The following is a 253,169-nucleotide window of genomic DNA, read 5'->3' as shown; positions in this document are numbered from 1 at the left end:
AATCAGTGGAGCAGTGGTGTTCATAACAGAGATATTTGGAATAACCAGTCACCAGATTTTTGCAGCAACACCCGAGTTAATGGATTCCAGAGTCAACATTCCAGTAGAGTGTTTCAGAGTTAATGCTTCTGTTGAAGGGCCACAGACATGATACATTAATTTTGTTTCTGTCCACAGATGTTGCTATTAGCTGCTGAATTTCCAGCTTTGTCTGTTTTTATTTCAGATTTGCAGCATGTGCAGTATTTTGCTTTTCAATTAGAAAAATTACTCTGTATCAAACAGCAACCAAAACAGATTAAGCAATCAATTCAAATTTGTCAAAATTTGTCATGAAATAACAAACACCCAGAAAACACCCAGACCAAGCAATTTGCTCACCTGAGTCGGAATTTACCCAATTCCTGATTGATGTGGGTCAAGGTGAAAAAAAAGGGAAAATTGGGTGAGACATTCAGGTAGGAGCTTCTCAATGAGAGAGCAGACGTCCCAGTGTCCAACCAAGTGTTCAACAGCGAAATGCCATTCTCACTGGTGAGAGACAAGGCCCTATATGCATTCTTGTGGGTAAATCACCACAAGTTACCTTTATTCGGCTACTTAATAAGAAATCTCACAGACTATCAAGTATTGAAACAATGATTTAAACTTTATTGCATTTAACAACTAAAATAAGGCACCTCAAGTAAGCAAATTAAATCTCAGAATCCAATTTGGATATTATCCGAGTAATGGTGGAACTTGGCCACAATTCCACCAATACTGTCTGTCTCTGGATGTGACCAATCTTTATGCAGTGTTGTTCTTCAGAGTTCTGCTAAAGGGTGAGTTCTGGTGTTTGATTCTTATACAAATATATATTTATATCTTGATGTGGTAATTTATATATTGATGTGATATATTGATGATTCCCCAGAGTCGTTTCATCCAAAACATTGATTATTCTCCTGGAGCCCTTGAGACTGCAGCTTGCTTCCTTATCAGAAGTAACTTCTTTGTTCCTTGTTACATTTAGCCTTAACTGCCTGTTTGAAGACACAGTTTTCCTGTGATTACTTAATTCTTCTGCAGGGCAAACCTTGTCCTTTGTGGCAATAAGGTATTTAGTTTATCAAGAGGTCTCAAAAAAGTTTTGTTCATGTAGTTTCAACTCCCTCTTTTCCTAAATGGTTTCAATTCCTGTAAAGGTTTGTCCTTATTTTTAATAGTTTCATCGAGATGGAATTATTTCTGCTTCTCCTCTCTGACTTGACCATCCTTAGCTTCCTTTATTGCCACAGTGAATCAGACTGCAAATTGAAGGAACAACACTTGCCAGGCCAGCATCCAGGCCAGGGGACTCAACATTAAGTTCACCAATTTCAAATAAGCTCTCTTCCCAACCCCTGACTTCCTTTCCAGACCCTACCCCTCCTCGTCCCTTTCATTCCACTTACTGATCCTTCCTTCTAGTCACCAATCGGATTCATTCCTCCCATGACTAACCAGACCATACCCTCTACCTGTATTCACCTACCACTGCCTCACCATTCCACCCCTTTTCCCATGCAAACCCCTCTCCCACATCCCGTTTATCTGCAGCTCCCCTCACCCTCCCACCACCAGCCCCAAGGAAGGGTTCTACCTGAAACATTGACTTCTCCGCCTCCTGATGCTGCCTGGCTTGCTGTGTTCTTCCAGCTTCCTGTTTGTCTTCTTTGGATTCCAGAATCTGTAGTATTTTGTTTGTCTCTTTCCGTATGTAACAGTTCATCTTTTGTGGAATCATTCAATCCATGATCTGTCATTAAAGTTCTGAAGTTTATAATATCACGGTATGCATTAGTATTTCGTTATTACTTCATCTTACCTCAATAATATACAGTTTTCCCTTCTTATTCCCACCAGATAAAGACTGGATGCTGAGAATTCCCAGCATGAAAATGAGAATGGTTACCCAGCGACTCCAGCTTGCCATTTACTCCTCCAGATCTCTGCCTTAGACAACTGGCACAAGTATCTCAAGGCATGTTCCATAGACAGGTGATTGCACACATCAAGTGTCCACAGAAACTGGCAACTGACAGGAACCAACTTCACCTCACATTAAACTCGTGGCACAGCTTTGATTAATTTAGAATACCGTTCTGCCCTTCAGTGCTGCACTTTAGACCACATGGTGCTTACCATTGGAATGTTGCTGCAAGGACATTTGCAAGCAGGGATGTGCACCCAGCTCATCGATTGGACCAGGAAGCATCTCACTCTTTGTGCTGAGTCACTTTAGGCCTACTTTAGGTTCCAGCCTTGCCTTTTTGTGCTTTACCTCCTCAGCCAGAACTTAAAGACTCGTGGTACTTCTACCTTGTCTCATTATTTAGTGCAGGCACAAAGCCAACCAGTTTTCTTATGGTTGTCAGCAGTCAGTCATTAAGGATGTGGACACCTTGCTGGACAGCACATTGCTAGGCTACTATCGTACATGCACCATGTATCATCTGTATGCAGATCAAACACACTGCATGTTTTTCGAACAAAAACCTCTGACGAAAGTGTAAGGCGAGTAATTCTCAATCTGGAATTCCATACAAAGACAGTTGAGGAGCTGTACAGATCGTAACTCAGGGTTGTCCATTTCAGTCACTCAAGGGGATGAACTATAGTCAGTCCTCAGAGTCCATGTTTAGTCTGATTTAATCAGTCAGGAAAATCAAAGACTTTGAGTAATTTGACTAAATCTTGGGATTGTATTCAGTATGGACTGGTTGGACCAAATAGTCTGTTTCTGTGCTGACTCTAAGACTCCAGGAGTAAGGGAACTTGAGTATCAGTGCACTTTCCCAAGTGGGTCATGGCACAGAAAAGAGGTAATGCATTTGAATATTAATCAAAAAATTAAGAATTGATCAAGATGGTGTTGAAATACGATAGGTTTATAGCCAAACTGAAGAATAGCCAGTTGTGATCATGAATTGTTTTTGATAGATTGTTTTCTGGAAATATGATGACTTTAATATGAGACAAATTGTTGACAGTGAAATTTTATTTCCAGCATTGCACTACATATAAACTAATTAAAGAAACAAAAAATCTATTGCACCTTTTGAAAAAGACTTTCAAAGTGACATTCTTTCAGCCTTCTAGATTGCAATAGTTCCTTTTAAGTTTTCTTCCCCCAGAAAGGAAATTAACCCTTTTCCCTCCTTCCAGCCTGTTTTATGTTGCTTAGATAATAACATGTTTAGACACTCCTGTATTGTTGCCACAGCAGCTTATGCTACATCATTACAGGTTGGCAGGTGGAGTGGTGTAAGCTTTCATTAATATAGGCAGGGCTTTATTTTAAGCATTAAATGACTCATAAGTGATGCCCTGAAGCCTGCAGTGTCTTTTTCATGCCTAAATTGAAAAAAAAATTATGAGCAATCTAAAGCTCACTGAGTGAAGGGTGGTATCTTAGAATGCCTAAGGTATGGAAACAGGCTCTTCAGCCCAACAAGTGCACACTCCAAACAGTGACCCACCCAGACCCATTCCCCCTACCCTATATTTACCACTGACTAATGCACCTAACCTACACACCTCTGTACACTATGGGACAACTTTGCATGGCCAACTCACCTAACCTGTACATCATTAGACTGTGGGAGGAAACTGGAGGACCTGGTGAAAACCCACGCAGACACGGGGAGAATGTGCAAACTCCTCACGGACAGTCACCTAAGACTGGGATCAAACCGGGGTCTCTGGCGCTGTGAGACAGCAGTCACTGAGACACCCATTTTAATGACCACACAGAAGCTTATTTTTGTTGCATTGTCAATTTTGACTGTTTTTCCTAACATTAGTGGATTTTTTTGTCTCTCATAACTGTAGTATCATTTCTCAGCACCATTACACTCAGCAATGGATGTTCAAATGGGAATGCTCCGTTCTGAGATACTGAAAAGAGAAAAATCCTGCAGTAATGATAGGCACATTGCAATAGAGGAAAGGGCTCATTGTGCAGCCACTAATACCAACAATGTCCTCTGCAGCTAAAACTGACTAAACTTTGTTTTTGTACATGTTCAGTACAGGGAAAGACTATAAGAAAAAGCTACCTGAATTATTTGAAACAGGAGACAGTTGCATCTCTTGGGCTTCAGTGGTCTGATTTGGTCAGTGTTCTGAGACAGGGCAGAATTACTGTGAGTGAGGCAGGTAAGGGGACCCTGAAGCTAGAAGCACAGGAGTCTCAGCCTTTTCAATTTCAGTCTAATAGATTGGAGAATCTTACAGTTTGTTTGGATTAAATTGAGGGCTGCAGCGTGACTAGGCTGACTGACCATGATACCACATTACAAGAAGCCATTCAGGTGGGGAGAAGTAAGGAAGAATGAAGTGGTAATGTGGATAATATAATGGGAGGGGGATTGATACTATTCTGCAGCAAAATGAGTCCAGGCAACTATATTGCCTTCCCCATGCCAGGGCTCAGGACACCGGCTAAGGCCAGTGAGGAACTTGCAATGGGAGGCATTGGATCCAGTTGTCATATTTGAGGAGAATGTGAGGTCTGCAGATGCTGGAGATCAGAGCTGGAAATGTGTTGCTGGAAAAGCGCAGCAGGTCAGGCAGCATCCAGGGAACAGGAGAATCAACGTTTCGGGCATAAGCCCTTCTTCAGGAGGTTGAACAGTTCATCCACTTCACCAACACCTTCCACCCCAACCTCAAATTCACCTGGACAGTCTCAGATTCCTCCCTCCCCTTCCTCGACCTTTCTATTTCTATCTCAGGCGACAGAATCAACACGGACATCTACTACAAACCGACCGACTGCCACAGCTACCTGGACTACACCTCCTCCCATCCTGCCCCCTGTAAAAACGTCATCCCATTCTCCCAATTCCTTCGACTCCGCCGCATCTGCTCCCAGGAGGACCAGTTCCAAAAACGCACAACCCAGATGGCCTCCTTCTTCAAGGACCGCAATTTCCCCCCCCCGACGTGGTCGACGATGCCCTCCACCGCATCTCTTCCACTTCCCGCTCCTCCGCCCTTGAACCCCGCCCCTCCAACCACCACCAGGACAGAACCCCACTGGTCCTCACCTACCACCCCACCAATCTCCATGTACAGCGCATCATCCGCCGTCATTTCCGCTACCTCCAAACGGACCCCACCACCAAGGATATATTTCCCTCCCCTCCCCTATCAGCATTCCGTAAAGACCACTCCCTCCGTGACTCCCTCGTCAGATCCACACCCCCCACCAACCTAACCTCCACTCCCGGCACCTTCCCCTGCAACCGCAGGAGGTGCAAGACCTGCGCCCACACCTCCCCCCTCACCTCCCTCCAAGGCCCCAAAGGAAACTTCCATATCCGCCACAGATTCACCTGCACCTCCACACATATCATCTATTGCATCCTCTGCAACCGATGTGGCCTCCTCTATATTGGGGAGACAGGCCGGCTACTTGCGGAGCGTTTCAGAGAACACCTCTGGGACACCCGGACCAACCAACCCAACCACCCTGTAGCTCAACATTTCAATTCCCCCTCCCACCCCACCAAGGATATGCAGGTCTTTGGACTCCTCCATCGTCAGACCACAACAAAACGACGGTTGGAGGAAGAACGCCTCATCTTCCGGCTAGGAACGCTCCAACCACAAGGGATGAACTCGGATTTCACCAGTTTCCTCATTTCCCCTCCCCCCACCCTGTCTCAGTCAAATCCATCAAATTCAGCACTGCCTTCCTAACCTGCAATCTTCTTCCCGACCTCTCCGCCCCCACCCCAGTCTGACCTATCACCCTCACCTTGACCTCTTTCCACCTATCACATTTCCGACGCCCCTCCCCCAAGTCCCTCCTCCCTACCTTTTATCTCAGCCTGCTGGACAAACTTTCCCCATTCCTGAAGAAGGGCTAATGCCCGAAACGTCGATTCTCCTGTTCCCTGGATGCTGCCTGACCTGCTGCGCTTTTCCAGCAACACATTTCCAGATCCAGTTGTCATAGTCCATTTAAGTACAAAAATTAGCAAGACATAAAAATAGAGATTCCACATTGTCAGTATGAAGTACTAGGTGCCCCATTAAGAAGCAGAATCTCAGGGATCATTACTTCTGCTTTATTATCTGAGTCATGTGTAAATTAGACCAATGAGTTTCGAGAGATGAATGAGTGGCTCAGAGATATTTGAGTTGGAATGATCAACCTTATGTATGAACATATAAATTTAGAGAAGGAGCAAGCCATTCCGCCCCTTCGGCATACTCTGCCATTCACTCAGATCATGGTTGATCTAGCTGTAACATCAAACTCCTGCCTATTTCCAATAAACTTCCACTTACTTGCTTTACATGAACCTATCTATTTCTGCCTTAGAATATTCAAAAATACTTTGTTTCAATTGTCTTTTTAGAAAAAAAATCATGTTGTGGGCTTTGAAATGTCAGGACACCCTCAGAATTAGGTAATTAGTTAATCCTATCTCATTCATAATACCAAGTCTAGCATAGATCGCTCCTTGATTGATTCAGAACGTGCTGGTTAAAGGGACTATCGCAAAAATGATGGTACATATCTAGGCTAACTTTGCTCAACTGACACTTCCAATCTTTATGGATTAAAATCCCCCATGCTTATCACTGTGCCTTTCTGACAAGCTTTCATTATTTCTTCCTTTATACTAAATCCTGAGCATATGATTATTGTTAGGGGGCCTGTACACTACTCCAATAATGACTTCTCATTATCATGAACTAACAAAGACATACGCCCAGTTTTTCCTGCTTTCCTGTTGTACCTAAATATTTTCTACTCTTCAAGATTCAGGGCCAACTCTAAGTCATCCTGTAGCCACGTGTCTTGAAAGGCTACCAGATTGTATTAATTAATTTCCTCTCATTTACGTTTCTTACTCTTACTTAGACTTTCTGATGATCTGTTTTGTTTAAAATACTACATGAATTTAGGACGGAATCTTTAATTTCATCATTTTATTCTCTGTTTAAAAATTCTAGTTTTAACTTTTCATTAACTTTTGGATTCATACTCTTTTTGTCATACTCCCTTCTTGCAATGATTTGTTTATAATTTCTTGCATTACTACCTTTCCCTTTGATCTTAACTCTACTGTTTGATATATCACATCATATTAAATTTGTCCCTTTCCCCACTATTTCATTTAAAATCCTCTTTACTTCCCAGTCATGTGACCAGTAAGTATGCCAATCCCCAATATGATTCAGGTAGAGATTGCAATTTTCTGAGTACTCTGTGAACTTGAGCACATTTCTCCCAGAAAATGCAGCAAGTGGAGCATATGAGGTACAGGGTGTACCGATGGAAGTGGCCGCCCTGGCCAGGCCGACTGAGCTGGGGAACACCACTTAAGTGTACGCGGTTCCACAGCCTCATGTAGAACATATCCTGAACAGAGGGAACTCTAGATCAGCCCTCTGCAAACTCTCAAAACATGCTATAGTAGTTGCTGCCAATATGCAGACATGCGACAGCAATAAAAGTCTCACTGGGCCTGAATTGGGTAGGCTGGCGTCCAGGAGAGTGCACACCCTGGAACGTCCACCTACGTCTGGCTTGGAACAGTCAACTTGCTTAACAAATTCCAATTCAAAACATTTAAAATGAAGGTTTGGTTAAATGGTCACCTGGTTTCCTATTGAGGGTGTTACCAGCGTGGCTATGTCAGTGATTGCAGAACCAGTCTTTAACAAAATTCAGTCTGAACTCCAACTCTTAAGTATGTGTTAGCCCTCGGCCAGACTGAGAATCTATACAAGGGAACTTTCACAGATGAACTTCGGTTCCTGTCTCATACAAGAAGTAACTGGTGCAGTTAACATCGATTGTAGCAAAAGGCTTGGATCCAAGCTTGAAATTGGTTGAGAAAGTTTCACCTTGATTGGCTCAACATTTTTTGACTAGAAACTGGCTACTTGACTGAAATCCTCATTAAAAACCAGAAGTTTGTAGGAAGGTCTCGGGGCTAGCAGAACAGCAAGGCTACCTTGCATGTTGACCAGGAAGCAATTCCGCAATTCTGTAAGGTTGCCCAGTGCCATTTGCTTTATGGGCAAACATAGAGGCAGAAATCAGGAGGCTGGAAAGCGGAGGGATCATCAAACCAGCCCAGTTTGTGGAATGGGTAGCCTCGGTTTTACTGTGGAGCCCGACAGGTCATGTCGCCTTTGTGGGGAATTTTAAACAAACGGTAAAACTGCTTCTCGTAGCTGAATAAATATCCAATCCCTTACAAGAGGGCCACCGTGGGCGGCACGGTGGCACAGTGGTTAGCACTGCTGCCTCACAGTGCCAGAGACCCGGGTTCAATTCCCGCCTCAGGCGACTGACTGTGTGGAGTTTGCACATTCTCCCTGTGTCTGCGTGGGTTTCCGCTGGGTGCTCCGGTTTCCTCCCACAGTCCAAAGATGTGCAGGTCAGGTGAATTGGCCATGCTAAATTGCCCGTAGTGTTAGGTAAGGGGTAGATGTAGGGGTATGGGTGAGTTGCGCTTCGCCGGGTCGGTGTGGACTTGTTGGGCCGAAGGGCCTATTTCCACACTGTAAGTAATCTAATCTAATATGCAAAGCTGGTGTGGGGCTTGTCCTTCACGAAGCTGGACATGAGCCTGCAATTGTGGTTAGATGAGGAATCCCAGAAGTATGTACAATTAATACCCATAAGGGTTTTTAGGAGTATACAAGACTACCTATTGGGGTGTCTTCAGCCTGTGGTATTTTTCAGTATAAAATGGAGAATATTTTACCCCAGATTGCCGTTTATTTGGATGACGTGCTAATAACAGAGAAGACCAACAAAGAGCACTTAGATAATGTTAGAATACTCCTTAGACATTTCTCCAAGGTGGATGTACACCTTAGAAGGGGAAAATATGTGTTTCAGGCACCCCCAGTGACCTACTTGGGCTACACAGTCCACAAGCCTGGGTTACACCTGTTGGAAGATAAAGTGAGGGCGATCAAAGGTGTACCAGCTCCCATGCCTGTAATGGAGCGTAGATCTTTTCTGGGTTTGGTGAATTATTATGGAAAGTTCATACATAATCTGGCCTCCATTCTTACATCTGCTACTGAAAATGGGTCAGCCTTGGAAATGGTCTCGCAGCCAAGATGTACCCTTTAGGTAAGTGAAGAAGCAGCTATCATCTTCTAAGCTGATGGCATACAATAATGCCAAGCGAGATCTACTTCTGATACCTTGCCTTCCCTTATGGTATCAGGTTAGTGATGGCTCACAAATCGCCCAAAAGAGGGGAACGTCCAATTGCATATACTTTCCGCACATTGGCTGTTGCACAAAACACATCCAGATAGAGAAGGATGGTTTGGCAGTAATCTTTAGTGTGAGAAAGTTCCACCCATACTTTTACAGACATACATTTGTAATAGTAACAGACCATAAATCCTTGCTAGGTATACTCAAAGAGGACAAGTCTGTGCTGTCCACAGCTTCTGGTCAAATTCAGCAGTCAAATTCAAAGTGCTTATAAATACAAGGTGAAACACTGTCCAGGAGGCCAACTAGCAAATGCGGATGACATGAGCCGCTTCCTGCTGGCAGATACACCACCGGTGGTGCCTCCCTGGAAGAGTTTCATTTGGTTTTAAACTTTCTGGATACCTTTCACTCACCACTGACAATATCAGACTGTGGACACAAAAACTTCTGGTCCTGGCAAAACTAAAACACCTGGTGGTGATGGGGGAAATAAAAGAGCCATCACAACAAGAACAGAAACCTTTCTGCACTTGGTGAGACCAGATCAAAGTAGAGAATGTCATTTTATTATGGGGAGCAAGAGTGATTGTCCTGAGCAAAGGTCACTGCCAGATACTGGCTGAACTCCACCAGGATCATCCAGGAGTGTCCAAAATGAAGATGTTGGCGAGAAGTTATGTCTGGTGGCCAGGACTGGATGCAAATACAGCTGTGTTGGTGGATCAGTACCCAGAGTGCCAAGAAGGACACATATTACTGCTCGTAGCTCCCCCACATTCATGGGAATGGCCAGGAAAACCCTGAACTACATTACACATTGACTGTGCTGGCCCTTTCATCTTAAAGTGGCTGGATAAGCATAGTGTTCATTTGTCAAACATGGAGCAATGGTACAAATTTGGTGTCATTTTTGTGTTTTTAACTTCAAGCACATCTATTCTGCTCTTCTACATAGTCTCTACTTTTGAATTACCCTCTTGTTTGTTTTCCAAACCATCCTCTGTCTAATTGCAACAGCCTACAACTTGCAGTTATATCCCTGTTCACAGAATCCCTACAGTACAGAAAGATGCCCATTGAGTCTGCACCAACTCACTGAAAAGCAATCCATCTAAACCCAGCCCTCCTGCCTCTTCCCCACCCTCACCCATCCCCCAACCACTTGCCTGTAAGCTCACATTTATCACAGCTAATCTGCTCGCCTGCTCATCTCTAGACCAAAAACCGGAACACCTGATGGAAACCCATGCACACACGGAGTGAATATGCAAACTTCATACACACAGCCGTCCCAAGCTGGAATTCAAACCAAGTCCCTGGCGCAATAAGGTAGCAGTGCTAACCACTGAGCCATGCTGACACCATGTTCCTATCAAGTTTTTGGTGGATAATTTGAAATTCATTACTTTACCGTCATCATTTAAAAGACTACCAGAAGACAATAATTACTGAAATATGAAACATATAATAATACAAAAACATCTATAAATCTGTATTCTACATGTAAACCTTAGGTCACCATAGCTTTAGAGAACATAGGGCTACTTTCTTGTTAGAGAAAGATGACTGCTGGTGGTTTATCCTGAGGCTCCCCATGGCTCAGGCAAGAAGAGACATTGAGAAGGACAATCCTTCTTGGTAACCTCAATTGTTGTAGGAATTGAACACGCTGTTGGCATCAGTCTGCTTCACAAATCAGCTGTCATGTAACTCAAATGGCACAGAGAAAATTCAATAATGTTACATTGAAGGTCCCATCTTTACAAACGGTTTTGTTTCTTTATTATATCATTCCTTCTTTAACTAACAAATTGTGTTCAAAAAGAGTTGTATCATGTAATCGCAAATTTCATAAAAATACACAGAGGAAATATCTTATATGAAGAAAATGAAAAGGAACAGAACAAATTCACATTTGAACTTCATGGTAATTTCTAAATAACAATTTTGTTTAGATATAATTCCATTCACAGTAATATATTCGTAATCTTTAAACCAAAGCTACTCCTTCATAAGTTTAAGTAATTATTCAAAAGAATTTTAAATTTACAAGTTAAAAAAGAGATTTCAAGTCTACTATAAAAGATATTTTAGAGCAAAATGCAGCAATCTTATGCTAATAACTGTAGTTGCAGTTTATACATAACCACATTGTTAAATTTAGTTACATTTACTATAAATAAAATGCAAATTATTTTCTCATATGCTTCCTTTCAAGTATTTTATTTCACGTTACACAATGGTTTTGAGTTCACTGAGCATTTCATACAGATGAACAAAGGGTTTAGAATTTATTTGAAGGTGAGCAAGACAATTATTTTCCTTTTCTATTTTGTGGAAGGTTTTGTGTTGTAGATCCATGGAATTTAATCCATGGACTGGTTTTTGCCCCTGAGGAAACAGCAGGCTGTGCAAACAAATGGGTGAGCTGTAGTGTGTAGTGATATGGGAGGAGGTGGGTTGAGGAGGAAGGGAGTGATGGAGGGAGGATGGGGTTACTAAAGCATTACCCAGCTTCCTGGTAAACCTAGAACCCCTATATTGCAGAAAGAGGCATTCAGCCCATTGGGTCTGCGCCAACTCCCCCCAAAGAGCATCCAACCCAGAAGCAACCCATCCCTGTAACCCCACATTCATCATGACTAATCCACCTAGCCTGCATATCCCCGGACACTATGGGACAATTTTGCATTGCCAATCCACTTGATCTGCACACCTTTGAGCTGTGAGTGAAAACAGGAGCACCCAGTAGAAACCCACAGAGAACATGCAAACTGCATACAGATGGTCACCCAAGGCTGGAATTGAACCTGGGTTCCTCACACTGTTCGGCAGCAGCACTAACCACTGAGCCATCGTGACATCATCTTTGGCAGCAGGCATTTTTCATTTTTTTTCTATCACTAATCCTACCAGAAGAACTGTGCCAACCTGAGTTATTGAGAACAAAGCAGAACATAAGTTTCCTGAGGAAAGTTTCACCAAAATTCTAGATAACTGAACAGAAAATCAAGTAAAATTTCGGTGCCTTACACCAATTTTACATTCTTGTAAACATTTGAAGCCCAAGAATTTAAGGGATTCTGAGCAGACCCATAGTAGCACCTGGTGGAATAAACCAAGGTGTATGAAGGGGGAGGAGAGAGAAAAAGAGGGATAAGCACTTTAACAATTAAACAAGACAGAAAAACACTTTTCTAAAGATACTAACAATGTTGTCTGCAAAAATAGATTGATTATAAGAAAAGAAGAATCTATAGTAATGGATAATTCTCTAATATTAATATAATCTTAAAATGAGCTTAATGGCATTGCAGGCAATCATGAGTTTACATCACATTATGGAATCCCTAGAGTGTGGAAGTAGGCCCTCTAACCCAATAAGTCCACACCAACCCTCCAAACAGTAACCCACCCACCACCTTCCCTATTACTCTACATTTACCCCTGACTAATGCACCTAACGTACACATCCCTGAATACTACGGGCAATTTAGCATGGCCAATTCACCTAACCTGCACATCTTTGGATTGTGGGAGGAAATCCATGCAGACACAGGAGAATGTGCAAACTCCACACAGAAAAACACCCAAGGCTGGAATCAAATCCAGGTCCCTGGCACTGTGAGGCAGCACTGTGCCACACTTGCTCTTATGTTTATTTTTGTTGATAAGAACTATTTCCCCAAGACACAAAGAAGATATTTCTGATTGCAATTAAAATAATCATTGTTCATGTCCCAGTGCACATAGTTTTACACATTTTAATTTCATACATTCTTCAAATAAGCAATATTTTATTTTTGAATTATTTCTAAAAAGTTTTCTAGGGATGTAAATGCATTTTAATTTTTCCTCCTGCATCGAAATATGTTCAATTTGATGTATTGACTTCCAGCAGTTAACTCAGACTTGAATAGCTAAGAGATGGGTTGTTATCACTTGAGTGAAGTTGCTCCGTTAAATTGTAACTTTCTGAAAGATTGAAGAAAACAACAAGATCAGGAAGAGTTAAAAATCACACAACAACACTGGATTATTCTAAAATAACTTATCTGTTCAGCTTTTATTTAAACTACGGCATTGGGCTACAACAACAATAATTTGCACTTTATAGCGCCTTTTCATTCATTCGAAACATTTGAAATGGCTTGGTTTTAGGACACTAGTAGTGATGGAAGGAAGGTAAAGTAAAATAATAAAAAGGTAAAGATTGAAGATGTGATCCTAAAAGTGAATTATGAAGAGCTTTTCATATGGTGTGAAGGGATTGTGGAAAGTCATAAAAATATGGAGTTGAGAAAGCTGAAGGCTATAAATTAATGGAGTGAAGAGAGGGTGAGATGGAAAAACTAGAGCGCATGTTCTGGAATGTAGATCTACAGGAACTGGCAGAGGTAGTGAGAGTTAAGATTGAGAAAATAATTGAAATTGATAAGAGCTAGAAGATAGTTCAAAGTTTGTGCGAAGATTTGTAGCTCGGGTGCTCGTTGTTGTGGTTCTGTTCGCCGAGCTGAAAGTTTTTGTTGCAAACGTTTCGTCCCCTGGCTAGGCGACATCATCAGTGCTTGGGAGCCTCCTGCGAAGCGCTTCTTTGATGTTTCGTCCGGTGTTTATAGTGGCCTGTCCCTGCCGCTTCCGGTTGTCAGTTTCAGCTGTCCGCTGTAGTGGTTGGTATATTGGGTCCAGGTCGATGTGTTTGTTGATGGAGTTTGTGGATGAATGCCATGCCTCTAGGAATTCCCTAGGGGCAAGCCAGACAGAGAACAGCCAGGGAATTCCTAGAGGCATGGCATTCATCCACAAACTCCATCAACAAACACATCGACCTGGACCCAATATACCAACCACTACAGCGGACAGCTGAAACTGACAACCGGAAGCGGCAGGGACAGACCACTATAAACACCGGACGAAACATCAAAGAAGCGCTTCGCAGGAGGCTCCCAAGCACTGATGATGTCGCCTAGCCAGGGGACGAAACGTTTGCAACAAAAACTTCCAGCTCGGCGAACAGAACCACAACAGCTAGAAGATAGAGCAGGATTCCTGGTATACAGCAGAGCTTTGAAATTTGGATGGTTGACAAAAGACCACTACAGTAATGGAAGTCAGAATGAGGAATACAAACAGAAAGTGCTGGAGAAACTCAGCAGGTTTGACAGCACTTGTAGAGAGTGAAATAAACGGGCATTTCATGACTCTGTGCGTGAGACAAATATTGCTGAGGTGCAAGCTGATAGTCTTAGTAATGGATCCAATGTAGAGTTTGAGACACAAGTCAAGGTCAAACACAATGCTAAAGTTCTGCACAATCTACCAAGAGGGGGGAAACCAACCTTTAGCACTAGGGCATAGACTTTGTTTGGCAAAGTTGAACAACAAGACTGTGTTAAAAATTTCATTGAAAAAAATAAGATGGAGACCTTTATAACAGTGTCACATGCCACAATGTCACCTACCTGCCTTAAAGCTATATTGCCTTTCTGAGTAATAACACAGCAAAACTTTCTTAAATGCTTAAGGCATTTGCATTAAGATAAATGTAAGTGACAAAATTAAAGATAAATGATTTAGATCTAGTAGCCATTAAAGAGGCATGGTGATCAAGAGTGGGAAATAAATATTCCAAGATTCATAATGTTTGGGGAGACAGGCAGAATGGCAAATGATGAGAAATAGCTTTGAGAGTAAAGGATGACATAAAGACATGAGTGAGAAAAGATATAGTGTCAGAAGATCATGAAGTAGAATCAATATGGATGGAAATTAAGAAATGCAATTGTCAGAAAACATTGTAAGGGCTAATTTATATCCCTCTTAATAGGAGTTACTGTATTATGCAGAACATTAAACAATAAATTATTGCATGGAACTTTAATCTTCAATAAACTGGGATAATAAAATTGGCAGGAGTGCAGCAGAAGATAAGTTTGCATAAAATTTCCTGTGTTGGCTCTTGAAGTAATAGTCAACTAGGAATCAACTACGGTAAAGCCATCATAACTCTAATATTGTGTAATGAAGCAGAAATAATAAGTAATGTCACAGTCAATGATCCTCTGGGAAAAAGTGAATAAAACAAATTGAACTCAATGTTATGTTTGAACATAATACACTACAAATTTAAACAATGATCTTTAAGTTAAACAAAGCCAGCTATATGAGTATGAGAGGAGAGCAGGCTAAGATTAATTGGGCAAATAGACTAAATGCATATGGCTGGAAATGAACAGTAAGAAAATTTAAAGAAATAATTGAAAATATTCAACAACAAAAAATACATTGAAAATGAGTTCAGCAAACATAACCATCTGTGGTTCACTTGGGAAAATTAAGGATAATATTAGAGTGAAAAAAGGCTTATAAAACAGCAAGATTGGTCTCAGGTTTAGATGTGTTTTACAAACCAGTAAAAGATAACCAACACATTAATAGGAAGAGAAAAAGTAAAATCAGAGACGAGTCGACTAGAAATGGAAAAGTTGATTGTAAGATCTTTTACAAGTACATAAACATATTAAAGTAAAGCTAAGGTAGTTAAAATAAACCCTGATGAAGTGCTCCTGCCCGAAACGTCGATTTTCCTGTTCCTCAGATGCTGCCTGACCTGCTGTGCATTTCTAAGCTTGACTCTAATCTCCAGCATCTGCAGGCCTCGCTTTTGCCCAGCTAAAATAAATGTCAGTCCATTAGAAGCAGAGAGATGAAAAATTATGATAGGGAATAAAGAAATGGCTGAAGCATTGAACAAATATTTTGAGCCTCTCTTTACAGTAGAAGACACAGTTTTCTTTCCAGAAATAGGTGGTAACCTAGGGGCTAAAGGGAGTGAAGAATATCAAAGTTTTGGGGAAACTTAAGGGTCTAATACCTTCCTGTCCTTCAGACCCAATGGATTACACCTTAGGCTTCCAAGAGAGATATCTGCAAAGATAGTCAGTTTACTAGTTGCCATTGTCTAAAATGTCTTAGATTTGCGAATGGTCCTTTCAGATTGGAAATTGTCAAATGTTACAATTTTTTTCAAGAAAAGAGAGAGAGAGGAACTAGAAACTACAGGCCAGTTAGCCTAACATCAATTACTAGGAAAGAAATTGGGATCTATTATTAAGAAAATTTTAGCAATACTGTCAGAAAAGCTTAATGTTAGGATAAACCAATACGGTTTTAATAAATGGATATCCCATTTGATATGTCTATTGGAACTTTTTGAGGATGTGACTAGAGTTAAATGAAGTGCAATCAGTTGATGTAGTATATCTGGATTTCCAAAAAGCATTAAATATTATGCTGCACAAAAGGTAAATAGTCACGTTAGGTGCTCATGGAGCTGAAGGCAATATATCAACAAGATGGTTAACAAACAGAAAACAGTAATATACATACATATGATATTTTTAACTAGGCAGGCATGGTAGAGTGCCACAAGAGTCAGTGCTGGGTCTCAATTATTTATAATGTACATCAATGACTTAGTTGAATAAACAGAGAGTAATGTATTAAGAATGTTGACAATATAAAGCTTAGGGCAAAGTTTAGCAGTAGAGAGCAGTGGGAGAGCGTGACTGCAAAGGGATATAGACTGATATAGGGACAAAGATATTGATAAATTGAGTGGATAACAAGATGGCAAATGGATTATATTGTAGGGATGTGTAAAGTTATTCCTTTTGGTTATAAAAATAGAAAAACTGTGAAGCCTGTAGGAGTAGCTGTTCAAAGGTGTACTCATGCAAGATATGCAGAATTTTATCATGCAAGTAAAGCAAGCAATTAGTAAGGCAACAAAGCATGTTGGCTGTTATTGCAAGGAGACTGAAGAGAAGAATAATGAATTATTATTGCAACTGAGCACATGTGGGATACTGTGTGGAGTTTTGCTCTCCATATTTAAAAACAATTGCATTGGAACAAAGCAATTGGAATAATTTATTACCTTAGTTGAGAAGGTTGTATTATAATGTTCAGGATGTTGAGAAGGTAGATGGTGAAAGATTGAAAGATGTTTGCTGGTTCAGCAGTGATCATATTGAATTGTGGAGCAGGCTATCATTCCCCAATTCTTGGTGTTCTTATAAGATAGTTCAGGGACTCAAGCATACATTTACTCACTGTCAACTGGCAGACATAGACCTGCATGATAATATATTTCTTCCTGCTGACTTCCATTCCTACTTGGCCATTAAAATCCACCAAGTTTTCTTCTGGTGCAGATGGACAGAGAAACTCAAATGCAGTTTCTCATCTGAAATCATCTTGTGGTAAAACTTTAGGGCCAATCTGATCCCTTATTATACAGAACAAGATCTCTTCACTTCAGTAACAACCATTAAATTACTGCTAATTGCATAAAATATTTTTTGGATAGCTTTATTTGTGTTTTTTTTTGTTCGGGTTCATTGTTATACTTACGCCTTTTAGCATGAAATCGAGGATGAGGTTTTGAGGAAGACTTTGCAGTAGAAACATTCTGACTAGTCTGAAAAGCAAAAGAAAACATGTTTTAATGTATGGTCGCATACATGTTTATTCAGTTCTCATTTTTATTCCATTTCTTTGTACCCTGTAGAGGGATTTGATAAGGTTTAGAGCTTACTGGGAGCATGTCTCAGGAAATTACCAGCAATCAGCTGGTAATGACAAATCATGGGATTTGTCTCTACAAGCACCACCTCTGGGGAAAAAGATTGTGACAATTAGGGTATTTTTTCAAATTTATATAATTCCCAAAGGGAGCCATCAGCAGACAATTTGCCTCCATGTCATTTTGTGTCCAGACACCTGTTGTTTGAGAATGGCAAAAGTAATTCATTAGCATCCTAATGATTTTAAGGGTAGCCGAGCTGACCAAATCACCGTGCCACCAATCTATAATATAGTATCTGCAGTTTATCACATTGCAACATCAACCCATTATTGGATCTAAGATAGCTGGGGAACATTGATAATTATTTCAACATATCTTATCGTATTTTTTTCCTCATATGTTAGTGTCCAGTCACCAGGCATATCAGGAATTGGATCCATTCATATATATATTCAATACAATTCATCCCTCCAGATATCAACCTAATATCCAGAGCTGGCACATCCAAGAAACAGAATTATTTTAATGCATTTCATTTTTAAACTCAGAGACAGGGATGTTACCAATAAACTGAAGGTTCACTCCATTGAATAACACACTTAAGATGGTCTCGACATTGGGCAACTCCTTGCGAGCTCCCTACAGCAGATCTTATTCTAACATTTCTTGTTTGCTGAGCTGGAAGGTTTGTTTTCAGATGTTTTGTCCCCATACTAGGTAACATCAGTGAGCCTCCGGATGAAGCACAACTGATATGGCCCACTTTCTATTTGGTGATGAAACGTCTGGGAATGAACCTTCCACCTCAGCAAGCAAATCTACATCCAGAACTACAACCTGAGCTACAAATCTTCTCAAAACTTGTTAATTTCTTGTAAGCATTCCACACTTTTCAACCTAAATTCTAAGTTTGTAAAAATTGCTAATAATATTCTTTTAAATCACCTCCTGTGCAATGTAATTTGAATGCCTCACTCTGTCTAAGCACTCTATGCTCTGGATGTTCTTGCTTTCTATGATCTGCCTGTACTGCTCACAAACAAAGCTTTTCACCATATTTAGGTACATGTGACTACAGTAAATCAAATAAAATCAAATTTACTTCATAAAATTGAACAATTTCAAGGAGATACAAAATATAGACACTATAGAGAACTGTGGATACTGGAAACAAAAACAGAAATTTCCAGAGAAACTCTGCGGGTGTGATAGCAACTATGGAGTGAAAAAGGAATTAATGTTTCAGGTCCAGTGACTGTTTTGAGTTCCATCACTCAAATAATACCTGCGTCTTTCATGGACTAAAGTTGTTTTTAAAAGGAGCCAGCAAAACTGACTTATGATATTCATAGGTACTACCTGACTTGCATAGTTTGACTAAATGTAATCAAACCAATGTGGCTTAAACAAGGAAAATCTGAGCTCCTTTTATTTCCGCCCAAGGCTAGTAAGGCAGTCAAAATTGGAGAACAGCAATATTCCTCACAATGGAATTGGAGTATTATTTGAGACAAAACATCAACCAATTTTTGCCAAGATGGTGATGATACCTACAGTGTTGAAAATGCCTGAAGAGGTTGGGTGTTCAAAGTCCATTCTCAAACTTTGCATCTTTAATGTTTGCAGTTGTGGGATTGGGCTGGACTTGGACTATAGTTCCACCACATGCAGTTCCTGGAAGAAGCTGGCAATTAAATGATCTCCACTGAAATCAGATTTTCAAGTTTGTAGTTCAGATCTTAGACTGGTTAAGAACAGGTCTATTCTCATTGCCATCTCCTTGAGAAATTGAGGTACTTCTATGGTCCCAGACCAATTTAGTCTGGTGGTCAGGGATCCTTTGAAGATGGTAGTCACAGATGCATTGGGCAGGCCAGTTGCCTTTGGGATTGTGAACTGTGGACAAGATTATACATTAATCCTTTGTTATTGACCAATTTGCCAAGAACTGTCAACAAGTGATGAACTGTCAAGATGAATCTACAACAGCAGAAAAGTATCAACAAGTGTCAAAATGGATATTTATGAATGAAAGTGCTTTTCTCAAAATTTGTAGTCTAGAAAATAGAAATTTGAGTAACAGAACAATAGTATTTTCTCTAATGTGCATGGGTACATGTAAATACTCAAAATGTTGGTACTGGGAGGTGAAAGCAAAAGGACTGTGAGTGAAATAGGCTATAACTGGCATGGATATGAGACAGCATTGGGATGGAGAGATGGCATGAGGTTGCATGGGTTGGCACGGGTGAGCCTTGGTCATGTCTAGATGTAAGAAAGGCAAAAAAGGAGTTGCAAAATCAAATTCGTGTCTATATAGATTGAAAACAAACGTGCTGGTAAACACAGCAGGTCAGGCAGCATAGAGAGCTTGATGAAGTATCATCTAACTTGAAATTAGTTAAAAATCGAACAACACCAGGTTATAGTCCAACAGGTTTATGTGGAAGCACTAGCTTTCAGAGCGCTGCTCCTTCATCAGGTGGTTGGAGCGGCACTCTGAAAGCTGGTGCTTCCAAATAAACCTATTGGACTATAACCTGGTGTTGTGTGATTTTTAACTTTGTACACCCCAGTCCAACACCGGCACCTCCAAGTCATAGATTTGAAAATATTAGCTTGCTCTCACTCTACTGAAGTTATCTGACCCGCTGAGATTTCAGTACAAATTCCAGCATCGGCAATAATTTGCTTCTACGTCAGATCTACATAGACAGTCTTAGTGATGCTAAGTGAGCTTTGTTTGCTCTTTAATTGGTGGAATGCCATCTTACTGACGGAGGACTGTAGTCAAGAGCTGGGACTATCCCCATCCTGGCAGTGGTGAGACAGGTGGAAGAAGGGATAATAATGGGATGAGTTTGCCTTAGACAGTTGCTGTCTCTTCTCACCATGTCTGCAATGAAATGCTCGGCAAAATGTTGCCCCCTTAATGAGCTGATAGCCAGTGAGGGGCCAAGTTAATACAATGGTAGAGAACTATTTGTTAGCTGTAACCTGATACACTGCCCTCCACACTTTGCAAGAGAAATCGGTAAATTATGCCTGAGCATTCTATTGTCAGATCAGACACAAGTCCCATTCTTCACATCTAAGCTTTGTGTGTGTGTGTGTGTGTGTGTGTGTTGGAATGAATGAGAACCACTGGAATTACTTTCAATCCTTTTTTTGTTAAGCGGTAGTATATTGCTGTTGCTTAGAGTTAGACCTTAGACCCAGCCAGCATCTGCTGTCATCCTGGGGTTGACTGACCCACCTTCCAAGAAATGCCAAAATCCTGCATTGAAAATCCCCAGCTAGATTCACAGAACCAGGAAATTCACGACTCTGCACTTCTAACCCAGGAATGAAAATTGAAGCCTGTGGCTCTATGATCAGTAACAGTTTTATTTTAGTCTAGTTAAATATGGAGCAGATTATCAATGCACATCCCAATTTTTCTTCACTTCACAGCATAGTCTCAGGTTTACCTCATCTCTAGAGCCTTTTCCAATCTTGTGTATTTTCCTTCATCCTTTGGTGTCCCAAATTGGTCCCCTTTGTATAACTCCTCTCCTTTATCTTCATAGCTTCAAAGATACATACAGTGTAGAAAAGGCCCTTCAGCCCACTGGGTCTCTACTGACATAACTACCAGTAAAAGTGCACTAATCCCAATTTCCTGTACTTTTCCCATATCCTTGAATGTTATGATATTTTAATTGTTCATTCAAATGCTTTTTAAAGGTTGTAAGGTTTTTGGCCTCCATTACCTTGTCAGGTAGTGCATTCCAGATTCTCACCACTCGCTGAGTGAAAAAGGTTTTTCCCAAATCCCATCTGAATCTCTGCCCCTCACCCTCAAGCCATGTCCCCTTGTGATTGACCCCTCAACCAAAGGGGTTGATGCTCTCTATTCACTCTGCCATACTCCTGGTATTCCTACATGCCTCAATCATGCCCCCATCAGTCTGCGCTCTCTAGAAAGCAATCCAAGCTATCTAGTCTCTCCTTACAGCTCAATTTCTCCATCTCAGGCAATATCCTCTGTATCCCCACCAGTGCTTTCACATCCTTCTCATAACAAGGTGACTAGAACTGCATACAGTACTCCAGCTGTGGCCTGACCAATGCTCGTTACAACATCAATGTTACCTCCTTGCTCTTATACTCTATGCCATGACTGATGAAAGCAAGTGTCCCACATGCCTTAACTATCCTATTTATGTGTTCTGGCAACTGCAGGGATCTGTGAATAAGTATCTCAAGATCCCTCCATACCTCTGAGCTACCCAGTGTGCCCTGCCATTCATTAAACACTTCTTCATCTTGTTTCTTCTTCCTTTGCCCTCTGATTTGCAGAAAAGCTTCTTACTAATCCCTCAGGGTTCAACCTAAGTGGTTGAGAATTTCATTCCCAGACTCTCCGTCTCTCTCTCTCCCTCTACCTTCCCTTAAAAACCTACGCTAATCTCATTCCTTACAAAGAATCTTCAAGTGTCCATTCCTCTTGTTAATTCTCTGGATCATGCTATGGGACATTGTGTTAAACATACATATATATAAAATACATCACATACACTGTTAATATCCTTCCGTTTCCTTTGTTTTGTTCATTATTACAATAGCAAACCAATTCTATCCATGTTAGTTTTGAGAAAGGTTTCTACCAAAATCATTAATACATTTTTCTCTTTCATATGCATATTGCTGTCATTCTTAGTTTCATAACCTCACCTTTGATCTTGAAGAAAATCCTCTCAATGAAAACTTCTTCAGCAAGGCTTCACGTACCTACATTAACAGCAAAACAAGGCATTTCATCAGGTGAAGTGAAAACAGAAATGTTAGAAAAGCGATGGAAATAGTATCAATGGCTCACCTTATTGTCCATGAATGTTCCAAAGACTAAAATGAAGAATCCCTAAAAAACAAAGATAATTCTTAAGCAGTTAATCAATAGATCTTTAATTGATTGTAAACACTTTTTTTAAATGACTATCTCAACTATTAGAAAAACTGTCAATACTTTATTCATACTGAAATAGAAGCTAAAAGCAGAGGTTTCTTTCAAGCAATAATATCTAACAGAATGCTTCTCAGAGCAAATTTCTGGTGAATCTGCAGAACAACATCAAGCATGTTGCCTGACTGGCTTTAAGCCTACAAAGTCTGCTCCCTCTAACTGCAGATTTCTTCTGCAGAGGTGATCAATATGCTTAACCTTCTCATATGTGTTTTCCGATCACTTCATGACCTTATCCCATTCTGTAACATGTGCTGCAATCTTTTGAGATGTCTGTCTATGTCTCTGTTATGTCCTCCTGTGTATTGCTCATTATAATCACTCTCCCACTGGAGCTATGCCCCAAATTTGGATGTTCTAATTCTCCCTAACGCGTTCCAAACAGCATTTCCTTGTTTTGATATATACCATGAGGTGGGCACGGAGAGTGGATAAGACAGTGGCTGTGAAATATAGATAAACGTGATTTTAATCCTCAGTTTCATGTATGGAAGCTGACCAAACTGAAGGGCTTATCCACTGCAGCAGAAGAGGACACGGAAGATCTGGAGATGTTGGGAGAGAAATCACAGCGAGAGGGTGTGTGGTTTGATCAGTAAGGAAGTTGTGGGAAGAGACTGTGAAGGTTACAACATAGTCCAAGATCACAAGGAAGAGAGTGAATAGATGGTGTATAGAGGTCATGTGGAGGTGTTCTGGAATTGGCAAGAGGAAAGTTTTAAGGAGGAATTCTGGACAAAATGAGGAGGAGCTCTGGAAGAAAGTGCAGAGATCACTACAGAGAGTTCCCATGGAGTCAGTATTATAATGAAGTGTGGGGTTATAGGGACTGAACAAATGGATTGGGTTCTGGACATTGCAAGAAGAAAGAGGTTTGGAGATTTCACGGAAGATTGCCACGGGAGGGAGGAGCATCAAAGAGACTGAGCTTCAGCCATCACAAAGAAACCATTGTCAAGGAAAGACTCCAGAAATAAAGGTGGAACAAGCCTTGAAAGAATGAGGAGGAAGAGGACCTGGAGACAGAGGATGAGGCTGTTTAGACACAGTGAGCAGAAGAGTCTGTGGAGATCACAGCAGTTGTTTTGATGATTGCTGGACAAAGAGGGTTCAGGAAAATCACTGCTACTTTTGTACCCACAAGCTGTTTTGGAAATGCAATTATCATCTGCAACCTTATCTTCCATATTACTGCCAGATTTTCTGAGCCCATAAATCTCAAAAAACAGTAAAATCTGAGACTGCAACCTTATTATGTTATAATTACTTACTTAGCCGTGAAGATGCAGATACTCACATGGATTCAAACCTAGCAGCTTTAATCAGAAATTGGCTTATTTGCTGGCATCTTTATGTGATATGAAATTTAATATTGACTTGGCAAAGACTTACCCCATGATCTAACTCTGCCCCAATTAATACCTCATATGTTCCAAATTTTGCCTCATGATGCACAGAGATAATCATTCCACAATATTCTAAGTGTTTTCATGATCTTAGTTAATAATATTTCTGGACAAGTCAAATCCCGGATTTAAATCTGGCTTGATAGATCATATATAGTTTTGATTTCTTTTTAACAAGGTGGGCTCCTACTGAAGCACTCATTTAACAATAAAACAAAAGTCTATCAAATCAAAGAAATGAAAGGAAACTAAAATAAACCATACTGTTTACTTATAACAAAAATTTAAATGTTTTGGAACACACAGTAACATATCATCTGATCAATTCCCAAAAATCTCCTTTACAGTACCCAAAAGCACCCTTTGTACTGCGCTCACCCAGAGAATAAAATCTCTTCATCTAGTACTTCAAATTATTTAAGTTAACTGTGACATCAGCTCCACATTGGGAAAATCTGATAACTTTTACCTGGAGTTATCATATACCTGTGCTTAACCAATTTCAACTTCAAGTAACCTCTTCAGGATTTTATGAAATCTCTGGACTGGGACAATTACTATTCCTTGCTCTAAGTTACTTTTCCTTTACTAACCCCTCTATTTCTTGGGAACACTGCTTTATATGTCCTTTTTTTTATCCATAGACCACTGTGGAACATGAAAATGAATAAATAATTTTCTTCTAAGCAATAGGCAATTCCCATGTATTTTCTACTAAGAAACTTATAACAGAAACCTTAATTCACAATTATTAATATTGTTGATTGTAAACTTCCTAATATAAGCAAAAACCCATTCATCCTAAAGGCAAATTTCCTATCAGGTTGTTTGAAAAGAATTCACCAAACCCATCAGACAAACAGAAAAATTCATTTGTCACAAGTTGAAAATGCGAACATCCAAAGTTAAAAGCAAATCATATTAATATATATATGTAGAACCACTGGTGATCTCTGTAAGACTAAAATATCTTCCTTTCTCCACATTATAATAAGTAGACCTCAAAAAATATACCGGACAAACTTAGGGAAATTCTGATGTGTTAGACACTACATAAACAAATCTCATATGAAATTCCAGTTCCTTTTCTTACCATAGAGAATAATTGTCAAGAAAACTAATTTTTTTGCTCAAAAAGCAGAAATTGCTGGAAATGCTCAGCAGATCTGGCAGCATCTGTGGAGAGAAATCTGTGAAGAGTGGGGTCCTGAAGAAGGGTCACTGGACCTTAAAAGTTAACTCTGATTTCTCTCCACAGATACTGCTGGACCAGTTAAACATTTCTAGCAATTTCAGTTTTCGTTTCTGATTTCCAGCATCCGTAGTTCTTACGGTTTTAATATTTTTGTTCTACTGGCTGCACTGGGCTAATTTGATGTCAGATTTTGATCATTTCCAGATACAGACAGTACTAAGCTAATGGATCACAGTTTGTTGATAACTGCCTGATGAATTCTATTGCATAAATATGGGTTAACCAGTGGGAAGTCAAAAGTTAGGAATCTTAAATAATACACACCTGAAAAGCATTGAGAATTGTAAATATATAATGGAAAGCAACAGGGGAATCTTTTTGAAAGGTTGGTATTCCAAATGCCCAGGTGAGTCCAAGGATTGGGGTTAGCACAGCAATGCTTCTCACAATCTGTTTGAATGCATCTCTCTCCTGATTATTGGCTCTGGATCCATCCCCAATTGTTGGTCGCAGCAACTTAAAAATGACTATAAACAAAATGATGACATTGATTGCGATTATAACCAATGCAGGTATAACAAATGCAAGCAGAGGGTATTCGGTCTCCCAGCCGAGCCAGCAGGCACCTTCTCTGGTGTAACTGTTTCTTGGAAAGGTAACTCCGATTGTGATGATCGAGATTATCAATGGAGGCAGGTAACCAACGGCAAATGATATTCCCATCATAACTGATCTGCTGAGATCATGGAAAGGGAATAGTAAACGATAGACAAGCAGCAGGCCCAGGGTTAACATCCAGAAGAATAAGGCAAGATAGAAAAAATGAATGAAGAAAGTAGCAGCTGTGCAAGCCCGTTTTCCTGGTTCTACAGCTGAAGCCACAATGAACCATACGTCAGCGACCAGCAGATTTACTGCAATATTCAGAATTCCAACATGGCGAATGTATGAGGTTTTATTTTTGGTCACATGCTTCCACACTATGGCTTCTATAATAATAGTGATTAGTAAACTTCCGATTGAGATGGCAACTCCGATTTTGGTGATATAACTCAAAGCTGGACTTTTATTGGTAACAGGAGACATTAAAATCGAAAAGGATGTTAAATGTTGACAGTGACATATGATTTCTTCTCCCCTTATTTCGGATTCACAGCCAGTATCATTCCATAAATTGCCACTAAAATCCCAAAACGCACACATGGCACTGTTGAAATCTAATGTGCGATTTCTTGGTGAGAAGGTCATGTTGATGTTAATAGGTTTCTCAACATTTATTGTTACTGTCACGACGAGACTATTAATCAAGAAGTTTTTACCAAAAGTTGAGGTATTGGGTAAAATGTCAATCCATGTTGGATATGCGATACTGATTACTGTGGCATTTGCTGCATCTGAAAATTCTTCAGACGAAATGAATATATTAGCACTTAAATTGGAATATTCCACAGCGGAAAAGTTAGCAAAGGTGACATTAAAATCAGAGACGTCAATCTGTTGAACAATTCTATTAGCACTGAGTTCAAGGTTATTTTCTTTAATACGTAATGTGTTATTCTGCAACTTGAGCCGAGTATTAAAATTTTCTACTGACTGCAATAATTGAGAACTAGGATTGGTATTGTTTTGGCTGGTATTTGAGAGAATTCTCCACGTATTTACTGACGCAATAGATATAACTGAACTCACGGTTTCTAAGAAATTCTGAAAAACACAAAAGAAAGCTTTGTTAATCAAAGAATTACTTGCAAATTTTTCTGAAAATTAACATACTTGGCACCAGAAAATAGCCAAATCATTAAGATCATGGCATTTTCTTCAACTTTAATTCCATCTTCTTACACTACCTCCATTTATCAAAAAAAAAGATTGAACTATCTTGAAAATCTCAATAATTAAGCATGCACAATTCTCTATGCTGGAGATAGAGTCATAGAGTCATACAGATGAACAACACAGTAACAGACCCTTCGGTCAAACTCGTCCATGCCGACCAGATATCCCAACCTAATCTAGTCCCCTTTGCCAGCACTTGGCCCATGTCCATCTAAACCCTGCTATTCATATACCCATCCAGATGTCTTTTAAATGCTGTAATTATACCAGCCTCCCACCACTTCCTCTGGCAACTTATTCCACACACACATCACCCTCTGCATGAAAATGTTGCCTCTTAAGGTCCCTTTTATATCTTTCCCCTCTCACCCTAAACCTATGCCCACTAGTTCTGGACTCCCCCACCCCAGGGAAAAGACTTTGTCTATTTACCCTATCCATGCCCCTCATGATTTTACAAACCTCTATGAGGTCACCCCTCAGCCTCTGACATTCCAGGGAAAACAGCCCCAGCCTATTCAACCTCCCCCTATAGCTCAAATCCTCCAACCCTCACAACATCCTTGTAAATCATTTCTGAATCCTTTCATGTTTCACAACCACACATGACATCACTTCCGCCCCTCACATCATCGCTGATGTCACACGCTCAGGACTTCCGCCCCCCCCCCCCCCCCCACTGCCATGTTTGCCACCACATGCACCCCCACCAATGCCAGTCACCTGCATTCTGCTGACACGCCCCTCCCAGATCCCACTGTCACCATCCCTGCCCCCCAGAACCCTGAGGGGAACACCACCCCTGCTCATGACTCTACCCCTACTCCCCCAACCACCACACCCACTCCAGTTACTGGCCCGTCCCCACTCCCAGCTCCACACCCACACCAGATCCCAGCTCCCAGCCCTGCCGAGTGTTCACCATCCCTCCAGTCCTCCCCCTCACTGAGGACGAACGATCAGTCCTCAGAAAAGGACTCACCTTTATCCCCCTCCCCCCACGCATCAATGAATTTAATACATGCTGTGACGTCGAACACTCCTTCTGCCGCCTCCGCCTCTGAGCTTACTTTCACAATCTGGACTCCCGCCCACCTTCCGAGGACCCCTTCACTCACTCCAACACACTCCATCCACCTGGACACCCCATGCTGGCCTATTACCTGCCCTCGACCTTTTCATTTCCAACTGTTGCCGAGACATTAACCGCCTCAACCTGTTTACGCCCCCCCTCCCCCACTCCAACCTCTCACCCTCACAACGCGCAGCTCTCCACTCCCTCTGCTCCCTCTCCCTCCAATCCCGACCTCACCATCAAGCCAGCAGATAAAGGGGGTGCAGTGGTAGTCTGGTGCACTGACCTCTACACTGCTGAAGCCAGACGCCAACTCGAGGACACTTCCTTCTACCGCCCCCTCGACCATGACCTCACCCCCCCATCACCAAACCATCATCTCCCAGACCATACAGAACCTCATCACCTCTGGAGATCTCCCTCCCACAGCTTCCAACCTCATAGTCTGGGAACCCCGCACTGCCCGGTTCTACCTCCTTCCCAAGATCCACAAGCCTGACCACCCTGGCCAACCCATTGCCTCAGCATGCTCCTGCCCCACTGAACTCATCTCTACCTACCTCGACACTGTCCTATCCCTCCTAGTTCGAAACACCACCCATGCCCTCCACCTCCTCCAAGACTTCCGTTTCCCCAGTCCTCAACGCCTCATCTTCACCATGGATATCCAATCCTTCTACACCTCCATCCGCCATGACCAGGGCCTCCAAGCCCTCCATTTCTTTCTCTCCAGACGTCCCCAACAGTACCCTTCCACCGACACTCTCATTCTTTTGGCTGAACTGGTCCTCACCCTTAACAATTTCTCCTTTGAATCCTCCCACTTCCTCCAGACCAAAGGGGTAGCCATGGGCACATGTATGGGCCCCAGCTATGCCTGTTTCTTTGTTGGCTACATGGAAAAGTCCATCTTCCGTGGTTACACTGGCACCACTCCCCACCTCTTCCTCCGCTAGATTGATGACTGCATTGGCACCACCTCGTGCTCCCGCGAGGAGGTTGAGCAATTCATCAACTTCACCAACACATTCCACCCTGACCTTAAACTTATCTGGACCATCTCTGACACCTCCCTCCCCTTCCTGATCCTCTCTATCTCCATTAATGATGACTGACTTGACACCGACATTTTTCTTTACAAACCCACCGACTCCCACAGCTACCTGGATTACACCTCTTCCCACCCTACCTCCTGCAAAAATGCCATTCCGTATTCCCAATTCCTCCGCCTCCGCCGTATCTGCTCCCAGGAGGACCAGTTCCACCACAGAACACACCAGATGGCCTCGTTCTTTAGAGACCGCAATTTCCCTTCCACGTGGTTAAAGATGCCCTCCAACGCATCTCGTCCACATCCCGCACCTCCACCCTCAGACCTCACCCCTCCAACCGGAACAAGGACAGAACCCCCCTGGTGCTCACCTTCCACCCTACCAACCTTCGCATAAACCAAATCATCCGCCGACATTTCCGCCACCTCCAAACAGACCCCAACACCAGGGATATATTTCCCTCCTCACACCTTTCTGCCTTCCGCAAAGACCGCTCCCTCCGTGACTACCTGGTCAGGTCCACGCCCCCCTACAACCCACCCTCCGTACTGGCACCTTCCCCTGCCACCGCAGGAATTGCAAAGCCTGCACCCACACCTCCTCCCTCACCTCCATCCAAGGCCCTAAAGGAGTCTTCCACATCCATCAAAGTTTTACCTGCACATCCACTCATATCATTTATTGTATCCATTGCTCCTGATGCGGTCTCCTGTACATTGGGGCAACGGGACGCCTCCTAGCAGAGCGCTTTAGGGAACATCTCTGGGACACCCGCACCAATCAACCACACCTCCCTGTGGCCCAACTTTTCAACTCCCCCTCCCATTCTGCTGAGGACATGTAGGTCCTGGGCCTCCTTCACCGTTGCTCCCTCACCACCTGACGCCCGGAGGAAGAACGCCTCATCTTCCACCTCGGAACACTTCAACCCCAGGGCATCAATGTGGATTTCACCAGTTTCCTCATTTCCCCTTCCCCCACCTCACCCCAGTTCCAAACTGCCAGCTCAGCACCATCCCCATGGCCTGTCCTACTGGCCTATCTTCTTTCCCACCTATCCACTCCACCCTCCTCTCTGACCTATCACCTTCATCCCCACCCCCCCCACTCATCTATTGTACTCTATGCTACTTTCTCCCCACCCCCACCCTCCTCTCATTTATCTCTCCACCCTTTAGGCACTCTGCTTGTATTCCTGATGAAGGGCTTTTGCCCGAAACATTGATTTTCCTGCTCCCCAGATGCTGCCTGAAATGCTGTGCCTTTCCAGCACCACGCTACTCCTTCCGATAGGAAGGAGACCAGAATTGCAATCAATATTCAAAAAGTGGACTAACCAATGTCCTCTACAACTGAAACATGTCCTCCCAACTCCTATACTCAATGTGCTGACCAATACAATAAAGCATACTAAATACTTTCTTCATTATCCTATCTGCCTGTGACTCTACTTTCCAGAAACTCTGAACTTGCACTCCAAGGTCTCTTTGTTATGCAAAACTTCCTAGAACTTTACCATGAAGTGTATAAGTCTTGCTCTGATTTGCCTTTCCAAAATGCAGCACCTCACCGTTATCTTAATTAAACTCCATCTGCCACTCCTCAGCCCTTTGGCCCATCTGATCAAGATCCTGTTGTACTCTGAGATAATCTTCTTCGCTGTCCACTACACCTCCAATTTTGGTGTCATCTGCAAACTTACTAACTTTACCTCCTACGTTCACATCCAAATCATTTATATAAATGACGAAAAGTAGACGACCCACCATCGATCCTTGTGGCATTTCACTGGTCACAGATCTCCAGTCTGAAAAGCAACACTCCACCACAATCGTCTGTCTTCCATCTTCGAGCCAGTTCTATATCCAAATGGCCAGTTCTCCCTGTATTCCATGAGATCTAACCTTGCTAACCAAGTCTCCTAAGAGGAACCTGTCGAATGCCTTACTGAAGTCCATATAGACCACATCTACTGCTCTGTCCTCATCAATCCTCTTTGTTCCTTCTTCAAAAAACTCAATCAAGTTCATGAGACATGATTTACCACACACAAAGCCATGCTGACTATCCCTAATCAGTCCTTGCCTTTCCAAATACATCAAAATCCTGTCTCTTGGGATTCTCTCCAACAACTTGTCCACCACTAATATCAGGCTCACTGGTCAATAGTTCCCTGGGTCTTCCTTACCATCTTTCTTAAATAGTGACACAACGTTAGCCAATCTCCAGTCTTTCTGGACCACAACTATGACTATCAGTGATCCAAATATCTCAGCAAGATGCCCAGCAATCACTTCCCTAGCTTCCCACAGAGCCCTAGAGTCCTCCTGATCAGGTCCTGGGAATTTTTCTACTTTTATGTGTTTCACAACATTCAGCGCTTCTTCCTCTGTGATATGGACATTTTTCAAGACGTCACCATCTGTTTCCCCACATTCTGTATCTCCCAAATCCTTCTCCACAGTAAACACTGATGCAAAATACTCATTTAGTATCTCACTGCATCTCCTGTGGCTCCACACAAAGGCCACCTTGCAGATTTTCAGGGGCACTATTCTCTCACAAGTTACCCTTTTGTCCTTAATGCATTTATAAAAATCCTTTGGATTCTCCTTAACCTTATTTGCCACAGCTATCTCATGTCCTCTTTTTGCCCTCCTGATTTCCATTTTAAGTATGCTCCTACTGCCTTTTTGCTCTTCTAAGGATTCACTCGATTTCTTCTGTTCCTTTTCTTAACTAAAACCTCAATTTCTCTAGTTATCCAGCATTCCCTACACTTACTGGCCTTTCCTTTCACCCTAACCAGAATATACTTTCTCTGGACTCTCGTTACTTCATTTTTGAAGGCTTCCCATTTTTCAACTGTCTCTTTACCTGCAAACATCTACCCCACAATCAGCTTTTGAAAGTTCTTGCTTATTCCCATCAAAATTTAACCTTTCTCCAATTTAGAAATTCAACTGTTAGATCCGGTCTATCCTTCTCCATTGCTATTTTAAAACTAATATAATTATGGTCGCTGGCCCCAATGTGCTCCCCCACTGACACCTGCCCTGTCTTATTTCCCAAGAGTAGGTCAAGTTTTGCATCTTCTCTAGTAGGTACATCCACATACTGAATCAGAAAATTTTCTTGTACACACTTAAGAAATTCCTCTTCATCTAAACCCTTAACACTATGATAATCCCTGTCTATGTTTGGAAAGTTAAAATCCCCTGCCATAACCATCCTATTATTCTTACAGATAACTGAAGCCTCCTTGCAAATTTGTTTCTCAATTTCCCGCTGACTATTGGGGGTCTATAATACGATCCCAATAAGATAATCTTCCCTTTCTTATTTCTCAGTTCAACCCAAGTAACTTCCCTAGATGTATTCCCAGGAATATCCGAAGTACAGCTGTAATGCTATCCTTTATCAAAAACACCACTCCCCCTCCTCTCTTGCCCCTCTTTTTGTCCTTCCTCTAGCATTTATATCTGGAATATTAAGCTGCCAGTCTTGTCCATCCCTGAGCCACGTTTCTGTAATTGCTATGATATCCCAGTCCCATCTTCCAATCATGCCCTGAGTTCATTTGCCTTCCCGATTAGGCCTCTTGCAGTGAAGTAAATGCAGTTTAAATTATCACTCTTACCTTGTTCCTGCCTGCCCTAACGGTTTGACTTGCTCCTTTTCCCAACTGTACCAGTCTCAGATTGACCTCTTTTGGCACTATCTCCCTGGGTCCCACTCCCCCAACCTTACTAGTTTAAATCTCCCAAATTGGTCTAGCAATCCTCCCTGCCAATATATTAGGCCCCTTCCAATCCAGGTGCAATCCATTCTTTTTGTATAGGTCCCTTCTACCCCTGAAGAGATTCCACTGATCCGAAAATCTGATCTCCAAGGAATCAAAATAGTTCTCCAAAAACACAGGGAGGAGAGAAAATTCACCCTGAAAGCTGCCAGTTCCATAATCTCCATAACTGACAGTACCTCTGAAATGCTGCTTCTTCAAGCACAGGCTGATTCTCTCTTCAGTGTTCAGTGCAACTATCAACAGCAAACATGGGAGAGAAACAGCCTATGATTAGAGAAGCAGTGACAAGTTTAATGGTAACCTTAATCAAATTGGGGCCAGGCTGATAAAATGGAAGTTTCTGGTCTAGCTCTGGAGAAGCACAAATTCCTCTGTCACGGATAGAAAGAGGGAGGTTACAGGAGACCGGTAAGAAAGAGTTTGAAAAGATGGTGAACAGCTGTCAGCTGCAAAGCAGAGACATCAGTTTCATACTACTTAAAGGGATATTCAGCTAACTGAGGATGAGGAAAATGTGAAGACACTGAGGTGAGGAACATCTTATAAATGCTTGTGGAATTTCTGGTTTAAGGCTTGTAAGATTCAGACCTTCTACACTGCCGAGAATGTAATCAGTTGCTATTGAAATGAACATTGCCAATTGTTAAATCTATCAAATGCAGTGAAAAAAGAAATAACAACGAACTTGAAATCTTCTAGCTTTGTGGGTATGTAAAGGAAATGCATTTCATGTGGCCTCAACAGTCTATGGAAGACCTGCTTAGATTGATGGCTTCGTGTCTAGAGACGTGTCTGTCAGTCATTTTGGGATTAACTTTCGCTGTTAGCTTGTGTATTTTGTTATGCTAATTTAATTGCTGGGGTTTCTGTGAAATTAGTAGTGAATGTGTATCATAAATTTAAGTTTAATAGAGGGGTAATGATCCAACTCTGATTCTGGGCGCATCTAAATAATTCACATGTCAATACAAATATTGAACCAGCTAATGAGTTTGTTTGCGAGAATGAAAAAAAGGGGATACTCCAAACTAAAATGTAAACTTTGAAAATGAAAAAGTAGCTAATAAGTCTGTATCTTTCTAAATGTGAATAAATTCTATCCCTAAGAATCTTCTCCAATAAATTCTCTCCCGCTGATGTAAGGCTCACTGGCCTGTAATTTACCAGAATATCCCTGTTGCCCTTCTTAATCAAAGGAACAACACTGGCTATTCTCCAGTCCTCTGGGACACCTTCTCTGAGTAAAGAGGACACAAAAATTTTCTACAAGGCCCCAGTAATTTCCTAGCTGCCTCCCTTAGCATTCTGGGATAGATCCCATCCGGTTCTGGAGACTTGTTTACCTTAATGCTTTCCAAACCATCAACTCCTTTTTTATACTGACTTGTCCTAGAATATCAACATACCCCTCCTGAGGCTAAACAGCCACCAGGTCCTTCGCCTTTGTGAATACCGAGACAAAGTATTTGTTAAGGATCTCACCCACTTTCTCCGGCTCCACACATTAATTCTCTCCTTTCCCCATGAGTAGACCTATCTTTTCTCTAGCTACCCTCTTACTTCTTATATACATGTAAAACACTTTGGGATTTTCCTTAATTCTTTTCGCCAAAGACATTTCATGGTCCCTTTTAGCCCACCTAATTCCTTGTTTGAGATTTTCCCTGCTGTTCTTGTATTCTTTAAGGGCTCTGTCTGTTTTCAATTTCCTAAACCTTACATATACCTCCTTTTTTTTTGACTAAGCATTAAATTTCTCTTGTCACTCAAGATTCTCAAACCTTGCCATCCCTAACCTTCATTTTCAGAGGAACATGCTGTTCCTGAACTCTAATCAACTGACCTTTAGAAGGAAGCTATATGCCAGATGTGGATTTACCCTCAAATAGTTCTCCCCAGTCTACATTTCCTAGTTCCCGCCTAATATTATGGTCATCAGCCTCACCCCAATTTAATTTCATTCAAAGGCTACTCTTGTTCTTATCCATTAGTAACTTGAAACTTACAGAATTATGGCCACTGTTCCCGATATGCAGCCCCACTAGAATTTCAATCACCTGGCTGGGCTCAATCCCCAATACTAGGACTAGAATGGCCACATATTTCAAAGACCATTTGCTTCAAAATTTCTTTAGGATAATAAACCTGGGGAAAATGTTATTTCCAAATATAGTAGACATTATTCTATATGGAACTTACTATGCTTGGATCAACAACACTATTGGCCAGATCTCATCAGAAACTGAAGCATGCTATAATCCATATCTGATGCATCTTCAAATGGATTGAGGACACTGAAATTTCAATGTGCAAAAGGATGGAAACCTGTCTATTATGCTACTAGATAATTCACTAAGATGGACCAGCAGCTTTAACAATTGAAAAGGTGGCTTTAACAGGAACATGAACATGCAGAAAATGTTCAGATTATGTAATGGGCCCACAGTTTAAGAAAGAAGTTGACCATTAACCATTGGTCGGTCTTCTGAACACAAATTAAATAGCTAAGATATCACCTAGAATTCAATGGTTTAGATTGAGGCTAATGAACAACAACTGAATACGTGCCAGGGAAGTACCACTTGACAGCAGACACAATAACTTGGATACCAATATGTGGAGCAGAGAAAGCAAACACAGATTTCCTAACAGAGTTAAAGTTTACATGTCAGAAGCCAGAGTCAGTTACCAGCTACAGGAAAGAAACCCTACAAGAAATTTGGGAAGTACACAAATGGTGATGCAGAATTCATCCAAACAAGAAGATCTGGTTTGGAAGGCTAACGAGATGGGATATTAAATAATGCTATACTGTGCCAGTACTTTGAGCAGCGTAGCATCTTACTATCATCAATAACTTTCTCGTCTTCAATGAGAGATTAATGATAGCAGAGCACTTAAACTTGAAAATATTCAGAGAATTCATTGAGGTCATTTGGGCATTAGAAAGTGTCTTGTGAGGGCACAACTGTCAGTGTGCCAAAGATCTCAAACTCAATGTTAAAAATTATCAATAATTGTGTTTTATGCATGGTGAACAGCCAAAAGAAAAAGAATTATCATCTTTTCTCTTCAAGGCCATGGGAGTCCTCGGGAATACATTTCTCCAAGTTCAAAGGCAAGGTGTTCATTATTATCATAGATCATTGCTTCAGATGGAATGAGATAAATCACTTTCACAATATTACGGCAGAAACTACAGAACAATTGCTTAAGATAATCTTCCCAACACACTTATAACTAACCTTCAAATAGGTCTTAGTGTGATTCCATAAACTACACATACAACTTTCACCTTGTTAACCTTCTCTTTCACATTAAACAGATACAATTCAGAAATGTAGGCTTGTGATTGTTTCTGGTAGATGATGGTTCTTACCCTCATATCTGTTTCATTAACAGTGCTATTTACATTTGAAATTTGTCTCATAATTTCAACCACAGCTTGGACATTGCCAGGCGTGTTCACTGTGACCTCATCTGTCACACTGGACAACTGTTCAAGAAGACTGGAAAAATTGTTTTCCAAATCAGTAGTGTTTACTGCCTGGAAAATAAAATTAGAAATGATAATTAGCAAAATCATGCATATTCCTGAGGTCATGGTACAACTGACAACCATGTTCGCTGTACAGCCTCCAATCCCATCCCATTAGCAGTTGCAGAATTTCATCATAAAGGCAAAAAAGCCAAAACTTTTTAAATGCCCTATGGAAACTCAGGTGGAAAAACATTGGAAAATTCCTCTTTAGCCCATAAATGTAATCAACACATATTTCAAGGAATCACTGTGCTAATAATGCAATGTTCTATTTTCCTTTTGTTTACTACATTATCAGCCAAAGTCAAGAATATGGAGTTTGCAAGCTTGATGTTTTGGGACTATTTCTTTAGAGAAAACACAGAAGCACAGGACATTACGTGACCAGTTCTGACTTCTGCCTGACAATCTTGATTATTAAAAGCTAAAAGGGGACCTAGAATGTTTGACTGGGAAAATGGTGCAAGACATTCATACTCTGAATCTGAGATGGACACAGGCCTTGGCGCCTTTGCTGCCTGAAGAAGTGGATGAATTTCTTTCGAGACACTTACATGCCGCCGGTATCAGAGGCAAAGATGGAGGAGCCTGACATGCTGCTAAAAGGCTCCAGGAGAGCTACAATAAAATAAAGACAGCAATTACTTTAGCTTCTCATAATTCGTACCTCAAGAATATTATTGATTTCCTCTGATATACAGAAATCTAATACTTCTTCATATACTCCATTCCTTCCACATCTTCTTTTCTTGACACCTGGCATGTCTTCACATGGGATTTCTGCGATGATATTAAAATTTGTTGTGCCAAACGTTTGATCCGTACATGGTATTTCATCAGCTGTTTAAAGAAAACACTCATACAGTTTTTCAAAATCTACAAAATGTAGTCCCTGAGGTAAAAACAATGACTGCAGATGCTGGAAACCAGATTCTGGATTAGTGGTGCTGGAAGAGCACAGCAGTTCAGGCAGCATCCAAGGAGCAGTAAAATCGTCGTTTCGGGCAAAAACCCTTCATCAGGAATAAAGGCAGTGAGCCTGAAGCCTGGGCAAGCTTATCTCTCCACGCTTCAGGCTCACTGCCTTTATTCCTGATGAAGGGCTTTTGCCGAAAACATCGATTTCGCTGCTCCTTGGATGCTGCCTGAACTGCTGTGCTCTTCCAGCACCACTAATCCAGAAAATGTAGTCCCTACTGCTCCTTTAAATTTATAATTTGTTTCAAACTAACTTAGTCTGTATGTACTTGATTACTGACTTCTGAGTAACTTAACATGCTTCCATTCAAGCACATATCTTCAGAGTCTCTTGCAGAGTAACAGTAGCTTTGTTACTTTTGCACCAGAACATCTAAGTTCAAGCCTCACCTTCCACAGAGTAAAAAAGTGCATCTTTATTGTTTTGAGTGTTTAGAAGTATAACATGCTATTTAACAATTTGTTATAATGATACAAATGCCAATTAGTTTGAATGGAATAGAACATGTTGACTTTCTAAAATATATAATGAATGAAAGGGAAAGAGACAATTGAAGCAAGGCTGTAAAGTCCAGTACATGAAGTCAGCTATCCAAATAACTGAAGCAGCCAAGAACCATTTTTATGCCTGGGACTCATTTAAGTATAATTGGCAAGCTGTCTATAAATCTGTAGTAGATGCATCAAACTATGAATGATTAGATACTGGTTTTTCAACATGATATGTATTTTTCTGATGCCATGTGTTAGTGAACATAGGAATTGGTGGATGGAATAGATGAATACATGGCTGAAAAGGAGCAAGGGCTTTAGATTCCTGGATTGCTGGGGCTGTTTCTTGGGAAGATCAGACTTGTACAAGTGTGACACATTGCACCTGAACTGGAACAGAGCCAACATTTTGCCACGGTGGCAGGGAGTTGCTTTTGTGGTCGGGAAGTATTGAAGAAAAACTCTTGAGACACAGACATTGAGAACTGATTAGCTTATTACACGATATACCATCGGGAATTCATCGTCCTGACTGTGGCTCGGTGCTATTCCGAAATACATCAGAACACTATAGGATTATATAGGGAAACAGATAGGAGCTAATCATTAATTACAAGGCTTCGGCATGCTTACAAGATGGTACTGAATTAGAGGTCAGCCGTTTGGGTCAAAACTAAATACTATTACACATTCCACAAGTGGACCAAAGTGAATGTTATCACCATGTGTTGTACTTACACAGATCTGTTAACACTAAGCAGAGATGTCCTTAATTAGCTGAGCAACCATGAAATGGCAATAATTCGTAGGGGAACAGGACTAATGAACAAGTCCATGTCCGCTTGACTGACTATGCTGTGTGCAGTAGCCATCCATCAAAGTGGGAAAAACACTAACTTGACAGGCTAGAGGCCTTGGAAGGATAAGGCCTACTTTTAGCATTACCTCATAGTAAGGGGTGCACAGCTAACAAAACTCTTGCTTTACAAAATGGTTTCTCAAACAGAATAGGGAAATAGCTTCCTCGACAATCCCTCCTTTTTCATTTCACAATCAGCGAAGCAGGTCCGAGACTTCAGAAAAAAGGGGAAATGTAGCCAGAGCCATGGCAGTTGTCTGGAGGGGGAGGCTCCCTATCGGATAGGTAATCCTCGGAATCCGAGTTATCAGCCTTGATAGGTTTTGGACTTGAAGGCTTAGTGTTATTGCGGTGTTTATTGGGAGGGGGAGTTTGACCAACTGGGCTGACGGTGGGGCCGAAGGCAGCAGCAGTGAACTGCAGCATTAACAACACTGTTTGAGAAAAATGATTAGGAGCGTGACTATCACCAAGGCAATAACAAGGACCATAAGACTCTGACCAATGGCGCTTCCCAAAGACCCGAACCACCTGCCCATCCAGGACCAAAGATCCCAATGGGAGATGGTATTATGGAGCCTAGTGGCCGCCTTTTGGATGTGGTCAGCAAGATTGGTAATATTCTTACTCGCATCAGGGATTTAGGTGTTACAGGCAGAGCCAATGAGGGCACATATGCCCCCTTTTTTGGCCAATAGATAATCCAGAGTCATCCTGTTCTGGAGGGCAACTGTGCAGATGGCGACCACCTCTGTATTAAGCTCATTAAAAGCTAAGGCTGTGTTATTCGCCACTTTCTCTAGGAGTGACGCCAGGTGTCTGACTTCGATGGTCAGCTGGGTGGTCCCGTAAAAGGGGCTGGATACAGCTAGGAACTCCTCAAATGCAGTTAAAGCTCTCTTGGCGTGAGCCCTGGGCTGCTCAAATGGGGATGAGTGGAAGTGATAGATGAAAGGAACAACGTATCCTACATAGCAGCTACCAATCCAGGAGATTGGCAGCCAAGGGTAGGCCTTATGGCTGAAAATAAAGTTGATGCCATTATATGTGTCCAGCCAGTCCGTCTGCGTGCCAGTCCAGAAAGTTCTAAAAGTGGTGTTGCCTGCAGTCTTGTTGAGAGTGTTAAGGTCAAGTATACCTTCCCTCACTGTGGACCGAATTGCATTTGAGGTAAGGAGCAGCGAATAGGTGCATCTGCTGAACCCAGCATTCCATCCACTGGGAGAGTTGCTCCCAAAGCAAATAGTTCCCACATGCATGCCCATGCCCATGGTGTTAGTAAGGCTGGGGGTGTATGCGAGAGGTTGTACCAGGGTTGGAATCAGCCCTTGTCGTTGTCCAAGTCATAACCCACTGATTTCCAGAGTTAGCAACTGTTATCTGTTTGAGTGAAGCCCAATCGCTCAAACCTACTAGGAAGTTGCAACATGGCCACCGAGGGGACTATGTGATGATAAAATCATTTGAAAAGTGTTCTCTTTCTTCTAGGTGGAAAGGCCCATACCTCCTCCTCTTGATGACCCGGATGGCCATCACGGTCAAAGGCGTACCTGAGTGAACACATGCAACCCATTGCAAGAAAGTGCCATTGCCAGAACAACCTGAACAGGAGCACCAGCGTTTCCACCAGCTGCACCATGTGGGCAATGACTGTCTGTCTCTTCTCTGTGTCCCTCATGGCCCTGCACACTTTGATAGGGCATGAGTGGGACAAAGGGTACAGGGCACTGAACTCTGTTGTTCACGAATTACATACTAATACCTTCCTGCACGATTTACACTTCTGCAAAAGATATTAACCGCTCCCACTGCTGGGTGAGTACTTATATTCCCATCCATTCTGAAGGGGGAACCCCCCTCGACACATTCCATTCAATGAATCCAACACTGCCGAGTGGTCAGGCATCATGTTCACTCTTGAGACCCAACTTTTGAGTGAGCTACATCAGTGTCCAGATCTTCCCATGAGAATACCAATACTGGACACAAGACTTCTCTAAGTGAGAGAGATAGTTTACTTCAGAGGATGACATTTAATATAGGAATTGAGGGAATGGGCCTGAATGGATAAGAGGCATGGTTGGTGGGAGGTCAGTGGGAAATTAGGAAGCAAATATGTAAGGAGAGCTCAGATACCTCGAAGAAAAATAGGGTTATAAAGGGAGAGGTTCTTAACTTTCCAAACATAAACTGGGACAGTCATAGTGTTAAGGGCTTCAATGGAGAGGAATTTGTTAAATGTGTTCAAGAAAATTTTCTTATTCAATATGTGGATGTACCTACTAGAGAAGAGCAATAGTAGTTCTATTGTTGGGAAATAAGACAAGGCAAGTGACTGAGGTGTCAGAGGGGAGCACTTTAGGGCAAGTGATCATAATTCTATTAGTTTTAAAATAGTGATGGAAAAGGATAGAACTGATCAAAAGTTAATGTTCTAAATTGGAGTAAGTCCAATTTTGACAGTATTAGAACATAGAACATAGAACATAGAAGAATACAGCGCAGTACAGGCCCTTCGGCCCTCGATGTTGCGCCGATCCAAGCCCACCTAACCTACACTAGCCCACTATCCTCCATATGCCTATCCAATGCCCGCTTAAATGCCCATAATGAGGGAGAGTCCACCACTGCTACTGGCAGGGCATTCCATGAACTCACGACTCGCTGAGTAAAGAACCTACCCCTAACATCTGTCCGATACCTACCCCCCCTTAATTTAAAGCTATGCCCCCTTGTAATAGCTGACTCCATACGAGGAAAAAGATTCTCACTGTCGACCCTATCTAAACCCCTAATCATCTTATACACCTCTATCAAGTCACCCCTAAACCTTCTTTTCTCCAATGAAAACAACCCCAAGTGCCTCAGCCTTTCCTCATACGATCTTTCTACCATACCAGGCAACATCCTGGTAAACCTCCTCTGCACCTGTTCCAGTGCCTCCACATCCTTCCTATAGTATGGCGACCAAAACTGCACACAATACCCCAGATGTGGCCGCACCAGAGTCTTATACAACTGCAACATGACCTCAGTACTCCGGAACTCAATTCCTCTACCAATAAAAGCCAGTACGCCATATGCCTTCTTCACTGCACTATTTACCTGGGTGGCAACTTTCAAAGATCTGTGTACATGGACACCAAGATCCCTCTGCTCATCCACACTACCAAGTATCCGACCATTAGCCCAGTACCCCATCTTTTTATTACTCTTACCAAAGTGAATCACCTCACACTTAGCTACATTGAACTCCATTTGCCACCTTTCTGCCCAGTTCTGCAGCTTATCTATATCCCGCTGTAACCTGCCACATCCTTCCTCACTGTCTACAACTCCTCCGACTTTCGTATCATCCGCAAACTTGCTCACCCAACTTTCTAACCCCTCCTCCAGGTCATTTATAAAAATGACAAACAGCAATGGTCCCAAAACAGATCCTTGCGGAACACCGCTAGTGACGGCACTCCAAGATGAACCATTGCCATCAACTACTACCCTCTGTCTTCTTCCAGCCAGCCAACTCCTAATCCAAACCTCCAACTCACCCTCAATGCCATACCTCCGTATTTTTTGCAGTAGTCTACCATGGGGAACCTTATCAAACGCCTTACTAAAATCCATATACACCACATCTACCGCTTTCCCCTCGTCCACCTCCTTAGTCACCTTCTCAAAGAATTCAATAAGGTTTGTGAGGCACGACCTGCCCTTCACAAAACCATGCTGACTATCCTTGATCACATTATTCCTATCCAGATGTTCATAAATCCTATCCCTTACAATTCTCTCTAAGATTTTGCCCACAACAGAAGTGAGACTCACCGGCCTATAGTTACTAGGGTTATCCCTACTCCCCTTCTTGAACAAGGGAACCACATTTGCTAGCCTCCAATCTTCTGGCACTACTCCTGTAGACAACGAGGACATAAAAATCAAGGCCAATGGCTCTGCAATATCCTCCCTTGCTTCACAGAGAATCCTAGGATAAATGCCATCAGGCCCAGGGGACTTATCTATTTTCACCCTTTCCAGAATTTCCAACACCTCTTCTCTACATACCTCAAAGCCATCCATTCTACTTAATTGTGACTCAGTACTCACATTGACAACAATGTCCTGTTCCTGATTGAATACTGACGAAAAGTATTCATTCAGTGTCTCCCCAATCTCTTCAGCCTCCACACGCAACTTCCCACTACTATCCTTGACTGGACCTATTCCTACCCTCGTCATTCTTTTATTCCTGACATACCTATAGAAAGCTTTAGGGTTTTCCCTAATCCTACCAACTAAGGACCTTTCATGTCCCCTCTTTGCTGCTCTTAGCTCTCTCTTCAGGTCATTCCTGGCTACCTTATAACTCTCAATCCCCCCAATTGAACCTTCACGCCTCATCTTTACATAGGCCGCCCTCTTCCATTTAACAAGGGATTCCAATTCCTTATTAAACCACGGCTCCCTCACACGACCCTTTCCTCCCTGCCTGACGGGCACATACTTATCAAGGACACTCAATAGTTGCTCCTTGAACAAGCTCCACATATCAATTACACCCTTGCCTTGAAGCTTACTTTTCCAGGCCACACATCCTAAGTCATGCCTCACAGCATCATAATTTCCCTGCCCCCATCTATAACTCTTGCCCTGTAGTACACACTTATCCCTCTCCATCACTAGAGTAAAGGTCACCGAATTGTGGTCACTGTCCCCAAAGTGCTCACCTACCTCTAATTCTAACACCTGGCCTGGTTCATTACCCAGAACCAAATCCAGTATGGCCTCACCTCTTGTTGGCCTATCTACATATTGTGTCAGGAAACCCTCCTGCACACATTGGACAAACACTGACCCATCTAACGAACTTGAGCTATAGCTTTCCCAATTAATATCAGGAAAGTTAAAGTCCCCCATAACAACCACCCTATTACTTTCACTCTTCTCTTGAATCATCCTCGCAATCCTTTCTTCTACGTTTCTAGGACTATTAGGAGGCCTGTAAAAAACTCCTAACAGGGTGACCTCACCTTTCCTATTCCTAACCTCAGCCCAAACTACCTCAGATGGCGAGTCTTCATCCATCGTCCTTTCCACAGCTGTAATACTATCTTTGACAAGCAATGCCACACCTGCCCCTCTTTTACCCCCACCTCTGACCCTACTAAAACATTTAAACCCTGGAACCTGCAACAGCCCATCCTGTCCCTCTTCTACCCATGTCTCCGTAATAGCCACAACATCGAAGTCCCAGGTACCAACCCACGCTGCAAGTTCACCTACCTTATTTCGTATCCTTCTTGCATTGAAGTATACACACTTCAAACCACTTTCCTGTTTACAGGCACCCTCCTTTGAAATTGATGCCATGTTCCTAACCTCCCTACACTCCAGGTCCTGCACTCTAAAGCTACAGTCTGGGTTCCCATGCCCCTGCAGAGTTAGTTTAAACCCCCCCCAAGAGCACTAGCAAACCTCCCACCAAGGATACTGGTGCCCCTCAGGTTCAGGTGTAGACCATCCTGTTTATAGAGGTCCCACCTTCCCCAGAAAGAACCCCAGTTATCCAAATACCGGAATCCCTCCCTCCTGCACCATCCCTGCAGCCACGCATTTAACTGTTCTCTCTCCCTATTCCTCGACTCTCTATCACGTGGCACGGGTAACAAACCAGAGACAACAACTCTGTTCGTTCTAACTCTGAGCTTCCAACCTAGCTCCCTGAAAGCCTGCCTAACATCCTCAGCGCTCCTCCTACCTATGTCATTGGTGCCAATGTGGACCACGACTTCGGGCTGCTCCCCCTCCCCCTTAAGGACCCGGAAAACACGATCAGAGACATCACGTACCCTTGCACCTGGGAGGCAACATACCAAACGTGAGTCTCTCTCGTTCCCACAAAACCTCCTATCTGTGCCCCGAACTATCGAGTCCCCAATTAGTATTGCTCTGCTCTTCTCCACCCTTCCCTTCTGAGTAACGGGGACAGGCTCCGTGCCAGAGGCCTGATCCCCGTTACTTGCCCCTGGTAAGTCGTCCCCCCCACAAGTATCCAAAACGGTATACTTGTTCTTGAGGGGAACGGCCGCAGGGGGTCCCTGCACTGGCTGCTTCCTCCCAGTCCCCCTCACTGTCACCCATCTATCTGCCATCTTTGGAGTTACTACTTCCCTAAAGCTCCGATCTATGACCCCCTCTGCCTCCCGAATGATCCTAAGTTCATCCAACTCCAGCTCCAGTTCCCTAACACGGTCTTGGAGGAGCTGGAGATGGGTGCACTTCCTGCAAGTGTTTTCAGCAGGGATGTCCATGGCATCCCTCACTTCAAACATGTTGCAAGAGGAGGCAGGAATATTCAAAAGTTGATTTGTGGAGGCTGTTTGCAGATAAAGTGATGGTTGGGAAGTGGGAGGCATTTAAGAATGAGATAATGGGAGTTCATAGACAGTATGTTCCTGTTAGTGTGAAGGGCAAGGCTGGTAGGTGTGGGGACTCGAGATATTGAGGCTCTAGTCAAGAAAAAGGAGGCATACATCATGTATAAACAGCTGGGACTGAATGAATCCCTGGAAGAGTATAAGGCAGTAGGAGTATACGTAAGAGGGAAGTCAGGAGTGATAAAAGGGGACATTAGAAAGCTTTAGCAAATAGAGTTAAGGAGAATCTAAAGTGATTCTATAAATACATTAAGGACAAAAGAGTAACTAGGGAGAGAATAGGGCCCCTTTAAGATCATCATGGTCATCTATGTGTGGAACCACAGGAGATGAATGAGATATTAAGGAATATTTTGCATCAGGATTTACTGTGGAGAAGGATGTGGAAGTAGGGAATTTGGGGAGATAAATCGTGATGTCTTGAAAAGAGTTCACAATACAAATGGACGTGCTGGAGGTCTTAAAATGCATAAAAGTAAATAAATCCCTGAGACCTGATCACGTCTATTCCAGAAATTTGTGGGAAGCTAGGAAAGAGATTGCTAGGCCCTTTGCTGAGATATTTGTATCATTGATATCTATGGGTGAGGTGTGCCAGAAGACTGGAGGTTAACTAATGTGGTGCCATTATTTAAGAGAGGCTGTAAGGAAAACCAGGAAACTGTAGACTAGTGAGCCTTAAGTCAGTGGGGATGTTGGAGATGATTCTGAGGGATAGTATTTATATATATTTGGAAAGGCAAGGACTGATTAGGGATAGTCAGCATGGCTTTGTGAGTAGGAAATTGTATCTCACTAATTTGATTAGGGTTAGGGTTAACTTGATTGAGCTAGGTGAAGAGGTGACAAAGAAGAATAATGGGGGCAGAGTGGCAGGCATTGTTTATCAGCAAAGCTTTCAGCAAGATTCTGCAGGGCAGATTGTTTAGTAAGGTTAAGTCACATAGGATTCGGGGGAGGCGGAAGGAGTGGCTTGTCAAACTGAATACAAAATTGGCTTGAATGTGAGAGAGAGAGGGTGGTGATGGAGGGTTCTTTTATGGACGAGAGGCTTGCGATCAGTGATGTGCCACAAGGATCAGTGCTGGGTCCAGTGCTTTTTGTTATTTATATAAATGATTTAGGTGTGAATAAAAGAGGTATGGTTAGCAAGTTTGCAGATGACACCAAAATCAGTGGACAGTGAAGAAGATTACCTCAGAATACAATGAGACCTTGTTGAGATGGACCGGTGGGCTGAGGAGTTGCAGATGGAGTTTAACTTAGATTGATGTGAGGTATTGCATTTTGGTAAGGCAAACCCAGGGTAGGTCATATATAGTTAATGTTAGGAGCCTGGGGAGTGTTGCTGAACAAAGAGACCAAAGGGTGCAGGTGCATATTTCCATGAAAGCTGAGTCACAGGTAGACAGGATAGTGAAGAAGACATTTGGCACACTTGCGTTCGCTGGTCAAACAATGAGTATAGGAGTTGGGATGTCATGTTGCTGCTGTACAGAAAATTAGTGAAGCCACTTTTGGAATATTGCATACAATTCTGGTTGCCCTTCTACAAGAATGAACTTGTTAAACTTGAGAGGGTGCAGAGAAGATTTACAAGAATGTTGATGGGACTGATGGGTTTATGCTGGGGCGGGGGGTGGGGGGGGAGTGAATAGGCTGGGGTTCCTTTCCCAGAAGCATCAGAGGCTGAGGGGTGAACTTATATGGGTTTATAAAAATATGAGGGGCATGGATAGAGTCATAGCCAAGGTGTTTTTCCTAGGATGTGGGAGTCAAAACTAGAAGCGATAGGTTTAAGGTGAGAAGGGAAAAATGTAAAAAGAACGTGAGCAGAATCTTTTTCTTGAAGAGGGTGATGCCTGTGTGGAATGAGCAGACAGAAAAAGTGGGAAAGGCGGGTATAATTACAACATAGATTCAGCTTCCGAATAGATATACAAATTGGAAGGATTTAGTGGGATATGGGCCAAATGCTGAAAATGAAACTAGGTCAGATTGGGATGTCTGGTCAGTGTGAATAACTTGAACCAAGGGGTCTGTTTCTGTGCTGTACTACTCTAAAACTCTACAAAAAAAGGCACTCATCTCTACCTTAAAAGCAAGATGTTTGATGTTTCACCCATATCATCTAGTGTCCCCAAAAGAAGAAACATCCTTCAGATACTCACTCTGTCTCATCTCTCAAGATAGGACAATAGGATCAGGAATAGGTGGAGCCATTTTGCCTGTCAAACCTGCCCCACTGTTTAATACAGTCACGGCTGAGGAACATTTCAATGTCTTTTACCCAACTATTCCATAAATCTTTATACCATTGATAACCAAAAACATATCAACTACTACTTCAGATAAACTCAAGACTCCGATTTCGCAGGCCTTTGAGATAGACAATTCCAAAGATTCGCAATCATCTGAGTAAAAGCTTTCTCCTCATCTCTCTCCTAAATAGCAGCCCTTTTGGTTTAAAATTGTGCCCCTAACTCTAAACTCCCCATCTTAAGAAAACATCGTATCTGCATCTACCTTGGATACTAATTTAAATATTTTGTAAGTTTCAATGAGATTGACTCTGTGCAATAGAGGCTCAGTTTGCCCAATCACTTTACAGGACAGTCAACTATTCTGGATATATCTGTCAAACCATCATTTTACTTCCTCAATTACAATAATACCTTTCTTGAGATAAGAATACCAAACACATGCACAGTACTCCAGCTGCGATCTAGCCAAACTCCTACACAACTGAAGCAAGACTTCACCATTCCTGTGTTCACATTAACATGTGATAAAGACTACCATTCTACTATTCCCATAACCTTCCTGTTAGTTTAGTACACAGTAAGTAGAAAGTACACAGTAGCTTTCAGTGACTTATTGACAAGAAAACATAGGTCCCCTTGACATCAACACTTTCCAAAGCTCTCTCGATTTAAGAAACACTCTACACGTATGTTCTTCTGGCCAAAATGTACAATCTCATTTTATTCCACTTCAATTCTAAGCCTGCCTGGATCACATTTTACATTTTCATCATGACACGCATCACTACTTAGTTTTGAGTCATTTGTAAATATTACATTTGGTCCCAAAGCATGGTATATATTGTGAACAGCGAGGGCCTAAATACTGATCCTTCTGATACCCATAAGTCACAATTTGATAATGCAAAACCTTACTATTCATTGAAACATAAAAATCGCTTCTCTTTTAAACTGCAGTAGATAGGCCTAGCCTGATTAACCTTTTGTTGTACCTTTCAGGAATGGTACTTGTTCAAAAACAGTCTAATACTTTAGTCAAGCATGATTTATTTTTACTCAGCCAACTTGCTTCTGTCTGGTCACATTCTGATTTTGTAAATATTCGGCTTTCATCTCTTTTGCACTTCTCTATGACAGATATTCATTTATATGGCCTATAATTTCCTCCTTTCTGTCTTAAATTAAAGGTACTACTTTTGTTATTTGCCAAGTCTCTGGGATCCTGAAGAATCTTGGTATCTCAGGAATTCTACTGAAAGATTCTAACCATTACTTGTACTATCTGCAATCTTACGTCTTTAAGCAATGTAAGATCCGGTCTTGGGGATTTGTCAGCTATTAGCTTGAACAATTTTATTAGCACCTTTTCCCTGCTGATGGCGATTATTTTAAATCCACCCTTCCTTCACCTCCTGATGTTCAATTACCTTTGGAAGGTTCCTAAGCCTTCTACAATGGAAACCAATACTAAATATCTGTTGCAAAGCCTCAACCATTTCTTTATTTTCTATGATCAATTCCCCAAATTCAGTCCCTAGAGTTTGCTGCTATGTGCCTTTTAGGTGGGACGTATAGCTCCAATTGTATATAAGCAACAGAGAGAGTACATTAGTTGAGGAGATAGATGAGATGGCAAGCAAGTTGGGCTGCTTTTCCTTCAATACTGTTCAGCTTCTGGTGTTTTGTTGAAACTGTGGTCACAGAGATAAGTAGGCAGTATTCCATCATACTGGATGTAGATTTGCTCACTGAGCTGGAAACTTCACTTTCAGATGTTTCATCACCATACTAGGTAACATCTTCAGTGAGCCTCTGGATGAAGCACTGGTGGTGTAGCCCACTTTCTATTTATATGTTTGGGTTTCCTTGGGTCGGTGATGTCATTTCCTTAGGTGATGTCATTTCCTGTTCTTTTTATCGTGGGGTGGTAAACACTATGAAAGCACTATGGCATTCCAACTAGAACTCTATCAACAAACACATTGACTTGGATCTCAGTTACCAAACTGAGCTACAAATCTTCTCAAAACTTGCTAATTCCATCATACTCCTGACATGTGCCTTGTCGATGGTGGTCAGAATTCAGATAGTCAGGAAATGTGTTACGCACCACAGAATTCCTAGCCTCTGACTTGCACTTGCAGCTGTTGTATTTACACAGCTGCTCCAGTTCAGTTTCTCAGAATGGTTCAATTTCTAGTAACTGTCAGGATGTTGATAGTGGAGGTTTCACTGAATATAATGCCACTGCATGTCTAGAAATGATCTTCCTGTGCTTGGAGGAGTCATTACCTTGGACTCATGTGATGCAAATGTGATTTGCCACTTATCAGCCAGGTCTGGATGTTGTCCAGCTTTTGCTGCAAATTAACATGTACTGCTACAGAACCTGAGGCATCACAAATAAGCGGAATGTTATGTGACAGGGTCCTCACCTCTTATGTTATCACGGAAAAGAGGCATTTGATGAAGCAGTTGAAGGTAATTGGGCCTAAAACACTACCCTGAGGAACATGTACAGTGATGTTTCGAGACTGAAATGTTTGACCCCCAACAATCACAACCACCATGGTGATATGATTTTAAACAGAAGAGAAATGTTCCCTTGATTCCAATATTATTCAGACTCCTTGGTCATATTTGATCAAATGCTACCTTGATGTCAATGGCAGTCTCTCCAACCTTGGTACTAGAGTCCAGATTTTCATCCATGTTTGGACTAAGGCACCAATAAGGTCAAGAGCTGATTGGCCCTGGTAGAATCCAAGTGTGGCATCATTGTGTAAGTCACTAAGCAAGTGACTCTTGTCAAAGACCCCTTCTATCACTTCGCTTTAACATCCACTAACGCAAATATAAACATTCTGTTTCCACAAGAAATAAGTAATCTATTTCTATAAATTATAATTTCAAGCCCTTTTTCACAAAATATTGCATGAAAGACTACTTACAAGGTAAAGACTCAATTTTATAATCTGCAGGAAGCCTGTTTTGCAATTGTTCGCTACTGGCGGCGAATTCCTCAGAAGTTAAAGATGCATTGGTGATTACTTCAAACAGTATAATTACACTCCCATTTCTAAATTAATAAAGTGAAAAAAAGAGAATTATCGCAGACATTTTTTAAATAATGTAATTTAACCTAAACAAACAAAAGGGAAATTCTATCTTTATCTTACATAGTTTGAAGAAAGGTTAAAATAAACACTGCATTCTCTTCAACAAAGGTTCCAAATTTGAAATTGGAGATTCACCAGTCTGACAGACTCACCAATCTTCCACCAAAGTGGCAGCAGTTCTTTGGAGTAACTTCAGTAGTTCCCTTGCCATATCGAGAATCCCTTGATGAAAACGTAATATATTTGTCCATACCCATGAGAATGTTCTGAGATTTGATGCAAGTTGCAGAATTTTTTATCCCAGCCTGTTCATTCCTGCTATCCAGGAGAGCAGGTAGGAAGGCCAAATTAAAACAAGAACAAAGTTTGGCTTTTACTGGAATTGTTGCCGAATTATCTTGGAAAACATCATTGACTTTTTTTCTCTTTGGGTTTGTGGAAACCATGGGCTACCTGTACTGGGATTGATTCCCAACAATCTATTGCCACCGATACAGCTCACCACCATGACTGAGATAGAGATTCAATACTCTGCTGCCAGTTTAAGGCAGTGGTCCACCCACATTATGATAAAGCTCAGCCTGAGGAGAGTACTAGGTAGATCCACCGAAAGCAGAACTCTTGAGCAGTACTTGTCGGGAAGATGGAGAAGAAATTGCTGATCAGAAATATTCTTTACACTAAGGGAAGTAACAAAAAACCTCAACTGTTTCAGTCCAAGTATGAATTGTATTGTGCTATAAAGGAGATACTTGACAGCCAGTTAATTTGTTCTCGATGATCAGATCCTCACACTATACAGTGAGAGAGAAGCAAAGTTAATGGACTGAATCTTACCAAAAATTGACAACGTGACATTTTTAGCAAGTTCATAAAAGTTTTGTCTGTGTGATGCCAAGTGAATTTTTTTTACTACCTTTGTAAATTTGCCTGATGCTGCTATAACACCCCATTCATCCTACTCTCCAATTTGCTATGGGTGGAAGTACTAACTATTGCTAGGATATCCATGGATTCCTGGCACCAGTACCATGTTTAAAAGGTTGTTGTGAACCCAATCAAATGTTGACAGTCTGGAGATGCCCTGTAAATTGGTGGCATTTACTGTAGATGCAGCAAACAAGGGAGAATTGGTGTGAGTGTGAATCTTTCAAAGAATAGTGGAAATACTGGAGGTACAGGGGCAACATGTTCCTAGTGAGGTGGCAACAAATCCAATGAACACTAGATGTTGTTGAATATACAGGGTTGGACAAGGAAAAAATGGAAAGTTTAAGGGTAGCTATCCAGGACTAAAATAACAACAAGAGTATAGAAAAAGGTAACTAAAAGAAAATAGGAGTGCAAAGAGGGGGCTTGAAAAAACTACTGGCAGCTTAAGTAAAGGAAAATCCAACGGTCTTTCATAAATATGTTCGTAACAAGATGATAGCCAGAAAAAGAATAGGGCCCACAATAAACCAAAGTGGTAATCTGCATGCTGAATCAGAAGATTAAGATTTCCAATTAGTAGTTTGCATCTGTATTCACAATAAAGAACAGAACTGCAGCTGTAGAAATCAGAGAGTAGGACTGTGATAAACTAAAACAAGTAAGCATTAAGAGTGAGGAGATATTAATGGTTTTAGCAGGCTTGAAATTGGACAATTTTGTAAACCCAGATGAGATACTTCCCAGGCTGTTGTAGGAGGCAAGGGAGGAGATGGAAAGGCCTTTGATATAAATATTTAATTCCTCTCTGGCCACAGAAAAGGTGCTAGAGGATTGGAGGACATTTAATGTGGTACCATTTTTCAAGAAGGGTTTTACAAATAGGCCACCAAGTCTAACACTGGTGGTAAAGAAAAGTTTGGAACAAATTCTGAAGGGTAGTATGGAGGAGCAAAGACTAACAAAAAATCATCACCATTGCTATATTTGCGGGACATCAGGTCTAACAAATTTGATTGAATTTTTCGAGAGGTGACCAGATGTCTAGCTGAGGATAATATAGTTGATGTTGTCTATGTGGACTTCAGTGAGGCTTTTTGACAAGGTCTCACATGGGAAACTGATCACGAAGGTAAAAGCCTATACATTCCGGTGCAATTTGGATCCGAAATCAGCTCAGTGGCTGGAGACAGGGGTACAGGTCGACGGTCGTTTTCATGGCTAGAAGCCTGTATCCAGTGGTGTACCATAGGATACAAAGCTGAGTTCCTCATGCTTGTTGTATTGATCTAGATTTGAATGTGAGAAGTTTGATCAGTAAATTCACAGTGACACAGAAATTGGTGGTCAGGTAACTTCCAAGGTGGAGATTCTAACTTCTGAAGGTTATAACCAGGCAGATCAAATGGGCAAAATGTGGCAAATAGAATTAATCCTGAACAGTGTGAGATGATGACCTTTTGGAATACTAATTAAGCAAAGGAGTACGTGATGAATGACAGGATCCTGACAAGTACAGAGGAGCAGAGGGACCTCAGTATGCATGCCAATGGATCATTGAAGACAACAGGACAGGCACATAAAGTGGTTAAAAAAGCTTGTGGAATACTTTTCTTTATTAGTCAAGGCATAGAGTAGAAGAGAAAGGAGGTTATGATGAATCTATATAGGATGTCAGTTAGGCCACAGAGGGACAATATGCAGTTCTGGTCACCACACTATAGGAAGGATGTGCCTACACTGGATGGTGGTGCGCAGAGGAAATTCACTGGGATATTCCCTGAGCCAGAGCATTTTAGCTGTGAACAGAGATTAGTTAGGCTGGAGTTGTTTTCCTTGGAGCATAGAAAGCTGAGAGGAGACTAGGTTTTATTACAATGGGGAAAAAAAGTAAATTCACCATAGTCCTAAGGGACCATCTCTCTCATTGGACAGAGAGAAAGAGAGAAAGAGAGAGACAGAGAGAGAGAGAGAGACAACTAGCGATGATTAAACATGAGGGTCACCATACCTCAGGCAAAGGAAGACGTGAGAAGAAGGGTCCTTTAATGGTAACCTTCATGAAGCTCTTCAGGTATAAATAGGTCAAATAGCAAGGAACCTTTCTATCTTGTGGAGAGGTCAATAATCAAGGGCACAGATTAATGTAAGGGGTAAATAGTTTAGAAAGAATTTAAGGAAAGAAAAATCTCCCAGAGGGTGTTGAGTATCTGGAACTCACCACCTGAATGGGTGACAGAAACAGGAACAAAAACAACATTTAAAGAAGTATTTACATGAACACTCAAAAACTCATATCATACAAGTCCACTCGCCAAGTGCTGAGAAATGAGATGAGAGTGAATAGGTACATGATGACTTTGCACTGATGACTGCCATAGACATGATGGGTCTCCTTCCATGCTCTAATACACTTTGAGTCTATGAATTTCCAATTGTAGGCATTGTGTCATCATTCAGATTAGGATACCTCCCCTAGAACTCCACATAGCATTAGCCTCTCTGGGTACTTTAGCTGTAAAGTCTTTCTTTGGCTCAATGTGCCATTCTTGGCTTTGCCTTCTGAAGTCATAGAGGTGTACAGCACGGAAACAGACCCTTTGGTCCAACTCGTACATGCTGACCAGATATCCTAACCCAATCTAGTCCCATTTGCCAGCACTTGGCCCATACCCCTCTAAACCCTTCCTAATCATATACCCATCCAGATGCCTTTCAAATGTTGCAATTGTACCAGCCTCCACTACTTCCTCTGGCATCTCATTCCACACACACATATCACCCTCTGTGTGAAAAGGATTGTCCCTTAAATCTCTTTTATATCTTTTCCCTCTCACCCTAAGCCTGCACTCTCCAGTTCTGGACTCTCCCACTCCAGGGAAAAGACTTTGTCTATTTGTCCTATTCGTGCCCCTAATGATTTTATAAACCTCTATAAGGTCACCCCTCAGTGTCTGACACTCCAGGGAAAACAGTCCCAGCCTCTTTAGCCTTTCTCTGTAGCTCAATCCTACAACCCTGGCAATATTCTTGTAAATCTTTTCTGAACCCTTTCAAGTTTCACAACATCCTTCCGTTAGGAAGGAGAGCAGAATTGCACACAATTTTCCAACAGTGGCCTAACCAATGTCCTGTACAGCTGCAGCATTGCCTCCCAACTCCTATCCTCAAAACTCTGACCAATAAAGAAAGCATACCAAATGCCTTGTTCACTATCCTATCTACCTGCGACTTTACTTTCAAGGAGCTATGAACCTGCACTCCAAGGTCTCTTTGTTCAACAACACGAGAACTGGTAATTTATTGATTTCTGGATTGTCACAATTTTTAGGTCCTTACACCCAGTAGTTCTACTACAATCAGATCATGGATCTCTATCATACAAAAAAATTGTGATGCTTGTGTGCAATTAGTATATCTGGGTGTTGTCACTCCTTTATAACAGGTGGATGAGTCTTTATACTGTTATTAGCATGGCTCTTATAAGTTGTGAAAACAATTGCAACTTGTTCAGATATACCAACAGGTGCATAATAACCAGTAGAATATTGGCAATATCTTGAATGCATGCCTTCTTTGTTAAGACGTATTATGCTAATTGTAGCATAATCCTCCAATATAATAATTGTCTTCATGCATTATACTACTTCAGGGAGATGGCTCGCTTTTGTGTTAGAGGATTTCTTTTTCAGCAGTTTTGACATGGTGTAATTTGCTGCCTCCTTCATGGACACACTTGTGTTTCACCTGATCTTAGGCATATTCTTTCTATGTAGCAGTTACTTCTTATTTTCTAATGCCTTTTCAGCTACACTGTGCAAGTAAGTGAACAGTGAAATCCAGGCCCTGCCTTTGCCTCTGATCACTGGATACCCCAGGGTGTAGGCCTTGACCAGCTGACGTTAGGAGGGAAAAGCTGCTAGCCTGTGTCTAGTTGGTGGCTTCTGGCTTGATTCAGTGAGAGAGAGAGAGAGAAAGAGCGCGGAAGCAAGCATGCTTGTGTGTGTGCGTGTGTGATATTTAGCAAATTGAAAAATTCTGCCCATGTCTTCAACATATCTTGCCCACCTCACTGACAGCACTTGCTGTTCCTAGAATCTACAGGGCGTGCCTACCTGTAAGAATTATTATAAATATGCTCCCATCATTATAATTTAAAACATTTTATATGCATTACATTGACAACATTCACTCTCTCCACTATTGATGCTTATTAGCAGCAATTCGTTTCATCTACAAAATGCTTGGCAGAAATTCACCAAGGCTCCTGAGATAGCACTTTCCAAACCTGTGACCACTACCTGTGAGTACTATCTAAAATCGCATCTCAACTGTATCACAACATTATCATATCCTAAGAACCTCTTTCGAAACCTCCTAAAAAAACCTCTATGGCTAATTTATAAAGCAAGTCACTTTAAGTTTTTTCTTAGTTGCACAGCAGATATTTGAGGCTCAGGCAATGGTGATAAAAATGAAAAATTACACCTTAATTTTCAAAATAAAAATTTATCTGTAAATGTGTTTTTTCCTTCAGATGTCATTTTCCATCTCTCTCTCTCTATCTAAAATACATTTAAGAAACTCTTTATTTAGTAAACTTTAAGAATAAAATGTGACTGAAAAAGTTTTGCCTCAAAAAATTCCACTTACGTGAAACCTAGAATATTCACGATAGCATCAGGACGCACACTTTGGAAGCTGACTTCCAGCTAGACAAACAAAAATAAATTGTAGAAAAATGACATTCTAAAAATAAATTTATAAACATAAGAATGACAAACTATATTAATTATACAGGAAAATAAAATGAAATACTTTCATATCAATAATCAACAATACTGTGACAGAAAACTTGACATAACTGGCTATGTTACTATATCAACAGTCCATTAGATTTGTGCTTATATATTTAAGTTTTTAAAGTTTTTGCTGGCTTGCTGACAGTGCAATTTCCTTTCAGCTCAATGAGGAAAACCGTCAATTAACCAAATGAGTAAATACAAAACTTCAAAGTTTTAAAAGCTTTGACAACAGATAAAATCGAAAGGAATAATATTTCACACTTGCAATGGTTACGTTTCAGAGCTAAAGAGGTTGATTGACAGTAATTAATATTTAACACACCGTTAACAGAGCAGCTGAACGTATATTTAACTCTTTGTGGTGAGATTAATTTGCATCTTCATTTGAACTTCACCTTATTCCATGAATGTCAATGATATAGTGGACAATGCTTTTTTTTTGTGAAGCTAATGTAACAGCAGCAACATCTTAATGAAATTTTGGTTTTATATTTTCTAAACAACCTGTTCAGAGATGTTAAAACACACCTCTGGTGCAGGTAGGACTTGAATCTATGCCTCCAGTCTCAAATAAAGACATAACTACCTGTGCCACAAAGACCCTAAACTTTGCTTTTATTCATTCATTCACAGGATGTTTGCATCACTGACAAGGTCAGGTTTTATGACTTGTCCGCAATTGTCCCAAAAAGTATTTCTTCAATATAACTTAAGGTTTTTTGTTTTGCTAAACCATTTCAAAAAGCATTTAAATCAATTATTTTGTTGTGTCTCGATTCATGTCAGCCAGATGAGGCAAGGGCAGTAATTTCCTCTATTAAAAGGACATGAATAAACCAGATGGGGTTTTGATCCATCTCATAGAGACCAGTTGCAAAATAACTTGGCTATTGTGTTCCATTATAATAGCCAATTAAAACTTGCATTATGTAAACAAGACCACAGGTACAGAAGGTACCAATGCAAGAAGAATTTAGTACCATTATAGAAGAAACTTATGGTTGGATTGTGGCTGAATTTTTCAAAAATATTATTTGTTATTGGGCTTTGCTGGCCAGACCATTTCTAGCTGACCTGGGGAAAAAAATGGTTCAACTGTCCACCGCATTCATGACAGAACCAAATCAGGAAACAAATAAGTAGTAAATAAACCAATCAAAATCTGGATAGTTTTTATGCTTAAACTTTAGTTTGTAAAATATTTAATACAAATAATTCATAGTAACCATTTGGGTTAATTTACTGCTAAACCAAACTAGCTATATTTACGTATTATTTAAAAACTCTGCAAATCTGTGTTATACATTGCCTGAAACATCACTTGCTGCAAGATTTTTCATGGTAACATTTAAAATGAGAAGCTACATCGAACATTTTATATTGGGAATTAATGTGAAAGGAATTATTGTCACTATTAGTGAATTAAGAAATACATTAATTTTTACTTTAATCACAAGTATTAGATACTGCACAGTGGAAAGACTACATTTTCCTATTTGAAATTTTAAAATCTCAGTGAATGGTTTGACTTTAATACAGCAATAGGGACTTAAATCAAAACTTCTGTTATACACTCCTGACAGGCAGGGTTACCTGCCAGCAAGAGACAGTATGAAAAAAAAGAATTTTTTTTCACTTTGCAATGTTATCCATTTATGACATACCAGTGTCTTAAATTGATCTGAGCGATTTTTAAACATTAATGAAGAAGAATTGCTTAGTTCCTTTGTAAACGGTAGTCCGACAACTCTGAATGCATATCTCTGTCGTTCTGCAAAAAGAAAAATTATTATTTTACTACTTTAACTATTAAAAATGCATAATTGCTTTATGGTACATTGTTTACTTTATAATCCAATATTCAACAAAGAATTATGGGTAGAATTCTTCAGAAAAAAACAAAATATAAAATTGCCACTCAGATTATTTAGCAAAATAGAATAATCAATCGATGAAATTAAAAGAATTACTTGGTATCAAATTAAGATCATGTGCACACAGCATTTGTGTGTGATCAATAGCCTTAGAGCTTGGAAGTGGCATCTGTAATATGCAAAAAAACAACTTTTGAGTGAATTACACGGACACCATATTTGTGATGATCTTAGTATGTTGTAATCATTGAGTTGCTGGAAATATCTACAGCAGGTACACCATGCGTATCTTTTATGGATAGAGGACATCTTTCCTTTTATTCACTTCTAGCAAGAACTTGAATGCTGTATCTGAAACCCTAGGTCTTGCTCTCCCATACTATTTGCTATTTCTCAGTGTTTCACAGGTAAGATTCACTTCCTGCATAAATACCAGCATCAGATTAGTCACAATGAACACCTCCTTTAAGCCGGGCAGCTAAAATGTGAGCCTTTTAAAGTCTTGACATCTTGCTGAAGAGTCTTGTTATGAAAAAGATATTGTTCTTGCTTCCCAGCACCTGCATGAAAATAGTTCCTGAGGTTATATAAGTAAAGGGAGAAGTTGTATATGTAAATTTGTAATTGGGACCCATGTGTTCTGCTTCAGACCAAAGTGTTTCCACCAAATCATCCATATGTTACTCTATATGATGTGCAAAAATGCCTTTAAAATGCTGTGTCTGCTCATCACACAGATTCATTTCTTCCCCATGAACTTCTCTCATAAAAATCACGCAATGTATATTGGGAGTACATCACCCTTAGGTTGATGCTGTACGAAATCTGCCAAGAATGCACTCACCCAAACCCTTCCCCCTTTGCATGAAACACAGCAAGTTGGCGTGCAGATGTCACAAGGGCTAAGAAAAACAAATGGACTGTTGTCAATTATTGTGGAGGCAATTGAATGTAAAAGTAGGGATCTATTGTTACAGTCACATAAGGTACTGATAAGAATATCTGGAGTAACTTGTATAGTTTGGATATAAATTTGTTAGAGAAGGTTTAATCAATTAATATCTGGAATGGTGCTGGGGGGGCAGAAAGGGACGGCTTATCAGGCAGGGCCTTAATCCATTAAGTTTGGAAAAACGAGAGGTGATCTTTTATTGAATCTTACCAAGATCTTGAGGGCACTGATAGGGTGGATGCTGAAAGGCAGGCCACAGTTTAAGAACAAGGGATCACCCATTTTAGATGGAGATGCGAGGAGTTTTTCTCTCTCTCAGAGCAGAATGGATCATTGTAATTTTCTTCTCTGCATGTTCGGGAAGCAGCATCATTGAATATTCTTCAAGTGGTGCTAGATTACTCTTTGAATCTTACTGAAGGAGTCAAAGCGTTTTGGAGGTAGGTAGAAAAGTGGAGATTAAACTACAACAGGCTCAAAGGAACTGAATGAACTACTTCTGTTCCATTTTGTTTTAATTGGCCTATACAAAAAATGTTATTGCACACCTCTGAAGCAGATGAGACTTGAATTCAGGCCTCCAAGTTCAAAGGTAGGTGTGTCACCATTGCACCACTGCAGCCCCTATTTAAAAATCTGTATATTGTAATAGAAAGTGCACTTGTGATAGTATTATGCAATTTCAGGCCTGAAATTGTGCAAATGGCTTCTCTCATGGCCCTCAAATTTGTCAGGGTTGGGGATTATGTACCTTCAAAACAGATTGGGGTTTTTGTACGACAGCTTTTCTTACATTCTTAAGTTCTAAATGGGATAGCTGAGGAGATACTTAATGCACTAGCTATGTCTTCCAGAGTTCCCAAGATTCTTAAACAGTCCCAGCAAATTGGAAGTTAACAAATGTAATACATTTCAGGAAAGAAAGTAAAGAACACAGGGAATGACAGGCTGTTTCCCTGACGACAACCATTAGGAAAGTGCTGAAATATGTTTTTAAGAAAGCCTGAATAACACATTTAAAAGTTCATATAATTATCAAAGTCAGCATAGTTTAACAAAAGAGAAACCATGTGAGAAAAATGTATTTTTTTTAATAGGATGGAACTGATTAGGTTGACAAAGGGAAAATATCAGATGTAGTATACATGAATTTTCAAAAGGTATTCAATAACATACCATGAAAATGTTAATATGAACGATAAGGTCTCAAGGAATAAAGGGCAGGGACAGAAAGAGATATCACAGGCCCTAGGACAGCTCCTAGCCATCCCATGACAATTGTAAAGGACGTGGTGAGACCACACGTGGAATACTCTATGTTGTTTCAATCACCATGGTTAAGCAAGGATATAATTACATTGAATACAGAAGAAATAAACATTGTTACCTAAATCAGGTGGCAAAGTTATTTTTGGTGTCATTGTTGTGGGTGTTGTTGGCGTTGTTGGCGTTGTTGTGGGTGTCATTGATGTTGTTGTGGGAGTTGTAGTTCTTAGTGTAGTTGTGGACATGGTGCTTGTTGTAGGGGTTGTCATTATAGATTCGGGCATGCAGAACATCCCTTCGGTTGGTTCACTCCTGATGCAGTCACAGGTCTGGCCCTCTGTGATACTCCCATTGCAAGACTGGTATTTACTACAGAACGTTGAGTTCCAAATAAATCCACCCTCGCATGTGCACTGAGTTTCATTGTTCACATTCCGACAAACTAGGTGAAAATAAATGTAATTAAAACATTTCCATTAGCTTATGGGGGAGAAATGAGTTTATGTAGTAACAATCAAATATATACAAACAATGTAATACGATTCCAAAGTGGCAAACAATAATTCTCATTAGTTTTATCAATGATTCCAATCAGGAAAACCATACAGTTCATGTAAGATTGTAGGGTGCGCTTTCGCCCAAAACAGCAACACTTTCCAAACAACTTTCTCCTCCATGTTTTTCGTGTACATTGAAAATAATTATTTTCCCTATCACTTAGTAATTGAATGAATATGTATGTAACAAATCTAACAAGTCAATGGTAATTAAATTTCTTGAGGCACTTTGTGAATTAAGTGTAGAGATCTACAAGTTCAATCTAGCCATCAAAGCACCTTGAGATGGAAAACCGTTAACAAATATATTCTTACGTAAATTTTCATTGAATTAAAAGGGTCAGAAACTATAATTGCCTGATATGATGAGGAGGTGCTGGTGCTGAACTGGGGTGTGTCGACAAAGTTAAAAATCGCACCCACCTGATGAAGGAGTAGTGCTCCGAAAGCTAGTGCTTCCAAATAAACCTGTTGGACTATAACCTGATGTTGTGTGATTTTTGACTGATATATGATGCCGTTTATAAAAATTAAAGCCCAATTTACTCTGGAAATGTGTCATTTCATTCTTATTTGCATTGTAGTGAAATTAACCAGCAATAATTTGGGCGGCACGGTAGCACAGTGGTTAGCAGTGCTGCCTCACAGCGCCAGAGACCTGGGTTCAATTCCCGCCTCAGGCGACTGACTGTGTGGAGTTTGCACGTTCTTCCCGTGTCTACATGGGTTTCCTCCGGATGCTCCGGTTTCCTCCCACAGTCCAAAGATGTGCAGGTCAGGTGAATTGGCCATGCTAAATTGCCCGTAGTGTGAGGTAAGGGGTAAATGTAGGGGTATGGGTGGGTTGCACTTCGGCGGGTCGGTGTGTACTTGTTGGGCTGAAGGGCCTGTTTCCACACTGTAATGTAATCTAATATTCAATTAATTCTTAACCTTTCTTTAGTGTTTCTCTTTATATAAAAGGAATTGAGATACATGACGCATGTGATATTCATAATAATGGTCCAGGTATTGTAGTGGTAATGTTCACAAGACTGCTTCATTTTTGTGATTTTTACAATGATCGGAACAGACAATTTACCTCAAGTCTGTTCTGCCATTCAATTACATCATAGTTGTTGCAAATCCTGTAACACCTTTCGGAGACCACAAATCAATCATTCTCAGGTTTAAAACTAACAATTGATCAGTTGTCATTTGTGAAGGTAGTTGCAACCTGATAGGTATGGAAATGTTTTCTAGTTTCATTCTTGAAAAGTCAGGAACAAACATTTTAATCATGTCCCCTAGTCTAACAGTTCCTATTACCAGAAATAATTTTGATCTCCTTATCTACTCAACTTTTCTTAATATCTTAAAAACTCCTATCAAATCACTCCTTAACCTTCTAAATATAGTGGATTACTACATCAGTCTGTGTAACCTCTCCCTGTATTCTGATCCTTAGAATCCAGATGTCAATCTACCCCTGAAGACACTGACTCTCACTGTCTCAGTGTGGAATGTTAGTATGGCATTGTTAGTCCAAAGTAACTCTCTCCAACAACCATCCAGGACAAAGCAGTCCACTTGATTAGCTCCACATCTACAGATAAACAGTCAATCTCTCCACGACTAATGCTGAGAAGCATTGTATATCATCTCCAAAAATATTACCAACGTTTTTCAAACCTTCCAAAGTCACTAACATCTAGAAGGGCAAGGACATTCATGGAATGCCCTGCCAGTAGCAGTGGTGGACTCTCCCTCTTTATGGGCATTTAAGCGGGCATTGGATAGGCATATGGAGGATAGTGGGCTAGTGTAGGTTAGGTGGGCTTGGATCGGCGCAACATCGAGGGCCAAAGGGCCTGTACTGCGCTGTCTTCTTCTATGTTCTATGTTCTATGACTGCAGATGCATGGGAACACCACCACCTGCAAGTCCCTTTCCAAGACTCCCCATCCTGACTTGGAAATCTATTGCTGTTTCTTCAGTGTCATTGATTCAAAATCCTGGAATTCCTTCCCTAATACCATTGTGTGTGTACCTACAGCACATGGACTGCAGTAATAAGGTAGCTCACCCCCACCTTCTCCAGCGCAACTAAGGGTTGTGAGGTGCAAAGATGTAGAGGAGCAGTTGTTTTTCCTGAACTTGCATGAAAACATACTGGAGAAAATGGAGAAACTGATCGCCTAAATGGAGACTAAGGAGTAGACCAGAATGTTATGGAAGGAACAGTCTCTTCACAGTGCTGATATGGTTGGGGGGGGGGGGGGGAAGGTTGGGGCAGTGGTTTGGATAGCTGTGATCAGTTGCAGTAATAGCATAGAATGATCCATTGATTGCAGAGGCTGAAAGGATTGCAAATCTCATTGCCACTCAGAAGGAAGAGCAAAGAGAGAAAGCAAAAGTGTGTGAAATAGAATAGACATGTTTGAGTGCCCTGTCAACTACATTGTGCTAAGGTTAAGGATAAAGCAGGCCCTACTGGAAAAGCTGTTATGGAAGATTGCATTTTCTGAACAAAAGAAGCAGAGACCAAGTATCTGGAAGATTGGAATAAAATATCTGCACGTGTATGAACCACGCCTTTTTTATTTTTGTGTGTTGAAGAACTGAGGGCTGCAATGAGAAAGAACTGGTTTTAAAACAGGGATTTATCAAAAAGGCTAGATAATTTCACAGCAAGTAATTTGATGTCTATTGTGAATTCTGTTTTGTGACTATGGGTTCCTCAATATGCAGACAATCAGGAGCTGAGGGGTTATTTACAAGTGAAACTGATTACTTGTCAGTGAACTGAACAAGTTGGAACTGGAAACAGGTCCAGGCATAGGGAAAGAAACGCACAGCAGGGTGTCCTGTTGTTCTTCCCAGCAGATGTCTGTTCTCTGCTGTAAAAATTCACCTTAACCTTGAAGAAAAATTTATGCTATAGTCTCTGTGAGATGTAAGTTTTGAACTGATAAAGCATAAATCATTTGCAAGTATTCTTAAAGCCAGAGTAAGTTTCTAGAGAACTGAACATTAAGGACCTGGCAAGCTGAAGATGGATCATCTTAACACTGGAATCGGAAAGCAAAGACCACTAAGCTGGGTTTTCAGTTTTTGTCTACCTCTATCTATAATCTATTTTTCCTGGTGTGTGTGTGTGTCTGTGTGTGTGTGTGTATTTTGTGTATGTGTCTGCGTTGCATGTGTGTTTGTGCATATATGTGTGTGTATGTGTGCATGTATGTATGTGTGTGTGTATGTATATATGTGTTTATGTGTGTGTGTGTATGCACGCACATGTGTGCGTGCGGAGACTGTTTGATGGGGATTAGAGTTTTAGTTAATCATATTAAATAATGTTCACTACGGAATCCTGGTCCATGCTTTCAAGCTAATGTAATCTGAAAGTCAGGTAAATTGGGGTACATGTATACCTTAAAAAAGAACTTTAGCATATACTGCAGGAATAGTGGGACTTGATTTACATCATGTTACTCCAGTAGGTTGTAACACAGAAATGCTGTGGGATGAAATATAGACATGGTAGCTATGGAGTTAGTGAATGTTGGCTGATAACCTAGGAAAGCAGAGAGCAGAACTCAGGGAAGGGAAAAGGATCAAAGACAGATTATACAAGGATGGGAAAATGGTGGAAATTGGAAACAAAGTTGATGAAATTTCCCAGTTCAGACCAAGAGCATAAAGTGGCACTAATTACATATGTAATGTATGGAGAAAAAAATAATAATTTTCATGTGTACCCACAGTAGGATTGGAACAGGAAACATTCCACATATGGCACTATAAGGTAGGCATAGCTCAGACTAATGCAGCCACTTAAGCCAACAACATTAATTTATAGGAAGTGGACCTGAAGGGGAAATTATTCAATGTGAGAGCAAGTTCAACCTGACAAAGGAGGATGGTGTTCCTCCCTTTTAAGGAGGGAGAGAGTTATCAAAATGAGGGTGTGGGTGTAGAAAATCAGGCACCAGTGGAGAAAAGAATCATTAGGAGTAATAAAGTGAGGCCTGTTAAAATGGTGGAAAGCTCCAAACAATCCAGGTATAGATATGAAGATACTGGAGAAAATAAAGGAGTAAGATTTGGAGAAAATCAGTTTGGTGAGGCAGGAAAAGGCTGAAATGTTGATTTTCACTGGACAGGCCTGTTTGTGGAGGTTGGAACAATGTTGAGGTTGGGACATAAAAAGGTTTGAGGTGATGGAGGGAAGATCTCCAAAGAAGATCAATTCAGGAAACAGGGATTTGATGATTGGTGGTGGGAACACAGTCCACAGCAAGGTAGGAGCAAGTGATGAGTCGGCATTCAGTCTCTGGTAGGTAACAGCTGGTGGACTAGACAACAACAGCACCGCATTTGTCAGCACGTTTGTTGATAATAACATGGTAACTCTACAGTGAGGCAGCAGAAGAACTTACTAAACCTAAACAATCAGATGTATTTGAGAAGCCCCAAAACACCTTCTCTGTGTCATACTTGTTATGAACCAAGCTTAAGAGACTTTTCAGCTAAAGTGATATGAAGATTAAAATCAAATTGTCATGTCAAAAGAAAGTACTGGTGATATTTTACCATATCACAATTAACCAAAGGCCAAGTTTAAATCAGTATGAAATGTACTATCGTTGCAATCTTTGTATTGCATTAAGCTTTTTGATATAATTCATCTACACTCACCTGTTGTAATGTTGACATTAGTAATATTTAATGTTCCATTTTCAAAAGGGACTGATATTGGATAGACTGCACTTTTCAGTAATAACTTCAGGCCATCATCACTTAAATTTTCTGTTATGTTTACCTCAATGTCCAGTTCATATTCACGTTGTTGAATAACTGCAGTATTCAGTGAATACAATAAAGAGTTAGATCAATGCCAAAATAATTAACAGCATAATCTAAGATCAAACCATTCAAACCTGCTCAATACTTTATCATCAAAAATAAAACTTCAATCAGAATAAAAAAAAGAGGATTCTGGAGAAACTCAGCTTGCAGCACCTGTAAAGAGAGAACTGGAGTTAGCATTGAGTCCAATACAGGTCTTCATTATTTTTCCTTAATACTGAGATCTCTCAAGCAATACTAGTTAGACATTGTACTAAAGCACAATTACGGGAGGGAGATATTTGTTTTATCCTCATTGGCTGAAATCTTCATTCATAATTAATCCAGTCCCCTTTGTTAAAACTGAATTCCCCAACTTTTCCATTTTTACCATTCAGTTCCAAACTGTGCTGAATTAACTGAGCAGTTCATAAATAGGATATGTGCACATGAAAGTAAGTGTCAATAAATGCTCTTTGGTGGAAGATGGATACTGGAAGACGGAGTGTGGTACATACGTGGAGAATCACAGAGGTGAACCCCCAATCGAGTTAGCACTGAAGCTTCCAAACACAATGAGCACATGTCAGCCACCTGGTCAGCCACCCTAAAATGTTCTCCCCACCAGCAGACATAAATTCAGACTACACAGATATCTTCAACAGTGAAACTGATTCCCTGCCACTGTGAGAAGCTAGAGAATTCATCTCAAGTGATAGGAAACAACTTCCATCTGAACCTTCTCAAATTTATTCTCCAAGGTCGCAAATACAGCGTCATTAACGTTAGAGCCCACCACTGAACCTCCCCAACTGGGAACATAATGACAGATGTATTGGGTGCCCATGGAGGAGAACCACGGCAACCCCCTACTCCAGGACAAATAACGCCATCGCTGTGAACCAAACTAAGGTTAAGCACTTGGTGCAGGCTCAGAGCAGTGACACCAAGTTACAATATGTATGGGAGGGAACGATCCCCACCTCGTACAGCAAGTGGGAAGACAAGTTAAGTACTAAGGACAGACTTGTTCTAAAAGATGGAGGCTATGTGACTCCAGTTCAGGACTGAAGTCAAGTGATTTATTGATGCCACAATGTCCAAGTTCATCAAGAAACAGAAGCCACAATTGACAGAATTGAGGAGTTGTGTTGGTGGCAAGAAATGGGTAAATGCATAAACCATTATGTTGAGTATTGTATCATCTGTGCCCTAAACAAATCAGACAAAAAAACCAGACAAGGAGGTAAGGCATTCTAGACCCAATAGTGGATTAAATAGATAAGGTTGTCCCCTACTACCCTGTAATGGGGAATATAAGTATATCCTGGTTACTGCGGAAATTTTACCAAGTGGGGAGAGGCATTACCCATTTCACTTGATGAGGTCTTCCCACAATATCGATTCAAACCAGGAAACCCATTTCATAGCCTAGGTAATGCAGATGGTGATGAATATATTTGGCATTAACTAAATGTTCCACATCACCTACCATCCTCAATCCAGTGACAATGTAGAGAGGATGAATCACATCCTCAAAGGGAGGCAGCGAAAGGTTGTCATCCAACAAAACAACTTAACCTACAATGTAGTTTTACCCTCAGTCCTCATGCTCAGAAGGAACTCACCTCCAGTTCAACTGGATTTAACCCCTCCACATTCTATGACCAGATTCCCCATGATAAGTGTCAAACCCTTAGCAGGGCTGGACTTGACAGAGCCCAAAGTCGAAGTCCTCTGCCACAGGACAACAGTGAAAATTCTATTAGAAATGTATAGGTTGTACACAGAGGAGAGGGGATCATAATGGTGAAAAGGGAAAAGCAGAGCAAGGTGTACTATGATTAGAAGTTAAAAATCACACAACACCAGGTTATAGTCCAACAGGTTTATTTGCAAGTGTGAGCTTTCAGTGCACTGCTCTTTTGTCAGGTAACTTGTGGGGCAGCAACTTAAGACACAGAAATTATAGCATAAGATCATAGTGTCATGCAACTGATACCAAAAATTGAACAAACCTAGATTGCTGGCAAGTCTTTCATCTTTTAGAGTAGATTACAGGTTTCAATTCATTAATACGTAAATCCCAGAACTTCTTTCAAGTCACATTCCCGAGATAACTTAAGGTTTTATTAAAAAAAAGTGACATCTCAGCTCAGACAATGCATTAAAGGTGTGAGATTTGAGTCTATATGTATTCCAACCTTGAGTCAGACTGGTTCTATTACCAAAGTAGGAGTTTATAAAATGTCAAATGGATTGACTGCCTGGATTGACTGTCTGCAGCCTGTGTGTGTTTTGAGCAAAATAGAATATAATATTCTGCAAATACAATTCTGCAAATGTAAATTCACCCCATAGATGTATATGTGTCTGTGTGTGCTACAGAGAGGCAGTGGGCGGGGGAGCGAGAGAAAGGGAGAGCAAGTGTGTGTCAGTGTCTGTGTTTGAGTGAGTGCAAGTGTGAGTGTATGCGTGCGTGTATGAGTGTGCTGGAGCATAAGCCTATGAGAGGGTGTGCGTGGGTGTGAGTGTGGGGGTGTATGTGAGTGTGTCTGAGCAAGAGTGTGCTTATGAGAGAGGGTCCAAATTCCTGATCCCAATCCAGGACCAGCCTGGACTAGATCGGTTACTGATCTAGGTCAGGATCCTGGATCAGCCCTGAGGACTCAACCTCAGGAACTGAAACACAGCTGGCCCCATCAATTTCAGCCAGAAGAAGAAAGCCTTCAGTGCACAGCAACCCTGAAGTGAAAGGGATTGTTACAATCAGTCCACCCAAGAAAGTATCCTATCCGGCACCATAGTCCAGAGGCAGAGACAAGCACTTTATGAAGGCAGTCATACCAATGCTCCCACTGCAATGTGATGGATGAGCAAGTTCCTAGCAGCCAGAGCATTCCCACCAAGGCAGGGGACTAATTCTCTCTCACCTCAACCCTGGTACTTTGCTAATCCATCCTGGTCATAGAAGAACATTGTCATAAATGTCTGCTACCACTGTAGCCTGAATCTGCCAGTCCATGCTGGTCATAGAGGGTTACAGCACCATGCAGTATGATAGATAGCCATCATCATCATTTTAATCTTTTGGGCCATCTTCATCTTTCTGCCATTTGTTGTCAACTCATCTTTGTCTTATTCAAATCAAAGGTCATTTTGGCCGTTTTTTTAATCTTGCCATCCTAAATTTTAATCATCGGCACCTCTGACAGTGTCAATGCACTGACCCACTTCCAATCCCCCATTTTCAATTCACTGAGGTCAGGCTTGAAGTGAAGCTTGACACAGACCATTGACTAACAAAACGGGAATTGGGAGAATTCAATAAAAGCAAATTTTGGGAGGATTTTTGCTGATGTTGGCCACGACCAGACAGTTAGAAAAAAACGTCCACAGATGGTGAAGGGTGGGGAGGGATCGAAACTTGGTCAAATTTAATATAATAACAGATGCTACCTTGATCCCCTCTCTAGGATGATGACATAGAGCCTGTTGGTCTAGCTCATCAGCTGGATTGACAGGATACAATTGGTGGAAGCATTTACTGTACAAGAGTAGACATATCCTGGCTAGATGTGGTTTGCCCCACCTAAGGCAGGCAAATGTGTGTTGTGGGTCCATTCCAACAAAGCTGAGATGTTTGGGGATAGCAACCAGCTGGATGTGTACAGGAAGTCAAATGGGAGCTCAGATTATCGCTACGTGAGCACAGGCACCATGGGTAACGGATGGGGCTTTTCCAAAGACGGATGTAGAGTAATGGGATGTTTGGCTACCAGCCCAGAGGAAAGGCTAGAAATACCAAATCAAACTGTATAGGTCATTGAGGTGGAAACTGTTGGCATTACCCAAGAAAGAGTATGGTTAAAATACACAGCACTCTTCTTTACGCTAGATAGGATCATAGGTATTAATCAAGATAACCATCAGCAGACAAAATAAGTACTTTTCAGGCAAATGTTGTGCTAAATTGGACTGTAGATATCCAAAGCCTAAACACTGATATGACTAGGGAAGTGTATGGGGGAAGGAGAATACTGCATCACAATTTCTCTAAAATACTACCATTACAAGGCCTTCATGTGTAACATCCAGAACACTACCTTTTGTATTCGACCACAGACACCAGCCAAGGTACATCAAATTGAGTTCACACACAACCACAGGAGGAGTGAGGTTTTTGTCAACGTCAGTGACAAACTCAGACAAACTTGAGGGAACTATTGGGAGAAGTATAACATTGACATTGAACTTTTACCAGAAAAGATTACAGCAAGTCCGGACACAATTGGCAAATGCTCAGAAAGATTTTGCTTCTGCTATTCAACAGACACAGCAAGTTCAGAAGACTATCAGGGAAATCAAAGTGACTAAGTGGGGGGTTGTGACTGCTGGGACTAGAGCTCAAATGAGTAGATAAACCCATTGGGAGATGTGCTATCACATCTAACTGGGTAAATTATCCTGCTTACTATGATTGGCAGTTAAATTTGGCGATTGGATGAAAAAATTCATCCAGAAATGAACTGTGGATTCTATGCTGCTACAGTGGGAGCCAAGAAATTAATATATTCAGACTGCGTCACGAAAGGACGATGTAAATTGTTGTAGTGTGAATTTTATTCTATCGAATGCTGCTAATTGTGAAAGAGACTTGCGGATGAGCCAGTGTATGTAAATAGTGGCTAATTCTCGATTTATGTGTTTAGTCTGTACATAGTACTATTAAGCTTATTGACTTATGCAAATAGTTTGGGTATTGGACATTGTTCTCCAATAACAATATGGGGAACTCAGATACTGAGAAAATTAGACTATCTATCTGCAATTTGAGACATGCCTCCATGAGAGCACAGTCTCTGAGCCTGTGATCTAATTTTCACTAGATCAACAGGAGAGACTGTGGTCAAGTGACTACAGAAATTCGACATTGACCCATAGCCAGAGAAATCAGGACTGACTGAAACTTGGCCAAACTAAACTAAACAGCTGCTTTTAGCAATGGAGATCAGTGGAAACTAAAATCAAAGGGTCAAAGGGAAGCAATTATGATCAGCCTGAGGGTTCTGTATTGGACAAGTATCAATCAGATATTCTGGCATCTTGATTGACTTCGTACTCACACTTTAGACCATAAGACAATAAGACATAGGAGCAGAATTAAGCTGGTCAGCCCATCGAATCTGCGCCACAATTCAACCATAGCTGATAAGTTTTTCAACCCCTTTCTCCCACTTTCTTCCCATAACCCTTGATCCCCTTGATACTCAAGAACCTATCTATCTCAGTTTTAAATATGCTCAATTCCATAGATTCACCACTCTCTGGCTGAAAGGTTTTTCCTTATCTCCATTCTAAAAGGTTTTCCCTTTACTCTAGCTCTCGAGTCTTAGTCTCCCCTACCAATAGAGACATCTTTCCAATGTCTACTCTGCCCAGGCCATTCAGTATTCTGTAAGTTTCAATTAGATCTCCCCTCATCCTTCTAAACCCCATCAAGTACTGTGCCAGAGTCCTCAAACATTCCTCATACTTCAAGATTTTAATTCCTGGGACCATTCTTGTGAACTTCCTCTGAACCTGCTCCAGGACCAATACATCCTTCCTGAGATATGGGACCCAAAGCTGTGCACAATACTCTAAATGTGATCTGAGCAGAGCTTTATAGAGCTTTAGAAGTACATCCCTGCTTTATATTTATGTCCTCTCGAAATAAATGCCAGCATTACATTTGCCTTCATAACTACTCACTCAACCTGCAAGTTTGAGCCAGTAGTTGAGAGAATCTGGACTAAGTCTCAAGTCTCTTTGCACTTCAGACTTCTGAATTTTCTCCCCATTTAAAAAAATAATCCATGTTTCTATTCTTACCAAAGTGCATAACCTTACATTTTCCCATGTTGTACTCCATCTGCCACTTCTTTGCCCAATCTCCTAACATATCAAAATCCTTCTGCTGCCTCCCCACCTCCTCAATGCTTCCTGTCCCTCTGCCTATCTTTGTACCGTCTGCAAACTTAGCCAGAATGCCCTCAGTTCCTTCATCTTGATCAGTAATGTGTAAAGTGAAAAGTTGTGGTCCCAACACTGAGTCTTGCACAATACCACTTGTCACCGGCTGCCACCCTGAGGAGGATCCTTTTATCCCACTCTCTGTTTTCTGCTAGACGGCCAAGCTTCTATCCATGCTAGTACCTTGCCTCTAACACCTTGGGCCCTTATTTTACTCAGTCGCCTCCTGTGCAACACTTTCTCAAAGGCCTTTTCGAAGTCCAGGTAGATAATATCCATTGGCTATTCTTGGTCTAACCTACTTGTTAACTGCTCAAAGAATTCTCACAGATTTGTCAGGCATGACCTTCCTTGATGAAACCATGCTGACTTTGCTCTATTTTATCACACATTTTCAAGTATTCAGAAATCTCATCCTTCACAATGGATTCCAAAATCTTACCCACAACTGAGGTTAGGCTAATCGGTCTGTAATTATTCATGTTTTGCCTTACTTCCTTTTTAAGGGGTATCATGTTAGCAATTTTCCAGTCATCTGGGACCCTCTCTGACTCTAGTGAATTCCAAAAGATCACCACTAATGTCTCTACTATCTCTTCAGTTATCTCCCTTAGAACTCTGGGGTGTAGTCCATCTGGTCCAGGTGATTTATCCACTTTCAGACCTTTCAGTTTTTCTAACACCTTCTTCTTGTGATGGCCACCATACTCAGCTCTGCCCTCTCACTCTCTTGATTTTTTTGCATATTTCTCATGTCTTCCACTGTGAAGACTAATATAAAGTAATTATTCAGTTCCTCAGCCATTTCCTTGCTCCCCACTACTATCTCTCCAGCGTCATTTTCCGGTGGTTCAATGTCTATTTCTGCCTCTCTTTTGCCTGTTATATTTCAAAAGAAATTCTTATAGTTTTACTTTATGTTACTGGTTAGCTTACCCTCATATTTAATCTTCTCTCTCCTTATTTTTTTTTGTTGCCCTCTTTGGTCTTTGCAAGCTTCTCAACCTCTGGTTTCCCACTACCCTTCGCCACATTATATGCTTTCTTTTTTACTTTTATGCTATCCCTGACTTCCCTAGTCAGCCACAGTTGCCTCATCTTCCGTGTACTATGCTTCTTTTTCCACATGGTGAATCTCTCCTGCGTCTCCCCAATTACTCTCAGAAACTCTTGCCATGCTGTTCTACTGTCTTTCCTGTCAAGCTCCTCTTCCAGTCAATTCTGCCCAACTCCTCCCTCATGCCTCTGTAGTTGCTTGATTCAGCTGTAATGCCATTACCTCAGATTCTATCTTCTCCCTCTCAAATTGCCAATAAATTCAATAGTATTTTAATTATTGCCTCCTCAGGGTTCCTTCACCTTAAGCTCCCTCATTGTGCAACACTAAATCCAGTATTGCCTGTTCCCAAGTGGGTTCCACTACAAGTTGCTCCAAAAAGTCATCTTGTAGACATTCACAAATTCCTTTTCTTGCAATCCACTACCAACCTTATTTTCCCAGTCCACCTGCATATTGCAATCCTCCATGATCACTGTAACTTTGCCTTTCTTACACACCCTTTCTATCACCTGGTGTATTTTGTGCGCCAGCTCCTGAATACTATTTGGAGCTTGTATATAACTCCAACTATGTTTTTTTTTTAACCTTTGTTGTTCCTCAATTCTGCCCACACAGATTCTACACCATTTGACCCTATTTTGTTTCTTATTATTGATTTAATTTCATTTCTTACTAATAAGGCAACCCCACCCCCTCTGCCCACCTGCCTATCTTTGGATAGAATGCACATACTTGGATATTTAGCTCCCAATCCTAATCCTTTTGCAATCATGTCTCCGTGATGCCCACCACATTATACCTGCCAATTTTAATCTGCGCCACATGCCTTTTATTCCTTCTACTGCATGAATTCAGATATAATACCTTCAATCATGTATTAACTGCCTGTCTTTTCATTGTCATTTGTTTGCCCAATGTGCTTGATGTTTGATTGATTATCCTTTCCAAACACTCTGTCTTATTTGTATCTGTGCTGGAGCCTTTAATAACTTCTCCTGAGTTCTCCTTTCCTATCATTTCTTTCACATTTTTCCACGCAGTTGAATCCAGACCTACAGAAGTTAACCTGCTGCTTTTTTTTCCCACTGGGGAAAGTTTTACCCTTCCCCCAACCCCCAAATTTCCAGTTTAAAGTCCAGTTGACCAGTCTATTTACCCTTTTTGCTACATCATTGGTCCCAGCTCAGTTCAGGTGGAGACCGTCCCAGCAGTACACATCCCTATGGTGCAATACTGATGCCAGTGCCCCATGAAAAGGAACCTCTATTTCCCACACCACTCTTTTAGCCACATGTTTACTTCCTTTATTCTATAGCAACAGTGAAGGATATTGGCGTGACCCCACTGGATGATTTAAATCCAGCTCATGACCCCACTGACCAAAGGCTACAGAACATTCTAGGAGGTCTGGGGTGGATCAGTCTCAGACTGCTACAGTTAGGAAAAAGACTAAGTCAAATACACAGGCTAGGCAAAACAGAGTAGAGAACGAGGTAGGACTGATAAATTGAATGGCATTTATTTCAATGCAAGAGGCCTAACAGGTAAAGCAGATGAACTCAGGGCATGCTCAGGAACAGAGTACTGGGATATCTTAGCAACTGCAGAGACATGGCACAGGGATGGACAGGATTGGAAGCTTAATTAACCAGGGTATAGATACTATAGGAAGGATATGAAGAGGGGAGGAGGAAAGAGAAGAGGAGACTGCAGTTTTTGATTAGTGATAACGTTATGGCTGCACTTTGGGAGGATATTCCTGGGAATATGTTCAGTGAAGTTATTTCGATGGAACTGAAAAATAAGAAAGCGATGATCACCTTATTAGGATTGTACTGTTCTCCCCATTAGTCAGCAGGAAACTGAGAAACCAATTTGTAAGGAGGGCTCAGTTATATGTAAGAATAATGGGATGGTTACCATAAGGATTTTATATTTCCAGACATAGACTACGGCTGCCATAGTGAAAAGGGCTTGGATAGAGAGGAATTTGGTAAGTGTGTACAAGAAAATTTTTTGATTCAATATTTGGATGTACTGACTAGAGAAGGTGTATAATTTGACCTACTACTGGGAAATAAGACAGGATAGGTGACTCATGAGTCAGTGGGGAAGCACTTGGGGGCCAGTGACCATAATTCTATTAGTTTTAAAATAGCATTGGAAAAGGATAGACCAGATCTAAAATTGAAATTCTAAATTGGAGGAAGGCTGATTTTGATGGTATTAGGCAAGAACTTTCAAAAGTTGATTGGGTGTGAATATTCACAGGTCAAGGGATGGCTGGAAAAAGGGAAGCCTTCAGATATGAGACAACGAAAGTACAGAGACAATATGTTCCTATTAGGGTGAAAGAAAGGCTGGTAGGTGTGGGGATTGCTGGATGACTAGAGAAATTGAGGTTTTGGTTAAGAAAAAGAAGGAAGCACATGTCAGGTATAGACAGCAGTAGTGATTTCCTCAAAGAGTATAAAGGCAGTAGGAGTGTACTTAAGAGGGAAATCAAGAGGGCAAAAAGGGGACATGAGATAGCTTTGGAAAATAGGGCTAAGGAGAATCCAAAAGGTTTTTACAAATACATTAAGGATGAAAGGGTAACTAGGGTGGGAATAGTGCCCCATAAAGAACAGCACGGCAGGCTATGTGTGGAACAGCAGGAAATGGGGGAGGTACTAAACGAGTATTTTGCATCAGTGTTTACTGTGGAGAAGGATATGGAAGATAGAGAACATGGGGGAATAAGTAGCGACCTCTTCAAAAATTTCCATATTACAGAGGTGGAAGTGCTGGATGTCTGAAACACTTAAAAGTTCAAAGTTTGTGAGAAGATTTGTAGCTCGGGTGCTCTTTGTTGTGGTTCTGTTCGCCGAGCTGGGAATTTGTTGCAGATGTTTCGTCCCCTGTCTAGGTGACATCCTCAGTGCTTGGGAGCCTCCTGTGAAGCGCTTCTGTGATCTTTCCTCCGGCATTTGTAGTGGTTTGAATCTGCCGCTTCCGGTTGTTAGTTCCAGCTGTCCGCTGCAGTGGCCGGTATATTGGGTCCAGGTCGATGTGCTTATTGATTGAATCTGTGGATGAATGCCATGCCTCTAGGAATTCCTTGGCTGTTTTCTGTTTGGCTTGTCCTATAATAGTAGTGTTGTCCCAGTCGAACTCATGTTGCTTGTCATCTGAGTGTGTGGCTACTAAGGATAGCTGGTCATGTTGTTTCGTGGCTAGTTGCTGTTCATGGATGCGGATCATTAGCTGTCTTCCTGTTTGTCCTATGTAGTGTTTTGTGCAGTCCTTGCAACCACCCCAACACACACAAAAGAAGTTGCATCAAGACACTATTCAAAAGGGCCACAACATACTGCAGTACACCAGAATTGCAAAAAGAGAAAGAAGAACACCTATACAATGTATTCGCCAGAAGCGCTTCACAGGAGGCTCCCAAGCACTGAGGATGTCACCTAGACAGGGGACGAAACGTCTGCAACACAAATTCCCAGCTCAGCGAACAGAACCACAACAACGCTTAAAAGTGGATAAATCCCCAGGACCTGATCAGGTGTACCAGAGAACTCTTTGGGAAGCTATGGAAGTGATTGCTAGGCCCCTTGCTGAGATAGGTAAAAATGAGGACTGCTGATGCTGGAAACCCGAGTCTGAATTAAAGTGATACTGGAAAAGCACAGCAGGTCAGGCATCATCCAAGGAGCAGAAAAATCGACGTTTCGGGCAAAAGCCCTTCATCAGGAATAAAGGCAGGAAGCCTCCAGGGTTGAGAGATAAATGAGAGGGGAGTGGGCGTGGGGGTGGGGAGAAAGTACCATAGAGTACAGTAGGTGAATATGGGTGGGGATGGAGGTGATAGGTCAGAGAGGAGGGTGGGGGAAGGTAGCAAAGAGTACAATGGGTGAATGGGGGTGGGGATGAAGGTGATAGGTCAGAGAGGAGGGTGGAATGGATACTTGGAAAGGAAGATAGGCAGGTAGGACAGGTCTTGGGAGTGGTGCTGAGCTGGAAGGGTGGAACTGGGGTAAGGTGTGGGGAGGGGAAATGAGGAAACTGGTGAAGTCCACATTGATGCCCTCGGGTTGAAGTGTTCCGAGGCGGAAGATGAGGTGTTCTTCCTCCAGGCGTTGGGTGGTGAGGGAGCGTAGGTGGAGGAGGCCCAGGATCTGCATATCATCGGCAGAGTGGGAGGGGGAGTTGAATATTTGTATCATCTATAGTAACAGGTGAGGTGCTGGAAGACTGGAGGTAGGCTAACATGGTGGCAGTATTTCAGAAGGCAGAAAGCAAATGTCAGGGATCTATAGACCAGTGGGCCCAATGTCAGTGGTGGGCAAGTTGTTGGAGGGAATCCTGAGGGACAGGATTTACATGCATTTGGAAAGGCAAAAACTGATTAGGGTCAGTCAACGTGGCTTTGTGCGTGGGAAATCATGTCTCATTTACCTGATTGAGTTTTTTGAAGAAGTAACAAAGTGGATTGATGAGGGCAGAGCATGAATGTGATCTATATAGATTTCGGTAAGGTGTTTGACAAGGTTCCTCATGGTGGATTGTTGGCAAGGCCGGATCCCATGGAATACGGGGAGGACTAGCTATTTGGATAAAAAACTGACTCAAAGGTAAAAGACAGACGGTGGTGTGAAAGGTTGCTTTTCAGACTGGAGGCATATAACCATTGGTTTGTCACAAGGATTGGTGCTGGGTCCACTGCTTTTCATCACTTATTTGGATATGAGCATAGGAGATACAGATAGAAAGTTTGCAGATGACACCAAAATTGGAGGTGTAATGGACAACAAAGAAGGTTACCTCAGAGTACAGCAGGATCTTGATCCAATTGACCTATGAACAGAAGAAGTTTAGATCATAGAATCCCAACAGTGTGGGAAACAGGCTACAATGACTCTCCAAAGAGTACCCATTACCCTAACCTATTATTCTACATTTACCCCTGACTACTGCACCTAACCTACACATCCTTAAACATTATGGGCAATTTAACATGGCCAATTCACCTAACCTGCTCAACTCTGGATTGTAGGAGGAAACCAGAGCACCCAGAGGAAACCTGTGCTGACATGGGGAGAATGTGCAACCTCCACACAGACAGTTTGCCTGAGACGGGAATCAAACCTGGGTTTCTGGCACTGTGTGACAGCAGTGCTAACCATTGAGCCACTATTCCACCACATTAATCTAGATAAATATGAGGTGGTGCATTTTGGAAAGGCAAACCATTGCAGAATTTGTACACTTATTGGTAAGGTCCTGGGAGCATTGCTCAATAAAGAGACATTGGACTGCAGGTTTATAGTTTCTTGAAAGTGAAGTCGCGAGTAGACAGGATAGTGAAGAATGCATTTCGTATGCTTGCCTTTATTGATTAGAGCATTGAGAATAGTAGTTGGGAGGTTATCTTGTGGCTGTTGGTTAGGCAACTATTGCAATACTGCAATTCTGGTCTCCCTCCTATAGAAGGATGTTGTGAAGCTTGAAAGGGTTCAGAAAAGATTTACAAGGATGTTGCCAGGGTTGGAGGGTTTGAGTTACAGGGGGAGACTGAATAGACTGGGGCTATTTTCCCTCGAGCATTGGAGGCTGAGGGGTGACCTTATAGAGGTTTATAAAATCATGAGGGGCATGGAGAAGGTAATAGACAAGGTATTTTTACTGAGGTTGGCGAAAAGTAGAGGGCATAGGTTTAAAGTGAGAAGAGAAACACTTAAGAGATGTAAGGGGCAACGTTTTCACGCAGAGAGTGGTGCATGTGTGGAATGAGCTGCCAGAGAAAGTGATGGAGGCTAGTACAATTACAATGTTTAAAAGGTATCTGGATGGGTACATGAAAAGGAAGGGTTTGGAGGGATATGGGCCAAATGCTGGCAAATGGGACAATATTAATTTGGGATGTCTGGTTGGTATGCACAAATTGGACTGAATGGTTTGCTTCCGTGCTGTATATCTCTATGACACTATAACAAGGATATAAACATACACCTGACAGCAACCCCCTCAGTAAAGACTCACAGTGAAGATTTGCAGAAAGACTCGTGGCAGAAGATTGTGCATCAATCCAAGAAAACCATGGACAAGATCCATCCTGACCTGTGGGACCCTCCTTTGTAGAAGAGAGCCAGCTCAACAATGGAAAGGAAGGGGATTGCACTGGCCCAGCATAAACATGCAAACCATTGCAGGTAATATCTTTTCTCAGGTGGACACTGCCAAATAGAGTCTAAATATTGTGGGAATTTGGGAAATGCACATATGGTGATTTTAATAAGGAATATTTTGATTATTAAAATTAAGTTGAACTGCAAGCTGAATTTTGTGTCACTTTGTCTACCTCACTGATAAGAGAGGTTGGATAAAGTGTCTTTAATACATAAACTGGTCCAAGTCTTCAAAGCATGGAAAACACTGTCCAAAATCTTCTGAACCTCTTCCCTAGATTCAAACTGATAAACAATAAATTGGGTATTTGATGAACTGATATGCAATCCCTTCTCTTCCAGAACCTTTCTTCATTTCTCCAGATGCCTGCTCGTCCTGAAGAACGGTTACACCAAAACGTTGACTTCTCCACCTCCTTATGCTTTCTGGCCTGCTGTGTTCTTCCAGCCTGCCACTTGTCTCCTTGGCTTCCAGCCTCTGCATTTTTTTTTGTTTCTAACCACGTTTTCATAAGCCCCAACACATAGCAAAATGTGTCATCTGCCAGCATCCTTGACAATAGCACTTCCGGACTCGCTTGAGCAGTTGGAACACACACAACAATCTGGAAGGGTCCCAGTGCTGATCCTTAGTACTATCCAACATTACTATTAATAAAATAATAAATTAGTTGTCATTTGCTAGCCCTATGAATGTCTCCTTTTGCCATTATATATAACATAAACACAAATTTTACTTTAAAATTGTACACCGAATTGTCCAACATGAAAGGGTTATGCATATTTGAGTTATGTATTGTCACATTCAATATGTTTCTTACTAATTATGTATTACTGGCTCTGTACTTCTTCAGAATGAAAGTCACTGTGCTATAGTTTAGATCAAAGATCAATATCAACATTGTCGGAAGAACTGTTTGCGGTGGATTCCACAATCTAAATGTGGATGATATTGTAATCTGGAGAATAGAGTACTTATCCTTTAAAATAAAAAAAAGCTTAACAACAATTATACTAGCTTAAAGGATTTTAACGGAAGACTGACAACAAGGTGTTCTGGCATTCTTCCTCGTACTTTGAAATTAAGATTTTAGTTACACACATTAAATGCTGCTTTAGTTTTGACTTAAACAATTTCAAAAGTCAATTTGACAATTTTAAATAAATCTTAGCCCATAAAAGCAAATTAAATTAGGAAGTAATTGTGGATGTCTCCTTAATCTTTAAAAATCCAAAGGAATATCTAAAACCGTAACATGCATTCATTTCCTACCATTTCTTTTCAGTCTGTTGTGATGGATTTGAATATTACTGTCTTCTGTTAAAGAAGGATCTTCTGCCTAAATTGAAGTACATTGATGTTATTTGGTTGCACAGTTCTGTCTAAAAAATATACAGATACATAACATTCACTCAAAATATTTTAAAAACTCACAAAGCATAGCTTTTTCATAAAAGATGTAAAAACTACTATGCTCCCACCAAAGTGCCAAAAATTAGAATGCAGGTGCAGCAAGCAATCAGCAAGACTAACTGCATGTTAGTTTTCATTTGTCTTTCTTGGGATGTGGAAATCACTGGCAGGAGCAGTGTTGTCCATCCCCAGTCGTCGAACTGAATGGCTTGCTGGGCCATTTCAGAAGATTGTTACGAGTCACCCAAATTGCATTGGGTCTGGAGTCAGCCAGAGGCCAGACCAAGGGTGGGAGTTCCTTCACTAAAGGAGATTAATGAACCAGAATGGGTTTTACAGCAGTCAATGATTGTTCGATTTGATGAGACTGTATCTGGAGCACTGTCCAATTTGATTCATATATGCAGGGAAATATATATTTACATTCAGAGGTGCAGGGAATATTTACAAGATTAATCCTTGGGTTGTCGTATGATGATGGGCTATATTTATTCTGTAGTGACAAGTAAAGTAGGAGGCGTTTTTATCGAAAAGACAATATACTGAAGGGGTTTGATCAGGTAGATACTGAGAGATTATTTAAGCTATCAGAACATTTAGATCATGGTGGCATAATCTCATGCTATGAAGCCAATCATTCAGGACTGAGATGAAAAAAAAATTACTTTACTCAAAGGTTTATGAATCTTTGGAATTCCATCCCCCAGAAAGTTGGGGAGTCATCATTGCTGAATCCGTTTAAAACTAGAATAGATTGATGTTTGGGCTCTCACATAATCAAAGGATAGATTGAATAGGTGAAGCCTGAGATCAGCCATGATTGTGCTGAATAGCAGAGCAGACTCATTGAGCTAAATGTTCTACTCCTGCTCTCATCTCTTGTGTTCTTTGTTCTCTCAGATATCTGATGAAAATTTAAAATTGAAGCTGTGAAACAGTTGTTAGCACCATCACTATGGAGGGGAATCTGTCTCTATAACAATAGTTTGGCAACAGCTGCAGCATTTTTAGTATCTGTGATTCGTTTATTGGGCCATTAAGAGGAGTGTTAAGTTACTGAAGCTGGTTGTTTTTTTCTCATTAGCACAATGATAGTACCGTGTAACACGATTCTCAGTGTGGAGATGGGACTTTGTTTCTTCAAGGGCAGTGGTCACTCATTCAAATATTATTGTGTGACTGGCAGATTGGTGAAGATGAGGTGAAGTATCTTTTTCTCCCTTGTTGGTCTTTTCCTATCGGCTTGAGTCTGGTAGTGCCTTCAATTGGAATCTTCGAGGAGAAAGTGAGGGCTGCAGATGCTGGAGATCAGAGCTGAAAATGTGTTGCTGGAAAAGCGCAGCAGGTCAGGCAGCATCCAAGGAGCAGGAGAATCAACGTTTCGGGCATAAGCCCGAAGAAGCCTTCCTGAAGAAGGGCTTATGCCCGAAACGTTGATTCTGCTGTTCCTTGGATGCTGCCTGACCTGCTGCGCTTTTCCAGCAACACATTTTCACCTTCAATTGGAATCCACAAGCTCACTAAGTACTGGGGCCACATTTCTTTATGGATATTGAAATGCCTCACTCAGAGCACATTCTGGTTCCTGTCACCCTTAGTGCCTCCTCCACGTGCTGTTAATCCCGGAGGAATACTGATCCATCAGTCAAGCGGAGTCAGCCAGAGGTCAGCATGAGATTTCCTTATCCATGTTTAACCTGATATTATGAAACGTGATTGGGTCCAGAATCAATGTTGAGGACTCCAATCATGACAGTGTACTGTGCCAATGCCTCTGTTGATGATGCTAAAAATCACAGAACACCAGCATAAAGTCCAACAGGTTCATTTGGAAATACTAGCTTTTGGAGTGTTGCTCCTTCATGAGGTAGCTGTGGAGCAGGATCAAAAGATCTGCTGATGATGGTATTGCCTGCTAGATTGTCCATACTGTTAGGCGCATTAGTCAGAGGGAAATGGGTCTGGGTGGGTTACTCTTCGGAGGGTCGGTGTGGACTCGTTGGGCTGAAGGGCCTGTTTCTACACTGTAGGAAATCTATATCTAATCTAATCTAAATCTAATTGCGTATAAGGTATGAATGTATGGGTGCATCACACTGTATCATATTGTGTAGATTGTCTCCCAGTTTTAGCCCGAGCCCCATATTTGGGAACGAGGACTTTGCAGGGTTGACGGGCTTGAGTTTGCCATTGTCATCTCTAATGCCAGGTCATTCTTCCATTTCCTTTCCTTCACTGAGATGTTTGGAGTCATATATAGGCCAGGGAAAATAAGCATGGCAGTTTTATATTCTTAAATGACATTTATGAACAAGTTAATCTATAAACGATGTGCCATGGTGGAATTCAAACTCAATTTAGCTGGGTTTCTGGATTACAAATCCAGTGACAATACCAGTGTGCCCTCACCTCCCCTGTTATGAAGTATATATTACACAACCAACAGGTGTGTGTGTGTGAGAGAAAGAGAGAGAGAGTGTGTGTGTGTCTGTGTGCGCATGCACAGCTTGCAAACTCATTGCAGTCTCACAGGTGAACAAAGTCACAATCTTCTGTATACATGGCACAATCTTTCAAGGTACATTCTCCTAAAGGCAAGGTTTACATATTATACACTCTGTCCTAGATTAGGGGAGGCAATGGCCTAGTGGTATTATCGCTATAGTGTTAATCCAGTGACCCAGGTAATATTCTAGGAACCCAGCTTTGAACCCCCACCCCATGGCAGATGATTGAATTTGAATTCAATAAAGTTCTGGATTTAAGAGTTTATTGATGACCGTGAATCGATCATTGTTGATTATCAGTAAAAGCTCATCTGGATTTACTAATGTCCTTCAGGGAAGGAAATCTGCCTTCCTTACCTGGTCGGTCCTACATGTGACTCCAGACTCACAGAAATGTGGTTGACTCTCAACTGCTCTCTGGGCAATTAGGGCTGAGCAATAAATGCTGGTCCAGCCAGTGAGGCCCATATCTCATGAATAACTAAAAGAAGAAGTTACTCACCAGAAGAGGAGGATTTGAACTGCGTACCTGACCAAATTCAGCTTGTGCACGATGACAAACTAGCAACAGAAACAGCCAATATAATACAACCTTGTGTCGAGACATCACTCTGGGTGTCTAAAATCACAAAAATATTGAGATGAATGCAAAAAGCAATGAAAACACATGATTATGAAACCACTATATAGTTGCCAAAGCAGAATACAATTGAGATTGGAAATCTGAAGCAAAAGCAGAAAATTCTTGACAAGTCCTCCACTGTACAGAGAACAAGACAAACATTTCAGGTCAGCAGAAACTGTTCTGAAATAACATATTTTCTATTTTATCGATTGTTGTATATAATCATCCTTGTAGATTTATTTATAATGAAAATGATGCAAAGTCTGCAATAGTGTGGAGCCTGTCTACAGTGAGTTACAAAGTGCATTTCACATGATCATGATGTCTCTGGTAGTGAAGTGATGTGAACGGGACAAGTCACATAATGATTTCTGACTGGAGTTACATCTCTTATATTTCTCCTCCTCAACATTGCAACACTGCCTAAGATGTCTAATTTTATATGTTGCTTTGTTAGGTTTCTTGATTTGGAGATGCCGGTGTTGGACTGGGATGTACAAAGTTAAAAATCACACAACATCAGGTTATAGTCCAACAGGTTTAATTGGAAGCACACTAGCTTTCGGAGCGAGACTCCTTCATCAGGTTATAGTGGAGGGCTCGATCGTAACACAGAATTTATAGCAAAAATTTGCAGTGTGATGTAACTGAAACTATACATTGAAAAATTGATTGTCTGTTAAGTCTTTCATCTGTTAGAATACAGTGATAGTTTCACTTCTTTCATGTGTAAATCACAAAACCTTTTTTTTAAAGTTGCATTCTCGGGTTAGCTGTTACCAATGGTGATAGCTAGACAATATGTTGAAGGAGTTAGTCCCCTGTGTTCTCTGTCTATGACCTGATGTTTAGATTGATTCTAATCTAAAAAGTGAGCTAACAGAGTTTTACATAAATTCATGCAGTTTTTGAGTTCAGAGTTCTACATGAATGTATGCAGTTTTTGAGCAAAGTGCAATGTAACTCTGCAAGTACAAATTCACCCCACAAAATATATGTATGCATGTGGGTCTTTGTCTGTCTGTGTCTGGTTGTCTCCATACAACCCTGTCACGGTGGATGCTGCAAGACGTGTCAGATTGTGGACACAGATACCACAATTACGCGTGAGGACACCTCCCACCTTGTACATGGCAGGAACTCATGTGACTCAGCCAACATTGTCTATCTTATACGTTGCAGGCAAGGATGCCCGGAGGCATGGTACATTGGGGAAACCGAGCAAAGGCTACGACAACTGATGAATGGGCACCGCACAACAATCAACAGACAGGAGGGTTCCCTCCCAGTTGGGGAACACTTCAGTGGTCCAGGACATTCAGCCTCGGACCTTCTGGTGACCATCCTCCAAGGTGGACTTTGGGACAGGCAGCAGAGGGAAGTGGCCAAGCAGAGGCTGATAGCTAAGTTCGGTACCCATAGGGAGGGCCTCAACCGGGACCTTGGGTTCATGTCACATTACAGGTGATCACCATTGCACTACACACACACACAGATATTCCTACACACACACTCTCACATACACACGGCCACAGGTACACACAGACGTGCACACAAACACCCACACATGCCCTTATAGACACACACACTCCCACACTCACACATGCACCCCCTCACAGACTTAAGACACTCTGCACTCACTACACACACACACACTTTCTCACATTTACAACCCCACCCCAGACAGACACACACACACACAGACAGACAAAGACCCACATACACAAAGACCTTCAACATATTGTCTAGCTATCACCATTGTTAACAGCTAACCCGAGAATGCAACTTTAAAAAAAGGTTTTGTGATTTACATATGAAAGAAGTGAAACTATCACTGTATTCTAACAGATGAAAGACTTAATAGACAATCAATTTTTCAATGTATAATTTCAGTTACATCACACTGCAAATTTTTGCGATAAATTCTGTGTTACAATCGAGCCTTCCACTATCACCTGATGAAGGACCGTCGCTCCGAAAGCTAGTGTGCTTCCAATTAAACCTGTTGGGCTATAACCTGGCGTTGTGTGATTTTTAACTTTCTTAGGTTTCTGTTCAACTTCATTCATGCACTTTCCAATTTTCACATCTTTTTTTTCAATTGTAAGTGAAATATAAATTCTTAGACTCAGCAAAAGCCAATTCATCCATTTTATGTTACGCAACTAATATCCTTTTCCAAAGTCAGGTACAAAAATACAAGACTTCATTTCCCCCAGAGGGCAGCATCACTCAAAATTTCGACAATGACAATACAACTGCACTGCCACCTAGTGAATGTCCACACTGTGATCAGAATTTCATGAGAATGTTGTTGCTCAGCCTCAGCTGAATACCACATTCATGTATTTCAACAAAAGCAGAATTCTGCAGAATTTGGAATACAAGACAGAACATTTTGGCAGCACCTATTGGGTTATTTTCTTTCATTCATGTGATGTGGGTGCACGAGCGCTGGGCCAGCATTTTTATCTCTAGGTGTCCTTGAGAAGGTTGTGGTGAGCTGTCTTCTTGAAATTCTGCAATCCAATTACTGTAGATGCTGTTCGAACCAGGAACACTAAAGGAACAGCAATATATTTCCATGTCAGGAAGGAGGGGGAGTTGAGGTGCAGGTTGCTGCCCACATCCTTCTCGACAGTAGTTGGTTTGGAAGATGCTGCCTAAGGAACCTTATTGAAGTTCTGCTTGAATTTATATAAATTGTACTCACTGCTGTTACTGAGTGTTGGCGGTAGATGGAATGAATGTTTGTGGATGCGCTTCTGAATCTTTGCTTACGTCTGTGGGTTTAAATTGCGGCATGACATCCTAATTTGTTACAATCGTACCCCTGTTGAAATTCCCTGAGTTAGATGTTGCCCAAATTGTTAAGTCCCAATGTGAGAATGGATGAATAGTCTGGCGTTCTTTATTCCAACACTACTTCAAGTGGTTGTAATGAGATTAGTTTAGAAAGGATCGGAGCCTTTTGGATGTTTTTCTCTCATAAAAGACTGAGTTTATAAGTTATGCAAGTCATAAAGCAGTAAGTAACTCAAAGTACGTGAAGTAGTGGAGGGTTGTGCAATTACAATATTTAAAAGGCATCTGGCTAAGTATATGAATAAGAAGGTTTTAGAGGGATATGGACCAAATACTGGCAAATGGGACTAGATTAATTTAGGCTGTACATGACATTGGCTAGGTCACTTTTGGAATACTGTGTACAATTCTGATCTCCCTCCTAAAGGAATGATGTTGTGAAACTTGAAAGGGTTCAGAAAAGATTTACAAGAATGTTGCCAGGGTTGGAGAATCTGAGCAATAGGGAGATGCTGAAAAGGCTGTGGCTGTTTTCCCTGGAGCGTCGGAGGCTGAGGCGTGACCTTATAGAGGTTTACAAAATCATGAGGGGCATGGATAGGGTAGATAGACAAGATCTTTTCCCTGGGGTAGGGGAATCCAGAACTAGAGGGCATAGGTTTAGAGTGAGAGGGGTAAGATTTAAAAGGGACCTCAGGGGCAACTTTTTCACACAGAGTGAGGTGCGTGTATAGAATGAGCTGCCAGAGAAGGTAGTAGAGGATGATACAATTACAACATCTAAAAGGCATCAGAATGGGTATATGAATGGGAAGGATTTTGTTGGATATGGGCCAAGTGCTGGCAAATGGGAATAGATTTATTTAGGATATCTGATCGGATTAGTTGGACTGAAGAGTCTGTTTCTGTGCCGTTCATTTCCATGACAAGAAGTAATAACTTAGGGTCATGCAGTCATAGAGATGCACAGCATGGAAACTGACCCTTCGGTCCAACTCGTCCATGCCGACTGGATATCCCAACCCAATCTAATCCCAACTGCCAGCACCGGACCCATATCTCTCCAAACCCTTCCTATTCATATACCCATCCAAATCCCTTTAAATGTTGCAATTGTACCAGCCTCCACCACTTCCTCTGGCAGCTCATTCCATATATGCACCACCCTCTGCGTGAAAAAGTTGCCCTTTAGGTCCCTTTTATATCTTTCCCCTCTCATCCGAAACCTATGCCCTCTAGTTCTGGACTCCCCCACCCCAGGAAAAAAAACTTTGTCCAATTATCCTATCCATGACCCTCATGATTTTATGATTCTATAAGGTCAGCCCTCTGCCTCCGATGCTCCAGGGAAAATAGCCCCAGCCTATTCAACCTCTCCGTATAGCTCAAATCCTCCAACCCTGGCAACATCCTTATAAATCTTTTCTGAACCCTTTCAAGTTTCACAACATCTTCCTGATGGGAAGGAGACCAGAATTGCATGCAATATTCCAACAGTGGCCTAACCAATGTCCTGTACAGCCGCAACATGACCTCCCAACTCCTGTACTCAATACTCTGACCAATAAAGGAAAGCATACCAAACTCCTTTTTCACTATCTTATCTACCTGCGATTCCACTTTCACGGAGCTGTGAACCTGCACTCCAAGGTCTCTTTATTCAGCAACACTCCCTCGGACCTTCCTATTACAGTATAAGTCCTGTTTAAGATTTGCTTTCCCAAATGTAGCATTTCACATTTAATTAAATTAAACTCCATCTGCTACTCCTCAGCCCATTGACCCATCTCATCAAGATCCCATTGGAATCTGAGGGAACCTTCTTCAATGGCCACTACACATTTTAGTGTCATCTGCAAGCTTACTAACTGTACCTCTTATGCTCACATCCAAATCATTGATACAAATGATGAAAAGTTGTGGACCCAGCACCGATCCTTGTGGCACTGCACTGGTCACATGCCACCAGCCTGAAAAACAACCCTCCACCACCATCCTCTGTCTTTTACCTTTGAGCCATAGACATCTAATATATTTACTGAAACTTTTTAATATATGCTTTGTCTCAGTTGCAGTTACACAACTGTGAGTGGAAGATCTAGGTAATGTCCTTTTCAAACTTTTCTAGTTCAACCACAACAGTGACATCAAACTGATAAAGTGGAAAATCTCCGAGGAATGCTTTTTCCATGCAAAGCAAGACAAATCCAAATCATTTCTGCCCCTTCAGTCTACTCCAAATCATCAGCAAAGTGATGGAACATGTCACCAACATTGCTACCTAGTGATAGTTACTCAGTCCTAATCTGCTCAGTTTGGGTTCTGCCACAACTTCCATGAGTAGGCAGCAAAGAGAGCATACAGAGTTAGTGGTTTTGGAGGCTGTTGTTGGTCAGAGTGTTTGAGGGAAGATATTGCAGGCAATAATGAGAGGAGTAATGCATAATCCTTGTTAGGTGGCAGAAGATGGAGTGAGTTCAAGGTATCGGTGGGAGGATTGTGGCACCTAGGCTGGCAGAGTAGAGTGCGGAGCATTCCTACAGATGGTCGAGACTGCACTGAGCCTGGTGGCAACCTTGGACCATGCTGTCATGGTTTGGTGTTGTGGCCTCCTCTGCTTGTCCTGTGGGAACAGGATGTCTCACGTACACACCACCCCATCCAGCAGGGTCTCCAGGTCCCTGCTTGCAAAGTGGAGCACCAAATTGCCTTTGTCTCTTATGTCCAGGGCAAATGTGAGGAACTGTGCAGGGCAGCTCCAGATTGCCAGTGCTTGGCTGGATGAACAACATCCTGTTAAAGATGGTACCAGTATAGAGATACTGGTCAATTTCAAGATATCCCAGCAGAGGCAATCTGTTCCAGTAACATCATGGTAAGATAGGGTTAGAATCAGACATGAGGTTCAACAAGGCAGTAGAGTAGGTGATTAATGCATTTAGTAAGATTTGGTGAGAAATCTCATTCGGTCTTGCAGTGAAAATCCTTTCAGGAATATCAAAGGAACTCAGACAAAGCCAAAAAACACATTGAATTGAGCCCAGGGTTTTTCAAGAACATCACTCAAATCAAATTTCTTTATATTACTGTTTTGACATGAATAAAATTGATCGCTATATAGAAACATGCTGATACTCCTACAGCTACATTGGCACATTATGCTTTATCTCGAGTAAACCTTTTGACAGCAGGCATAAGCTTACTGGGACATAATAATTTGCCAGAAACTTTCAGGTGGGAAAGGGATTGAAGGTGCGGCTAGTAAATTAAGTCTGATCCATTTTAATAGTGGGGTTACCTTTTAGGCCAAACAAAACAATTCCCACTGGCAAAACTTTGAAGAAAGGCACACATGGAAACTATTGGAGATGATTTCCTAACAACACATTTGAAATGTGGACTGGGATTTCTTAATGAATCAAATAAAGGTTGGTCATGTACATGAACATGGCAAACCATGATGTTTGATGAATATATATGTCTGAGAATTAAGGTTAGATGGCATGGGGTTTGGGTGCTATCAGGACAAGGGATTAGAAGGAGACAAGAGTTGGACATTCTATGCGGGGAGGAAGTCATGAGGGCCTTGGGTCTCAGGGTGAGGTGAGGGGTAAAGCTGGAGGTTGGGTTTTAGAGAGGCCAATTAGGAATCCATGGAAGATCAGGCTGTGGTCGTGGAGACGGGACAAAGGATCAGTTATATATCAAGGTTCAGGTTTATCATTTGTCAGTAGTTACAGCAGTTTAAAAACCTCTAATATTCCCTACATAACTATTCAGGTAAATGGTTTGAAATCATCCAAAGTCTCCAACTCCAATTCAGCATTGGAGACTTTTCAGAGGATTCCAGATGCAGGGTAATTACTGATTTATTAATCCTGTAGAATGAGCAATATCAGGACTTGTGCATGATCTTAACATGCAAGTCCAATTGACAATTTGGCAAGAGCTATCGTCCTACTGGAAGATTTGAATCCAATTAACTTATTTCTCTTTATTCTTCAAAGATATCGATGGAAATATCTATAAAATTAGACATACTTATTAGGTTGACCTTGGATATGGAGGGATTTTCTACTGAGGACAGATTCACTAGTTTGGATTGGTGCTCACTGGGGTTTAGAGGACTGAGAAGAGATCTTATTGCACCATGAATGAATCATAGAGGCTTACCATCATGGATGCAGAAAGTTTGTTCCCCCTTCTGGGTGAGCCTAGGACCCCAGGGTATAATCTTAGAATGTAGGCTTGCCTATTCAATACAGAGATGAGGAGGATTTCTTTCTCTCTTAGAAGATCATGAATCTGTAGAGTTCTTTGCCACAAAGAGGGCTGTCAAAGTTATGTCAATGAGTGTACATAAAGGCTGAGATAGACAAATTTTTAATCAGGAAGGGAATCAAGGGAATCAATGGGGATATTGTAGGAATGGTGAGTTGAGGATTATCATATCAGCCATTATCTCACCAAAAGAGCAAGCTCAATGGTCCAAATGGCGTACTCTACTCCTATGTCTTATAGTTACTTTACGTACATTACATGTAACATACAGATAACATAGGCAAGAGGAAAACAGAGGCAAAAATGCGACAATGTGTAGTATTTCAACAGTATGCTCAAAATGATGAAACTGGCATGAAATCAAATGGAAACAAAAATTTTTGAGCTTTTTTAAATGCAGCCTCTTATTAGAGTTATTATCGTGGACTAAACTTACCAAAACAAAATACTTAAGTAATTGTTCCACTTCAGAACTCTAAACCCTCACAAAAATTTGTACCAATGTGACCACACCTAATAAAAGACAGGTGGTAATAGATTGGGAGTGGATCATTTCCCAGACATACTCCTGATGTGTGAGAGGTGAGTCAAAACAAAAATCTCTCCTCCTATTACCAGCAAGACAAGTTAATGGTTTCGATGGTATGTGTAAATCAAGGTGTTAAATACCTTAGGGCAATTAACTGATGCATGGAAACTGGTAGTATAGGTAAGCTACCACTTCAAGGGTACTTCAAGTAAACAGTTAAAAATCACACAACACCAGGTTATAGTCCAACAGGTTTATTTGGAAGGACTAGCCTTTGGAGCGTCGCTCCTTCATCAAGTGGTTCGGAGCAGCGCTCCGAAAGCTAGTGCTTCCAAATAAACCTGTTGGACTATAACCTGGTGTTGTGTGGTTTTTAACTTTGTACACCCCAGTCCAACACCGGTTCTCCAATTCAAGTAAACAGTCATTTTAATTTTGACACTATTCGTCTTCGTCTTCCATGTAATAGTATCAATGTCTGTGGAATAATATTATTGGAAAATGGGATGAAATCAAACCCTATTTAAATATATATGACCACATTGTTATCCTTTGCAATTGTGCAGACACGAAAATGAGTTGCTAGAAAAGCGCAGCAGGTCAGGCAGCATCCAAGGAGCAGGAGAATCGACGTTTCGGGCATGAGCCCTTCTGCAGGCTCATGCCTGAAACGTCGATTCTCCTGCTCCTTGGATGCTGCCTGACCTGCTGCACTTTTCCAGCAACACATTTTCAGCTCTGATCTCCAGCATCTGCAGTCCTCACTTTCTCCTTCCAATTGTTCAGACAGTTCTGTTAGAGATTTACCATCTGTCAGTAAAAGGTCATGGGTGCAGCTCGATTTTTCTCCTGTTGTATTCACAAATGTGCTAGCATCAGCCAAGTGGAACTGGCCAATCAGTGAATAACCACTGAGGTGCTCATCTGAAACTGTGGATTTACCATCACTGCATCATGTGTAATGGGACTAATGCACAGGGAATGGAAGCATCACTCTGATGGTGACTAATACCATCTTTCTTGAACTAACACTGATGACCACCCTCAGATCAAAGGACAGCCCGATAACCAACTCTGGGACTAAATTGTGCGAATGTCTGCTGTTGATATCTGCAAAAGATGTCAATCTCAAAAAGGTAAAAAATAAAGCCATAAAGAAGCTAATTGACTTAAAGCCAATCAGCAAAGAATTGCAGAAATATAACTCCAAATAGTGTCACCTCTACATTGCATCTGTAAATTTAAATACATTAATTATTAAAGTAAATTAATTAATTTAATTAATGTATTGTCCATATTTGATCCTGAATTAGGACAGATTTGTGTGCAATGGAGTGCAGCATAGGTGTAATTAATAATGCTGTGATTTATGTATTTGAAAGGCGAAGTCAAAAGCTTCAATCATTTCTGCTGCTGGTGCTCTTTATTGAAATCAAAGATTTGCATCTAATTCAGTACAGAACTTCAGGCACCTCAAAACCAAAAACTTGGCTTCCTTCAAGACTGAAATTCCTATCAATACTCTGGAGGGTACAAGAAAGATTCCAATCGTGTAGGAATGCAGTGTGATAGGTACCTGGAATTGCTTTTGTCAGTGTGGTTATCTTATTCCACAGAAATCAATGACTCATTCAGTTACAAACAAGAAGAACTGGTACCAGCGAATCTACCTAAGGTGTCCCAAATGGATCAGGTGGACATCACCACAACATAAAATATCATCAACTGCTGTAAAAATCCAGCTGAGCCACTGAAGCCATTTTGAGAAGGAAATCTGCCATCCTGATCTGGTCTGGTCACATTTCAAACCCACATCAATGTGATTAAATCTTATCTGCCCCTGAAAATAGCTAAACATGCCAATCTGTTCAAGGGCAGTAAGGAATGGGGAATATCCTTGCCTGTCAAGCCCATGGCCCATGAACTAATAATGAAAGAAAGTGATTATTTTAACTGATCTGGAAGATGGTGCTTTACATTCAATATAGCAGGAGACAATGATGAAATTATGTGACTGGTTCTTACAGTTGAGGGCCAGACGTGAATTCAAGAACTTCAGAAAGCAAGGAAAAATTTTGAGCTGTAAGTCAGGAAAATATGGAATCCTATCATGGTGATGGACATCCTGTCACCCTCATGGCTGGTTTCTTAAAATAAAAACTGAAGGTCAGCAGCTGAAGGACATTCTTCTTGTGATTCTTTTTCCAAAGTAATGATAACAACTGATTGTCACACTGTATCACAGCAGAACCTATTTGTCCTATTTTAGAGGCTAATCATCAGAGAAACCTCCTACATTGGCCCTTTTATAAAAGCGAAACATCAGTAAGTAGTCCCAGACTGAATCATGAATAGATGGAAGAGACTGTGAACATCGGGACTGTCAAGGGAGACAAATGGGCAATGGCTAAAGGAATATCAAAATTGTAGAGAAAATACTCCAAAACAGAATCCCATGACTAGATAAAGACATGAATGGGAGGCTAACAGAGGGATATAAACCACATAGACATAGAATCTCTACAGTGTAGAAATAGGCCCCTCAGTCCAACAAGTCCACATCAATCCTCTGAACAGTGTCCTACTCAGACCCAGTCCCCAAACTAATGCATCTAATCTACAAATCCGTGAACACTATGGGCAATTTAGCTTAGCCAATTCACCTTACCTGCACATGTTTGGACTGTGGGAGGAAACCAGAGCAAATCCGCACAGACATGGGGAGAATAGGCAAACTCCACACAGACAGTCATCTGAGGATTCGAACACGGGTCCCTGGCACTGTGGGGCAGCAGTGCTAACCACTGAGTCACTATGCCGGCAATTAGTAGCAGGTCTAAATAAGGATCAGGAATGAAAGCTTTACGTGCTGCAGGGCCTGCTTCTGTGCTGTATTGTTCTTTGTTCTTTATGTAATAATTTATATAATAAAAAAGAAAGTACTTCAGGAGTGCAACAGGTTTGGCTGCTTATCTAAAGAGAGAAATGGAGCCAACGACGCCAAAAAAGTCCAACATTACATTCCAAATGTTAACTCCTTCCATAAAAGCAGCCAGATTTGCTGATAAGATTTTCAGCATCTGTATTATATTTCATTATAATTTAGGTGCTGGATCCATGAATGAAAAATGCTTAAGACCCACTGGTATCCCTAATGCATGTTCAGACATTCTAAGAAAGTAGGAGTAAATTACTGCAGATTCTGGTATCTAGACTGAAAACGACCAATGCTGGAGATCACAGAAAGTCAGACAGCATCCCTAGAGGGACAGCAAGTTAATGTTTCGAGTTTTGTGATGGAATCTTTCCCGAATGATGTGGGCATTGGTGAGAAAGTTGGTAAAATAAGGCGAGATCAGCAGGAATGAGATTTGAGTTATTGAGGTACACTGCAGGGAAACAAACCCTTTGGTCCAACTCATCCATTCGAACCATAATCTTAAACTGATCTAGTCCCATTTGCCAGCATGCCACTCATATCTTTCTAAACTCTTCCTATTCATGAACCCAGCCAGATTCCTTTGAAATGTTGTAATTGTACCCTGTTCCATCACTTCCTCTGGCAGCTTGTTCCATGCACATACCACCATCTACATGAAAAAGTTAGTGCTCAGGTTCCTTTTGAATCTTCTCCCTCTCACCTTTAACCTTTGCCCTCTAGTTTTGGACACTCTTACCCTGGGAAAAAAAAACTTGGCTATTCACCCAATCCATGCCCCTCATGAATTTATAAACTTCTTTAAGGTTAGCCCTCAACCTGTGATGTTCCAGGGAATAAAGCCCCTGCCTATTCAGCCTCTCCCTAGAGCTCAAACCATCCAATCCTGGCAACATTCTGTAAATCTTTTCTGAATCTTTCAAGTTCAACAACATCTTTCCTAAAGCAGGGAGACCAGAACTGAATGTAATATTCTGAAAGTGGCCTCATCAAAGTCTTATGCAGCCACAATATGACATTCCAACCCATATACTCAATGTATATGTCCAGTACTCAAGTGTGCCAAGGACTGATGATCACTTCCGAGTCACCATTACTGAGATGATCATAATATTCCAGATTTTTTAAACTAAATTTAAATTCCATCAGCTGCTAATGTAAGATTTGAATCAGAGCCCAAGAGTGTAAGCCTGGGCCTCTGGATTACACGTTCACCATTAATGCCACTGCACCCCCATATCAGCAAGTTGAGTAACCACAACTAGTTTGATTTTCTAGATCGTAGACCTTTGTTTTATATCAAAGAATCAATTGTTTCGTTTCTGAAGCAGTGGCTTGCAATCAAAAGTGTGCTGCTTCAGCTCTGGTCTCAGGGCTTGTGAAAGAGTCAGTGTGTTTCAATGAGTTATCTGCAGACACTGCCAGATCCAGGGAAAGTTGTGCTCAAAGCATTGACGAGATGAATTACTGAAGGTTGTGAGTGGCGAAAGCCTCTACTCCACCTCTGTTTGTCTCTGCCAAAGTTGTTCAAAGTGTCTTATGTCTTCACAAATGAATCTTTTTAACATTTTGGCTAGTCAGAAACCAGGGCCTCATGCATTTCAGGGATGTCTGACCTCCTCAGGATGTTTTTAAAACATTCCAAAATCAGTTTCAAGACCCCTAGAGCCGCTTGCCATGATCAAGACCGGAGAGGAGCAGTTGCTGCAGGAATCTTGTCATCCCTATGCATGACATACCTTGCTCAGCCGAGATGATTTGAATGATTAGCACTTTAATTCTGGGCTTATTGATCTAGGAGAGGTCGCTGCTGTTGGACTATTTTACATTCTTGATGTTGAGAAGAAAGAGTCCAATTCTCTAACTAAGTGTGAACACTGAGATGAAATTGCTGCCAGTGAGTGGAAAAGGCCTATTTGCAATCATTTGCATGCATCGCATTTCATTATTTTCTAATTTTGAGTTATTTGTCTGCAGTTTCCCATTCCCAAACCCACTGGACTGAAACCCAGTCAGTAATGATTTCTGACATGAAATTCTGAGGGGATACCTGGTGACTCTAGCTCATTGTTTGCTCCTCTAGCCCTCTTGGAATCCCTAGACAGCAACTGTCCCCTCTCTTGTTCATGGATGTTAGCAGCAGACAAGTACCTGCGCCACTGAACTCTCCAACTCCCGTACACTATATGTACAATGTATGGGATTGAACCAATATGCATCTCAGGGCTCCTTAATTTTTTTTTTAGTGCTCGCTCACTTTGTGCCTACTTCGATGTTCACACTATCTCTGCTTTACCTTGCCTTTTTGTGCTTTGGCCTTCAACAAGAGCTTAAAATTTCACTGTCTTTCTACCTTGCCTTGGGGCTTAGTGCAGACATATCATGGTTGTCAGCAGAAATCAGTCAAGGGAGCATATATGTTAATGCCCACATAGTGCTACGTCAAACTCACACTTACTCTGTTTGTCAGCAGCACACACAGCAAAACCACCACTTATGTCTACGTAGTTCCCAGTCAGGACAAGGGAAGAAACCTTCAGCCAGGATGTCTTGGCACTGTAAGTCAAGGGCTTCATCATTTATTTGTCCATGGGTTTCAACATGGTCCATCTTCCACTGAGATTGGTCAAGGGCAGTGAGTCTGTACTTTTACAATCCAGGGAGTTGGCTGTTGTCAGTTCTGCAGGTCCAGTGAACCAGTCCAGAAGCAGTGATAAATCAACTGGGGAGCTGGACACAGATCTACCAGGGGTCTGGTAGGTTAGCAGTTGGGCTGTCCTGGAGGTCAACTCAATGGAAGTCACTTCGATTATGGGGATTGAAAGCAGTTCACTAGGACGAGAAAGGAACAATGAATTGTGAAGGCTGTGGGGGGTTGAAAAACATGGGTTGCTGTGGGAGGGGGAAATCAGGGAGTATTGATGGTCTCAACTATCTTGGCTTTGATGATTGCACAGTGAAGCATGGCAATTCATGGAATAATAGAATCCCTACAGTGTGGAAGCAGGCCATTCAGCACATTGAGTCCACACTGACCCTCCTACCCTGTCACTGTAACATTTTTCCATGGCTACTCCACCTAGCCTGCATATCCCTGGACCATCTAGGTAATTTAGCATGGCGAATCCACCTAACCTGCCCAAATTTGGACGGTGGGGAGGAAACTGCAGTACTCAGAGGGGACTCACACAAACATGGAGGAATGTGAAAACTCTATGCAGAAGTCACCTAAGGCTGGAATCAAACCCAGGTCCCTGGACTGTGAGGCAGCAGTGCTAACCACTGCATCATTGTGCCACCTAATAATTAATACGTGATAGGCTACATAAGGTATTAGGGAAAGTGTAGCACTCCTTTATGCAGGATTGTCAGATGGGATGATGCTAAGGATGGACAGCCTGTGGAGCTTGGTTCCTAAATAGCAACACCTTTACAACTTGTATCTGCAAATGACATGCCACTATTACACCTATGTGCCCTGAGAGGCATTTTGTTTTGCTTCCCTTCCCGATATGTATATGGTGAAGGGCAACTCCTGTGTGGAAGCACTTGACTGAGTGCATGTCAGGGCTTTATAAAAGGCACCAGCACCGTGAAACCTGGGTGAGCCTGACGATGGCAAGTACTTCTGCCTCTGGCAAGAGGAATGATAAGACGAGTAAGGCATCGGAGAGGTATGGTGCATAACTAACTTGGCCAGTTTTAGAAATCAGCTTGAGAAATTTTTGTAGGGCTCAAGGAGAGAAACCACCCCCAATTCTTGCCAAAATTGACACTTAGCCAACTTCTGGAAAAACCTAGGAATCCTGGGAAATTAATAAGGAAATCAAAGTGGAAATGTGAGAAGACAATCTTGAAAGTAGGAGCATAATGTGAAGTAATCTACACATAACTCAATAAAAATTAAGTTCATCAATGTGAAATGGAGTCCAAGAGCTGCATTTACTTAGAAAAGAAGGAAGAGAGTGTATACAGCTACTTGATCGGCAGGTTGCACAGTAGGTTGGTCAGAAGATCTGCATCAGTGCTTTTTGAGAGTTTGTCCCAGCTATTGTAGAAGTTCTTAGATCCTTTACCCTCACAACCCTTCACACCCTCTCTCTGCTTCACTATCACCACCAAAGTAACATTCCACAGTCTCTCACATCCTCCATGCCAACTCAATAAGACCATTAACAGCTGCAGCCTGTTTTATAACATTTAACATGCAGGAGATTTATAAATCTGCCGATCAGACATTATCCACCCTTCAAGAGCTTTTACTTCGACTAAAAAAGTTTGTGACTCCCATGCTGCATGTTTAGGTTCTTGCAACTGCCAAAGGGGGCTCTGTTTGTCCTCTCTCCAGAGTTCAAAGGTACTTCCTGAGTTCAGGCTTGCCTCCTGTACAACGTGCTCCCTGTACCCTGGAGCAAATAATGGACATCAGATATTAAGTGTTTCAAGGGAGATAGAGGTTTTAATAAGTAATGGAATTAAGTGTTATGAGAATAGGCAGGAAAGTGATCGAGGATTATTGGATACCCAATGAGTCAGGATCTCATTGAATGACAGAGCAGACTCAATGGGCTGAATGGTCTGCTTCTGCTCTTATGTCACATGTTCTTATAGACAAGAGGGCAGGGACTTCCTCATTTGAAAAAAAATTTATAAAATTCCAACAAGTTTTCTGATTCCTCAACAAGCATCCCTTGGGATTAGGTAGGTGGACCAAGCACAATGTTATCAACAGATCATATTGGGACAGGGAAGTAAGAAAGTTAGTGGCATTGTCAAATGCCAAGTAGATTTCAGAATGATTTTGTTGCATTTGAGACAATTCTAGAACTTATAGGAGGATATCCAGAATGAGTGATGTACATCATTCTTTGCTGCAATAAGAAATTTATAGCTCCCTCATTAGCATCACTTTATGTCTTCTTTGATTGACTTGGTCATTCTATATACTTTTTTCATTATTATTCATTTCCAAGAGTAAAATGATGCTGCATATTGGAGAACCTCAATGTGGTGGAAGATCTGTACAATATTAGGATTCCAATAGTGTATTTACTGTAGGATTCTGCCTGCGAAACCGGAAAGCATAGTGATCATCCTCCTGGGTTGGGGGTCCCTCTACCTGGGGCCATCAAAGGTAGAGATGAGGTAATGGGATGATCTATGAAAGTAAAATTTTTGTCCTTGCTTCTGACCCTGTTCTCTCTACAGGACCAACACAGTGAAAAGCTTTGAAAAAGGACTTAACTTGTGATAGGATGTAATACCTGTCCTTTCTTGCCTTTCAGCTCTTGAGCTGTTTGGTCGGTAGAGACTGTATGTTAGTTGCCACCAAATACACTTGTATCCACACATTAAGAAGAAAATAAATTGCACCTATAAGTTCTGTCTGCAGCATTTTTCTTTTCAATCAAAAGGCCCAGGGAGGTTCCTTAATATAAAACCATTAAGTTATATTTGCCTATGCTGCTGTTAACAAACCAATTGGATATTAATGAGTAATGAATAGTATTATGTACCATTGGACAAATGACTGCAAGTATGGAGTCAGTGATCTCCTGGGTCCTGAGGAGACCAGCAGAACCATACAATTGTATAGGTGAAGCCCAATAAATCTAGAAATCATGATTACATTGTATGTCTTGCAAATACAGAGAAAGATTATTTACTTGATGCACTTATGCGCAATGAAACTAAATAGTGCACATCTTCCTTCAGCTAGCTCTGGGTAGAAACAATGATCAACCCAAGAGCTATCAGTATCTTTTGTGACTATTGGATGTTGTCAGCAGGTGCTTTTGAGCCAGTGGTAAAAGTCTGCCAATGACTTTTGGTTTGACTTCTAAGAAACTGCTCTAGGTCGCTGTATGAATAGAATGCTCAATGAGTCTTGAATACCACTCAATATGTAATCTTCATTTTCCTCCACTGAATTGCCCACTAAAAATGCATCAAATTAAGCTCCATATCTCAATATTCTGAAAATTACCACTGTTTTAAATTTTCCTTGCAACTGGTCACTGAGTATTAAATCTAAGATACAATTGAAGCATCAACTCTAGCCCTAGTTGTTATGATCTCTCAGTGTCTCTGCGGTTTAGGATTTTCATTTGTCTTCCCAATCCACTTGGAAGCCATCAACTGTTGTCCTAAACTGGTCGCTCAAATCCTTCCAATCCATATTGTACATTCTTTCTTCCTCCTGCTCCATGAATGCTAATTTTCTAGGTCATTGCTAGCTTCTTATTGAACGCATCCTCCAATACATTAATGATTAAAGCTTGTTCAATCTTGGAGCAGGAAGTAAAATTTAAGATGAATTCAGGTATTTGTTTTCTTAATGTTCATCAAATTATAATATTACTTCCTTGTGTTTTCGAAGCTTCAGGCTTCATTTCAAATTGACGTGGTCAACTATTTCTATGCTCTGCAGTCATTCTCCCACTTCAATTAATTTCATGCTTAAACTCACTTACTTTTACAGCACATTTAATGTAATGAAATGTTACAAAATGCTCCAGTCAAACAGGCAGTTTTTGAAATGTCTTAGAGGAGGAAAGTGAGCTAGAGAGGCCAAGAGATGAGAGGAGGGAATGTCAGAGCTTTGGGGCAAGGTTACTAAAGGCACAGTCACCAAAGGAGGAGTCATTAAAATTTGGAATGGTCAAGAAATCAGAATTAAAGGAGTACAGAAACCTTGGACAGTTGTGGGGCTGGCAGATTTTGAAAATAGGTTGTGCTGCAATTTAAAAACAAGGGTGAGCATTTTAAATCAAAATGCTTGCTTGACCAGAAACAATTGTAGGTTACAGAATATAAACTGGGATTTCTTGTAAATTGGGAAACAGGCAGCAGCATTTTGAATAATTTCAAGTTCACAAAGGACCAAACAGGGAGAACAAACATGTGTATATTGTAAATTCCTGAGGTTACAAAGGCATGAATAAATATTTCAGCAACAGCTGAGGTAAAGTGAACTCAGCCAATGTACCAGAATTGAAAATGCAGTGATCTAATGATGGCATGATTATATTGTTAGAAGCATATCTTGGGTTCAATTAAGCTAGCAAGATTCCAAATAGTCTAGTTTAATGCCAAATAGCTGTCATGAAGAAGGATGGAGTTGGCAGCTAGGAAATGAAGTTGGAACAGATGCTTATATACAGTAGGAGAAAGTGAGGACTGCAGATGCTGGAGATCAGAGCTGAAAAATGTGTTGCTGGAAAAGCGCAGCAGGTTAGGCAGCATCCAAGGAGCAGGAGAATTGACGTTTCGGGCATAAGCCCTTCTTCCTGAAAATGGAGTCGCAGGTAGATAGGATAGTGAAGAAGGCGTTTAGTATGTTTTCCTTTATTGGTCAAAGTATTGAGTACAGGAGTTGGGAAATCATGTTGCGGCTGTACAGGATATTGGTTAGGCCACTGTTGGAATATTGCGTGCAATTCTGGTCTCCTTCCTATCAGAAAGATATTGTGAAACTTGAAAGGGTTCAGAAAAGATTTACAAGGATGTTACCAGGGTTGGAGGATTTGAGCTACAGGGAGAGGCTGAACAGGCTGGGGCTGTTTTCCCTGGAGCGTCGGAGGCTGAGGGGTGACCTTATAGAGGTTTACAAAATTATGAGGGGCATGGATAGGATAAATAGACAAAGTCTTTTCCCTGGGGTTAGGGAGTCCTGAACTAGAGGGCATAGGTTTCGGATGAGAGGGGAAAGATATAAAAGAGACCTAAGAGGCATTTTTTTCACTCAGAGGGTGGTACATGTATGGAATGAGCTGCCAGAGGATGTGGTGGAGGCTGGTACAATTGCAACACTTAAGAGGCATTTGGATGGGTATATGAATAGGAAGGGTTTGAAGGGATATGGGCCAGGTGCTGGCAGGTGGGACTAGTTTGGGTTGGGATATCTGGTTGGCATGGACGGGTTGGATCAAAGGGCCTGTTTCCATGCTGTACATCTCTATGACTCTATGTAAACTGAAACCAACCTGCTATTGCAGTCTTCTTCCAGCTTTGCACTCTTTCACTTGTTCTGCCACTGAGGACATTTTGAACCACACTTTCTCTGCACCTCTCACTCCCCAATTGGGAACCTTGTCACTCGGGTGACCCTATCAGGAGCAAGAAGACAAATTTCTGTCTACAAACTTCAAGGAACTATTGAAGCACACAAGCCTCTCCATTGTGTCAAGGTAGTAAATTAAGTAAATGTACTATTTAACGGGATACTATACCAGACAAAATACCAGATTTAATCTTTGGTGTTTCTTAACATGTTTCTTGTATACATGTGCGCATCCTTGAGCTAAACAGGGAGAAGCAATTATTCTAATTGTTACATTGCACACATACATAATCATGAGATGAAAGGACTGGGCTTGGTTACAATGTCCCTCACCTATACATGTGGATCAACCTGTCAACACCCATATCACAAGAATAGAATTTACATAACTTTCTGGGAGCTACTTGTGCTGTTTGAATGATTCAGTGCCTTCAAAAAAAGGGAGAAAATTGTTGGGAACACAAATCATTAAAAAACATAACATTTATACCTCATCTTTGACATGAAACCTACCTAAACTGAAATTTCATATAAGATTACTGAGTGCAATGTAAATGATGTCATTTTCTTAACAAATTGTTAAACGCTAAGTGATTTAGATCCATAACTCAGGTTTTACTTTTTTGGTAGGCAATCTGGGAAAGTCTGTAATTCACAGAGGGGAGAGATTGCTGGGGAGGACAGGGAGGAAGTGCATGCAGGCAGTGTTAGTTAGTCCATTGATCATTTATGAACATTGAAATATATCCAAGGCAGCCTGCTCGACGAACATTTCCTCATCTGGTTTATATAGCACCTTTCATATTCTAAATTCAACTAGGTTAAAAATCAAACAACACCAGGTTATAGTCCAACAGGTTTATTTTGAAGCTCTAGCTTTCAGAACAATGCACCTTCATTAGGTGGTTGCAGTGCTTCGAAAGCTGGTGCTTTCAAATAAACCTGTTGGACTATAACCTGGTACTGTATGAATTTTAACTTTGTACACCGCAGTCCTACACCAGTACATCCAAATCATAAATTCAACTAGTTTCAGATTCTTTCCTTGAATCAAAAACTTGAAGATAACCAAGGTCACCAGGAAGATAAAAGAAAAAACAAAGTGCCTTGCTAGGCTATTATCTGAAATGAATTTTGATTCAATTTTTCTGGTATGTGTAGTAGAGTTATCAAACAGGAAGAATGGATTTAAAATGGTTGTGCTGAAAGAACACTGACCTACCCCAAATCTTTAACACAGACCCATAACTTGTTTATTATTGGACTAATATTGCCTAATGTTATAATACTCCCATGTTCTTAGATGAATTATATAAATTTGATCACTGATACTAACAGGCCCATTCCCTATCAGATTAAACAGAGAAACTGTGATTGTTAAAAAAAAGGCTACTCCACACTGGAAAAGTTCAAAGTCAATTTATTATTTTAGAGAGGTACACTTTGCAACGACTTAAATGTTGAATTACGAGTAAAAATATTCAGCAATTTCTCTTCTTTAGGCGCTGACTGAAGTTTTGGACATTTCAGTGTTTACTGGGACTATTAGTGCATTTTTTCAATCCAATACCCCAACCTAAAATTGTAAAAGAGTGTTTGATTTGTGTATCTTCTTTTTTTAAAAAAAAAAGTTATTTCTACCAACAACGCGCATTGATATGACGGCATTGATATGACGTATTGAATAAAAATAAAATGCCCCGATGTACTACACAGAATGTCATCAGACAAGTACATTTGATCTGAGACTCTGTGGGGAGCTGGTAGGTACCAGGATGGGACTGTCCAGAACCTGTGACCCTGCTGAGGCAAGATTATAGGAAAATCTCTGAGGAATGTAAAGGAAAACGACCCAGATTGGATTCAAACTGCGGATTTTATCCAGCTCTCATTCAGACTTTTCTCATCACGAGAGGAACTCAATCGATTCATAATCAAGGTGTTAAAACTTCGTTTTCCAGTGGAATATTTGAGCACAGCAAAAAGAGATGTCCACTTCTTTGTAATATTAAAGAGATTCAATATAAACTTTTTTAAAGAACCCGAGAAATTTAAGTCTACTTGCACGGTTGTAATTTTTTCAATTCCTGATTTAAACTGTAAAGCTTCAGCACTTTCTTTTACTGCATAAAGTTTCACATCAGTACCAGACTAAATTTAGGCCGCTGCCTTTAGCTTCATGCACACCTGAACTCGCTTCACAGCAACATGTAAGTTAGAACCGAACTGCAATAATTGTTAACCGACTTTAAAGTTGATATAATTCCCGCAAAATCCTCGCCTATTTCCCTGATATAAAGAGCTTGACTATTTCGAATGACCTCTTGTTGGGTGAGTGGTAAACTTGTTTATAAACAACCAGGTTACGATCTCATTGACTATCACGCACAAAGGAGATCTTCCAACTCTCACAATGTCAATCTGGAAATGTATTTCAGCTCTAACGTATGTTTTCTTTAAAGACTTATGTTTACCAACACTTCTCATTCCGAAACGAACAGTCTTTCTTACCTTTGATTTTCCTCCGAGAGAAAGGCTGATTCGGTTTATATCAAAGCTGTTCTTGCCCCGTGTGAGGATCGCTGGCAAGTTTTGAGTCCAGTCCAATCGGGTAATGTACTTCCTCCTCTGTTCCAGAGTCACTGAGAGTGACTTCAGGCAGATCGAGGCGCCGCCCACTAGCCCCAGGTTAAAACTGCGGGATCCCTGAACCAGAAACCGCCAAGGCAGTACAGCAGGCGGGGGGCGGGGGGTCAGTGGGACAGCAATATCCCGGAGAGATATGTAAAACATTCAGAACATCACCATTAATGGCAGTGTGTGAGGGAATTGAAGATAAAGTATTCTCAAAGGTCGTTGAATTCCCATTCTTTTACAGAAATCCATGCTAAACAAAGGCGCTGTTTTATTACACAAAGCCTACAGAAGAATGTTTTATAGTCAGACAGGTCCTGAGATTGAACAGTGAGTTAGTCACTGCATTTCCGCAGGGAGACCAAGTCACTAACCTGAGCCAACTTTTGAAATGTGAATTGGAGCCCAACACAAAACCATGTCCTGATAGTGAATGCTGTCGTGGGCGAAAGTGAGGACGACAGATGCTGGAGATTAGATAAAAACAATGACTGCAGATGCTGGAAACCAGAGTCTAGATTAGAGTGGTGCTGGAAATGCGCAGAAGGTCAGGCAGTATCCAAGGAGCAGGAGAATCGACGTTTCGGGCAAAAGCCGTAGTGGGGACAGGGCAGATCAGTCAAACACTCTTCAGCAGCTCATCATCTTTCTCAAAGAGGCTGTCAAGCAGGAAGAGAGACTGCTGGAATTAGTGAAATTGCCTGAATTTTGAGAGCTACAGTCTGAATCATGACTATAAGTATTATTAGTTTACAATTTTTTGTTCTGGACTGAATTGGGGAAATAAACTTTCACAACCGTCGATTGAGAAAGAAATTGCTGTACTTTTAAAAAGCAAGTTACTGAAACTTGTTGCTTACACTTGCCTTGGTCGCTGAGAAAGAAGTCGTAAATAGATGGCATGGCTCTGGTGTATGTGTAGAAGTGAAATTTGGCTGGTAACAAGTAGCTAATTGGTTGGGGAATTGTGTCCAGTTGTGGATGCCAAATGCCTTACGATGACTCGCTGATTGATCCATGAGTAGCTGAACAGCTTATAGGTGTAAATGTTACAGGGATCGCTGGGAGGGGAGGTGGTGACCCCTCTCTCTCAAGCAAAAGACGTGAAGCTAAAGAATTGAAGTTGTTTACTCCCACCAGTTGTTGTAAGCTTTTGATTCAAATCAGTAAGTCACAGACTTCCCAATTTGTCAATTAGTCACTGTATCTCCTGTGTAGAAAAACTCAAAGCAAAATCTCAGAGAACTAAAGAATTTGAGAAACCAAATAAACCCCTTCCATTGAATCCTGTGGATTTGTGCTACTGAAAAGTTTCCTCACTATTTTTCTCCTCTCCATGCATACAACCTTTTTTGTCTGTCTGTCTGTGTAGGACTGTGTGCACATGTTGGGAGCAAGTCTCAGAAGTGGATTGGAATTTTAACCAGTAGAGTTACATGTTGGCAGTTCAGAGTTGTCTACCTGTGGTTAGAATCTATTTATTTGTAATGAATAGTTCTTGTTAAGTACAGAAATCTGGTCTGTGTTTTCTGTTAACCCGAATCTGTTGGGGACTTGCAAACCTTTATAAATGTTTTAACATGTGTGACAACTCCAGGAATAGCAGGGATTGATTTCCAGCATGCTGCCCCAGAGAGGTGTAACAATAAACTGCATCCATGTAGCCTATGTATTTCCCATTAGGAAAACCTTTTTCTTAATCTCATGGGCATCCATACATTTGATATACAATTAGTAACTGGTGACAGAGGGTCATGCAGGTCTGAATTTGAATTCCTGATGGTCCTGATATATAAATAATGTATTAATTCCCAATCCTTGTGTTCCACCCAGACTCTCAGGTAGCAGATTTAATTGAAAGGGACAAGAGATAATTTCTCACCAACTATCTGAAGAACTCTAGCTGCTTTCATCAACATTGTTTCCTTGTACTTTTCAGGTTGACATCCAATTGAATTAAATTTGGAGAAATTAATTTTGATTCCAGGATTTAAATTTGCTTTGTGATCAGTTCCAATGACATTTTTAAGGAGCTTTACATACAACAAGGAAACACAAATTCAATAAAACTATGATTCTAATATTTTACAAGGTATTAGAAGTAATGTACGAAAGGAAATCTTTTCCAATAAGCATATAACCAACTGAATTTAACCATAAACCACGCTATTCATGGAGGTCACCAAGTCACCATTCCACTATATTTGAGTTAAAGTAGCAACAATAATGACTCACCATTTATTCCAGAAAATTAGGATTTACATTGACTTTAAAGAGGAACAACAATTTGATAATTAACTTAAATACTGTTTCAGCAAGGGCAAGGGCAAATAGCACAGAAAACCACGGCATGAATTAAGTCAGAATTAGATCACAGTTTCCTGGAACCTCTTTTCTAGAATAACAGCATACATAATTATTATAGCATAAGTGTTCGGGGAATTCAATGGCAGTATGTGTCAGAGGACTGGAATATGCCCAAATCAATACCTAATTTGAAAACAGAAGACAGAGATAACCCAGTGGTTTCAGATTATAAGTGCAAATAAAGAATTTTTTTTTATTTCTAATCAATGATGAAAAACACTTAGATGAATGGAACATGAGTACATTGCTTATGCACTGATTTTTTGAATAGAGGAATAGAGATATGCCCTGCTACCTGTACAATCCTGCCCATAGTATCACTACCAGCACAGCATGATTAATGAAGAAGACCACCATCCCTTTCTCATGAACTGGTAGGATTGAGCAATAAGTACATGCCTTGCCTATGACACTCATCCCAAAATTAAGTGTATTAAAAATTCCCTCGAACAGAGAATACGTGATTGTGCAAATATATTCATTAAAACACTGCCAAATTACATTCTTAAAAACAACTCACTAATGCTTGCTAGAAACTTAATATATTCATATGGAGGGCCTTGACCTCTGCAGGCATAACAAACATTTCCATGAATTATTCACTTTTTGAATGAACTAGAAGCATGAAGGGTTAGTGTAACAATGTCAATATCTTCCTGGTGCATTGTCCATGTCAATGCTTTGATCAATCAGAAGCCTTTTCCCACACAATTACATTTTGTAGCTTCCTTTGAAAATTGGCACTCTTGTGTCTGTCCTGATAAGTTTCTTCTTATTCATTGCATGTGGACATCATTGGCAGTCCAGCATTTATCGTCCATCCCTAATTGCCTTTGAGAAGCTGGTGATGAGCTGCCTTCTTAAACTGCTGCAGTCCATGTGCTGTAGTTGACCCACAGTGCCATTAGGGTGGGAAATCCAAGACTTTGATTCAGTGACAATGAAGAAACAGTGACATATTTCCAAGTCAGGACGGTGATTGGCTTGGAGCAGAAATTGCAGATGATAGTGTTGCCATCTATGTTTGCCCTTGTCTTTCCATATGGAAGTGGTCATGGGTTTAGATGGTCCTGTCTATGATAATTTCTGTGGTGCCTCTTTAAGGTGGCGCACACTGCTGCTAGTGAGTGTTGAAGGAGGAGGGAGTGGATGCTTGTAGATGTGATGCCAATCATGTGGGCTGCTATGTTCTGGACGATGTCCTGGATAAGTGCAAGATGAACGGACTTGACAACATGTCTCCTCTCAGCAATACTTAGAAGAACATTTATCAAATCATGATCTTGTTCTTCCGATCAACAGCAATGTGATGTCATGGAAATTGATGTCAACACTACACACTTCTCAAAAGTTGGGACTGATAAAGGAAGAATGTTTGACCACCTGCTGATGATGCTGAATCATCTAGTGCACCAATGGATGATGATGCCAATTTAGAAGCACTTTCAAAGACAGCAGATTCCAAGGTTGCAATAAAGTAGGTGAGGCACAGGCAGAGTTGCATGTCTTCACATTCCGGTGCTGAAGTATTAAATAAATTAGATTCATTGCATAACTATTTTCAACAGGCCGTCAAAACAAACAAAAAAGCATTTGAGTTACTGGCAGTTTTCCATTCTTGTCAGGAAACAATTGTCAAAAATGAAACAACTGTCATTGAAAAATATTTTCAAAGGGCAGGTATACAAATGAAAGCAAATTTTAGGATTTGGCAATTCTCATTTTTGTATTCATTTTGAAATTGGTAATTAGAGGTGCACACAGACGTAAACAAAAATTTGTAATATAATTACTATCATCGAGCTACACAATACACACATATGTGGCCACCACCATTTTGCATCAGTAATGTCAATGGCCTGTAATGTTGACAAATTTTATATGCCCAGATGTATTGACATAAATATGTAATACTGTCAATGCTTGTGTATTAATTTTTCAAAATTCATGCATTCTAGAAAGGTTTCATCAGGCTGGAAAGCAAAAAATACAACCCCTCTTCAAGAAAGGAGGGAGGCAGAAAACAGTAACCGAGAGGTCAGGTAAATTCATGTTTGTCATGGATGAAGGTGTTGTAAATGATCACTAATTGTTGTAATTGTGTGCTATAGACTCACAGAGTCATAGGGTCATATAGCATGGAAACAGACCCTAATGTCCAATTCGTCCACGCTGATCATGATCCCACACTAAATTAGTCCTACCTACCTGCATTTGGCTCATATCCCTCCAAACCTTTTCTATTTATTTACTTATCCAAATGTCTTTTCAACATTGCAACTGTATTTGCATCCATCACTTCCTCTGGCAGTTCATTCCATACTCTAACCACTCTTTTGTGTAAAAATGTTGCCCCTCATGTCCTTTTTAAATCTTTCTCCTCTCATCCTAAAAATATGCAGACCAGGTTTGAACTCCCCCACCTGAGGGAAAGAAGTTTGCTATTCACCTTATCTATGCCCCTCATGATTTTATAAACCTCTGTAAGGTCACCCATTAATCTCCGACGCTCTAGTGAAAAATGTTTTATAATTCAAAACCTCCATTCCTGGCAAAATCTGGTGAATCTTTTCTGAACCCTCTCTAGTTTAATAATATCCTTTCTCTAACAGGATAATCAGAACTGGACACAGTATATGGAAAATAAAGAGCATGAAAGCATGGGAAGGATTAAAGCATGAAGACCACTGGCAATCTGTGGTTGTGGAAGGCAAGATGGGATAAGAATAGTGGAATGCTCTTAGCAGAGTAAGGTTAAGGCTGAAAGGTCATGATGGCGAGATGAGATAACAGTAGAGCCAATTTCCCTGTTTAGTGTCATTATGACAAGATTGGGACTATAAATATTTGGGACATGACATTAAATATCTAATTAATAGTTAGTAGAGTCAGCTTGAGACAGGAGACTACTGTAATAGATGGAATAGCTAAATATCTATCATGACAGGTTAGTCTGGAATGGAAGATCACTGTAGCAGAGGTGATAATAAATATCTAACCATGACATTAGAATAACATTAAGTAGAATGTACAACTATAGAGATAATGGGAACTAACATCACTGGTTTATTGTGTAGCTAGAGTGAGGTACTTTGATTAATATGGTTGAACATGCTGATAAGCTAACAGAAACATAATTTAAAAAATATAAAAATCCACGGACCCTGAGATTCGTGGGCATTGAAGAATCTGCTTTCTCAGTGTCACGGTTTTTTGTTTGCATTTTCTCCACGACAAGTACTCCAGAAGAGGCCTCATCAATGTCCTCAACCTCAATATAATGTCCCAACTCCTATATCCAAGCAGTGTGAGCAATGAAGACAAACTTGCTAAATGCCATCTTAACCACTCTGTCTACCTTTTATACAAATTTCAAAGAATTGTGCACCTGAACCCCCTAGATCTCTCTGTTCTACAACTCTACCCAGGGCCCCATCATTAATTGTATGTTTGTTTTATCAGAATGCTGTGCTTTTCCAGTGTCACACTCTTTGACTCTAATCTCCAACATCTGCAGTCTTCACTTTCTCCGATTTATTAACTATGCCTCCTCCATTCTCATCCAAACCATTTATATAAATGACAAACAATAGTGGACCCGATACCAATCCCTGTGGTATCAGGCCTCCTGTCCTAAAAGCACTTCTCCACCACCATCCTCTGTTTCCTACCATAAAGCCAATTTTGTATCCAATTCACAAACTCATCCTGAATCTTATGTGATGTAACTTTACGAGTTGGTGTACCATGCAGAAACTTATCAAAGGTTTTACAAAAGTCCAAGTAAATGATGTCCACCACTGTGCCCTCACCAATCTTTTTGGTTACTTCCTCAAAAAAACTCAAGCTTGTGAGATATGATTTCCCTTGCACAAAACCATCCTGATTATCCCTAATCATTCCTTGCCTCTCCAAATGCATATAAATCCTATCTTTCACAATTACCTCCAACAACTTACCCACCACCGGTGTCAGGCTCACAGGTTTATAGTTCTATAATGTGTTGTAAATGATTATTGAAAAAGTTCAAGGTAATTAGGATAAATTAGCATAATTATGTAAAAGGGATAATGTGTTTAACCAATTTATTGGAGCTGTTTGAGTAACATTTGAGTAACATGCACTATGGATAAAGGGGGGCCTGTAGTGTACGGTACTTGGATTTCCAGAAGATGTTAGAAAAGATTTTATATGAAAGTTTTTTTGTGCAAAATCAGAGTTCATGATGTGGGGAAGTGATATACTGGCATGGATAAAATAAATTGGTTGGCTGACAGGAAATAGAGTGTATGCATTGTTGGGTCATTTTCAGACAGGCAGGCTATGACGAGCAGGTTTCTATCCTGGGCTTTCAAGTTTTTACAATTTATAGCAATAACTTATGTGAAGGAATGAAAGGCATAGTGGGTGAATTTGCAGATAACATAAAGATAGGTAGGAATGAATACAGTGAAGTTGGCACAACAAGGATGTAGACTGATAGAGATAGGTTGAGTGAATGAGGACAAATCTGACAGATTAAGTATAATGCAGAAAAATATGAAGTTGTTCACTTTGGTAGGAAGAATTATTATTTAAACAGAACAAGTACAGACTTCCAAGGTGCTGAGAGATCTAGATAATCTAATGCATCAGTCACAAAACATTAATATGAGAAACATGAAGTCATTAAGAAAGCTAATGGTGTGCTCTCCTCTATTATAACAGAAATTGAACATAGAGATGTTATGCTCTGTTATATTTACTGATTGTGAGTGTAGTTTTGGCCTCTTTATTTCGGGAAGAATGTAATTGTGATGGAATCAGTCCAGTTCAATGATACCTGGAATGAACAAATTGTCTTATTATGTGGAAAGATAGGACACACTGAGTTTATTTCCACTTGCGTTTAGAAAAGTGAGGGGTGATTTGATTGAAGCATGTAAGATCCTAAATGGTCTTGATAAGGTGGACTCAGAAAGAATATTCACTCTTGTGGGCAAGTCCAGAACAATGAGCCACTGTCTTAAACTTTCCATGGTGGAGGTAGATAGGTTTGTGTTAGGTAAAGGAATCCAAGGTTATCAGGGGATTGATGGGAATATGGAATTCAGAATTCAAACAGATTAGTCATGATCTTTTGAATAGCAGGGCTGGCTTGAAGGGTCAAATGGCTTACTTGTGCCCCTAAGTCATATCTTTCTATGAAACACACTGAACGAATGACAGGTATATTACAATACTGGAGCAGTACTGATTATGCACCTACTGATACCCATGTTTTGTATCTGCAGCTACTCATAGCAAGACCCTGTTTTGGTTTAATTTTTAGTATAGGTGTTGCATCCACACCATTTAAGATTTTAAGAAATATATGTTAAAGGGACATTTCTACTTTAAAATTAGAAAAGGAGACACTAAATGAAACAAAAATATCTCTTCCCTGATCTTGGTGCAACTCTTCAATTGTCTTAACACTAAGCTCTTGATTGGTTGGACTCCATCTGCAAGACTGGTGGTGGCCCACTCCCTGGACTGTAATGAGATAGATCCTAGGATCCTAGTTGCACAAGAGGCCAACTGTCCACATCCAAAGCCTGAACTGAGACTTCCTGCGATTAACTGTGATGACATCCCCTGACTGACTATCATATGCTTTGAATAGATTAAGGACTATTCCCCTTACAACTTCAGACATGGCCATTTGAAGCACTGCTGTGCATTTGCAGTCCAAGCTGCTGAAACATGTTGGTGTGACATTATCCTACAATCACATGTCTCTCCTCTTTCCTGTACATCATTGACAAACATGCCATACTGCTTAGCTTTCTGATTGCACTAAAATGCAAGTCAAAACAGAACTACAGTGATTTGACGAGTTCTGAATGAGAGAGCAATGCATAAAAACATAAAACAATGTAGAAATGCTGTGATTATCCAAATAGGTATAGAGTGAGTGAATGTTAAGAAAGTCAATTAACAGCCTTGAGATGCACACTAATCCAATGCATGAGTTGGTTGCCAGTGCCTGTGTGCAGAGTTGCCTGCCTGCAACATTACAATGTAGGGTGTCAGTGAGCTTCAAACTGGAGTACCAAAGTGCTGGACTGTATTATAAGTGTGTCCGAGATGTACCATGATGATATGGTGAGGCTGGTGCTTTGCTGATGCCAACCTTCGTGGATGGAGGGGTCAATTGGTTGCTGCCCTTGAATTTGCCCTGAGATGTTGGACAATTGTTGAACAAGACAGGTGACAGATGAAGCACTAATTAACTGCAGCCATCAGGTAACCACACTGGCTTTTATACTGAGAATTGTCGCTGTCTCGTTTCTTTCTACTATCTGGAAAATAGCAGCCTGCATATAAATGACTTGAGATTAGCTAATAATGAGATGCTAAAGTATGCAAATAGGCACCTTGCCACTCACCAACAAGTTTCTCATCTACCTATTGAAAGTTCATGTGGAAAATCTAGATTTTTCCCCTGGATTTCAAAACTCTCTTTTCCTCTCTCACCACATTTTCCAACTGTCTCACCGTTGCTCACACCATTCAGAGTCTGGCAAAGTTGAATCTATTGGATGAGCTGTTAATTCCATATATTTATTTACATTCACCGTGAACTCATGTACCTACAAAAATGGTCCAGGACTCTAGTTACCAGGCTAGTATACTATAACCCACCATCCCACATGCCATCACTCCCAAATAAAATAATTGCCTTTTCCTTCACTTTGTTGTCCCATTATCAACTCAAGACTTGCAGAAACAGTGTGAGTAAAATTGTTTGAGCGGGAACAAATGGAACAGACATTGGACAACATTAAGGTCCAGCAAATTCTGAGCAAATGAAGTTTTTTCAAGCAAGGCAGTCAGCCTGTGTTGTTCATATTACTTATTAAAGCAAAATGCAGCTTATGCTCTTAAAACCAAAATGTAAACAGAGGATGCTGGAATTGTTGAGCAAGTCATCTAGCTACTGTAGAGGGAGAAACGGAGTTAGTGTTTTAGAACTGTGAGCATTTGTTTATGTATGGTTGCATTGTCATGATCCATGTGCAGTAATTATATTTTTCTGTTATTTTACGAGATGTGAATGTCACTGTTATGTAAGTATCTGTTGCCTATTTGTAATTGCCCTCAAGAAAATAGCTAACCAGCAGTATTACATGTCAAAGCCCTGTAAAAGCCATTCTTCTGATGGTGAGCGGTACTATACTCGAATTATTCACAATGAGTAAAGATGAGAAAGTTTAAATTTTTTCGCATCTAGGATGCAATATAGGACAGCAATGAATTTGAATCACCAGGAATTAGAGACCCTGCAGTTTTGTTTCCTGTACTGTGCATGAATCAATGTGTAGTGTTTCTGTCCTCTAACATGTTTCACATCAGTTGGTCTTGAAGCCACCTCCCTCACAGGTCGAGACATTTACCCCAACTGCTGCAGGTGGGATTTTCTTCTATATTGGATGTCACACAGGCCCCAAACATCAAATTCCCCTTCTTGACAGCCCTGTGAACCCCACAGGTTTCACACCTTCCCAGATCGTAGTTCAACCCATCTACATGAGCTTGCACCTGCCCACCTTTCGCCATGCCAGGTACCTTTGAGGCTAGGGTGTTCCTGGCTGGGGATGTGGATGAACCCTCCTCCTACATTGCCCTGTTTTTATCCATATTATACCAAATTGTTCCTTTACAAATACTTCACAATTGTAATCCCCCTCTTGCCGGAGCCTGAAGCCCCAATCCCACAAACTGGTTCTCAGTTCAGCTTCCTGCAACAATAACATCTCGCTTTGTTCTCCCACACCATTCCTCCTCTCCCCCATTTTCTCTGAATGGACCCAACTGATAACCATGGCCCACCAACCTAGAAAGACTTCTCCAGCTGAAAAGTACCCAGACCCTTGAATGATTGCTGGACATCTCCCAAGAGTGGCCGCTATGGAACCACAGCACTTAATATGACATATCTTTGAGACACCAGGGATGCAGACCCCTGACCAAGGTCATCTCGATTGGACACTGAACATGGCCAATCCACTGGACTGATATTGGGGACTGTCCTTGACTTATAGATGGCTATCTCCATGGATGTCAATAAGAAATATCTCATAAGATTTTCAGACATGGCTACTTACTTGCCGTGTATTTGGCACATTAGCTGCAGGCATGAGATTGGCATGCAGATTGGCATACACTGCTGTACAGAAAGATACCTGTCCTCATGACTGAAGACTGCTGCCAGCAAAGTAAGCCACCTGGTTGTTTGACTGCACTAATTGGCACGTAAGGCAGGGATGCTGGATACTTGCAATAGATACCAAGTGAGCAACAGCAAGGAGAGTGAGCGAGCCACCCTCAGATTCAACCTGGTTCAATCTATGAGCTGGATGTCTGTCCTGTACACAAAATGATCATGCAGCAGCCTAACGCTAGTTGTTGATGTGCCCTGAAATGCAGGTCTCAACTTCCTAAGCATGTGTGGATCAGAGAGGATCCTGAGTGGCTGACAATTATCAAATGCCAATGTCTGGGGTCGGTGTGGATGAAGGGGATGGTTGTGGAGCTGGTGCCCATGGATTATGCCTGAATTCTTGTCGTGCGTCGAGCACCATGGAGGCTTCTCACACCCTGTGGTGAGCTGAAGTTGCCAGATGCCTGCTAAGACGTCCACATTGAGAATTCTCAGCATCTAGTTTGCTTGGGACAGATGGAAAGATAAGAAACTGCTTATTGGTAAGGTGAAGTGCACAGTCATTAAGGTTGTTAACAATAATTTCCCCTTTATAGGACACTCACCACTGCGTGGTGAGGATTTTGCCTTGATGCCTTGAGCATAGTTAAAAGAGGCAGAAGGTTGCTCCCAACAATGAGCTAGGCCTCGCTGTCTTTCTTGAATGGTGTTTTGAAATTTCTTGCCATTGTTCATGTCATTCAGGCCTCAATGATTCTACACCCAAAACGATTACAACACTGAAGGATATAATTGGTCCAATGGATTTGAACTGGTGCTTTATTTATTCAGAGTGTTAATGACTGGCTGAGCATTTATTGCCCATACAAAGGTCATGGTGAACTTCTGTCTACAACCACCGCATTCCATGAGAGCTGACACACTATTAGGGAGGGATATCCAGCTGCTCCTTGGATGCTGCCTGAACTGCTGTGCTCTTCCAGCACCACTAATCCAGAATCCAGCATATTAATCCAGCTAAAATGAAGGAACACACAATTCCATGTTGGGATAGTATGCAGCTTGGAGTGGGTTCTGTAGCAATGCATCTTGTAGAAGATATTCAGTGCTGCCCCTGTGTTTTATTGTGGGACAGAGTGAATGATTAAGATCGTGGGAGGAGTGGCAAGCAAGTAGTCTGCTTTGCTCTGGATATTATTGAGCATCAAGTGCTGTTGGAACTGCACTCATCCAATCAAGCACAGAACATTTCATCACAGTCCTGACTTCTGCTATGTTGATAGTGGAAAGGCTTGAGGAATATGGAAGATTTACTTGTCACAAACATCCCAACTCCTGTCCTGCTCTTATAGCTTAGATTAGATTAGATTCCCTACAGTGTGGAAACAGGCCCTTCGGCCCAACAAGTCCATACCAACCCTCCGAAGAGAAACCCACCCAGACCCATTCCCCCTGACTAATGCACCTAACACTACGGGCAATTTAGCATGGCCAATTCACCTAACCTACACATCTTTGGACTGTGGGAGGAAACCGCAGCACCCAGAGGAAACCCACGCAGATGCAGGGAGAATGTGCAAACAGTTCCTTGTTTTATCATCTCTCTTTTAATTTCTCTTTACATTCATCTAGTGATAATCCTATATCTATGATGAGGGTTCCAATCCTACCACCAGTGGAAACAATACTTTCACTGTTTATCTCGATTAACCTTGTGCAATTTCAGAAACTATAGTGTAATTGGATTTTGACTTAATCTTTTCTTTTCCAAAAAGGAAAAAAGCAAAACAAATGAAACCTTCTTATTCCTGGTTTATCCAGTGAATCTTCATGATGCCCTTTTGACAGATATTCAGAATACCCACATAATGATTTGACTAAACTCTTGTAAAAATTCTATGTCAATATTGTGTTTCTACATTCGAGCACATTTATTCTGTTCTCCTATGTAATCATTACCATTGAATTTCCCTCTTATTTGCTTTTTAAACCATCCTCAGGCTCACTACTACAAACTAGAGACATACCATTCCATTCCAACTTCCTTTGAGTTTATTGATGGGCAAATTGAACTTTATTACAGTACTTCATTGTTAGCAATTAAAACATCTGCAACACAACATAATTATAGAAATGGTAAGTATAGAATAATACAGAAACATCTATAAATCTATATATTACATAATCATGCAATTCAAATTACAGTTTTTAGGAGGTGATGGCAGTGTGGTAATGTCAATGGGCAAATAACCAAGATCCTTAAGTTAATTTTAGATTAGATTACTTACAGTGTGGAAACAGGCCCTTCGGCCCAAGTCCACACCGACTCGCTGAGGCGCAACCCACCCAGACCCATTCCCCTACATTTACCCCTTTACCTAACACTATGGGCAATTTAACAAGGCTAATCCACCTAACCTGCACATTTTCGGACTGTGGGAGGAAACCGGAATACCCAGGGGAAACCCACGCAGTCACGGGGAGAAGATGCAAACTCCACGCAGAGTCACCTGAGGCGGGAATTGAACCCAGGTCTCTGGTGCTGTGAGGCAGCAGTGCTAACCACTGTGCCACCGTTAATGTGTGGGCACAGGGATTCAGAATCTGATCATGGCAGATGATGAAATATGAGTGTACCTTATATAAAAACTAAAATAGAGAGCTGGCTTAATGACAACTATGTGTAACCATTGTTGTAAAAACCCATCTGATTCATTAATGTCCTATAGGAAAGTAAATGTGCTGTCTTACGTGGTCTAGTCTACAAGTGACCTCAGACTCACAGCACTATGTTTGACTCTTAATTGTCTATGGGCAGTAAATACTGGTTTAGCCAGTGACTCCCACATCCTGTATAAGAATAACAAAAGTATTGCATTCATGTGGCAATAATTACATTTAGTGCGTTAAATGCAGTTTTTGTTTATTTATCTATGCCACTCCTTCCATACTCAAATCATCAATTAAGTCTTCACAAAGGGTTGTATCTTGTAAGCTTCACCAGAATTAACAAAGAAAAATCACAATTGCATATGATGAGAATTTCTAAACACCAGTTGTACACAAACAACTTGTATTTCTGTCAATAATATATTCACAATCTTTAAACCAAAACTACTTCTCAAAATCCTTTCCTAAGGCTTAATGTGTTACTTAATTTAAAAAAAACATCCAAGTAAGAAATACATTATAACAATCCACAAATGATTTTTACACAGCAACATGCAACAATTTTACAGCAAACTTATCACATTAATGATTTATTGCATTGAAACAGCAGTTATAACATTTAAAATAGCCATAAGTCTTAGTTACATTATCTGTGAAAGTATTAAAATTCTTTCTAATATATGGCCTTTAGTAAAGTATTTTACCCAGTTTTCCTGTGTTTTGAAGTTCATTGAGTATTTTGTACTGACCCAGAGGCTATGTAAATCCATTTGATTGATAAACAGCAAGATTTTTTTTTTACTTTCCTATTTTAGAACAGAGAACATAGAACAGCACAGGCTCTTTGGCCCTTGATGTTAGATTACTTACAATATGGAGACAGGCCCTTCGGCCCAACAAGTCCACACCGACCCTCCAAAGAGCAACCCACCCAGCCCCATTCCCCTACATTTACCCCTTCACCTAACACTACGGGCAATTTAGCATGGTCAATTCACCCAACCTGCACATTTTTGGATTGTGGGAGGAAACCGGAGCACCCGGAGGAAACCCACGCAGACACGGGGAGAATGTGCAAACTCCACACAGTCAGTCGCCTGAGGCGGGAACTGAACCTGTGAGGCAGCAGCGCTAACCACTGTGCCACCATGCCACCCAATGTTGTGCTGACCTTTTATCCTATTCTAAGATCAAACTAACCTACGTACCCTCATTTTACTATCATTTATGTGCCGTCCAAGAGGCGCTTAAATGTATCTGACTTTACTACCACTGTAGGCAATGCATTCCCCACATTCACTACTCTCTGTGTAAAGAACTGACCTTTGACATCTCCCCTAAACCTTCCTCCAATCACCTTAAAATTATGTCCCCTTGTAATAGCCATTTCTGCCTTGGGAAAAATTTTCTAACTATTCACTCTATCTATGCCTCTCATCATCTTGAAAACTTCCAACAAGTCACTTCTCATCATTCTTTGCTCCAATAAGAAAAGCCCTAGCTCCCTCAACCTTTCTTCATAAGGCAAGGCCTCCAGTCTGGCAGCATCCTGGTAAGTCCCCTCTGCAGCCTCTCTAAAGCTTCCACATCCTTCCTAGAATGGGGTGACCAGAAATAACATAATATTCCAAGTGTGCTCTAACCTGAGCTCTGTAGAGCTGCAGCATAACCTCATGGCTCTTAGACTCAAACCCCTGCTAATGAAAGCCAATACATCATACACCTTCTTAACAACTCCATCAATTGGGTGGCAACTTTGAGGGATGTATCGACGCGGACCCTAACATCCCTCTGTTCCTCCACACTACTAAGAATCCTGCCTTTAACCTGGTAATCTGCATTAAAATTCAACCTTCCAAAACGAATGACTTCACACTTTTCCAGGCTGAACAATGTCTGGTACTTATCAGTCTAGTTCTGCATCCTGTCAATTTTCCCTTCTTAACTGTAGAAGGTTTTGTTGTAAAGGTTCAAGGATACAAGGGATGCCCCCAAATCAGCATTTTTTCTCCCCCCAAAAAATGAAAGAACTGCAGATGCAGGGAACAACGCCTCATTTACCACTTGGGAACACACTTTCTCCCATGACCTTACCCCAATCCCGACAAACCAGGCCTTGTCATCACATGGGCTGCTACCACACACAACCCATTGTTAGCCACTAATAGTCCCCACTGGCAACTATTCATTCTCCCAGGCTGATCTTTACCCACTCCTTTGTCTGTCCAAATGTTTTTCTCTCTCGTTGGGATTTACCTCCACCTATTGTTTACTCCTCCATTCCCCGACTCAGTCTGCTGTATAAAAACCATCCTTTTCCAAGCAACAACCAATGTGAAGAAGGGTCACTTAACTCTGATTTCTCTCCACAGAAGCTGCTAGACTTGCTGGGTTTTTTCAGCAATTTCTGTTTGCATTATTGCTTTTATGGAACCTAGTGAATATGTCATATCAAGCTACACAAACATGGGAAGGAGTGTCTATCTGCAGAGGTTGGGGGCAGCAGAGTTCAGGGACAAAAGCATTATCATGTGTCCTAACAAGCATCTATGGCAGTAAGAGCCAGTAAATGGTGATCAAACATTGCAGTTAATGCCCCTTCCTTCAATACCAAGATTTACTCTTATTAACAATTGAATTGCTCCATGCTCACCTGAGTTATGGCAGGAAATCAACCCAGTCCATTCATTTCCTGAGGAAAACCTTTGCAAAGGTTTTTATACTTTCAATAAAGTCAAGCAAAATTTCAGTGACCTAGAGTCATAGAGGCATATAGCATGTAACAGGCCCCTCCCGTCCAACTCATCCACGCCCACTAGATAACCTAAATTAATCTAGTCCCATTTGCCAGCATTTGGCCCATATCCCTCTTAACCCTTTCTGATAATGTATCCATCAAGATGCCTTTTAAATGTTCTAATTGTACCAGCCTCCACCACTTCCTCTGGTAGCTCATTCCAGACCCGCACCATTCTCTACATGAAAACGTTTCCCCTTAGGTCCCTTTTATATATTTTCCCTCTCACATTACACCCATGGACTCCCCTACCTTGGGTAACGAAGTTGGCTATTTACCCAATCTATGATTTTATAAATCTCTTTAAGGTTACTTCTCAGCCTCCAATGTTTCAGAGAAAACAATCATATCCTATTCAGTCTCTCCTGATATCTCAAACCCTCCAACTCTGGCAACATCCTTGTAAATCTTTTCTGCACCCTTTCAAGTTTAACAACATCTTTCCTATAGTAGGGAGACTAGAAGTGAATGGAATATTTCAAAAGTGGAGATTAGAGTCGTGCCAGAAAAGTAAGGCAGGCAGCATCCGAGCAGCAGGAAATTCGACATTTCAGGCATAAGCCCTTTATCAAGAATGAGGCGTGTAAGCCAAGGGGTGGAGAGATAAATGGGAGGGGGGAGGTGGGGTGGTTCGGGTGAAAGGTAGCTGAGAGTGCAATAGATAGATGAAGATGGGGTAAATGGTGATAGGTCAGAGAAGAGGGTGGAGCGGATAGGTGGGAAGGGAGATGGATAGGTAGGACAAGTCATGAGAGTGGTTGGATCTAGGATAAGGTAAGTGGAGGGGAATTGAGGAAACTGGTCAAGTCCACAATAATCTCTTGTGGGTGGAAGGTTCTAAAGCGGAAGTTGAGATGTCCCTCCTCAAGGCGTCAGATGGTTGAGGTTTGGTGATGGAGGAGGCCCAGCACCTGCATGTCCTTGGTGGAGTGGGAGGGGGAGTTAAAGTGTTCAGCCACGGGGCAGTTGGGTTACTTCATGCATGTGTCCAGGAGATGTTCTCTGAAACACTCTGCAAATAGACATCCTGTCTCCCCAATGTAGAGTACTGCTCCTCGGATGCTGCCTGAACTGCTGTGCTTTTCCAGCACCATTCTAATCTAGATTCCCCAATGTAGAGGAGACCACATCGGGAGCAATGGCTATAGTAAATGACATGTGGAATTGCAGGTAACATATGATGGATGTGGAAGGCTCCTTTGGGGCCTTGGACGGAGACGTTTTGCAATTCCTGCAGTGGCTGAAGAAGATGCCGGGAGGGGAGGGTGGATTGTTGGGAGGGGGGGGAGGGGAGGGGTGGGGGTGGGCGTCATCCTGACAAGAGAGTCACAGAGGGAATGGTCTTTATGGAATGCAGATAGAGGTAGAGGGAAATATATCTCTGGTGGTGGGGTCCATTTATAGGTGGTGGAAATGGCGGAGGATGATGCAGTTGGAGGGGTGAGGTTCAAAGGCGGAGGTGTGGGAAGTGTAGGAGATGTGCAGGAGGGCAACATCGACGACGTGGGAGGGGAGGGGAGGGGAAATTGCGGTCTTTGAAGAAGGAGGCCATCAGTCCTTGTATTTCCAAATACATGTACATCCTGTCCCTCAGAAACCCCTCCACAAACAACTTACCCACCACTGATGTCAGTCTATAGATGCCCGTTTTTCTCTACCACCTACCTTAAAAAATAGTACCACATTAACTATTCTCCAATGTTCCAGCACCTCCCCTGTGGCTATTGATAATATAAGTATCTCAGCGGGGGAGGCAGCAATCACTTCCCTAGCTTCCTACAAAGATCTCAGATACATCTCACCAGGTCCTGGGGATCTATCTCCCTTTATAGTTCAATCTTACATTGTTGGAAACATTTGAAATTCACAATTACATGAGTACCTAGCAGACCCAAAGCAGGAATTGGCTTATGCGGGGGATGGAAGGAGAGAAAGAAAGAATTTCACTCTAAAAAATGAGCTAAGATACAAAAACCCCTCTGACAATGTATAATGATATTATCTGCAAAACCAGATGATCTGGTTTACTTACATACCGAGGAATGAATAATTCCATTACTATTAACACAGCGTTAGAATGAACTGAATGATTCTGCAACCAAGTGTCACTTGGGTGGTATGGTGGTTAACCCTATTGCTCTCCATGTCTGTGTGCATTTCCGTCGGGTGCTCTAGTTTCCTCCCATAGTCCAAAGTTTGTGCAGGTTAAGTGGATTGGCCATCCTAAATTGTCCACAGTGTCCAGAGGTGAGCAGGTTAGTTAGATTAGCCACAATAAATTCAGGCTTATAGGGATAGGGTAAGAGGCTGGGTTTGAGTGGGATGATCTTCAGAGTATCAGTACAGACTCAATGGGCCAAATGGCATCTTTCTAAGGATTGTAAGGGTTCTATGACTGAGCTAAATGTTCTGTTTTTAAGTTGATGTAAACTATAGCCCCAGTGAACAATGAAAACTTTGTAATCCCCATTCAATAAATTAAAGGTGTTTATTAGGTGCTTAATGCCACAATTCTTATATATTTCTAAGAGGAAAAATAATTTCTTCTCAAATAACTTTTAAAGTAGCTTCATATACAGTAAATTGATTTTTGTTTTTTAATTTCTTCTACAGACGAAGAGCAGCAGTGTTATCTATTGCGCTCCGGTAGTTAATTCAGAGTAGAACAATAAAGATGGGTTTTTATTGCTTGAGCGTGATTCGTGTGTTAAGTTGTAGCTTTCTGAAAGATTGAAGCAGAAAAATTATCAATAAATTTGATACAACTTAGCAACATTATCTGCATTAACTTATAGATTCAGCCATTTACAACACTGAAGGGGTTTGCTCAGCCCATTATGTCCACGCTGGTCAACAAAGGTCTGTCTGTACTAATCTTATTTTCCAGTTTTGGGCACATAGCTCTGGATCCTATGGCAACAATGACTTAGTACCTTTAGATAAAAAGAGGAGTATTTTATGTTGTTTGAGAATAGGACACTGTAACTAGTGGCATGTCTTAGGGTACAGTGCTTGGGCCACAATCATTGACAATATATTAATGACTTGGAAGGGGAAAATGAATATACTAGCACCACGTTAGCAGATGACACAAAAATAGGTGGGAAGACAAGTCGTGAGGATGACAGAAAATGTCTGCAGAGCGATATAGACAGGTTAAGCAAGTAGGCAAAAACTTTGCAGATAGAATAAAGTGTGGGAAAATTTGGTGCTATGAACTTTGATAGGAAGAGTAGAGGAGCTCGACTCTTAAGTACTCTTATTTAAGTAGAGAAAGGGAAGGGAGAAGAGGAGCAGAGCAATAGTCATTGGGGACTCCGTAGTTAGGGGGACAGATAGGAGGTTCTGTGGGAACGAGAGAGACTCACAGTTGGTGTGTGCCTCCCAGGTGCAAGGGCTCATGATGCTTCTGATTGTGTTTAAAGGATCCTTTAGGGGGAGGGGGAGTAGCCCCAAGTCATTGTCCAAATAGGCACCAACAACATGGGTAGGAAGAGAGATGGGGATTTAAGGCAGAAATTCAGGGAGCCAGGGTGAAGCTTAGAGCTAGAACAAACAGAGTTGTTATCTCTGGTTTGTTGCCCATGCCACATGCTAGCGAGGCAGGGATTAGTAAGAGACAGGAATTGAACACGTGGCTACAGGGACGGGGCAGGCAGAGGGTTTTGGATTCCTGGACAACTGGGATTCTTTCTGAGCTAGGTGGGACCTCTACAAACAGAATGGTCTTCACCTGAACCAGAGGGGTAAAATATCCTGGAGTTGGGAGGGGGGGGGGTGGAATTTACTAATGCTCTTCTGGAGCATTTAAACTAATTCAGCAAGGGGGTGGGAACCAAAATTGTAGTTCAAGTATAAGGGAAGTTGATAGTAGTGATGTTAGAATTAAGATTTCAAGATCGCAAGAATACATCAGCAAGCAAGAAGTTGGTTTGAAGTGTGTCTACTTCAATGCCAGGAGCATCCAGAATAAGGTGGGTGAGCTTGCAGCATGGGTTGGTACCTGGGATTTCAATGATGTGGCCATTTCAGAGACATGGGGTAGAGCATGGACAGGAATGATTATTACAGGTTCCAGGATTTAGATGTCTCAGTAAGAACAGAGAAAATGGTAAAGGGGGGGGGGGGGGTGCGGCACTGTTAGTCAAGGACAGAATTACAGTTGCAGAAAGCACGTTTGAGGACTCGTCTACTGACGTAGTATGGGCTGGGGTTAGAAACAGGAAAGGAGAGGTTACCCTGTTGGGAGTTTTCTATAGTCCTCCAAATAGTTCCAGAGATGTAGAGGAAAGGATAGCAAAGGTGATCCTCGATAGGAGCGAAAGTGACAGGGTAGTTGTTAGTGGGAATTTTAATTTTGAAAATATTGACTGAGAATACTATAGTTCAAGTATTTTAGATGGGTCAGTTTTTGTCAAATGTGTGCAAGAGGGTTTCTTTACACAGTATGTAGACAGGCCAACAAGGGGCAAGGCCACATTAGATTTGGTACTGGGTAATGAACCCGGCCAGGTGTAGGATTTGGAGGTAGGTGAGCACTTTGGTGATAGTGACCACAATTCTGTTATGTTTACTTTAGCGATAGAAAGGGATAGGTATATAACACAGGGAAAGAGTTATAGCTGGGGGAAAGGCAATTACAATGTGATTAGGCAAGATTTGGGATGCATAGGATGGGGAAGGAAACTGCAGGGGATGCACAATTGAAATGTGGAGCTTATTCAAGGACTAGTTACTGTGGGTCCTTGATAACTTCCTCCTAGTCAAGCAGGGAGGAAGTTGTCGAGCGTGGGAACCATGGTTCACAAAGCAAGTTGAATCGCTTGTCAAGAGGAAGAAGAAGGCTTATGTTAGGATGAGATGTGATAGCTCAGTTAGGGCGCTTAAGAGTTATACGTTATCCAGGAAAGACCTAAAGAGAGAGCTAAGAAGAGCCAGGAGGGGACATAAGAAGTCATTGGCGGATAGGATCAAGGAAAACCCAAAGGCTTTCAACAGGTATATCAGGAATAAAAGAATGACTAGAGAAAGATTAGGGCCAATCAAGGACAGTAGTGGGAGGTTGTGCATGGAGTCAGAGGAGATAAGGGAAGTGCTAAATGAATACTTTTTGTCAGTATTCACACTGGAAAAAGACAATGTTGTCGAGGAGAATACTGAGATACAGGCTACTAGACTAAATGGGATGGAGACACATAAGGAGGAGGTGTTAGTAATTCTAGAAAGTGTAAAAATAGATAAGTTCCCTGGGGCAGAATGGATTTATCCTAGGATTCTCTGGGAAGCCAGTGAGGAGATTGCCGAGCCTTTGGCTTTGATCTTTATGTTGTCATTGTCTCCAGGAATAATGCCAGAAGACTGGAGGATAGCAAATGTTGTTCCCTTGTTCAAGAAGGGGAGAGAGACAACCCTGATAATTATAGACCTGTGAACCTTACTTCAGTTGTGGGTAAAGTGTTGGCAAGTGTTATAAGAAATAGGCTCGATAATCATCTGGAGAGGAATAAGTTGATTAGGGATAGTCAGCACGGTTTTGTGAAGGGTAGGTCATGCCTCACAAGCCTTATTGTGTTCCTTAAGAAGGTGACCAAACAGGTGGATGTGGGTAAAGCGGTTGATGTGGTGTATATGGATTTCAGTAAGGCATTTGATAAGATTCCCTATGGTAGGCTATTGCACAAAATACGGAGGCATGGGATTGAGGGTGATTTAGTGGTTTGGATCAGAAATTGGCTAGCTGAAAGAAGACAGAGGGTGGTGGTTGATGGGAAATGTTTATTCTAGAGTTCAGTTACTTGTGGAGTACCACAAGGATCTGTTTTGGGTCCACTGTTGTTTGTCATTTTTATAAATGATCTGGATGAGGGCGTAGAAGGATGGGTTAGTAAATTTGCAGATGACACTAAAGTCGGTAGAGTTGTGGATAGTGACGAAGGATGTTGTAGGTTACAGAGAGACATAGATAAGCTGCAGGGTTGGCTGAGAGATGGCAAATGGAGTTTAATGTGGAAAAGTGTGAGGTGATTCACTTAGGAAGGAGCAACAGCAATGCAGAGTATTGGGCTAATGGTAAGATTCATGGTAGTGTAGATGAGCAGAGAGATCTCACTGTCCCAGCACATAGATCACTGAAAATTGCCACCTAAGTTGATAGGGTTGTTAAGAAGGCAAATGGTATGTTAGCTCTTATTGGTAGAGGGATTGAGTTTTGGGACAATGAGATCATGTACAAAACTCAGGTGTGGCCACATTTGGAGTATTGCGTACAGTTCTGGTCTCCACATTATAGAACGGATGTGGAAGCTTTGGAAAGAGTTCAGAGGAGATATGCCAGGATGTTGCCTAGTATAGAGGGAAGGTCTTATGAGAAAAGACTAAGGGACTTGAGGCTTTTGTCATTGTAGAGAAGAAGGCTGAGAGGTAACTTAATTGAAACATATAAGATAACCAGAGGGTTAGATAGGATGGACAGTGAGAGCCTTTTTCCTCAGATGGCAATGGCTAGCATGAGGGGACATAGCTTTAAATTGAGGGGTGATAGATATAAGACAGAGGTAGTTTCTTTCCTCAGAGTATAGTAGGGGTGTGGAATGCACTGCCTGCAACAGTAGTAGACTCGCCAACATTTAAGGGCATTTAAATGGTCATTGGATAAGCATATGAATGAGAATGGAATAATGTAGGTTAAAGGGGCTTCAGATTGGTTCCACCGATTGGTGCAACGTCGAGGGCCGAAGGGCCTGTATTGTGCTGTAATATTCGATGTTCTATGTAAAGCTACAGCTGTATCCATGAATCACAGAAGCTAGAATGCAAGTTCAGCAGGTAATAGGGAAGACAAATGGAAAGCAAGGTATATTGTCATTGGAAAAATTTCAGAGAAGGTTCAGACTGGCTGCCAAGAGGCACTTAATATCTCACATGAATAGAGTTGACTTTGTTTGGTGTAGCTGAACACTAAGGTCATAGGAAACTTTTTCCTGAAAATTATCCCTGACTTGATGTTGAACAAGATTTAGGAAAACAAGAAACTACCTTAGGCAACCATAAGATAAAGCCTTGGGCCTTGCCACTGAAGCCTGCAATACCAACAAATACCAAACAGCTCAACACTGCAGTCTCAATGTTTGTTAACCATTAGGATGAAGTTTGTGAAATTTGCTTTCAAGCTTGGTGCTTTACTGTGCACCAATTAGAAAACTGGATATTGACTATTATGATAGGATCATCACAGCAACCTGTGCTGTGTAGATAGAAGCCCATCATAGTCATCTTCATCATGTAAACTGTTATTTAAAATGATTTCGAACCTCTGCTAAAATAGTGAAGATAAAAATTATACACATAGCTCCTCAGTGATGACGCACTATGTATTGTTATTTTTCAGCCTTAGAAACTGGAATCAACAAATCAAGATTATGCTACTGACAGTACTGTTGCACACTGAATATAAATGATTTAAAGTAGCCCTTAGTTATAATGATAACTTTCCATTGTGTAGAATAAATGTTGTTTGCACAATGTCACTAAAGGCTTTTTAAACCCAGGCATTTTCTCGGTTTCTCATGTCTTTGTGCCCTAAAAACCAGGAGGAAGCTGCAGCAACTGCTGCCAAAATAGTGTAAACTAAAAGAAAATCAATAATAACTGTTTTCCTGCAGTCTACTAAAACTCAAGAAAACAGCTGTCTCCAAGAGACAGGGGCAACACAATGGCTTAATGGTTAGCATTACTGCCTCACAGTCCAGGGACCCAGGTTTGGTTCCACCTCAGGTGACTGTCTGGGTGGAGTTTCCCCATGTCTGTGTGGGTTTCCTCCCACTGTCCAAAGATTATTGAGTGGATTTGCCATGGGAAATGTAGGATTGTGTAAAGAATTTGTTGTGTGAAGAATTTGGGTGTGAAATGCAGATATGGGTGACACATCTTGTACTATGCAAAATCTAGATCTATCAGTTATCACGCTTTCATCAAGGAGAATTTGACTATGCATTTAGTGTATTCTTCTGTTTTCAGTATTTTTAAAAATAATCTAAACCTCCAGAGTACATCATCCTAATTGGTACACTGCAAATTACGTTTTGAAAATGTGTTGCTGGAACAGCGCAGCAGGTCAGGCAGCATCCAGGGAACAGGAGAATCGACGTTTCGGGCATAAGCCCTTCTTCAGGGCTTCAGGAAACGTCGATTCTCTTGTTCCCTGGATGCTGCCTGACCTGCTGCGCTGTTCCAGCAACACATTTTCAGCTCTGATCTCCAGCATCTGCAGACCTCACTTTCTCCTGTAAATTACGTTTTCCCAATTTGACCCATTGATTAGAAAGACTAGGTTATTTACCCATTCAGATCTCCAATCACTTCTGCTTTTGCAAGTGAAAAATGCTTGCTTAAAGCAGACGAAAACCTAAGAAATTTATGCAAATCAATGTCCTGTCACATTAATAGGATTGAATACAATTTAGACTAGACTGTGATTGACAATTGAAGTAGGGGAGCTGAAGCAGCGATAGGCAGAAACAGATTTAAGGACAGAGACACTTTTGATGTGAAGTGTAAAACATTTCATTTGAGATGGTCAGGAAGAGCTGGTGTGCTGCAGACTTGTGACTATCACCCCTAATCCTTCTCAATCACAGGAACCCTCAGAAGATGAGTCTGAGAACAAAGTATGTACCTGCTGACCATTAAGGGCAGCTTCCTTTAGACTTTAAAGTGAGTTTTTATATGAGGCTTCTCCATTAAAAACTACTGGTTTTCAAGTTGGCCCAGAATGAACTCAAATGCAGTTTCCCACCAGATATCTGTTAGCAGTTAAAATTCAGGCTCAAGCTGATCACTTATTATCCAGAACATGAATCCCTTCCCCTCAGTAATAGCCATTAAGTTACAGATAACGACCTATTTCCAATTTTGTTCAGCTTCATTATTATACTTACTCTTTCTAGAATGAAACCAATGATAGGATTTTGGGGGAGAGTTTGCAGTAGAAGTGCTCTGTAGAGTTTGAAAAGTACAAAGAAAATCATGTGTTAATGGTTAAAGCTGTCCTTGATTATTCATTTTCTTTTTGTACTTCCTATTTCTCTGAAGAGTGATTGGATAAGGATCATAAGACCATAAGACATAGGAGCGGAAGTAAGGCCATTCGGCCCATCGAGTCCACTCCGCCATTCAATCATGGCTGATGGGCATTTCAACTCCACTTACCCGCATTCTTCCCATAGCCCTTAATTCCTTGTGACATCAAGAATTTATCAATTTCTGCCTTGAAGACATTTAGCGTCTCAGCCTCCACTGCACTCTGTGGCAATGAATTCCACAGGCCCACCACTCTCTGGCTGAAGAAATGTCTCCGCATTTCTGTTCTGAATTTACCCCCTCTGATTCTAAGGCTGTGTCCACAGGTCCTAGTCTCCTCACCTAACGGAAACAATTTCCTAGCGTCCATCCTCTCCAAGCCATGTAATATCTTTTAAGTTTCTATTAGATCTCCCCTTAATCTTCTAAACTCCAATGAATACAATCCCAGGATCCTCAGCCATTCCTCATATGTTAGACCTACCATTCCAGGGATCATCCGTGTGAATCTCCGCTGGATACGCTCCAGTGCCAGTATGTCCTTCCTGAGGTTTGGGGACCAAAACTGGACACAGTACTCCAAATGGGGCCTAACCAGAGCTTTATAAAGTCTCAGTAGCACAATGGTGATCACTGAGACACATGACAAATAATTATCAGCAACCTGCCTGGGGATTCTTGTGACTTGTCTCTAAAAGCACAGTTGATTGCTGGAGACATAAGATTATGACAATTATTTTTAAAATGTATGATATTCCTAAAGGAAGCTATCAGCAGACAGTTTGTCTCCATATCATTTTGGTCCAACACTTAGAATTTGAGAATGGCAAAGGTAATTCATTTTTCCTTGCCCTGATAGAAACAGTTCCATTTTCACTTATCATTCTGGCCAACAAGATTAGCAAGTCATCATAAAAAGAAACAATAATGTTGTGTCTTCCATTTATCACTATATAACTTCAACCCATTGTAGTATCTAAGATAGATGGAGAATACTTTGAATGATTTCAACATGTAGTCAGATGTTTTAGTACTGTCAGAGGTAATGTAATAGTCGCTAAGTTGCAATCTCCAGTCATCAGCGATGTTAGGAATTGTATCCACCCATACCTGTTGAATACAATTTGCTATTCCAAACATAATTTAAGATTTAGAACAGATAAAATAGTTTCCATTTGCAACAGACAGAATTTGTTTAATAACTTTCACTTTCTAACTTAAAGTTAGAAATATTACCAATAGATGAAGGTTTCACTCTAGTGCAAAGTACATTTAAACATTTACTTCATGAAATTAGACAGTAATAATATGAAATGACTTATTAGACCTATAAACAATTATATTGGAATAAAAATTGTTAAGACCATAAGACATAGGAGCATAAATTAGGCCATTCAGTCAATCGAATCTGCTCCACCATTCAATCATAGCTGATATGTTTCTCAACCCCATTCTCCAGCTTTCTCCCCGTAAACCGTGATCCCCTTGATGCTCAAGAACTAATCTATCTCAGTCTTAATCATATTCAATGACCTGGCCTCCACAGCCTTCTGTGGCAATGAACTCCATAGATTCACCACTCTCTGGCTGAAGAGGTTTCTTCTAATCTCTGTTGTAAGAAGACTTCCTTTTACTCCAAGGCAATGCCTCTGGATCCTAGTCTGTCCTACCAATGGAAACATCTTCCCAACATCCACTCTGTCCAGGCTATTCAATATTCTGTATATTTAAATTAGATCCCTCCTCCATCCTTCTAAACTCCATCAAGTATAAACCCAGAGTCCTCAAACGTTCCTCATATGTTAAGCTTTTCATTCCTGGGACCATTCTTGTGAACCTCCTCTGAACACACTCCAGGGCAGAACATCCTTAGTGAGATATGGGGCCCTAAAATTGTGCAAAATACTCCAAATGTGGCCTGACCAGAGCCATATAGAGCCTCAGAAGTACATCCCTGCTTTTATATTCAAGCCCTCTCAAAATAAATGTCATCATTGCATTGCCTTCCTAATCACAGACTCAACTTGCAAGTTTACCTTGAGATAATCCTGGACAGAACTCTCAAGTTTCTTTTCACTTCAGACTTCTGAGTTTCTCCTCATTTAGAAAGCATTTGTTTCAATTTTGTGCTACATGATTAATTGAAGTGGAAAATGCATTCCTAATTAAAGTTGCAAACTTTGAGTGACAGATAGCACTTGAATACAGAACAGTAAGTTAAAGTGCAGTAAGAATAAGAGAGAAATTCACACTTTCTAAACCGGAACACACAGAGTATAAGTAAATAAGATTGGCAAGTTACAGGCAGACTGCCATGTGAAATTACTATGTTGTGGCCATAACAGTAAAGGAAGAAAAGGAAGAGAATAGTGATTAAGGAGAACAATGTAATGCTGTAGATAGAGAACCCAGAGACTCAGGGCCAGAATTAAAGGAACTGGTAGGAAGGATGTACAAGAACAAGTGAGCAAAGATATTAAAGAGATACGCAAACATTATGGAATATTTATAATGGAAGACTTTAATTATCTGAATATAGACAGGAACAGTGGCATGACAATAGAGCTGGAAGTCAGCAGTTGGCAGGAGAAGCTGTAAGTGAACAGTAGGCTACTTTCAAAGAGAGGATGTTTGGATATCATCAAACACATTCAGAGTTCCCTGCATGAAAAAGGAGATAGAAATTAAGATTTCCAAAGGTGACCCAGAATGACATCCAAAAGGCTAAAATACTTAACTGGAGGATATGCAACAGAGGTTCACTGGATTGATTCCAGAGTTGATTGGGTTGGCTTATGAGGAGAGATTGAGTAGACTGTAACTATACCCATTAGAATTGCAAAGAATGAGAGGGGAATCTTATAGAAACATATAAAATTATGAAGGAAATAGTTAAGTTCAAAACAGGAAAGCTGTTACCACTGGCAGGTGCAACTAGAACTAGGGGGCATTGCCTCAAAGTAAGGGGGAATGTATTCACGACTGAGTTAATGAGGAATTTCTTCACCCAAAGAGTTGTGAATCTGTGGAATTCCCTATCCAGTAAAGCAGTTGAAGCTACCTCATTGAATGTTCTTAAGACAAAGAAAGATAGATTTTTGAACAGTAAAGGAATTAAGGGTTATGGTGAGCGGGTGGGTAAATGGAGGTGAGTCCATGAAAAGATCATCCACGATCTTATTAAGTGGTGGAGCAAGCTTGGCTGGCCAGGTGGCCTACTCCTGCTCCTATTTCTTATGTTCTCCAAGAGTGTATGTTACATCTTCAAAGAAATTGTAGCAGTTTAAGATCTTCTCTAACTGGTCCATGATTTGGACATCCCACTAGTGAAAATCAGATCAGTTGATTAATTGCATATTAACTTATGCTGTTGCTTTAATGAACCACAACTAGCAAATCAGAAATATCCCCATTTGCTCCCAACAAAGGTGGCAGGTGGGAGATTCAGACAATAGGTTTCTGGATTCAAGCCTCTGGAGCAATTTTAATAACAACTAAGAATTTCTCTTCTTTTACAAAAATGATGGAGGAAAATAAACTCCCAAAATTAACTTCAAGGAATTTCAAATTTCCCACTACAAATTCCATGTCTGCCCCTTTTCTGACGTGCCCCCAATCTACCTTCATCATTAGAACCTGATCTCCCCTCTCCTCTCCAGATCCCATGGAATTGAATGCATGGCAAGGTTCTTGAGTGTTCGTTGGAGCTGCACCCATCATGGCAAGTGATGAGTATTTGACCACACTCCTGACTTGTACATTGTAGATAATGGACAAGCTTTGGGTGTCTGGAGGTGAGTTACTTTGATTCTTTGACCTGGAGTTATAGTCAATTTATTTATATGTCTAGTCCAGTTCAGTTTCTGGTTAATGGTAATGCCCTGGAAATTGATAGAGAGTGTTTCAGCAATTACAATACCATTGAATGTTTATAAGACCATAAATGGAGATGGTTCAATCTCCTTTTGTTGGAGATGGTCATTCCCTGGCACTTGTGTAGTGCAAATGCATGTATATGCTATTTGCCACTTGGCGACCCAATCCAGATGCTATCGAGGTCTTGCTGCATTAGGAAAAGGGCAGTTTCAGTGTCTGAGCATTTGGAAATGATGCTGAATATTAATACATTCATCAGCACACAACTGCACTTCTAAGCTTCCGGAGGAAGGAGTGGCTTGGTTTGAGGCACAATAAGTTCTGGAGCCTAAGTCTTCAGTACTATTGCCAGAATATTGTCAGAGTCCACAGCCTTTGACATATTCAGTTTGCTGCATCCTCCAGCCATTTTTTGATATCATGTGGAGTGAAACAAATTATTTGAAGACCGGTATCTGTGATGCTGAGGATCTCTGGAGGAGGCTGAGATGGATCATCCACCCAGCACTTTTGCTGAAGATTGTTGCAAATGCTTCAGCCTTTTCTTTTGCACTAATATTCTAGCTTTCTCCCATTTTTACAATGGGAATATTTGTGGAGCCTTCTCCACCTGTGAGTGAATAGCCCACCACCATTGACAATTTGATGTGTCAGGATTGTAGCGTTTATCTGATCCCTTGATTTTAAGCTCTGCCACTTTATTTTCTGGGGTTTCCAACATAGATTGTGAACATTGAATCCATTTCCTTGTTTTGGTTTAGAATAGTCAGGGATTTAACTGAGCTTTGAAATCCTATAAATTGAAAGCTTTTTAGGGCAGTTTTGAGGGAGACCTGACTGGGTCAAAAGCAAATACACTTTCCCTCTTATAAAGAAGTGCCAGGCCTTGATGTAAAAGTTTACTTTGTTAATTGCAGGCCAGGAGTGTTAGTTAGAAACCGGTTGATTTCTATAAGACTGAGAAAGTCCAAACTTTCAGTTTTCTGAGTATTCTTGTAAGGAAATATACAGAGGACAGGAAAGATTTGGGGAGAAGTAGTTAAATTGAACCTAGAAGTTTAGTATAGAACAGTAATTTTTCTAGATTTGAAATATTGTAAAGTGATGGTGTTGGGAAACAGATGAAACTTTGTTTAGCTGTGTGTTTTAAGATTTTCAATCTGTGTTCTACTCTTAAATAGCTTGGTTTGCTTTACTTTATCTTTATATTTCATGTAATAAAATCTATTTTATTGTTAAAGAAAATCTGCAGCTTTATGTACTTTGTGTTGGGGAACAATCACCATGTTAAATGAATAAAATATGATCTGTCAAGCCAGATTATATTGTGGAATCTTGTCCAGTAGCAATATCAGTTGGGATCAGAATAAGGCCACAACACTGGTTGCAGCATTCTTTATATGTGACCTTTAACCAACCATTCGTCTTGTTAATTCTCTGAACACTACCTTGGGACATCATGAACATTGTTATTGTCCATCCATTCCCATTGGTTTATTCACTCTGACCAACCAATTCCAACCAATTCTGAGGAAAGGTCTTCCTATCTAAAGCATTGATGTATCTTTTCTTTTTCGGATGGTAATATTGTATCATGCTCAATTTTATTAACCTCACCTGTGCTTTGGAAGAGGATTGTGACAACATAGACTTCTTCATCAAGGAATGCCGTATCTAAATTAGTCGTGCAAGAAAACAATTTGTTAGATGTAGTGAAAATAGAACATGTCTGAAAACTGCTCAAAATAGCATCTGCAGCTTACCTTATTATCTAGCAACACTGCAAAGACCAAAATAAAGAGTCCCTAAAAAACAGAAAGATATTCTTAAGCAGTTAACCAATGGATCTTTAATTAATTGCAACCACTTCTTTAATAGCCCATTAATTTTTCCAAATTGACCATTTGTAAATAATTTAATCAGGTTACAATAGAAAATAAAATCCAAGCTTTCTTTAAAGTACACTAACATGTTGATCAAAGCAAAGTTTTGGTGGGTCTGGTGGTCCTTCGGCCACAATGTTAAACATATTTTCACGACATCACTGGCAACCACGTCTTCATGCTGCCTGAGCCCTAGAATCTGGATTTATCTCCCGCTAAGTTCCTTGCTCCTGCTTTTTACCATGAATGGTTATTGAGGAGAAGAGCAGTGACTGGGAAATAATGGGGAGGTAAAGAATATGGCAACTGGCCAAACTGAAGGGTACCCCCACAAGAGAGTATCTGGAGAGCGGAGACAATGTCTGGAGATTGAGAGGGGGAGAAATCGTTGGGGGTGATTAGTATTAAGATTGTGGAAAGCGATTATGAAATTTGAATGCACTCTGAGATCACATAGGAGACACTGAACAAAGGTGTCAGGAGATGATATGGGGTGAGGTGCAGATGTGACAAGAGTAAAGGTTTGAAGTGGGTGGCTGCAGAGATCAGCAATGGAGAACTTTCACTAAGGGAGTATCGGAATATTAGAGTCATAGAGATGTACAGCATGGAAACAGACCCTTCGGTCCAACCTGTCCACGCCGACCAGATATCCCAACCCAATCTTGTCCCACCTGCCAGCAACCGCCCCATATCCCTCCAAACCCTTCCTATTCATATACCCATCCAAATGCCTCTTAAATATTGCAATTGTACCAGCCTCCACCACATCCTCTGGCAGCTCATTCCATACACGTACCACCCTCTGCGTGAAAAAGTTGCCCCTTAGGTCCCTTTTATATCTTTCCCCTCACACCCTAAACCTATGCCCTCTAGTTCTGGATTCCCCCACCCCAGGGAAAAAACTTTGTCTATTTACCCTATCCATGCCCCTCATAATTTTGTAAACCTCTACAAGGTCACACCTCAGCCTACGATGTTCCAGGGAAAACAGCCCCAGCCTGTTCAGCCTCTCCCTATAGCTCAAATCGTCCAAGCCTGGCAACACCCTTGTAAATCTTTTCTGAACCCTTTCAAGTTTCACAACATCTTTCCGATAGGAAGGAGACCAGAATTGCACACAATATTTCAACAGTGGCCTTACCAATGTCCTGTACAGTCGCAATATGACTTCCCAACTCCTGTACTCAATACTTTGACTAAGAAAGGAAAACATACCAAATGCCTTCTTCACTATCCTATCTACCTGCGATTCGACTTTCAAGGAGCAATGAACCTGCACTCCAAGGTCTCTTTGTTCAGCAACACTCTCCAGGACCTTACCATTAAGTGTATAAGTCCTGCTAAGATTTGCTTTCCCAAAACGCAGCACCTTGCATTTATCTGTGTTAAATTCCATCTACCACTTCTGAGCCCATTGGCCCATCTGGTCCAGATCCTGTTGTAATCTGAGGTAACTTCTTCGCTGTCCACTACACCTTCAATTTTGGTATCATCTGCAAAGTTACTAACTGTACCTCTTATGCTCGCATCCAAATCATTTATGTAAATGACAAAAAGTAGAGAATCCAGCACCGATCCTTGTGGCACTCCACTGGTCACAGGCCTCCAGTCTGAAAACCAACCCTCCACCACCACCCTCTGTCTTCTACCTTTGAGCCAGTTCTGTATCCAAATGGCTAGTTCTCCCTGCATTCCATGAGATCTAACCTTGTTAACTTTTCTCCCATGGGGAACCTTGTCGAACGCCTTACTGAAGTCCATACAGATCACATCTACCACTCTGCCCTCATCAATCCTCTTTGTTACTTCTTCAAAAAACTCAATCAAGTTTGTGAGATATGATTTCCCATGCACAATGCCATGTTGACTATCCCTAATCAGTCCTTGCCTTTCCAAATACATGTACATCCTGTCCCTCAGGATTCCCTCCAACAACTTGCTCACCACTGACATCAGGCTCACTGGTCTATAGTTCCCTGGATTGTCTTTACCACCCTTGCCAGCAGGGCAACACATACAAGAGATGGTGCTGAAGTCATCTGGGATTTTGTGCATAAGGAATGATTCTGTAAGTATAACTATGTCAGGCTGTTGTGTTGACTGGTTGATCTGGCAGTTCCTCCAATTTTGGCACAACCTACCAGATGTTGATAAGGAGAACATTGTAGGATCAACAGGGCTTGGGTTTTGCCATTTTGTTTCTGTACCTAGGTCAATGCCAAGTGACTCATCTTGTGTCATTTCTTTGTTCAGACTTCGTCGCACTTGATACAACTGAGTGACTTGCTGGGCTATTTCAGTAGTCTTTCAAGAGTCAACCACATTTCTGTGCATCTTGGGTCATATTAGGCCAGGCCAGGTGAGAATGGTAGATTTCCAGGTAGGTATTAAGGACATTAGTGAACCAGATTGTTTTTACAACAATGATTTCATGGTTATGATTATGCTAGCTTTTAATTCCAGATTTACCTATTGAATTTAAATTTCACTGCCTGCCTTATGAGATTCAAAGAGTGTCAGCTTGGGACTCTCAATTTCCAATGCAGTGACAATATCACTATTCCACTGTCACTCCTAATCTACATGTTCAGTTGTTGGTAATGCTTTTTGTGAATTCTAAGGCATATTTTGAGCTAACATAAGAGAAGTCAGAAGTTATGAAACATAATTGACACATACCTGAAAAGCATTGAGAATTGTAAATATATAATGGAAAGCAACAGGGGAACCTTGTTGAAAGGTTGGTATTCCAAATGCCCAGGTGAGTCCAAGGATTGGAGTTAGCACAGCAATGCATCTCGCAATCAGTTTGAATGCTTCCCTTTCCTGATTATTGGCTCTGGATCCATCCCCAATTGTTGGTCGCAGCAACTTAAAAATGACTATAATCAGAATGATGACATTGATTGCGATTATAACCAATGCAGGTATAACAAATGCAAGCAGAGGGTATTCGGTCTCCCAGCCGAGCCAGCAGGCACCTTCTCTGGTGTGACTGTTTCTTGGAAAGGTAACTCCGATTGTGATGATCGAGATTATCAATGGAGGCAGGTAACCAACGGCAAATGATATTCCCATCATAACTGATCTGCTGAGATCATGGAAAGGGAATAGTAAACGATAGACAAGCAGCAGGCCCAGGGTTAACATCCAGAAGAATAAGGCAAGATAGAAAAAATGAGTGAAGAAAGTAGCAGCTGTGCAAGCCCGTGTTCCTGGTTCTACAGCTGAAGCCACAATGAACCATATGTCAGCGACCAGCAGATTTACTGCAATATTCAGAATTCCAACATGGCGAATATATGAGATTTTATGTTTGGTCACATGCTTCCACATTATGGCTTCTATAATAATAGTGATTAGTAAACTTCCAATTGAGATGGCAACTCCGATACTGGTGATATAATTCAAAGCAGGGCTGTCTTTGGTCTCAGGGGACATTAAAATCGAAAATGATGTCAAGTGGTCACAGTGACATGTGATATTTTCTTCGTTGATTTCAGGCTCACAGCCAGTATCATTCCATGCACCCCTGCCTGTAAAATCCCAAAAGCCACAAACTGCAGTGTTGAAATCTAGTGTGCGATTTCTTAGTGAGAAGGTCATCTTCACGTTAATAGGTTCCTTAATGTTTATTACTACTGTCAGGACGAGACTATTAATCAAAAAATTTCCATCAAAAGTTGTGGTATTGGGTAAAATATCAATCCAGGTTGGATATGCAATACTGATAACTGTGACATTTGGTGCCTCATTAGGTTTTTCAGGTGAAATGAATAGAGTTGCACTTAAATTGTCATATTCTGCAGTGGAAATATTATCAAAGTTTAAATTAATAGATGTTTTATTATCTTGATCGACATTTCTACGAGCTTTGAACATAAGATTCTCTTCTTTGATATCTAAACTATTATTCTGCATATTGAAACGAGTGTTAAAATTTTCCACTGACTTTAGTAATCGAAAACTAGGGTTGCGAATATTTTCACTTGAGTCTGAGAGAATTTCCCATGTATCCTTTGATGAAGAAGAGATCATTCTGCTCACTGTTTGCAAGAAATTCTGAAAAATACAAGAAATCTTTATTATTCAACTATTGATTTGCAAATTCGCAGAAATCAAATATTCTTAGCATCTGAAAATTGCTAAAAGATACACATTTGAACATATATAATTTGTTTGCATGGATAGAACACTGTCCTTTAAACTTGTTTCACATTCATAAAGGTGGAAAAAAACATTATTGACACCACCTCCTTGCACAGTAATATATATCCTCTGAAAAAAAAGAGACAAACTGAGTAAAGTAAAATCAACTGAGGAAGAGTTTCTTTGAACCCTTCAGGTGATCAAATCACTTCCAGCTGGTCATCTTGACCGTATATACATTAACTATAAATCCACATCTATAGAGAATCCAAAGGTTCACAAACCTTTGAGTGAAGCAATGTCTATTCTATATGGCTACCTGCCTTGTTTTAGTATTCTTGATCCCCAGCTTCTAAATTCTCTGGTCAGAAGGAATATGGGAGAGTGTGGTGCTGGAAAAGCACAGCTGGTCAAGCAGCACTGGAGGAGCAGAATAATCGACGATTCGGGCATAAACACTTCATCAGGAAGGACTCTGATCTCCAGCATCTGAAGACTTAACTTTCTCCCCGAGGGAATATATTCTCAGCATCTATCTTGTCAAGCCCCTTAAGAATTTTATATGTTTCATTGAGATCACCTGTATTTCCACCAAACCAATAAATGCAACCTGTCACTCGTCACTTATTTTAAGACATGGGGGTGAAGTTCATCAAGACCTGGGCACTTCTCAGTCTGCAGCTCCAACAAGTTGCTCAATCTGCTTCCTTGGTGATAACAGATTTCATCAGTTCCCCTCTCCCGTCAAATTCCTGATTTTTGCTATGATTCAGCTATTTCTCCAATGTTTCTTGTACACTTGTAATAGTGGGTCAGATGAATGTTCAATTCATCTACCATCTCCTGATTCTTTTTCCCATTACTGATGGACACATTTTTATAGGTTCAACACTCACTTTTCTTCTTAAGCATCTCTAGAAACTCTTTACTATATGCTTTTAAAATGTTTTTATATTTCTAGCCAGCCTACTGTTCAACGTAAATATTTGTTTAGTCATTATGTTTGTTTTGCTTTTTGTACCTACTTAGGATTCTGAGTAGTCCAAGATGTAAGACAGGAAAAAATTGTGGCTGTGAGAACTGCTCCTTTTTTGAGGTATTTTTGATGTTGGAGCTGATTTCCTTGAATACCAGGAGCATTAATGCATGTTTTTTAAGCTGTTTCATTGTTTTGGAACTTTGGGGTCACAAGACCAAAACAACAGTATTTTAAAAAAGAAGATAGACAAAGGCCAAGACTGCATGGTCAGTGAGGGTGAGTGAGAGAGAGAGAGAGAGAGAGAGAAACCTACAGTGCTAACTGACACAGCAGTGAATCTGCACAGCTACTACCTTCGCTGTTTGACTTCAAGTTTTTCTGGACATTGGAATGTGTCTAAGAAAAATTAACAAATTGTGAAATTCACAGCTGACCTTGGAGGAACCTGTGAGGGGGAGCTCATAGCACAGGAACAGATAAGAACATAGATTTTAAGTGTAACCTTGGTGTCTTTTTTAAATAGTGAGTAGAGTGTTTTTTGGTTATATATTTTATTGAGATCCTGTCTCTTGATTAAAATTTAAAAATATTAGATATAGGCACTAAGTTAGTCTGTAGCAGCAAGAAGTTATAATGGTGTAATGTTCTCAAAGGGGAGAGGGACCATCAGGTGGTCATTGTACACATTGGAACCAATGACATAGGAAGGGAAGAGGATGAGATTCTGAAGGGAGAATACAGGAAGTTAGGCAGGAGGTCCTCAAGGGTAGTAATATCGGGATTACTGCTGGTGCTGCGAGCTAGTGAGGGTAGGAATAGGAGGATAGAGCAGATGAATGTACGGCGGAGGAGCTGGTGCAGGGGAGAACGGTTCACATTTTTGGATCATTGGAATCTCTTATGTGGTAGAAGTGACCTGTACAAGAAGGTTGGATTGCACCTGAATTGGAAGTGGACTAATATACTGGCAGAGAGATTTGCTAGAGCTGCTCGGGAGGATTTATACTAGTAAGGTGGGGGATGGGATCCGGGAGATAGTGAGGAAAGAGATCAATCTGAGACTGTTACAGTTGCAAAAAGGAGCAAGTTAAACCATCAGGGCAGGCAGGAACAAAGCAGGGAACAAGGTAGAACTGATAAATTAAACTGCATTTATTTCAATGCAAGGTGCCTAACAGGGAAGGCAGATGAACTTAGGGCATGGTTAAGAACATGGGACTGGGATATCATAGCAATTATAGAAACGTGGCTCAGGGATGGACCGGACTGGCTGTTTAACGTTCCAGGATATAAATGCTATAGGAATGATAGAAAGAAGGGGGAGTGGCACTTTTGATAAGGGATAGCATTACCACTGTACTGAGGGAGGATATTCCTGGTAACGCGTCGAGGGAAGTTATTTTGGGTGTAACTAAAAAATATGAAAGTTATGATCACCTTATTGGGATTGTACAACAGACCCCCAATAGTCAGCGGGAAATTGAGAAACAAATTTCTCAGGAGATCTCACTTAAAAGCAAGAATAGTAGGGTGATTATGGCAAGGATTTTAACTTTCCAAACATAGGCTGGGACTGCCATAGTGTTAAGGGTTTAGGTGGAGAGGAATTTGTTAAGTGTGTACAAGAAAATGTTCTGATTCAGTGTGTGGATGTACATACTAGAGAAAGTAGAAAATCTGATCCTACTCTTGGGAAATAAGGCAGGGCAGGTGACTGAGGTGTCAATGGGGAAACACTCTGGGGCTAGCGACCATAATTCTATTAGCTTTAAAATAATGATGGAAAAGGATAGACTGCATCTAAAAGTTGATGTTCTAAATTGGAGGCAGGCTAATTTTGACGGTATTAGGTTGATTTGGTGTGAATATTCGCAGGTAAAGGGACAGCTGGAAAATGGGAAGCCTTCAAAAATGATATAACAGGAGTCCAGAGATGGTATATTCCTGTTAGGATGAAAGGAAAGCCTGGTAGGTGCAGAGAATGCCGGCTGACTGGAGAAATTGAGGTTTTGGTTAAGAAAAAGAGGGAAGCATATGTCAGATATTGACAGCAGAGATCGAGAGAATCCTTAGAAGAGTATAAAGGCAGTGGGAGTATAGTTTAGAGAGAAATCAGGAGGGCAAAAAGGGACATGAGATAGCTTTGGCAAATAGGGTTAAGGAGAATTCAATGGGATTTTATAAATAAACTAAGGACAAAAGGGTAACCAGGGAGAATAGAACCCATCAAAGATCAGCAAGGCAGCCTATGTGTGGAACTGCAGGAGATGGGCGTGATACTAAAGGAATATTTTGCATCAGTGTTTACTGTGGAGAAGGATATGGAAGATACAGAAGGTCAGGAAATGGATGGTGAAATCTTGAAAAATGTTCATATTACAGAGGAGGAGGTACTGGATGTCTTAAAATGCATAAAAGTGAGTGAATTCCCAGGACCTGATCAGGTGTACCCTAAAACTCTATGGAAAGCTATGGAAGTGGGATTGTTGGACCGGTTGCTGAGATATTTGGATCATCAATAGTCACAGGTAAGGTGCCAGAAGACTGGAATTTGGCCAATGTGATGCCAGTATTTAAGAAAGGTGGTAAAGAAAAGCCAGGGAACTATAGACTGGTTAAACTGACATCGGTGGTGGCCAAGGTGTTCGAGGGAATCCTGAGGTACAGGGTATACATGCATTTGGAAAGGCAAGGACTGATTAAGGATAGTCAACATGGTTTTGTGTGAGGGAAATCACATCTCTCCAACTTGATTGAGTTTTTTAAAGAAGTAACAAAGAGGACTGATGAGGGCAGAGCAGTGGATGTGATGTATATGGGCTTCAGTAAGGAGTTCAACAAGGTTCCTCATAGTAGACTGATTAGCAAGGTTAGATCACAGGGAGAACTAGCCATTTGGATATGGAACTTGCATGCCTGTGACCAGTGGGCTGCCACAAGGGTCCACTGCATTTCATCATTTATATTAATGATTTGGGTATAAACATAGAAGGTATAGTTAGTAAGTTTGCAGATGACATCAAAATTGGAGGTGTAGTGGACAGCAAAGAAGATTATCTTAGATTACAACAGAATCTTGCTCAGATGGGCCAATGGGCCAAGGAGTGGCAGATGGAGTTTAATTCAGATAAATGTGAAGTGCTGCATTTTGGAAAGGGAAATCAGAGGCAGGACTTATACACTTAATGGTCAGGACCTAGGGAGCATTGGTGAATGAAGACATCTTGGTGTGCAGTTTCAAAGCTCCTTGAAAGTGGAATCGCAGGTAGATAGGATAGTGAAGAGGGTGTTTAGTACGTTTTCCTTTATTGGTCAGAGTTTTGAATATAGGAGTTGGGAGATCATGTTGCGGCAGTAGAGGATGTTGGTTAGGTCACTTTTGGAATATTGTGTGCAATTCTGGTCTTCCCACTATGGGAAAGATGCTGTGAAACTTGAAAGGATTCAGAAAAGATTTACAAGTATGTGCCAGGGCTGGAGGTTTTGAGCTATAGGGAGAGTCTGAGTAGGCTAGGGCTGTTTTCTCTAGACCATCAGAGGCTGAGAGGTGATCTTATAGAGGTTTCTAAAATCATGATGGGTGTGGATAGGGTAAATAGCCAAGGTCTTTTCCCTGGGGTGGGGGAGTCTAGAACTAGGGGTCATTAGCTTAGGGTGAGAGGGGAAAGATTTAAAATGGACCTAAGAGGCAACTCAGCCGTCAGAAGAAGTGGTAGAGGCTGATAAAATTACATATTTTAACAGACATCTGGATGGGTGTATGAATAGGAAAGGTTTAGAGGGATATGGATCAAGTGCTGGCAAATGGGACTAGATTAATTTGGGAAATCTAGTCAGCGAGTTAGACTGAAGGGTCTGTTTCCATGCTGTACATCTCTACGTACAGGGTGATGGCTTGGTGGTTAGCGCTGCTACCTCACAGCACCAGGGACCCAGGTTTGATTCCAGCCTTGGGTGACTGTGTGGTGTTTACACATTCTCCCCGAGTCTGCGTGGGTTTACTCCCACAGTCTAAAGATGTCCGGGTCAGGTGAATTGGCTGTACTAAATTGTCTGTAGTGTTAAGTGCCCTAGTCAGGGGTAAATGTAGGGGAATGGGTCTGGGTGGGGTACTCTTTGTGTAGTCTTGTTGGGCTGAAGGACCTGTTTTCACACAGTGGGTAATCTAATCAAATTGGACTCTACTGCCCAATTTTCTGGCCTGCATAATCTAAAGATGTCCAGGTCAGGTGAATTGGCTGTACTAAATTGTCTGTAGTGTTAGGTGCCCTAGTCAGGGGTAAATGTAGGGGAATGGGTCTGGATGGGGTACTCTTTGTGTAGTCTTGTTGGGCTGAAGGGCCTGTTTTCACACTGTGGGTAATCTAATCAAATCGGACTCTACTGCCCAATTTTCTGGCCTGCATAATGTATGCATTCTCTTCAATTTAATATAATGGTAACAATTGTTAAATGAAGAAAGTTCGAATAATCAAGCTCCACAACTCCAACAGCTTTATCACTGTTGTAAGTCTGTTGATTCAATTATTGGAATGACTAATTGCATCTCATTGGTGCTATTATCTAGAATAAAAGGAAAGTCTATCCGGCTTCTTTAATGATCAACCTATTTTCACTAGTCCCAAATACTCTGTGATATATGAATTACCTCAGTATTCATAGATTGTATAGGCAACTCCAACCTTTAATTTCTTTGTCAATTCAACTAGTTTAGTATCGGTTTAATTAGGGAAACCAGTCAAGGATACCCCCTTCATCTGCTTCCAATGTCACCCTGATCTAATAATATGAGGAACCTGATATCTGTTTTTTTTCACATTGCTGGATTCAATATCCCAGACTAACCCTTAAACTGCACTAACACTGTGACTGGGGAATGCACTGATAATCAAGATGTAATATTCCACCATTTCCAAAGATGGGGAGGTTAGGAGAATTGGCTATAATAAATTGCGAGAGTGTCTAAGGATTTGCAGGCTAGGTGGATTTGCCATGGAAAATGCAGGGATACAGAAATAGGAAAAAGGGATGGATCTGGGTCGGATGCTCTTCGAAGGGTCAGTGTGGACTTGATGGACTGAATGGTGGGGATTTTATGAATCTACAATTCTATGATTTCCACCATTAGGACAAATAACTTTATTTATTTGCCAGCATTGGCAATTACTTTTCTTTAATGCTATTATATAACGTAAAAGAAAGAGAAAATAGGAACTACAGTAGGTTATTTTCTGTCCTTATAGCCTGCTCCACCATTTAATATGATCATGGCTAATTATCCCAAATCAGTCTCCTGTTCCTGCTTTCTACACAGATCTTTGATCCCTTTAGCTCTAAGAACTATATTTAATTCCTTCTTGAAAACACTAAATGTTTGGCCTTTATTTATTTCTGTGGCAGGAAACGCACAAATCTTTGGGTAAAGAAATTTCTCCCTATTTCAGTCATAAATGGCCAATCCTGCATCTTGGACTGTGACACCTAGTTCTGGACTTCTCAGTCATAGAGTCAGAGCGTCATAGAGATGTACAGCATGGAAACAGACCCTGTCCATGCCGACCAGATATCCCAACACAATCTAGTCCCACCTGCCAGCACCTGGCCCATATCCCTCCAAGCCCTTCCTATTCATATACCCATCCAAATGCCTTTTAAGTGTTGCAATTGTACCAGCCTCCACCACTTCCTCCAGCAGCTCATTCCATACACGTACCACCCTCTACATGAAAAAGTTGCCCCTTAGGTGACTTATTTCTTTCCCCTCTTATCCTAAACAAATGCCCTCTAGTTCTGGACTCCCCCGCCCCAGGGAAAAGACTTTGTTTATTTATCCTATCCATGCCCCTCATAATTTTGTAAATCTCTCTAGGATCACCCCTCAGCCTCCGAAGCTCCAGAGAAAACAGCCCCAGCCTGTTCAGCCTCTCCCTATAGCTCAAATCCTCCAATCCTGACAACACCCTTGTAAATCATTTCTGAACCCTTTCAAGTTTCACAACATCTTTCCAATAGGAAGGAAGGAACATGCTTGCTGTCTCGTCCTGTTAGAATTTTGTAGGTTACTATGAGATCTGTCCTCATCCTTCTAAACTCCAATAAGTATAATCTAACTGATCCAGTCTCTCTTCATATGTCAGTCCTACCAATCCAAAATCAGTCTAGCAAATCTTCATCGCATTTCATAACCAGAACATCTTTCCTCAGATAAGGAGACCAAAACTGCACGCAATACTTGAGGTATGGTCTCACCAATGCCCTGTACAATTGCAGGATGACATCCCTGCTTTTAAATTGCGATCTTCTCACTAGGAAGGCAAACATACCATTTCCCTTCTTCACTGACTGCTGCACCTATTTTCAGGGACTTGTGTATGAGAACTACCAGCTCCTGTTATCCCTTCCCATATTCCAATGTGCCACCATTTAGCTAATAATCTGCCTTCCTGCTTTTACTACCAAAGTGGAAAAGTCCCACATTTATCAACATTATCTTTCAGCTGCTCAACTTGTTCTTATCACACTGAAGTGTCTCTGCATCCTCCTCACAATTCAGCCTCCCATCCAACTTAGTCTCGCCTGCAAATTTGGAAATATATTTGGTTCACTTAATTAAATCACACGGGCAGCACGGTATCTCAGTGGTTAGAACAGCTGCCTCACATCACCAGGGTCCCAGGTTCAATTCCAGCCTTGGGCGACTGTCTGTGTGGAGCTTGCGCATTCTCCCCATGTCTGCGTGGGTTTCCTCCCACAGTCCAAAGATGTGCTGGTTAGGTGAATTGGCCATGCGAATTCGCCCATAGTGTTAGGTGCATTAGTCAGAGGGGAAAAGGGGCTTGGGTGGGTTACTCTTCGGAGGGTACGTGTGGACCGAAGGGCCTGTTTCCATACAGTAGGGAATCTAGTCTTTATGTTGTAAATTGATGGGTCCAAGCACTGATCCCTGTGATACTCACTGTCTGCTATTACATTTATTCATGTTATTTGTTTCCAGTCTGCCACCATGCGAGGTTTAACAAGGGTGACAAAACATTGGTATTTGGAAATCCTACCAAGTTGAAGAAACTTGCACCTATATTAACAGTTCAGGATACACCCTTGTAGCTTCTGGCTTGTCTTCCTTATTCTGACTCTTGCGTTTGTCAAACAGAGTCCAGAGAGGGCTGCAAGGCAATAATTAGCTCGACCTCTCAAAGCTAAATATTCATAATAAATTAATGCAACAAGATCCATGATCTGAATCTGATGATGACGTTTAGCTAAGAGTGAGTTGCTTTGAGCTTTTTGGAGGGTCTTTTGCTATGCGGCCTAACCGGAATTCCCAGCATATCTTCCCAAATTCACCCCAATAATTAAAACCCAAAAGAAGTACAGATGCTGAAAATCTAAAACAAAATCAGAAATTGCTGTAAGACCACAACAGTTCTCACAGCACCTGTGGAGAGACATTCTGCAGAAGGGTTACTGAATACAAAATGTCACCACAGATTTCTCTCCACAATGCAGTATTGATGTTCAGATTCTGTGATCCCCTTCTTCAGAACACCTCTCCACAGATGCTGTCAGACCTGCTGTGTTTTTACAGCAATTCCTGTTTTCGTCATCCCATCACTTAGTTTTCCTCATCCCTATGGCGGACCTCTTCTTCAACTTTAATCCCAAATTACCATGTGGGAACAATTGTCACTCACCAGAAACCTGGCAAAAGGTTAATATCCTTGAGGCCTGCGGCATTTTTGACAGGTAATGTTGCACCAGAACGAACAGTGGCATGGCGAAGCAGCGCCTGTCAGTGATATACACAGTGTGAAGCTGCCCCTCTCAGTGATATACACAGTGTAAAGCTGCCCCTCTCAGTGAGATGCTGTCCTTCCCGGTGATATACACAGTGTGGAGCTGCTCCTGTCAGTGATATACACAGTCTGGAGCTGCCCCTCTCGGTTATATACACAGTGTGGAGCTGTCCCTCCCGGTGATATACACAGTGTGGAGCTGTCCCTCCCGGTGATATACACAGTGTGGAGCTGTCCCTCCCGGTGATATACACAGTGTGGAGCTGTCCCTCCCGGTGATATACACAGTGTGGAGCTGCTCCTGTCAGTGATATACACAGTGTGCGGTGGCCCCAGTCAGTGATATACACAGTGTGAAGCTGCCCCTCTCAGTGATATACACAGTGTGAAGCTGCCCCTCTCAGTGATATACACAGTGTGAAGCTGCCCCTCTCAGTGATATACACAGTGTGAAGCTGCTCCTGTCAGTGATATATACAGCATGAAGCTGCCCCTCTCAGTGATATATACAGCATGAAGCTGCCCCTCTCAGTGTGAAGCTGCCCCTCTCAGTGATTAGATTAGATTAGATTACAGTGTGGAAACAGGCCCTTCGGCCCAACAAGTCCACACCGACCTGCCGAAGCGAAACCCACCCCATACCCCTACATTTACCCCTTACCTAACACTACGGGCAATTTAGCATGGCCAATTCACCTGACCCTGCACATCTTTGGACTGTGGGAGGAAACCGGAGCACCCGGAGGAAACCCACGCAGACACGGGGAGAACGTGCAAACTCCACACAGTCAGTCGCCTGAGCGGGAATTGAACCCGGGTCTCTGGCGCTGTGAGGCAGCAGTGCTAACCACTGTGCCACCGTGCCACGATATATACATGGTGAAGCTGCCCCTCTCAGTGTGAAGCTGCCCCTCTCAGTGATAAACACAGTGTGAAGCAGCCCTTCTCAGTGATATACACAGTGTCAAGCTGCCCCTCTCAGTGTGAAGCTGCCCCTCTCAGTGATGTACACAGTGTGTAGCTGTCCCTCCCAGTGATATACACAGATTGAAGCTGCCCCTCTCGGTGATATACACAGTGCAAAGCTGCCCCTCTCAGTGATATACACAGTGTGAAGCTGCCCCTGACAGTAATATACACAGTGTGAAGCTGCCCCTCTCGGTGATGTACACAGTTTGAAGCTGCCCCTCCCAATGATATACACAGTGTGAAGCTGCCCCTCTCAATGATATACACAGTGTGACGCTGCCCCTCCCAGTGATATACACAGTGCAAAGCTGCCCCTCTCAGTGATATACACAGTGTGAAGCTGTCCCTCACGGTGATACACACAATGTGAAGCTGCCCCTCTCAGTGATATACACAGTGTGACGCTGCCCCTCCCAGTGATATACACAGTGCAAAGCTGCTCCTCTCAGTGATATACACAGTGTGACGCTGCCCCTCCCAGTGATATACACAGTGCAAAGCTGCCCCTCTCAGTGATATACACAGTGTGAAGCTGCCCCTCTCAGTGATATACACAGTGCAAAGTTGCCCCTCTCAGTGATATACACAGTGTGAAGCTGCCCCTCCCGGTATACACACAATGTGAAGCTGCCCCTCTCAATGATATTCACAGTGTGACGCTGCCCCTCCCAGTGATATACACAGTGTGAAGTTGCACCTCCCTGTGATATATGCAGTGTGAAGCTGCCCCTCCCAATGGTATACACGGTGTGAAATGGCCCCTCTCAGTGATAAACACAGTGTGAAGCTGCCCCTCCCAGTGATATACACAGTGTGAAGCTGCCCCTCCCAGTGATATACACAGTGCGAAGCTGCCCCTCTCAATGATATACACAGTGTGAAGCTGCCTCTCCCAGTGATATACACAGTGCTAAGCTGCCCCTCTCAGTGATATACACAGTGTGAAGCAGCCCCTCTCAGTGTGTAGCTGCCCCTGCCCGTGATCTACACAGTGTGAAGCTGCCCCTCCCATTATACACACAATGTGAAGCTGCCCCTCCCAATGGTATACACAGTGTGAAACTGCCCCTCTTAGTGATATACACAGTGCAAAGCTGCCCCTCCCAGTCATATACACAGTGTGAAGCTGTCCCACACAGTGATACACACAATGTGAAGCTGCCCCTCCCAGTGATGTACACAGTGTGAAGCTGCCCTTCCCAGTGATATACACAGTGTGAAGCTGCCCCTCCCAATGGTATACACGGTGTGAAACGGCCCCTCTCAGTGATATACACAATGTGAAGCTGCCCCTCTCAGTGATATACACAGTGTGATGCTGCCCCTCCCAGTGATGTACACAGTGTGAAGCTGCCCCTCCCAATGGTATACACAGTGTGAAACTGACGCTCTTCGTGATATACACAGTGTGAAGCTGCCCCCTCAGCGATATACACAGTGTGAAGCTGCCCCTCCCGGTCAAATACACAGTGTGAAGCTGTACCTCCCATTGATATACACAATGTGAAGCTGCCCCTCCCGGTCATATACACAGTGTGAAGCTTTCCCTCCCGGTGATATACACAGTGTGAAGCTGCCCCTCTCAGTGATATACACAGTGTGAAGCTGCCCCACTGGATGATATACACAGTGTGAAGCTGCCCATTCCAATGGTATACACAGTGTGAAACTGCCCCTCTCAGTGATATACACAGTGTGAAGCTGCCCCTCCCAATGGTATACACAGTGTGAAGCTGTCCCTCTCAGTGATATACACAGTGTGAAGCTGCCCCTCCCAGTGATATACACAGTGTAAGCTTCCCCTCTCAGTGATATATACAGTATGAAGCTGCCCCTCTCAGTGTGAAGCTGCCCCTCCCCGTGATATACACAGTGTGAAGCTGCCCCTCCCAGTGATATATACAGTGTAAGCTTCCCCTCTCAGTGATATATACGTATGAAGCTGCCCCTCTCAGTGTGAAGCTGTCCCTCTCAGTGATATACACAGTGTGATGCTGCCCTTCCCAGTGACATACACAGTGCAAAGCTGCCCCTCTCAGTGATATACACAGTGTGTGATGCTGCCCCTGCCCGTGATATACACAGTGAGAAGCTGCCCCTCCCAGTCATATACACAGTGTGATGCTGCCCCTCCCAGTGATGTACACAGTGTGAAGCTGCCCCTCCCAATGGTATACACAGTGTGAAACTGCCCTTCCCAGTGATATACACAGTGTGAAGCTGCCCTTCCCAATGGTATACACGGTGTGAAACGGCCCCTCTCAGTGATATACACAGTGTGAAGCTGCCTCACTGGATGATATACACAGTGTGAAGCTGCCCCTCCCAATGGTATACACAGTGTGAAACTGCCCCTCTCAGTGATATACACAGTGTGATGCTTCCCCTCCCAGTGATATACACAGGGTGAAGCTGCCCCTCCCAATGGTATACACTGTGTGAAGCTGCCCCTCTCAGTGATATACACAGTGTGATGCTTCCCCTCCCAGTGATATACACAGTGTGATGCTGCCCCTCTCAGTGATATACACAGTGTGAAGCTGCCCCTCCCAATGGTATACACAGTGTGAAACTGCCCCTCTCAGTGATATACACAGTGTGATGCTTCCCCTCCCAGTGATATACACAGGGTGAAGCTGCCCCTCCCAATGGTATACACTGTGTGAAGCTGCCCCTCTCAGTGATATACACAGTGTGATGCTGCCCCTCTCAGTGATATACACAGTGTGAAACTGCCCCTCTCAGTTATATACACAATGTGAAGCAGCCGCTCTCGGTGATATACACAGTATGAAGTTGCACTTCCCGGTGATATACTCAGTGTGGAGCTGCCCCTCCCATAGATACACTCAGTGTGAAGCTGTCCCTCCCAGTGATATACACAGTGTGAAGCTGCCCCTCCCAATGATATACACAGTGTGAAGCTGCCCCTCCCAATGATATACACAGGGTGAAGCTGCCCTTCCCAGTGATACAGACATTGTGAAACTGCCCCTCTCAGTGATATACACAGTGTGAAGCTGTCCCTCCCAGTGATACACACAGTAAGAAGCTGCCCCTCCTGGTAGTATACACATTGTGAAACTGCCCCTCTCAGTGACATACACAGTATGAAGCTACCTCTCTTAGTGATTTAAACAGTGTAAAGCTGCCACTCCCAGTGATATACACATTGTGAAGCAGTCCGTCCCGGCGATATACACAATGTGAAGCTGCCCCACTGGATGATATACACAGTGTAAAGCTGCGCCCTCAGTGATATACACTGTGTGAAGCTCCCCCTCTCAATGTGAAGCTGCCCCTCCCCGTGATATACATAGTGTGAAGCTGCCTCTCCCGGTGATATACACAGGGTGAATCTGCCCCTCGCAGTGATATACACAATGTGAAGCTGCCCCTCTCAGTGATACACAGAGTGTGAAGCGGCCGCTCTCGGTGATATACACAGAATGAAGTTGCACTCCCTGGTGATATAGTCAGTGTGGAGCTGCCCCTCCCATAGTTACACACAGTGTGAAGCTGTCCCTCCCACTGATATACGCAGTGTGAAGCTGCATCTCCCAATGGTATACACAGTGTGAAACGGACCCTCTCAGTGATATAAACGGTGTAAGACTACCCCTCGCAGTGATATACACAACGTGAAGCTGCCCCTCTCCGTGATACACAGAATGTGAAGCGGCTGCTCTCGGTGATATACACAGTATGAAGTTGCACTTCCTGGTGCTATACTCAGTGTGAAGCTGCCCCTCTCAGTGTGAAGCTGCCCCTCTCAGTGTGGAACTGCCCCTCCCAATGATGTACACAGTGTGAAGCTGCCTCTCTCGGTGATATACACAGTGTGAATCTGCCCCTCCCGGTGAGATACACAGTGTGGAGCTGCCCCTCCCGGTGATATACACAGTGTGGAGCTGCCCCTCCCGGTGATATACACAGTGTGGAGCTGCCCCTCCCGGTGATTTACACAGTGTGGAGCTCCCCCTCTCGGTGATAGACACAGTGTGAAGCTACCCCTCCCGGTGATATATACAGTGTGTAGCTGCTCCTCCCGGTGATATACACAGTGTGAAGCTGCCCCTCCCAGTTATATACACAGTGTGAAGCTGCCCCTCTCAGTGATATACACAGTGTGAAGCTGCCCCTCCCAGTGATATACACAGTGTGTAGCTGCCCCTCTCAGTGATATATACACATTGTGAAGCTGCCCCTCCCAGTGATATACACAGTGTGTAGCTGCCCCTCCCGGTTATATACACAGTGTGGTGCTGCCCCTCTCGCTGATGTACACAGTGTGGTGCTGCCCCTCTCGCTGATGTACACAGTGTGAAGCTGCCCCTCTCGGTGATATACACAGTGTGGAGCTGCCCCTCTCGGTGATATACACAGTGTGGTGCTGCCCCTCCCGGTGATATACACAGTGTGGAGCTGCCCCTCTCGGTTATATACACAGTGTGGAGCTGCCCCTCTCGGTGATATACACAGTGTGGAGCTGCCCCTCTCGGTTATATACACAGTGTGGAGCTGCCCCTCTCGGTGATATACACAGTGTGGAGCTGCCCCTCCCGGTGATATACACAGTGTGTAGCTGCCCCTCTCGGTTATATACACAGTGTGGTGCTGCCCCTCCCGGTGATATACACAGTGTGGAGCTGCCCCTCCCGGTGATATACACAGTGTGGAGCTGCCCCTCCCGGTGATATACACAGTGTGGTGCGGCCCCTCTCGGTGATATACACAGTGTGGTGCTGCCCCTCTCGGTGATATACACAGTGTGGAGCTGCCCCTCCCCGTGATATACACAGTGTGGTGCTGCCCCTCCCGGTGATATACACAGTGTGGAGCTGCCCCTCCCGGTGATATACACAGTGTGGAGCAGCCCCTCTCGGTGATATACACAGTGTGGAGCTGCCCCTCTCGGTGATATACACAGTGTGGAGCTGCCCCTCTCGGTTATATACACAGTGTGGAGCTGCCCCTCTCGGTGATATACACAGTGTGGAGCTGCCCCTCCCGGTGATATACACAGTGTGTAGCTGCCCCTCTCGGTTATATACACAGTGTGGTGCTGCCCCTCCCGGTGATATACACAGTGTGGAGCTGCCCCTCTCGGTGATATACACAGTGTGGAGCTGCCCCTCCCGGTGATATACACAGTGTGGTGCTGCCCCTCTCGGTGATATACACAGTGTGGTGCTGCCCCTCTCGGTGATATACACAGTGTGGAGCTGCCCCTCCCGGTGATATACACAGTGTGGTGCTGCCCCTCCCGGTGATATACACAGTGTGGAGCTGCCCCTCCCGGTGATATACACAGTGTGGAGCAGCCCCTCTCGGTGATATACACAGTGTGGAGCTGCCCCTCTCGGTGATATACACAGTGTGAAGCTGCCCCTATCGGTGATATACACAGTGTGGAGCTGCCCCTCCCGGTGATATACACAGTGTGGAGCTGCCCCTCTCGGTGATATACACAGTGTGGTGCTGCCCCTCTCGGTGATATACACAGTGTGGAGCTGCCCCTCTCGGTGATATACACAGTGTGGAGCTGCCCCTCTCGGTTATATACACAGTGTGGAGCTGCCCCTCCCGGTGATATACACAGTGTGGAGCTGCCCCTCCCGGTGATATACACAGTGTGGTGCTGCCCCTCTCGGTTATATACACAGTGTGGAGCTGCCCCTCCCGGTGATATACACAGTGTGGAGCTGCCCCTCCCGGTGATATACACAGTGTGGAGCTGCCCCTCTCGGTTATATACACAGTGTGGAGCTGCCCCTCCCAGTGATATACACAGTGTGGAGCTGCCCCTCTCGGTGATATACACAGTGTGGTGCTGCCCCTCCCGGTGATATACACAGTGTGGAGCTGCCCCTCTCGGTTATATACACAGTGTGGAGCTGCCCCTCCCAGTGATATACACAGTGTGGAGCTGCCCCTCTCGGTGATATACACAGTGTGGAGCTGCCCCTCTCGGTGATATACACAGTGTGAAGATGGTGAAGAGGAGAATGATGTTGCAGTGATTCTCTGACAGAGACTTGGAGGATATGGCAGAGTGAGTCACCATCTTCCCAGAGAAACAGCGGAAGAGGCCATGACACCACATCCTGGCAGCCACCTCCAAGGTCTCCATCCAGCTCAGTGTCATATCCACAGTGTGAAAGAATGGGCAGCAGGGCCACAAGGTGTTCAATGACAATGCCACAATCATTATTGCCTGTAAGACTCTCTCTCACTTGCTGTCAAATGACCAACTTCTCACACCATTCATCCTGCATGGACATTCTTGTGGCTACTCATTCCTTCCAAAAACCTACCACCTTTCTACCTGCACTGGCAATAACATCTGTACCATCCACTCTCATCTCACACAACCCCTCCCCTACCCCCTCAGTTTCTGTCATTGTCAGAGAAAACTGCTCACAATACGGCAGAAATGGTCCAGATAAGTGGAGGGGTGCCAATATCAGATTCTTCACCCACTGTCAGGAGAAAATTCAGCCCTTAGCAGAAGACGACTCGGATCACTCTTGTGGAGATACAGAAACATCCACGTTCTGCCAATAGATTAAGAACCACTCTATATTCCATTGTAACTCTTATATTATCCCCATTGTCAGTTGCATGCGTTGCACACCATTTTCTAACCATTGGCAGCGACAAAGCCTTCTCTCCCTTTGGTCTTGCCGGGATCTGGGCATTTCTACCACCTACGTTGCCTCTTATCTGTGTTTTCATATATGTGGACTTCTAACATTCATGCGCAACAGCAACTTCAGAAACTGGAAGTTAATGCTGGGAACAACATTTGCACACCAGCGTGCCCGGGCTCACTGAGCAGCTGCATGGCCACATAGATCAGAGAAACGGCCTGCCTCTCCTGATGCCATCTCTTGATCTGTGAGGACAAGGGTATTGTGGAGGAAAGAGTTCAGGAAAGCTGCCTCATGTACCCCCAACCAGTTGATCCTGACTTCTTGTTAGGAATGTCATATTTAGAAAGTTTTGGAGCACTTTCTTCTGAGTACCTCACTGTGACAGTTCCATGTCTGGCCACAGGAGAATGCCCCAACTCTGCTGGCACTCAAGAGGACCGATGGAGACCAGGCGAAAGTGAGGACTGCAGATGCTGGAGATCAGAGTCAAGATTAGAGTGGTGCTGGAAAAGTACAGCAGGTCAGGCAGCATCTGAAGAACAGGAAAATCGATGTATTGGGGCCCTGATGAAGGGCTTTTGCCTGAAATGTTGATTTTCCTGCTCCTCAGATGCTACCTGACCTGCTGTGCTTTTCCAGCACCACTCTAATCTTGACTCTGATGGAGATCAGGCACCTGCTCAACCCCAATGCAATAGCAGGTCCTGCAGTATCAGTAATTAGAGACTTCATCCACATGCACAGGAAGAAGAGCAGCAGCAAACAGCACTGTGGGATACAATGACCTTCATTGCCCAGAAGCTGCCTGAGTGCAGTTACAGTATGGAACGCAGCTTTCTCAAGCAAATGATTGTCCAGGTGCCTCCACGAATGGTTTGACAGCTGCCATGGACATCTTCAGGATCTACTAAAGAGGCACACATCCACGCACTCCATCACACCAGTACTGACCACCAAAGGAATGATTACTGGGGACAAGGACCCTGGCTAGCTCTGTACAAACTCACTCATTGCGTATCTCTCATTCTCTCCATCTTTATTGATGAATGTCTGTGACTAAGAATGATTAGAAAATTGTTTGCTAGGGCCAGATCATTCACACTTGCCTTTCGAGCATATATCAGGCAAGGGGGGGATAATCTCTTTACCAGTGATGTTGCATTAAGATGCAGCATTACAAAAACTTGGTTTGTTGCTCAGTCCATAAGGATAATTGATTTGTTAATATGTCCCAGATATTCGGCTAAACAGTCTCGGCATAATTAGTAGAGTAATGAAGTGACATGGATCATTCCCACATAGTACATGCCTTGAAACAGTTTGCCTGCAGTCTATTGTCAGACACTCTCTGTTCTGGAATATTGAATAAATTGAAATTAGTACTCATTGTATCAGCAACAGTTATGGTATTTGTATCAATGGAAAAGTTGAAAAAGTAATCCATCACATTTTTCCCTGGGGACTGTGAATAGATCAGCTGCCATACTGATCCAAGGAATGGATGGAACATCAAGTGGTTAGAGTAGTTCCCTCTAATGCTGAGGTGAATCTGTTTAGTATGCATCATATTCAATCCTGACCCACACACAGATTAGCAATCTTATGCATTCAATACCCAAGTGTCCCTAGTGAAGCATGTATATGATATGTTGGCATAGTGCTTTTGGGACAATAACTTGTTTATCCTTGAAAATGACATGTTGTGATACATCAAGTTTGCTTCCTTATGGACAAAATGACTAATTCATCTCAGCTATTTTTAATACTGAGAGGTCATCCCTGGATAATAATCTTTTGCAATCTTTTAGTTGCTAATCTTTGGCATTTGCTGATTATGACTTCTCATGCTGACTCTGGCCAAAGTATCACAGATTAACTTTGAGAATGCATTCAGCATCGAAGTCAAGAGTATCAATGTGAAGATCAAGAGGAACATCTTAGTCTTTGTGTGGGTTGTAATGCATGCAGTATGTCATCATCCCAAAGTTCTGAAGAACACTCATACTGGGCTTAAAATATTAACTCTAGTTTTCTCCAGGTACTGCTAGATCTGCTGAGTTCCTCCAGCATTCTCTGTTTGTAATTTTATTGATATCTCATGTATATATCTCATATATATCACGTACATATCATACCTCATCAAAAATCACATCCTTGGCGATTGTTGACTGATTTGATTGTGTCATGTGTGATCTGTTCTGCCATAGTGAATGGGTTTAGAATATCATGAATTGTGATGATACTGAGAATCTGTGCATACTGGTGGTCCTGCTATTGCTGGACCATTGGTATTAACAAGATAAAAGATTTCAAGAAATTACTAAAAGCTTAGGTATTGGTACTGTCATGATTTCTGTCAATGCACGGTGTTGATGATCTACACTGGGAAATGGTCTCTTGTAGGGTGTACAATGAGGCATCACTTGTTGAGGTACATATCTTTCAGGATGTGTACTGGTAATATGTTGGCACGAGCTCCCATGTTGTCCTTAGTTTTTAATATCTGTAACTTGTTTTATCTTGATGGTGATAGTGGTGGTTGTAAAAGCTTCTGATCACCTTATAGAAGTTACATGGTGGAGGAGTTAAGAGTATAGATAGGTTGGGCATCTTCTGAAATAGCCTTTCACTTGGTGAACTCTGAACTTCATTGAAGTGTTTTGTTTGTATGATTTCTTAACATTCTCTTTGCTGCCAATGTATTGGTGCTGTTAGGACTTTGTTGGACAATCTGTGTCGTTCTGGGTTCAGTTTGATCTCTGGAATGAGATTGCCTACGTGCTCAATGCCTTTTTGTGCCAAATGCTTCACAGATAGCAAGAAAATCTGCACAGCTTCTGAATAGTTTGACAAATCACATGTGTTACGGATTTTGCTGGTTTAATGAACTTCACTGACTGCAGCAATGGATTTACCTAAAATGTGTAATTGTTGTCAGTCTGCAATTCCGATTTCATATTTATGTCTACCCTGAAGTAATGCGTGAATGGGAGGGCTTTTTTTCTTACCCAACAGATCCTGCCTAAAGGCTTAATTTGGTATGCTGATGATGACCAACTCAATAAATCTCTCAGTTTACTCTTCAAAGAACAGTAGGAAGCTATGTTATGAAGGGGACACATGAAAATTGCATATACATATTGATATATTTGAGTGAAAGAGCAGGGACCTGGCAGTTTGAGTACAATATGGGAAGAGATTCAGTAATGTGAAATTGTTCACATAGTTGGGAAGAATAAAGTAAGTAGAATATTATCTGAAACGAAATGACAAATTCTGAGGTCTAAAGATCATCCCAGCAGGAAGTTTATTTAATATTAACTTTCATCAAAGAATTGGAATTAAAATATTATAGCATTATACTGGAAATGTGGTCCCTTTAAGTATGATGTCATATTGATTCTGTGGACTAAGTGAAACTACATGTACGTTCACACCATACAGCAACCCTCAGGAACTTTAACCAAGTTATTCTTCTTTATATTTAGTTGGAAATTGACCTTCAATAAGTATCTGTTCGTTTGATTCCTCAGAGCTAAACCCAATGTGAATAGTAATGGTTCAAATCACTTGAAATAGAGAGCTGTTGAGATCTCAATTAACTATCCTAAACAAAACCTACAGTGCAGATGAAAATTAGTGTTAACTTAATTCTAATGACAGCATTAATTAATCAGTGGTAGCAAATCCCAAACGTGAATCACTAATTTTTTTAGTTTCTCCTTGAAATTCCCATTGAATTCATGAGTGGCCATTTTAAATTATTGTCCCCCTAGATTCAATATCCCAACAAATGGAAGCATCTAATTTAAACTTACACTATCAAACCATTCAATTATCTTATAGATCTTGGTTCAAATCATCCCTCACATTTTCTCAAGAAAAGAGCTCTTCTCAGGTCAGTCTTTCCTGGCAGTATGCACAACAACAGATTGCAACTCACTTCAGTGTCATCCTTTTTCTGTTTAAATCACACAACACCAGGTTATAGTCCACAGGTTTATTTGGAAGCACCAGCTTCCGGAGCACTGCTCCTTCATCAGGTGGTTGTGGAGCATAACAGCATAAGACACAGAATCTATAGCAAAAGATTACAGTGTCATGGAACTGAAATGATATATTGAACAAACCTGGATTGTTGTTTACTCTTTCATCTTTTAGAATGGGTTGCAGGTTTCAGTTCATTAATATGTAAATCCCAGAACTTATTTTAAATCGCCTTCTCGAGATAACTTAAGATTTTATAACAAAAGGTGACATCGCAGCTCAGACAATGCATTAAAGGTGTGAGGTTAGAGTCTGTCTGCATCCCAATCCTAAGTCAGATTGGTTCTATTTCCAAAGTGGAATTTCCAAAATATTACATGTATTAACTGCCTACAGTGACTGCCTGCAAATTGCATTTTTTGAGCAAAATAGAATGTATCTGCAAATATAATGCTGTAAATACAAAATCACCCCATAGAATTATATGCGTGTGCACGTGCATGAGAGAGAGAGACAGAGTGAGTGTGTGCATGTGAGTGTGAGTGCATGTGAGAGAGTGTGTGCTTGCATGTGTGAAAGCTTGGTAAAGTGTGTGTGTGGGTGTGATGGAGTTTAAGCCTGTGAGAGGGTGTGTGCATGAGTGAGTGTGTGGGGGTGCATGTGTGTGCGTTTGAAGATAGCACACATATGAGAGAGGGTCTGCCTGAGTGTGTGCGCATGTAAGGGTGTGTGAGTGTGTGAGTGTGTGAGAGAGAGAGAGAGAGAGAGAGAGAGAGAGAGAGAGAGAGAGAGAGAGAGAGAGAGAGAGAGTGAGAATGTGTAGTGTACTGGGGATCCCTGTAGTGTGGCATGAATCCAAGGTCCCGGTTGAGGCCATACTCATGGATATTGAACTTGGCTGTCAGACTCTGCTTGGCCACTTTGCATGGTTATCTATCCCAAATTCGCCTTGGAGGATGGTCACCTGAAGATCCAAAGCCGAATGTCCTTGACCGCTGAAGTGTTCCTCAACTGGGAGGGAACACCCCGGCCTGGTTGTTATTACATGGTGTACATCCATCCGTTGTCATACGTTTGCTTGGTCTTGCCAATGCACCATGCCTTGGTGCATCTTTGCCTGCAGCATATGAGATAGCCAACGTTGGCCAAATCACGAGTACCTGGCGCGTACGGGGTGGGTGGTGTCCCATGGGTAATGGGTAATGGGTGATACCCTTGACAACAATCCAGGTTTATTCAATATATCATTTCAGTTGCATGACACTGTAATCTTTTGCTATAAATTCTGTGTCTTATGATGTTATGTTCCACAACCACCAAATAAAGGAGCAGTGCTCCGAAAGCTGGTGCTTCCATTTAAACCTATACCCTGGTGTTGTATGATTTTTAACTTTGTCCACCCCAGTCCAACATCTCCATATCTTTTTTCTGGAGCACTGCATCCAGGGTTGACTTTTGTTTTGCTTGATTACAATTTGTATATTACAATGGAACAAAGCACAACCACCAAATTAGTCATGAGGGCCTGGATTGTCATTTGTGAGTCACGTGCACAGAGTCAGGCCAGCTCTTGGCTCTGGAAACTCAATTTTTAAAAATTTCTGCCAAAGTCAGATTTTAGCCCAGGTGAAGAGCTCTATTGGATGCTAGGGTGAGCAACCCAACAGAACTGAGGACTGCACCATGTGCAGAGGCAGACTGAGCAGAAGAGCAGCCTGTATGCATGGGCGCTATATTGAAGTTTAAATAAAGAATAAAACATAAAATGGCCCTCCATCGCTATTATTTATTCATCCTTAACCTCACACAAACACTCCATGCATCATCCATACCAAGCCATGCCACTACCCATCCCCATTGCTCCTCACATCTTCCATGCCAAGCTACATGCCTCATCTATTATAACAAGCCTTGGAATTCAAAGTCACACATCAAAGATTTATAACCACTCACAGCTGTCTAATGCATTTTGAAATTTACTCAAGTGTAGTAAGACATGATTGCGAAATCAGTCATGTAGTACTAATCCAATAATGAAAGCTTTTAGGTTCATGTCAACAGACAGAGGAAGAAAACAAAAAACTGTTTTTTAAATACTCCAGACTTTTTTTAAAAAAGGCCAGGATTTCTATATACCTTAAATGCTTGACAATTCCCTTTGGCAAGTAATTCTGAGAGTTCTTCCTCATATCTTTGATAATACACTTTACCAGGTTATTTGAAACAGGTCCTCTTGATAATTTTGGCAGATCTTCTTGTTATGGGCTCTAACACGTATTTTAGATATTTTTTTCTGGCTTCTTTTGACAGTTCATATGAACTTGATAGTTCCTGAGCTTATGCATAATTATGCTCATTCATGCCTAGTTTAACAATCCAAAAGTCAACCTTACTTCTCCAATAGCATACTGGAATTAAAGATGTCCAAGGACCATATGGAAGGGAACATAACCTTTCCAAAGGGGCATTATGGCTATCTAACTAAATGTATAAAGGTCAGTTCAGACTTGCACTTGCCAAGCCTATTCTGTACACTTGCACTTCATATTCTGAGGTTACTAAAATCTGCTTTAGGTGGACACAGTTGCTGATTGAAATAGCTATCTACCTTTATGAATCATGCATGCATGAATCATGAGAGACTCTGACAAATAAAGAGTTGTTGAGACGAAAGACCCCTCAGGAAAAGATGAAGAGTTTTGGCAGGTTGAATAAACCTTAATTTCAATAGAAGTCTCTTGATTAAAAATTGAACAATCTTGACTACAATAGCGCACCTATGTAGTTTCTCTTAATTATGAATTAAATGTATATGCCAATCATCCTGGACTATATATTGTGAAAGTTAAAGTATGTGACTTTCATTTAAACCTCAAAATAATAATCCCAAAGCATCATTTGTGATCACATTTTTCATTCTCTATACAAGCCAGGTAGCGTAAGCTCGAAATGGGATGCTCATCCCCAATTTACGGACAGTTTGTAATACGACAAAAGAGGTGTAATAATCTAAACTTAAGCAAAGTCAATTCTTTGCAGCCAAAAAAAGCACACCTTACTCTATCACATAGGCCCTGGACCTGGTTATTGAGGTAATAGATTAACTTAATTACCCAGTGTGTTGTAATACCAAGAAAAGTGATTCTATAAGTAGCACATGCAACACTTCCCTTCCCAAATTTCACTTAATCACAAAATAAACATCATGTCAAAACATGCTATATTGACATTGTTTCTGGAAGATGTCAGTTCTTACCTTCATATCTGTTTCATTAACAGTGGAATTCACAGTTGAAATGTTTGACAGAATATCAACCACAGCTTTGACATTACCAGGGCTGGTTATATTGTCCCCACGTGTGGCACAGGAGAGTTGTTGGAGAGTACTGGGAAAAGTTTTTTCCAAGTCATTTGTTTTTAACTCCTAAAAAAAGTGAATTAGGAAGTATTATAGAAATAAACAAAGTTGGTAGACTAGGAGACAAACAAGCTAAATAATAAAAGCAGTCATGGTGCAACTGATCATTATGATCCTTATTGCACACTCCACTTCCACCTCACTATCTGTTACACAATCTCCTCAAAAAGGGGGCAAAAATGACTTTTTAAAGCACTGTGGAAGTTTGGGGGAAATGTTTGGGAAATACTTCTCTGGTCCACAAGTTCAATCAAAATAAATTTTATTCATTCACAAGATGTGGGCATCACTGGCTAGTTACCCTTCCCTAATTGCTCAGAGGGCAATTGAGAACCAGCCACATTGCTGTTGGTCCAAGTCACATGTAGGCCAGATCAGGTAAGGGTGACAGTTTCCGACCCTAAAGCTCATTAGTGATCCAGATGAGCTTTCTCTGACAATGAACAACAGGTTCAATGTTAGATATTTAAAAAATTGAATTCCTGTTCCCTAGAACACTACCTGGGTCTCTGGATTAATAGCAATAATTGCCTCCCCATTAGAAGAGAGGACAGTGGCTTTGTGACATTTTGTCAAATCCTTCACTTTCTTTTGTTAGGCTGTTATATCAGCCAAAGACAAAAACTCATCCCATTTGAACATGTGCAACAAGTTCACTCTTAGTCTACATTGGTGGCAACATGTTGCAAAAACTGATCTCAATGTGTGGAAAGAAAGAAAACTCATGTATGAACAAATTCCACTTTTATATTATGATACGTTACTTTCTAGTATAAAGTATAACATGCCAATCATTGCCACAGAATTAGGCTTTGAGAGAAGAAAGGTAGTTTAGGGGGTTGTAGGTTGCTGAACCACACAGAACTTAAAGATCGAGACAAACTGTCCTGCACTTAAGCAGAGAAAATTCTGGACTTGTCAGTCACCACACAAAATGCAGACAGGAGCTCAAACTCAAGATTGAAGAGTCAAAGTCTTCTGGATTTAAGCACTTCTGCCACAATTCATCAGTAGTAGTGGGGCTAAATACTGAAGTCATTGGCAACTATGCAAGAAAAGCAAGAAAACAATTTTGTGTTTGGATGGAATTGAGTTTCTTCAAATCCCTGACTTGCAGCCTTCAGAGATTTAGTGAGACTTTGAGGACTCAGATGTAATCATCCACGACCCTGATCAGACAGCCACAATATTAATGCAGCTGGTTCAGTTAAACTTCAGATCAACCTGGAACATTGCAATGATATGACAACTGTCCTGCTCTTGAAAGAGAAAGGAATATATTTGGCCTTTATTTTTCGACAATGATCATTGTCTAACGGGGGTCTAGCATCCAGACTTGGGCAGGGATGGTATGTTTTCTTCTTCTTAGGCACCCCTCAGGATCAAGGATGACTTGGTTCTGCTCTAAGTCAATGAGAGGGCTGATAAATACAATATGTGACCTACAGCCTCTGTATTTACTTATTTATTCTACTTTCTCCATTTTTGTCAACCACAAGCCAGGGACTCCCATGAGTCAACATACATTTTTGACTTCCTCAGAGGTGCCTTGAGGACATCCCTAAAGCAGTGTCTTCCTTCCAGTTTACTGAAATGTGAGTTTGAAATACAGCAATTGCTACAGGAACTGGAGTCAAGTATAAGAATGATATATCTTGCCCAGCAAAGCAGGATTTGAGGGAGACAGTACTTAATGCTTCATTTAGGAGAGGATGCTATTGCTGTACGCCTTTCCAGCCACTGGATTTGGGAGATCTTACAAAAGTATCACTGACAGGATGTTTTTAGTGTTTGAGATGCTAAGTGTTAGATACTTTAAGTGCAGTGGTTATGTGAGCTCCATCATTCTGTATTATGTAATCCACTAAACAAGGATAAATTGCATTTCTGAGCAAAATTTGTTTAAATAACTAAAATAAGACAATGAAGATATTGGTGCAAGTGCATTTTAAAAGAACAGCTCTGAATGCAGTTTCTATTCCCGTAATTAATACCTCACAGATTCTGTAGATTTCTTCTGATACACAGAAATTTAATTCCTGTTCATACAGTCCATTTTTTCCACATCTGCTTGTCTTTGTTCCCATCATATTTTCACATTGGAGTTTTGCAGAAGTGTTATAATTTGTTATGCCATATTTTTCATCAATGCATGGTATTTTATCATCTGTTTAAAGAAAGCAACATTCAAAAGCTACATAATTTAGTAATTTCTTGCTCAAATCTAATAGCTTCCAGGCAGTTGGAGATTGGATGTACAATGGAAGATATACATCAGGGCCCTGCAGAAATCCTGATATGTAGACCAATGAGGAAATTGTATGAGAAGTTTCAACGTCCAATGGACTGGTTAACTATTTCCCGAGACCTTGTACGCATGAGTCTCTTTGAGCTCGAGTTGGATTCTTGGACTCAATCTACATGCTTTGAAAGTTACTCCAGAATTGTTAGACAGTTGAAAAGCTAGCCCACCAAATAGGTAACTCCATAATCAACCTTTGACAATCTAACTTATCACTGACTACTTACTCCCCCAATCAGACAAGACTACCCCAACCTAATTACACCCCTGATTGCCCTCAAACAGACACAGCAACATAATAACCTGCCCAGTCCCTGACAATTAACCAATTAACCCCTGATCAATCGTTTATTCCTGACCCAATCTGACTAGCCACTAATCAGATTTGACCACTGACCCAACCTTACTACTCCACAACTTCCTGACTAAACTGCACAAGCATCGAACTATCCTTCTGATCCCTAAACTACAGCTCCAACCACCCTCCCACATTCAGACCAGACCCAAATGACCCTTAACGCTGAACTACTCCTGACCATGTGAGTACCTAACCTCACCGACCTAACCTATCTAACTCGTCAACGTGACTACCCATTCACCTTACTCTGACCCGATCACCCTATTCACCTCACTCACCCATCCCTCTTTTCCATTTGCTACTTATCTAGCTACTAACTAATCCACCTCACCTGCCTATGCATCTCACCCGCCTTCCCAGCTTACATGTACACTCACTCAGACATTCACACATATATGATAAATACGAACCAGAATATGGCTGATAGTACTGTAAAAGGCAGTTGTGTCCTATTCTCCCTCAACTCTGTATGATCTGGAGTTCCCTGGGAGACACTGCAATGTGCATTTCTTCTTCAGACAAGATCCAAATACCCCAGAGGAAGTGCACAGTAGCATCATGTTGGAAAATCTTCACTGGCAATAGCACAAAATTACCACCAACCAGCAATTGTAGGTCATCTGTTCCATACTCACGTGCTCAATGCACATTCAACTCCTGAGATGAGAATATGTGCCACAGCGTGAGATATGTTCAGAAGCAGAATGTGGAACAATTAATGATTGTCAAGTATTTCTATCCATGAGTATTTTATGAACATCATATGATTCCTCTGGAATTGGAATGAAAATTTGCCTTTAGGCAAAACAGGTCCACAACGGATGCCATTTCCCTAGCCCCAAACTCAACCCTGGAACATCTGGATAACAAGGACACCTACATCAGGCTCCTACTCATTGATTGCAGCTCCGCCTTCAACACCATAATCCCCTCAAGACTGATCTCAAAACTCCGGGATCCAGGTATCGGCTTCACTCTCTACAACTGGATTCTCACCTTCCTGGCCCACAGATTGCAATCAGTAAAGATAGACAACTGCATCTCCTCCATGATAATCCTCAACACTGATGCCCCCCAAGGATACATCCTCAGCCCCCTACTGTACTCCCTGTACATCCACAACTATGTAGCTAAATCCTGTATAAATGCCATCTCCAAGTTTGCTGACCACACCACCGTGGTGGGCCAGATATCAAACAACAATGACTCAAAATAGAGAAAAGCAATAGAGTGCTTGGTGTTATGGTGCACTAATAACAATCTCTCTCTCAATGTCAGCAAAACAAAAAAACTGATCATTGACTTCAGGAAGAAAGGAGGAGGAGGCACCCTTATCTACATCAACAGAGTTGAGGTGGAGAGGGTAGAGAGGGTCAGGTTCCTAGGAGTGACAATAACTGACAACCTTCTTGGACTTCCCATGTAGATGTGATGGTCAAGAAGGCACAACAATGCCTTTTCTTCCTCAGGGGGCTTAGGAAATTCGGCATGTCCATAAGAAACTGCACAATCTTTTACTGTTGTACCACAGAAAGCATTGTATCCGGGTGCATAACAGCCTGGTACACAACTGCTTTGCCCAGGATTGTAAGAAACTACAGAAAGTTATGGGCACAGCCCAGACCATCACAGAAACCAACCTCCCATCCATGGACTCCATTTACACTTCCTGTTGCCACAGGCTGCCAATCTCATCAAAGACCCCTCCCACCTCGCTAATGTTCTCTTCCAACCTCTTCCGTCAGGCAGAAGATACAGAAGTTGAACACACTCACCAGCAGGTTCAAGAACAGCTTTTATCCTGATGTTATTAGACTGCTGATTGGACCTCTCTAACTTCAAATAATGTTGATCTTGCTTTGTGCACCTCCTGCACAGCCATAACCTTGGATGCTTCGCTTTGTCTAAGCACCCTATGATCTATATGTCCTTGTTTGCTATAATCTGCCTGTACTGTTCACAAAACAAAGCTTTTCATTGTACTTAGGTGCATGTGACAATAATAAATAAAATCAACTAAATCAAATCAAAACTGGAAAGAAAAACTAAAAGGAATCAAAGGGACAAAGGAGACTCAGGATACAATGTGAGTGATTTTGAAGTGTGTAATTCAAGGAAACCTTCCTGCCAACTGATGCAGCCAGGAGACATTTTATATCTTAGATTAATTAAACCATTATGGGTGAGCTGCTTGTGCAACAGTAAATGAGGAGAGATGAGAGTTTACATTGTAACAAGATAAATAGAAATAAGGGGAGATGTATATGACAGTTCTAACAGAGGTACAAGACAGAATCGTTTTGTTTTGAGACCAGGCATTGTGATAACTGGAAAAGTGGGGACGAATATGCAGGGTATTCATAATTTTGGTGGAACAGACAAAAATAAAAAGGCAATGGAGTTGCATTGCTCATTAAAGAGGAAGTTAACACCAAAGAGAGTAAGTATATTAGCTCCGATGATGTGGAAACAGAAAAGACAGAGCTATGAAACACCAAGGTGCAAAAAAACCTTGAGTGGAAGTTGCACATAGACTCTGAAACTGTAGGGGTGATATTAGGCATTAAACAGGAAATTAGAAACACATGCAGTAAAGGAACATCTGTAATTATAGCTGACTTTAATCTGTATATAAACTGGGAAATCAAATTAGTAACAATATTAATTGTAGAACAGTAATTCCTGGAATGTTTACACAATGGTTTTCTGGATCATGACATTGAGGAACTAATTAGAGAACAGACCATCCTAGACTGGGTGTCATGAAAAGACCTCTATGACTGTAGACTTTGGGTAAAGCATACCTGGCATCCACCGAACAGGATGTGTAGAAGGAAAGTTCGTCCTCATAAAATAACAAACACTCAGAACTTAAGCGTCAGCTATTTGAACTGAGCTACCTTCAGCCACATGCATGTTTTAGCAAGAACAACTTCCAAACACCAAAGGAAAAAAACAGTTGCACTTAGGAATACAAGCATATCAGTTATGGAAAAATGTGTAGAGAGTAGTACTGGGCCAAAATCATTTGAGGGTGTTCCAATTTATTCGAAATGACAAAACCTGAAAATTTATGAAAGTTCAGTTGAATTTCTCATAACCATCCAGCTCCAAACATTCCCAGAGCATAGGAGTCCTGATTTTTTGGATATTCAATGTGCATCATAGCTGTTGTGACTCATACTATTCAGCACCTTAAATAAATAAATGTACTTACAATTACACAGTTGGCAAAGTGCTTTAACATGCAATGATACAAATATAGGCACTCCACTTAGCAGTATAACAGGTATTCAATTTCTACACATTTTTAAAATCAAACTCTCTCTAGTAAAAATATTTTATTATTCAAATGACCGCTTACCGGGTAAAAAGCTAATCTTGTAATGTTTTGACAGATTTTGACGAATTGTGGTGAATTGGTTTGCCTTAAAAGTCTTTTTAGAGACTACTTGATGGAGTATAATTGTACTTCCCTGTCTAAATTCAAAAGATATGAAAAGGCAATTATTGCAAATATCTTTTAAAGTAAAAATTCCAACTAACTATTAAATAAAGGTGTAAATGAATAAGAGGTTCTGAATTTGTATAGCTTGGAGTAGTTACGGTTAAAATATAGGCTGCATTTTCTTTAACCAGCTTAAAAATGTGACATAAAAATTAAATTCACCAGCCTGAAACTTCCACTGAAGGTCAGTTGTACTTTAGGTTAATGTCAGAATTCTTCAACCAAAAGCAACAGGATATAGAATAAGTCTGCCCACACGTACAAATTATAAGAATATAATATTTCCATTGTTGAATGCTAAGTGTTTATTTCTGGTTGAACTGGTTAACCAATTGGATCTCTGCCACCAGACCCGTGATCTTGGATAAAGGCCTCTCAACTACCTGATCAATTCATAGTTCATGGAGAAAGTGAGGACTGCAGATGCTGGAGATCAGAGCTGAAAATGTGTTGCTAGAAAAGCGCAGAGGGTCAGGCAGCATCCAAGGAGCAGGAGAATCGACGTTTCGGGCATAAGCCTGAAGAAGGGCTCATGCCCGAAACATCGATTCTCCTGCTCCTTGGATGCTGCCTGACCTGCTGCGCTTTTCCAGCAACACATTTTCAGCAATTCATAGTTATTGCCTTCCCTACATAAAGCTTAATAGCTTTCTTTCCAATCCTCCAGCCTTAAAATAGAAGGCAAAAGTTGAGAATAATGGACACTGCCTGTAATGTCAACTCTATGATGTAGGTTGGTATCTTCAGACCATGTAGCGACTAACACATTTCTCTAACTGCTTCAATATTGATTGAAGTGTTCAGAGCAAATGTGCTCAGTCATCACCAGTTCTTTTCTCTAATCCAGTACCTAGAAATTGGGAAACACACATTTTTGATAAAGTCCGAGTCATCTTGATGCTGGGCCTCATGTCTTACTAAAAGAAGACATAAAGTATCAGCACAAATTTGCGCCAGTGTTAGGGTGTCGGCCATCCTCAGTTATTTACATCTAAGGGTCAGCCAGGAATGGAAGGTGATAGACTGAAAGAACTGTGGATTATCATCATTTCAGGAGGTCAACAATCTTGGGACAGGGAAATTAGGGCTGGAAGATTTGGGTTGGGAGTCTAGGGACCAGGACGAGGGGGAGGTCACGGTAACAACAGGAGGTATGATAGTTGAAAGTAAAAACTGGACACTGTAGACTCTGATTCCATATTCAAATAAGCTATATTTTTTTTTGTTAAAGAAAACCTCGATAGCTAATTCCTCCAAGTACAGCCAGCAACAGTGCTGCCTCCTTCAGCTGTTGAAGCTGGAACATCGAGCAGGTTTAAGTGCCTTGTTTGTTTCGGTCAGCCTCCAGCCTGGTTAAAGGGTCCTTCTTGTGTCCTATGAATGCAATACTGATTAGGAGAGTTCACATAGTATCACCCCACCATGTCAGAGTCTAGGTTGACTCAACCACCCAACAAGTTTTTATATATAGATTTTCTTAAATCTCAATACAGGTTCTTAAACTGTCATACTGCAACTGAACATGGCAAACAACCCTAATTTTCTGCATTATTAACATTCAAATACTGACAACATTTCAGAAGTGCAAGCATGGCAAACAATGTGACTGTAGAGATCTGAAACTATGCTGACTCATCATTACTTTCCCGTATGAAACTAAAGCTCTCACACACTTTACGAGAACACTTCAAACCAGTTTGACAGGTTGGCCAAAAACCCATGCATGACCGTAATCAAAGAGAGACAAGTGAAAAGGATTCCTTGTCAGATTTTTCAGTCTTCAAAAACACATGACATACTAGTAGCATAATACCTGTCAAACTGTAAGTAAATCATTGGAGGGATTTTATTGTACATTATATTCCACACAAGTTCACAAAAACAACTTGTCGTATATGACTTGGAGAAATGCGAAGCAAGGGTCAAAACAGTAGAATTTTAGATTAGATTACTTACGGTGTGGAAACAGGCCCTTCAGCCCAACAAGTCCACACCAACCTGCCAAAGCACAACCCACCCAGACCCATTCCCCTTCACCTAACACTACAGGCCAATTCAGCTAACCTGCACATTTTTTGGACTGTGGGATGAAACCCACACAGACACAGGGAGAATGTGCAAACTCCACACAGTCAGTCTCCTGAGGTGGGAATTAAATGCGGGTCTCTGGTGCTGTGAGGCAGCAGTGCTAACTACTGTGCCACCGTGCCACCCATAAATGATCAGAGTGAACTTTGGAGATTTACAAGGATGTTGATAGGAATGGAGAATTTTATTTGGAAGCAGATAATTGACAGGCTGGATTTGTTTACTTTAAGACAGAGAAGACAAGGTAGAGATTTAATTCAGTTATCTAAAATTATGAAGGGCTAGGGGATCGCAAGAACAAATAAACAGAGCACACAAATGTAAAGTGATTGGCAGAATAATTAGAGAATTGATTTTTTTTTAAAACAGAGTTTGTTTGGGATATGAGACTTGCTATCTGAAAAGATGATAGAGGAAAAGTTTTCAATGAACTTCAAACTATTTGGATATGCATTTTCCATGTTTAATTCCTTAGGGTACTGAACAAAGAATGCAAGTTGAAATTTGAAAATAAATAGCTCTTTCCCAACTGACACAAAACATGGTTAATGGCCTCACTTTCTACTGTAATTCTTATTATGTTTTATCAGTATCAATAGCACAGAGAGAGGTAGAGGGAATCCATTAACAGCTGCTTTGAAACTAATGTGCAAACTCAATTAGGGAAAGTCTTTTATAAACTCTTCCCATGTCTAGCACAGCAACACTGGGGTCATGAAATATGCTACACAAATGCAAGCTGTTTCTTTTCTGTTTTCCAAAGACAATTAACAGAACAATTATTCACCATTTTTACTGCTGAAAATGTATTGCTGGAAAAGCGCAGCAGGTCAGGCAGCATCCAAGGAACAGGAGAATCGACGTTTCAGGCATAAGCCCTTCTTCAGGAATGAGGAAAGTGTGTCCAGCAGGCTAAGATAAAAGGTAGGGAGGAGGGACTTGGGGGAGGGGTGGTGGAAATGCGATAGGTGGAGGGAGGTCAAGGTGAGGGTGACAGGCCGGAGTGGGGTGGGGGCGGAGAGGTCAGGAAGAAGATTGCAGGTTAGGAAGGCGGTGCTGAGTTCGAGGGATTTGACTGAGACAAGGTGGGGGGTAGGGAAATGAGGAAACTGGAGAAACCTGAGTTCATCCCTTGTGGCTGGAGGGTTCCCAGGCAGAAGATGAGTCGTTCTTCCTCCAACCGTCGTGTTGCCATGGTCTGGCAATGGAGGAGTCCAAGGACCTGCATGCCCTTGGTGGAGTGGGAGGGGGAGTTAAAGTGTTGGGCTATGGGGTGGTTGGGTTGGTTGGTCCGGTGTCCCAGAGGTGTTCTCTGAAATGTTCCGCAAGTAGGCGGCCTGTCTCCCCAATATAGAGGAGGCCACATCGGGTGCAGCGGATGCATTAGATGATGCGTGTGGAGGTGCAGGTGAATTTGTGGCGGATATGGAAGTTTCCTTTAGGGCCTTGGAGGGAAGTAAGGGGGGAGGTGTGGGCACCTTCCTCCTGCGGTTGCAGGGGAAGGTGACGGGAGTGGAGGTTGGGTTGGTGGGGGGGTGTGGACCTGACGAGGGAGTCATGGAGCGAGTGGTCTGTTTGGAATGCTGATAGGGGAGGGGAGGGAAATATATCCCTGGTGGTGGGGTCCGTTTGGAGGTGGCGGAAATGACGGCGGATGATAAGTTGTACATGGAGGTTGGTGGGATGGTAGGTGAGGACCAGTGGGGTTCTGTCCTGGTGGCGGTTGGAGGGGCGGGGCTCAAGGGCGGAGGAGCGGGAAGTGGAAGAGATGTGGTGGAGGGCATCGTCGACTACGTCTGGCGGGAAATTGCGGTCCTTGAAGAAGGAGGCCATCTGGGTTGTACGGTTTTGGAACTGGTCCTCCTGGGAGCAGATGCGGCGGAGACGAAGGAATTGGGAATATGGGATGGCGTTTTTACAGGGGGCAGGGTGGGAGGAGGCGTCGATTCGGTCGCCTTTTCCTCCGCTACATCAATGACTGTACCGGCGCTGCCTCGTGCTCCCACAAGGAGGTTGAACAGTTCATCCACTTTACCAACACCTTCCACCCCGACCTCAAATTCACCTGGACTGTCTCAGACTCCTCCCTCCCCTTCCTAGACCTTTCCATTTCTATCTCGGGCGACCGAATCGACATCGACATTTACTATAAACCGACCGACTCCCACAGCTACCTAGACTACACCTCCTCCCACCCTGCCCCCTGTAAAAACGCCATCCCATATTCCCAATTCCTTCGTCTCCGCCGCATCTGCTCCCAGGAGGACCAGTTCCAAAACCGTACAACCCAGATGGCCTCCTTCTTCAAGGACCGCAATTTCCCGCCAGACGTAGTCGACGATGCCCTCCACCGCATCTCTTCCACTTCCCGCTCCTCCGCCCTTGAGCTCCGCCCCTCCAACCGCCACCAGGACAGAACCCCACTGGTCCTCACCTACCACACCACCAACCTCCAGAAACATCGTATCATCCTCCATCATTTCCGCCACCTCCAAATAGATATATTTCCCTCCCCACCCCTATCAGTGTTCCGGAGAGACAACTCCCTCCACGACTCCCTCGTCAGGTCCACACCCCCCACCAACCCAACCTCCACTCCCGGCACCTTCCCCTGCAACCGCAAGAAATGCAAAACTTGCGCCCACACCTCCCCCCTTACTTCCCTCCAAGGCCCCAAGGGACACTTTCATATCCGCCACAAATTCACCTGCACCTCCACACACATCATCTATTGCATCCGCTGCACCCGATGTGGCCTCCTCTATATTGGGGAGACAGGCCGCCTACTTGCGGAACGTTTCAGAGAATACCTCTGGGACACCCGGACCAACCAACCCAACCATCCCGTAGCCCAACACTTTAACTCCCCCTCCCACTCCTCCAAGGGCATGCAGGTCCTTGGACTCCATCGCCAGACCATGGCAACACGACGGTTGGAGGAAGAGCGCCTCATCTTCTGCCTAGGAACCCTCCAACCACAAGGGATGAACTCAGATTTCTCCAGTTTCCTCATTTCCCTTCCCCCACCTTGTCTCAGTCAAATCCCTCGAACTCAGCACCGCCTTCCTAACCTGCAATCTTCTTCCTGACCTCTCCGCCCCCACCCCACTCCGGCCTATCACCCTCACCTTGACCTCCCTCCACCTATCGCATTTCCAACGCCGCTCCCCCAAGTCCCACCTCCCTACCTTTTATCTTAGCCTGCTGGACACACTTTCCTCATTCCTGAAGGGCTTATGCCTGAAACGTCGATTCTCCTGTTCCTTGGATGCTGCCTGACCTGCTGCGCTTTTCCAGCAACACATTTTCAGTTCTGATCTCCAGCATCTGCAGCCCTCACTTTCACCATTTTTACTGCCTAATTTAGTACTGCTTTTATATATTAATAAATTATCAGTGTAATTTATCAGCTGCCCACTACATTTCTTATTGCAGTCTATGTGCTCATTCACAAGATCTAAACAATGTGCAGGATGATGATAAATAAGTCCCAAGAAATGAGCATTTGCAACAGAAGGGATTCCACATCAGTGGCACAGTGGTTAGCATGCTGCCTCACAGCCCCAGGGACCTGGGTTCAATTCTAACCTCCGGTGACTGTGTGAAGTTGGCACATTCTCCTTGTGTCTGCAAGGGATTTCTTCTGGATGCTCTGGATTCCTGCCACAGTCCAAAGATGTGCAAGTTAGGTGAAATGACCATGCTAAATTGCCCATAGTGTGCAGGCTATGTGGGTTAGCCATGAGAAATGCAGGGTTACAGGGATAGGATTGGGTCTGGATGGGAATTCAGCGTGGACTCAATGGGCCAAATAGAGTCAAAGAGTAACACAGCATGGAAACAGGCCTTTTCGCCTGCTGACCATGATGCTCACTCAACTAGTTCTAATTGCTGCATTTGATCCATATCCCTCTAAATCCTCCATGTACCATTCCAAATGTTTTTTTTAATGTTGTAATTGTACCTGCCTCAACCACTTTCTCTAGCAGCCCATTCTATATATGCACCACTCTCCGCGTGAAGAAGTTGCCTCTCAAGTCCTTCCTAAAACTTTATCCTCTCACTTTAAACCTATGCCCTCTAGTTTTCAATTCCCCATCCCTCGGACAATGACTATATTCATTCATCCTATCTATGCCCCTCATGATTTCATTTACCTCAATAAGGGCACCCCCTCATTTTCCTATGTTGCAAGGAATAAAGTCCTATGCTGACCAAACTCTTCCTATAACTCAGGCCTACTAGTCCTGGCAAACATCCTCGTAAATCTTCTTTGCACACTTTCCAGTTTAACTATGTCTTTCTGAAAACAGGGTGACCAAAACTGTACACAATACTCCAAGTGCTGCTTCACCAATGACTTACATGACTGTAACATAACGTCCCAAATCTGTACTTAATGACTCCACTGATGAAGACCAGCGTGCTAAATGTCTTCTTTGCCACCCTGTCCGCCTGTGATGCTGCTTTCAAAAAACTATCTACTTGTACTCCTAGATCCCTCAGTTCCACAACACTCCTCAGGGCCTTACCATTTGTTGTATAAGTCCTACCTTAGTTTGACTTTACAAAGTGCAACACCTCACAGTTATCTGTATTGAATTGCATTGACCAATCCTCAGCCCACTTCCCCATCTGATCAAGATTCCTCTGTAATTTTTGATAACCTTCCTCTCTATCAACAATATGCCCTAATTTTGTATCATTTGCAAACTTTCTAATCATGCCTTGTACATTCACATCCAGATCATTTAAGTAAATAACAGATATGTTGGTCCCAGCACCAACCCCTGTGGCACACCATTAGTCATAGACCTCCAGTCCAACAAGAAACAACTTTCAACCATTACCCTCTGCTTCCTACCATCGAGCCAATTTTGAATCCAATTAGCTAGCTCCCCCGGATCCCATGTGAGCTAACCTTCATGACTAACTTGCTGTGCGGGACCTTGTCAAAGGCCTTACTAAAATCAACATAGACAACATCCACTGCCCTACCTTCATTTATCCTCTTGGTTACCTCTTTGTCAGACATGACTTCCTATGCACAAATCCATGCTGATTATTCTCAATCAGACTTTGACTATCCAAATGTTGGTTGACCCTGTCCCTCAGTATCCTCTCCAACGATTTGCCTACCACTGATTCAAGCTCACTGGCCTGTAGTTCCCTGGCTTGTCTTTGCTACCTTTCTTAAACAATGGAACAACATTAGCCACCGTCCAGTCTTCTAGAACTTTTCCAGTGGCTAAGTGTCCTGCTTCCACACTGTAGGGATTCTATCTAACTATTTTCCCTTGTTTTAAAATGATATTTCCATTGATAGATCCATCACATCAACTTTCTGGAGGCTAATGGTGACCAGAAACTGATTGGGCCTTATGGTCAACCAAAAGAAAAATGAAATTACAGAAGCTAGGAATTTTTGAAGTGAGGAACTCACCTCCTGTCTCCCCATTGCCATCAGGAGAGTTACAGAATACTCTCCACTTGCCTAGATGGGTGCAGTTCCAACATTTAAGAATCATTAACATACAGAATAGGAATAGAAGTAGACCATCTGGCCTCTCAGCCTGCTCTTTTATTCAATAAGACCATGCTTGATCTGTTTGTGCTTCAAATTCCATATTCCCATCTCCTCTGCCTTAAAAATATTCTTTTTTTTTTAGATTACTTACAGTGTGGAAACAGGCCCTTCGGCCCAACAAGTCCACACCGACCCGCCGAAGCGTAACCCACCCAGACCCATTCTCATACATTTACCCCTTCACCTAACACTACGGGCAATTTAGCATGGCCAATTCACCTAACCCCTGCACATTTTTGGATTGTGGGAGGAAACCGGAGCACCCGGAGGAAACCCACGCAGACACGGGGAGAATGTGCAAACTCCACACAGAGTCGCCTGAGGCGGGAATTGAACCCGGGTCTCTGGCGCTGTGAAGCAGCAGTGCTAACCACTGTGCTACCGTGCCGCCCACAAGGTATTCAATGAATATTCATTAAAAAAACATTCAAAAATATTCTTTGCTGCCTTTTGATGTAGAGTATTCCAAAGTAGCACGGCCCTCAGAAGAAAAATTCTCAGCTCTGTCCTGAAAAGGTGACCCATAATTTGAAAAAAATGCCCCATAATTCTTTACTGACGAACAAGAGAAAACATCCTTTCCACCTTGTCAAGGACAGGCAGGATGATTTTTTTTTACTCATTCACAGGACAAGGGTGTCAGCATTTATTGTCATCCCGAATTGCCCAGATGGCAGTTAAGTGTCAGCCATATTGCTGTGAGCCTGAGGTCACATGTAGGCCAGACCAGATAAAAATGAAAGTTTTCTCCCCTAAAGGACATTAGTGACCTGGATAGGTATCATATATCATCTCATTAAAACAGCCTTTGATCAGATTAGATTCCCTACAGTATGGAAACAGGCCCTTCAGCCCAACAAGCCAATATTGACCCTCTGAAGAGTAACCAACCCACACCCATTCCCCTACATTTACGCCTGACTACTGATCTATCACTATGGGCAATTTAGCATGGCAAATCCACCTAACCTGCACATCTTTGGAGTGTGAGAGGAAACCCACGCAGACAGGGGAGAATGTGCAAACTCCACACAGACAGTTGCCCAAGGCTGGAATCGAACCTGAGTCCTTGGTGCTGTGAGGCAGCAGTGCTAACCACTGAGCCACCATGCCACCGAAAGCTCTTTCAGAACCTAAATCGTAATCTAATACAGACTGCAGCCATGTTATTTCGCAGGGAACTACACTTCATCATAAATGACAAGATGCAACTATCCTAGACCTCTGTCACTGCTGCACCTCCATACTTCCTCCCTACTCGGTTCTAGTTTATATCACATATTAACAATGAGTGGAGAAATCTCTCCTCAAAATACTTCACTTACGTGAATCCTAAAATGTTTACCACAGCATCACGGTCCACAATTCGGTAAGCATTTTCCAACTAGACAAAGGGAGAGAATTAGATTAGAAATGTGACATTCTAAAACATAAGTGCCTGGACTTAACAAAACATTCAAAATCTACCATAATATAGGTATATAAATAAAATACTTTCATATCAGCACTCATCAATATTGAGACAAACAGATTACAGTAGCATGGTATCTTTTGGTATCCTCAATGAGCTATATTTGCTTTCCTGGTAAATATATACCATAAGACCATAAGATGTAGGAGGGAAGTACACCATTCAACCTAATTGTCTGCTCTGCCATTCAATTATATCATGGCTGATTTGATTTGGAGATGCCGGTGTTGGACTGGGGTGTACAAAGTTAAAAATCACACAACACCAGGTTATAGTCCAACAGGTTTAATTGGAAGCACTAGCTTTCGGACACCGCTCCTTCGTCAGGTGGTTGTGGAGGACACAATTATAAGGCACAGAATTTATAGCAAAAATTTAGAGTGTGATGTTGGTAATCCTCAACTCCACTTTCCCATCTTTGTCACATAACCCTTGATTCCATTACTTATTAAAAAGCTATCCATCTCAGCCAGAATACAGAGGAACCTCGATTATTCAGCATTCGATTACCTGAATATCAGATTATCTGGCAAGACCGCAAGGTCCGGATGCTCGGCTAAACTATGTTATCCAGTATTCAATTATCCAGAATTTGATTAACCAAACAAAATATTCCTCGCCCAGTCTTTCAGATAATCGAGGTTCCTCTGTATACGTAATTACTAAGTCTCGACAGCCTCTGTGATAAAAACATCCACAGATTCACAATTCTCTGAGAGAAGACATTGCTTCTCAACTGTGTCTTAAATGGGCACATAAATTCTAAAGTTATGCCCTCTGGTCCTAGACTCTCCCACAAGGGGAAACAATTACTTTGCATTTACCTGGTCAAGTCCTCCAGGAGTCTTGTATGTTGCGATAAGGTCACCTCTCATTCTTCTATATTCCAATAAGTATAGACCCAACTTAGTGAACTTCACCTCATAAGCTTGTCCCTTCATAACTAGTATCAGCCTAATGAATCTTCTTTGGACTGCCTCCAACATCAGTATATCTTTCCCTAGATAAGGGACCCAAAATTCTTCAGTGTTCCAGCTTGTGGTCTGACTAGTGCTTTATATAGATTAAGCAAAGTCTCCCTACTTTTATACTCAATTCCATTTGAAATAAAGGCAAATTTGCATTTGCCTTCCCTATTACTTACAGAAGTTGGATGTTAGCTTTTTATGATTAATGGACTACCAAATCCCTCTGTTCTGTAGCTTTCTGCAGCCTTTTACCATTTAAGTAATATTTAGTTCCTCTATTCCTCCTGCCAGAGTGCAAAATCTCACATTTTCCTACATTATATTCCCTCTGTCAAGTTTTGTCCATCCACTTAACCAGCTTGTATCTCTCTGCCGACTCTGTGTCAGCCTTATCACTTGCCTTCCAAACTATTCTTCAATAGTGGCTATAGTATAGCCACTTACCTCATCAAAGTCAATAATATTTATTGTAAATAATTGTGGCTCCAGCAATGACTCATGTGGCAAACTACTAGTTAGAGGCTGCCATCCTGAAAATGCCCCTTTTTTGTCAACTCTTTGTCTTATATTAGGTACTCAATCCTCTATTCATGCTAATATACAGCCTTCAACACCATGGACTCTTACTTTATTAGGGAGCCTATTGTGTTGTACATTATCATGTTCTTTTCCATGCCAAGTTGTTATATTTTAAATGCCACATTGCCGGTAGCATGAGAGCTGAATTTTACCAAAACTTGACCGAGTGTCAATTTCAGGAAGTTCCATGGAGGGTTTTGCCTCAGTGAGTTCAAACACATTATTTCACATGGGACCTTCCAGGATTTCCACCATTGGCACCATGTTTAAAAATCAGCTGTGTACTAGGTCAATCATTGCCAGCCATGAATAGCCCTTCACAATGCACGTAGTGGGAGGGCAATGAAATTGAACATTCTCTCAGGGCAAAAAGGTTGTATGAAATGGAAACAGAAACTCACATCTGTAAATGAATTGCTACTTTACATGATCACCTGTCTAAACGATTATCACTGTTACTGCAGCCATAACAATAAAGCTATGCTGATGATCCATATCATGTTAGAGCTATGTCTAAGGGATTACTACTTTTTGCCAAATGTCACTGTAACATAATACCTTTTCATTCTTCAATGAGGAAACATTATATGTTGCAAAGTCTTCAAAGGGTTGAAAGACTTACTTTATATTGAACAAAAGGAAAAACAAAGATTAAAAAAATGCATTTGCTTCTGGGAATAAACAGGAGCTGCTTACCTTTCGAGATTTATACTTCTCATTATTGTTGCTCTTACTCAATCTCCTTATCTTCCCCCTTAGAAGTCTGTCCCAGATTTTCAGCCCTCCATCACATCCTTTTTTACCTGTTTCAACTGTGGAAGGATTATGCAGGACGTTCCCTCTGGACCATACTGCAAAGCCTCCCACACCAATCCATATATCATAACCTCATCTTCAGAAGGCCATTATCATCTCCATCATGGCCCTAGCAGAAGACAAGGCTGCTACTTGGACCAGGCAGAATCAGGGATTCCATGTCATTACAGTCTGGCTAATGTGTCACAGTCCGTCCTGGGGTGTCTGTTCACTCGAAGTCAAAGTTGTTATTGGAGCTGCTGCTGCATTAAGGAAGTTGGGCAAATCAATTGTGAGGATTAGAAGCAACAGGCTGCGATGCAGAATGAACGATGCAACACACACATAAGGGTAGGACAAATGTGCATTGAAAGTCTACTGCAGGAGGGAGGCTCATCAATAATCATTACTATCCTGGCTTCAACAAAGAAACAGTGCATCATGATAATGAGCATGATTAAGAGGTAGGTTTTGCCCGAGACGTCGATTTTCCTGCTCCTCAGATGCTGCCTGACCTGCGGTGCTTTTCCAGCACCATTCTAATCTTGACTGCATTGTATCTACGTTATGCCTCAGTCAGGGGGTTGTGCAATGGCGACATAAGCCATGGTGCAGACAGCAGTCATTGTCTCCTTGGAACCATCCTCGTAAGAATTCCAGCCCCTGAAATGAAGCAGGAAGCTGAGGCTTCTCAAGGACATAGGCATCATGGCAGTTTCCAGGGTATCTGGTTCATTCTTCTAAACTGAGATCCTGATGATCACAGATGACTTGTACATTGGTTCTGTTGATAACAGCAATCACGCTGTATGTACATTACACAAGTGTACAATCTCAATCTGGAGGAAACCAGCTATCATGGCAAAGCCCACTGCCCATCTGAAGCAAAGATCTCATCAGGGCAAAAGAGATGATATGGTGTGATCTGTCTCAAATTGTATGAATAACCTGCTTGCTACAATTGGGGCAGTGAGGTCAATCAAACATTCCCATCCAACTCTTTAACTTAAGTCTTCTTCTTCTAATAATATTCTGGATCAGTGGTGCTGGAAGAGCATAGCAATTCAGGCAGCATCCGACGAGCAGCAAAATCGACGTTTCGGGCAAAATCCTGATGAAGGGCTTTTGCCCGAAACGTCGATTTTGCTGCTCGTCGGATGCTGCCTGAATTGCTGTGCTCTTCCAGCACCACTGATCCAGAATCTGGTTTCCAGCATCTGCAGTCATTGTTTTTACCTTTTTCTTATAATACCCAAGCGCAAAACCTACCTCTTAATCATGCTCATTATCATGATGCACTGTTTCTTTGTTGAAGCCAGGATAGTAATGATTATCGATGAGCCTCCCTCCTGCAGTAGACTTTCAATTCACATTTGTCCTACCCTTATGTGTGTGTTGCATTGTTCATTCTGCATCGCAACATGTTGCTTCTAATCCTCACAATTGATTTGCCCAACTTCCTTAATGCAGCAGCAGCTCCAATAACAACTTTGACTTTGAGTGAACAGACACCCCAGGACGGACTGTGGCCCACTGAAATGACATGGAATCCCTGATTCTGCCTAGTCCAAGTAGCTGACTGACCATATCTGAATCCCTGAACTGAGATCAGACAAAGCCTTTCGCCATCTGTGGTCGGACCTCCTGACGATGACAATTCCTCTAGATTTGACTTGCGCTTGCCACATAAGTTGCTGCTACATGTGGTTTGGTTCATTGATATTAAATGGTGCCATGTAGCAACATGTTCACCACATTGACTTATCATTTTTGACAAACATGGCAAACTGCCTGGCTTTGTGTCTACATTAAAAGGTAAGGCAGAACAAAAGTGGCATGGTGGTTCAGTGGTTAGCACTGCTGCCTCAAAGTGCCAGGGATCCTGACTCAATTCTGGCCTCAGGCACATTCTCCCCGTGTCTGCGTGGGTTTCCTCTGGGTGTTCCAGTTTCCTTCCACATTCCACAAGGTGTGCAGTTCAGGTGAATTGGCCATGCTAAATTGCCCATAGTGTTAGGTTCATTAGTCAGGGGTAAATATAGGAGTGGATGGGTTACTCTTCAGAGGGTCGGTGTGGACTTGTTGGGTCGAAGGACCTGTATCCACGCTGTAGGGAATCTAATTTCTAAAAAAGTACTGTGTAAGTCCTGAATCAGGCAGCAAAGTACAAAATGGCAAGGCAATGCAGCGATGCTGTGTGCATCCAAATATGACCAAAGTGAGTGGGTGCTAAGAAAACACATAAAGAGCCACAAGGTATATCCTGTTCCAATATATGAGGTTGGTGCCTGTCCGTCTGAATAAAGTGCCCTGCTGCAGCATTACGATGAAAGGTGCTCCAAAGTGCACTACTGAAGTGGAAAATTGTATTCTAAATGATGTGACTAAGGTTAGGGTTAAGGCTCGAGTTAGGGTTAGTCTGATGCCAATCTCTGTGGATGGAGGGAGCAGGCAGTTGCTGCCTGTGATAGGAGTCCACGGACAGTGGGGACTGCTGGTTAGGGTGGAGGCCCAGAGGAGCAAGCAGCAAGTTAGCATCACCATGCACCTGCACTGACTGTCATGATGTGAACTGACAGCATTTAGTTTCTCTTCGACATGTGGGGGAAGTGCATATGAATGAGGTTAGTATAGGTGATAATGAGATTCAAATGCATATGAGTAGGCCATCTCTCTGTTTATCAGTGAGATTCTAAACTCACCATTCAAACTGAATGGAAAATCTGAATGTATTTATCCCCTTATGTCAAGACTCTCATTTTTCTGCCCTTGCCATATTTTCTCAAAAACATGTCATCATCTATATCATTTAGGGCTGGCAGGATTCCACTTATGAATGAAATTTAAAGTTAACATTTTTAAAATGTTTGACAAGTATCAAAACTTGAAGAAATAAAACTCCCTAACTGGAATAACTAATCTTCAGTGGCAGGAAGTTGATTGGCAATGGTCTTGGTGGAAATAGTTAGCATGTTATTTGAAGGCTAGCTAGACTGATATGAACAGTACTTAAACTTCTTGAGGAGATTAGCTGGTGTCTCAGCTACAGCTTTATATTATTCAATGAATGTCAGTTATGTGGCAGACAATGTTTTTTTTGCAAAGCTAATGGAATAGCAGTGGATTGTAAACAGCAAGAGTTGGATTTTTGAGTTTAACCTCTACATGATTCCTGTGCAAAATCATTGTCACATTTAAGCGTAAATCGCATATCCTCAAAGTTATTCTGACAGCAAATTTTAGCCCATTAAATTCGCTTTGTATGACACACACTCCTTATCATCCAGCAACATCATCATACATTGTAACAGCTTATCAATAGGATTTAGTATTTTAAAGCAGTTACAGCTTGCAAAGTTCATATTTCCACCACTAGATGGAACTGCACAAACAGTACAAATTTCCCGAAACTATATCCTGAGCATTATTAATAGATTCTTGAGAATGGAGCAATTCATAGACGTTAAGCTGATTTCAAATTTATATTTATACCACTTTGGCTGCTAAAAACATATTACCAATGGTAAGATAATGACCAGGAGTGAGCCATTCTTCTGAAACACACTTAATGTACTGAGTTATTATCTAGAGCCAAGAAGAACGTCACCTGGATGTTGAATAATATCTCTTCATAAACATTAAGGTAGCAAAGGTTTAATGTCAATGGTTTTGATTGATTCACAGAACATGTGCATTGCTGGCAGGCCAGCATTTTTTCTAACAAACGTGCTTGTACATATTACAATTCATCCCTATCGCAGGTTCAGCCCTTCTGCCCCAAAGGTAGAGAAACTACCCCTGTGCCACAACACCATGTCAACATTGATTATTTTTCTTTTTAAAACTTGCTAGTCTGCCTTGTATATATCAAAAAGATTGAGAAATGTAAAGACTTACATCCATAGCAGATGGGGCCCAAACTCTTATCCTCCAACCCAGTTGCAGGCACAAAAATGCTTAAGGCCAACATTACTTTATTTATTTTCAGAAGCCAATTGTTTTTCTCCTCGCCACATCAGATATATTGTGACACACCTCTGGAGAAGGTAGGACTTGAACCTGGGCATTCTAGCCTGAAAATAGGAGCACTACCACTGTACCACAAGACCCCTCAAAGCAACATTTTTTTTTTTGTTTTTTAAACCGGCCAATGTTTATTATTTGTCTTTAATTTTCCTTGAGATGTTCTTGTTGAGCAGAGAGAGAGCGAGAAAGAGAGAGAGACTAACATAATGAACTCGGGTCTCAGAGAGATAGAAAAAGAGACAGATAAAAGGGATCAGGGTCACAGTGGGAGAGAGAGATTAATAATTTGCGAAACTGAATTACAGGACAGTCAAAAGTCAAAAACTTTGCTGTGGAGGTGGGTTGGTTGATATAAGGGCAGTGATTTTCTTCACTAAAGGACACGAGTAAACATGTTTTGGGTCTAATAATTTCAAAATCGCCATTATTGATACCAGCTTTTTATTCCAGATTTCTTGAATTGATGAAATTTGAATTTCCCACTTTGGATTTGTGTCACCTGATTATTGGTCCAGCCTCTGAATTACTTGTTCAGTAACATAACCACTTTATGGCATAATCCCTTATGGCAGCTAATAAAGACACGCATCAAATAATTAAAGCAACATAACCTGAGAAGGAACTATTGCAAGAGTAATTTACTAACAGTAAAAAAGAAACCTAGCCCTGGGTTTTGATTGGATCTCATGGTTCAATTATCCACCATATTAATGACATCATCAAAGCAGAACAGGGCCTGGGTACCTGAGTGATCAAGATGTCAGTTTCTGTTCTTCAGCAGAAGACTGCAAACCACTTTACACAAATATTTCACAGTTAGCAAGTCAGATTCACTTCTATATTAAAAACATGCTTTGCTTGTATATCGGCTCATGCCCGAAACATCGATTCTCCTGCTCCTTGGATGTTGCCTGACCTGCTGCGCTTTTCCAGCAACACATTTTCAGCTATCATTTTAAAATCTCAATCTGTATTCAGGGTGCTTTGCATCAGAAACATCACTTTCTGCAAGACTTTTCATTTGAACACTTAAAATGGAAGCCATAAGGAAACATTTTAAAATGGAAACGTATTATTAGCACAATTATTTAGAGAAACTACTGATGCCCTCAAAATGTTTTGTGAAAAAGGTTTGCACCAAGTCAATGAATCGTTTGTTTCTTAGGCTAGATGCTAAACTAATTTTCACAATAATTAAAAACATCAGATCTGCACAGTGGCAGGCTTACATACTCCTATTTGAAAATTTTAAGATCTCAAACAATGATTTTCATATACAGAATCAGACATTTCTGAAATGCAAGATTACCTACCAAAAGCAGACAGTAACGAATAAAACACTTTGAGTTTATAACTTTACTCATTGTTACATACCAACTCCTTAAATCGTTTTGAGTGATTTTTAAACAAGGACGAGGACCGATTATTTAATTCTTCTACAAAGGCCAATTCTCCATCTCTGATCGCATGATTCTGATGTACTGCAAAATAAAATCATTTTTACTTTATTATTTCAAATAGTAATAATACAAAATTTGTCAGGACTACACACATCTACCTCCTTCTCAGCACATTGTAATGTAGGGTGCACTTGTAACAGGATTATGTAATCTTGGGGTTGAATTTCAGTTTTTGGCTTATTTTATGACCCTCATGTTAGCCACCATTGAGACACCAATATGTTACGAGCCGGGTGAAATTTCTGTGCATTAACTTTTCCTGCTTTCTTATATTGTTGGGTTATAAAAGAGAAATCTATAGCACTGGAACATGCACTAGACATGATTTTCCAAACTCCCCTGTATTCTGGAACTGTCACTGCAAATCGAAAGTTAGCAAATATAACACTGCTATTCAAGAAAGAAGGGAGGGGATAAAGCAGTGAACTACTGGCATTGACTTGACTGCAGTCAAGTGATGAAATTTATTATTTAAAAAGTCTTAACAATGTACCTAGAAGTTCAAATTATATTCAGAAAAATGAAGATAGTTTTGCAAAAGCCCAATCGTTCAACATTTTTCTGATATGTTTTTGAGGATTAACTGATTTGATTGACAAAGGGAAACTTGTAGATAATGGTATGCCTGGATTTCAAAAGGCATTGGATAAAGTGCTATCCAAAAGTTTTACACACCAGATAAGGTCTAGAAGGTGATATAGCAGTATAGATAGAGGATTTGTTAACTTATAGGAACTAAAATGCACATAGTAATTTATCATTCTCAAGTTAATAGGCTGTGACAAGTGGAGTGTCACAAGGGTCAGCACTGGGGTTTCAACTAGTTATAATCTGAAGCAATGACCTACAGAGAGAGAGAGAGACAAACATCTACGTGTCTAAATTTAGTGTTGTTACATGGAAATATAAAGTGTGAGGAAAACATAGAATGGTTATAAAGGCATGTTGACTCATTAAATTGAGTGCAGAGCAAAATGACAGATTGAGTATAATGAGCAAGGTTGTTCAATCTAAATGCAAGAGAACTAGAATACAGGAATAGTATTGTAGCATGTCAATAGTTGGAATTGAGATGAGGACAGATATCTTCACTGCAAAGAGTTGCAAATATTTAGAATTCTCCACTTTGTGGTTGTGGCTGTTTCACTGATGAATTTATTTAATTCTGAAATAGAGAGATGTTTCTGAAATAGAGGGATGTGATGACTCAGCAGGAAAGTGGAATTGGAGTTCAAGATCAGTCATCGGATTGGTATTGAATAGCAGAGCAGCCCCCAGATGCCCAATGGTTCCTTCCTGCTCCTTCTATTATGTTCTTTAGTTTCTGATCTAGAAGGACTGCATTCTTAGCCAACATTCAGTTTCTAACTTCATTCCTGCAAACTGACCTTCGGTATTCTGATATAAAAAGACTTGCTCCTAGTTAATGAAATATATAGTCAAAATTCAATGGAAATGAAAATGGAAAGTTGCATTTGGCCTGGTCAGAACTTTTCAAATTACATTTCACTTATCAGGTCCCTATATATATATCTTGTTCTTTCACAGGATGCAGACATCACACAGTAGTCCATCATTAATGCCCAACCCTTATAGCTCTAAGGATGGTGAACTGCCTTCTTGAACCATTGCAGTCCAAGTGGGATAGGCCATTAGGAGACAGGCAGTTATAATAACGGAAATTTACAAGACGGCAACCTGTAACTAATAGTGTGCCACTGGGGTCACAATTATTTACAGTAAGTATTAATGATTTGGATGAGGAAAATAACTACTATCGCAAACATTGCGGATTACTCAAAAGAGGTGGGAAGGCAAACGGTGAAGATGCGACAAAGAGTCTGCAGAGGGATACAGATGGGTTAATTGAGTGGACAAAAACTTAGCAGAGGGAATATTGTCGGCAACTGTGAGATAATGCAGTCTGGCAGGAAGAACAGAGGAGCTAATAACATTTACAGTAAATGGAAAAAGGCTGCAGAATACAACAAATTGGGATGGAGTGGTGGTTAGCTCAGTGGGCAGGATGGCTGGTTTGTAGTGCAGAATAATACCAACAACATGTGTTCAATTGCCACAGCAGCTGAGGTATCATGAAGATATCTCCTTCTCCACCTCTCCCCTTGTCTGAGGTGTGGTAACCCTCAAGTTAAAACCACCATAAGTTGTCTCTCTTTCTCAAATGGGAGAGCAACTCTATGGTCTGGTAAGAGTATGGTGACTTTACAGCACAGAGCGATTTGGGAGTCCTTCTGCAGTCAAGTTCAGCAAATAAAATGTTGCAAATAAAATATTTCAAAGAGAATAGTGCATAAAAGTTGGTAGGTTTTAATAAAACTATACAAGGTACTCGTCATATTACAGCTAGAATACGGTGGACAGTTTTGGCCTCCTTATCTAAGGAAAAATACACTAGCATTGGAGACAGCCCAGAGAAGGTTATACAGAGTATGGAGGGACTGTCTTGTGGGACAGGTTAAGAGGTTATCATTTCAGCTATGATCTCATTGAATGGTGGAGCAGATGGGCTGAATGGCCTTCTTCTGCTCCTATATCTTATGGTCTTAGGTACAACCAGAGTGCTATTAGGAAGGGAGGCCTTGGACTTTGACCCCATAAAAGAAAGCCGCAGTGATGTAGTACCAAGTCAGAATGGTGTGTGCAATGGACAGGGACTTGCAAGTACTGTAATCTAATGCATCTGCTGCCTTTGTCCTTCCAGATGATAAAAGTCATGGATTGGAAGATGCTTGTCAAATCAGCTTAGCTGATCTGTTGTGCTGCATCTTAGAAATAGCAAACATTGCTAAAATTGTATATTGGAGGTTGTGTACAGGATAATTATCAAGCAACTTGCTTTGTTCTGAATGATATTGAACTTATTGTGTGCTGTTGGAACTGCACGTGTCCTAGCAGTAGAGAATATTCCATCACGTGTATGCCACATTTTCCCTGGAATCTATCAGAAGTGGGGGCAGGACTTCTAGGTCTAGGTTCCCAGAGCTATTGGTTCTCCATGCCTCCATAGAAATCTAGGCCTAAGTATCAATTTTCAATTTTTTTTCTGCAAATAAACAGTTAATATAAGTTTGTTACACAGCTCAACATTGTCACTGTTTATTTCTTTGAAATAAGCTTAGCCATTAGGCATTCAATTCATGCATAATATTATATAACTGCAAAATACCACTGCTTGCTGGAGATCTGAAATGATAAACTGAAAATATTGGAGAAATGCAGCAGCCTTGGCAGCATCTGTGGAGAGAAAAATAGTTACTATTTTGAATACAGTATGACTCCTACTCAGAACTGTGTAAGTGAAAGGAATAAATGTTGTTCAGTATACCTAGGTTATCTTGTGGGGTCATTGTTGTTGCTGACACAGTTGTGGGTATTGTACTTCTTGGTGTAGATGTGGACATAATGCTTGGTGTAGTGGTTGTCATTATGGCAGTGGGCTCACAGAATGTCCCTTCTGTTGGTTCACTCCTGATGCAGTCACAGGTCTGACCCGATGTGAAATTTCCACTGCAAGGCTGGTATTTACTACAGAATGCTGAGTTCCAAGTAAATCCCTCTTTGCACATGCACTGAAATTCATTGTTCACGTTCTGACAAACTGGTGAAAAAAAAAATTGAAAATTTCTAGTGATCTATGGGGGGAGATTAGTTTGTGTAGTATGTTTTGGAGGGAAGAACATGGTTAGTGTTAATGTCATTGAACTAATAATTCAGAAACTGTTAGAATTTAAATTCAATTTATAAATATCTAGACTATAAAGCTAGTTCAGTAATGACAACCATGAAACGATCATCAATTTTTGTAAAAAAAATCTTGTTTAAAGAATATTCATTCAGAAAATAAATCATTTTGAAAAACTCATAGATCTCTCTTAAATTCAAGCATTTACCATTCTGCAAAGAGGTCACAGTTTGTTATGATAATAGCTGATGGTGTGGCTGGAGAAGTCAGATCCTAAAATGGTACGTAGCAAAATAATCTCTAAAGTTTTTTTGTTTATTGCACAGGTTAGTCACTGAGGGTAGTATTTAAAACAAAATAGATGAATTAATGACACAAACTCATTTAACTGGGTATAATATTGTAGCATTAACAGAGCCATGGTTACAAGGAGTGCTAAGTTGGGATCTAAATCTGCAGTATGTGACTTCCTTAAATATAGGAAGGATCTTTTCAGCACAAGTGCTATTTCCAACTCGTTCTTGAAGTCATAAAATGTTTTGGCCTCAGCCACCTTCGGTGGTAGTGAATTCCAAAGGTTCACCACTCTCTGGATGAAGACATTTTTTCTAATCTCAATCCTTTATGGTTTGCCTTGTATCGTTACACTTTGAGTTGGAAAGTGTGGCGCTGGAAAAGCACAGCAAGTCAGGCAGTCTGACTCTCCAGTATCTACAGTCCTCACTTTCTCCTTAGATTGTGACTCCTATCATCAGGAATATCCTTTCTGCATCTATCCTGTCTACTGCTGTTAGAATTTTATAGCTTTTTATGAGATCCTCTTCATTCTTCTCAACTTCAGTGAAACATGTTCTAACTAATTCAACCTATCCTTGTACTGTAGTCTCATCATCCCAGGAATCAGTCTAGTAAGTCTTCACTGCAATCCCTCTATAGCAAGAATATCCTTTCTCAGCTAAGGAGACCAAACCTACACACAATATTCCTGGCACCTCACCAAGATCCTGTATAATTGCAGCAAAGCATCCCTGATCCTACTATGGGTAATACTGTCTACAAATTTACACTTTGAAGGCCAATATAACATTTGCCTTCTTAACAATCAGGGAATGGCCATCCAGGTCTTATTGTACATCTTTCAATTTACAGCCATTCACATGATAATCTGCCTTCGTGTTTTTGCTCTCAAAGTGGAAAACCTCACATTTATCCACATTGAGGTCCTAGGGAGTGTTGCTGATCAAAAAAACCTTGGAGTGCAGGTTGTAGTTCAGAATTCCTTGAAAGTGGAGTTGCAGGTAGATAGGATAGTGAAGAAGGTGTTTGGTATGCTTTCCTTTATTGGTCAGAGCATTGAGTGTAGGAGTTGGGAGGTCATCTTGCAACGATACAGGACATCGGTTAGGCCGCTTTTGGAATATTGTATGCAATTCTGGTATCCCTGTTATCAGAAGGATGTTGCAAACCTTGAAAGGATTCAGAAAAGATTTCCAAGGATCTTGCCAGTATTGGAGGGTTTGAGCTATAGGGAGAGGGTGAATAGGGTGGGGCTATTTTCCCTGGAGCATCAGAGGCTGAGGGGTGACCTTATGGAAGTTTATAAAATCATGAGGGGCCTGGATAGGATAAAAAGACAAGGTCTTTTTCCCTGGGGCGGGGGAGTCTAGAACTAGAGGGCATAGGTTTAGGGCAAGAGGGGAAAGATTTAAAAGGGACCTAAGGTGCAACCTTTTCATGCAGAGGGTGGTATGTGTGTGTGGAACGAACTGCCAGAGGAAGTGATGGAGGCTGGTACAATTACAACATTTAAAAGACATCTGGATGGGTATATGAATAGGCAGGGTTTCGCGGGATATGAGTCAAGTGCTGGCAAATGGGACTAGATTAATTTAGGTATGGATGAGTCAGACCAAAGGGTTTGTTTCCATGCTGTACATCTCTATGACTCTATGACTTTACACTGCACCTGCCAGGCATTTTCTCACTCAACTTGTCCAAATCACAATGAAGTATCGCCGCTCACCCTCCCACCCAGCTTTGTATCATCGTGAGGGTATGTAAAGAAAAGCACTAGTAATCATGCATGGTTTTAATCTTCACATAGCCATTACTGAGATGTGGCTTTAGGATATCAAGATTGTGAATTTCTGGAGGTGTCCAGAATACTTTCTTACAGTAGTACGTCATGGATGCAACAAGGGGACAAGCAACTTTGGTTTTAGTAAAGAGTCATATTTAATTAGTAACCAAATTGGGTGTGAAAATTTAACAAATGATAATCGTGTTCAGCATAGTGTTTGAAAGCAAAAAGCATAAATCAGCTCCTAGAGTTTTAGATTTAATGAAATAAGACAGAGAGTGCCCACAGTGAATTGGGAAAATCTGTGAATGGAGTATGTTTAAAGAAACATATAACACAACACAAAACTCGTTTACACATCTGAGAGAGAAAAGCTCCACTTCACAGTTTTTTTTTGAGTGCGAGCAGCAGCAGAGTGTAAAGGAACCCGGAAGATTCCAGCTAAGGTGAGACAGTTTGTTTTAAAATTACTTAACGGTAGCGGGCAGCGGTGATTTTTTTTTCTCTTCACAGAAAGAGCGGGAGCAGCAGGAGGAAGTGACGACGACCTGAGGGGCAGCCGGAAGCTGTTGTAGCGCAATCTTACCTGGGTAAGTTTTATTTCCTATTTTGCGCGCAGGAGAGGGCACAGATAGGCGGTCCTGTGGGGGCGAGAGAGACTCACGTTTGGTATGTTGCCTCCCAGGTGCAAGGGTACGTGACGTCTCTGATCGTGTTTTCCGGGTCCTTAAGGGGGAGGGGGAGCAGCCCGAAGTCGTGGTCCACATTGGCACCAACGACATAGGTAGGAGGAGGGCTGAGGATGTTAGGCAGGCTTTCAGGGAGCTAGGTTGGAAGCTCAGAGTTAGAACAAACAGAGTTGTTGTCTCTGGTTTGTTACCCATGCCACGTGACAGAGAGACGAGGAACAGGGAGAGAGAACAGTTAAATGCGTGGCTACAGTGATGGTGCAGGAGGGAGGGATTCCGGTATCTGGATAACTGGGGTTCTTTCTGGGGAAGGTGGGACCTCAATAAACAGGATGGTCTACACCAGAACCTGGAGGAGCACCAGTATCCTTGGGGGGAGGTTTGCTAGTGCTCTTGGGGGGGTTGGTTTAAACGAACTCTGCAGGGGCATGGGAACCGAGTTTGTAGCTTTAGGGTGCAGGACCTGGAGTGTAGGGAGGTTAGGAACATGGCATCAATCTCAAAGAAGGGTGCCTGTAAACAGGAAAGTGGCTTGAAGTGTGTATACTTCAATGCAAGAAGTATACGAAATCAGGTAGGTGAACTTGCAGCGTGGGTTGGTACCTGGGATTTCAATGTTGTGGCTATTACAGAGACATGGGTAGAACAGGGACAGGATTGGCTGTATCAGGTTCCAGGGTTGAAATGTTTTAGTAGGGTCAGAGGTGGGGGTAAAAGAGGGGGAGGTGTGGCATTGCTTGTCAAAGATAGTATTACAGCGGTGGAAAGGACGATGGATGAAGACTCGCCATCTGAGGTAGTTTGGGCTGAGGTTAGGAATAGGAAAGGTGAGGTCACCCTGTTAGGAGTTTTCTACAGGCCTCCTAATAATCCTAGAGACGTAGAAGAAAGGATTGCGAGGATGATTCAGGAGAAGAGTGAAAGTCATAGGGTGGTTGTTATGGGGGACTTTAACTTTCCAGATATTGACTGGGAAAGCTATAGCTCGAGTTCGTTAGATGGATCAGTGTTTGTCCAATGTGTACAGGAGGGTTTCCTGACACAATATGTAGACAGGCCAACAAGAGGTGAGGCCATACTGGATTTGGTTCTGGGTAACGAACCAGGCCAGGTGTTAGAATTGGAAGTAGGTGAGCACTTTGGGGACAGTGACCACAATTCGGTGCCTTTTACTCTAGTGATGGAGAGGGATAAGTGTGCACTGCAGGGCAAGAGTTATAGCTGGGGGCAGGGAAATTATGATGCGGTGAGGCATGACCTGGGATGCGTGGCTTGGAAAAGTAAGCTTCAAGGCATGGGCACAATTGATATGTGGAGCTTGTTCAAGGAGCAACTATTGAGTGTCCTTGATAAGTATGTACCTGTCAGGCAGGGAGGAAAGGGTCGTGTGAGGGAGCCGTGGTTTAATAAGGAATTGAAATCCATTGTTAAATGGAAGAGGGCGGCCTATGTAAAGATGAGGCGTGAAGGTTCAATTGGGGCGATTGAGAGTTATAAGGTAGCCAGGAAGGACCTGAAGAGAGAGCTAAGAGCAGCAAGGAGGGGACATGAAAGGTCCTTAGTTGGTAGGATTAGGGAAAACCCTAAGGCTTTCTATAGGTATGTCAGGAATAAAAGAATGACTAGGGTAGGAATAGGTCCAGTCAAGGATAGTAGTGGGAAGTTGCATGTGGAGGCTGAAGAGGTTGGGGAGACACTGAATGAATACTTTTCATCAGTATTCACTCTGGAACAGGACATTGTTGCCGATGTGAATATTGAGTCACAATTAATTAGAATGGATGGCTTTGAGGTATGTAGGGAAGAGGTGTTGGAAATTCTGGAAAGGGTGAAAATAGATAAGTCCCCTGGGCCTGATGGCATTTATCCTCAGATTCTCTGGGAAGCAAGGGAGGAGATTGCAGAGCCATTGGCCTTGATTTTTATGTCCTCGTTGTCTACAGGAATAGTGCCAGTAGACTGGAGGATAGCAAATGTGGTTCCCTTGTTCAAGAAGGGGAGTATGGATAACCCTCGTAACTATAGGCCGGTGAGTCTCACTTCTGTTGTGGGCAAAGTCTTAGAGAGAATTGTAAGGGATAGGATTTATGAACATCTGGATAGGAATAATGTGATCAAGGATAGTCAGCATGGTTTTGTGAAGGGCAGGTCGTGCCTCACAAACTTATTGAATTCTTTGAGAAGGTGACTAAGGAGGTAGATGAGGGTAAAGCGATAGATGTGGTGTATATGGATTTTAGTAAGGCGTTTGATAAGGTTCCCCATGGTCGGCTACTGCAAAAAATACAGAGGTATGGCATTGAGGGTGAGTTGGAGGTTTGGATTAAGAATTGGCTGGCTGGAAGAAGACAGAGGGTAGTAGTTGATGGTAAAGGTTCATCGTGGAGTGCAGTTACTGGCGGTGTTCCGCAAGGATCTGTTTTGGGACCATTGCTGTTTGTCATTTTTATAAATGACCTGGAGGAGGGGCTAGAAGGTTGGGTGAGCAAGTTTGCGGATGATACGAAAGTCGGTGGAGTTGTTGACAGTGAGGAAGGATGTGTCAGGTTACAGCGGGATATAGATAAGTTGCAGAGCTGGGCAGAAAGGTGGCAAATGGAGTTCAATGTAGGTAAGTGTGAGGTTATTCACTTTGGTAAGAGTAACAAAAAGACGGGGTACTGGGCTAATGGTCGGATACTTGGTAGTGTGGATGAGCAGAGGGATCTTGGTGTCCATGTACACAGATCTCTGAAAGTTGCCAGCCAGGTAAATAGTGCGGTGAAGAAGGCATATGGCGTACTGGCTTTTATTGGTAGAGGAATTGAGTTCCGGAGCCCTGAGGTCATGTTGCAGTTGTATAAGACTCTGGTGCAGCCGCATCTGGAGTATTGTGTGCAGTTTTGGTCGCCATACTATAGGAAGGATGTGGAGGCACTGGAACGGATGCAGAGGAGGTTTACCAGGATGTTGCCTGGTATGGTAGGAAGATCGTATGAGGAAAGTCTGAGGCACTTGGGGCTGTTTTTATTGGAGAAAAGAAGGTTTAGGGGTGACTTGATAGAGTTGTATAAGATGATTAGGGGTTTAGATAGGGTTGACCATGAGAACCTTTTTCCACGTATGGAGTCAGCTATTACATGGGGGCATAGCTTTAAATTAAGGGGTGGTAGGTATAGGACAGATGTTAGGGGTAGATTCTTTACTCAGCGAGTCGTGAGTTCATGGAATGCCCTGCCAGTAGCAGTGGTGGACTCTCCCTCTATGTTTTTCTATGTTTTTCTATGTTCTATGTTCTAACAGCTAATGAAATATAGATCCTGCTGTTTGGGAAAAGTACAAACACCAGGAAAGGGCCACAAAGTAGCTTATTAGAGTTGTGAGAAAGGATTAAGAAAAAAAACTTGTCAGGGGCATCAGAATCAATGAGCAGAAATATTATAGTTATGTAAAGGGAAAGCAGGCGGTCAGGAGTAATGTTGGCCCACTAAAAATCTGAACTGGGAATATTGTCAATGACTATGAAGAAATGGCAGACATGTTGAATAATTACTTTGCCTCAGTATTTACAGTAGGAAAGGAGGATAGCCTGCCAGAAATCCTGAGGAAAGTAATCGTGGATTGGGGACTTAAATTAACATAAGTAAAGCATTGACAATGAGGAAAATAGTGGAACTGAAGAGGGATGAATCCCCAGGACCTCATGATTTTGATCAAAGAGTTAAAAGGAAATAGGGGAACATATTATCAATGCCCTCTTTCAGAGTTCCCTAGATACAGGAGTCATCTCTCTGGATTGGAAAATTGCACCTCACTTTTTCAGAAGGATGAAAGAGGAAAACTAGTAAATTACAAACCAGTTAGCCTGGCATCTGTGGTGTGGAAATTGTTGGAGTTTACAATCAAGGATGGGGTAACTGAACATCTTGAACATTTTCAGATAATCAGGGAGAGCCAGCATGGATTCATGACAGCTGGGTGATACCTGACAAACCTAATTGAATTTTGAAGAGGTAATGAATGTTGTGGACCTTAGAGTGTTGTTTATATTGTTTACAGAGAAACCTCGATTATTCGACATTCGATTATTCGAATTTCAGATTATCCGAACAAGATCGCAAGGTCCCGATGCTTGGTTAAGCTATGTTATCCGGCATTCGATTATCCGAACATTCGATTATCCGAGCAAAATACACCCCGCCCATGTCGTTCAGATAATCGAGATTCCTCTGCATATGGATTTTCAGAAGCAATTTGATAAAGCACCACATAAAAGGAATTGAAGAGAAATTACTGACATGAGTTGAAAATTGGTTTGAGTGGAAGATGACAGAAAGTAGGGAAAAGAAGGAGTAGGTATTCAAATTGGCAGGATGTGACCATTTGTGTCCAATAAGGATCTATGTTGGTGTCTCAGTTATTCATATTATTTATCAATAACATGGATAAAGGCATAGAAAGCCATATATCCAAATCTGCTGATGACACAAAGTTAAGAGACATTGTAGACAGTCTAGATGATAGCATAAAATTACAGAGGGATATTGAGAGACTAAATAAATGGATAAAAGTGTGACAGATGGATTTCAGTGTTATCCCTTTTGGACCAGGAAAGGATAAATCGGGATACTTTCTAGATGGTGTGAAATTAGGTACCTAAGGAGTCTTGAGTTACAAGTGTATAGATCTTTAAAATGCCATGAACAGGATCAGAAAATAATCAATGGAATGCTGACCTTTCTATCTAGACGACTGAAGTACAAGAGTGCAGAAATTATGCTGCAGTTATACAAAACCGTGGTTATACCCCACTTGGTGAACTGTGAGCAGATCTGGGCATCATACATTAGGAAGGATATACTGGCCTTGGAGAGAGCACAACAAGGGTTTGCAAGAATGATCACTGGACTTTAGGAGGTAAGTATGAAGACAGATTATACAAATCAGGACTTTTTTCTCTAGAATTTAAAAGGTTGAGGGATGGTCTGATTAAGTCTTAGGATGTTGACACGAAAAGACAGGATAGATAAAGATATTTTATTGGTTTGAAATTCTAGAACTCGGGGACATGGTCTTAAAGGTTAGACCCAGACCACTCAGGAGGTATTTCTACGCAAAAGGGGTGGTAGACGTTTGGGCCTCTGTCCCACAAATGACAGTTGACAATTGATCAGTTGTTAATTTTAAATCTGAGACAGATAAAATTTGGTTAAGCGAAGGTATTAAGGGATGCAGATCAAAAGCAAGTATATGGAACTGGGTTACACAATAGCCATGATCTCACTGAATGGCAGAACAGGCATGAAGTGCTGAATGGCCTAACACTGTTTTTAGGTAGATTGGGAGAATCAGATTGGCTAAGGCAACTACAAAGAAGAATTCATAATGTATTTGGGTAGTTTCCATGAACAATATGTTCATGGATCCTATTAGGTTTGGGATATTTTGGATCCATTGATGTGTATTGAGGCAAGTTTACTAATTGATGTCAGAGTAAAAGATCCCCTCAGAAACAGTGATCAAAACATGTTAGAATTTAGTATTCAGTTTGAGAAGGCAAAAGTTAGAACAGAAACAACTGCTAAATAAGAGTAATTACAAAGGTGAGGGAAGAACTAGTTGGAGTGAACTGGTAAAGGATTTCAGCAGTAAAGACAGTTGAGGAATAATGGCAAACATTTAAAAATATAGTCAACGGCTCACAGAAAAAGAATATATCCCACAGAGAAATAAGGATGTTAGGAAGGGGATAAGCCAGCCATGGTTAACTTGGGAAGTTAAGGTTAGCGTCAAATTGAAAGAAAAACAATATATGATTGGTTATAAGCCAGAGGATTGAGAAAGTTGTAAAGAACAACAAAAGATGACCAAAAAAAAGGAAGAAATAAATGTTGAGGGTAAACTCGCAAAAGCAAGACTTTCTTGAGTGAGTCACTGAGTTAAAAACTTATCTCCTGAATAGGCGGAGCACACGCTAAGCAGGAGCGGACACGGACTGCTGAGTAAGTGAAGTAATATCTTTGGGTGGTTGCATTACCTAAAACTCTACTCGGCTAGTGTCCCCCACCCATCCTCGTGCTCCGCCAAAAAGCAAGGTTCTGTACGCCGGATTGATAAGGTATCTAGATTTTCTTTACTCTTTATTTTTCTACAGTCTCTTTGGGAACTTAGAATAGTGGGGATGGTGGTTAGGATGGTTGAATGTTCCTCCTACAGAATGTGGGGGGTAAGGGTCATCACTAGTGTCCCTGCTGACTTCATCTGCAGTAAGTGCAACTAAATCTAGCTCCTCGAAAACCACATTAGGGAACTGGAGCTGGAGTTAAATTAACTTCGGATCATTCGGGAGGCAACATATTAGAGGAGTTACAGGGAGGTAGTCACACCTCACATGCAAGAAAGAGGCAGATGGGTGCTAGCGAGGCAAGGAATAAGGAAGAGAGGAGTTGAACTCATGGCTGCAGGGATGTTGCAGGAGGGAGAGTTTTGGATACCTGGATAATTGGGGCTCATTCTGGGGTAGGTGAGACCTCTACAAACTGGAAAGTCTACACCTGAACCAGAGGGTTACAATATCCTGGGGGGGATATTTGCTCATGCTTTTCCGGAGGGTTTAAACTAATTTAGCAGGGGGATGGGAACCTAAATAGTAGCTTCAGTGTCCAAGAGATTGAGAGTAGTTAGGTCAGAAATGAGGTTTCAAGGTCACAAGAGGTCACCGGCAAGCCAGAAGGTGGTTTGAAGTGTGTCTACTTCAACACCAGATGCATCCAGAATAAGGTGAGTGAACTTGCAGCATGGGTTGGTACCTGCAACTTCAATGTTGTGGCCATTTCGGAGATATGGACAAAGCAGGGAGTAGAATGGTTGTTGCAGGGTCAGGTATTTAGATGTTTCAGTAAGAACAGAGAAGAGATTAAAACAGGGGGAGGTGTGGCATTGTTAGTCAAGGACAGTATTACGGTGGCAGAGAACTTGTCTACTGAGGTAGTATGGGCTGAGGTTAGGAACAGGAAAGAAAAGTTCTCCCTGTTGCAAGTTTCTATAGGCCTTCGATTAGGTCCAGAGGCAAGGGTGGCAAAGATAATTCTGGATAGAGCGAGTTTAACTTTCCAAATATTGACAGAAAATATTATAGTTCAAGTACTTTAGATGGGTCAGTTTTTGTCCAATGTGTGCAGGATGGTTTCCTGACACAGTATGTAGACAGGCCAAAAAGGAGCGAGGCCACATTGGATTTGGTACTGGGGAATGAACCTGAGCCAGGTGTTAGCTTTGGAGGTAGGTGAGCATTTTGGTGATAGTGACCACAATCTAGTTATGTTTACTTTAGCAATGGAAAGGGATAGATATATAACACAAGAGTTATTGCTGGGAAAGACAATTATGATGCGATTAAGCAAGATTTAGGATGCATAGGATGGGGAAAGAAACAGCAGGGGATGGGCACAATTGAAATGGGGAGCTTATTCAAAGTACAACTACTATGTATCCTTGATAAGTATGTACTTGTCAGGCAGGGAGGAAGTGGTCAAGTGTGGGAACTGCGGTTTACTAAGGAAGTTGAATTGCTTGTAAAGAGGAAGAAGAAGGCCTTTGTTTGGATGAGTCAAGAAAGTTCAGTTAGGGCTTTGAAGAGTTACAAGTTAGCTAGGAAACACCTAAAGAGAAAGCTAAGAAGAGCTAGGAGGGGACATGAGAAGTCATTGGCAGATATGATCAAGTAAAAGCCTACAGCTTTCTATAAGTATGTCAGGAATAAAAGAATGACTAGAGTAAGATTAAGGTCAATCAAGGATAGTTGTGGGAAGTTGTGTGTGGAGTCTGAGGAAATAAGAGAAGTGCTAAATGAATAATTTTCGTCAGTATTCACACTGGAAAAAGACAATGTTGTCGAGGAGAATACTGAGATACAGGCTACTAGACTGAACAGGATTGAGGTTCACAAGGAGGAGCTGTTAGCAATTCTGGACAGTGTGAAAGTAGATAAATCCCCTGGGCCAGATGGGATTTATCCTAGGATTCTCTGGGAAGCCAGAGAGGAGATTACAAAGCCTTTGGCTTTGATCTTTATGTCATCATTGTCTACAGGAATAGTGCCAGAAGACTGGAGGATAGCAAATGTTGTCCCCTTGTTCAAGGGGAGTAGAGACAACCCTGGTAATTATAGACCAGTTAGTCTTACTTCAGTTGTGGATAAAATGTTGGAAAAGATTATACGAGATAGGATTTATAATCATTTAAAGAGGAATAAGTTGATTCGGGATAGTCAATACAGTTTTGTGAAGGGTAGGTCATGCCTCAGAAACCTGATTGAGTTCATTGAGATGGTGACCAGACAGGTAGATGAGGGTAAAGCAGTGGATGTGGGTATCAGTAAGGTTCCCATGGTAGGCTATTGCATAAAATATGGCGGTTTTGGGATTGAAGGTGATTTAGTAGTTTGGATCAGAAATTGGCTAGCTGAAAGACGACAGAGGGTAATGGTTGATGGGAAATGTTCATCCTGGAGTTCAGTTACTAGTGGTATACCACAAGGATCTGTTTTGCATCTACTGCTGTTTGTCATTTTTATAAATGAACTAGATGAGGGCATAGAAGGATGGGTTAGTAAATTTGCAGATGACACTAAAGTCAGTAAAGTTGTGGATTGTGCTGAAGGATGTTGCAGGTTACAGAGGGACATAGATAAGCTGCGGAGCTGGGCTGAGAGGTGGCAAATGGAGTTTAATGCAGAAAGATTCACTTTGGAAGGAGCAAAAGGAATAAAGAGTACTGGGCTAAGGGTAAGATTCTTGATTTGGAGATGCTGGTGTTGGACTAGGGTGTACAAAGTTAAAAATCACACAACACCAGGTTATAGTCCAACAGGTTTAATTGGAAGCACTAACTTTTGCAGCACTGCTCCTTCATCAGGTGGTTGATTTTTAACTTGGGGTAAGATTCTTCATAGTGTAGATGAGCAGATGTACATTTGATCGCTGAAAGTTGCCACCCAGGTTGATAGGATTGTTAAGAAGGCATATGGTGTGTTAGCTTTCATTGGTTGAGGGATTGAGTTTCAGAGCCATGAGGTCATGCTGCAGCTGTACAATACTCTGGTGCGGCTGCACTTGGAGTATTGCATACAGTTCTGGTCACCACATTATAGGAACGATGTGGAAGCATTGGAAAGGGTGCAGATTAGATTTATTAGGATGTTGCCTGGTATGGAGGGAAGGTCATATGAGGAAAGACCGAGGGACTTGAGGCTGTTTTTGTTAGGGAGAAGAAGGTTGAGAAGTGATTTAATTGAGACATACAAGATAATCAGAGGGTTAGTTCGGGTGGATAGTGAGAGCCCTTTTCCTCAGATGGTGATGTCTACCACAAGGAGACAAAGCTTTAAATTGAAGGGTGATAGATATAGGACAGATGTCAGAGAGCAGTAGGGGCATGGAACGCATGCCTGCAACCGTAATAAACTCACCAAATTTAAGGGCATTTAAATGGTCATTGGATAAACATATGGATGAAAATGGAATAGTGTACGATAGATAGGCTTCAGATTGTTTCCACAGATTGGTACAACATCAAGGGCCAAAGGGCTTGTATTGTGCTATAATGTTCTATGCCCTATGTTCTTCAAATATATGAAAAGGAAGAGATAGACCATCTCAAAGGTCGGCGCATTACAGAATGAGGCTGGCGAAATAATAATGGAGGAGGAATTGAATGAGTCTTTGAAGGAAAACACACATAGCATTCCAAAAAATATTAAATAATCTCAGGGCAAAAGGAAGAGAGGAAATAAATGCAATACCTAAAGCTTGAGAAAATGTGGTAGGGAAAATAATTGGTCTGAAGATGAATAAGTCCCCAGGACCTGATGGAATACACCCTCGGTTATTAAAAGGAGTAGTAACAGAGATAGTGGATACCCTGGTAGTAATTTTCCAGGAATGGTTAGATTTCTGGAAAAGTCCCAGAAAATTGGAAAACTGCCAATGTAACATCTTTATTTGGAAAGGGAAAGAGATTTTAAAAAGCAGGTAACTATATATTATCTTAATATCTGTTATGGAGAAAATGCTAAAGTCTTTTATAAAGGCTGTGAAAGGGAAAATGTCGAAGAAAGTTTCGAAATAGTTCTCAGACAAGCTGCTGGACCTTATTAAGACCAATACGCTATCACTTGTCTGGATTGCACAAATATGGCTAAAAAGTTGCAAGGTCAGTAATCAGTACCTCTTATGAAATACGGAATGAAGTAATGATATCAGTGGAATGTAAAAAGCACTGACAGGTAAAATTAGGGAGGATCCTAAGGTGTTCCATAAGTACATCAAGAGAAAGAGGATAACCAGGAAGACAGGAGGGCCCATTAGGGATCAAGAGTGCCCCCTTGTGCAAGGAGCTGCAGGACATCGGTAGGGTTTTAAATGAGTATTTCATTGTATCTTTACTTTGGACAAGGAGACAGGGATACGATTGGAGAAGTGTTTGGAGAGGCAAGGTTCAATCAGTGATAGTCAGATGGCTTTGTTAGAGAGAGGTCATGTCTAACAAATTAAATTGAATTTTTCAAGGAGCTGATCAGGTGTTGAGACCAGGGTTGTGTGATGCTATAGTTTGGATGAATTTTAGCAAAGCCTTAGGCAAGGTAAAAGTACATGGGTCACTGATAAAGAAGGTAAAAGCACATGGGATCTAGGATAGCTTGGCAAGTTGAAGCTACAATTGGGCTAGTGGTCAGAGAGACAGGGCAGTGCTAGAAGGATGTTTGTGTGTCTAGAAGCACTGGGCTGTAATTATATGTAACTACTTGACAAATAGCACAGCCTGAAATGGTTAATGTGGCCTGTAAAGTCTGTGGAAAAACTGACCTTAAAACATTTAGAATTGAGCTAAACACATTGACAGAGCAAAGTTAAAGTAAAAGGAGAAAAAAAAGCTTTTGAATAATTACGGGTTTGGGGAGTAAGTTATTAAGTAGTATCTACAAGATGCAAACAATGAAAGCACAGCGGAGAATTTTAAGGTATGCGTATGATGTTATTTTAATGTTATGTAGTGAAGTGATCTGCAGGTGAGGAACTGAAGAATACCAAACTGAATTAAGGAGCATAAAGTTGACCCCCACATTATTTAGAGATTATGGACCAGTTTTATACAAATCATGGAAGTGCAGAAATTTTAAAAAAAGAGAAATGCAGACGATTTAAGAAGATCACCACACTCAAAGGTTAAAGAAAATTATCTTGAATAATGTTGAGACATGGGATGAGAAAGTTGAAGATTACAAAAAAGATTTTTGTTAATGACTCACCCACGTTGTAAATAACATTTATGACATCAAAAATGATTGAATTCTGTAACCACATCTTTTGCATCAGCTCTTCCAATCTTAATTAAACCACACATGTGAGAATGTCTGAGTCACCATTCTATGATATGAATATGCTAATATAATGTAAGATTAAATCTACCCTTCCCTTGGCTGGCAGGCAATCTGTGAAAAGTGTCAAGTCATCACAAGTTAGCAAAACATTTGAACACAATGGAAGACATGCTTGCTTCCCCAAATGGCTGAATTTCTGTAGTCAGAAGTAATGGCAGTAACGCTTCAGATTTTATGAATATAGAAGGACAGAATCAAGGAGGAAGCCTTTGTGGTACTGGATCTGACTAAATATGTAGACGGATCACAGATAATAATGAAGGGAAGTTCTTGAACTGTGATGGGCAATATTAGAGAATAAAGGAAGAACAAAAGCCACATCAGGGCAAAATATAGCTCAAGTAGCAGAATGCACAAAGCTAATTGAGGCTTTAAAAAAAATAGAAGGTGATAGAGTGAATAATTATACTGACATTTGGTGCACACCTGGAGTAGTGCACAATTGCAGTGGGCCATGGAGCCAAAAGGAATGCATGACATCTAGTGGCCATACCATTCAACATGAAATATTCATCAAAGTTTTGTTGGAGGCTGTCCAGCAACCACAGGAGCTGTCAGCAATTAAAACCAAGGCATATAGGACAATAAAGTTAGGAAATAGCCATGCAGCTAAGGTTACCAGGGATATAATGGACAATGAAGGAGAAAAACATGTAGTGGCAGTGAAAGACCTACTCATGGGATCAACACAACCTGGCTTCAGGGAGCGACCGGGGGAGAGTGATTAATTGGGAAAGCTGGGGGCACAGAAAAACCCATGGTAATATGGCTAACTATCATTAGGAGGAACTAGAAAGTGAATCAAGAAGCCAAATGTTTGGGTACCGGACAGGGTGACTCCCATCAATCATCAGACTCAAGCTGGTAAAAGTAATATGACCAATGAACGTAACTAATACTAAATCTGGAAACCAGTTAGGTTCATCAAACCAGGATGTGGATGGACCGGGACTATACTCTTGAATGATATGCTGCCCTCTTGAAAGCAATTCCAACTTGTGCTTACTCCCGAAATGTCGATTTCCCTGCTCCTTGGATGTTGCCTGACCTGCTGTGCTTTTCCAGCACCACGCTCTGGACTCTAATCTCCAGCACCTGCAGTCCTCACTTCCTCCTCCTGATTCACTGGTGCTTTATGTCAAGTGAAATGCAATCATGATTGGTAATTTGATGAGTGTGGTGTATGCAAGTTTCTTCACCCAGATTGTTGAACTTTTTTCGGTAGTGATTGCAACCAGGTTGACCTTGTTGACTACGATGTCATTTATTAAGGTTGTTAACCTGGACCACTCAGGAAAGCCCTGGATGACCACTATAACCAGGATATTAGATCTCCTCAGTTCACATGACTGACTCTGAACTGGCTAGCCACAGGCAGTGTAATGTGCACAAGCAAATAAAAGGTGACTTGGTGATGGGATTCTGGCCCTGTGCAGTTATTTCACTTTCCAAGGAAACTTCCACTTACCTAGAAGGACAGTAGGATTCCTGTTCAATTCAGACAATGATCAATCTGAAGAAGCGAGAGGAGTTCTCAACGTAAACGAATGGCATTATTGGGCTTTGCCAATGACCAAAAGGGGAAATGAAAGGGAAAAGCACAATGAAGTTCAGAAACATAAGCTGCGAGAACTGATTAAGACCAGTAAGATATGACTGTCAGAGTTGGCATAAAGACTAAGTGATAACGCAAGAATATAGTCAATAACTTTTCATGGAATATGTAATGATGTTATGATGGAAGTGCAACAAATTGTGATAGGATAGTATAACAAGGTTGTGTAAAAACATTTAATTGGATAAGTGTATCAGCCTTGGAAAGCTGAAAATAGTATAACCATAACCCTGTGTAATTAACGAGTAAAACTGTTCATTATCTTGTGATGTGGATAGTCCTCATTACATATACTAAAATAAAGAAATTTGAGTCTTGTTGACCAATATGGTTATGGGAGGTGGGGGAATACCTTTCAGCTTCTGATGTAACAGCAAAGCATTTGGAAATACATAATATGATTGAAGAGTTGCAGAATAGTTTCAGGAAGGAGGAATCATGCTTGATAATATTATTAGTTTTTTTTGAGGAAGTAACAAACAGGATAGATAAAAGTAAAATAGAGGATATAATATATGTGGATTTTCAGAGTTTGACAGATTATCACACATTAGACTATTAAATAAGAGTCCCTGATATTAAGGGTTGTATATTAGCATGGACAGAGGATCAGCTAGCAAAAAGAAGAATGAGATTTAGGAGAAGTGGGATATTTTCAGAATGGCAACCTGTAACTAGTGGAATGCCACAGGGATCAGTGATGGAGATACAAATATATGCAATATACATAAATGACTTGGGTGAGAAGGGTTAATGTACCTATAACCAAGTTTGTGAATGACACACAAATGTGAAAAAGCAAGTGTTGAAAATGATACAAAAAGAGTCTGCATAGGGATATAGACAGATTAAGAGTGGGCAAAAACTTGTCAGATTGAAAATATGAGGTGATTGGTAAGAAGAACAGATGAGTGGGATATTATTTAAATGGAGCAAGACTGCAGAAAGCCACATCACAGATGGATTTGGGTGCCCTCGTACATAAATCACAAAAACTAGTGTACAAATCCATCAGGTATAACATATTAAAATCAAAAAGTTTAAAACTAGGGAGGTCTAGCCAAAATTAGACAAGGCACAAGTCAGATCTGGAACACAGTAAACAATTTTGATCATGTTTTTCAAGGAAAGATACATTCGCCGTCCAGAAAAGTTTCACCTAGGCTGAACCCGGGTATGGAGGGTCTGAGGTTGAGAGGGTCTATACTAATTGGAATTTAGCAGAATGCGAGGCAAAACATATTGAAATATATATGTTTCTTACATGACTTTCAGGTAGGTGTGGAAAGATTGTCTCCCCTTGTAGGAGACTTAAGGACCAGCGGGTGTAAACTTGGAATAAGGAATCACCCATTTAATGCAATGGGGAAGAGAAATTTCTTTTGTTAGAGAGTACTGGATCTGTAGAAATATTTGTCACAGATGTCTGGGTGATTAACTATATTTTGTATATATTTACATATATTAAGTAAGGCTGAGATAGAGAGATTTTTAATCAGACTGGGAATCAAGGGTGAGATGGCAATGCCATGAAAATGGACTTGAGGATTATCACTTTAGCCATGATCTCATTGACTGGCAGAGCTGACTCAATCGGATGAATGGCCGTCTGCTCCAGTGTCTTTTGGATTTAACAAATTCATACTTACCTCCATGCTGAAGGTTCTTGCTCAGCTTGCATGGCTGTAATCAATGTACTTTTTGATAAATTTCTTTGTATGAGTCATTACTTTTTCCCTCCCCTGATGTCTCTCCCTGATATCTTTTATCAAGTTGGAAACTTGTGCTAATGCCTCTTTGAACTCAAGTTTTCGACATCTTTGTAGGATGTCAACCTCAATGAAATTTCCTCAGTCCTCTGTTTTTGGAGTCTTGTTCTCAACAATTATCTACCTCCTCCTGCCTTATCCGGACTGTTTTGTAAAACTCACGTCTGCAAAATACTAATTAAAAGCAAGACCTTCACAGGCAGGTCTGAAATCTAAAATCAACTTTCCTCTATTTTATAACCTAAGTTTATAAATAACAAAAATATTTTATCTGCCTTCATCACAAAACATACCATTTCTACAATGCTCTTTATTTTTTAAGGTTTTTATTATATATTGCAGTCACACTCACCTGTTGTCAGGGTGATGTCAGTGATATTAAATGTACTTCCATCAGGAGACAATGTAATGGGATTCATAAAACCTTCCAGCATTAACGTCAGGTCATTATTAGACAAATTATTTTCTGATATCGGTAATGCAATGTCCAGTTCATATTTACGTTGTTGGTTGACTATAGCATTTAACAAACAAAATAAACAGTTGGCTCAATGTCAAACAATGAACAGAATATTTTAAAGGAAAAATATCAAATCTGGTGAATAATTTAACCTCCCGGAAGTATCAGCTTCAATAAAATTTGTAACATCCAAGAAAATTGGATACAGCCTGATCTGGTGCTCATGTTCAGACAGTGAACAAAACAAATGCAAGAAACTATAGACTGACTGCTCATGCACCAATTTTATGTTAACTAATGAAATTGTTTACCTGGAAAAAACATGAGATATATCTAGACAGCAATAACCTAATAGTGAACATTCGATATAGATTCACATATAAAAGCAACTGCCTATTGAATCACCTCAAATTCTTTCAAGACTAGACACCCTTGGTCGATTATATAAATTCTGCAGCATAATGACACTGGACTTTGAAAAGACATTTCATAAAGTTCCACTTTAATGACTGTGTCACTTTTAACTTCAAATTCAGCATTATAAATTAAGATCCAAAGAAGAGTCAAATGGACTCAAATCATTAACATTGTTCCTCTCCTTACAAATGCTGCTGAGTTTAATTGTGATCTCGAACATTTCAGTTTCTTCTGGATATGAATGACTGTTCCACAGCCTGAGAAATTTTAAATGAAATAAAGAATTTAGATGGTTGGTGGCTACTGTGGCAATGATAACCGACAGACAGGAGCAGCACATTCAGCCCCTCGAGCCTTTAATATTCCAGACATTAGGTACCATTCTCCCCTGCTAGCACCATATTGCTTGAAGTCATTAGTATCTGGAAATCTACTGAGCACTATTCTGTATGCATGTAATGGCTGAACTTTGACAATCCACTTAATAGAGAATTACAAAGTCCACTACTTTCTGAGTGAAGAAATCCCACCTCACCTAAGTCATAAAATCATCCACCTTTATCCTTAGCTTAAGTCCCCTTGTGCTAAACTCCTCAACCAAGGAAAACATAACTTCTGCAAGTACTCTGTCAAAACATTTGTGCATTTCTAAGTGATCAACTCTCATTCTTCTAAACTCTATAAAAGAGATCCAGTCTTCTTAATCTCTCCTCAAAGGATAGTCCTGTCATCCCCGGAATTATACGTTATGATCTCCCACCATTTAAGAAATGCCCTACACCTCGGTTCCAGCTGTTTTCTGGTGGGAGAAATGACCTAGTTAAGAAGCGCAAGGTTTCTTTTATTGGTTTCCAATGTCCAAGCACACGCAGGGGAGCCAAAAGGTCGAGTGATGTCTCTCCTTTGACTCCCAGTAAAATGGTGGCAGCATATTTTATATTATCTTAGTGTGAAGCATACAATTTGTGCATGATCCGTCAATTAAACAATAGATTGCATCCAAATTTGTAGAATACAGTTGGTGCAATATTTTTTCTCAATCAAAGTTTGCATACTGGTTGTTTGGCTATTTGCCTAACCTGTCAGCCAGGGTTCACCCACTCCTTGTAGATTAAGACATGTTTGTGCCATGCTAAGCCTTCATTAGTCAAAGTTCACCCACTCTCTGTGCTCGCAGAGATACGTTTGTGCTAAATTAGCCTCTTTACTCCTAATAAAGTAAATAACTTCACACTTGTCCACATTATATTTCGTCTGACGTGTTCTTGTCCACTCACTCCACCTGTCCAAATTTCCTTGAAACCCCATTGCTTCCTCCTCAGAACATATGTTGACACATAGTTTTCTATCTTCCACAACTTGGAAATATTACATTTGATCACCACATACAAATCACTGATGTAAATTGTGAATTGCTCGGGTCCAATCAATTGTTCTTGCAATATCTCACTAGTCACAGCCTGCCGACCTGAGGATGAACAATTTATTCCTAGTCTCTACTTAATTTCAGTAAACCAATCCTCAATCAATGCCTGTATATAATTTCTATCACTTTTACTCCAATTTTATTTACTAATCCCTAATGTGGGACTATATTCAAAGCCTTCTGAAATCCAAATACACCACACCTAATGGATCCCCCTTACCTACTCTAATAGCAATGTTCTCAAAAAACCCAATAGGCTGTGAAACACTATTTCCCCTTCTTAATCCATGTTATTATTTTCTAAATGTCCAGTTATCACATTTTTAATAATAGATTCCAAGATTTTCCTTAGAAATGGCAAGATAACATGTTTGTAGGTCCACAATTTCTCCCTCCCTTCATCCTTCCTTAAATAGTAGGTTTAACCTGTGATCTCCCATTCTGCAGGCACCTTTCCAGAATCTATTGATATTTGAAAAATGATTAGCAATATCTGTATTGCCATCATAGCCATCCATCTCAACACTCTAGGATGCAGATGATTGAGTCCCAGGGATTTATGTTTCAGTCACATTAACTTGTCCAATTCTACTCTTTTTTACTAACAGTAATTACTGTTCTTCATTTCTACAAGAGCAAAACAAAACAAACTTTCAAAATATATATGATAGTTAGAACAATCTCAAAACATATGGCTAAACAAAAGTTCTAACTTGTTTCCCAAGCTATTGGTTACTGAGATAGAAGTTTAAAAACTGACAGCTGTAACTCTGAGTTCTAATAATCTGCAGGTTTCAAACAAAACTCTCCAAGTTTGGAAGTTTTACAAACTAAACTCTTGTGGAAATAATTGACCCCCAAATTATTCCTAGGAGATAAACTAAAATGGCTTCTAAACTCAACATTGATGTATTCTGAACAAAGAACACATGAATTAAAATGAAAAACTTGCTACTGAACTAGTTTTTTTAAGATAATTGTTGATCCTTGATTTTCTGAAGTGAAAACAAAGCTAAAGGCTTTGCCTGCCTACTCCAAACTGTCATAAAAAACAATAATATAAATATTCCATTTACACCACAAGGGTTTGCAGTTACCCGTTCTCCTCTGAAATATTGAATTTAAATCACTGTTCTGGAAGGATTCTCTGATCTCCTACTTCCTTTAAAGAAAACTCTTCACAGAAGTAAGTAACATCCACTAACATACAAACTTTACAACTTCTCACACTACAACAACCCAAGATTTCCTATTGTAACTTCTCCTGTCCCAATGTGTAATGAACCTGCATGTCTTTGCAAAGCTTAGCATTTTACTTACCTATAAAAGCTCCTATAGCTCATTTTTTATGTTTCTTATTAGTTTACATGCAAATTTTATTCTACATTTCTTCAATAGTTTCTTGGTGCTCCTCCTTTGAATTCTAAAATCTAATTTTCTGACTCTGAGACTGTGAACTTGGCTCCATTAGGCAGAAGATACAGAAGCTTGAACAAACATACCCAAGGTTCAAGAACAACTTCTTCCCTGCTGTTATTAGACTGCTGAATGCACCTCTCTAACTTCAAATAATGCTCAGCTTGCTAATGTTGATCTTGCTTTGAGCACCTCCAATGCTGCCCTAAACTTGTACACCGTGCTCTAGCAAAGCACCCAATGATCTGTATATTCTTCTTTGCTATGATCTGCCTGTACTGATCGCAAAACAAAACTTTCCACTGTATTTAGGTACATGTGACTGGAATAAATCAAATCAATTCTGATTTACCTTGCCTGTAAACTTGAAAAACAAGCAATTTGTAACAACTCTTCCTGCCATTTTATTGACTGTGGTCTCAATGCAGTTTTCCTTCTGCATCAACATATTGCCTTAATTAAAATCTTGGCCTGGATTTAATTGTTCTTTAGGCCTCTTATGACAATACTTCAAAGATCGATTTCTAACTTTGTATCAGAGAATTTCTTTAACTCAGGAATGTAAGTTGCTACAGTCTCACTTGATGATAGGTATAATATTTGTACAATGTTTGTAAATTAAAAGCAATAGATCTGATGTTTACAAACTTTTGCACAACAAGAGAAGTAGAGCAGGGCTTCAACCTATTGCTTTGTCAACATCCTCAACTGTTGGCTCAATCTTCAACAACGTGAATATATAACATACTTATCCACTCAAAAAGATTGTGGAGATAATCTGCTAAATCTCCTAGAGCATGGGAAACTGAAACTATTTGAAAACTGTTTTTCATATAAGGTTAACTAAAGACCTCGTAAACTACAAGAGCCTAATATTTGATTAATTACTTATTACTGGCTCAATGCTTCCTCGGAATGAAGGTCACTCTGCTACATTATTAATCAAACACCAATTCCCAAAAGCATTGGAAAGATTCCATGGAGTGACTTTTATGGTACACACCTGGATGATACTCTGTTGAGTTGATTGCCTGACTTATATAAACAAAACAAGTTTAATGATAACAAATCAAGCTTAAATGTTGCTAGTGGAAGATTGACAACAAATTATTGTGCTATTCCCCCTAATGTAATGAAATTCAAACTTTAGTTACCTCAATCATGCATTGTTTTTACATTGCTGAAAATGTGTTGCTGAAACAACGCAGCAGGTCAGGCAGCATCCAGGGCACAGGAGAATCGACGTTTCGGGCATAAGCCCTTCTTATGCCCGAAACGTTGATTCTCCTGTTCCCTGGATGCTGCCTGACCTGCTGCGTTGTTCCAGCAACACATTTTCAGCTCTGATCTCCAGCATCTGCAGACCTCACTTTCTCCTCATTGTTTTTACATTAAGTAGCAAAATCAGAATGTCATTATTGCAAAGTCAATTTGACAATATTAAACAAATCTTTAGTCTGAAAAGACAAATTAAGTTAGGAAACTGTTTTTAAATGTTATCTTAATCGTTATGAACACCACAGAAAATCCAACAATAGTAATGCATTAATTTCTTACCATTTCTTTCCACTCTGTTGTGATGGATTTGAATCTTATTGTCTTCTGTTAAGGAAGACCTATCTGCCTAAATTAGAATATATAAATGTTATTTGATTTGATAAAGAGCTGCTAATTCACAAAACTCACTGTTTTATCAGAAACAACAGTAAAGATGTAGTGATAATTAATTCATGCATCCAATTTCAGGATGTTTGTCTTATTAAATAATAGCAGTGGTGATCAAGAAAATTAGCATATATTTGCCTTCAGAATTTGACTTTAAAATAAGACATTAACAATAAGACATTAATGGTGTTCACTTTTTCTAATTTTCTACTTTCTTCTTTTCATGGCCACAGCTCTCTGTTATCATTTATCCACAAGAATGTGAATATCTGAGAAGATAGTGGAAATCTGCAGAAATTTACTGTAGTGCTACTTACAAAAATTATTAAAAAGTGTAGCTGATATCAATAGCTCCTCTACAGAGGAATAATTTATTCATAATTCCTCTACTGTTACTTCACCTCGGCTAGCTGAAGTGATGGGAATGCAACGACATTAAAGAAATCTAGACATGAAAAGCAGAGTACTTATTAAAAGTTGAAGTTTGAAAATTATTATGAACAAGACTGAAGGAAAGAACTATCACTGTAGTCCCACCACTCCAGGATTGCAACTTCAAAATAAATATACCTTTTCCAGTCGTCAAGATAGCCAAATAAGTACCTTGACTATGTAAGGTTTTATATAAAGGAGATTAACCATGTTTCTTAATAAACATAATTATGGGCTTATCAAAGCAACACTTATTCAATAATGCTGCTATATTTTATCAACAAACTCATTCAGTAATGTAAAAAAATCCTTATCCCTGTATCCCCAACATGCACACGTAAATACACATGTACATCTTTCCAGAATAGAGGGTGACAGAAAGAAATCTCTCTGCAAAGGTTGTCTTTATGTAAAAGAATCATCTTGGCCAACGGGTCATTCTTGATGGCAAAAGGATTAAGTATAGGATGTTCCAGAGTCTGTTGCTTCGATGGTCTGACTTATGCGGTCACTAATCATGCATAATTATCATTGAGCTGTTGACACAGATCTCTCAGAGCTTACAATCTTAAGATGTTCTTCTGTCACCCTTTCAAAAGAACAAATATGTTTTGCCTTAAACTGATATGAAGCATATATTTTCAGATGTAGGACTGATAAGTGTCTCTGATTAATATTCCTTCCAACAGAGCTTGTTTTAATAGGCTTTCTTCCAACTCATTTGGAGAATACAGGAACCTCACTGAGCTAGTCATTGTTCAAAACAGCACCAACAGGCTTTCACAGCACAGCCAAAGGCTATTCACCCCATCTTATCCACTTTGCTATCACGAGTCACATAATTTCTGGCAAGTGTTGTTGAAATAAACAACTCCCAATGTTTACAGTGATGTTTCAATGACCTCTTTTAAAGAAACCACTCCAGGAATGTCCACAAACCTTGAAACAGACTCCTTTCTCCATGATCTTTCAAATCCATTGACCCCCAAGCAATATTAAACATAAAATGTCTTTGTAACAAAGTTTATTAACTGACAAGATCAGCTGAATGCATCCATACAATCCTACTTTGAAAGAATTACTCAATCTGAAGCCCTACTTGATTGTACTCAAGCAATGTTTGACATAAGTTTGAAATTTCTTGGGGCCTGGAATAAATGTTTTCAAGGCTCAGCTTCAAGTGATATGGGTCCCTTAATGGCGTTCTCTATACTCAGCTTCAAATTGAAGCTATTGGGTGGATTCCTGAGGCGGAAGGCCCAATGGAAAACCCTGCAGCACTGGCATGTTGACAAAGCCAACAAGAAATCTGATGCTCCCTAGGCTGAAAGGGCAAGCCTAAGTTGCTGAATTTTTAGAATGTTCCCATGACAGCCTCTTGCATCAATATATTGTGGAACAAATTAGGGATAGAGTTATCCTCAACATAGTATTATTTAATGTGGCAGGGTTAATTAGTAATCTCATGATAAACAATTCACTGGGAAATATTGATCATAAAACTGTTACATTTCATAAGAAGATTTGAAAATGACATACGTCAATCAGAAGCAAATATTTTAAACAAAGTCACGGACATATTGATGAGCAGAGGGCTGGTCAGTTGAACAATTACAATTGTCAGACATGATGGAAAATATCAGTGGGAACAATTTAAGAAACAATTCACACTGTTCCACATAAGAACATTGCACTGAGAAACAAAATCTCAATAAATGATGTCTGTGTCTCATCTTGGAATCAACAATACCCTATTAGATTGATAAAGGAGGTTCATATGAATGAAAGGAACCTGGTCTCAGAATTTGAAATGTTTTAGAAATAAGAAAAGAGTGTGTAAGAAGTTGATAAAAAGGAAAAGAATGGAATGAGAAGAAATTAGCCAGAAGCATAAAAAAAGAAAATGTAAAACCTTTTATTTACATAATAAGGGGAAGAGAACAACTAAAGTAAATATTGGTCCCTAAGAAGCAGAAACAGGAAAAATAACATGGAAATAGAGGACATTGCAGAGTCATTTGACAAATGTTGTGTTAGTCTTGATAGAACTTGCAGTCCCGAACTTAGGGGTAACATAGAGCCTAAGATGTGTCGAAATTATGGTAAGTAATATCAGCAGAGAAGAAGTACTGAAGAAATTAATAGAAAATTAAACAAAATATGATCGAGCCATATAAAAAGTTCTTAAGGCAGATGACCAAATGGTTGGTCAAAATCTTTTTAAGAAGTAGGTAGGAGAGAGAAACTAAGAACACAGAAATCTCAGGACTCAAGACCAACCCACATGTAGGTATGTCCATCAATCTTGAAATAATGAAAATCAAGAATGCAGAAGAGATCAGAATTCAACATATGTGATAGCTCAGAGGGTTGTGCATCTGAAAGGGATTACAGTGATATGATGCTTGATGGAGGAATTTGAACAGGACTCTAAGTCTGGAAATTGGCTACAGAGTTTTTTTATGACATCAGTTTACAGAGGGTAGATTCTAGGAGGTCAGCCTGAAGTACATTAGAATAATCAAACCTAATGATCCACCTCATTGCTCGTTCCAATTGTACAGAGAATAGTAATCCTGGAGAATGTGGCACACTCTGGACTATACTCCCTCCCACAGTAGTTCAAGTTTCGCGCTGATGGTATAATAACTTCTGACACAAATTTAAATTGCCCATGGTGTCCAGGGATCTGCAAGCTAGGTGGATTACCCTTGGGAAATGCAGAGTTACAGGGATAGGATAGGCGTGTGGGTCTGGGTGGGACGCTCTTCAATGGGTCAGTATGGACTCGATTCTATTCTACAGTCCAACTGTATATAAAAGTTGAGTTCCCTTCGGAGATTCCAAATTACGCAGATACCATTGATCATTTTTCAATTTAATAATGGGACATGGGCATCCCTGGCTGGTGAACATTTCTTGCCAATCCCTGACTTCCCTTGAGAAGCTGGTGGTGAGTTGCCTTTTTAAGCTGCTGCCATCTTGTGCTGTAGGTAAAGCCACAATGCCCTTAGGATGGGAATTCCAGGATATTGATCTAACAATACTGAAGAAACAACAATATATTTCTGGGTCAGAATGGTGAGTGAATCGGAGGGAACTTGCAGGTGGTGGTGTTTCCACGTATCTTCTGGCATTGTCCTTCTAGGTGCAAGTGGCCATGGGTTTGGAAGGAGCTGTCTGGGGTGAATTTCTGCAGTGCATGTTGTAGTTAGTAGGCACAGCTTTATCATGAACGATGTCAAGCTTCTAGAGTGTTGTTGAAGCTGCACTTAACCAGGCAAGTGGGGAGTATTCTATCACACTCCAAACTTGTGTCTTGTAGGTGGTGGATAGGTTTTGGGAGTCAGGAAGTGAGTTACTCATCACAGTATTAATAGCCTTTGACCTGCTCTTGTAGCCACTGTGTATACGTGGTGAGACCAGTTGAGTCTCTGATCAATAGTTGATCCCAGGAAGTCAAGAGTGGGGGATTCAGTGATGATAACACCTTTGAATGCCAATAGTTGGTTGTTAAATTGTCTCTCACTTACTATGGTCATTGTCTGGCATTTGTGTGGCTCAAATGTTACTTGCAATTTACCAGCCCAAGCCTGGATATTGTCCAGATCTTATTGCATTTGAACATGGTCTGCTTCAGTGTCTGAGGAGTCATCAATGGTGCTGAATATTGTGCAATCATTGGCAAATATCCCTACTTCTGACATTACGATGGATGGAAGGTCATTAATGAAGCAGCTGAAGATAGTTCGATCCAGGACGCTCCTGAGGAATTCCTGTAGACTGTCCTGGAGCTCGAATGACTGATCTCCAACAAACACAACCATCTTCTAATGCCGAAAAGTGTAGCACTGGAAAAGCGCAGCAGGTCAGACAGTATCCGAGGTGCAGGAACATCGATGATTTGTGCATAAACCCTTCGTCATGAATGCTGTGCTCTTCCAGCACCACACCTTTTGACTCTGACTCTTCAGCATCTGAAGTCCTCACTTTCTTCCATCTTCCTATGTGCCAGGTATGACTCCAACCAGAGGAGATGTTGACCCCTGAAATCCATTGATTCCAATTTTGCCAGGGCTCCTTGATGCCTCACACAGTCGAATGCAGCCTAAAATCAAGGCCCGTCACTCTCACCTCTTCTCTGGAATGCAGGTCTTTTGTCAATGTTTGATCCAAGTCTGTAATGAGGTCAGGAGCGGAGTGATCCTGCAGGATCCCAAACTGGGTATCACAGAGCACTTTTGGAAGAAAAGTGCAGATCAGGATTATTTCATGCTTTTGAATAGTCTTTGATCTATTTAAATAAATAGCCAAAATACATTTGTTCCTTTCAAATAGGACAAAAATACTATTTCATTCTCTGTGTACATTCCAAAAACATTTCCAGATAACAGGCTTAATACATGGGCCTAACTTGCTTGATCTATTGTTTCAGCATTAATTTACTTTTTCTTTGTCAGGTTGGCACCTCCACTAAGATAGTGATGGGAGAAATTTCAAATGTATCACAGAGTCAAAGAGGTCTACAAGCCAGAAAAATTCCCTTTGGTTCATTGTTTCAAAAGGTCAAAAACAATCACCTAACTGTTCCAATCCCATTTTCTAGCACCTGCCCAAAGCCTTGGCATTGCAAATGCATATCCATACACGTATAGTCATAGAGAAGTGCAGCACAGAAACAGACCCTTCAGTCCAACTTATCCATGCTGACCAGACAGCCCAACCCAATTTAATCCCACCTGCCAGCACCTGGCCAATATCCCTCCAAACTCTTCCTATTCATATACCCATCCAGATGCCTTAAATGTTGCAATCGTACCAGCCTCCACCACTTCCTTTGGAAGCTCATTCCATACGCGTACCACCCTCTGCATGAAAGAATTGCCCCTTAGGTCTCTTTCATATCTTTCCCCCCTCACACCAAACCTATGCCCTCTAATTCTGGATTCTCCCACCCCAGGGAAAAGACTTTGTCTATTTATCCTAGCCATGCCCCTGATGATTTTATAAACTTTTATAAGGTCACCCCTCAGCCTCCGACGCTCCAGGGAAAACAGCCCTAGCCTATTCAATCACTCCCTCTAGCTCAAATCCTCCAACCCTGGCAACATCCTTGTAAGTCTTTTCTGAACCCTTTCAACTTTCACAACATCCTTCCAATAGGAAGATCAGAATTGCACACAATATTCCAAAGTGGCCTAACCAATGACCTGTATAGCCACAAAATGACCTCCCAACCCCTGTACTCAATACTCTGATCAATAAAGTAAAGCATACCAAATGCCTATTCACTATCCTAGCTACCTACGACTCCACTTTCAAGGAGCTATGAACCTGCACTCTTTGTTCAGCAACACTCCCCAGGACCATGCCATTAAGTGTAGAAGTCCCGTTAAGATTTGCTTTCCCAAAATGCAACACCTCTCATTTATCTAAATTAAATTCCATCTGCCACTTATCATTGCCTCATCTGATCAAGATCCCATTGTAATCTGAGGTAACCTTCTTCGCTGTCCACCACACCTCCAATTTTGGTGTCTTTTGCAAACTTATTGACTGTACCTCTTATGCTCACATCCAAATCATTTATATAAATGATGAAAAGTTGTGTACTCAGCACCAATCCTTGTGGCGCTCCATTGGTCACAAGCCTCCAGTCTGAAAAACAACCCTCCACCACCCTCTGTCTTCTACCTTATTGACGGTTTCTATTACTTACCACCCTTAACTGGCAATCAACATGCCAAACAATCACCCATTACTTTTCAATTAAGTTTTATTGCCTCAGCATTAAGCTCAAGTTTTGTTTAGGTTTGGAGCAGTAAATTTGCAATTGTTGTTAAGGAGTTTATTTTAGGAAGATTCAGCACGGTGTTTTCATAGCTCATGCTCTGAAAAGACATTATCATGTCCATAGCCTTAAAAGCCAAAACATTCCGATTAAGGTGAGGAGGCAGAGTTTACTAGCACAATGTTTTGTTTAACTTCTGTGGTGGAGAATGTGCAAATCCTACCAGAAGGTTCAACAATTTTAAACTGTTTTGGTACTTGACTTCCTTGACCATAGAATGTGCAAAGTTTGATTCTGACAATCTCTTTTATATGGTGACCTTATTGATAAGTGACATCTTTCGTGGGGTTGCTAGGAGCGTAATGATTGAGCCACAAACCAGCCTTAAATTGCACATGGGATCTGTAAGACCACAAGACATTGGAGCAGACATTAGACAATTCAACCCATCAAGTCCACTCTGCCATTCAATCATGGCCAATAGGTATTTTAACCACATTCTCCCACTTTCTCCCTGTAATCTTTGAACCCCGTGGCAATCAAGAACTTATCTATTTCTGTTTTAAATATACTCAATGACCTGGCCTCCACAGTCCTCTGTGGCAATGAATTCCACAGATTCACCACTGTCTAGACAAAGACGTTTCTCCTTATCTCCATTGTAAAAGGTCTTCCCTTTATTCTAAGGCTGTGCCCTCGGGTCCTCGTCTCTCCTGCCGCTGGAATCTCTGGTCCAGGGTCGCATGGTCCACTCTGTGCAGGCCATTCAGTATTCCGTATGCTTCAATCAGGCACCCCCTCCTCATCCTTCCAAACACCATCAAGTACTGTCCCAGAGTCCTGGAACATTCCTTGTATGTTAAGACTTTCATTCCTGGGATCATTCTCATGTACCTCCTCTGGAACCGTTCCAGGGCCAATACATCTTTCCTGAGATATGGGGCCCAAAACTATTCACAATACTGTAAATGTGGTCTGACCAGAGATTTATAAAGCCTCAGAAATATATCCCTGTTTTTATACTCTAGTCCTCTTAAAATGAATGACAGCATTGTATTTGCCTTCCTAACTACAGACTCAACCTGCAAGTTTACCTTAAGAGAAATCCTGGACCAGGATTCCCAAGTCTCTTTGCACTTCAGATTTCTGAATTTTCTCCCCATTTGGAAAATAGTCCATGCTTTTAATCTTTCTCGTAAAGTGCATGACCTCACAACTTTCCCATGTTGTATTTTATCTGCCACTTCTTTGCCCACTGTCCTTACCTGTCCAAATCCTTCTGCAGTCTCCCCACCTCCTCAATACTACCTGTCCCTCCACCTATCTTTGTATCATCTACAAGTTGAGCCAGACGGCCTAAGAATGCCATCCTGGGATGGCACAAATGGGCATTCTATGTTTGAGTTCTCTGGCATGGTGGAGGCCTTTGGAATGATGGCATATGTTGCCACAGTATTTTGAGACTTGGTATCAGTTGGCAGAGAGGCAATTCAGTCTTTGTTAGTTACAGACATACTGCCATTGAAATATTGAGTCATTATCAGCTAGACATGCAAGAATCCCTTCATTTAGGCATTGCCTGCCAGAGCCCTGGTCCTTCATCCCTTTGTTTCAGAATAGATGGAGCTGTTGAGGTGGAAAATGCATGAATGAGCTTCTTAGCTGTAATATGTGATCTTTGCCATGAGGCACTCTCTAAAAGTAGCTAACTTGCAAATGGTTCTAATAAGGATATAATAAATTAATAATATAATAACTACACTGATAACAAGTTAAATAATTATTGTCATTCTTCAAATTAAGCTGCACTACACTTCATGAACCTGTCAGGGGTTCCATTCCTGGGTCATTCAAGAACTGCTTATTTCCAGGACAAGGATATATAACCAGATTCCAGCCTGACATTTGGTCACTGATGAGGGTATTATACGAAGGAGCCAGAGAGGCTGTGGACTCTAACCGCATACAAAGTTGAGAGAAAGATGATTGCAAATGTCTGACACACATAGCTGCTTCCATGACCTTGATAGTTTGATTATGCATGAAGTAAATTGCACCAACTAGCCCGAGGTATCTTTCACTTATGAAGTACAGATCAAATTTTGCATTGATTGTTTTTGTTTGAGGGAAGGGTAGTCCTCTTTGTCATAGTCATAGAGATGTATAAGATAGAAACAGACCCTTAGGTCCAACTTGTCCATGCCGACCAGATATCCCAAATTAATCTAGTCCCATTTGCCAGCACTTGGCCTTTATCCTTCCTATTCAAATACCCCTCCAGATGCCTTTTAAATGTTGTAACTGTACCAGCCTCCACCACTTCATCTGGCACTCATTCCATAAACACACCACACTCTGCGTGAAAAAGTTGCCCATCAGATCCCTTTTTAATCTTTTCCCTATCATCTTAACATATTCCCTCTAGTTCTAGACACCCCCACCACAGGGAAAGTATCTTGTCTATTTACCTTATCTGCGCCCCTTATGATTTTATAAACCTCCATAAGGTCACCCTTCAGTCTCTGACGTTGCAGGGAAAACAGTGCCATGATATTCAACCTCTTCTTATATCTCAAACCCTCTAACCCTGGCAACATCTTTTATCAACCCTTTCAAGTTTCACAACTGCCTTCCGATAGGAGGGCGACCAGAGTTTAAAAATATGATTTGAAAGCTTGTATTTTAGTGTCTTTCCTCTTTGTTACAAGAAAATAGTTACTCACCAAAAGAGAAGCATTTGAATTATGTGGCTGATCAACTTCAACTATTGCATGTTGACTGGCAAGCAATAGCAACAGACAATGTAATATAATCTTATGTTGCCTCGCCATTGCAAGTGTCCAAAACCATAGAGATATTGATATATACTGGAAAAAAAACAATAAAAAGACATGATTAGAATACAGCAGCATAGTCACAAAAGCAAAATACTGCAGGTGCTGGAAATCTGACGTAAAATACCTAACACATAAGACCATAAGACACAGGAACAGAAATTAGGCTATTCAGCCCATTGAGTCTGCTCCACCATTCAATCATGGCTGATATGTTTCTCAACCCCATTCTCCTGCTTCCTCCCCATAACCCTTCATCCCCTTGTACTTGAGAATCTATCTACAGAGGAACCTCCATTATCCAAATAATAATTATCTGAAAATCGGATTATCCGAAGGAGATCTCAAGGTCCCGATGGAAACATTTAACAGGCACCGGCTCCAAATGACTGATCTCCCGCCCTCTCTCTCTCTCTCCACACTTTCCCTGGAGTCTACCCTAAACCCACCTTCCCCACATAATCTCTCCAACATTGTCCTGTATAAGGCAAAGGTGGAACCTGTCAAAACGTTGCAGTAAAAAGTTACACATGTGGCTGTGTGTTTGTGCTATTTGGAGACTTACCCCACAAAGGCAACTGCAGCAGTCATTGTTGGTGTCCAGTCCAGCTGCCCGAGAGAGGGGGCGGGTGTGTATGGGGTTGGGGGGTGAATGGGGGCATGTTGGATGGGGCATGGGGCGAGGAGGGGGCGGGGTTGAGGGCGAGGGGTGTGTTGCACGGGGTTGGGGGTGGGTGAGTGGCGTTGGGGGCGAAGTTGGGGGCGGGGAGGTGTTGCACAGGGTTGGGGCGGGGCTGCAGGTGGGGGGAGATGTTGCACGGGGTTAGGGGCGGAGTTTGGGGCGGGGAAGGTGGTGCACAGGGTTGGGGTAGGGGTGGGGCTGGGGCTGGGGGGAGGTGTTGCACGGGGTTAGGGGTGGGGCTGGGGCCGGGCGGAGGTGTTGCACGGCGTTAGGGGCGGAGTTGGGAGTGGGGGAGGTGTTGTACGGGGTTAGGGGCGGAGTTGGGGGCAGGGGTGGTGTTGCACAAGGTTGGGGGCGGGGGATGGTGTTGTACGGGGTTAGGGTGGAGTTGGGGGTGGGGTAGGTGGTGCATGGGGGGCAGAGTTGGGGGCAGGGGAGATGTTGCACAGGGTTGGGGCAAAGTTGGGGGTGGGGGTGGTGTTGCATGGGGTTGGGGTGGGGCTGGGGCAGAGGGGTAGTGTTGCATGGGCTTGGGGGCAGGGGAGGTGTTGCATGGGGCTAGAGGCGGAGTTGGGGTCAGGGAGAGGTGTTGCATGTGGTTGGGGGCGGAGTTGGGGGCGGGGGGGGTGTTGCACAGGGTTGGGGGCGGAGTTGGGGGGGCGGGGGTGGCGTTGCACGTGGTTGTGGGCGGAGTTGGGGCCAGGGGGAGGTGTTGCATGTGGTTGGGGCAGAGTTGGGGGCGGGGGAGGTGTTGCAACGCCTGCCCCCAACCCCATCACTTCCCCCCACCTCGAACCTGCCCCGCCACCCTCAACTCCGTGCAACACCTCCCCGTCCCAACCCCATGCAACACCTCCACCCGACCCCAGCCTCACCCCCAACCCTGTGCAACACCTCCCCCGCCCCCAACTCCACCCCCAACCCTGTGCAACACCTCCCCCGCCCCCAACTCCACCCCCAACCATATGCAACACCTCCACCGCCCCCAACACCACCCCCAACCATATGCAACACCTCCACCGCCCCCAACCCTGTGCAACACCACCCCCCCCTGGTTCGGGGGAGGGGCCATTGTTGGGGGCAGGGGAGGTGTCTGACGGCATCGGGGGCGGGGTGTTTGGGGTGGTGGCCTTTGCGCCCGGTGTGCTGCTGCCTTTAAAAGTCCGAGCCCCTGAGGAAAGGCATTTAATCGGTTAACCAAATAAGCGATTATCCAAACGAAATAGTGCCTGCCCATCACATTCGGATAATCGAGGCTCCCCTGTCTTAAATATACTCAATGACCTGGCCTCCACAGCCTTCCGTGGCAATGAACTCCATAGATTCACCACTCTCTGGCTGAAGAAGTTTCTCCTTATCTCCGTTCTAAAAGGTCTTCCTTTTACTCTAAGTCTATGTTCTTGGGTCCTCATCTCTCTTACCAATGGAAACGACTTCCCAACTTCTACTCTGTCCAGGCCTTTCTGTGTGTTTCAGTTAAATCCCCCCCCTCAATCCTTCTAAACTCTATTGAGTATAAACCCAGAGTCCTCAAACGTTCCTCATATGTTAAGCTTTTCATTCCTAGGACCGTTCTTGTGAACTTCCTGTGAGTACACTCCAAAGCCAGTACATTCTTCCTGAGATATGAGGCCCAAACCTGTGCACAATATTCCAAATGTGGTCTGACAACATTGCAGATGGAGGAACAGAGTGTATGTTTCAGGTAAGGAGATCTGTTGTTAAAAAGCAGTTTCCTGTTTTTTGTTAAAGTAGTGTATATTTGACAAAAGAAACTGAAAGAACTGTGAATGTGGAAATCAGAAACAAAAACAGAAATTGCTGGAAAAGGTCAGCAGGTCTGAAAGTATCTGTGGACAGAATCAGAGTTAACGTTTCCTGTCCAGTGACCTTTCCTCAGAACGTTCCCATTACATATTGATCTTGAACACATATTTTTAATGAAGAAATTATTCGAGCCTCCAACAATGTGCAGTCAGGCAGTTCTGAAATATAGTTGTTAGGAGTTCCACATGTGATCATGGTGGGGATGGTAAACCAGGTAGTAAAGTAATATGATGGTCTAGATTAGAGTGGTGCTGGAAAAGCACAGCCAGTCAGGCAGCATCCCGAGGAGCAGGAAAATCGATGTTTCGGGCGAAAGCCCTTCATCAGGACTGTATGACAGGTCAAGTCACATGAAGTTTTCAAACTGAGTTCTGACCCCTTATTTCCTATTCTGCCTCAAAACTGAAGCATTGCCTCAGATGTCCACAATCCTCTGTAGCCCTTTGTCAAATTTTTGATCTTCATTCATAAGCTTACAACTCCTCTCACCTTCTGTTTGTTCGAAATTGCCAGTGAAAAACAAATTTTTAAACCAAGAAAAGGTGGTTGATACTCTAGTGCTTGTCAATGCTGCGAGCAGACCTTAAGAATGAATAAATATTCTTTTCCAAAATCTGGTAAAAAGAGCCACAAGAACAAATTTTCTTTGGTACTTCTCCTAGACTGCAGTCGCAATTGGAACTTCAACGTAATTCTGCCACTGCATGACTACCTAGTGAGGATCACTATGTAAATTTCCCTATTTAGCAATATGTCACTTTTGGGTCAGCTCATCATATTATCTTTGGTACTGGGTAGATATTTATTACCCCTTGACAGCTGATTTATTTTACAATTTTACAATATTTTGTTAGTCAAAATTATACTCTTTCACCTTTAAGAACGCTTGTGGTTATAGTGGATATAATCCGATCCACCAAGTACACCTTAAGACTGACAGACAAATTATTCAATTTCATCGAACAATGACTATCAGCTGCCCAGCAAGAGAATAGAATTCCAGTTGTGACGATACTGTGACTTTAAGAGGTGTGTCTTTTCCTGGTTTCTTTCAAAGAGAGAGATTGGGGGACAGGAGGCGGGCAATCTCTGAGAAGATTAACAATTCGTGAAACCTTGGGGTTTTTAAAAATTGCAACATTAGAAGCTACCTAAGTGGGTGTGGTCAAGTTCTCACTGATCCAGGATTTGTTGTTAGCTTTCAGCAGTTGTTGTTGATTTCTCAGCAGAGTCGGAAGGCAGTGAATCTCTCCCATCTGTTACATTCTCTCTCTGAGTTTTCTCTCAGAATTAACTTTTGATGTTCTTTCTCCCTTGAGCCAGGAGGCCAGTGTCCAAGTCCCACCTGCTTCCAGGGAGTGTAACAGCAACTCGGAACAGATTGGTTAGAAAATACGTATAAAGAACTGAAGCTAGGATGAAGTTTCATGTGTGTATCTGAGAGTTCCAGCTGTTGGTCCTAGTACTAAATCCAGGTAGTGAATGGTAATGTGTCTTTACTTGAGCCTGATTTCTCACAATAGATTATCATGTATCTCAGATGCAATGTAAAATGAATTCCAAAAGTTCCATTAACCTCTGAGTGAAGAATTTCCTCCTTGTCACAATGTAAAAGAGCCTGTCCCTTATTCTGACAATTTGCTCCCTCGTTTTAGGTGCCCAGAGAAGGGAAATATCATTCCTGAGTCTACCCTTCAAACCTGGTAAGAAGTTTACATGTTTCAATGAGATCGCCTTTGATTGATCTATATTCTAGAGAATATGGGCTCAGTCTCCTCAGTATATCCTTAGAGGGCAATCCTGCCATTTCAGATGAATGAGTCAGATGAACCTTCATTTTGTGGAGAAGTTGTGCTTATTAGAGGGAACATTAAAGGCAGTTGTGCTGCCTCCCCGTTATATTACAAGCCTCAAGCCATGGCAGTTACTGCTTCCCCACCTTCTGCTGCCTGTGTGAGAACAAGTCACCAGATTTTGTGCTGTACCTGAAAGGATGCAACAAATCAAACTGAAAAATAGAGCAAGTCACCAATACATGCCCAAAGTGCTTTCAAGAATATCAAAATTTAACTTATCTGTGATCAGGGTACACAGTCTTCTAAATGATGCTACTGCAGGATCTATCTTCTTTCATCAAGTTTTTTTTAAATCAGATTTTACCAGGACCTACAAAGCCCGATTATGTGTCATCCACAAATTTGGCCATAGTACATTCACCTTCTTCAGCCGAATCATCAATATATTTTGTATATAATTATGGCCCAGCACTGATCCATCTGGCACTTCACTAGTTACAGGTCACCACCCTGAAAATGCTCCATTTATCTCAACTCTCTGTCTTTAATTAATTAGCTAATATTCCATGACATCATTGAATGGTGGAGCAGATTCAATTGCTTGAATGGGTCACTTCTGCTCCTACATCTTATGATCTTTCTAATGATTTTTTTTTGAAATCCAAACATGTTACATCTACTGCCTCCCCTTTATCTATACCCCTCATGACCTTCTAATCAATTTGTCAGGCATGATTTCACATTTTAGATGCCACGCTGACTCTGCTTGATCATGTGATGTATTTCTAAATGTTCTGCTGTTAAATCCTTTGAAATGGATTCTAACACTTTCCCAGGAGTGGACAGCGAAGAGGGTTACCTCAGATTACAATGGGATCTCGACCAGATGGGCGAATGGGCTGAGAAGTGGCAGATGGAGCTTAATTCAGATAAATGCGAGGTGCTGCATTTTGGAAAAGCAAATCTTAGCAGGACTTATACACTTAATGGTAAGGCCCTTGGGAGTGCTGCTGAACAAACAGACCTTGGAGTGCAGGCTCATAGCTCCTTGAAAGTGGAGTCGCAGATAGATAGGATAGTGAAGAAGGTGTTTGGTATGCTTTCCTTTATTGATCAGAGTATTGAGTACAGGAGTTTGGAGGTCATGTTGCGGCTGTACAGGACATTGGTTAGGCCACTGTTGGAATATTGCGTGCAATTCTGGTCTCCTTCCTATCAGAAAGATGTTGTGAAACTTGAAAGGGTTCAGAAAAGATTTACAAGGATGTTGCCAGGGCTGGAGGATCTGAGCTACAGGGAAAGGCTGAACAGGCTGGGGCTGTTTTCCCTGGAGCGTCGGAGGCTGAGGGGGTGACCTTATAGAGGTTTACAAAATTATGAGGGGCATAGATAGGATAAATAGACAAAGTCTTTTCCCTGGTGTCGGGGAGTCCAGAACTAGCGGGCATAGATTTAGGGTGAGAGGGGAAAGATATAAAAGAGACTGAAAGGGCAACTTTTTCACGCAGAGGGTGGTACATGTATGGAATGAACTGCCAGAGGATGTGGTGGAGGCTTGTACAATTGCAACGTTTGAGAGGCATTTGGAAGGGTATATGTATAAGAAGGGATTGGAGGGATATGGGCCGGCTGCTGGCAGGTGGGACTAGATTGGGTTGGGATATCTGGTCGGCATGGGCGGGTTGGACCGAAGGGTCTGTTTCCATGTTGTACATCTCTATGACTCTATGACTCTTAAGTACAAATTTAAGCTAACTGGCCAATATATTTTTTTTAATATTTAGCCCCATTTCCTTTTTGTAGAAGGGTGTAACATACCAGAAAGTATAGAATAAGGTAGTTCCAGACTCTCAAGTCTAATCAGATGCGAAGAAATATAAATATAGATGTGATTGTACTTGAAACACTCCAATATTTGAAACTATAATATAATGAAAGAGATTTCATAGGCATTCAGCACTCTCTGCTGCCTTTGGATTTAGCTTCAGGTATCTCAGGCAGTTTCTATTGATTTATCGTCTCAATCAACCTTTGGCAGCTTCTAACAATGCTGACTTAGTTAATAAATGTATTTTCATGTGAAGTCAAATGTATAGTTTGACACACAGCACCTCCTTGGTTGCTGTTAAATAAAATCTCTACCCATTGAAAAGATTTGCACAAGTAGGGACTGTAGTATGTTTCAGCGGCTAGGAGAGAGTCAGGACTGCAGATACTAAAGATCAGAGTCGAAAAATATGGTGCTGGAGAAGTACAGCAGGTCAGGCAGCATTCAAGGAGCAGGAGAATCAATGTTTCAGGCATAAGATCTTTATTCCTGCTCCCCCAACATTCCTGATGAAAAGCTTATGCCTGAAATATCGATTCTCCTGCTCCTCGGATGCTGCCTGACCTGCTGTGCTTTTCCAGAGCCACATTTTTTGACTGTAATGTGTTTGGTCATTCATTTCAGTTCAACATAATATTCATCTTAAGCCCCCAAAGCAACAGATAGCATTGTGCATATTTGTCCTGTGTCCAAAACATGCTGTGCATGGAGTTAACATGGTCACATGAAGATGAATACTCCAAGCCCAGGATCAGAAAGGTAGGAGGGATCTTTTCAACTGTCAAAGCAAAGGATATCTGTCTGACATTATTATCTTTTATAGTTTTCTTTCTGTTGAGTGCAACCTATCTGGTGCTTTAATACATTTCCTGCAAAATAATAGTGCCTCCACTTTAAAAATACTTAATTGTTTTTTGAGTGCTTAATGACTTCCTGAGTTTGTGAATGGTAGTATAAAAATCAAATCTTTCTTTATATCTAACCAATGCTCTAATGGAATGCTAAAAGAAATAGGCTCCATGTTTGCTCATGATATTGCATTTCTTCTCACAAGCCATAGCTTCGCTGCAAATTGCTGTTAATACATACATTCATAACAGTTTATTGCCTATCATATTAAAGCAATCTCCTGACTGAACATTACCCCTGCCTGTGTTTCCCAAGTTTGTGTGTTCTATACACCATTGTGGAGGAATGACTGATTTTTCAGAAACATCATTTAAATCAAATTTCCATGTATTACTGTTAGGACTTTCATAAAAAGTAATAGTAATATTTTAAAAAGTGCCATTAAAGTGTACTTGTGCATTGAGCCTTTCCTACAGGTAACCAAAGGTTGTTATGCACAAGCTCATTGGGCCATAGCAAATTGCCAGAAGCTCTCAGAAAGGGAAGGAATTGAAAGAACAACTAATAAATCAAGTTGTATCTTTTCTTGATTAGGAGTCATTCTGGTGCTAACAATAGCACAGAGTTATCCATTAAGGTTTAAGACAAGTAGTACTGTCGAGGAATTGAAGAATTGTCTTCCCTACAGCTAAAAGCTCACCTTAAAGTAGAAGGTGCTTCAAAGGTCATCTTGGCTGATGACTACAAATTGACACAAAGCTCTAAGCCAAAATAAATTTGGATTTGGTGACTCCTGCAGATTGGGAATGATATGGAGGCAGCTGGAATGGAGATAGACTATAAAGAGTATTCAAATAGACCTTTCTTGAAAGATGGACTAACCAAAAGGACGATGGAATCTTCAGTCTGTCTGTCTCTAGGGTTCATTCTGAACAAAAGGATAGATAACCAGTTAGCGTGATTGAACACTATCAACTTTTCTTTGTATCAAGATGTTTTTCTTACCCAAACTAGATGGGATGACTATCAAAGACAGTAAACCATAACACAGAGTATTTGAATCAATTTAAATACTACCCCTTACTTGGAAAGGACTCTGAATTGGTGGAAGTCCCATGATGTATTCACCAGAAACTGGCCAATTAGGGGTTCATTTTCACACACCTGCAGCTGTTACTGAGTTATGCAGTTAGCAGTCCTACTGTTACATAACGAGGATGATGCTAATGCATACAGAATGGGTGCAACATCCTGATTGTGGTCATCGCCATCCTTCTTAATAATGCACACTCATGACTGTCATAGGATCAAAGGACAGCTTGGTAATAAGGTTGGGGTTTAATTGCCAGGACACATGTTACTGAGCATCACACTCGCTCAACAATTACATTTAAAAAAGGAAAGTCACTGATGAAGTTTGTGGACTTACAGTAGTCAATAAAGAATAGCAAAAACACATTGTAAATGCTGCAGCCTCAACATTGCCTCAGTAAGTTTAGAAATTTAAAGTATCTTACATCCATATTTGGCCCTGGTCAAAGAGGAAGCATGCAAAGTAGCACACAGCAGGTGCAGTTGACAATGTTCTGTTGTCTGGTCAAGTGATCAATCCTGCTACTTGTGCTTTTTGCTGAAAACAGGGTTGCTATCTCATTCAGTAAGGAGCTTCAGGTATATCAAAAATATATGGTTTCTTATATGACTGAGATTCCCAACAACATTCTGGCAGGCACATGGAAGGTCCCACTGATACAACAATGCAATGTAATGATTTGTAGCTTGATTTTTCAATGGGCTGTAAATTACCTCACTGATAACACCAGAGCTCTTTGCACAGCCCTAAACCTTCTTATGTATTTTCTGTTACTTGCTGACCTCCAAAAAGAAATGCATCAGCATAGAATGACCAACAGAATAGAGTGTTCAGCATTTCTTTTCTGAATCGTCTGCCATCTGATCACAATTCACAATCGATGTTGCATCAAAGGAAGTGCCAGCACATAATGCAAAAAAATCTTTGATTTCAGCTTATAAAACTATTTTCTTACCATCAAATGTGCACAAGCTGTTCTATGGGCCAGATGACCATTACAAAAATAGGTTAATGTCTGGTAAGTGCAAAGATAAAGTAAGATCAGTGTTTCTATGAGCCAAACTAAAAGATAAAGTTTCTGCATAGTGAAATACAGGTGGAGTGGTGAATTTATTTGACTGTCTCCTCAGGAAAAGCTGGAAAGTGCATACAGATTTTTCAGAAAATGAGAAAGATCCTGATCCATAAATCCAAGAATACATGCAAACCTATTGTGAGGATAGATCACCGGTCACTTCATCATTGATTTCTTAAAATCAAAACTGAAGAACAGAATTTGAAGAGCATCTGCATTGTTTCGTGGACCCTTCTACAAAGCAATGCTAACAACAGATTGTTCCATTACATGACAGCTAGAAAACTATTTATTCTGGATGTAAGTTTGCTCGCTGAGCTGCAAGGTTCATTTCCAGACATTTCGTGACCCTACTAGGTAATATCTTCAGTGGGCCTCAGATGAAGCAATACGGAAAATTCCTGTTTTCTATTTATATGTTTGGGTTTCTTTGGGTTTGTGATGTCATTTCCTGTGGTGATGTCATTTCCTTTGGCGAAGTCATTTCCGGTTCCTTTTCTTAGGGGATGGTAGACTGCCAGACTACTCAGACCCCTTGGCATCATGGTAGCCTACAAACCCACCAACACACTAAAACAGCAGCTAATGAACTTGAAAGACCCTATACAGACAACAAGCAAAACTAATGTCATTTACAAAATACTGTGTAAGGACTGTAACAAACACTACGTTGCACAAGGCGGCAGAAAACTAGCCACCAGGATACATGAACACCAACTAGCCACAAAAAGACATGGCCCTCTCTCACTAGTATTCTCATATACAGAGGAGGAAGGACACCACTTCGACTGGGACAACACATCCATCCTAGGACAAGCCAAACAAAATCACGCACAAAGAATTCCTAGAAGCATGGCATTCCAACCAGAACTCTATCAACAACACAGCGAGTTAGACCCCACCTACCACTCCCTGAGAAAAGGAACAGGAAGTGACTTCACCACACGAAATAACATCACCGCAGGAAATGACATCACTGACCCAAAGAAACCCAAACATATAAATAGAAAGCAGGGATTTTCAGTATTGCTTCACCTGAGGCCCACTGAAGATATTACCTAGTAGGGTAACAAAACATCTGGAAATGAACCTTGTAGCTCAGCGAGCAAACCTACATCCAAAACCTCAACCTGAGCTACAAATCTTCTCAAACCTCACTATTTATTCTATTTAATTGACAATCACCAGAAAACTTTCCGACCGAAGGGTCTGTTTCCGTGCTGTACATCTCTCTGTGAAACAAAGCAATAGCCCAGGCCGAATCATAAATAAATGAATAAGATATGAAGGTCTGGGTTGATAGGTAGGACAGGTAGATAATGGTGAAAGGAATATCAAATGTATATGGGATAAATCCAATACAGAATCCCATGATTAGGTCACAGCAGCATGCTATAAACATGTGGACTGTGAACCAGGTTACAATAATTGATTCCATTTTGCAACATAGCTTACAGTCAAATCAGCACCAACTCAGAAAAGGACCAAAGAAACTTTTGTTTATACCTGCTATCTACCTTAATGGAATGACTGGTTATTTTGCCTTGACCTCTTGAATCCTTGTTACATTCCAACTTATATTCACTTCAAGATGCAAGTGCACTCTGTTCCACATGTATTAGTTGATTCAATGTTCCACTGTACAACATAACTGACAATCAGATAATGTAAATTTTACCCTGCTGGATATACATCCTGGAATACCCCACCTCAGGCTACTAACACAATATTACTTTCATCTTTGAAACAGTTTGAAGGTGAGATTTTTTCAACCAGTCAGACCTAACATTAATTTACAAGCAAACAGATTATCAGGAGGTAAAGATTCAATGGTAAGGGAGATGGGCACTTGCTCTAGCAGAGCAATTCAAGAATTCTGTGCACTTTGCTGTCTTTCAAGTGCAAGGTGAAGGACATTTCCGAATGACTAGAAAAGATTCTGAAATGTAAGAGAGAACAGCATGTCATCATGAGAGCTGACCTTAAAGAAAGACAAAATTAGTTGCCGTATATATAGTAAGGCAAAACTGAAAGTGATGAAGGAAAATTTGACTGGCATGTAAATGTCATACTCCAGTGACAAAATAAATTTAATTTACATGTAAATGTCATAGTCAAATTTAGAACATTGTAAAAGAAATTTGACTTGCATGCCATTGGGTATTCATGTCATTGTTTGAAAAGCTATCATGTAGAATAATGAGAAAAGTTTTAATGATGAAGAAATAAAAACAAAGCAAAGATGGTGGCTTTCCAACTTGGTAAAGGAGGGATCTTATGATGATGACTGATGGTGTGTTTATTAGTAGATAATATAATTCTAATAATGGCATGCAAGTCAAATTTCTTTTACAATGTTCTAAATTTGACTATGACATTTGCATGTAAATTACATTTATTTTGTTACTGGAGTATGACATTTACATGCCAGTCAAATTTTCCTTCATCACTTTCAGTTTTGCCTTACTACATATACGGCAACTAATTTTGCAAACAAACATATAACTATTTTTGTCTACCTGAGTAACTTCAACTCTGAATGGCATTATAGTCCAATATAGCTTCAAACCCTGAAGTGGTATTTCACTTTCCTGAACTTAGAAATCAAAATATATTCGACATGCACCCTCAAATTTGAAAAATCACAGTACATAGATCTTCATTCTGGATTAGTGGTGCTGGAAGAGCACAGCAGTTCAGGCAGCATCCGAGGAGCAGTAAAATCGACATTTTGGGCAAAAGCCCTTCATCAGGAATAAAAAAAAACTTCATATCTAAGCACATGTTTTGTGTCAATAGCTACTGTTTTCAACTTCAGATCACATTTGTTTTCAATCACTAATCATTGCATCAAACTGATTTCCAATTTCATATCTTGTCATTAAATCACATAAATCTTCATATTGCTTTGGTGGTCTCCTCTCTCACTGAAGATTGCCCTGCTGTCTTTGGAACACTGGTTATCACGTTAGGATTATAAAGTTTCATTGCCCTTCTGAATCCTATGGGCAGAATTATTTACTAACCTGATGTTGGTAGTGACGGTAATGGTTGGAAAATATGGTGCAAATGGATAAAGCAGTTTCTATATATCAAGGAGGATTTAAACAGTGAATTCTGAATCTCACTCATGAATGGCATCTACATTGGTTCCATGTGTTTGTATTTTATAATGAGCTAATCTTGCCTCATTTCTGTGAAGCTTCCAATTCTTTTCCTCTTTCCCTAAAAACTGAGGTACCAATTCCTGCCATATATGTCAGTGTGATTCCTTGGCATTTGCAATTTGCTGTTTATTTTCTGTAGACTTTCAGACTGTTCTGGTTTCACTACAATGTCCTGCAGGTTCTATAGACACGGTCCTCTTTCACCCACAATTTGGCAAGTTGGCATCACCAAACCATCAGCCTCACTACATCATCATGGCTGCATTGGACAATTCATGCATAACTTCAGGCCTACACCCTGGATTCTGCTTTGTGGTCACTTTGTGTTTAAAGGAACATGCGTGTAAGAAATCTACACAGAACGCATCCTGTGGCTATTAGCTTACATCCAAAGATCTCGCTACTTTGCACTTAGTGGGTGCAACAGGACTTGCTGGTGTTACAGGAGCAGGAAAGGAGTTACGGTGTCCCCAGTGAGTGAATAGGAAGGACAGAGGGTCAAAAAGGTTGGTAGTTTAGGAGGATTAAGTGGATGAGAGCCAATGAGTGGATGTGATGAATGGAATAGTGAGAATTACAGTCGATGAGCCATGGTGATAGGTATGTGTGGCTCTGTGAGTTTATGGTAGTAGAGAGAAAATGGTGGCATTCATCCTGGTAGAGCGCAGAAGGTTGTTCCTCTTCTTTTCGCACTGTTGTGTATTTCTTTTAACTCATTGCAGTGTCCAAAGCCAATATCTTGGCGGAAGCTGAGTGAGCCTGGTTGGGTGACCTCCTTTGCTGTCACTGCCTGCCTTTCCACTCTTGCGTCTACCAGCATTTGAAGGCCTTATTGGCAAACCGAGAAGCTAACCTGCTGTTCTAATTCATTTCCTTCAGGAAAGTGGGTCCAGGACCACAATGAGAATGGCATCTCTTGGCTTGTAGCAGCTAAAGTACTGTGAAAACGGGATTTAGGTTTGTTGTCACTGGCCTGACATCGTAAAATCCTGACAGTGGCTAGCACCTCCACCTCCCCTGTTCATGATTCCATAGGCTGGGAGGTAGAGAGTCCAACTGCATAATGAACAAGCTGAAGGGCAGAAGATTATGTGAAAGAAGACAACAGAGACTGAGGGCAGACCAGCTACCATGAAGCTCACCCAACAATAATCTGATGCATTTTTCCCTCTGGATGGTAAACCATAAATTGTTGCTTATATTTCTGATCTCTTGGATGTCAGCTTTCCCTCAGCTCTTACAGATGGTGCATCTGCTGCTATGTCTTTGTCATCAAGATGCTTTTTGAACATGACAAATTTGTCATACGACACTCTTTTTGCTGACTATGCAGTCACTCTGCTTCCCTTCTTGGCAATGAGCTACTCCAGATACCCAAAGGTTAGGTATCAACCTGGTGAAGCTCAAACCCAGGACTGTTTGCCAGCCAATCAGTGTAAGCAACCTACAACAGGCAGCTCAGAGATCTCACTGCCAACTGATCAGATTGTAGGTCTGCATACTGCGTATCCAGCCATGAAAAGTCGTACAAACTTGAACAACGAAAAAAATGATGAAACGCCATAAATATCCCCATCCTTAATGATGGTATAGTCCTACAGATCATTGTAAAAGATAAGTTTCACAAATTGGCAACCATAGCGAGCCAGCCATGTCAATCCATTCTCCTGACATCTGCAGTACAATAGATGCCATGTCTTCATCCAATTTGATTCACTCCATATGATGTCTAGAAATGGTTAAAGTCACTGAATACAACAAAGAATTTGATTCTTGACAATATTCTGACAATCGTCCTGAAGACACATGCCCCAGACTTAACTGTGCCCCTAGACAAACTAATTCAGTACAGTTACTAAATTGACATCTAACCAACAATATGGTATATAGTTCGCTTTTGTTGTATTGTACAAACCAACCTAGTTACCATCCATTTGTTCTTTCTTGATCACCAGCAAAATGATAGAAGGGATCAGGGACAGTGTTACAAGGTGGCATTCACTCAAAAACAACCTGCTCGCTAACACTCAGTTTAGGTTCTGCCAGGTTGAAAGCTCCTGACTTCACTACAAGCTTGGCCCAAACATGGAAGAAAGCACTGAACTCCCAAGATGAGATGACATCAAGGCTGCATTTAACTGAATGTGCCGTTCAGGAGCTTCAGCAAAATATAATTTTATGATGCATCAAATCTGTACAATAATCATTAATATAATTTGGAAATTTGAATTTTTAAAAGAGTCAGATAGGTTTCAATTTAAGATTCATAAAGTGTCTTTAAAGATCAGCTTTTTTAGGAGGTAAAAAAGTAATTTGGAAAAGTGATCCTAATATTTAATTTCCAACATGTGACATGATACTAGTGTTGTTAACTGCGTGTTTTTATGCTGCTGAGTTTATGACATGTGGAAAAACAAATGGAAGGGGACACTGGTAGTTTAGTTTGATTCTAGTTTAGAAAAATCTTTTTTTTCATCCCAGCAGATGAACAGGGCTTTTAGTACAGCAACAGTTTCACAGCAAAAGGGCAAGTCCATTTGCAAAGTCACAAGCTATAAGAGTTTGTAAAGAAGTGATCAAGCTGCCAGAATGGAAAAGTGGTTTATGTCACTGGAACTGGAATGAGGTTCAGGCCATTCTAATTTTAAATGAATGTTAAACTGTTTTAGCAGTCCCAGCAGGAATGCTAAGTAAGAAACTAAAGCGCTTAAACAGGAGTGACATTTCTCTGGGATGGAGTATCTGGAAAAGATACTGCTGAGGAAAAGACTGAATCAATGTTTTTGGTGTTTAGTTGAGGTTTTCAAATAGCTATTTTGTTTCTTTTTTGTAACAAACATGTTCTTGTATTAAAAGAACTTTGGCAATTTCATGTCAGTATATTCAGTGATTGCCCACCAGTGTAACTAAACGCAAAAATCAAACTCTTGGTCTATCAATCCAGATGATTCTGGTCCACTATTAACATTACGGTCAGAAACACAAGAAAATCCTCCAATAGTTGTGGTCATACCTGGCACAAATGAAGTTTTGTTTTCTTTATGGAAGTCATTTATCTCAATCCCAGGACATCACTGCAGAAATTCCTCAAGGTGGTGTCTTAGGCCCAACCATCTTCCACTGTTTCTTCAATGACCTTCCTTCCATTGTAAGTCAGAGAGTGAATGTTCATTGTACATTGTATAATGTTTAATTCAGTATGACCTTTCAAAAACTGAAGCAGTCATGTCAATATGCAGAAAGACCTGGACAATATCGAGGCTTGGGCTGATAAGTGGCAAATAATGTTCACACCATACAAATGCTAGGCATTGACCATCTCCACAAGAGAAAACCTAATTATCTCTTTTGACATTAAATGTCATTACCATCGCTGAATGCTCCATTACGAACATCCTGAAGGTTTCCATTGACTAGAAACTAAACTGGACTCACCATATAAATACTTTGACTACAAGAACAAGTCAAAATCTAGGAAATTTGCAGCAAGTAACTCAGGTTCTGACTCACCAAGCCTATAAGATGCAAGTCAGAAATGTGATGGAATATTCCCACTTGCCTGAACTAAAAACCCTGTTCTTCTGCTGGGATGAAGAAACAATTTTTCTAAATTAGAGTCAAACTAAACTCAAGAGCACTCAAGAAGCTTGTCACCAACCAGGCCAAAGCAGCCTGCCTTCACTACCAACACTGAGTTGCAGCAGTGTGTATCATTTATAAGATGTACTGCAGAAGTTCCACAGGATCCCTAGACAGCACCTTCCAAACTTCTACCTCTAGGTCAAGGACAACAAATGCATGGGGAGGCGATGGCCAGTGGTATGATCATGGCAGATGGTGGAATTTGAATTCAATAAATATCTGGAACTAAGAATTTGAAGACTACTATAAATTCATTGCCAATTGTTGGAAAAACCCATCTAGTTCACTAACGTACTTTAGAGAAGGAAACTGCCATCCTTACCTGTCTTGAAAAGTGTGATGCTGGAAAAGCGCAGCAGGCCAGGCAGCATCCGAGGAGCAGGAGAATCGACATTTCAGGCATAAGCCCTTCTTCAGGAATGAGGCTGGGGTGCCAAGCTGACTGAGATAAAAGGTAGGGGGGGGGGGAGGTTTGGGGGAGGGGCACTGGGAATACGATAGGTGGAAGGAGGTGAGGGTGAGGGTGATAGGCCGGAGAAGGGGTGAGGGCGGAGAGGTCGAGAAGAAGATTGCAGGTCAAGAGGGCAGTGCTGAATCTGGAGGTTGGGACTGAGATAAGGTGGGGGGAGGGGAAATGAGGAAGCTGGAGAAATCTACATTAATCCCGTGTGGTTGGAGGGTTCCTAGGTGGAAGATGAGTCGCTCTTCCTCCAGGCGTCGTGTTGCCATGGTCTGGCGTTGGAGGAGGCCAAGGACTTGCATGCCCTTGGCTGAGTGGGAGGGGGAGTTAAAGTGTTCAGCCACGGAACGGTTGGAAAGGTTGGTGCGGGTGTCCCAGAGGTGTTCCCTGAAATGTTCCGCAAGTAGGCGGCCTGTCTCTCCAATGTAGAGGAGACCACATCGGGTGCAGCGAGTACAGTAAATGATGTGTGTGGAGGTGCAGGTGAATTTGTGATGGATATGGAAGGATCCATTGGGGCCTTGGAGGGAGGTGAGGGGGGAGGTGTGGGCGCAAGTTTTGCACTTCTTGCGGTTGCAGGGGAATGTGCCGGGAGTGGAGGTTGGGTTGGTGGGGGGTGTGGACCTGACGAGGGAGTCGCGGAGGGAGTGGTCTCTCCGGAACGCTGATAGGGGTGGGGAGGGAAATATATCTATTTGGAGGTGGCGGAAATGACGGGGGATGATACGATGTTTCTGGAGGTTGGTGGGGTGATAGGTGAGGACCAGTGGGGTTCTGTCCTGGTGGCGATTGGAGGGGCGGGGTTCAAGGGTGGGGGTGCGGGAAGTGGAGGAGATGCGGTGGAGAGCATCGTTGACCCAGTCGGAGGGGAAATTGCGGTCTTTGAAGAAGGAGGCCATTTGGGCTGTTCAGTAGTGGAATTGGTCCTCTTGGGAGCAGATGCGGCAGAGACGAAGGAATTGGGAATCCCTGGATTCAACACCGCCCTCTTGACCTGCAATCTTCTTCCCGACCTCTCCGCCCCCACCCCCTCTCCGGCCTATCACACTCACCCTCAACTCCTTCCACCTTTCGTATTCCCAGCGCCCCTCCCCCAAACTCCACCCCCCCCCCTACCTTTTATCTCAGCCCACTTGGCACCCCAGCCTCATCCTTGAAGAAGGGCTTATGCCCAAAACATCGATTCTCCTGCTCCTCGGATGCTGCCTGGCCTGCTGCGCTTTTCCAGCACCACACCTTTCAACTCTGGTCTCCAGCATCTGCAGTCCTCACTTTATCCTTACCTGTCTGACCTACATGTGAGTCCAGACCCACAGCAATGTGGTTGACTCTCAACTGCCCTCTGGGCAATTAAGAATGGGCAATAAATGCTGCCTAGTCAGTGACGTCCTCATCCTTTTACAGAATAAAGAATAAAGAGAAACGAATACCATCATCTGCAAGTTCTCCTCCTCGATGCATGCCATCTTGGCTTCATTGTCTCAGGGTAAAAATCCTAGAAGTCCTTCCTAACAGCATTGAGAGCCTGCCTACACCAGATGAACTTCAATGATTCAAGAAAGCAGCAAGCAATGCTTATATCCTAAATGAATAACAAAATAGATGCCAGGACATAATGTGAAGTAATCTGCACACAAGTCGGTGAAAATAGAATGAACCAATATGAAATGGAAGTTTGCTGAGAAATGAATACTATAAGAAATAAAGAAGAAAATTGGCTGATTTGTAAGAAATATGCAAGAGTCACTGACTGGGCCAGCATTAATTGCCCATCTCTTATTCAGCTAACTAGCTTTAGAGGATTGTTAAGTGTCAACAACATTTCTGTGAGTCTGGAGTCACACATAGGCCAGGCCAAATAAGATTTCCCTCCCTTAAAGACATTAGTGAACCCGATGGGATTTTTTACAACAATCATTATATGGCTGCCACTGGGTTAGCTTTTAATTCCAGATTTTTATTGATTCAAATTTCACAATCTGTCAAGAAGGGATTCAAACTCATATTCCCAGAACATGAGCCCAAGTCTTTGGATTACTATTCCAGTGACAATACCACTGTGCCATCACCTCCCCTTGATATGTAACAACCTTGCATCATTATTTATAAGGAAAAAAATAATAAGGAGGAGCCAAAATATTGACTTAAAGCAGGAGGTAAGATATGATAATAAGGGCACAATATTAGATATGGTAAATTGAAGCATGAGAGTTCAGGTATGACATAACAAACCTCTTGGGGAGGCACTGAGGTGGAAAAACAGAGTCTTTACAAATTTTTCAGGTTATATGGCCTCTTCTCCACATACACATAGCTCTGTCTTGAAAGTATGCTACCCACAATATTTGACATAGAATCGCCATTCGCCTCACCGAGTCCACACTAACCAACCAAAGAGCAACCCACTCAAAGCCACCACCCCATCCCTATATTTCCCACAGCTGATTCACCTAGCCTGCATATCCCTGGACACGACAGACAATTCATCATGGCCAACCAACCTAACCTGCACATCTTTGGATTGGGAGAAAAGCAGAGCACCAGGAGGAAATCCATGCAGACACCAGGAGAATGTGCAAACTCCACACAGACAGTGATCCAAGGCTGGAATTGAATAGAGGTCACTAGTGCTGTGAGACAGGAGTGCTAACCACTGAACCATTATGCTATCCTGATGGAGTTAGGAAGAAACAAAATGCATAATTTAGCTATGCCTGTAGGAATTTGGACCTTTATATATGGAAATAAAAATCCTAATGTTTACTTGGAAGTTCGTGTGCCCTCAGTCAGGCAGCACCATCACAAGCTGCAGTCAGAAAAATCAGCCCAACAGAGTACCCATCACCAAAAAGGCAAGTGCTGAATATGAAGTTGTGAAGTGCAAGAATGCCAGTTACTTAATGTACTGGACCATCTGACTTAGAACTGTACTCCTTTGTTGTTTCAGCTTTGTTTCATAAGTGTTGTGAAAGAATTATCTAATAACTATTTTGAAATCAGTACTTAAAGCAATATGCTTCTTTTCAGTTTTGAAGGCTATAGAGACAGATTGCCTGTCACTTGTATGAAGCTTTGTATTATATAAATTAAACAAAGTTCCTTTTAAAATTGCAGTTTTTGGTATTCACAGACTCATAGAATTGTTACAGCACAGAAGTAGGCTAATTGGCTCATCATGTCTATGCTGGCTGTCCAATTAAGCATCTCACTTCGTGCCACTCATCTGCCTTCTCCCTATAACCCTGCAAAATTTCAAAAAGCATCCAATTCCCCTTGGATACATTGTTTGAACCTGCTTCCACCAGACACTCAGGAAGTGCATTCCAGACCCTAACTACTGGCGATGTAAAAAGGTTCTCCTCAAATCACTTTTGTTTGTTTGACTAATTTTTTAAAACATTTGTGCCCATTCATTCTCAAACTGGCCACAAATGGGAATGCTTTGTGTTCAGACATTTCATGATGTTGACTTCTAATAGTTCTCCTCTCAGTTTCATCTTCTTCAAGGTCAGCAGTTCTAACTTAATTTGCCTTCATAATTAAAATTCCTTATCTATTGAACTATTCCCAAAAACCTCTTCTGCACTCTGAAATGCCTTTACAGCCTTCTTAATAACGGCATTGACCTAAGGTTAAACTAGTGACTTATTCAAATTCAACATAACTTCCTCGCTTTTTTACTCTATGTACCTGTTAATGAAGCCTAGGATATTGTATGTGATATTAACTGCACTCTCCACCCATCCTGCCTCCTTCAAAGAATTACATGCAAATACCCCCAAAAAGTGTAATTATTAGAATGCCAAAAGCATCAGCCCAGGGGTCTCAATTATTTACTATCTACATTAATGATTTGGAGGAGGGTGGGGTGTGTAATCTATTCAAATAGGTCAGAGAGCACATTATGATGGGGACATAAGGAATCTGCAAGAAAATATAGATAGGTTGAGTGCGTTGAGCAAAGCTTGGCAGATGGAGTTTAATGTAGTGAAGTGTGAGGTCATGCAATTTGGCAGGAAGAATCAAAAGACAGACTATTATGTAAATGGAGAGTCTCCAGCAAAGGATATGGTCCATGTGAAGAGACTTCAGCAGAGTGAGATGAAGGCCAAATGAGTATGTCTGCCTGCCAGAATTAAGGACACGTCCTTGGAGCTGAGAAGAACTTGGAGTTCTTGGAACTTGGGGGCAGGGGGTTGGCATCCAGTTGTCATTATCCATATTTGCACCAGAGATTTTGGTTGGACTAGAAAGGAAGTTCTGTTGAAAGATTTTTGGTTCACAGTCGGGCTTAAATGAATATATCTTTTCCAAATTCATTTTTTTTTGTTAAAGTCCACTTTAGACAGTAGCTCTTAAATAAGTTAAATAGTCTTAATAAAGGAGGTAGCTGCCTGATGGTAGCAATTAGAATTCAAGTATCTGAATTGCTTTGTCTAAATGAGGTGTTGTCAGTGTAAGTATGACATGATCAAATTCATATAAGAAAGAGAATTCTTACACCACACAGTCATTGTGCAGGAGATTTCAGTAGAGTGAGATGGAGGTTGAGTAAATATAGGAAGAGAAAGTGAGGACTGCAGATGCTGGAGATCAGAGCTGAAAATGTGTTGCTGGAAAAGTGCAGCAGGTCAGGCAGCATCCAAGGAACAGGAGAATCGACGTTTCGGGCATAAGCCCTTCTTCAGAAAAATATACTCTTAGAAACGTTTGTGCAGGAAGGGACAAAGGTGCTTTCATGAATGTTTACTGCAAGAAGAAAATTCTTCAGTGAAAGAGTTGAGTAGGAGCTGATAAAAGATGTGGATTTAGAGTTCAACCTGCAGTGAGACCAGTGGAGTGACATCACCCACCTCAGCATGACATGAGTGCAGGATTGATGAGTAGATTATTGGTGAATTTTTCTAGTTTTTAAAGTAAGGTGCTCAGTTTGTGCTTAGATCGCCAATGTGTTTTCCTTCTCTCTTTCCTTAAAAATAGATGCTCAAATATAAGACTGACACTGTGATTTAAAAATACTAGTATATTTTTAAAAAGCAGGCAACCTAGATGTTTTAAAGTAAATCAATTACAAAAGTGATGACAGGACAGATGATGTGTAGTTGCTGAAACATGTGGAAGCAGTTGGATACCCAAAGTGATCCATCTGTAGTTAGTGTTTGTAGCTTCAGGAACTTTGGATCAGAGTTGAGGATCTGGAACGAGAGTGGCAGATATTGTGACACATTAGGGATGGAGTAAGTTACCTGAACACTTTGCTCCAGGACATGGTTATATGGCATAGATAAAGTAATTCAAAATTGGTCTGTGACCAGAGACAGGAGGGTTTGACTGCAAGTGAGCCAAAGGGGTTGCAATTGAGGACCCCCAGCTCTTGCCATTGACCAAAGGTTAATGGCAAGGGCTGGGTATGAATAATCAAGAGACCCACTAACTGTAGCTGTTCAGTAGGACTGAGAATAAATCGGGAGGTAATGAAGGAATGTAAGAAATGGCTATGCAACAACCATCGATGACTTTAATCGTTTTAGATTTGGGATAACCAGGTGGACAGGTATAACCATAAGGAAGGGTTTAGCATGTGTCTGGATGACAGAGGGAGGAAGAGCATGTTGTTCGAAATAGGTGGATATCTGGGAGGCTCATGAGTGAAATTTCTCCTCGTCCGACCAGATGCAGCAGAGGCAGGGAATTGGGAGAATGGGATGGAGTTCTTGCAGGATATGGGGTGGAAGGAGGTGTAGTCCAGGTAGTTATGGGATTCTCTAGGTTTGTAGTAGATTCAGGTGGTTCCCAGTTTCCCCAGCACAAGTGCCCCACAAATCAGAAACTACCTCTCCCAGTCTTTGGGGCACACATTCATTTCTCTAATTATGTTTGTCCTTTGCCAGTTTGCTTCTTGCTTGGGTGATAGTTCAGTGACTATTATCTTTATGAGGTTCTGCTTTGTAATTTGGTGCCTGGCTCCTCCTACTGACCTTGCGGAATCACTTTTCATGTTCTGTGTATATGTTGGTACCTAATTGGATCTTTCCCCTCCCTTTACAAGTTCCTTTCCAGCCTCGAGCTGATGTCCTGATCCTGACACAAGGTAGGCAACATAGGTTTCTGGATTCTTGGTCTTTGCTGCAAAAGAACAGTATCAGTCCTCTTCACTATACAATCCCCTATGGCCACTATATTTCTTTATGCTCCCTCTACTTGAATGGTCAGTTTGCTCATCCACATTGCATCCCTTGCTCTCATCCAACTAAGCTGAAAGCATCTTAAGCCTATCAGACATTTGCAACATAGGTTTCTGGATTCTTAGTCTTTGCTGCAAAAGAACGGTTTCAGTCCTCTTCACTATATATTCCCCTATGGCCACTATATTTCTTTATGCCCCCTCTACTTGAATGGTCAGTTTGCTCATCCACATTGCTCCTGCCCTCTAGGTGCTCTTACTTACTTCACTTACAGTCATATTCTCCTACACCCTACCACTGACCAAATTGGTGCTTGTTCTATCATTTGGCCTCCTGGTACAAAGGATCCTGGTAATATTCCTCTGCTTAACATGTCAGTGTTTGCAACTCTATGTCCAACTCATGAACTTTGATCTGATGCTCTTCTCATTGCAATTACTGAACAGGGATACATCTTCCCTAGCTCACACTGACATCCAGTAACCAAGGAAAATCTCTTTCAAGGAAGACCAGCAATCTTTTCTAAGGTGCACCCTGAACTCAGTTGCACTGACATCCCAAAATTCATATTCTTCTGAACAGATAGACATAGCTGACCGGAATTGCAGAAGAAATGATTTCAGCAGATTCACTTTATTACTTGACTTTAACTGTTATTCCAGTGGAGACCTCGTAAAACTATGCTAAGTTTAGGAAATTTAGGACCAAAACAGGAAATTTCAGTTAAATGCTAAAGACAGACAAAAATTAGAATTTTTTTACAAAGAAAACAAGATTCCTCTATTCAGTAAATGCCAGGGACATTTAAACAAAAAATATCTAGAAGTGTTTTGATAACTAGGTAATGTTCTGAATTAAACCTTGACCAAACCTTTTCATGTGTGGAAAAATAGGAAGAATAATCAAACAGGAAGAACAGATTTAAAATCAGTTGTGCTGAAAGAACATTGATTCCCTTGTTGAAAAATCAAACTGCAGATTCTGGAAATCTGAAACAAAAACAGAAATAGCTGGAAAAACTCAGCAGATCTGGCTGCATTTGCAGAGAAATAGTAAAGTCAATGTTTCAGGTCTACTGATTCTTCTTCAGAATTTCACGGTAGCCAATTTTATCTTTCCAACCTTCAACACAGGTCCTGAAACTTGTTTATTGTTTGACTTATGTATTATCCAAATTATGCCTATTTTTTCCATCCCAGTCATTTTCTTGTACATATTCATTATTCAAATTTTACTATTGATACTAACAGTCCCATTCCTTATCAGATCTAAAAACAGAATCCATATATGTCAGAAACTAATTGCAGGTTTTTCCACAATAGAAAAGAGCAAAGACAGTTTATTATTATTGGATAAGTACACTTTATGGCAACTTTAATGATGGGCTGCACCGAAAATATTCAGCTATTTTTCACTTCTAAATACCGACTGTAAAAATCTGTAAAAAATACTAATTTGAGATTTCTACCTTTTGATGCTTTTTTTTGCTCCAACACCTCAACCTAAAGTGTATTGCAGTATTTAATGTGTACTTGTTTCCCCTATTCAAAGCAGTTTCTAACAACAAGTGCATTTAAGCACTGCACTTAATTGACTAAAAACTTCAAAGTCTTTTACAAGATTGTCATCTAGCAAACACAATCGGTCTGAGAATCTGCAGTGGCTTAATTTAAGTCCAAGAATCTTTTTCATTGAGGTGCCATTGTGGGGAACTCCGCTCTGGGGAACTCTCAAGACTGGAGTCACACTGCAGCTTTTACCTGGTTATGACACACTATACCCACTTTGAATAGAACTCCATGTATTCATGTTTCTACAAACACAGAGATCATCTTTTTCACGCACCCAATAAATTTAATAGCACACTTCTGCAGTTTTAAACCTCAACTCTTCCAATAGTGGCAAACCCGGCACTTTATCTTAGAACATCCTCGTTTCCCATCAGGACCAGTCTAAAGTTAGGCCGTTACTTCTAGATTCACACAGAACTCCGTTTACAACATCAAGAAAGTCAAAATAGAACTGCAAGAATACTTCAAGAACTTTAAAGAAGGTATTATTCCTTCAAAATCCTCCAATGTTTCCTGATACAAAGAGCTTGACTATTTCGAAGAGGGAGAATGCTCTCTTGTTGGGTGAGTGGTAAACTTGTTTATAAACAACCAGGTTACGATCTCATTGAATATCACACATAACGGAGATCTTCCATCTCTCACAACGTCAACCGGGAAATATATTTGTTATAATTTGTTTTCCTTTTCGAAAAGTTTTGCTTTGAAGCATTTCTCATTCTGAAACGAACAGTCTTTCTTACCTTTGATTTTCCTCCGAGAGAAAGGCTGATTCGGTTTATATCAAAGCTGTTCTTGCCCCGTGTGAGGATCGCTGGCAAGTTTTGAGTCCAGTCCAATCGGGTAATGTACTTCCTCCTCTGTTCCAGAGTCACTGAGAGTGACTTCAGGCAGATCGAGGCATCGCCCACTAGCCCCAGGTTAAAACTGCAGGATCCCTGAACCAGAAACCGCCGACGCAGTACAGTGGAGGGGGGTCAGTGGGACAGTTACAGAGAGGCGTGGTCATAAAGTCATACAGCACGGAAACAGACCCTTTGGTCCAACCCCAACCTCATAGTCCCACAGCCCCGCACCGCCCATTTCTACCTCCTGCCCAAACAAAAAGACCACTCCCTCCGTGACTCCCTCGTCAGGTCCACACCCCCCCACCAACCCAACCTCCACTCCCCACCTTCCCCTGCAACCGCAAGAAATGCAAAACTTGTGCCCACACCTCCCCCCTTACTTCCCTCCAAGGCCCCAAGGGATACTTCCATATCCACCACAAATTCACCTGCACCTCCACACACATCATCTATTGCATCCGCTGCATCCGATGTGGCCTCCTCTATATTGGGGAGACAGGCCGTCTACTTGCAGGACGTTTCAGAGAACACCTCTGGGACACCCGGACCAACCAACCCAACCACCCCGTGGCTCAACACTTCAACTCCCCTTCCCACTCCACCAAGGACATGCAGGTCCTTGGTCTCCTCCATCGCCAGACCATAGCGACACGATGGTTGGAGGAAGAGCGCCTCATCTTCCGCCTGGGAACCCTCCAACCACAAGGGATGAACTCAGATTTCTCTAGTTTCCTCATTTTCCCTCCCCGCCACCTTGTCTCAGTCAAATCCCTCAAACTCAGCACCGCCTTCCTAACCTGCAATCTTCTTCTCGACCTCTCCGCCCCCACCCCACTCCAGCCTATCACCCTCATCTTGACCTCCTTCAACCTATCACATTTCCAATGCCCCACCCCCAAGTCCCTCCTCCCTACCTTTTATCTTAGCCTGCTGGACACACTTTCCTCATTCCTGAAGAAGGGCTTATGCCCGAAACGTCGATTCTCCTGCTCCTTGGATGCTGCCTGACCTGCTGCGCTTTTCCAGCAACACATTTTCAGCTCTGATCTCCAGCATCTGCAGTCCTCCCTTTCTCCCCTTCATAACTAACATGAGCCCAAGCTAAAGTAGTTCCACCTTCCTGCTTTTGACCCATAGCCCTCCAAGCCTTTCCTCCCACAGGGATATATAAAACATTCAAGAACCTCAACACCGGCATTGATAGCAGTGTGTGAGCAAGTTGAAGAGAAAGTATTCTCAAAGGTTGTCAAATTCCCATTCTTTTACAGAAATTCATGCTAAACTAAGGCACTGTTTTATAACACAAAGACAATAGAACAATGTTTCATACGTTGCTAATCAACATTTTCAGAGATGTTACACACCTCTGCAGTATGTGGGACTTGAACCCAGTGTCTTGGTCTCAGAAGTGGGGACGCTGCCTTTGTGTTACAAGAGCTGATAAAGCACATTGTTTTTAACCAATTTTTCTAATCGACCTGTTCAGAGATATTATTATACACTGTTAGAGCGGGTGGGACTTGAACCTCGATCTTGTGGTACAGGTGCAGGGACACTTTCATTGCACAACACGTGGGCCCTAAAACATTCATGGCTTCATTTTTGGGTGATCTCAAACAAACAACTTCCAGTTAACAGCCAAACACACTGACCAATTGTGCCACAAAAGCCCAAATAGAATATTGTTAGTGAAACAGGATATGAGATCTGCTCATTTTCTATTGATGAACATGATTATGCCTGGAGGCTCCCAATTCACAAGGAAGTCAAGCACAAAGATGGTACTAAAGACTTGTATGGGCTTTAAGAAAAAAGCTAAGGAGTCCATACAATACCTACATGCTCAGAAACAGAACACGAGAGCTGACTGTCCCAGAGCAACAGTGTGCTGGTGACTGCATTTCTGCACGTAGACAGGTCCCTGACCTGTGCCACATGTTGAAGTGTGAATTGGAGCCCAACCCAAGATCATGTCCTGACAGTGAAGGCCATTTTGGTTTGAAATGTTTAAAGCACTGGCTCCGCACAAACATTGTGCAACATCAACAGCAGCTTTAATGGGGAACAGGGCAGATCACTGACACACTGTTCACCAGATGACAGCTGCTCATCATGTTTCCTAAAGAGGCTGACAAGCAGAAAGAGAGACCGCTGGGGTTTGTGAAACTGCCTGGACTTCGGGAATTTGGGCATTGTAGACCAAATCTATGAGTCTGGCTCAATTCATACACTCAATATTCAAACTTGTGACTGGCAACAGAAGGTTATGTAGGTCTGGGCCTGATTTCTGATAGTCTTGATGTATTAATTATGTGTTCATTGTCAATACCTAGTCTGGGTGGAACAGAATATTAGGTAGCAGATTACTCTCTGAGGGACAAGAAGTACCTCCTCACCAACTGGCTCAGGAACTCCAGCTGTTTTTGTGGGAATTATTACTTAACAAATGCAACATTTTGACTGGCATCCATTTGAATCTGATGTCCCAATTAGATTAGATTAGATTAGATTAGATTACAGTGTGGAAACAGGCCCTTCGGCCCAACAAGTCCACACCGACCCGCCAAAGCGAAACCCACCCATACCCCTACATTTACCCCTTACCTAACACTACGGGCAATTTAGTATGGCCAATTCACCTGACCCTGCACATCTTTGGATGGTGGGAGGAAACCGGAGCACCCGGAGGAAACCCACGCAGACACGGGGAGAACGTGCAAACTCCACACAGTCAGTCGCCTGAGGCGGGAATTGAACCCGGGTCTCTGGCGCTGTGAGGCAGCAGTGCTAACCACTGTGCCACCGTAATTGTCTTTGGATTTCAGAAATTGAATTCATATTATGATCAATTCCAAGGGACTTTAGGTACAGAAAATCTCCATGAAATCAATAAAATGATCAGTCTAACATGTTGGAAGGTACTCAAAGTACAGTCATAAGTCATTTCTGACTAACATGCAACCTTAACCAAAATTTCATTTACGAAACTTGGATAAAATCTGCTTCATAACTTTTAATTCTAACTGGCAAAGAGAAACAACTTAATAACAAATCAAAAACATCGGGATAGCCTTTCATTTTAATAGAGGACAGAGGTTTGATCATTAAGTTGCATGCTGTTGCAACAAGTGACACAGTGTAAATTGAACAAAGTATTGGCATCAATCAATATAATAGTGTTGAAGGAAGTAGCATTAGAGATTATGGATGTTACTTGATGATTATAATTCTACAGATTCTAGAAAAGTTCCTGCTGACTGGAAAGCAGTAAGTAACTATACCGGTATGGATTGATAATTGGTTAAGAGAAAGCAGACAGTTGGGAAATAAACAGATCATTTTCTGAATCATAGGCTTTTACGAGTGGGATACTGGAAGGTCGTTGCTAGATGAACAACTGCATAAATTATTTGAATGTGGGGGACCAATTGTAATATTTCCACATTCCCTTATGATGTTAATTTGGATGGGAACACAAGTTGGGGATGGTGCAAGAAACATTCATGGAAATTTGATAGATTCCATGAATGGGCTCAAACACAGGGAATTGAAATATAATGATCTGACAAATATATTTTTATTCCCTTTGGTAGAAAAAATACAGGTATGATATTTCTTAAATGATAGATGCTGGGAAATGCAGCTGGCAGAAATGATCTAGGTGTTCTTGACAAGAATCATTAAAAGCTAGCATGCAGATACAGCAAGCAATTTGAAAGACCAACCATGCATTTGTATTAATTTGATTACAGGTAATTATCACTCTTGGTGATTGTATATATCTTTGGTGAAATAACACCTAGTCTTCTTATCAAAGAAGGAAAATACTTTTCTGAGAGGGAGAGCAATGGAGGTTCACTGAATTAACACCTTGGATTGTGGGATTGTTTTATGAAGAGAGAGATCAGGATCATGGGTACAGGAGTAAGACATTCAGTTTGTCAAGCCTTCTCCACTATTCATTATGATCGTAGCTGATTGAACATTTCACTGCCTTTTACTCACCCCATCCCCATAACCCTATATATCATTGATAATCCAAAGTCTGTCAATCTCTACTTTAAACATACTCAAAGATTGTGTACTTCCAGAGCCATTGGTGGCAGAACATTCCAAACGTTCACAACCCTCTCAGTAAAATAAGTTCTCACTTGGAGCTAAGTGGCAGCCTCCTTTTATTCTTAAATTACTCCCCCTGGTTTCAGACTCCCCAGTCAGGGGAAACATCTTACTTGTGAGGAAGCGTCACTGGACCTGAAATGTTAACTCATCTGGTGAACAGTGTGTCAGTGATCTCCCCTGTTCCCCATTAAAGCTGCTGTTGATGGAAGGAGCCAGTGCTTTAAACATTCCGAATCAAACATTTCTCTCCACAGGTGCTGCTAGACCTGCTGAGCTTTTCCAGCAATTTCAGTTTTTGTTACCTGTAACTGCCCTGTTTAGCTCTTAAGTATTTTGTCGGTTTCAATGAGATCACATGTCATTGTGTAAAACTCGAGAGAATACATGCCCAGTTGATCCAATCTCTCTTCACAGAGCAGTCTCGCAACCTGGGAACAAGCCTGGTGAACCTTAGTTGCACTCCCGCCATAGCAATAATATCTTTCCTGAGGTAAGGAGACCAAAACTGTACTTGGTACTCAAATCCTGTTAAGGTACAATCATTCTAGCTTGTGATTATTATATCTGCCCCATAAGTGGTCCCAGTTCCTCAGAAATCTGATGCCATGCATTCAAATGATAAATCCTCTTGTTCTTATGCTCACTAGCATGTGGTATTGGGAGTGATCCTGAGATGACTGCTCTTGAAGTCCTGTTTTCTAATTTCCATCCAAACTCCATGAAATCTCCCTTCAGGACTTCATTTCTCTTCTTAATTATATCATTGGTGCCAATGTGGACCAGGACTTCTGGCTAAGTGCTCATCCTCTGAAGGATGCCCTGCAGTTGCTCCATGATATCTTTGACCCTGGCACTATGGAGGTAACACACCATCCTGGAGTTGTATTTACCACGATAGAAATGTGTGTCTATCCATGGAATCCCTAATTACTATTACTCTTCCATTTTTCTTTCTCTTCCCCCTGTGTAGCTGAGTCACCCATGTTTCTGTGAGCTTGGCTCTGGCTGAATTCCCCTGAGGAACCATCAGCCTCACCAGTTTCCAAATTGGAATACCAATTAGCAAGCGCAATAGACTAAGGTGATTTGGTTGGGTACCCATGTCAAGCAGTGGAGGTCATACTCAGGGGGATGTCAGGTAGTCAGGGGCATGCAAGGTAATTGGTGGAGATAGATCATGGAAATAGGCAGTTGTTGGACTAGGTTTTGAGCT

At 41.5% G+C, this 253,169-nt stretch overlaps 2 protein-coding genes across 5 annotated transcripts; both read right to left on the bottom strand.

The window, feature by feature from the left end:
- Positions 1 to 10,987: 10,987 nt before the first annotated feature.
- Positions 10,988 to 105,149, bottom strand: LOC122539853 (adhesion G protein-coupled receptor F4-like). Of its 4 annotated transcripts, none has more exons than XM_087980148.1 (16): positions 105,021 to 105,103; positions 102,433 to 102,555; positions 83,772 to 83,888; positions 80,622 to 80,688; positions 65,951 to 66,109; positions 60,835 to 61,155; positions 58,286 to 58,392; positions 56,470 to 56,528; positions 50,719 to 50,846; positions 37,408 to 37,580; positions 36,579 to 36,746; positions 25,756 to 27,135; positions 22,687 to 22,728; positions 22,542 to 22,598; positions 17,651 to 17,717; positions 10,988 to 13,210 (listed from the first exon to the last, which is right to left on the bottom strand). In XM_087980148.1, the coding sequence occupies exons 3-16, from the start codon at positions 83,874 to 83,876 to the stop codon at positions 13,137 to 13,139; spliced, it is 2,907 nt and encodes a 968-aa protein (XP_087836274.1). In that variant the 5' UTR covers positions 83,877 to 83,888; positions 102,433 to 102,555; positions 105,021 to 105,103; the 3' UTR covers positions 10,988 to 13,136. The 4 variants fall into 4 exon arrangements, with proteins under 4 accessions (XP_087836274.1, XP_087836284.1, XP_087836280.1 ...); XM_087980158.1 differs by having other exon boundaries at positions 83,799 to 83,888; XM_087980154.1 differs by lacking the exon at positions 102,433 to 102,555 and having other exon boundaries at positions 105,021 to 105,149.
- Positions 105,150 to 123,795: 18,646 nt separating this feature from the next.
- LOC122539844 (adhesion G protein-coupled receptor F2-like) lies at positions 123,796 to 222,808 on the bottom strand. Its single transcript, XM_087976632.1, has 14 exons — positions 222,701 to 222,808; positions 213,647 to 213,713; positions 208,723 to 208,884; positions 190,442 to 190,714; positions 187,010 to 187,116; positions 179,122 to 179,180; positions 169,978 to 170,093; positions 165,948 to 166,120; positions 163,792 to 163,959; positions 138,682 to 140,064; positions 135,880 to 135,921; positions 135,734 to 135,790; positions 130,099 to 130,156; positions 123,796 to 123,884 (listed from the first exon to the last, which is right to left on the bottom strand). Exons 1-14 carry the CDS (start codon positions 222,806 to 222,808, stop codon positions 123,796 to 123,798), a joined length of 2,862 nt encoding a protein of 953 aa, XP_087832758.1.
- Between the last annotated feature and the right edge of the window lie 30,361 nt (positions 222,809 to 253,169).

Source organism: Chiloscyllium plagiosum, unplaced genomic scaffold, assembly GCF_037043375.1.
Source record: "Chiloscyllium plagiosum isolate Xiang-an unplaced genomic scaffold, Cpla_swu_hap1 HiC_scaffold_3, whole genome shotgun sequence".
Lineage (NCBI taxonomy): Eukaryota > Metazoa > Chordata > Chondrichthyes > Orectolobiformes > Hemiscylliidae > Chiloscyllium > Chiloscyllium plagiosum.
Note: the sequence above shows the minus strand (reverse complement) of the source record. Positions and strands in the feature narration are given on the sequence as shown.

What these genes read in the sequence shown, in the direction of transcription:
- LOC122539853 (XM_087980154.1), bottom strand. Translation starts at nt 83,876, where the DNA reads ATGTCTCGACACAAGGTTGTATTATATTGGCTGTTTCTGTTGCTAGTT. An exon ending in GTTCAAATCCTCCTCTTCTG is followed by an intron (nt 80,689 to 83,771) that starts GTGAGTAACTTC and finishes ACTTCAATTTAG; the next exon opens with GCAGAAGATCCTTCTTTAAC. An exon ending in AACTTTGCCACCTGATTTAG is followed by an intron (nt 58,393 to 60,834) that starts GTAACAATGTTT and finishes TTCTTTTTGCAG; the next exon opens with AACGACAGAGATATGCATTC.
- LOC122539844 (XM_087976632.1), bottom strand. Translation starts at nt 222,808, where the DNA reads ATGGCGAGGCAACATAAGATTATATTACATTGTCTGTTGCTATTGCTT. An exon ending in CAACAGAGTGGAAAGAAATG is followed by an intron (nt 208,885 to 213,646) that starts GTAAGAAATTAA and finishes TAAATGCTATAG; the next exon opens with TCAACCAACAACGTAAATAT. An exon ending in TTGGTTTCATTCTAGAAAGA is followed by an intron (nt 123,885 to 130,098) that starts GTAAGTATAATA and finishes TCAATCTTTCAG; the next exon opens with AAAGCTACAACTTAACACAC.